The 245,583-nt window shown below is 38.6% G+C and overlaps 2 protein-coding genes across 28 annotated transcripts; one reads left to right on the top strand and one right to left on the bottom strand.

Annotated features, from left to right (window-relative positions):
• Window positions 1-11,421: 11,421 nt before the first annotated feature.
• Window positions 11,422-89,278, bottom strand: SCML2 (Scm polycomb group protein like 2). 21 transcript variants are annotated; one of them, XM_068918719.1, is made up of 15 exons: window positions 89,099-89,278; window positions 74,429-74,536; window positions 68,172-68,240; window positions 59,177-59,247; window positions 54,381-54,615; window positions 50,234-50,322; window positions 48,573-48,816; window positions 35,245-35,495; window positions 29,400-29,535; window positions 27,248-27,451; window positions 22,700-22,882; window positions 21,504-21,617; window positions 16,349-16,630; window positions 15,487-15,650; window positions 11,422-13,922 (listed from the first exon to the last, which is right to left on the bottom strand). In XM_068918719.1, the coding sequence occupies exons 2-15, from the start codon at window positions 74,448-74,450 to the stop codon at window positions 13,797-13,799; spliced, it is 2,190 nt and encodes a 729-aa protein (XP_068774820.1). In that variant the 5' UTR covers window positions 74,451-74,536; window positions 89,099-89,278; the 3' UTR covers window positions 11,422-13,796. The 21 variants fall into 21 exon arrangements, with proteins under 21 accessions (XP_068774820.1, XP_068774803.1, XP_068774847.1 ...); XM_068918702.1 differs by lacking the exon at window positions 89,099-89,278 and adding an exon at window positions 88,660-88,825; XM_068918746.1 differs by lacking the exon at window positions 89,099-89,278 and adding an exon at window positions 88,660-88,825 and having other exon boundaries at window positions 16,349-16,627.
• Window positions 89,279-120,301: 31,023 nt separating this feature from the next.
• On the top strand, window positions 120,302-245,199 carry CDKL5 (cyclin dependent kinase like 5). Of its 7 annotated transcripts, XM_068918692.1 has the most exons (21): window positions 162,004-162,071; window positions 171,048-171,285; window positions 171,787-171,821; window positions 187,209-187,305; window positions 188,620-188,705; window positions 194,924-194,969; window positions 197,894-198,030; window positions 201,012-201,132; window positions 202,323-202,382; window positions 207,810-207,900; window positions 210,163-210,352; window positions 215,005-215,085; window positions 219,430-219,590; window positions 221,428-222,454; window positions 225,599-225,697; window positions 225,958-226,063; window positions 228,201-228,324; window positions 236,121-236,223; window positions 241,311-241,433; window positions 242,564-242,683; window positions 243,993-245,199. In XM_068918692.1, the coding sequence occupies exons 7-21, from the start codon at window positions 197,935-197,937 to the stop codon at window positions 244,377-244,379; spliced, it is 2,889 nt and encodes a 962-aa protein (XP_068774793.1). In that variant the 5' UTR covers window positions 162,004-162,071; window positions 171,048-171,285; window positions 171,787-171,821; window positions 187,209-187,305; window positions 188,620-188,705; window positions 194,924-194,969; window positions 197,894-197,934; the 3' UTR covers window positions 244,380-245,199. The 7 variants fall into 7 exon arrangements, with proteins under 7 accessions (XP_068774752.1, XP_068774770.1, XP_068774762.1 ...); XM_068918661.1 differs by lacking the exons at window positions 162,004-162,071; window positions 187,209-187,305; window positions 188,620-188,705 and adding exons at window positions 120,407-120,435; window positions 156,920-157,018; XM_068918651.1 differs by lacking the exons at window positions 162,004-162,071; window positions 187,209-187,305; window positions 188,620-188,705 and adding an exon at window positions 120,302-120,435.
• Window positions 245,200-245,583: the final 384 nt, after the last annotated feature.

Genomic DNA, 245,583 nt, shown 5'->3' with positions numbered 1-245,583 from the left:
AACATAGACATAAATTCACTATTCAGAAAATGCATCCTCATCAGGAAGTTAGGAAAGGCATTCTGCTCCTTCTGGGCTAAAATATTGCTGCCATCTTGCTTAAGAGGAAAAGCAGGGACTTTCACATAGCTAGTATTATAATCTGTCGACTCCCCCACTTTTTAACAACCATTTTTTAAAGCCTTTTATTTTTCCCAAAGCTGGCAGAACTGAGAGTGTTCAGAATAGCTTAAAGCACTGATGGATTCATTAATGTTGAGTTATCTGAATGTATTTTTCAATATATTTTTTCTTAATTGAAAATACTCTGCTGTTTTGTTTTGTTTCTTCCTAGAAGCAATGCTGATGAAATGCATCATCTTCTAGTTAGTGCAGTGCACAGGCTGAGGCTTTCCCAATTACTTGGGACGGCCAGCCCAATCGTCACTGCCGCTCTCTGGCAGCCGGGCCGCTGTCAAGATCTTCTGAAAAAGCAGTTTTTTTCTCCAGGGCTAGCAGGTGATGTTAAAAGAAGAAAGTCACAGAAGCAGCTGCTGCCATTTTTTTTACTTCTCAAGTAACACAAGTAAGTTTGAGGAAAGCGTTATGGATCAGGTGAGTTCTGGCGGTTTTTTTTTTTGTTTTTGTTTTTTAAAACACAGGCTGCTTGCACTGGTGTCATGGTGGCATTGACCATCCCTGTCCCCAGCCCTCCCTGCATGGCATCACCTGCAGCACCCTCAGCAGGTAAGGGGCCTCCGGCTGACCCACGCTGTTACCTGCGCCAGTGCCAGACCTGGAGGCAGTTGATGAGGTTTCATATCTATTAGCCTCCCTCCTTTCCTTTGCAGGCTATATGGGAGCTATTACTGCTCCTGGGTTAGCTGCAATGCCCAAGCTCCCTCCTGGCCCAGTCTCCACACACAGTGGTCTGGTTTAACTGAATTTAGACCACAAGCCCCAGCAACCCTGACGACAAATTAGGCTAAATCAGCTTTACACCATTATGAACCAATAAACCACTGTCTAAACGCACTATGCCTAACTAATTCAGTTTAAAACCAACTGGTGCCAGTCGTAAAGGCAGAGAACCTGAGTAACCACTTCAGTTGCATCTTCCCCAGGACAAGACAAGCAAGTGAACTGCAACCTCCCCCCCACCCCGCCCCCAATGGAGCTAAGGAAAACAAAAGAGGCTCCACACATCCTAGTGTTCCCCCTCTCCCCACCCAAAAAACAGTTGGCCTAAATGTGCATTTTTTTCAGAACAGCTGAGCTCTCCAGCACTCTTGGTCACCGCTGACTTCCCTGTTATTATAAAGCCAGTACGCTCGCTGCAGACACCTCACTATAAATGTTTCAACCGAATGGACTTCCTTTGTTCATCCACCCTACTGCTTGTTTTTTCGGATTACTTACATTACAATGGTGGGGGGAGATTTTGCGCAACTTCTTTCCTGCCTGGAAGGCTTAGGACCGCTCACGCTGCGGTGCTACCACTGCACGCGATTCTAGTTGTAAAGGCTATGCTGTGACGGCAGAAGCAGCCACACAACAGCACCTTTCGGTATACTTACTCTGTTGGGTAAACTACACTAACTAGGTAGCATTTGCCTCCCACCACCACTCGCGTGTTTAAAGCACAAGTCCTACATCGTGTCAGCATGGGGGGGGGGGGGAAGCAGCCACAGAACAACGTACTTAATTACACCAAGACTGAGTACTTCCACCTCCTCCTCCTCCTCCTCGCTAGCAGCAATTACAGATTTTGTATATTGGGCCATTAATTTTCTACACAGCTACCTTTTAACTGCTTCTGAAACTTCTGTAGAGGGAGAAGGATGCAGAGCTGCACTAGTGATATATGGCGCTTCCATTTCTGGTGGTTGTTAATGGAGACATTAATACCTCTTCTGAAGTTGAAGGGAAAGTCGTTAAGCCGTAATGGTAGGAGGAGGATGTTTTACAATGATGAGTATACTCACGAGATAGAGAGAGAGAGAGAGAGAGAGAGAGAGAGAGAGAAAGAACGCGTGCCATACAGATCTTGAAGGGCAAACTTTGTTGGCTCCACGCTTCCTTTGACTTGGACTTTGGGTGTGGGCTTTTATAAGGGGGGGGGGTGAGAGTATTGCGTGTGGGGGTGGGGAGGTAAGGGACTACCTTCCCACCCATTTACTCTTTTTCCATCATTAGGTAAGAGGGCTTTGCAAGAAGCCACAGCACTTCATTCAAGGAGAGCAGCAGGGCTGTGGCTCTCAAGTGAAGGCCACTCTAAGTGGTGGCCTCAGGGACAGGACAGCTCAAAGACACACCTGCTAGAAGCTTTTCTCAGCAGGCAGCTCAGCTACCCTGCTCAGCACCCATGTGTAGCATATCACGTTCCCCTGCACGGCGTGCAAGGCACAGCCTGTGACAGAGAGAGCACACCTAAGATTTCTGCACACAGAATTAGCTGTTAACAGCAAAATGAGTCCAAAAGAAGAAGGAACAGTTTCTCAGTTGGAAAATTTATTTGGACCAGGCGATTCTTAGGCTGACAGCACAGACAGTCAGTCAGGTAGAAAGACGGCAATTATGAGTGCAAGAAAAGGGTGGAGAAAGGGTTGATGAAAGCAGACAGCGGAAGCAGAGATAAGAGCTATCTCCAGGTCTGTTAACATCACACCTTTATTAAAAGTTTGCAAGAATCCAGCCAGAGAATGAAGGGAAGAAACAAACCTGCAGCCCTTGGCCATGAGAAGATGACAAATAGAGAAAAGGAAGTTGGCAACTTCAGAGAATTTGCTCCAGGGACACTTGGCTTAGCAAGAGCAGGAAGAAAGGTGAGCGCAGAGTGACAGGAGTATAATGCTTCCTCGGGCTGAAGGGAGCCGAGTAGTGAGAGCAGGGGAAGGCAGTGTATCAAATCTTACACACGCAGAATATAACATTGAGGGAACATGAGGGAATACATCCATCCTACCCCTTCCACGCTGAAGCAAACCTGCCCTGGATACAGCAGGTCACGAGGAAGAACAGAAGCCAGCAACAAACAGAGCGAGACTAGAAAGAGAGAACAGCAAAGGCATCAGTTTCTGCATATCATAGCTGGTGAAGTAATATGTATGATAGCAGCATAGTTTCCAATTCACCTAAGAAATGTGAGGGCCCTAGGCCTCCTAACCACACACATTCCTATCAATGTAAATTTAAATGCCAATACACCTCCTGGTTAGCATGAGCTTTTCTTTTTTAACCACTTCTACCCATTTTATGTTCAGCTGCCAGAGCACTGAGGTACGTTACCCCACCTTTCACATTCCTGCAGAGTTTTGGCCCACAGGGGCTCACAGAACGCCTTCGCAAAAAGTCTCTTGCACGTTAAACCCTTAAACGGGAAACTGACTGGCACCGAAACGGCCACTGAGCACAGAAGGAAACATTTCGGAGAAGTCTGGGCTCCTTCACTTGCACAGAGGCACCTCAGGACAGTGATCCGACAACAATAAGTGACTCGTTAACAGTCCTTGTGAAGAATCTTAGACAATGAAAATAGCATAAAACAACATTACATAATATCCTGGTGCCAGATGTTTTAGTTTCTTTTTGGGCTCAAGTTTATAAAAACATGCTGAAGTGCTCAAAGACCTTGTTTTCATCTGGCTGGGATCAGTTCCTGCCTTCCTGAATGCAGCCAGCCTGCCACTGCTACATTAATAATGTGAATTTGTGCAATTTGGTATTTATACTCACCTTTCACTTTTTCAGTGCTTCCCACTCCCCTTTATTAACGTTTCATTTCTCTCAGAATATACCACAGTTGTCACAGTTGAAGTTTGCAATTCAGAATAGTCTGGGATTGTCCTAGACACACAGGCAAATCCCTGAATTTCAGTGCGGATAACATATTTTCCACAGTTGTTAAAATCCTGATAGCACACTCCCACTAGGAAAATACGTTCTGTTGTTGAACCATCTGAAACATTTCTACGTGTTTGGGGAGAAAAATTACTAATCACTAAAATATTTAGCATTGTTTTGTGCCTATATACCCTAAGCTCTCCTAAAATAATAGCACGACATCCTGGTATTGAAATTATTAGGATACTTTCAAACTAAGTGGGGAAAACTGAAAGAGCAAATAGCAGGATACAGTCTAATAACATATCTGAAATGAGCATTATTTCCCCTGTAAAAGGGAAGTCATTTACATCCAAGCCACATTAGCTTTCACTCTTAAGAAATGCAGCATCTTTCACATCCAAGTCTCCAGTGAAGTGCTGGTAACTGATAAATTGTGCCACCTTGCCAGCCTTGTTGGAGGGGGAGTGCCCCTGCTTTGCTCCCGGGATTACTATGTTCCTCAGCTCACAGCTGTCTCCAAACTGTTACATTTTCTGCATTGTTTTAATAGCATCCTTCCCACCACGTCCTTGTCAATGGAATTCCCATCTTTATTTGCTGAACAACTGAAGATAGGCAACATTTTGATGCAGTCTGGCATCTCAGAGACCAAAGCTAAAAAAGGGTGCATCACTATGACACAAAACAAGGAGTACCTTCTGTCTGCTTCTCATATACTGCAAGAAAACCCTAAAATCTCATCAGAAGGCATGGGAAAACTATTAAGCTATTTTTTGAGGTTTCTGACCCCAAGTTACTTCCTATGAGACCTCATCAAAGGAAAAAAAAAAAAAAAAACCCTACCTGCATTCACACCTATAAAGGTACCAAATGGATTCTTTTTCTTTTAAATAACCATTTCATAAAAAAAAAAAACAAACTTGAAAACTTGGCCCATAGAGAATGGGGGCACTGGGGACAGTGCAACCTAAGAGATTGCATGCCTGCTCTTTGGAGACCCTGCACCACTCTACCATGATGGCACAAAGCTCATCACGAAGCCTGATGATCACTATGCCACTCACCCCACTACTTGTTTAAAGGGGAGGGGAGAAGGTGTCAGATTGGGATTTAAAACACCTACATACTATTTAAATGCAGTAAATAATTGGTGGCCCGCCTTTTTCCACTTTAAACAAGAGATGTGCTACAGCACTCTAGGGGAGTAACAAAGAGGATCAAAGAGCAGATTGAGCCTCGCAGGAATATTCTCAGTGGATAGACTTTTAGGGCTAGAAATCCTGGATAGCTGGACTTTTGAGCGAGATACTCTGTATCTCTCTGTGTCTAGACCATGGGATTCTGCGAGTACTTCCTGTAATAAAATAACTTCTCGTTAACAAAATATGCACCTGAGCATTTCCTTCAGAATGCCAACTAGGCCTTTCATGAAGGATTCAAGGTGGACTGTTCTATCTTACCTGCAAAAAAACTCACTTTAGATAGGACAACGAGCTAAAGTTAAGCAAGACAGATATCGAGGCTCCCATTACAGACAATGGGGATCTATCCTTAAAACCAATAGAGTCAAGTGACCTATACCTCTCTTCATAAAGTAGATGCTTGTCTCTGGTCAGATCACTCATACCCTGCACTCTGACAAAGAGACCGCCAGGGACTACAGTGAGAGCCTAGACAACTCCGACTTAAAGACCTAAAGTTATACGAAACTAAACCTAACCTCTATTCCTACGTTTTGGCTCCTAGACTAGTCCGACTTTAAAAGAAATCATACCAATAATGAGTTGCTAGTAGCAGTTCTTCTTTCATAAAATAGGAGGAAATAAAGGACAGAAAGATACCCCAAGAATCAGGCAGGGAATGATAAGGACTCCCCCTGTGTTTTCAGATAAAAATCATGTCAAGAGGTCTTCAGCATTAGAAATTACTGACTTCAGAGGGACAGGCACAGGAGCCTTGCTTTAACCAAAAACAGTGGTACCCATGCTAAAGAGATAGATTATGAATTTTTGCAACCTCTGTACAGCAAAATGGACAAAAAAATGTCCATTTTGACAAAGACAAAACACTTCACACTCCTGATATGCTTCAAATGTTAATCTCTAATTTTCTTCTTTAAAATCCCAGTTCAACACAAATGGCCAAAGACATTGGTTATGACTCAGCAGTCAAATGCATCCAGATCTGAAACAGTTTAAGTAAGTATCTCTACCTGGTTTCCGATTTTCCATTACTTCATACGTTTTCTTTCCCATGTTTATTACACACAAATCGTATCACTCATCTCAGGCTTCCATTTCTATTTTCTTTGAAAACATTTAAACTTTCTCCAGCCTGTTCACTTCCTGTAGCCAAACACCACCCAGGCAAAGCCAGTTTGCAATTAATACACTGCCATGAATGCAAAGATGCATGAAAGTAATATGCTCTCTTTGGCTGAGCCAAGAACACACTGTGTTGGTCCACTCAAAGCAAATAAATAGCTGGCAACATACTCTCAGATAGGAGGGGGGAAAAAAAACCCAACATTACCCACAGAGGCTGATAAGCATGGAAAAACAACTGGTTTCTTGATGCGTTGCTTAAATGGGCGAAATGCATCTCTGAGCTTGCAGTGGTAAAATGCAGAAGGAAAACAGATTCCATATGCAGAAGGTGAAATAGCTGTGTGTAGGGCAAGCTGAGAGTGCAAGGATGGAGTGCCCCCTTCCTATAAATAACACCCTACGAAAGGCACAAAGCTGGCAGCAACCAAGACCGAAGTTCTTTCCTAGCCTGCGGCGTGAAAGCTGGAACAAGAGAATTGCTGCTTGACTCTCCCAACTCAGCTAGTTGCTGCAGCACAGGGAATCCCTGGGCCTTTTCGCTCAAGAGATGATTTAGCTCTAAGCTCTCCCTTTCCCCAGTTTCACACGAATCGTCTCCCAAGCAGGCCTCCAGGTTCTTTCTAGGCCTTAGAGAGCTTCCTGCTGGGTCAGATCCTTTCTGCGCTTTGTTGGTGGTACTTGCCCCAAGCACACTGTGATGACGTAGGTAGTTCCTCACCTCCAAAACCACAAGCATAAACCACAGGTAGACTTAAACTCCAAGTATTTATTTATTCATTCTTCCTTCCACCACTGTTTTGCTCATCCAAGCACAGGGACAAAAACCAAACAAAAAAAAGTACAAACATTTTGTAGACCACTCTTTGAGTAACACTGCCCAAGATGAGAGGCATCTGTTAATAAGGGAGTATCACAAGCATTCCCAGGCAAGAAGAGAAATTAGTAGCAATAGCTAGTATGTGTGTCAGAGGCCAAGCAAGCAAGCTGCCTAGTCCTCTTCTTATTGTTCTTCATCACATGCAGGAATAAGAAGCACATTTAAGGATCCTGACATCAGGACAGAGGGCCTCAAGTAAGAGAAAGCACTGCTTGGCAGCACTGCTTTGAAGAGCTGGAGGTTGACGGAAGGAGAGTTCAGTTACTTCCTAGACTTGTTTGAAAACTCCAGTCTTAGACATCTGAAAAGCATTAGCACAATTATTTGGGGGAACAGAAGACCTCCAGAACTACTGAGAAAAACCTGAGAAAAGGAGAAATCTAGGGAAAATCTGGTCTTTTGCATTTGAACATCCAGCCACCATTCAGTATGACTTTCCCAGTGCCTTGCCAATCTGCCTCAGCTTCCACCTGGGAGGGTAGAGGAGTCTTTGTCTGTCTAGTTCTTGACCTCACACTGCTGAGACTGCCAACATGGGGTAATGGCGATTATCATGGTGGTTTTGTGGTGTATTCATTTCCTTCCAGCTGTCATAACTAGAAAGGAATCATTGGCAGGAGTGTGTTTCTGCCAGCTTCAAGCTGTACATCTGTTCACATTTGTCTGTTCACACAACATGGGATGTGATTTCTCTTTCCTCTTGTGCTGGCATCTGCTTGCTCATACTATTTGTCCTGGAAGGGCTTTGGTTTGGGGGACTGAGAAATGAACCTCAATATTTGAAAACGTCTTCATGTGCTTTAAAAAGAAGCAGATGCGAGCAGTCTTCACCATCAGTGCTAAACAGCCCCACTGCAGATAATGAAAGCTGAAATAAAGCTATTGGTTGTCCATGGCGTTATGAGCAGAAGTGGCTCATACAGGCCTTGCACAGCAGGACTGGGAGATCCGGGAGATAGTGGAAGCTAATTCTGATTCAGGTGGGACAAATTACAGCTAATCAAAACGATCTGCTAGGACAGGGATGGATGACTCTGGTAAGTGAGGGATTTAAAGGCCAGTTGGACCACTATAATGGCGTATCTGAAGTATACATAGAACTCCCTTCATTTACAGAGGCATAACAGTAAGAATTTGTTTCGGACAAGCCCTTAGAGGAGAAAGTTTTGAAATAGAGCTATTAAAACACGAATTTTTAAAACAAGAATCTGAGAAGTTCCCAGTGTTTAAAAAAAAAAAGAAAGAGATATAAAATGTCTCACAGTTGCTGACTTGAAACACAGTGAGTTTACAACCGTCTATTCAGGATTTTAAGAAGACAGTTTCAAAACGGCTCTGCATGATCTTTGAGGCAGGGGCACTGACAGTTGGGGAAAAGATCCCAGGATTATGGGCTAGTTAGTAAGCTTTACAGAGCAAAAGATTATAATCAAGGCTTGTGAAAAAAGCAGTAACCATTTCACCACAGAAATGGATGTAAAATCAGCTTCTGCCTCCCTGCATCACTATAGCTCTTGGGCACTTCCAGATGAGCATTTTTTATTCACTCCAATAGTTTTATATGCAGTAAAAAAGAGAGGAGGAATATGTAGCCTTCGAAATTGATCTCAAGGGGTTTTAAAAAAAAAAAAAAAGGCTAACTCTACACAGCCTCGATTGTGCTGAAGACACAGCAGGAACACAAAGATGCCTGTAACTTTTGAAACAGGCTCAACCATCTAATGTTGGAATTAAATACTCATTTTACTCTATTATGTAACTAACCAACTGAAGAAAAAATGCAGCTATCTATCCACTTGTTAAAATGTGCTTAGTCACGTGATATTGCATTACAACAGTCTGCACTCCCCATCTCTTCCTTATCCTTATAACAGTGCAGAGGCCAGACAAACCTTCCAGAAACAAAAACAGCTGCAGCAGATGCAAAGCCTGCTGTACCTAATTTGAAAGCCCTCAGGTCCGTGTTCAGCAGTAATTTTGTTTCTCCCTGTACCATTGCTTCTATACAAGTTTATATACAATTACTACTTTCAGTTACTATTTTAAATCTATGGGAGAAAAACCTTTAAAAAGAATCACCTAGCTTCAGAGCAATTGGTATAGAAAACCACGCGCAAGTGTTCCAAAAGTGGTGCAGATAGAAACGCTGAGCAGACTTAAGATGATTCATGATGATGCAGAACGGGGTGCACAAATCGGTCATTTCAAGCTGGAAGCAGAATAGAGAAATAGTATAAAACAAATTATCTTAAAACAGTGATTCCCAGCCTCTACTTCAACTCGGCTGGAAACATGCCGCTCTGACTCCTTGCTTCTGGTTGCCAGAACATTTAAAGTAAAAATTGTTTATAGTATAGATTCATATATACATTTATATGAGCACTTTCCTTCCATTACTTCCTCATATTTACAAGAAAACACGTGCACAAGTTGGCACTCTGGAATAATACATGAATAGGAAAACGTGACTGAGTCTTCTGAGTTAAGCAAGAAGGTAAACTAGTAATTCAACAGCATACCCATGTTTCCAACCTCCCAATTGCACCTCCAATGAAAGCAAAGACAGAAACAAACAACTATGTTCTTTCGCCTGACCAAATTCAAGCTTGGGGATTTTGGCCACCCTTGCTTGAGGCTTCATTTTTCCACTACAGGAATACTTGAGATACCCAAATAGAGAGTTTTTGTATCACATTCAGGACACACAATCATGTCTACAGACTCCTATGCCACTGCCATCAGAATTACAGAGAAAGTTCACATGACTTCTGAGCAGATTTTATCCCTAAGCGATTGGAAAGGAAGTAGCCTTTCCACAAATACCGTTGAGTATTTAGAGGAACTTCCTTGAGGAACATGTTTCCCTTTACTACCCGAAGTAAAAAATGGTGTGCCTTTATTAAAAGCAACAAAAAAAGAGGAAGACTCTCCCACATCCTTTGAGTAAACATTTAAAACGTGATGTTGCTGCCTTTCATGGTCACTCCTGAAGTATTGCAACGTGTCTACAGCCACAAAGAACTTGTTAGAACTGCAGTCATGTCAACTGCAATGCTGCAACAGCCCTGCTATACAGCACTCGTCAGTTCTGGTAACGCATAGGTCTTTGGCTACAAGAATTGTATGAGAGCTGCTAGTCCTCACAAGCAGTATTATTTTAATTTTAAGTAGAATAAGTCTTACGAAGCACTGAGGAGTTACAGTACTGTCTTGCAAGAGACTAAAAGACACAGGACCACGTAAGCAGATGAAGCCCTGCAGAAAGAAAACCAACCGAGAGAAACAAAGGGAATATACTTATGCTTTTTTGATATAGAATATACCAAAATAAAAAGATATTCAGTATCTTCTGAGAGAGATCAGGTGCAAAATGTCTCTGGATGATTGTTACCTCCAAGCTCCATAATTTGTCTACAGAGGATTTGAGGCTACCATTAATCCAATTTAAGCTTTCAAATACAAGCTGATCACTAGGAACAGGCATCTTCTTTATAAGAGAAATAATAAAATCTGAAGTATATGAAGTTCATATCTATCGGCATTAACAGTTTTAATTTAAAATACTTCAGGTCTTCATCTGAACACAGGACAAACATTTGGGTAACGCACACTGTAAGAACCACGGACAAGAGCTGGAGATGCCAAAAGCACTCGGCAACCACAGACTCACGACAGGACCACGGGAGGTTCCCACTCAAATTCAGTCCCAGCAGAGTATGATCGCTGTACAAGCCTTTGAAACTTCAGAGCACTCCATGGAAGCTATACAAGCAACCAGATCCACCTCCACAAATCAAATGCAGAACCAATTTAAAAAAAAAAAAGGGGGGGGGGCCTACATGCAGATATGAAAATGCTCTAAATTCTACTTTCTAGCATGGCCTACATGTTGCTACCTAATGAGTCACAGAACGAAAGTCAAGCATAAGTACAAAACTATGTTCTGCTAAGATATAGCTGACATACCAGTTCGGGAATCGCATTTAAATCAAGTCAAACACTAAATCATCAGAAACAAAAAGTTACTGTAATGAATTCTCTGTTTTTGCATACGAAATACGAGTAATGACCAATCATAGTTTTCAAGTGGTCTCTTCCCCTCCGCTGTTATAAGGGAATTCTGTAAATCATAAGTGGCAAAATGTTTTATGCAAAGCTACATAGTTGAATACACTTCTAAATTGTTATTCTCAAAGCACAGACCAGTCTGAGTTCAAATATTATTTGCTTCAGATAAACAATGTTGGAATGATTTTATCCTTTTGATTAAAATTGCCCTACATCAGACGTTTACATGAACTGTCAAGAGCTGCCAAACGCCAGATAAGCTAGCAACCCTTGCCTTCACAAACAGTGCTCACACGTATACACAACGTTAAACAAAATGGGCAGTTACAACAAGGAACAAACTATTTTATTTTGGTTGATATATAAGAACATCCCATTGAAAATAAAGAATTAAAAATATATTCTGCTACAACAGCTTGCAGGCTTGAACCTCATACTGTAGCACAGGATGAAATTCTGGTACTGCAACGTCACAGTAAACCCTATGCACACAGGTGCACACAAAGCCTTGAACAAGTATTTCTACCCATAACAGTACCATGTACAAAAAGCTGATTTCACAAATGCCAGACAGAAAATTTAAACATCTTTGTTTTTCTTATGCCAATTATATGACAATAAAAAAAACCAACTGTTTTCAGTCAATTACTTTCACTTAAATTGTACAAGTGGTCCTTCTTTTTACACTAAAACCATTCTGAAATTCAGCATAATAAAGCACAGAAGTAAATTACAAACAATATACTGAACAACCAGGGAATGACGTTTTCCCTGTTATATAAGCTGTAACTTTCATATGGTTAGACCAACACTCAACACAAAGAAAAAACAGTTTCTCCAGTCAGTGCTCTGACCTTTTCTTACTATAAAGATCATGTATGTATTATTCATCTAAGCATACATGCACCACAAAAGATATGCAAAACAAATCAATATAGAGAACCTTTAGTGTCAGACGTCTAATGATGGAGTAATAAAAACGATCCTCAAAGCCTAAATGACCTGCTAAATTAAAATTGCATTGCAGTCACTTAAACTAACAAAATAGTTGAAACACTTGCGAGTCACAAAATGTATCATCTGGCAGCAGTATCTCTGCTGAAACCTGAGAAACATCAGACTATTGGTAAAGCAAGGCATTTTCAAACAAGAAATTTGTAAAAAATACATTTTTACTATATGCTTTCATATAAAAAGGCAGTAAGAAATATAATAAAACCTACCATTTTAGAACTACACCTTCCCTAGCAAATAGTTTTTCCTACTTGCACTATTACATACAGTACATTCAGTTTCCTACACAGAAAGTATACTTTCTTGTCCCTGATGTATATTACAATTGGCAGTGACAACAAACTGGTTTACTATCACCACTCATTCTTGTAGCTTATATAAACAATACCAAATTTACCCAAAACACGCTGATCAGCTACATACTAACACTTCCTCACAGGAAGTCTAAGCCAAAAACATCAGAACCAAATATGCATCTCCAGAAATACCCCAGAACACATGGCTCAGAGTTAAGCGACGAATGACCAAGAGAATTGCATAGTACAGGGATGTCGCCTGTGTGCATCCATCCACCCACTGATTGTTTGTCACCTTCTGACTCCAGGAATGGACAACAAATTAAACAGGTGCTAGTGAATATGAAAGTAGTACACAACTAAATTTACTGGTAAAAAACATAACAAGAAATTGTACAGCGCTCTCTGCAGTGCAGTGCAAAGTACCTTAAACACATTAAAAAACTGAATACATCTGTACAGTGTGTACGCATATTCTTATATAGAGAGAGTACGGATTTCCCCGACACATACACGTGTATATATAACCAGCATGAACACACAGATCCATGCCAAACTAAGCAAAAGATGGAATGTTTAAAATGTGGATGTACTGTTCCAGATAAACATGTTTGTCCCAAACTGGCTGTTTAAACAGCCAAAATGCCCTTCTCCATGCAACAGGAATATTGCCTGCATAAATTGACAATATACTGTACATTTGTCCTCATAACTTACAGAAGGACTGATAATCACACTTTATAAAAGCCTATACTTGTATTAAGCCCTTTCCTGCATAACCCTTCCTTCCCCATACCTCCCTCATCCAAGAACAATTCATATCACTATTCCCTTTATGGAACTCCATGAAGAATAGTCTAGCTGAGTATTACTCTCCTGAAGGAACAGATACAGTATTCACTAAAGAGATGCGATCTTCTATTCTAAATTTTTCTTGCAATGTAAAAATTTACAGCCACCCTTGTAAAAATTATTAACACCTGATGGTGGGTTTTTTTTTCCTTTGGGATTCAGCTGTTTTGGTTCTGAATATGAACGTATTGGCTGAAGTCTGTAATAGAGCATGCACTTGTCAGAATTTGGTGTTAAGAGTAACACTAAGGAGAGCACTGCTTTCAGCAAAAGACCCCCCCCCCCACCCCCGCCCCGACACAATATAACCAACTGTCCCTCCTTGCAAAGGGAATGAAATAGTTATGAAAATATCAGCATGTATTACAGATCTTTCTTTTTTCCCCCTCTTTATACTAAAATTCTTATTGCATTTTGAGATAACTTCCAAAAACTAAAGATGGTTTACGGCAGCAAAATATTTTCAAATAAAGACAATGGCTGTGAACCTGAGAGATTAGCGTGGTACGAACACACACGTTACGGTATCCCCATTGGCTAGTACTTTCCTTGTTTAAGTCTTTCAATGTGGTAGCACAATTTTAGTGCAGGCCCCAGCTTCAGTCCCATATATTTCATTATCATATCGCTCCTCAGTAGCAGTAGTGCCTTCCCATCAATTTCCTGCAGAATGAAGATAAATAAACAAAACAACACACAACTGCTTTAACAAGTCGCATAGCAAAACTGAAAAGTACATTATTTTTGTTTATACTGTAGTAAAAATTTATCTAGCATATATAAAGCAGTAACTTAGTATAATTTAGTATTTACTGATGGTCACTGAAATTAAATTTATTTTAGTATTTTTAATGTATGAGCTAGGTATTTGAGATACTAATCAAAATTATAGTAAGTACAAGAAACCTACTAAACGGCCCTCAGAACTAGGAACTAAGTGAAACAAAAAGTGAATGGGTCAAGGAAAAAAAGAAGCTGAAAAGGAAGGCCTGTGCAGTTAGAGATTAAATGATCCAAGCACAGAGGCCTTGCACTGAACCTTGAACACAGCTGTGGGAGGATTCTGGCATGCTCATGCAAACAGTCACATGAAGGAAGGGGTTACAGACCATCTAAATCTGTGAAGTAAGACAGATCTATGTCCAGGTTAAACCAGACGTCGTTAGGATCAAGACCAAGGACAACTCAGTCAGATTTCAACTCTTGTTGAGCGGTTGCTGCAATGTGACAGTCCTAAGCTCTTAGTAGCATTACATACTACAGACAAGCAGTTAGTTCCCGAAAACAGCCTAAGGAAACCCCCCCCTCCCTTTTGTTAATATAAATCTGACAAAACAAGTGACATTCAGTCTTGTTATACAACTAAGAACAAAACATCAGACAGGAAGTCCTGTTAAAAGTTATTTTGAATTTTCCTTCAAATCCAGCTTACTCTGAAATTCAACTGTTAGTAACAGCTGGTGCAGAAGAAGGATGAAATGCCTTTGACCTCATGCAAAAAACATACACAAGGCACAAATCAATAGAGAGTTTAGTGACAGGGTCTACTAAAGAGAAGCCAATCTCTTTTTGGAGGGTTAATGTCATCGTATATGATGAAATAACAAAGCTGAGCAATCTGCCACAGAAAAGCACAGTGAATAGGAAGAGGGGAAAACTAAAAACAAAAACTGACACAGTTTCTCTTTCTAAATACAACATCTAGTTAGATCCTAGGAAACGCTGCACATTGTTAAAAAAAGATGAATTAAACTTCTTAATTGATCCTCTGAATTTTACTATCAAGAATCAAGTGCAAAGCTTACAAGGCACCATAGCTTGTCTACTCTGGAATAATCGGTCTACAAAGCAGACCATCTTAGAAAGGAGACATCTAAATGGACTAAGTACCCCATACTGTACATACTGTACTGTACCTTCTCCAGAGGTACTAGGGATGATAACTTACACTGCTCATCAGAATATGGAATTCCAGTATCATGTTACTCTATATAAACTGGAAAGCAACAGCTATTTATTTCAGTCTAACAGGTCTGGAACACAAAGAAAACGTAACACAGTAGGAGTTCCAGGTGAAAAAAAGTAATTTTCAGCCTCTCTCTAATACACGAGTGGGTAGAGTCAGCTCTGCCTTTAATTGCAAATACAGTGATAGACCCGAAAGCTGTATTCTAACAATTAATGTGATATGTAAAATCTACAAGAACAGAATGGATATGCATCATACATGTCTCCTAAAGAGTTCTGCATGTGGAGCTAGTGCCTGTGGATCAGCTTCTTTCACAAAACGCATTACTTCCTCTATTGACCAGGTGGAAGGATCCTTATTCAATATCCTTGAAGGTTCCCTTTTTAGTGCATTCAGATCTGGTCCAGTTGTGGAACTTGCAGCTTATAGTATAAAAATATCGTGAAAGGAAGAAGCATCACTAGTCTATACAGGGATAATACATTTCATTTTACACAAGACAGTCTTAATATTAACAACAGACTTCTTTTGCTCGCTCTTTTGCAATATATCCAAAGGAAAGACGTTTTATTTTCCTCCAAATAACATCAAACTGTTTTGTTTCTCTTTAAATGCCTTATATAACTGTTGCTATTTATAGCAGCATAAGCATTAGCACTATGTCATACCTAGAGGGATTAGTTTGATATTTGGTTCCTGGGCCCCAGGATGCCAGTAACTGGGAATGTGGCGAAGGCAATTTAAGCTGTGCAGACAGAGGGAAGGACAGGTAGAAACCCTTTCCCCATATTTCAGTAACAGAGTAATAGTTGATAAGATGCTCGAGAGCTGCAGATAACTAGCACTCCCCAGTCAGGTCTGCTGTAGGGTCCGTAATAGCAGTGAGAGGAAAGTGCAGCAGGCAAAATCCCTCTGGCTTCCACAGCAGTATTAGTTTTAATAAGCTTAAATTCTGTATTTGAAGTTACGTTAGCGGGCTTGATGTGTTTGGCAACAGCACAACATTTCACTCCATATGCCAGCTTTTCTATGGCAAAGTACTACTTTACGCATAACTCGCAGACTTTGTGCGTTAATAAAAGCAGATATATTCTTCGGAAAGTTTAGGTATGTAGCATACCTTCAATTCTCCTCTGTATCCGATTCCTACTAACTTCATAGTAATTGCTGTTTGCAGCAGAGCTCAACGAGAGCCGGCGAAGGATCGGGGCTGAGTTTGAGGTAGCAGTCACTGGCTGAAGAGAATTTCTATAATATGTTGCACTCCCTGAAGCACGATATTCAGTGGAATTTCGACGGGTTGGGCTTGAAGGATTTACTGAATTAAGTGCAGAATCCATAGAGTCCTCAGAAAATCGGTGTTCTTTGGAAGTGCTGTTTTCTTCTATAGGTAAAGTTTCTGCTACATAAAAACAAATATCGATCTGTCGGAAGTGCTGGACTTAGCAACCTTGCTGTTTAATTCCACCCTACGTTCTCTTCAAGACAACAGCAGATTCCAAGTCTGTCAACAAATCTGTGAAGCAAACACAACTACAGAGCTTTTGCCCTTTTCCTCAAGTAATCATTGGGTTCTTACTATATTTTTTTAAAAATGTTTGTGATTAAGGACTGAATATGTCAAATTTGAGACAGACTTTCAAAAATCATTTCAGTCATATTTTTAAGTAATACGAACAGGAAAGGGATGTAGGAAAATTCTGTTCTGTAAAACTGTCTGACGTTAATATCGACACATTTGCAAACTTGCTCAGCATTTTCACCATCTTTTTTTAAACACATTCTCAAAAGCCTGATCATTACGACTGTGTTCCATGTGTATCTTGCAAGATATTTTTAATGAAAGTTCTTGTGTTAACTAACAGCTTTAATTTGTTCGAAACAATGGAGGGAACCATTAATTTCAAAAGCAAAACAAGTGGGCAGTTGTCCTTTATAGATCACAATACATTCAGACACAGTGGCCATCATTAAAAGTTGAGCAGATTATATGCAAAGCTACAGCTGTGACTCCCAGATACAGGTACATGAACTGTAACACATCCCGACCACAGTGCTGTATCTACATGCAGTTAGTTCTTCACTGAGTGCATAACAGTGTCTATGTACACTGTTACATAGTCTGTGAACCCACTGTGCAAGTTAAAAAAAAAAAAAAGAAAAAAGAAAAAAGAAAAACCAGGCCTCAGGAATGGAGTGTAAGTACACTCCTCTCTTTAATTTTTACCAGTTATCTGCTAATTTCTACTCTTCAAAACACAAACAACCTCTGCTTAGAAGTTCCATGAATTTTTAGTGCCTGTCAATCCTGTTCCTAAACCAGCTGAAGAGAGCTCAGTTGCTCCTTTCTCTCTGCCTCAAGATAGGAGTTCGGTTTGTTTGAACACCAAAATATTCCATTCTTAACGTACCCCAATTCAAGCCTGATCTGGTGCAACAGGCTACACTGGGGTGGGGAAAAAAAAAACCTGAGAACGACCTTCCATTCTCTAGCAATTATATGTATTCTCCTGCGTCTACACTAGCCCAGTATCCAGCCCGAGAAAGAAGCTGGAAGCACCATGTATAAATCTAGAAGAAACAAATGTTGCTTTGGCAGGAGAGTGAAGAGCTGGAAAAATGTAGCTAACAGGTTCACAGAAGTGTAAACCCCACACTGCCATCCTGAAAATTACTCTAGGAAAGTTATAAAACATACGCAAGTGAAGCAGCCCATTCTTCTGGATAAGAACCGGTACACTCTGCGAAATAACTCCCTGAAATAAGCTTTTTACTATCCTTCCTGTATTGCAACTTTCAATTATTTCTTGGGTAAATACCGCAATTAAAACTAAAGGAAGAGCAATTTTCCTAAAACACTTGCGCGTTTCTCAAGCTCATCTTTAACTTGCTTCATGAGTTTAGTGAGGAATTGTGAGGGGTATTTTGCAGTCATGGTCTTCAGACAACATAACCCTGAAGGGAAATAAAGACAGTCAGAGAACCAGCCCCTTAGTGAATTCAGTAGGGCAAGATCTGCAAGAAGATGTAATATCCTTCGTTAGACTAGACAGCTGCGCAGTAAAGCACCTCTTAAGTACACAAGCCCTTCTTTGATTCAATATTCCCCCTTAACACCCTAAAAGCTCAATGTAGTGACAAAGAATGTAAGAGCTAAAACAATATTTGGCTATTTCTTTTCTCAGGAGAACCTTTTTATGCCCCAAAATACACCAACAACTTTCTAGTTTATTAGATCTGAATCAAAAAAAGCAAAGTGGCTACTGAGGTTTTTCAAAGAAAACATTAAACCTCTTTACACTTGTCAGCTTGAAGTAGTCGCAGCAACTTGCCGAAATGAAAACAAAGCAATCATTCTATCGAATTTCAGAAGACCAAAAGGCAGAGGTAATATTTTAAACAGCTACATAAAGCTGTACGAAGCTCAGAAGTCTTGGAATGTAAAATGAATTAATGGAGACAATATTGCCCAACAGGAAGTTTTCAGCTAGAATATTTAAGTACATATCAACTAACACCATGCAATGCCTTAAGAATGAACCTTTTTAAAGCAATCAAGCAGAGGGCCCTAAAGGCAGATAATGGATCTTTAAATAGTTGCTTTACTTGATCCTTTTTGCAACTTTAAAATTATTATATTAATTTTAAATTTATAGTAAATTACATTTAAATTATATATTAATTTTAAATTATGATATTACTTAAGAATCTAATTGTGTTTATTCCAATTCTATCCTAGACTTCTGTCTGACGTTATATATCCTAAATTTAACAATAGGACTGGGAAAGATCAACTCTGTTTTTTCTTCTAAGATACTAGTGTCTGAATTAATCTTAAAGTAAGTCCTCAATTCACATACGTAATACGGAATGTTGACTTATTTTACTGGGCCATTACATCTTTTAGAGGTGTTTCTGTCCGACAACTATACTGTGCCATCTGCTCTCTTTCCACCTTCTATCCAGATTGTCTACCAAAAAACCAGCAACAATACAAAAAACACAAAAAACCAGCTACAATCTTGTTGAAAAAGTGGTCATCTGGTGTGCCTGCTGATTCAATACTGCTGTCCAGCAGAGCTTTGCAGTTAACGGGGCAAGGAATTACAAACTTTTTCTACCTCAGCGTTTTGAGCAGTAGTGAACAACAACCGTATGGGAAGAGAACAGGTTTTCTCATGTTCCATTGCAGAATACCTGATCTCTGGGTAGATTAATAAAAGACCTGTAAAAGACCTTACGGTTCAAACGTAAAGATGGCAAAGGACTGTTTAACACAAGAAGTCTAATTCCTGCAAAGGCTTTCAGTTTTCTTGAAGCTCCTCTGCAACTCAGAAGTCAGAAATTCTGCCTCAGACATAACGGCAGTGATGTCATTGGCTGCAGTAGTAAGAACACTGTGTTTTCAGGGGCAGATCGTTACCCCCCTCTTTATCTGTCATAACTTTAAGAGGAAACTGTCAGAGAGCAGAAAACCCAGCAAAAACCTGCAAAACATATCCATGAGCAGATCAGAAGGAAAATGAGCTGTTTGAAAGACCCTTTCCCACAATTATTCCATTTTGTCTTCAAATGATATTTCAAAACAACTATTTCAAGACAACTACGTCTCAGTGGAGCCAGAACTTTTTTAGGACAGATCTTTCTTGCTAACCAACCCATGACTGACCGCTATGAAATTACCTCCAGATTTTCAGCAGAGGACATTGCCCTAATGGAAAACACACAACATAGGAGAACATTTTGCCTCTTTAAACGCACAGAGAACAAACTCAACCCTCTGAAAACCTGACAAAACATTTCTTTTCTTTTTTTTTTTAAGACCACGTAACTGCACCTTATAATGAACTACTGATCTAAAATATTTTTTAAGGAATACACCAATTTAATCTGTAAAAGGGATCCAGTATTCAGCCTACTCAATGAGGATTAAAAAGCACTATGTGCCTGCATGTTTGCTTTGAGGGAGATTTTTTGCAAGACAATGCAGGTCTAAGTCAAGCATTTGTTTTGCTCCAGTTTAAGCAACTTCATTTCAGTATTATTCATCGCTACCCAGCAGAAATATCTGACTTAATTCCATAGATGAATTGTACACCTAAACAATACTTCCTCAGGAAACAGTTGTGTACTTATTATTAATTTCTGTTATCTCCTCTTATGTATCATCTCCTAGGTATTATAGACACAGAAGTAAGTAAGCTACATATATATAAAAGAATAAGCTGTAGCATTTTAAATAAACTACCATTTTGAGCATTTTATCTGGATATCCTCTTCTTTAACTCTAGTTCTACGACTTTTTAATCTGCACAGAAGATGACATCATTCTACCCCCACAGATGCCAATACACATAATGTGATCAGAGGATCTCCAAAAAGAAAAAACAGTATCGTGGAACAAGTAAGTTCAGCAACAGACAAGCCATAATGCTATGGCTTAATGAATTATTTGTCGAATGCAGAATACACTTGTGTAAGTCTCTTCCACAGAGGTTTAAAGCAACATGCTTCACATCTGAGGGAGACTAAAAGCAGATGCATGCTCAGTTACTGCAGCTTAGCTGTGGTGCAGGAAAAAGTGCTAGTCATTCAGTAAGCTAAAGCAATCTTAACAGCTAGCTGTCACAAAGAGGTTAGTTTGCTGCCCTTTCCATGGCTACTTTTTACTCAAGCCTTCCCCGCACTCATCTGACACCACGGCGAGTCAGCCCAGAGAACTAAACTGCAAAAGACTGTTTGCCTTACCAAATTTTTTTCTGTGCTTTGGCTCACCGGTCCAGCTCACCACCCAGTCAGGGAGGTGTGGCAACCACTGCAAAGATAAGGAGGCAAGGAAAGCAGGAGCACCTCAACTTTCAGGGGCAGCTAGCCATTAACTCAGCTTAACTGTATCATCAAACTATACCCTTACTCACTTGCTGGCCCCAGTCCAGCGTTATTAGAGTTGCTTCCAATTTATTTTCTAATCCATTTTAAGGCAACTGGCTTCCTACAAAATTGCCATATATGAAGCAGGAAGCTTCATCCATCACCTCTCTGCCTGAGCCCCTTCATGAAAAGGGCCAGCATTTAGGGGAAGGACTTCTGGAACCTGCAGTAGATCTTCCATAAGTGCAATATTTGTGACACTCATCAATAATTAACATCCTCTTTCATCCTGACCTGTCAAAGGCTGGAGACAAACTAGACACGAGTTGTACTTGGTCTTTTTTGACTGGAAATACTGAAATCATAAATAATCCTCATACATAGTCCAAATACAATGTAATTACCTTCAGATGGATGAGCATCATTTCTGGGAAGCTTAGGGGAAAGAGGGGCAGTATATGGTGGAGAGTCCTGAGAGTATCGTTTAGCACTTCTGTTTTCAGATATTTCTTCTTTTGCTGTGAAGAGGAAAGTCACCAGCTATTATTCTAGCATAAAAAAATTTATAGGGAAAGTCAAGGGACAAAAGCAAAGCAAGACACACACCACAGTCATTCACCAGGTTACAGTTCGGTTTCGTGTCTCACACAGACTCAGTCATTTTGATACAAACTTTCACAGCTGACGAACAGCTTAGCTTATACTATCATCATCCAAATTACCTTGACCCTAGCCACTTTTACGAAAGCAGTTAAAATTGCAGACTTCCATATGACAGAAAAGATAAACAAAATTTCTCCATCAGAAAGGGGAGGGGGAAACAAGTATTTTCTGGAAGACAGACTCAGCTATCAGATAGCTCTGAGGAGTTTCATGCCCAACACGAATCTTCTGAAATTGCACAGACATCAAGGATTTCTCAGTTCTGGCTCCTGGTAACCCATGGGCTGAGATGTGAAATACCAGGCTCTGCAAATGAGACCTGATGAGAGGTCTTAGGCAAGTCATTTCCACCCCCTCCCCCCCAATACTCTCTGCATAGCAGACAAAGATACGGCCTCATAAAAAAAATATCACAAGCAATCAGCTGCAAAAAACACCTTTCCTATTAAAAGACTAGACAGTACGTAGCAGAATATGTAAAACTTTCAGAGACATCCATGAGCAAAGCGAACACAGAGGGAAGAAAGCATCTTTTACTGATGTGGGAAGGGCTGAACTAAATTACCTTTCAGGGCAAGACCTTTCTTATAAGGCAGTAAGTATCCTTTTTTAAGTTTATTTTACGATCTGATCATAAATTGAAAAGATGAAATGTGACGTTTTGAGCTTGTTCCTTTAGTAGTATCCCAGTGGTACAATACACGTTTCCTGATTTGACTGCAAGAAAGAGTTTGCTGAACAAAATGATTTCTGCACATGTGGTATAAGCTATCCCATCCTATCAAAGCACTACCGCGCTGGAACTAATTCACTAAGAACTGGAGAGTGTTCGTTTCAATCAATTCAAGTTAAAGAAATATTAAAAAGCTAAATTTCAAAAAGTGACCACGCTTCTCAAAGATGTTGGTACTTGAAAATAACCGTTGTTTAATAGTACCTGGTTTGTTCCTGTCATATTCCGTAGGACTATGTGCACATCCCATGTAAGGGCTGAAAGGCTGGCTACTAAAAAGATTATCACACTGCAGGCTGTGGCAGAGTTTCTCCAAGAAACGAAGGACAAATGATGCGCTGTTTACAGAAGGAAGATTGATGGCATGTTTCTCTCCATCAAAGGAAGCTGTGAATAAGAAGATGATGTCAAACACCGCCAGGCATCATGAAGTATAGTAAAACACCATCATTAACTAAAGGAGAAAACATCCATCTTCGATTTAAACTGTGCAAGAAACAAGAGAGGAGTAAAAACTCATTCTGATATTTAGCAAATTTGCATCCAAAGGACTGATTCTAACATGGTAGATCCACGCCAGTTTATATCTGTTCTGCCGGAATTTACTTTAATAAAATAATTTTGGATTTACATCATCATAGCAGAACTTGTAACTATTCCCTCTTCATCAAAACCTTATGTTTAATTTCTGTTATTAGTTTATAAAATAGCAAAAAAGCACTCAAATATGTGCAGGAAGTAACACAGAAAGGACCCTTTACAGTATTTGTTTAAAAGCAAGCAAATAAACAAGAGTTTAAGATTTTTTTCTCCATTTCTAATTGAACTGAGCATACTTGTGGTGGTGTGCTGGTATCTCTAACCATTAAAACTCTGATTACGGAAACGGTTTTGCCATTTGCTATTTTACCATTAGAGAAATCTACCCAGCTGTCAATGCTACGCTGCTCATTTTCCCAATTTTTTCCATAGGAGGTAGGCAGGCAGACACACCACCCACCAGACACAAATAAATCTCCTGCCTGTTAAACTGACTGATTACAAAGAGATTGGACATACATACCTGTACGTTCTACTGTTGACCACCTTCCTTGACCCCTGCAAAAGTTAGACTGCTATGGTCAAGGACCTTTTCCTTTTTTGTGACAATTTGTAAGATTTTGAAGAGATTTAATATTGCTAATACCAGTACACACACAAATAATTGCCATTACTTTCGGTGAAAACATTAGTCATTTCTGATTAGAAAGACATTACAACAAAGCAGTAACAAACTTGTAACTAAAGCTTAGGATTAGAAAGAAGAAGCATAAACGTCATGTTACGTCTCACTTTGTCTTCCTGATTTTTCAGCCTATCACTCAGCTTTCCGCTGTGAACACAAGCTCCTAATGGAAAGTAGAGCTTTAAAGGATCACGTTTTGTTGATGGCATGCGCATTTTCAAAAACCAGCAATAAAGTGGCCTTTATTCACAGAATCTGAATTAAGGAACTTTCTATGTTGTCTTACAAAAAGAGGCAGGTAATATACACAAAAACAAAAAAAAGTCCAAGCTTTAGCATATTTTAGGCTTGCCTAGGACATTAGAAGTATGAGTTGCTTGCATTGTTAACATAAGCAAGTTTGTGATTAGAGCTAAAGCAAATACATGGTCCAGCATAAACAGCAATGCACTCCCTCTCTCTCATCTGCTTTACTGATGGAATAACCCAATGCAAGTGCTTAAAGTCACAAATCAGTACCACAGGGGCAAGTCCTGGAACCGTCTATTTCCATAGCCCGTTTGCTTTATTCGGACTCCTGTGCTCAAACGAAATCCTTATGATTCACAGTCCCACATGCGGCTCAGACACAGAGTCCCCTACTTCCTGTTTGGGCAAGGGGGATTGGGAAGGGATTTTGGAAGGCATATTTTTCCTTGGAAGTCAACCAGCTACGGAGAGCAAACAGGCTGTGAAGCCCAACGCAGCCTGATCTCCTGACAAATTTATTGTAAGGCAGTACTGTCGGCTACAGCAAAAGTTTAAAATGCTCTATAATAGCCTTATGGGTCTTTGCATGTGACCTTGGGGAAATTACTTACTCTCTGTACCTTACTTTCTCATTTTGAAAAGAAGTATTGAAAAGAACAGTATTATCATCTTACAGTTGCCAGGAGGGTACAGCAAGAAACATCTGGGGCAATCTAATTGTTCCAGCAATACATATCATGAGAAAAATCTACAAATAAATATTCAGTGCAAGCACAGCTCCCTTGTGCACTAAACACATGAGGGCAACCCTTGCAACTCCAACCAAGGGTGAAGGATCCAGATCTATAGGCTCTACTGGCTCCTCTGCTTGGGGAGAACATAAGTCTCTTGCTTCCCACATAAATGCTAGGGTTAAAAATATAAAGGAATACTTCTGAGGTGCAATCACCCCAGCCTTTAATGACAAGTAAACAGGTACTGGATCTTACGTGTGCTATCCCAGCCCCCCGGACGAAGAGTAATTCTCGTTTCTTTACCTTTCATTGTGTAAGAATGCTTTAAAAAGCAGGTTTGAGCCAGGAGAAAGGCTGAGGAGACCTAAACTAAAAGTTTTTTGTCTGACAGTGAAGAAACTCACCCAAGAGTCTGATTTAAATCTTCTCAAGCAGAGAATTAATCTGAACCACAGTCTATTTCATCCCACCAAATGCCACAGTCTATGAGCTGCGAGCTAAAAGGAGAGAAGGGTCTGACACCACCACCATTACTGGGCTTGTTAATCAACTCTTTAATTTCTTTTCAATTACCTCTGCTTGAATTGAAACCTTATGCACCAAGCAAAACTAAAACGGTTTGTGCTTTTGTCTGAGCAAGAAAAGACAAAAAAATCCTAAATTCAATTCCACTCAAAATAAGTATTTTCTTTGGCACCCGAACCAAAAGAACCCTCTAATTATTCATATACATGCCGGCAAGATTATTTTATCCATGTCCCCATCAGCATACAGTTTCTTCCTATGGCAGATATAATACTTGTCATGAAAGTTCATCCATCCACAAAAGATATCTTTGCTTATTCTCTGCAGCAACATAAATTAACTGATTTTTTTTATTTAGTCACTCAAAAAAAGCACCAAAATCACTTTCAAACAAAAAGCTCTACTTTATTTGGTAATTCTTCTTTCTATTCTACTGTATATTTCCCCTTCTTTCCCTGCTGCTCACACATACAGCTGGTTGCAATGTGCAACATTAACCTAAGTCACATTTTGTGCTTCTCAAAATATTTCACAAAAAATTTTTGATAAAATGACAGAGTTTTAAGTGTTTGCTCACTCAGCTTCTCAGCCACCTCTCTGACAAGCTGATGAGAGGACAGGAACCCCCAATGCCCTTGGTCCTGTGGCTCTCTAAAACCTAAGTAAGCTCCAGGACTCTGCTTCAAGAGCAGTCTACATAGCCAAGTTCCTCAAATGTAGAGCTACTGAGCAGGCTCTGAATCCAGGCTGTGTAACAAAGTAAGCTGCAGAACTGCAATTCATTTTCATATAAAATTTGTGAACCTAAACAAAATAACTATCTCCTCTGCGAAATAATTGCTTTCATCCATTCAGTCATAGCCCAGATACATCACCAGCCTAGCATTTAGTCCCTCATGATAAACAATCACAAACAGAACACTGGCAATGCATATCTCAGAATGGATTTTGTTCAAGCAAAAGTGATTTGTCTGAATTAGGTACAGCAGCATATTAATAGCAATAATCTTTCATGTATCTTGCAAAAATAAAGTAATGTAGATTTCAAAACCACACTTACACAGTGCAGTTAAACCTTTACTATATAGCAGAGAAGAAACTTCCACTTTGTGAAAAAAACTCATGGAGAAGCGTAAGCAAGGATTACTGAAGTTCTGGTACATGCAGGTAAGGATGCTATGGTTTAAATATTGTTAGACAGTAACACCTTTTATGAAGATTTAATTAAAACTATATTCCACTAATCATCTTTCACATCTGGTGTTAATGTAAGGAGATTAAAGTAACATAAAGTCTTTTTTACTGCCACTGATGGAATTATGAATTGATGTGCTAACTGCTATACAGAGTATTTCCTAGTCTAGAAGGGAAAAAAAATGTCAAGTTGCAGCTATTCAGTTTGAGATATAGAGGTAATTTATCTGTAGACCTGCCATTAATACGTAGCGGAAATAAACCTATTCCATAATAGAGGACATAGGTGGATGAACACTGACCTAAGACACTGCTAGAATTGAAGGGGGGAAGGGAAGAAGCTGCAATTTTTAACATATGGAATCATTTACCTGGAAACTAAACAGATTAGTCTGAAACTCTTCACCCACTTGCTTAAGGCATTAAGAACACAAACACTATGTACGGATAAGACTATGCGAATGACTTGAATTAATAAAGCTGATATTTGACTTGCACTGAATTTACTTGACAAATGTTTGGCTACAGCTGTTAAAGGAGGTGCACAAGCTCTACCTAGCAATAAGAATCCAACAGTACTGTGCATACAGACTTTAGAATTGCTATTGCTGAGTTCTAATATAAAAAATTGCTCAAGTGATGCTGTACTACCCACACTGAGATAACTTGAGCACCGCTGATACTCAGTTAGGGAAGGAGGTCACAAGTATGCACTCTTGACTGTGCTTCAAGAGTTACAGAAGTAACATAAAATCATTGCAGCTATTTCAATTCTTCAGTCCTACCACAATTTCACAACCAACTGAAGAAAAGGACTTTGCATACCGGTTATCATTTCCCCTCCATGATGGCCAGATTTCAGAAATCCAAAGACTGTTTTAGATTGATAGGCACAATCCACACAAGCCTGTACAGCCTGCTGAAGTACCACATTGACAGGGCCTGGTCCAAAGTGATCTGGAAGCTGCTGAACCTTCTTCTTATCCAGATGAGGCCCAGAGTTTCCATGCTTGTTGACATACACACATACTGAAAAAGAACAAGCCATATTTACCATTGACTTTTTCTACTTAAATCACAGTTGGTATACATGAAGGAACTGAAAGTTGTTTCACAAGTTAGAACTGCAAATAATTTTTTTAGTTTGACTCTTGATGAAGAGATGTACTGTTCAGGTCAAGAAGATGAATATACATACAAGCAGGCATACACACTTTGGAGCATACAAAATGTTCTCTCTGTATTACATCAAGCTTCTCCTATCTAGTCCCAAACCTACTTCTTTCTGCTTTCTAAAGCCCTCCTGTATCCTGCCAACATAACAAAGTTGCCATAAACTGTGCGTATCTTTTCTTTTGACCAGGCTCTGCTCACACACTAGTTCCAGTAAAGTAAGAATTACTGAAAGGTGCTCTGAACTACAAAGACTTTATGCTAAAAAGCTGCCCTTACCAACTTGCTGCCCTTACTTTTCTCATATTTGAGAGCTGCAACAAAGACAACCCTATGGCATGTACCTTCCATGGATGCTCTTTCTGAAGCATCTATGTAGCATTAATGTGTGCATATATAATGGTCAGTATCCATATCTTCAGTAGCCCCAAACCACTTGAGACATGTATGACTTACGCTCTACAGCCTGGCCTTCTCTACTAAATAAAATAAACATAACGCTCTGGAAACAGTGCAAGCCAAATTAAAGCTCATCATAAATGCAATCAAATAGGACTTTTGAAAATACTTTCTATACAGACTAAACAAAACTGTCTTTCAAAAGGAAAAGCAAGGAAAAATAACAAGGGGGAGGGTCCTAATGTAAGATTTTATCTCTTTCCTCCTTTTGGCCTTGACTGTCATAAGACCAGGAACACACCCCAGACATTTATTAGGGCTAAATGGAAAAATGCACCTCTGCGGTGATTATGCAGACATTTTAACCATTCAGTATACAAAAGACTCTCATACTTTCTGAACTGTAGTACTACCTGGGCTTAGTTAAAAATCTGGAGTTTAAAAAAATGAAATATTTCTAAAAGGTGTTTTAATGATCTTGTATCTTCACACATATGTGTTCACTCTCTGATGTCCTACAAATTGGAAGAAACATATTTGCAGGAATAATCCAAGTTACAAATCAGCAAAAATAGTTTTCATGGTCTATTCTGGCTGGCTCAATAACAACTGAATCCTGATAGACTGGTTTTCCTAGGAAACACAGATGTATTTTCCTTCATACGTTACTGAAGTTGGGACTAAGAAGAGGCAACAGAGGCAAAAAGAACGGACAGCTTCTACTTTAAATGTCAAAAAAAGTACCTGAAACAAAATGATCACAATTTCTGGACTTTTTAGAAAGTGCTGAGATTTCAGTTGACAACATACCCACTGTTTCAATTACAGGGTTACAGATTCCTCAATGAGCTAGTTCATTAATTAGCTTATTTTTGTTTTGCTCACTCTTTTTCAAATACATTTAATTACATTTTAAAAAAACAAATGTAGAAGGAAGTGGGGATATCTTTCTCCTCATTGCCTTTATTTAGTTTAAATAATGAGTTCTTTCTTTTAACGTAAGGCTATAGAGAGATTCAGATATTATTATATTACAGTATAGTCTGCATGATATCAAAATATCATACGCGTTGTTAACTACATCTCTTGCCATTTTATATATTAGAAAGAGTGGGACAGGCATGAAAGCACTGTTCAGAATCTTCCTTTAGGCAGGAACAAAGCGCCAGGTCTAGCAGAACTCCCAAAAGCCCTACTGCTCCAGCACTTCTTGCTATAACGTAGGCATCAAAATACCAGCTCCATTAAGTAACACTGGCACCCACAAAAATCTTTAAAAACTAAAGTAGTGGAATAATGATTTACAGTAATATGTTAGCAGCACATTTTCCATAAAATGACACTGTTAATTTTCTTGAAATGGAAGCCATTTCACACTAAAATTAGCATTTTTTTTTTCTTTTACCTGTAGATATAACTGCTGCAGTTGCCCCAGACAAACTAATTCCATCTTTAAGTACCTGCGTTGTGCCACAGTCCCCATCAGGAGAAGAAAGAGCTGGTGGTGGTGCAGGAGTTGGTTGATCTGGCAAATTTTTTTTCTGTTTAAACAAAAAAACCAAAGTCAAGACACTGATTTTCTTTTTAAGAGTTTGCAAAAACTTTGCGCTATTGGTCATCACACTACGGAAGATGTGTGGTTGCTTACTACAAAAGTACTACACACTGCAAAGAACAAAGTTTAGGAAAGGAATACCATTAGTGTCCATTACAGCTACTCAAGTAAGGCAATGGGAGATAACTGACTTAAAAAGGAACCCATCTCTATCTGAAAGCAGCGGCCAAAAAAAAAAAAAAAGCAAGCTTTGTATGTCAATTAATGACCCTTCTAAGTCCTGGAATCACAGAAGAAGTGTTTGGGATTACTTTCCTATCCATACCCTTCCAATCATCTCGGTTTATCATAATCCCAATAAATTAGTTGGACGGAGTAGTTATTCCCATACAAAGCCTGATCCAAATTTAGGTGTCAGCTTTACAGTGCTTCTAAATTTTCCCTCAGCTTGTTTTAAAGGGGCCGAAATTCTCAAATAAACATTTGCTTTCTGTAATTGGTACTTTAAGCAAGACATCAAATAATCAGTAGAGTTACAATCTAGTCACATAGGTTGTCAAAACTTTTTCTTTCCCATACTTAAAAACTCATTTCCAGCCTATCATATGACAGGCTATCAGAATTTGTAGCACAAAGAATTGCAAATTGGTCAGTGTGCTTTACTTTCCACCTGAGGTAATAGAAATTCTTTGTTGTAATTTGGTTCGGACTGGGGTTTAGAAAAAGACACATGTACAAGGAAAACATTTCTAACATGTTTAACAATGTTATAAAAATATATGGAAATAAAATTTGGCAGGTTTGGTAGGTTTTTACCTACCAAAAAAATTACAGATATCAGAGATTACCCAAGGTCTTTATATTGCTGAAGGCAGTAGAGACTGGCTGCTCATGTGGTAGGGACTTATTTCTAACACTGATCTGCAGTCGAGAGAAAGATCAGTCAAGCTGGAGTTTCTAAGGGAGGCTAAGCCTGAGCTAGGGCCTGATGTTCAATAGTATTTGAGAATCCAATACCTTTAATGTTTCTCGAAAACTGTACTGTGAGTGCTTCTCAAAATCACTTTCCTCTGTGAACATTAATTGCTGTTGCCACACAGAGGGTGTGGAGTCGCCATGCTTGGAGATATTCAAAAGCCATCTGGACACGGTCCTAGGCATCCTGCTCTAGCAGAGGGTTGGACTAAACGATCTCTAAAGGTCCCTTCCAACCGCAACTGCTCTGTGGATAAAACCACAATAACAGGGAACGGGTCCACATAACTGAGAGTAGGAAAAGGTCTCTTAATATGTGGAATAATATAGATCAACTTTTGGGGGGGAAAATGGTTCTTGGTTAACAAAGACAACTTTTATATCAGGCAAACTGCTTTTATGCCAGCTCCTGTTCAATTGCAAGGAAAGGGATAACAGAGTTAGTGGCATGAGTAGCAAGGAATTTGATTGTAGAAATGCTGGATAGTACTGTTCTACTTAGCTGGGTTGAAAGGGGGAAGCAAAGCAACCGTTTATCTTCACAGACAGAGGCTAAACCATCTATTTATGTAACAAATGAAAAGAATGCAAGTGTCTTCATTCAGTATGGACGCCTCTTCCATTTAGCAATATTCATCCTTTCGAATTTTATAAGCAGTATATTCACTACATGATATATTACAAAAATCATTCGGTTAGCAATCAAAGTACACACCTTCCTAAGTGCAGTTTGGGCTTAACTTCTCCACAACACCTATAAAGAACAAACTAACTTTTTTTCCTGAAATCCGAGACGCGTGAAGAAAATTTCTGGGCCCATGGATTGAAGAACATAGGTTTGGCTGGAGAAACTATCTGACAGCATGTTCAGGGCGATTCCAGTTAGTGCCATAAGAGATGCACTGGCAAGGTCTGGCACTGCATGGTGGATGAGCAGAGGTGGCTTGGGTCAAACACTGAACCAAGGAATGATGTATTACTTGTCAGAAATTGCCAATGCATCTTAACTTTGGGTAACACAAAGGTCTCTCGTCATCCTTAATACAGAGAACAAAAAAACGCAGTTAGGAAGTTTGAGCTTTTGATCTTAAGTCTGACATTCCAGAAGGCCTCTCTGGAGAGGGGACTTACTCTTCTGGGGACCATTTGTCTTTCATCATGCTGCAAAACATGGGTGGTCAAACGGCCAGGAGAGGGGAGGGAATGGGAGAACTGGAGGCATGAAAACAAAATATAAATACTAAACTATAACAGAGAGGAACTATCTATCTTCCACAACCAACATACACAAACGTGATCAGGCTAGCCAGTCATTTCCTACCCTCTCCTTCACAATGTGGAAAAAACATGTGTTTTGGAAATACAGCACATTATGCTTGCTTAACTGAGGTTCTCATCTTGCAACCCAAAACTGAAGAGCAGCAAACTGTGATCCAAAAGCCATGTAGTTTCACGAGGCAGGCCATGTTCCCAGTGGGGAAATGCAGCACATTTGCCTGGGCACAGTTTCACTCGTTGGCACCCTGCCAGGTCAGAGAGCATGCGAGCACAGTTTGCCTGCAGAAGGCTCTACACAGAGTCTGGCATTATATGACCACCCCCTACGCAGATACATAGATAATTCAAAATTCTGTTATTTGTAGGGTCAAATTTAGGGCTGTGATCCATACTTAAACCAACGCTGTTATTCAAGAAAATGTGTGTTACCAGTTGGTCTGGAAGCAATTCTTTGTACTGCTACATAAAAGCGTACTTTTAAAAATAACGAGAGAGATGTAAAGATTTCTTTTTCATTATGACAGAGTAATATCATATAGTCCAAACTGAGGAAAGAATAATGGAAAATAAAACCTGACACACACGTCACTCTTTTGGAGAAGCTTAGAAAACATTTAGATAAAGGAGAAAATGACACAAAAGCTTAACATTCCTAACTGTATAATAAAAATTAATATCTGCATAATGATAAACATTGCCGTGTAACAAACTTTAAAAGGCAAAGAGTCCCAGACTGCTTCTTCAATGTAAGATTTTAAAAGTCAAACAAATCTACAGTGTATCAGGCACAGACCAATCTCCCTAAATACACAGTTTTTGAACTAGCACAAAGCTAGCTGACACTTGGAGCACAGTTGCTTAGTCTGAAAAAAGTTTTTTTTGACCTGGTTTAAAGAAAAAAAAAAAATCACATTCCAACCTCTAAGCACATATCATTTGAGTATACAGGCTGTATGGCACTCCGTGCCAAATACACTGTGTATATGCAGAACTCCTACAAAACAATTTCCTCTTCACTTTTATAGTAACAGCTCTAACATACCAAAGAAGAGCATGCATATGTGTAACATCTTTTAAATGTATCTTGCTGATAAAGACTGTAGTAAAATAAGACATTAACAGAAATCACCATCTTATATAAACCTAAACTTTGCGCAAATGCATTAAGATGCAGTAACAAATTCATGCTGGTGAGTGAATTTGTAAAGTAAACACAGGTTGTACTCGACATTTATCAGAATGATCATTAAATCACATGTATAACACGCTGCCAATCTTATCACACCAGCAGTTAAAAACCTTCCATGGATTCTTAGAAGGTGCTCATTTTACATTTTTCCATGTAAAAGTTAATATAGCAATATTCAAAGTTAGATGGGCACCTCAAACTTAGATACTACAAAACCTAACTCCTAGTTGCCTGGTCCCAGAGAAGAAAACAGAAGCATGTTTTGGTGCGTGAGATTCACTGCTTCAGCATGGGGAGGATCAGTAATAATCCTCATTCCCAGTCAGCTGCAAAGAGCACAGACTATTTTACACAGGGTATGACCAGGTACCAAATTCAGTGCTGCAAGCACATGCTTCCAGGCATAGACTTTAGAGCCCAGAAACCTCTCCAGCTGTTCTTTCAAAGGACAGATGAAGACTCTCAATTTCTTTTTCACAGAAGACTGAGCACAAAGCTCTTATACAAAACACATCCTGCCCTTCCTGAATACTTCTTCAAGATATGAAAGTCCTATGTTCAATGCTCTCCTTCAAAACCCCTCACACAATAGAGAACAGCTATCCATTAGCCGAGTCTGTGCGGGAGCACCTTCCACTTCTCGAAAATGTCTCTCTGTTAAGTTTCATAAACTGCCATGAGAGAAAAAGCCAGTGAGCAAGGCCAGTGAGCAAGGCCAGCGAGCTACTAGCAAAAGCTAATAGCAGGGCTACTTGCATCAGCGGCCTCCTAGTTTGGGTGCCCAAGTGGAAGGGCAGACAGCAGAAGAGGGGGCATTCGGGATTCTACTCCCAGTCCCCAGCACCATTTCTTATCCTGTGGCCATCATTTCAAAGAAGTGACCGCCTCCACTTTTGTGCTAGTGCTTTTTAGGTACGCTCTCCTAAGGTTACTTCATTAGCACTTTAAACTGATCAGCACTGTCACTGAAGGGAGAAGTCTCACTCATGCCATTAATCCATTCCCTCCCACACATCACTACACATATTCCCATAGCCACAACTGTGAACTGGATTGGAGGCAAAAAACCCTAAACTTCAATTTACTGAAACTTGGGGGGGGGGGTGGGGAGGGAGAAGGGGGAGACAGAAAGCAATCCCTTCCCCTCCTATTTGTGCTAGCACAGAGCAGGGAGCAACACAGGGGCAGGTACAAGCTATTTGGGCAAAGATACTGCAGGATTGCTACTTTAGGTGGCCTGCCCTCTCGAAGCACTGCTGGAACTGCAGCGGCTGAACAAGTCTTTAAAAAGTAAGATTGTGCTTCCATGGAAATTTAAGACTTGCCTAAATCTGCCCTGCTGTGACCCTATCCTTCCTTGTAGAAGCATTTGTGCCTCTTTTTTTTTTTTTTTTGGGGGGGGGGGGGGGGGAAGGCCACTGGAAGGGGGAAGGAGTGGACTAAGAGGGGAATAAGGGAGAGTGATACTGGGTTAGTTTTCTACCAGTTCATCACTGGTAGAAATGCCGCCTGCAGCGGCTCACCCTGGGACCATCTACCTGCCAGCGCTGGTGTCCCGTGGGACCAGGGAAGGGCGGGTTTACAGCAGCACCCGTTTCCATCCGCAGAAACAGCGGAGGACCTGCAGCCTGAGAGAAGTGTCTAGTTCTCAGGCTGCGCCTCGAAGGCAGAAAGACACTAAGGCTTTCAGACTGGGGCAGAGGCAGGCCTGCATAGGGCAGCGCTCCAGACTACCCAGGCACAGTACCGCCTTGAGAGAAGCTGCCTGTTGCATGCTAGTATCTCCAGGATTAGGGGGCATCAAAGCGAATAATTTTGCAAATCCAGCTGTATGCTTAAAATGCCTAAATTTTGTCCCAAGACCCTCACTGGCTCTAACTGCTTCTAAGCAAGAGATAGAGCAACATTAAGAAAATTATGTATGTGGTTCAGCAACAAAATAACCCTAAATAGCCTAAAGGTTTCCCTACTATTGGAATTTTACTGGAAATGGCTATTCCAGAATAGTTTTTTTCCACTTCAACAACTCACCCATAAATTAATCTATTGGTAATCTTTTTTAGAATAAGATTATCCACAGAAGCTTATACTGAAATAAATATCCCAGAATAGCTATTCCAGAGTTTTTCTTGTAATTAGTTTTTGAATACAATAAAGCCCTTAAGGCTGAAGAGAAGATAGAAATTAAAAAAAAAAAAAAAAACTCTCTACAAAATTCTGCAACATAAAGCAAAGTAGTAGATAAGGACTAACCTTTTTTCCAGGTTTTAAACTTTTTTTCCTTGTTTTAAGATTTTCAGTATGAGAGGTGCTTTTTGTCAGGGGAATATTTTTAGGAGACCTGCCCTTCTTGGGAACTGCAGACTGTCCAGGGGGTTTGCCCCGACCTGGCTTCCTGCCCCGTTGCGCCGGTACTGGAGCAGATTTCTGTGGAGACTGCATTGAACGCCGGGTCACTTTGGAAGGGGAGGATTGGATTTTTGCACTGCTCTTTGTAATGGAAACTGAGGAAAAACAAAAACAAAAGGGAAGGGGGAAAACCTCAAAATGAACGATGGAAAGTAACTTTTCTAACAAAGAAAGTGTATAAGAAGCTTATAAGCTTATAAGAAGTGTAGCGCATAATTTACATTGTAAAGTAAATATATTTGGCTATTTTGAATGTGTTTGGCATGAAACTCCATACCTTTATTAAATCCAAGAAGTGAACTCTTTATACCCCTTATTTTAGAGGGACTTCCTTAAAAGAAAAACATTAAAATATAAATTAAAAAAGAATTAATCCACTCACCTTATAAATGCTTCCCATAATTGTCATTGTTACTACTAATAAGATATTTATAAGGTGCCATTCATCAAGGCAGCCTTCAAAATGCTTTACAAATTATACAGCCTCCTCTGAGATCAGTGTCTACAAATACAAGATATGCCAACTGTTTCTAGGGAGCTACACAAAAATTTGGGGCAGTGAAAATCATCCAAGTAAAGGGGAGAAACTGATGACAGGAAAAGTATCCTTAATTATCATCTGTCTGAGATGCCAGGTTGAAAACTGAAGTTCGCATGACTATTCCCTGCTATTTTCTACCTGGAGCCACCCAGACTTAAAATTTTATTTGAAGGAAGGACTTCCAGAAATAAAATGCAAAATATCCTTTTTATTCTCTCCTACACTAAAGTGGTTCCCTTTTGAATCTCCCATCCCAATACAAAATTGATCCAATATGTATAGGATGTGACTACATCATAATCTGATGTGAACCAGCAAGCTGTAATCGGATTTCATTGAATAAAATTTCCTAGTTAGCAATCATTTCCACCCATCTCACTCTTCTCTGAGGTAATAATGATGATTTTATTTTAGTAATTCCCTTGGCAATAGACTGACTAAAACAACAGGCGTATGTCAGACGGAAGCTATGTGTAAGGACATGTCCTCCACGAAAAGACGCGATGCATCATACTAGAGCAGTACCTGTGCCCAGTCAAAAGCAATGACTAAGTCCAGAGAGAATTGTATTTCTATTTCTTTGGCCTGATGTCTGACAGACAGATAGACACAGATTCTACTAAGGAAAAGGTAAGCAAAGGGTCAAAATGGGAAATTTTTGTGACAACAACCCTTATTGCTGGGAGGGGTGTGAGAAAGGAGGAAGAAACCATAACATACTTGAAACCATTTGAAGTCTTCCCATTAAAGTTGGATAGTGCTTAAAATGATACTGTCTGGACCACAAGCTTTGCAGTTCACTGATGCAGGGGAAAACTCAGTTACTTATCTTAAACTGAAACACTACGAACTTAATGTAACATGACCTAAAAGTATTGCAAATTAAGGTTCGAGTGGGCTTTGATTGTGTCAGTCACTAGTGCAGAGCACTAGTGCAACCTAAAACTGGAGCATAAGGGACTTCTATGTAGTTAATTTCCTGGATTTTTTGCAAATTTGAAATATGTCTCCTCCTAGAATATTAATATTCTGAGACTTTCTGGTAAGCAAATAAAATGTGAAATAAAATCCAAAAATACACTTGAAGAGAGATCTAGAGAAAAGAACACTCTCTAAAGATGGAGAAACAGCTTTAATGCCTGGCTATGTGCAGGCTATTCACCTTAACAGACCAGCATTTAGCTTTAAAACTGGTACTTCATAACTGTTAACTCTTAGGCAAAAAAATTAGAACAAAAGTACTTGCAAAACAAAACATCATGGTAAGATGAACTATACACTGTAAACAGGCTTCTTATAAAACAAAAAACACAAGTTCTACTGACATACATTTTTAAAGCTCTAGGACCATTTACATACATTGCGATTTGTCTAATTCAGGTACGAATCCAATATCCCTAAATAGTCATTGAGAAGAAGTCTCCTCATTGTGGCTGGCTGCAACCCTAATGCACCAAATATAGACATTATATCCCTAGGTATCTGAGAAAGACCACTTTCCGGATGAGGAAAACAACCACTTCTGCTCATGAATACCAAAACTTATTTTCATATACAACAGCTTAAAATAAGCTGAACAGAATTTTAACCAAATGCTGGCATATGTCTCTGAATCTTTGAATGACAACTCGCATTAAGATGCATGTCTGGAAAGCAGAATAATATCAAATGCATACTGTACAATACAATACTATGCATTATGTCCTGTATTATACTTAAACCAATGTAAAATACTGTTACTTCTGTTTATTTGCGCCACCCAACTACGTGTTTTATAAAATGAGGAGGAACTTGTAAGGAAATAATGGTTCACAAATTCTTTGTGCCTCTGTCTATGCTGAAATCGAGCAAAAGCATTCCTACTCTCGCACAGTAGAGTACATTACTAATGTTAAATACACAGGTAATTGCAATGTCAACAGCAAACAAGTTTTAATGTCAACAGGTTCTAGGAGCACAGGTATGAGTTTCTATACGCTGGGCAGTCCCTACTCCTTTCCAGAAGGTTATTTACCAGACAAAGACTAACAATGCAAACAGTTCTTACCACTTCACGTTGCCCCCTTGAAATACAAATATAAGTATTTTTATCACAGTATCTTCCTACCTGTATACGCCAGAGGACCAAATATTAGCAGCATTAACCATTAAGGGGGGGGGTCAGGTCCCATTTGATATTTTTTCTTCTGACTAGGGCTGAAGCTGCTTTTTTGAATAAGCAGGACTACAACAAAGCCCATGCTGCCTGGGCAGCCTCCCCGAGACACTAGCAAATGAGGAGCCGGCTATTTGCATTTGTTGATTTAAGAGAGGAGCCGGGGGGAGCGCGAGGAAGCAGGAGACTGCTAAAGTAATTCCCATATTGTCTGCAGGCTGTATTGACAGTGATCATCAGTCACCTGCTCATACTTCCTTCACCCCGGCCTTCAGAGGGAGACCAAAGGTTACACTGGGTCACAGAAGCTGGAGGGAAATGAAAAGACATGCAAAAGCTAGCTGCCAACCCACTGCATCTGTAGACAAAGTTATCCCCACTAGACCACATGTTCCAAAAACTAAGACGTTTTAATAGTCTCATGAGAACTTGTTAAAATATATCGATGAAAAGAATAGAGAGAAAAAATGCCAAGCTCTGCTTGCAATTACTGCAGTATTTAGTTGGGATATTTACAACAGAAAAAGCACATTTGCCTTTTCAGCATGCTGCTTTGCATCACAATGGTCTTCTCATTTGCACAAACGAAATAAAGCATTTGTTTCATGCTGCTCTTCTAAAAAAATATCAGCCACTCAAGTTTCAGGAGTTGGATGCGTTGCATAGCATTCTTTCCCATGCCTTTTATTTCATATCCAAAAAACTGCACCAGCATCAACAATAACTGAAGACCAGAGATCATGCTGCATGAACACACTTTACCATATAAACGTCAGCAACTAGAAAGAGTTTTCAAAGTTTACAGATTTCTAGTTATACCGTCACGTAGTGAAAGGTATAGGAGACTACCTTCATGCAATACACGGATATCTTTCATGCTTCTAACTACTAATCATTCAAAGCAGTAGCAATTTTTTTCCAAAATCACTCCTGTGAGAACCCAACACTTACAATATTTGTATCCAAAGTCCATAGGAGAAAATAAAAATCCAAACATCTTGGGATCCATAGCCTGAAAATGCATTACCATAATTCAGCCCTTATTTGCACAAAGCGCATCCACGGCAGTCAACTGAGCTTATTTGCAAGCAAAGGATATGAAAGATTAGACTTCAGATGAGGGACAAATTCTGCTCGCAGAAGCAGAAAAACTGACCAGACACATGCAGGACTGCAAAATATGACCCCATAATGTTATCCTCCAGCTGTCTTGCCAGACCAGGTCAGATATCTAAGACAACTGTGAGATTTGAAGCCACTGAAAATCTCTAGCATTTGGGAAGGGGATGGGACAAATGACAGCTCAGAAGCCTGAACTCTCATGCAATCCTAATTATTAAAGTTCTCTTAAACAAAACATAGCAACATTTGCCTAGGATAAGGAAAAAAAAAGCTTCGGATTTGTAATACTTAAATTTTAGAAATCTGCCATTCAGTTAGCATCACAGAGCAGCAATTGCAAGAAAAGACTTCAAAATGTGAACACGGCATTGCCACTTGAGGTTAAGGTGCCAATTAGGACCAAAAAACAATAATTCAGTGTTTAAACCAGCACTGCTTTCAAGACAGAAATGGTTCTATTGGCACTGCAGTATTGTTCTTATGCCCCCAGTGAGAGTGAAGCCAAACGTTCTTCTGGAGAATATAAAAACCTGGTTCTTCTCTCATCTACAGATTTAAAAAGTGGAGGCAAAGAGATTTAACAGCTTACCCTAAATCCATGTGAGAATTCCACAGCAGAACTAATGGAAACATCCTTCTTGAATTCTAGCCTTAGCTTTTAGCTATAAAATTAACCTTCTTTAATATATTAAGTTACTATCATGATAGTTTTGACAAACTGGGAAAGGAAGTAGAAAAGATTAGCAATTTTTCAAAAAAGCTTACTGCCAAGGATTATAAAAAATATGTTCTCGGGACTCAATCAAACCAGGAATTTAAGAAAAGAGCCATAGAAAAGCACAACAAGCATCTGTAATACGTGCTAGCTCTCTCAGTCTATGTTTGGATTACTTCCGGTTAAAAGATCTGTGAGATATTTGGCTGACGCTAGGATACAAAACACAACTATAATTCGTCATTTTGCTATCTAAAAAGCAACACTGCAGTGAGAACTTCCAGGGTTTACCTTGACAAGATATGGACAGCAGTGCTTAAAATTTCCTTCTTTCTAGATTCCAATTTCTGCTCCCAGTATAGAAAGTCTCTTGGTATCTTTTGCGAAAAATTCTAGCCTTCAGTTCACAGTTCTGAAAGGTGAAAGCGAGGGCTCTAAGTAAACATAACAAGGAACTGAAGGAGAGCAATTCTTTCCCAGTGACTTGCCCAAACTGCATCATAGCACTTTCACACCGCATCCTCAGTCACAGCACTGCTCTCTCATATTTTCAAGAAATAGTCAAGCTATCACCTACAGAACAGATCTACGATCTTTTGGGGTACCTCTGCAGTTAAGCTCCATTAAAAACCACTGCTAACTAAACTAACGCACAGCACTTTCAAAAACAAACAAAACAAACAGCCCAGCCTGTGGAAAGATACAAACAAAACGTTATTCCTGGGAAGATCCCTATGGTTCATCTCCAGAAAGAGCTGTGAGAAGTCAGCTTCTAGGTCTCACACTTCAACAAAGCATTGTCATGCTAGTAACCAGGCTAGCAAAAAACTGAACTGTATTTTGTTGATAGGTCTCTAAGCTCGGAAGGAAGAAGAGGAAGAAAGCATCCGATGAACTTTCCTCTGCACCACAGATCTGAGTTACCTAAAGACTGTTTGGGTGCGCTGGTGATGAATCTGTCCTTAAGCATGGCAAAGCCTAGCTCTACAGCCGTGGGTAAGAGTTTTCGCATCCTGGTTCTTTCCCGCCAGATTCATCGCCTAGTTCTTGCCCCCTCAGACTCATCACTGAATCTGCCTGTTTTATCGCATTATTTGAATGCTCAAAGTTTACCTAGAAAGTCCCTCCTTTTCAAAGCCCTTCAAAACAGTGCACGCGTAACAACCTAACCTATCCACCATGGAAAACGTACTGAGTGAACCTCTTATCATGAACAGATCTGTTAGTTCTTTCTCAGTAGCCTTTGCGCTTCACGCCATTTCCCTCACTGCATATCACAACAGGAACTGTCCTTAAAATTGTACTGCATAGGGAACATTTTGATCTTTTTTCCCAAGTGAAACCTGAAATGATTATCCAGAGATCATAACAAGGCCTGCAGAAAACTCTGGGAACAGATGCTGCAGTCACTTTCCCCAAGAGCATCACCACGATGAAGAGTGGGCCCAAAAATGAGACAGTAAAATGCAACAACCTTCAGAGGAAGGAAGAAATGCCACAGTTGGTGCTAATCCACAATTTGTTTTGTCTCAGCACAGGATTTGAATGGCAGCTTTGGTATTCCTGACATTGCTTATATGTACTAACACACACTTGCACACAATCCAGCCCACCCCCTGCACTAGTTGGGCAACAGAGCCAGTGATGACACCAGCATATACAGGACCTGAAGAAAAGCAAAGAGAAAACAAATTTTCTATGCAACAGTCAAAAATATATGTGCTTGAAACACTTGCGTTTTAAAAGAGAATTACAATTACCTTATAATAAATGTGGCAAGGTGGTCAGGAAACCAGACAACGAGGTTGCAGCTTTGGAAAAAGGCAAAACCTTTACCTCTTCCTAAGCGATTATTGCCCTGTAGCAGCACCATCCAGACCTTGCTGCAAGATGCCAAGAAACATTAAGACCAAATAAGAAAAGCCTAACATGTGAGAGAATGTGGCAAATCAGATTTTAGCCTGAAGCACCGAGGCGTTTTTCATGTACAATTCTAAAGACAGCATAAATCTGCTTACTGTATGTGCCTGATTTAACTACTGTGACCTGTTCGTGAAAGGAAGCTGGCTGCGCTGAGAGAAAAACGAAACTTCTAACAGTATGAAATTGCACCATTTCAACATTTGTTTCTTTCATTAATGAAACTTAAGTATTACTGCTTATATGAAACTTTTTTGCTATTTTAAAGGTAAACAACGCAGAGTCTTTTCATGCATCTGCAGTAGCTCTTTCTCAAGTGGTGTCAACACTTACAGTGTTTGCAGATAAAACAGAAGAGTAGTATTGAAGTTTATAATGATGTTGAACATTTGGGTACAACTCAGTTGAAAATACAGCACAGTTATTTTGACATAATTTCATTATTAATAACAAAGAAGTATGCCTCTGGTAGCTAGCTTGGAAAAATCTGCACAAAATAAGTATTGAGATCATGGCTGAAAATGAAATAAAACTAAACTAAGAAATCATAAAACAGACAACAAGACACTTTTTAATCTGCTGTGTCTGTACTATTCTTATTGCTGCAGACAGCTTTTGAAGGAGACCTTTAACATCACAGGCTGATTAGCGTAATGAAAGAAGATTGCTCTCACTGACAATAAATGCACTGAATTGGGAGAAAAGCAATGAGGTGACACATGGTATGGTGGGGTGAAAGGAAGAAGGGAACGGGGCGGGGGGCGGGAGGCTAAGGATAAAAGCTACAATATATCACTGTTTTTATTTAGGTTACTGCATCATCTTCCTTTGGTCACCAAAATTCTCTCTCCTGTGGATCTCAGAGAGCAATTCCTCCTGCATGACTTCCTGTGCCCATGATCACACCTTGATCTCTCCAAGATCCAATTTCAGGAGGGTGTCGGGATCAGGGATGTATAGAAACTGATCCCTCTCCAGCCCCTCTTCACATCGAAATGACAGATACTACTTTATACTTAAATCAATTCTCTGCAGTTGAAACCACTTATTTCCCAGACAGCTTGCTCCCAATTGTTCTCTTCTTCACTCCTGTATGGAACAGGTTTTGCTTATATTATAAAGAGGTGGGTTGCCTAAGTAACTGTCATCCACATGAAATGACTAAATAGTAAAATGAGTTTATATAGAAATAGCCAATAGAAACTGTTTAGACAATCTCCAGTTGACTGCTTTCTAGTTCAATTATAAGCTTCAGATACAGCGAGTTACAGAGCAACACCAGAATATTCTTAGCCATAGGTAACAGATTTCTACTATGCAAGTGAGTAAAATAGAAATCACAAACTATGGCAGTTAAACAGAAAAGCACATTATGTTTGACCTGAAAAAAGCTAACAGAAAAATGGCCAAAAGATATGAATATTAATAAAACCTTTTTAAAGCATACCAAAAGCATAAGTTACAAAGAGCTAACAGATTATCAGATTTCAGAATGAGCACATATAGAAGATGATGCTAAAGCAACAAAATTATATGTTTTTTTGCATTCATATTCACTCCAAAGGAGCTTGCATAAGTTCCCATACCAGAACCCCTCTTTACAGTGCTTTGAGACAAGTTCTCTGACATGAAGTGCCAGTAGAAGAGGTTAGGGAACAGAGACAAAACAAACAGCAAAGAGCTGGCAGAACAGACAGTACTTAAGAGTTTTAAGGAAACCAAAAGATGAAATGACCAATGTACTGACTGTGCTGTGCAAATTCTTCCTTAAAACGGCCTCAAGTCCAAAGACTTAAAGGCTGCTAATGTGATGCCAATGTTTTCAAAAAGCTCCAGGGCAGAGTCAGGAAGTTACGGACAGGATACCTGATGTCTAAGATGCTAGAAGCTACTGCAGAGAACAGAAGTAATGAACCCAGAGATAAATACAACATACTGGGGAAGAACCAAATATGTTTTCTGTAAAGAAATGACCAAACCTCACAAACCTATTATCATTTTTTTAAGGAGTCAATAGAAAGTCATTTGATGTAGTCTGGGGATTTGCATTTGACAAGATCTCATATTACAGCCTCTTAAAAAAGTAACCCCCCCCCCCAACCCTAAGCTGACAACGGATAAGAAGGAAGAGCCTCATGATCCTGCTAAAGAATTTCTTGGAAAATACCGAACAGCGGTCAGGAATAAACAGACATATTTCCACAGTCAAGAGAGATCTCTAGAGAACTCCTGATAAGATCTCCGCTCAGGCTTGTGTCATTCAATACATACATGATCTAGAAAAGGAGTAAAGCACAAGATGGCAACAATTGCTAAATAATTCCTTGAATCAGTAAAGATGTAGAGAAAGATCTTGCAAAACTGAGCAGTTGCTCAGCAGGTGAGGACGTAACAGATGAAAGTCAATGTCAAGCAATTCAAAATAATCCAGCTTCTGTCATCAGTGGTGGCCTATTAGCTGATTTATACAAAAATGATACCTTGAAATTAAACTAAATAGTTCTTTTACAGTATTAGTTCATTGCTCCACAACAGTCCAAAAATCCCAAATAGAAAGCTATGAATTGTTATAAAAGGAACAAAAAACAAAAGCGAAAACCACCACAATGCTACTGAGCCTTACATACTCGTGTGCATTTCTGGTTCCAGTCGTTCAAAAAAATGACAGAGCGGAAATGGCAATAGTGCAGAAGAACATGGACGATCAAAAGAATTACACTGATCCTGTACAAGGAGAAACAAAACAGAACAGGACTTTACAATTTGGAACAGAGACCGCTGAGGTAAGAGAGAATATAGGTCTATAAAAGCATGACTGAAATGAAGAAGGCAATCAGGGAATAACTGTTTACCATCTCTTCCAGTACAAGAACTGGAAGCACAAGAATCTGCTTCTGTATAAGAACTAGAGGACCAGAAATGAAACTAGCAGAAGGAAAGGGAGTACCTCCTTTTCCACAGAAAAGTAAGTACAGCAGAGAGTTCTGTTCTTAAGTACAAAACTCTGCTGCAGGATGTTGCAGGTGCTACAAGTTCAGATGGCTCCAAAACATAATTGAACAGAATACATCAAAAGCCTCCAGGAGGTATTCAGCATAAAGATATTACTCCTGGCTTTTGGATGTGCGGGGTCACAAAGTGCCAAATATTAGTAACACTTCTGCAAACCTCTCTCCTATGTGTTTATGCTTTTCTTCAGACATCTGCTTCCAGCCACTGCCAGAGAAAGTCTGCTAGAGCAGATGGCCCTTCAGATTGATCCAGCATAGACACTATAACACCAACTTCAATCATCAGCTATAGTTCACACTGATGTTCCTGGGTGACATAACAGCACTGAAGTGACGCAGAGAGAAAGAGAAAACAAGCTATTGCATCCTTAGAATATTAACCTCGGTCCAGCTGGTCAAGCTGACACCAAGCACCGCTGCCAAACCATGTATTACACAGATCACTATTATCAGAGATATTTCTAGAGAAACCAAATAAAATAGTAGCTAACGAGAGCAACTGCTAGTAAAACTGTTAAATAGTATGACTATATCTCATACCACTGTGCACATATCCTAATACCCAGGTCCACCTAGGTTACATTTTCCGAAAAATATGAAAGACAAAACATCAGCAAGAAGACTAATAACCAAATATTTAAAAAAGCATTGTCCCAAAAAAGCCTTTTACCTACCTTCACCTTTTTATCTTCTATCAATTCTGTCTTGGTCCTTGAGCTTATCTTTCTAAAACGAATGGAAGTCACACAAGACAGGCCTTAAAAGACTAAATACATCACTTAACCTTTTCTGAAGTAAATTCAATCACATCTAAGAAGCCTGTGCTTAACTTGCTCTTAAACACCTCCCGCAACAGAGGTCTCGCATTCTCTCTAGGCAACCCAAAAATGGCTAAACTGCTGGAATAAAGTCTTCCCCAATTTTTAGATTAACTCTTCCTTACTGCAATTCTGCACCTCTCTTGCAAAGTTTTAAATTAGACTCTAAAAACATAAGTCTCTTGGCAGGAAATAGTCATCTTAGGACTAAAACTTAGAGAACCATGTAGCACTTTCGTACTTAGATAACAAGACATTGTTTTTGCTTGGTCAGTAAAAACCAGGGGGGAGAGGGAGGGAGGAAGGTCCTTTAGCTAGTGACTTACCACGTTTATATGCTTTCACTAAAAGCATTTATATGCTTCCACCCTCAATTCTAAGCAACGTTCAACCAAGTATTTTCAGTTTCTACTGGGATAAATTTAAGGTAGAGATACTAAACTGGCCTGCAGGAAAAAAGTCTGGGCCAGAATGACATTATAACATTTCAAGCGAATTCCTACAACAGTCCCTGTCATCCGCTCTTCCTTAACAGAGTAAGAAGTAGTCAATGCTAACATGACTTAAATGGAGAATCCTGACAATGTTATCATATTTCTGAATTAAAATGACTTGAATACACTCTCCTTGAAGCTATTATTTACATCTTAATAAAGGACTATCATTGCAGTCCTTCAAAGGCTCAGAAGGGATAAAACTGCAGTGAAAAAACCTAACCTGAGAGCAGTAAATATTTCATCTAGCTATGTAAACTAGACAAATGCATATAGTATGCATGTTTAACAAATGAGGGCATGAAGCAAAATATAAAACCCAACAAATTCATTCTGCTCAGGACGGGGAAAAAAGGGGCAAACATAAAAATTTTAATATAACCGCAGTTAACTTAGGACTCACTTTTAGAATTACAAATAACAAAATCTCCACCAGCCTGCACCTCCCTGCCCCCAGTTTCTACCACATATCCAAAATTCTTATTTTTGACTAAAAGTATGTAAGAATTTTGCCTCCGGTTTTAGTAATGTTTAAAGCACCGCTGTTTTTAATAACAAAGCAATAGACTTCATAAAAAAAATTATCCAGCTTAGGTATTCCAAGCCTTCAGCAAACTTGAACATACTCGAGATTTTTGTTTGTTCATTTTATTTCCTGAACAACTGGAATATGTAATCATCTTTACTAACTACTTGCTACACAACTTCTACGTCTGATCTCCATCAAATACAGAGCAAGCAAGAAAACTTCTCTACGTATTATCTCAAAACACTGCTGTTCTCACAGCACTGAAACTGGAGTAGTCGAAGCCATTTAATAATGCTACTTTCCAGAAGATGCAATTGGATGCAGCGGTCTGAACTGCCATAAAAACATCTTCTAAAAAACGTTACCTGTCACTTATTTACACTTTTTGTATAAAGCCATTTTATTTCATCACAATTAACATCATTGACTTACCATAATAACACATATTACTCATAATTCGTCAAGACAAGGGCAACCTTCTGAAGAAGCTGAGAAATACACTTCACAGATTGGGAACTGAAGCACACAAACATTAACACTGTAGTCAGCTTGGTACCTACTACATTACTTCCCATCTGATGTAGACTGTCCTCACCTCACTTGCAGCTGCCTTCTCACGGCAGGTTTTTACCCGCTCATCTTAGATTTGCCAGTATAGCTACGCACATAGTCACTCCCTAGCTGAAATCTGTGAAAGCAGACTAAACTAGATTACAGTTACTACAACCCACTGACAGTAAATGAAGGCAGTAATTACAGACAGGGATGCAGGAAAAACAACAAGCAGCTGAGAAAGGTACTCTTAACTAATCTCACTTAGATTTTCCATGCAGTTCTTGACCTGCTGGCATAAGATCAAGAAAAATAATAGGGAGGGAGAAGGCAGAGAAAGTGACTGATTTCTTGCATTCCTGCTTCTATTCTTTCGGTACTTCCAGTGAAGAGCTCTGTGACACCTGTCTACTTGTTCTTTACTCACTTAACTCCACCTGCGAGAAAGCTCACCATTAGAACAAATTGTTCTGGTCAATAAACTGGTCAATAAAATAATTCATTAACATACGGCTCCTTCTTCAAACACTCTCCTTATCTCAAATCTGAAGAGAGTAGTGTAAAATGGCCCAAACGGTTTGACAGGAAAACTTTAGATTCCATACACATAACAAGAGGTCCCCAAAGTAGCAAAGGGATAAAATTCTGTGATATTCCCCTTTACTTCATTTCTCTCATTCCTAGGGTAGATGGCTACTGCTTATAAAGCACAGTGGCTATTAGTTAAAGGGACTCTATAGCCGTATGTTCAAGCATCCACACAGGTACGAGGATGACAAAGCATTCAGAATACACAGATTCAAAACAGAATTTTGGGAGTATGAAGCAAAAAACACTAAATACACAGTTTAAGTCTTCAAACATCATAGAAGCAAAGTGACTATAATATTTTTTATTAGACGACTATTTTGCTTTATTTTCATAGCAGCTAGCTTAACACAAGGTGCTGCTGCAGAGACTGTATTAGTATCATTAAATTGGAACATTTAACTATCTATAATATAAACAGCAAGCCTAGTTTAAATTCAAGATTCTTCCCAAGCATAAAAAAAAATCAGAGATTATCAAAAGCACTTGTAAAAGCAGACTATTAAATAAAACATGTTTCCAGAGTTAATATAAACTGACAAAAAATGTTTCCCAGAAACTATACCATTAGCCGTAAAATACATAAAGAAAAACATAACTGTATTTCATCCTCATCAACCACACACAGACCAAACCTTCAGTCTTATCTGCATACAACCAGCTGGTTTTTAAAATTCTGCAATAATTGAGGGGAAGAATAATCAAGCAACATTATTAGTCATCTTACCATTGTTCCCTGGTGGCTGTAATGCATCTCCTGTCAAGCTACACCATCCAACTGGGAAAATATCTCGAGAATCACATCTGCACCAATAGTCAAATGCTCCTCTCCAGCCATCAAATGTAACAAAAACTTCATCTCCTTTAACATCTCCAATGGTTGCTGGGCAAATTAAGTATGGGTTCTTTCTATCTATAGCTTCAAGTTTCATTCCAACTTTAAAACAGTTAGGCGCAGGCTTTGGTGGTTCCTATAAAAGCAGGAGTGGTAGAACATTTGTGTTTGTATGACCTCTTAAAAAACAAACAAACAAACAACTGTTTTTCTTCAAAATTCTTAGTTCTTGCACTCACTACTCAAAAAGATACAAAATACATTCAAAAAAAATGTATTCGTGTATCAAATTTGTTTTCGTTCTTCTGTACCACGAAGGCTAGCTTCTGTTCCCATGAACACAGTTGGAATCACTAGCAAAATTCCTCATGACAGAAAGACTACGCTAAAAGTGTTTACATAAGCAATAGGTTGCACCCAATACACCGTATCTGGGCAGCAAGACAGCAGCAACACTACAATGAAATTATTACATGTTAACAAGGAAGAGCAGGTTTGCAGGGAAAGGATATTTCTGGGGACTGATACATGTCTGGTACAAACTTCGCCTCTCAATCCATGAAAAAATTCATTAACACTGGATGTTATTTATAGGCCTCTGTGAACCCACCTGGCCTTAGACCAATTCCAAGTGGACAAAAGGAAAACAAAAATCAAGTCAATGTGACCAGCAAAAGTGTACCCTCACAGCAGAAGCTGTGACCGAATGGAACCTGAATTACCATCTTGCCTCAGGAAACTCGTCATCCAAAAAAGATCTCAGATATGCTGATAGGCTAGCACAGTGAAGTACTATTTATCACAGCTCAAAAAACTTTAAAGTTAGCATATAAGCAACGTGGCTGCAGGTCTGAACCCAACTGTTTGATTTGTGGACATACTTGTAAGTTCCACTCTCAGGATCAGGAATGGAGTCATTCAATGTGACAGCAGGATTTTAGCACCCTGACAGGAACAGTAAGGCAAAAAATTGAACCAACAAGACATTTTGATATGACTATTGTTCTTACATAATTTTTCATGTTTTCATAGTAACTGACTCAAAAGTCATGTTTTAAAAAAGTGGCAGAACACCTTTTTCTAGTATTTTCCTCTACGTTCCCGTTAGGTTTTAAACGATCATGATGTACACACCCAATGAAAACATTTAACAAAACCTTTCCAAGCACTATTGTATTCCAGCGGCTCCTACTCTCCACTAAACTTTTACTCCTGAACACAATCACAACATGAACACGGTGCTGTTAACAGATGAGAGACGCATCACATCTTAAATCCATTCCATAAGACACAAAGAAATGAGTTAACACAACTTTTCTAAATAACACAGTACTCTTGAAAGGTCCAAACTTCGGAAAAAGCAGTGGACACCCAAGAGACTAGACCATCACTTCCTGTCTAGCTTTGCACCTTGCCAATCCAAATCAAAATGATTGTAAATATTCTTGCCTTCCCGTGCTGGAGAAAATAACATAATATCTTGGCTTCCTCAGTGAAAAAAGTAGCCATGAACCAGTTGACAAAGGCTTGTTTCCTAGGTCCCCCTTTCTTACCTTCTTGAAGAATGCTGCAGGTGCCATTTCAGCTCCATTCAGAGTTCTTAAGAGAAACATTGGCCAAGAAGATGCATTCATCTGGAATCCTAAGTAACAAATACATTACTTGCATACAAAATCCCTGCCTTCTGTTTATAAAATATACAATGGGAGGAGAAGTATGAAGTCTGTCTTACTAAATGCCCAATTCCCTGTATTTTAGACTTAGATTGAAATAAATGTAGCCGAGTGGTTTGCCTGCAGATCACTCGTCATAATCTAACTCTGTGGCACAGGAGAATCAAGTCACCCCATATATTCCCTGGTTCAGTAGAACTTCCCCAACATAAGCACCTAGTTTACTTTTCTGAGCCACTTCTCACTCTCTTTCTCAAAAAACATCCTCAGTTCCAGCTTCTCTCATTTATTAAAGAGAGAGCTTTTTACTTTCAACACTATTGTAATTCCTTCTCCAGAACACAGACAAGAAAAAGAACAATTAGTTTCTCCCCCTTCCTCCATAAATGAATAAACAAACAAATACATACATACACATGCATGCATGCATGCACACACGCACCCCCCCTTAAAAGAACATACAACAGGGAAGGACAAAAAGACAATGAATTTAATAAATGCATAAATCATATTGCAAAACACAAAATGTAAGTTGTTTCCAGCTTAATATTCTTCATTAAAGAAATGAATAAAAAGCACAAATAATAATCAGATCTGTTGTGATTATCAACTTTATTTAGGCAGAACAAAGCTTTGGCTGAAACCACTTTCATGCCAGGGAATCCTCCCTGAGAACTATTTTCCAGTTAAAAAGCAAAACAAAAAAATGCCCACTTTGCTTTCTGTGTTTTCCAAATGGATGCTTCAAAGGAATAAATAAAGTAACAGACATACTGGGCATTTGGTCCTACATCTTTAGGAGGTAAAGATCTGGCATAGTTCTATAGAAGAACAGACATAAAACAATTAGGACATTTCTTCACAAAGCATGGAGTACTAGAACTTACCAGAAATTGAGGTGCTTCCTCATAATCTCTAACCTTCATGAACCTTTTAAGAAGTGTAAGTAGAAAGGTGGAACATGCTCACAACTTTTAATTTGTCAAATGATTAAATCATCTAAAATTGGACTGCATGGTATAACGGCCCTTTAATTTGTAGCTTTAAATCATCCCCCATTGAATAAACAGTTTTCAGGTTGGAACTACCTACCCAGCACCTAAATGAATACAAAACTCACGCCTGACAAATGAGGTCATAACCTGAGGTCATACTGAGCTGATGGTCAGTCCTGGTTTGATACCAGAGTCTTTGTATGACCTAAACACACTTGATTACTGAAATATCATAATCCTCATCAGCTAGCACAGAAATGACTTATACATGAGACAGAAGGATGCCAGCTAAACAACAGTTTAAATTAACTTCATTTGGTCTTTGAATTGTCCTGGTAAAAACACAGAAAATGTTATCCCCAAAGGAGTTTTCTGAAAACGCTAAGTTGCTGAAAACAGCAGCAGCAACAACAATCACCTCTGACAAATGGAAGCTGGAACAGGAAACCTTTGGTACATTAATCACTTTCAGAAATCTAGTGCAACATGCATAATTAAACCCATGTAAAAATGAGATAGGAGGGACTACTTTAACTCGTTATTATGAAAGAAACAGAACATTAGTATCCAGAAGGTTCCCTACTACTCAGGAAAAAAAAAAATCAGTTGTTTAAATGTCTAACAGGAGGTAATTATACACCCAATTAGCTCCCAGCCTTGCCTAGGAACAGGATGCTGTAATACAGCCAAAAAGGCTTTTCCAAAAATTTATCTAGGTATACCACAATGCTTGCTAGTTGGGACTTAGCCTATCTCTAGAAAGATCTAGCGCAGCAGGGACAAAATAATGGCACTCCCATTCTTTTCTGAATAACTAGCAATTGTCTGAGGGCAGACACACTTACATTCCTGGTTTTATGCAAATGTCTTCTCCCTAGGTACAGCACTATAAGCAGCCTGACCCAATACAAGGCAGCAACCAAAGAGTATCCATCAACCCTTTCACTGATGAGCACAGAAAGTTTCTCCTCTTAACGGCTCCGCTGATTCCATTACAGGCAACTCAGAGTTGTTCTGTGTAATATGCTGATCTAGAAACAGGTTTATAAAAGTAAACCTGAACTTTGGCTCCTGAACTAAAGCCATATATGTAAAACTGTACATCTGTGGAGCTGAAGGAACAGGTACACTCATCCCTGCTATAATCCTCTTTCATACCACGGCACTCATTCTACAAGAGTATACCAAGAACAAAAGAGATTAAACTGGGTAATTCCTCAAAAAAAAAAAAAAAACTTTAATTTTTTTTTCCCCCCTAAGTGTCAAGAATTTCCAATGATTTCATTTAAAACCCGTATACGTTCAAAAGAAAGAAGGAAAAATCCCTTCTAGGCTTAACAAATTATATCTTTCTATCCTAAATAGTATTTTTCCAGACAGCCACCCTGGTTGCATTGCCTTCCTTGTGTTTCTAAAGCAGCACAACAGCACAAAAAATCTGTCCTTATAATCCACTTTAAGCATCTTAAAGGTTATGTACACTGCTGCCGTATCTGCTTGCCTCTCTACAAGCAAATCAAGTTTCATACTGTAGTGAAACGGTAATTTTCACTTCACCTTTCTACCAGAAGATTTGAAAGCCATTATCAACTAATGTTCACAAGTTTTTTAAGGGGCTAGTAAGACAAAGCTTACGTATCTTTACTCAACTTGTTTTCTCATGTGTGAGAGTTACTGATGACACCAAAGCCAGAAGCAGGCTTATAACCATTAGATGGGACACCAATAGTAACATTTCTTATATTAAGAACATTATTTCTTGCATCTTCTGAATGTTATAGATTTGGGCGGCAGGGGCTGCTGTTGTGAAATTTTGTTTTTGTTTTCAGAGAGATGTCTGTCGTTATTTTTCTCTTTTAAAGCAGAACCATTTTCAGACCAATGTGAAAAATGTGTTACTTCAAAGATGTTCACATCTAGAAGTTTATGCTATAACAAATACGGTACAAGAATGCAGATCTAAATATACAGACTAATGATAGCAAAGAAAAGCTGCATCACAAATGTATTACCCATAGGAGTTAGTCAAAGTTAACTTTGACTATTCCTCATATAACAAGGAATTCCTTTGTACAGCTCCTCCTTCAATAAGCTTCCTCAATCTTTTTTGACAAAGCCTAAGCACTGTTTCTCAGTTTAGGGAGACACAGTGTTGCAGCCCATATTGTCCACAGAAGGCAGAAGGTATTCTGCAGACTCTTTTAGTTTTGCACTATTTCTAGACATAGGAAAGCTACATCTTGTTCACAAGCGTTCACAACGCTGATCAACAACATCAGGCATCCCCCACCAAGATGTGTTGGTTAGAAGATATGGGAATTGTATGCAATGTAAGAAGTTTAGAGTTTGCCAAATCCCTGGAGCACTTTTATCCTACCTCACAGTAGGATATTACAATACTGTAGTCAACCTTTCCTATGCTACCTGTCCCAGATCATAACCAACTTTCTTTGAGGGCTTGAGAAAACATTCAGATTGTCCTGAACTGATGCACCTTCTGCAGCCCAGCTGAGCATTTTACACTTAGGTTAAGAGAGAGCGCCTTCTAGTGGGCCACTTTGTTCAGTGGGAAGGAAAAAGAAAAGTCACTCAGCTTTCACCAGAATACTCAATTCTTATCAAGGCCTGCTAAAAGAAGCATGGACAACATAAAGCAAGAAAATATTGCACCCATTCAAACCCAAAGGCTAGGGTGTGTATCAGGGGATATTTTTTGACTGGTGCACAAGACAATCTATTTGGTCATTTAAAAAGCTACCGGTCCGACCCACCCATTTAATAATAAAGGACATTTCAACAACGATACAGAACTCAAAATCTGATTATTCTGCTCACTCTTACGTGAAAAAAAAAACAAAACAAGAAAGAGTGACAATTGACCTACTCTGAATTGGCTTGCTTACATCTCCTTTTTAGGTAAATAATGGTTCAGTGAAGCGTTAGTACCACTGAATTTGCCAAGACGAAAAGCAAAAATTGACTATATGAAAGCAATACTCCACATATGGCAGCTTAGAAACTTTGTTTCTTACCAAGCGGAGGCTGGAGCATTCCCCCTTTCTTTTCACAGGTCCCGATTGGCTGTATGTCCGAGGAATCCACAAGCCTCCAAAAATCATTTTTGTTGTCACTTCCATCAAGCCGCAACCTTAATCTGGCACCAGTGATTCCAATTACTGTAGCTATACAAACTGAGGTAACATTGCGAGGATCATGGGCTTCCAGTTTCATACCAACTTTGAAATCATTCGTAGGTGGAATTCTAGACTACAATAACAGGTAAAAGACATTTTTCTTATTTTTGTTAGTATTGCTAAATTTACCAGCTAATTCAATGTACAGCTTTCATTCATCTAAACATATCATTTCTTTAAATATAAAGAAACTTTTGAACTTTGAGCCTTGAGCAGCAAGTCAGAAAGGGGTGTTAGAAAACCTTCCAACAGCTACCATTTCAGTTTCTACTGCACAAACATTTTTTTTTTTTTTAAATAAGCATTATTATGGGGAATAAAAAAGGAATCTTGATGAAAATATGAACGTAAAGATATGGGAGGAGTGATTAATACTTGAAGTGAACAGAAAACGAGGACATTAGCAAAAATGACATTCAGTTCTTTTTAAAAAACTAGGCTTATTAATTTTCAATTCAGAACAGATAGTTACTCATAACATAGTCATATCTTGGAAACTCACACAACACTTGGACCCTACACTACTAGGCTTACAAAAGCTCAAGGCAAGAAAGAGTTTCTGCATCAAAAAAGCTTACAATGTGGAAAAGAAAGCGAAAGGAATTAATGTTGACTTCAAAGGAAATACAGTCCCAAAGTCGCATGAAACGTTGGAGCTAAGAGAGGGATTGTAGCTTGCGCTTATTCACAGAAAACGGAATGCACGCACACACACGCACAGAGTGAAACGCCAATTTAATTAGCAGACATCAGATTTTTGGAAAAAAGACACTGGCACAGCGAAAAGAAATGTGACAATGCAATTTGGTCTTTGATCCAAGCTTTTTGTGAAAAGCTAAGGATTAAGAAGAGCGAAGGGAGTATTTTTTACTGTGGCTAAGAAAATGGAAAAGCTCACATAACTATTAATACAGTACTAGCACAAATCTACTAGATCAGAGTCTGACCATTTGCCTACAGTAGTACTGCAGGCAATAAGATCATTTAACACTGTTCAGAAATTTATATTAAAACTAACTGAGACTGGTTGCCTCTGTCACTTGTGTAGAAAGATTAGTCCAGAATCTCAGTATTCTCTTTAAGAAACCTCTTCATTTCCAGCCTAAATGTACTCACAGAAATTTTTGCCAACACTACCCTTAACCTTAAATCCTTTAAAAATAATAACAAAACCTGCAGGATATTGACAGAGGGCAATCTAATCCTTCCTCAGCATTCTTTCATCAAATCAAATAAGCAAGCACTGAAGTTTCTTGTAAAAGAGGATGACTATTATCCTATCATCCCGGAAGTCCTTTTCTGCATCTCTTCCAGTACAAAGCTGTTTTTGAACACAAGTGACAAAAACTGTACGCAGTGTTCCCCATGACATTTAACCCACTAGCTCTCCTATACAGGCTAAGAGAATCCGAAACCTAATATGGGAGGCAGGTAGAAAAAACAGAAATATGAGCAAGATGCACATGACTCACAAGATACACATGTCCCATGCCTGATCAGCTCAAAAAGGGATTCCACAGTAAGTGGATCGGGTGCATTTATACATCCGGGCATACACAAAAAGGCTGAAGTAATTTGTACTATACCAAGCACTGGTGATATTTTGCCTCCATCACCTTTACTTTTTAAAAACATATCTTGCTGTACTTGTGCTACTGTGTGCAGGTGCACTATTTGAAGCAGACCCTCGATCAACAGCAGGAGCCCTGAAGGAGCCAGAGCCCAAAAAACAAAAAGACAAGCAACATTCAGTAAACGCTGAGCGTAGCATCTGCCAATACAGCATTTAGACAGCAGGCTGTCTGAGGGGGGAGCCTGAGCATATTAAATTTAAAGGGCAATTCAATTTCAGGGTATTGCTTGTCAAGCTGTTATTTTCTACAATCTTGAAAAGCAATTGAAATTGAAAAGCTAGAAGTTTTGTCTGCTTTTAAAAAAGGTGAGCTTGCTTAAACTGCAACAACTCAGGGCACTGTACTAAAAAGGTATCACCTCTGTACCACTTCTTATTTGCACCAAGAAAACAAAACCAGCTGAATAACAGCCTTGCTTCAAGCTCTGTTCAGACCGAAAGGGACTGAACTTTTTTATTTAACACTTTCAACTGTCTGAAAAAACGTTGTAGAGTGAGCAAAAGGGATGTGGATTATTTCAAAATTTTTGAGTGGTAATTAAAAACAACTGAGAGCAACAGATAAAATACAGTCTAAATTAAGATAAATATTTTAATCAATTTCCATTAGCTGCCTACACCTGTATGTTAATTAATGGTAGATACTTTAATCTACTTCTCCCCAGGTCATTTTTAATTGCTACAAAATTTAAATTTTGTAAAATTCTCACAAGTTACAAATTCTAAATTTAACCGTTAAGTTAAGCTTCTCTGCTTTGTTGCATTTGGCTTGCCACTGCAGTGTATTTCTTCACGTTACACAGAGTGATAATGACATGTACAGGCCATATGTAATCCAATAAAGTCAAATTAGTCCTACACAAAACTTGAGCACTTTAGCTTCTAAAGTCTGCAACTATTACTTAGTAAGAGGAGCCAGCTCTGCAATAATTAACATTGCATATGGCTTTCTACTTAAAGGTCAACACTTAGAAGAAACTGTAAATCTGCATATGTAAATTGTTTTGCTATGCACAGAAATTAAACTTTCCAACTCCTCCAAACACCTCAAGCAATCCAAGCCACTCAGATTTATCTCAACCAAAGCATGTCACTAAACCACCCTTATTTAAGGCGTTACTCAATTGTTCACTTTGGAAATCTTCAGCACTAACAGCAAAGAGAAAGATGCAAGTACAGAAAGGCGCAAGGCTTCTACGCAGGATTCTGCAGTAGATACATATCTCAAGAGTGTACGCTCTTGTCGTGATGGTCCATGGTCTACAAGTACAGTATCAACCTCAGAATGACCAACAGACATGCTACTGCTCTCTGCCTCTACCCAAGCAGTTTGGAGTCTCTGCCTTGAGCTGGCATCCACTGTGAAAAAGGAATACTGTAAAACTGTATTTTGAAAATAATGAATTATAGGTGCTCCATCCAAATGGAGCTACGGACACTGCTTCCCTTAGCCCCCTCACACCCTCCTCGTTTGCTGTTTGAAACCAGCACTTAAGAGGCTTTGTCCTTTATCCTCAGCTCCCCAGGAGAAAGCTGAGACCCAAAAACCTACCATGAGGAAGTGCTACCACCTGGTCTCCTCTCTCCTCAGTCTCCGTTTCCAGTTCACGCTACTTCAAATTCACTGTGTTACAGTTCCTCTCCTCCTCAGATTATTCCATTCACGTTGCTGTGTGTTCAGTTCCCACTGGAGGCCAGTATTGTTTAACTGTTTCATCAGACTACTGACAAACGCTAGAAGATACCTCTCTGCACGTACCTGATCCACTAAACTACGTTTGCCGCTTGTCATACCTACCTGAACTATCTAATTCCTTCAGCACCTATCCTTCTAAGGCAGCGAAGGCAGGCAAGCCAAAACTCATCTTGCTTATCGTTATGCAGCTAAGTTAGCCCTCATGTTAGGAACATACTGGTCCCCAGGCCTCTCTATAGAGAGGCAGATGCCTGCAGAGGTTGATTCAGTCTCCAGAGGGCTGAACCACTAGAGATCATTAGCTCACACAAGATGGCAGATATAAACTTCATGTTGGAACGGATACTAAAACGTCAGGCAGAGGAGAAATCAAATCTGTAGGGCACAATTTACAATAGCACAGTAAAAACCCTTCTTACATGGCCATTACAAATTCCTTACTACCTCTTACTGAACAATTAACAACACCAGTAACTTCAGAGACCGTAGTTAACATATGTATACTCTTCAATAAACTTGCTTTTTTTTAAACTCATGTCTCTGAAACGCCCAAGCTTAGCCACTATCCACATTCCTGTCTATAAGAAGCAACGCTTTAGCAATGAGAGCTCTGCACCATTTAAAGTTAGGGGCAAATAATGCTCTTCATTGTAAAATCAGTATTCCTGCATATTTGCCTGTTTGTTTGGTTGGGTTTTTTTCTTCAGCAGCTACTACTCCTCGGCAATAATCCAAAATTCAACATGTTTGGGAGATGCAGAAAAGAAATGACGAGTAAATTCTACTAAGCACATAAATATACCTATACAAACACATACATATATATATGTGTGTGTGTGTGTATATTTATGTGTGCATATGTATGTATGCATATATAAATGAACATAGATATTTTGTAGCTAGCCAGAATTGGAAGGACTCGTATAGAAATGGGGCTGAGGAAAAATTCCTCTGACTATTAGCTAAATTTTAATTCATTATAAACCATGGTACCTCTAAGACTACTGAAAAAAGTAGAAAACATTTTGAATTCTGATAACAACTGTTTTCCTTAACCAATCTTCTTTAAAAAGAGAGTCCAAAGCTATGATGTTAATGAAACCCTCAGAGTTTGGCTTGAGACAGATATCAAGAGTAGAAAATTTTAGCAGCTAAAGTCTGCCAAAATTGTAAACTACTGATAACTAGAGATCAAGAGAAGTCAAACAGGAAGTTTACAAGCAGTCTAAATATAAAGGTTGCTCTAGCATCACCCTATCAACACGCACACATTCACATAGAGCTGCAGAATAATATTTAGCATACCTGTCTGAAACAATGTAGAGGGGCAGCTACTGATTCAGTCTCTTTCAGATAGTCATCCCAATTAAATTGTTCTGGAATACATAAAACAAACAAAAAAATACAGACAATTTTTAATGGAAACTTAAATTAAAAGAAGCTTTGGGAAAGAAGGAGAGAAAAACCCCAACTATGTTGCAGACTAAGTTTTTTTTTTCCCAAGAACAGAATTACTCTAAAATGGAAGCTCTACTTTTGTAAAATGTACAACCGTTGAAGTAGTTTTAGGAGTTCTATTAATCCAGAGAGTGCATCACACAACAGCAAAACGAATATAAATCTCGCCCAAATTCTTCGTCTGTGGTTCACATAAGAAGATTCAAGTCAGGGATATCTAGATTTAGTTATCTGCTCAAGGACCTCCCAAGCATCCCTGTACAAATCACATTAATCTTTCTGTGTCTTTGCCTCCATAACTGCAACATGGGAACAGCAGTTGTTCTGACCTCCGACTACTGAGATGATGTGTGTTAAACAACATTGCCACTTAGATTCTGTGCTAATAGAATGAAGTATTTGAAATGCACATTAAGAATCATATACTAACCCCAACCTACTAGAAATCAAAAGGATTAGTCCAGTCTATGAATATGACCTTACATTAAAAAACAAAACAAAGCAAAACAACTAACTGCATCTTTGCGACTTTTTATCCAAAGACTGCTAAAGGTTAATGCTTGTATGGTAAAGTAAATTTCACTGCAACGTTCAGCAACATATAACTTCAGTATCATCATACTTTGTTATTTTTTACCAATGCTAATATTACTCAGTGTTATACATTTTTACACCAATGGAACAGTATTAAATACTAATGTCAAAGACATAAGTGAGCATTACTTAAATTAATTGAAAGCACAAGAGAAAAACTACAATGGTTCAGCTAACAATTTTGTTCTTATAATTATCTAGAGAACTATTTTGCTTATTTTTCTTCTTTGGGCAACTGGCATTTTTCTGAAAGTTTAAATAACAAATTAATCCCCAAACGGTACACCAGTGCCATCTAGAGGTTCAGTCTACTGTCACTTTTCAAAGCTCGTATCACAGCTCAGACATAGCAAGGAAGGAGAAATCAAACTAGGTTTATTAGTAGTCCCTTCAAGAACACTCTTGAACACAGTTAAAGGCATTTCTGCAATTTTCAGGAGAGAAGAAACAAAAGGAAAGCCAAACAGAAAATGATAATGTTTTCAGCCACTTGCGTACGTGTTCTCTGAAAGATATTTGCTGGTTTGAACCCAATTTGTTTGTGTTACCATAGCATTTAGTTGAAAAGACACAGTGCCTCAGGTAAAAGAGAACTGGACTCCTGGGCCTCTTGAGATCCTCATTTTTTGGTGTAACAGCCTCAAGGGAGTATGAACGATTTGTCCTCGCCACTGCAGAGGTCATCTGGTTGTTAACGAAGTAATAAAACAATAAAATCTCAAAAGGTGCTAATTGGGTAGACTGGACTGTATTTAGACCAGGTATTACAAGGATGGTTTGATAAGATATCTTGGAAGTCAGCCTATTTTGCAATAAAAAAATTTATTAACACACTGGTATAGTCACAGTGATTTCTTAATACCCACAAGAGGCAGAGTACATGAATTTTACATTTAAGTCAAATCTTCGTATTTCAAGAAGGCATGGCTTTCCCCAAAAAGTACCCTCAACATCTGCGGGTCGTATCATTCTGACAAGCCAAGGCGGCTGCAAATATTAAATATGATAAACCATTAGCAAAGTTTTACTTTACAAAAGCTCTTTTTCAAGTCTAATAATAAATAAAATTGCCACTACAGGTTAACTTCTGATTTCTTAAAAAAAGATAACTTTTATTCTACCCAATTCAATAAAATTAAACCTGGCATAAATAAAAAAGTTACCTAGGTTCTAGCTATCTCACATCTAACATGACGGTAAAAGCTATAATCATGAATCACAGCCTCATTGTGTTAAGGATCATACAAATGTAGAAACATCAGAGATAACCACCTTTCAACAGGAGAGATTCTGATTCACCTCCTCTGAAAATATTGTCTCCAAATAGCGAGCAGGTTCCAAATGATGTAAGTTGTCAGAGCAGGACTGTAAATTTGGTGGGATGACCAAAAAGTACAGAGGAAGACAAACATGTTTTCTTTCCAGGGAATAATATCTACTAGAATACAAACATGTTTTCTTTCCAGGGAATAATATCTACTAGAAAACTACATCAAGTAGCACAAGCAGCCAGCTGCACGCAAATCTAAGAGGAAGAACACCCCGCCTGGCTCTTTGCTTTAAAATTTGGATATTAAAACCTCTTTGACCATGCAAAAACATCCTGAAGTTTACATTAAGATCACTCCACCTGTGAAGACATGCTGTAGTAAATTAAAGCCAAGCTCTGAGAGATAGTTCTTACTATTATTTAATTACTGCAGTGACAGAAAAAGGACATGAAGATACGGTTTGTAACATAACATGCATGTCTAAGGAAATAATCATATGGAAAAAAATTTCTACACAACGTTTCTCTGTAACCAGTGTGCACAGGTAATTCTAAACCCCAGAAAGCATTCAATTTCTGAGAAACAGAAACCTTTAAGAAAATTAACTCACACAATGATTTAATATGCATTCCTCCCACTCAAACCCGTAGGCTGAATAAAATAGCTTAAGAAGAACTTATTATGCAACAAGCACAATTTTCTCCATCAACCCATCAGCAAAGTGAAAACTAGAGAGAAAAGAATTTTTATGCTAAAGGACAAGGGTAAGAACAGCACATACTGGAAACGGGCTGCTGGACCTTGTACTAACAAACAAAGAAGGTTTGGTTGGAGATGTGAGGGTTGGGGGCAGCTTTGGCTGCAGTGACCATGAGATGGTGGAGTTCAGGATCCTATGAGGAGGAAGCAGGGCAATAAGTAGGGTCGCAACCCTGGACTTCAGGAGAGCTAACTTTGGCCTCTTCAGGGATCTGCCTGGAGGAAGCCCATGGGGTAGGGCCCTAGAAGGAAGGGGGGGCCAACAGAGCTGGTTGGTATTCACGTATCACCTCCTCCAGGCTCAAGAGCAGTGCATCCCTCTGAGGAAGAAGCCCAACAAAGCGGGCAGGAGACCTGCATGGAGGAGCAAGGAACTCCTGGCAAAACTCCAGCAGAAGAAGGAAGTCTACAGAATGTGGGAAAGGGGACAGGCCACTGGGGAGGAATATAGGGATATTGTCAGAGTGTGCAGGGATGCGACCAGGAAGGCTAAGGCCCACTTGGAATTAAATCTGGCAAGGGATGTCAAGGACAACAAGAAGGGCTTCTTCCAAGACATCAATAGCAAAAGGAAGACTAGGGAAAACATGGGCCCGCTGCTGAATGGGGCGGGTGAGCTGGTGAAAAAGGATACAGACAAGGCAGAGTTGCTGAATGCCTTCCTTGCTTCAGTCTTCACTGCTAAGGCCAGCCCTGGGGAATTCCAGACCCTGGGCACAAGAGAGGAAGGCTGGAGAAAGGAAGACTCTCCCTTGGTGGAGGAGGATCAGGTTAGAGATCATTTGTGCAAACCTGACATCCACAAATCCATGGGCCCTGACGGGATGCATCCGCGAGTGCTGAGGGAGCTGGCGGATGTTATGGCTAGGCCGCTCTCCATCATCTTGGAAAGGTCCTGGAGAACAGGAGAGGTGCCCTGAGGACTGGAAGAAAGCCAGTGTCACTCCAGTCTTCCAAAAGGGCAAGAAGGAGGAGCCAGGAAACTCCAGGCCTGTCAGCCTCACCTCCACCCCTGGCAAGGTGATGGAACAGCTCCTCCTGGAGGTCCTCACTAATCATATGAAGGACAAGAAGGTGATCAGGAGGAGTCAGCATGGATTCACCAAAGGGAAATCATGCTTGACCAATCTGATGGAGTGACTGGCTGGGTAGATGAGGGGAGAGCAGTGGCTGTTGTCTGCCTGGACTTCAGCAAGGCTTTTGACACTGTCTCCCATCACATCCTCCTAGGCAAGCTCAGGAAGTGTGGGTTGGATGAGTGGACAGTGAGGTGGATTGAGAACTGGCTGGATGGCAGAGCTCAGAGGGCTGCGATCAGTGATGCAGTCTAGTGGGAGGCGTGTAGCTAGTGGTGTCCCCCAGGGGTCAGTCCTGGGTCCAGTCTTGTTTAACTTATTCATCAATGACCTGGAGGAAGGGACAGAGGGCACCCTCAGCAAATTTGCTGATGATACTAAACTGGGGGGAGTGGCTGACACAGCAGAAGACTGTGCTGCCATTCAGAGGGACCTGGACAGGCTGGAGAGATGGGCGGAGAGGAACCTCATGAAGTTCAACAAAGGGTCCTGCACCTCGGGAGGAAGAACCCCCTGCATCAGTACAGGCTGGGGGCTGACCTGCTGGAAAGCAGCTCTGCAGCTCTGGGAGTGCTGGTGGACAACAAGTTAAGCATGAGCCAGCAATGTGCCCTTGTGGCCAAGAAGGCCAAGGGGATCCTGGGGTGCATGAGGCAGAGTGTTGCCAGCAGGTGGAGGGAGGTGATCCTGGCCCTCTCCTCAGCCCTGGGGAGGCCTCACCTGGAGTACTGTGTCCAGTTCTGGGCTCCCCAGTACAAGAGACACATGGCGCTACTGGAGAGAGTCCAGCAGAGGGCTACAAAGATGATGAGGGGACTGGAGCATCTCTCCTGTGAAGAAAGGCTGAGAGAGTTGGGCCTGCTTAGCCTGGAGAAGAGAAGACTGAGAGGGGATCTCATCAGTGTGTACAAGTATCTGAAGGGGGAGTGTCAAGAAGATAGGGCCAGCCTCTTCTCCGTGGTGCCCAGCGACAGGACAAGAAGCAATGGGCAGAAACTGAAACACTGGAAGTTCTGTCTGAACATGAGGAAAAACTTCTTCACTGTGAGGGTGACAGAGCACTGGCACAGGTTGCCCAGAGAGGTAGTGGAGCCTCCTTCCCTGGAGATATTCAAAAGCCATCTGGACACAATCCTGGGCAACATGCTCTAGAGGACCCTGCTTGAGCAGGGGGGTTGGACTAGATGATCTCCAGAGGTCCTTTCCAACCTCAACTGTTCTGTGATTCTGTGGGGTGGCGGGAATCAGAAGGCAGTCGGGACTTTTTGTAAAAAATTAAATAATCTGTAATGAGCCCCAAAATGAGATTTTATAACAGTGATCCAAGGCAGTCAGTAAGGACAAACAGCATCATTAACTGAAATATGGAAAAAGTAAGTTTATGACATAGTTGCCTGTGATAGCACAGGACTGCAGTCAGTGACCCATGCTGTTCTTTCTGGTTCTACACCAATATTGTATCACTTCTCAACCAATTCCGACAATCACAAAGTAGGCTCCAGAAGGGCCCATGGAGGTCTCCAGCTCAATCCCTTGCTCAAAGCAGGCTCAGTAGGAGCAGGCTGCTTGGGTCCTGCTGGCTTTTAAATATCTCAATGAACAGACATACCACAATCTCTCTACACCCCCCTTACAGGGTTTTATCACCCTCATTATGAAGAATTTTTTCCTTATAAGAAATAGGAATTTCCCGTGTTCCAACTTGTGTTTGCTGTTTTTTGTCCTCCCACAGTGCCTCTCAGAAGAGTCTGGCCCTGTTTCCTCTACACCCACCCATTAGGTAACTGAAGACAGCAAGACACTTTCCTGTAAGCTTTCTCTTCTTAAGGCTGAAGAAACCACTTTTCTCAGCGTCTTCCCTCATGCGTCATGTGCTCCAGCACCTTCATTTTCTTGGTGGATTGCCAATGGACTTGCTCCACTTTATCAATGGCTTCCTTGTATCAGGGAAGCTCAAAACTGAACACAGTACTTCAGATGCAGTCTCACAAATACCAAAAAAGAAGGAACTAACCGCTTCCCTCAGCCTGCTGGCTGCATCTTTGCTGAAACAGCTCAGTATGCAGTTGGCTTTCTTCACCACAAGGGCACACTGCTGGCTCATGCTCAGTTTGCTGCCTACCAGGGCTCCACAGCCTTTTCTGCAAATCTGCTTTCTAACCAGTCAGGTTCCCACATGCACTGTTGCACGGAATTAGTCCCCCCACAGGTGCCGGACTCTGCATTTGTCTTTGAATTTCATGGTTGGCTCATTTCTCCAGCATGTCCAGGTCCCTCTGAAAAGCAACCTTGCCCTCCAGCACATCAGCCGCTCCTCCCAGTTTGGTAGCATCCACAAACTAGCTGATGGCATGCTCTTTCCTATCATACAAGTCTACCAAGACACAAAACAGCATCAGTCCTCGTATCAACCTTTGAGAAATGCCACTAGTAACCAGCTGCCAGCTGGACTCTGTACTGTTGATCAATAATCTTTGAGCTTGGCAGTCCAGGCAATTTTCTACGCACCCATCCACACTACATCTCACCAGTCTGGATGTAAAGACCACCATACCCATTGCTTAAGCAGAGATAAACACCATCCACTGCTCTTCCTGTGTCCACAGAGTCTGGCGTCTTACCACAGAAGGCAGTCAGGTCAGCCAGGCATGATTTGCACTTGGCAAATCCATCCTGGCTATTCCTAATCACATTGCTGTCCTTCACTCGCTTGGAGATGGCTTCCAGGAGGATTTGTTCCAGAGTTTTCCTGAAGACTGAGGTTAAGACCACCAGCCTGTACTTACCCAGATACTCCCCTTCTTGAAGACTGGCGTGTTGTTTGCCTTTTTCCCATTCATCAGGAAACATCCTTAATCACTATGACCTCTTCAAAATGATAGAGAGGTGCCTTACAGTGACATCATCCCTGAGCGCACTGAGAGACATCCCATCTGCTTCCAAGGATGTGCGTATGCCCTGTTTGTGTATGCCCAGGAACTCTATCTTCCTCTACTGTGTATAACACTTCAGTTTAGTTTAAATAATTTTAATTAAAAATTTAAACTGCAATTTAAGCGTCATTTATAAGCAGAGTTGAAGATTCCAGTTTATTTAATTTAGTTTAATACAGTATTGCCAGTCTCAACGCTGTTTAAGGAGATGGAGCACCTCATGTCTTCTCATCTCATCCCTAGGTTTCCTGCGCATACATTGGAGATTTCCGACACATAGCTCTGCCTTTTCTAGTCTTCATCCCACCATCCCTTTTTGTCAAAGATGACAAAGATGACAAAGTTTCCCTTTAATTTTGGTTTACGTATTCTCGCAAACACATTAAGTACAGTGTAGAATACTTTATATCCTTCCTTATACTTCCTTCCATATATTGTGGTCAATTTCCCTACCTACTTTAGTCTACTTATTCATCTATTCTCACACCTCTGTTTCCTCTCCTCTTCTACTTCTCCTGTCACACATTCTCCTGAAAACTCTTGAGATTTGGTAGATGTTAACCAAAAGTATTGTGAGGTACCTTTCTTTTTTTCAGCACAAAGAGAGTCTCTTTTGTCTTCCTTCCCAACAACAAGCAGTAAGACAGGAAAAAAAATTATCATCTCATCCATATGTAATCAGAGATGTTGTGTGATCTTGAACAAGTCACTTTCTGTGTTTAACAGAAGTGAGTCTAGATCTCATGAGTAAATTCAGTGCTCAAACACTAGACTAACAGCGTAGTCCTCAGTGGAACAACACAGAGGATGGAATAAGGCTTTTCTGCTTAGCACTACTTCTGCACAAAGCCTTTTCAACGCCCTGCTCTCTACCACAGAAACAGGCAGGGAAGTTTTAGAGCGACTCATGAAGCTCTGTTATCATATTCATGTATGAAAAGCATGGAGGTGAGGGGCTTATGGGGTTCCGTCTCTTGCATTATACAGCATTCTTTTAAAATATATAGACATGCTATTTGAGTCTTGTTTGACTGGGCCTCGTCTTACACTCCCAGAGATTGAAAACAAGACACAAAAACATTTCCTTTCATGTCTCAACAGGGAAGGATAACAGAAACCTCTGCCAGGAGCCAAAAAAAATTGAAGAAACGGGAAGAGTCTGATCAGTGAAAGAAACAGCAGAAAGTCAACTGTGGCTGGTGATAACAGAACATCACATTTGTATGTGATGTTCTTGCCTCGAATACCCAGTTACCACGTTAATTTTTCCCTGTTGTTCCAATGAACATCTGGTATCCAAGAAAATCTCTGTACCAGATCACCTATTAGGAGTCAAAGGGCATGGAACCAGAAGTAAAGTGAGAGTTTAAGTAACCTGGTGATATTTTATCAAGAATTAACTAAGCACTCTGGAAGAGATTTTCTACTTCAGTCAACAGGACTTGTCACGTTTCTTACTGTCCTGAATTCAAGCAACCAACACGAACACATGAAGAGCACATAAAGAAGCTGCTGTCTTCTCAGTGCACCTCACAAACACTGGATAGCCCCTTTATTTAGTAAGCTGTTGAATAAAAAGCTGGCAGCAATCCCAATGTACATGCCCTATGGCACCTGTTGGGGGAAATAGATGTTTAAATTTGATAAGAAGCAGGTGTAGCTTCCTCAGATTATTATAAAGACACAGTCGATTTGAAAACTGAATTTGCTTAAAGTTAGAACCCGAGGCAATTTAATCCAGTTAGCAATGGTAAAAATTCAGATTATTAAAGTGAAAAGCCTTACTCTGGCACCAGCAAGCACATCAAAAAAAGAGATGATAACTGGGGCGGAAGAGACACAGAAAAGGGAAATATATGATTAGAAAAAACAGACAAATTAATAAATGATATATTTTAAAAAAAAAAAAGTGTTCACAAGGTGGTTTTGATTGTATAGACAATCAATAGTTGTCTTAGGCTAGTAAAACTACCCGGCTGAAGTCAAGCCATTTCAAGTATCATTTGCTGTACCAAGAGATACTTTGTTAATGAAGGTAGACAGAAGTAAGGGTATGTTTTTAACTACCCATCAGTAATACCCAAAGAGGTTGGGAAAAAAAATAAAGAAAGAAAGATAAAAAAGCCTCAGGAGACAGTATGAACCAAATACATCCTTTTTTTTTTTTTAAGGGTATCTTAACTAATAACCTGACAGCTGCAATACCTACCACTTTTTAAAGACGGGTTGTTTGCCTGCTGATTCTTTCCATGTTTCTCTTTTTTAATATTCTTTGAATCTAAAAGACAAGATTCCATTACATAATAAATGTAATATTCACATCATAATGATGTCCAGCATAACACAGAATGCTTTCAAACAATATAGAATGTGTTGTTCCAAAGACTTTTTCAAATTCACTTCAGTGCATAATCAAAAAAGTATCTGCATTATAATTTTACTCACTGCACTATTTTTTCTTTTAAAATATATTGAGAAGTATGGCATGAAAAAGCAGAGCTTTTGATTATTCTATATTACATTATTAGAGCTAGTTGCAGAAAACATTGTTTATTAGCTCTACAAAAAGTAATGCTGCCTTAATTTTTAACAGTTTACTCAATCTACATACAATTTGAGAGCCTCAGGATCACTGGATTTTTTTCCGTCTTCTTTTAAACATCTTGTCCAGACCACACTGAACTGAGAAACCAGGAAAAAAAATCCTAATAGCGTATTTCTGAGTTAGAGATTCCATTCTGTCTTTAATTTATTGAATAATCCAATGCAGACAGCTATCTCAGTGCCCATTTTAGTTATAAAAATAATCACCAGAAAAATTCCAACAGATCGCCATGATTCAGCCCTTTCTGTGCGTTGTTATTCTTCAATAAATAATGAAAGAACTGGAGTGGAAATGGTGAACATCACACATGGTTCACCGGTACCCTGCTTCAAGAAAAGCCTTACTCACGGAGAGCACAGAAGAGAAAAACAAGGAGGGCTTATCACTGCTGCAGAAATAACTGTAAAATTATCTCAAGTGCCTCTGATCATCAAAGATCCCCTAATTCCAAGTTAGAAGTGTATTTATTTCAAGAACAAGCCCATCAGCAGGTAAGGACTTAAGTGTAAGAGAATATAATAATCAACTATTAATACAATCACCCTGTACAACCGAACAATTACATCACCTGTAGCAACTCACACCAGCTAGGACAACCAAAAGGGCTACCTGAATCACTCACCTTCCCAGAGGAACGACCTGTCAGTGACCCCAGGCACAACTCTGAGGCATCAGCAAACTCAGAGAATTATTCTGCCATATAGAGCTTGATACTGCCATATAGAGCTTGATACTCTTTTTAAATCTGAAAATGTACTTATATCTCAATTGCCAACTCAGTGTCATATTTGAATTGCATTTGAACTGCAGTCTGCCAGTGTCAAAAGTAGGTCACCAAATTAACATACTTTAAACACTGAAAGGAAGGGTGGCACTGGCTCTCTCATCTTCTCCACTACAGGTACCATGTCTGTCTCTCAAGCGCACACACATATATACACTGAAATCCGGCAAAAAATGAAATATGAAAGACTCCTTTTATGTGTGTGTGCAGCTGAATGACAGAGAAGGTAGGTAAGGAGAAAATGAATGCCTTCTGCTAATTTTTCCCAAGGAAAGGCCGTGTTGCTTTCTTTTTATTCCATGCAGCAGACTTCATGCATTTTTTTTTCAAAAAACAAGTTACATATAGGTAAGTTTAGTTTTAGTCATATTAAACAAATTTCAGTATTGGCCCCTGTATTTTTTTTTAAACAAATATAATTGTTACACACAGTTTTAATACATTCACATGCAAGACAAGCTTGACAATTCACTGTTAAAATGGTGAGCAGTCTGTCTAGCTAAAATATATAGAGAAAAAAAAAGATACATCTTCTTTATCAGCTTTTAAACACAGCAAGACAAATAAGTAGCAGTATAGCTACTGTATATAGAAGCACTGACCCAGAGGTCAGGCACTATTAGAAATAAAATCTTTCGGTCATCCCTGACAGTGCACTGGCCTGAAAAGAGGACAGAGATCAAGGAATTACCATCCCACCAGCTCACACTGGTTGGATATTGTCAGTCCCTTGGCGGACTGACTTAAAATTTCCCTGCTGCTTCTTCTGCCCTTTTTCTACTTCCTTATAAAAAGGCTAAGCATGTTTATCCCTATAATAATTACACAGAGGCCTGCCACTAATTTCTTAGAGGATATGCAAATGTTCTTCTGAGCTCCCCAGTACAAGAGAGATTTGGAGCTACTGGAGTAAGTCCAACAATGTGCCACAAAGATGATGAAGGGACTGGAGCATCTCTCATATGGGAGGGGAAAAAAAAAAAAAAAAAAAGGCTGAGAGCGCTGGGATTGTTTAGCCTGGAGAAAAGATCCCTCCTAGCTCAGGAGGGATCTGATCAATGTGTCTAAATACCTGAAGGGAGGGTATAAAGAAGACGGAGCAAGACTCTTCTCTGTGGTGCCCAGAGACAGGACAGGAGGCAGTGGGCACCAACTGAAACACAGGAAAACCCATCTGAATCTAAGGAAAAACTTCTTTCCTGTGAGGGTGACAGAGCACTGGCACAGGTTGCCCAGAGACGCTGTGCTGTCTCCATCCTTGGAGATTAAAAAGCTGTCTTGAGACAGTCCTGTGCAACATGTTCAAGGTGACCCTGCTTGAGAATCTGTGATTCTGTGAAATACCTGTGAGGCTAAAATCTCGCAAGTGGCCACAGCAAGCTGAGAAATTATTTATGTCCCGTGCTGGCTGGCTCTACTTTCACGTTTCAAGAGTACAACTTAAAAAGTAAAAACTAATAACTGCTTCCTGGGAATACCCAAAGCTTCAAAGAACAGAGTCATGAAAGAACATCAATCCACCAGTGCGAGATCTCAAACAAGATGACAGCCTTTCATGATCAGAAAAATCAAGAACAAGTGAAAGAACCTGAAAGACCACAACCTGCACACCAGATGAGTTTTTGCTGTCCATCACTGCCCGATTTATTTCCTACATCACAGTTAGGTTAACGCCTATCTTAGAAATACCAGAGCAAACAAGAACGCTGAAATGGAATGCTTTCAAGGACACGTTTCTTCTATAACCAACCATCAAAGAAATTACGAGAACAAGAGATGAAGACATTAATGAAAAGAAGTGGATTCCTCAGTATCAGTTTAAACATCTCTTTCGTACCTGGTGAAGACATCTTCATTTGTAATAAACCTGAAGCGCTCTCACTATCAGTTGCTTTTGACAGCTAGAAATCTATACTTTAAGATGCTTCAGCAAAACTCACCCAACACATGACAAAGTGTCCAAAAATGAGTCTGAATAAAAGCAAGATTTTTTTTAAAGGCTCCCCTTGCCTTAATGCATTCCAACGTTCAGTGTTGGAATGCTGTTACAAAGCTGAGTATTTTTTCTAAGCAGATAAAAACTGTTAACAGTAAAAATTACTTACCTATCTTCAAGTGAGACACCCTGTATCCACTACCACCTCCCACCACTCAGAAAAGTTTCCCCCCAGTGTACACTTCACAAACGTTATGATGTCTTGGGCTGGAGTGCCTCTTCCAACATCCATAGCCAGGGTGGATAAAAATGTATGGATTATTTTTAAAATAAAAATTAAATAAGATTTTATTAAAACATGATTTTCTAAATATGAAATACATTTTTTTAAAAATGTGCCCATTTGTGTTTGAAATTTTAATAAATTCAGTTCAAATTTTAATAAATTCAGTTTCAAAAAAATCACTGAAAATAAGATTAAAAAAACGGAGGGGTATTACTTCAATCACTGGGCTGAGGGAGATCCCTGGGAAAGCATATAACACTCAATTCAGTGAAACTTTAAATGAGATTATGAAAGAGGGCAATTTTGCAGGTATAAAGAATATTTTCTTTTCAATTTCTTTAGCTAGCTGTGAAGGATATCAGTCATTGAACATAGCCGAAAAGCGGACTTGAAAATGAGAATTAATTTTTAAGTAAGAGACAGAGGAGATCCAGTTCATTCTGAAGTATTCAAGTTCATGATGACAAAAAACAGGTCAGTTAACTCATTATCTATTTTCCTGTGTTTATAAAGTCCACTTTTAAGAGACAAGTCTGAGTTCACTTTCCTAGCATGTTTTTAAAGTAATTTTATCAAAATAACAAAAATGAAATGCTGCTATTGTGGATTTAATTACATACTACTCAGCTCTTGAACCAAAAAAATAAAGGATGAGATACTGTTATCAAAAATGTGTTAAATATATTGGAATATGTGCATGGGTGTTATATATATAAAAACAGCATATATTACACACACCATATATATTATATAGTATATATACATTACATATGCATATATACACACACACTATACATATTTTATATATATACACACAATTATAGATAAATACCCCATAAAAACATTCCATTCTTCTAAGTAGCAAGATTAGAGTACAGGATATACCAAATTTTTAAAGCAGCATATTTTGTGTTCACCAAATAAGACTTTTTCGCAGCATACTATAAACCAATGCAGCAGATACAAAACAAGATTAGAATAGATTATTTAACATGGTGTTTTCTACTTATTGATTCAAAACTCCATTTGTTTACATCACTCTACCCTATCTGTAACCACAGAATTCTTCTGCTGATAAGATTACTCAACAGAAGGCAGGCAAGAGGAACCACATCTATTACGCAAGAAATCAGAGACAAGGAAGAAACTAGATACAGCTATTTTTACTGGCTTGTGAATGAGACAAAAAGAATTACAAGCGGAAAAGGCACCTTTAGAATATGAAATCTAGTAAAAGATAATCCTGATGGCAGATCCATGTCTCCTGCCAAACACTGCCATATTGAACTCCAGTTTCTTGCCTGAGACGCTTAACAAAAATCATTTCCTTCTGGGAAGAGTTAAGCTTTTGACCAACAGGATGACAGCTTTGTCTGTATGCAGGCAAACACCTCTTTAGATAGCATTTGTTTTTACCAGACAAAAAGAGAGTAGTGTGCTACATGAGGAGGCATATATTTTTCATCTTCTAAGACTTGCATCGTTACTTCTGTCCACTGTGGAAGAAAAAGAAGCTGGCATTCATGATTTCAGGATTTGTACAGCTATTTCTTAGATATCTTTAGTCTTCTACTCTAGCTTGTGTTCAAACACTTTTCGCAAAGAAATCCTTTCTGTCTTCCTGACAGATGTTAAACACCTTCGGGTGACAAAAGCATTTGATCTCCTCATGCCATACAGTACATTTCATCTGAAGGCGAGTTACTAAGACGTGCCAATATTCCTACACAAAGATGAACCCAAGTCTCTTTTAAGACCTATCATAGCCCAGGAAGGGGCCAGCCACCTTCACTCACTAACACACAGGTTTGCGAGCACCTTTTAGCTACCCTTCACCAAACCTCAGGGCACACAGTTGAAGATATCAAGGCTCAGTGAGACATCTCCTTCTACTTTTTTTTGCGCCTTCCCAGGGGGTTTATCTTATCTTATCTGCCAGGAACAGGGTGTCTCTTTTAGTATATTTAGACAACAGCCATGCAGAAAATCTACAAGAAAAGGGGGTAGGCTTCCTCCATAAACTCCTTGTGCAACAATTAAATGGATGACCACTGCTATTATTATTGCAAGAGACAATTATTTACCAAGGGAGCACACAAGCACATAAAGCAACTTGGGCTGAAGGTGGAAAAGCTCAACAGTGTTACACAAAAGTGTTAGCAATGTTTTATGGGGGACGGCTACTCATTTGAAAGCTTTGAAAAGCAGCAGCAACCCAGTTTCGGACAGCAGGCTTTCCTCTTACTACGTTCTCTTTGTTTCACTAACCCAGACACACTCATTACTTCTTAAGTCTCATTCTTTAATTCCACATTTAACTCATAATTAACTTCTACAGATGCGACACAGCAGAAATCAAACCTTCATGGTACACCGTGCATTTGTGGATAAATTTCTTAAAACAAACTGTCCATTTTAGCTTCAAGAGCTTGTGAAAGATAGCTGCTGATGCCATTTGTTGTGGTAAAATCCGATTCCTAGTATTACCAATTACCCTCCTGCTAAATTAAGCAGAACACTTACAGAATAATACCTACAGAATAAAGGACTACTTTTTATTTAATATCACATTTAGACACACTCTTCAATTTTAGAGTAGGACAACGGTTTCAAAACTGCAAGAGGACAAAGTTGCTTTCATTGCATCATATAGAACAGCTCCAAAATAAGCTAAATTTAGCATATTTACTCTAAAATGAGGTAAAGTATGAACTTATCTGTGCTCAGTACATAATAAACTCCTTTCTTTAATCTAATCGTATAGTAATTATCAAGTAATAGCCTACCACCTTCAAAAGAAGAGTTAACAGTTTCCCTATTTTCTTTCCTCTTGGATAAAAGCTACCAGGCCTTACCTTTAGCTGCTGTTCTCCCCATGGTAACACTTCTGTGATCTTCCCTCTCACAATAAAAAGGCTGAAGTTGAAAGACCAGTTAATTCTTCCTTTCAGCACAACAGTTTCCTGTGGAGTAGTAATACAACATGTTAGGGGAGGGGGAGTTGTTGGGGTTTGGGATTTTTTTTTTTTTTTGGAAAGGAGGATTTTTTTGTATTGATCTATAATTATCTTGCAGGTTTAAAGCAGGAAAGGTTTAACAAGCTATTTGTAGAGGAGCACAGTGTAAACAATGGATATATCCAAGCGGCAGGGGTACAGAAGAATCCAAACTTTAATTTCATTGTTTTAGACAGTTCTTTGTTTAATGGTTTGTGTTTTCGGTGGGTTATTAATGCAAAGAAAGACACAAAACATACTTTATTCCCTCCCCTCCCCCAAAAACGTTACTGAAAAACGGAAGAAAGACTTGTATACTTAACACACCCCTCCTGTCTCACACACACACAGTTTAACAATCGTCACCTCAAACACCTTTGGACAAAGCACACTGTACTTCAGAACTACAGCAGAAAGGGGAACAAAAGCACTGATGTAAGAAATCTACACAAAGGCATAACTGTTCACTGATACCACTTGCCATTGCAACTCGTATCACAGTGGAGAGAACCTGTTAGGGGTATATAGGACTTCAGCAGTGATCCACATCCTTGTAGGCTTTAGAAACCAGAAGTGCCAACTTAGTTAAACCACTGTGAAACACCAAAAGCAACTTTTTTTTCTCTACCATCTAATTTTTCGATTTTTGACTGCGTTCAGCTGAAATCTAACTCACTTGAAATTTTCCAGCCTGGAAGCAACAAAACAGTCAAGTTTATTATCCTTTTCCATACACTACTCAAGCAATAATGGGTAAAAAGATATTAAAAGTTCAGAACTATCATTTTTGACCAATTCCTTTCAAGAAATTCCCATGAGGTTAACGTTAACATCCTCAAAAGGTCAAGTTTTTGTTTTTGTTTTTGTTTTTAAACTTAAATACGTGCACATTTTTTCCAAAAGTAAGTTTGGCTACAGGTAACGTTTTTAGAAGCCACACTTTTCAATATCGCATAAAAGGAATACTAGTTGAAAAGCAACGTATCTGCTTGTTGAAAAGCAACGTATCTGCTTGGAACTTGAATCTTATAATCACATGCTAAAAATATTTACACACACATACTGCTTATAACAAAAGAGGTGTCATACAGATGAGTATTTTCCTGAAACTGGGCCATTACTGCAAAGTTTGGATCAACTTGCACACTACGATACGGGCCTGCAGGATGAAAACTACTTACACAGTGCATGTCCCATGGCTAAAATTAATTAAATATGGTTTTAAAAATATCAATGAATGAAAAATTCTTTTGGTGTGCGTACTGTGCGCGAACACGCTGCACAGTTATTACAAAAACTCAGAAGATTGAGACTTGAAAGCGGTTATAAATAAAACTGAATAGTAACATAAAGGAAGCAGTTTTCACTACACAATAGCATTCACATAAGTCATCAGCAGGATTAAGAACAGAAATCCTTTTAAGCCATCAAATAAATTTGAAATACTTGATACTTTTGTAGACTCCCCCAAAAATTCAAAGCTTTTCCTCTCTAAGTAATAAATTGTGAAAGGTGATGCAGAGTCAAAGTAACTGTTTTTACAGATTACTTTAAAACAGTGCATGGTTTTTATCTTTTTGTTCCAAGTACCAGATTGCACTTGGTGCAGTAATAAAGATTCCAACCCTGCAGTGATAGTCATCAAGTTTAGCACAACTGGAACGTCTGTCAGAACATAAAAAGGATTCCAGCATTTCATTAGCGCGTGTTGAACCAGATAGGCTATTTTACAGCATGCCCAGCAGCCTGTTAAAAATATAAGACAATTGAAAGTTCTGAAGTGCTGTCTGAAATAGGGCGAATCCAACAGCAGGAATACAATATATTTCTATTTAGAAGAGGTGCTACCACTTGCATCTACTGTGGTCAATTTAGAGTCACTATTAAATTAGCTTATAGATAGTGCTATCTCTCACAGAAGACATACTGAAGGTATTTCGGAGCCTCTATCTAGTAACCACTGCACGTGGCTGAAAAATAACACAATGAAAGCCAGTTTCCTCCAAAACACAGAGGGTCCGTTTGAAACAAAGTGTAACTCATTTTGCAGGGGCAGGCCTAGAAACAGCTCTCCATCACCTCATGTAATTAAGCAGCAAACTGTGAGCAAGGCAGTTATGTCCTTTGCTAACCAACACGAGTCCTTTCATGTTGCTCTCATCATCATCAGCCTGACTCAAGCCACAGCACACTCTCCACTGAACAGAAGAAAACAACCAGCAAATATGGGGAAGAAGCCTCCAGGGACCTTTTGGCAAAATTATGGAGAAAGCACAGAGCTCATGCTCATGCGTGTACATGCCACTCAGCAAGAAAGCAGAGCGAGCGAATAGAAAGTTTGGGTTAAGAAAGCAATCCAGCAGCTTTTAGAAATGAAGCAAAAAAAAAAAAAAAGGCAACAAAACAAGGCCAGGAACGTACAAACCAACAAAGACAGAAATGCAATGGCTTGGATGAAGGGTAATGGAGTTGGGAGGCACAAAGGAATAGAATGAAAAGCAAAGGTACAAAACCCAAAACTAAGAGCAACGCTTGTCGCTTAGATACAGAAAATAGCCAAAAAGCTTCAATTCAGGAAGTGGAAGTACAGAACCTGTGTGGGCATACCAGTCAAAAACTGTTTGCTCTAAACTTCAGGAATTGAAAAGCTTAAAAAAAAAAAAATGAACAGATACATCACATTAGATTCATTATTAGAATATTTCTAAAAGAGCCATGGTCCTCCATGCTCAGGAACATTTGCATCTAGATTTCAAATTATCCTGAAATTCAGTTTTATTCCTTCTCTACTGAGCTTCCCCTACATCAGTTACTTGATTTAAGATCAGATGGAAAGCATTTATCTGCCTTTAATTCTTTCTTAAGGTTTTTATTGTCAAGCTCCAAATCACTTCTACTAGCTACCCTCCCACTGCAAGAGCCCTTAGTTAAGAAGAAATATAGTAGTACACAAGCCTAAACCATCCTCTCCGAGCTGCTACTGCATAATACTAGTTGTCAGAAAACAGGATGGAAAACATGTTTCCTATCTGACATTGCTCTTCTAATTTTGGAAAAAATATTCAAAGGACATGTACTGCTGCATTTCAAAGCAGCTATGATTTTACAGAAAACGTCAAAATCATTCTGCGTTTGGCCTAATACGCGTCTCCATTATCCTTCTCGCTCTAAGCCAGTCATTCAACCAAGCTAACCAGGTAAACGTTCTGAAAAAATCGTGCATATTTAGAGCTTCCCAGCTCAAGTTTATCTTGGCAGCATACCGCCTCATAAAAATGTACAGCACAGAATTATGGAGATAAATGTAACATGTAAAAGAAGCCTAAGCACCAAGTACATTTTGGGCTTAGTACCCAGCGAAACGATTGGGTTTTTTGTGTTAATGACTCAGCATCTCAGACTCAAGAGATAAGACAGAGAAGCCAACTTCAGAGGCAGTTAGCTTTCTGACCCTGTCACTGGCATAAAAGGAGTAACTCGGAGCTCAGCTCTACAGTGCTTGGGGGAGGAAGGGACAGTCATCAATGGGCAGTTGCAGCTGGATAAGGGCTGAGGCTATTCTTTTATACAGATACAAAGCTGTAAGACCATCCAGAACTCAAAAGAGGAAACTAGTAAGAAATCTGCTCTGAAATACCAGTTAAATTCTTCTTGACTCTAGGTTGAAATAGTCATGTTTGAGACTGTATCTGAACAGGGAGTTATACTTTCCCCTCTCTTCCTCAATTCCTTTTCTTCTACACATGCTTCCAGATCAAACCCCCATATGCAAGGGGGAAAAGAATGATACCTAGTTTTAAACAGCAAAACCAGTTATGAACAAAGAAAAGGTACAGTCTAAACAAACCAATATTCCCTCCCAATCTTTCACTCACACCAGACCTACACTTTGCTTTTACCTTCACCACTGAAGTACTATTAGCTTTAGAAATGCAAGAGTTACCAGTTGTAACTGCTCGTCAGTACTGCCATGCTCTAACTGCTGTTACCATTCCTCCCCTCCTGCTGCCCATTTGTTACAGCCAACGCTGCAGAGAGCTCTCCGTGGAAAGGACCTTCACCGTCTCCTCTGTGGACTAACATACAGTGCAACAGTCATGATTCTGACTTCAATTTCTAAGTAGGGGTATCACATACATAAACACAGCCAGTAGAGTAGAGTAGAGTAGTTTCCAACACACAAGTAGCCTAGTTTCCAAAACAAGTGTGACCTCCTTCTTAAGCGTTGCATTCCTTCAAAGTTACTCTTCATGAATTTGGAATACTTTTTCAAACCTAATTACCTATTCATCTCTTAAATAAGAGCATTGTTTCGTACCATATTCACAAGTCCTTAAGAGGATGAAAAGATGGAGGAAAAAAAAGAGACTTAAAACAATATTTCTGTAACTGTAAATACTTCCAAGTCCCCTTGAAAACTACTTCCAGGCAAGTTAACCAATGCATATTTTGGTATGCAGACTCATTTAGCATACTTTAAGACACAGCAGCATATACCTCCCTCGGTTCTGTAGTACAGATAGTCAGCAAGCACCTTTTAGAACATACTGCTTCATTATTACAGAAAAGTAAGATTTTGAAGATTAAAAAAATACACTTGTACAAATAACCATAAGATTATATAAAGTGTAACAAAAGCTTTGTAGTTGTAAAATATCAGCATTATTTATCATTATATATCTATCATTTCAAAACAATGATAAAGATTAGGTTTTCTTTCATTTATACGCACAAGTATATCATCAGTGTGTGTTCTGACAAACTTAGTCTAAGCTCAAATCCCCTTTAGTTCACCTTCTTTGTAAAAAGAGTGAGAATCTTTCATATGTCCTTATTTCACATGGCAAACCTTCTAATGAACTGATAGATAAGAACACCTTCTCCTCTAGTTGATAAAAGCAGAGCTAGGAGATCTAGGCTTTTGTCAAATTTACTGATTTTCAAAAAGAGCCAAGAGTAGGTAGCTATATGTATTGTCATAACAACGAAGTTCAAATATTTCTTAACTGGTGTTAAAGAGAGTGAGTAGGTAATTACTGTTTTTAAAACCATTTTGTAATGTTGTTTGCCCTAATATCAAGATGAAATTTTCCGCAAAGTTTCTCAGAAAAACATCAACAGTGCACAACTCACTATTTATCAAATAATTAACATAAACTTCTAAGCTGTCAGCAGCAACATACCATCTGTAAACATTCTGCCCTTCATAAAGGTAAATTTACGACCTGCTTTAGAACATGAGCAACTGTAACTACAATAAGTTATACACTTCAAAACTTCAAAATCATAACCACACAATCCATACTCACTGCACTGTTCAGTACAGAGCAAGGCACTGTGCATTTAAAAAAGCAGCATTAACTTAATGTAGACCAAAGATTTGTCCCAACACTTCCTGAAACAAGAAACAAATACTTTTATGGGAATAGCAGAAAATAAATGTCTCACAGTAAAATAACATAGGCAGTATCAACTGATAACAGAAATACCTTATGTCAAGTAGATTCATTGATCACTAATTTGACAGTAATTTAAAAAAAGAAAGTTCAGATCTGCTCTAAGGCTACCACTGGAAAATAAAAACAGCTTCTCACCCCCCTCATCCTGCTCGAAAAGTTTGAAGATGTGGGGTTGTAAAAACCTGAAAAAGGAAATGGTATGTGTGAAGTCAGCAGTTCAGCAAGGCAGCTGGAACCCAGTCCATTAACAGCTTTAAATATTCTTAAAATGCCAGTCTTCCCACATGAAAGGGTGTTTTTAATGTTATATTCAAATAAATCAAAAATATGGCTCAAAGCATTTACATTTCTATCTAAAGTAAAATTGTTTGTCAGACTACGTTTACTAGTACATATTTACAGTAGCATAAGAGTTCAACAAATTGTTTAAACATTTTGGTAAATTCCTCTCTCTAATACCTCTGTGTTATTTTCCACTTCGCTCTTCAAGCCTGGAGTACTGTTCCTGCAAACATTCATCATTATTATTCAGCCTGGCTCCATTCAAATTCCTGACTCAGATTTCTGTCATGAAACAAACCAATTAAATGATGCACAAAAAACCTAGCCCTGTATGATGAGCACTGGCTACGCAGCTGAATTCCTGCATGAAATTCTCTATACGCCCATCTCCTCTTCCTACCGCTCAGCCTCCCTCGACACAGAGGAGAGCTTTCAAACTATTTGTTCTGTGGGGCACCAAGCATACCTTTAACACAATGCAAATAAAACAGGTAAGGGAGAAAAGAAATTGCTATTGCAAACATAATAAGAGATGCCCAGAGGCTAGTATGAAATGGGATGCTCAGGATCCCTATAGAGCTTTTCTGCGCTTGTCTTTTACAGAAAAGAAGCAATACCAGCAGTTTTGAATGCAGCAACAAGAGAGAGTGTGTGTACACAAAGGGGGCTAAGGGGAGAAAGGCAAGCAGAGGAGGGAGGGCAAAAAAGGGATTTTACAACCTCTTAGACATCTTCAGCTTCCTCCCTTCTACATCACCTCCAAACTCTAAAAGGACTATCGAAGCCTCGTTCATATACGGTTTAACAGAGCCCTATCCATGCATCATGGAACTGACATTCATCCCTGTGGTCCAGATTAGTTATTAATCCAACAGAGTAACTATAGAAACACAATCACCTTTTATTTGGTGCAGAAACCTATGAGCAGCAAACGCAGAGCGCGGCTGCTTTTAATTGGTGGCACAGAGAATGGTCCGGGATATCTCTGCATATGATCAGTCTCTTGTGAGCACTTCACGCGAGTTAGCTTGTTTCGGCGCAAACAACACTTGCCTCTCCCTGCTTGTCCTCGATGCCAGCAGCAACATGCTTCTGCTACCCTCTTCTTCCAGTGCTTACAGTATCTCCTGCCTCCCTCCCAAGAATCTGAACAATACCATGCTGGCTGGGACTAACAACCAGCATTCATTAACAAAGGCAGAACTTGCCTTTCCACAGCTAGCTCCTGCTGTAACGCTCTAACACATCTATCCCCCGCTGTAACACACTGCAACGTACGCTCCTTTACATAATAGGACAATTACATTGGTACTACATGCTGCCTGCTGGTGTCCAATCAGGGCACCAAAAAAAAAAAAAAAAAAAAAAAGGCAAACAAACCAAAACTAAATAAACCCTCAAGGAATTTCCTGATACCTCCCCTTCCAGAGGATGTTTCTGAGGGGAAGAAAACTCAAGGTAGCTGATTGCAGCCTTCACTGCCCAGCTGCATTCCAGGCACACCCACGCCCCATCGGACTGGGCATACCTGCGCTACTGGTAGTTATGGCTCTCCTTCCCCACTTCTTATTTCTTTAGAAAACAAAATCTTTCTTTGATCTCTTTCTATAAGGCAGCAGAATCATCTTCTGCACAGACGTGGCCAAAAATATTTGCACAAACATTCATAAGCACTGTTCAATGACACTAGACATTTCTGCAGATAGCAAAGTGTTGACAGATCGCAAAAGAAAAGCCAACTCTAAGCGGCTCGGAGGGCTAGACAGCTGCAGACGCTCAGCTGTAGAATTTGCCATACTCTTCAAAAAGTGGAAGAGGCTGAAAATGCCAAAGCATCAGAGCACATCCAAAGCAAGTCCATCTCCCCATTCCCCATTTCTGGGCCACCGTGTGATTATACAAAACAGGATGAGATCGGGTGTAACAGGGCAGCCTCCTCCACCTCTTCCCCAGCTGTGAGACTGGTTGCGCGCCAACACTGCAGGCCAGGCAGGGGCAGAGCAGCCAGGCTTCTGCTGCCTCCTTCAGGAAGGTGCCATTCCCCCACCTCTGCCACACATGGCTTATGCTATTGAGCACTGGAGAAAATTCAGCCATTAATCCAGGTAGCATTTTTCCTACAGCAAGTTAGGAAAAATATTACTCATAACATACAGATAATATTTTCCAGCTAATTGTAATGCTGTTCATTTCATGCATAAAGCCAGTCTTCCTTCCTTTCCAGGAAACTGCCTGCCTCTTTCAAACACTCCAGTATATGGTATACAACAAGAGATTTAATATCAAAAGTGCCATTAAACACGCCAGCAGCCCTTTTAATCTCCACGCTTTTAATATATGACAGTGTCACTAACATGTTTCACCGAACTTAACAGCTCTGACACCCCTTCACATTCTTCCACATTCAAAATTCACTTTTACAAAGTCTTCTTTTTCAATTAGTTTTCAAAAGTGCCCCTTTGAACTCCACTCGTTCCACTGAACTTTCCTGTGTTAATCCTTGATAGATTCCATACAATACATACATAATGGTACATACTTCATTCACGTAACCCATCAAAACAGTGCTGCTCTCTTGCAGGTTTTGTAAACTTCAGATGCTCCCTGAACTAATGTATGCTAGAGATAATGGCAGGCTCAAGGCTTACTCCTGAACCAACTAAAAGGGATATCATATTACCTTGAGAAGAAAGCAAACTTAAATTTCCACTAGAGAAGTTCATCCCTTTCACCTAAAGACAAGATTTCCTTGTTATCTTAGATAAAATTTGACCTGATTTGTGTAGCTGAAGGCCTAGACTCAAATGATTTAATTAGGATTTCAATGCAATACCTTACTTGCTTTTAGATTACAATATACCAGTGCGGAGCTGCACAGGAAGTATGTCATATATAGGGAAAAAAATATCAATACAAAAACATTGTTCATACTTAAGCTGCATAAAGCATGGTTCTAACAAATCTGAAGTAGTACTTTAAGACTAGTCTGGACATAAGATATCTAGACAACACCCCCCTTTTGGGACAGAAAGGTTATCCCCTACTAAAACAAACAGAAAGGCAGTAAAATTTTGTTAAAGATTTCAGGATTTCAGAAAGACTTTGCATAAACTCAAGGTACTACTTCAAAGAAGTATCATTTACAAAAGAGCCTGAATTTTTAAAAATTGGAAAGATCAGGACCTGGCAGAATTCCTTACAGCATAAACTCAAGATTCTACTGCAGGCAACCACTGCATCCAGAACACTAAAATCATGACCCCCCAGAAAATGAATTATGATAATTCTATTAACAATGTAGCAATCAGCTCTGAAAGAATGTAAAATATTTATCCCATTAGAAGACAGAGCAGATAACTCAGAAAGCAGACACACACACAGTCACAGCCCCTAGCTGTTAAGCATGTCCTAATCAAGGACACAAGGTACCACGTGTGAAAGTGGGACGACATATGTATGTATGTATGCATGTATGCATGGAGAAAGTCTCTAGCGGAATTCAGAAGCACATTCAGATCAGGCTCGCTTATTAGGAAAACATGGCAATTTGTCCTATTTCAACTCTTTAAGGAGTTAGCAGGAACCACATACATCTTTACAATGCATCAGGAATAATCCCTTCCCCCCCACTTTTTTTTTTTTTTTTAAGAAACAGCTGCATCCAGCAAATCTTAAAAGTTGTCTGAATCTTCAGGTGCCCAACTGTGAGGAAGTAACAGCTGCAGACTCTCTTCAGCTCCTTCACAATATTAAACTTATTGTAGAAGGAATTCAGAAAAGCAGGAAGAAAGTAGATGGAAAAAACACAGTAAGCAAGCACTTGGTATTGGACGCGGAAATTTTGTCCTATTCCAAGGACAGAGAAGCTAAAGCAAGAAAGTGACTTTTTGTGATAGGGATCTTTTGAAGAGGTTTGCTAAAAATAGGAGATGGTATATGCCACTAAATCATCTGAGGTAGAGGGGATATACTTGTGCCCAATACCCAGCATATACAAGAGAATATCTGAGTAAGCCCAAATGAAACAGGTAAGAAGCTTTGCAAAGATAGTTGTTGCTTTCTAAACAGCTGTGATACAGCTCCCAACTTTCCTCCCTATACGCATCCCTGTTAACAAAAAAGAAGGACTAACAAGAAAGACAAAAACAGTGACGATGATACTCGAAGGTACGCACTTACGCACTGGTTACTCTTTGTCAATATACCTGTTGAAAATAAACCGCAAGCCTGCTCACCGTCGGCTCAGATATGTGAAATCATCCCCACCATCTCCCCCAGCCTCAGCTGGCCGTTACAACTGACTGTTTCTTAAGGTGCCTGCCTAAGCAGCAGCTGACACAAAACCCCCTTCCTCACCCCACAAGACAATACCTACATATACTAGGAGAAATTACAAATTAGAATACTAGGAGAAATTACAAATTAGAATACAAGTTTTTGGGCAATGTGGGGAGTTTACACACACACACATATGTGCACACATGAACTGGTCCCTCACCAGGTCTATCCTGCTGCTCCCAGGAACAGGAGGTGGTAGGGCTGCTCCACCTCTGCCGCTGCCACAGGAGCAGGGCGCATGCCCGCAGCACCACTGCCCATTCAGGGCAGTCAGCTGGCAGGTGCATGAAACGCCTACTTGCAAACACTGGGATTCACACAGACATATGCTCTTCGAAGAAATGACAGCTCACATGGGGACTTAACTGCTTCACTTTTTGGAGGCTTCATCTGAAGCAAATGAAGCATCTGTCCACTTAGAGGTCTTAAGCTATGCACATATACCACATGTATCTCACCATTATTTATGCATTGTGGTGACGACCGATAAACTTAACTATATATAACTAGTTTTAAAAGTTTCCTACCTACCGTTAAATCAAGATATTACCAAATTATAGAAGACTTAGACCTTAAAAGAGGTATTCAAAGGAGCCATACAAATTGTATCAGCAAAACGCTGCCATATACCGAAATGCAAATTATAGTCAAAAAGAATCAGTCACCAAATCATATTGGCATGTTAATGTAAATTCAAATCCCACAATATTTATTAAGTCAAACTACAAATTAAAAATATTAAAAAATATTAATTATATTTTAATATTTAATATTAAAAATATTAAAAACACCAAGACTGTTATATATAATGAAAACATTTATAATATGCAAACACAAACCATTTTACATTTACCATTTCTTGTGCTCCGTATCTAGAAACGGCTCTATTAAGCCTCAGTAATTTTGTACAGGATCTCTTGGCCCTTACTGCATACTAAAAAATTCTCAGAGGTCTCCCGGCCCATTTTCCATGCGTTTCTTATATTTTAGAGAATACTAACAGTATAGCCCCCTACATTTAAGATTTTAATCTCAGGAAGAAGTAACCAGCACTAACATTGGGTGCCTAAGGCTATTTCTTTAAAGCGTGAATAAATAAAACTTTAAATTCCCAACAGATACAGAGCTCAAGAAGCTAGTTAACAGCCCCCCTTCTGTAGACTCTTTGAAGCACTGTCCTAGTCTCTATGCTGTAATTTGTTTTATATTTACTCTTGGAAAACATTACAGTACAGTGTCAAATGGTATCTTAAAAGATGCAAAAGCCCTGCATTTTTCCTATCCTTGTTTGAGGCAGATGCACCCAGACCAATAAAGAAAGTCAGCTGCAGTCATGGACAGTTAATGACAAGTGTAATATCTTCTTAGTGATGTTATTTAATGCCAAGGGATAATTACTGAGTAAAGACTTATTTCCCCCCCCCTTACACCCACTCCATTACGGATTGATTTCAACAGTAAAGGGAATAGATATGGCTCACCCTCAGCTCACAACCCTATTTGAATATTCAAAAATACAAAAAAAAATAGAGAGAAAAGGACTCCCATGTGCAAAGGGCAGAAGGAGCTGTCTACACGTGCTTTAGGCTTTTTCACACGCTCTCCTCTTAAGAGGGGGTGAGTCATCATTTTATGTACACAACATTTAGATAGATGTTGGAATGAATACATTCTCAGTACTACAAATTTCACACTAGTGGCCAGACACACTTGGTTTTGCAATGGAAACACTCTCCAAGGGCTCTTTTGAACTTAAGCAGCTACTCCAGAAAACAATACCTCTACCTCATTAGAGCAGCAAGAAAAGCAGCAGCAGCAAAAAAACCAACCAAACAAAACATACTGTAGAGGTCTGTCACTGCTCCTTCACTGAACTTCCCTAATTCAAAATCAACACTTAACATTTAATCAAACTATAGTAACAACCTAATGCAGGATGTTAGAACCAAGAGTCACCTCTGCATATCTACTCAGCTTCAAATTAGCATGAAAGCAGTTTGTACCCGCAGCTGAAACATGCTCCCAAAAGCAAACAAAAGACGACACGCAGAATCTGAACATTACTATAAAAATATTTAATACAGGTTGACCTGCAAGACATTATACAAACCACACTATTTACACAAACTAGAAAACTAGAGCATCAACTCTGTCAGCTAAGCCTCAAGCAAAATCAGGAAACATTACTTTTATATTCAAAAATGGACCACGCTATATGGCAGTTAGCTTTAGAACATTAAGTATTTCAAGGTCAAAACTTCAGTTTTACCACACGCTCTTCCCCATTGCCTCCTGCTTACATAACTGTGAAACTTCCCATAAATAGCGTACCAGCAGAGGTGTTTTCAAAGCACTTTTCCTTTACATCAATTCAAGCAACATCACCCTTAAATATTATTGACATTTTATTATATCCTAAGGGAGAAAAAACAGTTTCCTCTGCCCCAAAGAGAGCAGTCTGGCTGTGCGAGTAGTCTCCCTGAACATACTTCCACAGTGCCCACTCAAGCGATGAGCAGGCTACTTGGGGTCTGAAGAGCACTTGATGGCAGGCCCTCGAGAACTAGTCACTCGCAAGCTGTTCACTCTCTCCTGCTTACTACCTGCTGTTAATGTGACAACTTAAAACATAACTGTAACACGGAAAACACCTTTCTTACCATTATTTTTCCCACCTGACCATGTGCCATAGTAGTTACTGACAGTGACTGTCTCATAGACCGCTTTTCTTTGTCACTTCCATGTAACTGAAATGCAGCATGACGTTTTTTAAAAGTCCAAAAGTTTAAGAGTGCCATTCTTTGAATAATAAAAAAAAAAAATCATAATCAGTAAAATTTGTATTGAAAAGTTGTTTACAGGCCAGGTGAAGCATGCTCTGGAAAGCTATAATCAAATCTACAAAGCATTTGTTTGATCGCTGAACGTAGATTAGTTAGAATATGCATAGAATTGCAAGTGAGGGTTACGTTAGTAGAAATCACCACGATAACAGCATCTGATCTCTTCACTACAACTTTTAGGCTTCAGAATTATTTCAAGCCATCTTTTATAGCCTAACTAATCAGTGAGAAACAGAAAATAACCATAGGGAAAGACTTCAAGTTTGAATTGCAATAAATAACTACTTAGACGTTTTTAAAAGCACAGAAAGTGGCATTCTATTCCTGAAGTCTAACTGAGCATATAAAGTTAACTTTAAAAAAAAAAAAAGTTTCATTTAATTACTACAGTAGCGCACTCTGGTCTGCACATTGAGTGAACAGCTGACGACAGCGATGATGAATAGCGTCCTAAGAACGCTGTCTACGAGGGTCACAGCCGAATTTTTCACGCTTTGCTTAGCTACTTTTTTACGGGCTACCACGTTATCTCCAGAAGAGGCAATTCGCGGCGCCAAGAAACCCACGGCAAAGCCGGCAACCAACTCGTACCGCGCGTAGTTAGTTTCACTGCGAACAAGACAACACGCCGCAAGTCAGCCAGCGGCTCCCCCCCGCCCCCCGGCCCCTCAGACGGAATCGCAGCACCAAGGCAAGCAACAGCAGGCCGTGGCAAACCGACGGCAAAACACCCCCGCTCGCCATCCTTCCCCTTTTAACGCGCGTTTGGCTTCGCGGCTGCGGGGCAGGACCCGGCGTTTTCTTTGTGGAGGGCAGGAAGGAGCCGCACCGCCCGGCTCACCACGGGAAGCGGCCGCCACCGAGCCGCTCCCGCCGAGGGCAGCCGGGCCCCGCCGGGCCCCGAGGGCAGCCCCAGCCGGACCCGCCGCCGCCGCCTCCCGCGGGGGGCGGCGGCGGCCAGAGGGTCGGGGACGGAAGGGGCGAGGGGAAGGCGCCGCTGCCGCCGCCGCCGCTCTCCTTCCCCCCCTCTCCCCCCGGGCGGAGGCGGCGCTGGGAGCCCGGGGAGGGGGCGCGACCCCCGCCTCGCCTCTCTTTCTCTCCCGCTCCGACGCGCTACGTGCCCGGAGCCGACGGCAGCCGCGACGCCGCCGGTGCGGCCGTCACTCACCGAGGAAAGGGGAGCGGCCAGACAGACAGACAGGCGGACGGGCGGGCAACGGGTCACCAACGTCCGGCGGCGGCGGCGGCTCGCGCGCCTGTCAAAGCGGCTCCTGCCGTCGCCTGCCTCACGCCGCCGCCATGTTCCGCGGGCACCGCGCATGCCCGGCAGCGGCACCGGGGGCGCCGGCCTCCCCCCCGCCCCGCCGCTGCCGCCCCCCTTCCGCCCGCCCGCCGCGCGGGGCAGCTCCGCGGCCCGGGGTCCCGCGCCCTTGGCGGCCCCGCCACCGCCAGCCTCGCCGGGGGTCAGCAGGCGCCGCGGGGGGCAGCTCCGCCGGCGTCCCCGCACCCAGCCCCTGCCGGCGGGGGGTCCCGGCCGGCGCTGACAGGGGCCGCGAGGCGCCCGCGGCTCAGGCGCGGCCGGTGGTGGTGCCGCCGCCTCGCCTCACCGCGGCCGCCCCGTCTGGCTGCTCGCCGGCTCGCCCAGCCCCTTCCCCGGGCCGCCCTGCCCGTTAGTTCTCCTCGGCGCCGCCCGCTTCCCTCGCCGCGGTCCGCCCGCGTTCAAATCTGGCGCCTTCCCCTCCCCGGCTGCCGCCGCCGCTGCGCCGCGGAGCCATTTTGCGCGGGGCGGCGGGGCAGGAGGCGGCTCCCGGGCCGCTCCCCTTCGCCTCTTCGGGGGCGGCTGGAGGGCCCCCGGCCGTCGCGTTGGGGAGGCTTTTCGTAGCAAAGGCAGCAAACGCCGGCGCGCCCTTTGCCGCGGCGAGGAAGGAGCAGGGCTCGCCCGAGCACCGGGAACCGCTGTGGCGGACCCCTCCTGCCGGGGACGGGGCCGTCTCGGCTGCCAAAAGGAGTTGTCTTTAGGCAGGTATTTATTTATACAGGAAGTTTCGGTGTAAAGAGTTAAAATCTGGCAAATTTACGAGCAACTGAGGGCAAGGTTTTATAATAGGCAACGTCAGCCAACTGTCTTAATACAGTACAGCCGCAGCTGTAATTCCTGGTAGCGAAACGTGTGCATTACGTGTGCTGTTAGTATAAAGGTATAACTGCCAAGATCAGTGCAGCCGCATAAATAATATTCCACGTTATACATGCATGCACAGGGTCACAGTCATATAATGCGTATTAAAATCTGCGCATCTTCTTGAGGCATTTTCTACAGTTAGTAGAGGTCCATGTTTATAAATATTGCGCAACAGTTGAGAAGTACTTCCTCGGTAGTATAGGAGGGCAAGTTCCCGTTTTATAAGCTATAGGTATTTTAGTTCAGACCCCTAGAGGCATGTAGGCATAACTATATCAAACCAGTGATAATTCATCTCTGAAATATTACCAAGTTTTGGACTTTCCATGCCATTTCCATTAGAAATGCTTAGACAATATGGAAGAAATGAGTAAAAACATTCAAATCCAAGTGATTCAAAAGTATACAAGAGAAAGACAAATACTGAAATTGCTGTGTGTGTAGATATATAAAATATATATACAAAAAATCCTTGTAATGACAGCCAAGTGTGATATGTTAATAACAGATGGATTGCTGTTTAACTGGAAATATTTTTCTCCTTTTCTGTCATTTTAAACTTCAGTAGGAAAATAAAAGAAAGATCATATTCTTTTTAGAGGTGGATACAGAAATATTTCAAGAGTCACAGAATAACTCCATGGGAGGGATAGAAGAAAAGAAAACATATTTTTAAGATACACTTTAAACTCAGGCCAGTGCTAGATATAACATCTGAAGAATTCAGTCACTGTGAGCCAGTGGGTGACCACACCATTAGTTTCTACAGCTATTGTTGCAGAGCCTGTCCAATGTGAACTGATGCAGTTCATAATTTTCCCAAGAGATTGAAATCAGGAAGCCTGACCAACATTAATCCTGCTATTTAGACCTCTGATGTTGTGAATCTGAGAATAAGCAATAGACATAAGAATAAATGTCTGCAGGATCGCAGAGCATATCGCCAGTAAAAAGATTAAGAACAGAACAAAAGAAAACTCTTTTAAAGCTCTCTTCTAATCATAGGAGCCAAATGGGTACACAGTGCCTTCACATGTGTCTTTCACCTAGTAGCTATAGCTAATGCAAAGCAAACAATTTCCTTACAGGAGCATTAGAAAAGGAATAAGGAGCCCTGCTTGCTTCCATTTTTCAGCAGTATGATGAGGTAGTTTTCTGGAGAATCGCCCATCACCTTTCATTAGCTCTTAAAAGGTACTAAATTGAGTTATTTGGGTTACAAGCGTCCAGCGATTTTTAAGCTCCGAGTATTCCTTACAAAGACAGATAGTTAAATGTGTTTTTATATATATATATATATGCATATATATACACACACATATATATATATATGTATGCTTATGGCTGCACAGTTTCTTTGTAGGGAGGGTCCCTGATTTTAGAAAGGAAGCATAACAGCAAAATAAAAACAAGATGTTTCATGGAGGTAGACTCCAATGAACTCATAACACTTTCATGTCTGGAAGGTTCGTGCAAATGAAAAAGATGTTTAAGAGAGTTGGCAGTTCCTCAAAGAAATAGTGTTACGTGTGTAAGTGAATGCTATCTCTTCACACAGAAAACGTAAGGAGTATAGTAAAAGGTCAACCTGCCTGTCACAATCTCTTCCTGAACCTCAGACACACAAATGAAGCATACAGAAAGCAGAAACTGGGTCAGGTTCCTTTGGACAACTACAGAAGTGTAGCCTGATCGTGCAGGATGAAATCAGAAGAAAAGACGGCACAAAATAAGATGCACCTTGCAAGTGACATTGAGAATAACAGGAAATCATTCTGTCTAGGTATGTTACCAGAAATAGAAAAGATCGAGCAAATGATTACTCCACTGTCAAACAGAACTGGAAAGTTCTTGACTGATGACACTGAGGAACCCAAGCTTTTTACTAATTTTTTACCTATTTTTGATTTTAAAAGTTGGTTATTATTAGTACTAGGGAAAACAGGAGAATTTCAGACTTGACTACCAAAGGACCAAGTGAGAGATTACTTAGACAAATTAGCTGCTTACCAATCAGTTGAGTGTAAAGAGTTGGCTGATGAAATCTCATTTACTAGTGTTTATCTTTGAGAATTTGTAGTGGAGGGATATTAGAGGACAGAAAAGGACAAGCATAGTATTCTTGGAAAGGAGGGAAAGAAAGAGGTTGGAGATTATGTACCAATCTATTTCATTTCAGTGCCCAGAAAAAATACTGAAGCACATATAAGCAAACTATCTGAAAGCACCTATAAGGCAAGAAGGAACAGCCAACATAGCTTTATGAAGAAGAAAAGACGTCAAAGAAATCTAGTATCTCTTGCAACAAAGTAAGAGGAATTGTCATTTGATGAGAAATATTGGATGTCATGTATCTTGACTTCAGTAAGTTTTTTGACACAACATCATATGAAATTCTTCAAGCAAACAAGAGAAAGAGAATCTAGATGAAGATATTTAGCGATCTGCTACCAGTGGCTCGCTGTCAAAATGTAGGGAGTTATACTCAGCAGTGATTCAGAGTACATATTTACACAACTGCAGGTGACATCAAACAGGGAGGCTGTAGTATGCTGGAGGACAGATGTCCAGGATTTAAAAGGATTTTCACAAACTGGAGATAGAATCTGAAAAGGCGAGGGTAGTATTCAACAAGGATAAACGCATGCTACTGAGCTGAGGCGAGAACGATCAGTGATATGAATAGGAAATGGGGAACTACTAGGTGTTCTGCAGAAGAAGACCTGCAGTTAGGTGAATCACAGTCTGAACACAAGGTGACAATGTTAGAGCGCCGCAGTGACAAAGTCAAGCCACATACAGGGATATATAAACAGAGGCACAGCTTCTTTGTGAAACAATTAGTCTGTTTTATATGGCCCTAGAAAAGCTCAGCAGCAGTGGTCTCTCTGGCTTCAAGAAATGTATAAACCAAAACCAGAAAAGAACAATTGGAATGATAAAATAGTCTAGAAAATATGCCCTAGGAGAAAATTCTAAAAAAAAAAATTGGGAGTTTAGACTGACAGGGGGAAGGAGAAAGACCAGAGAATAACATGCATAGATATAGATATGAATATGTATCAGATACTTAAAAGACTGCTGTAAGGAGGAAGGGAACAATGTGCTGCTCTCTGGGTCCGTAGTGGATGGGTCAAGAAAGAATAGATTTAAAAAGCAGCAAGAAAGATTCAAAAATAAAAGCTTTCAGATAGTAAGGATAGGGAAGGAGGTTGGCTGGGTATTTGTGGAGCCACCAGCATTGGATTAAGAACAGTTAGACAGCCATCCGTCAGAAATGGAACAGGTAGACTCACCTTAGGGCAGGGGATGGACTGGGTGACCTTCCAAGGTCCCTGCCAGCTCTATTTTTCAAGGAGTGTAAGCTTTCTCTAAGGCCATTTAAAAGAATCTGCTTCTAAAGGGAAAGGATTTGATTGTTTCTGCAACAATGAACATGCTATTGGCTTCCAAAAATAATTTGTTTCAATAACAATTTTAAACTGCCTTCATAATTTCTGAGTCCTCCTTCATTCAAGCTGTCACAATATGATTGTCCTGTATAAGTAAGTATATTGTAGAGCTATGAGAGCTTGCACAATTGCGCTATGTAGAGAGCCATAATTTAGACGTAAATAGGTCTGACTTCTACTCTTAACGTGAATTCAACAGAAATTGTAGATTTATATCTGAAGGCAAGGTATCATTTTGCTCTTTCCTGGGAATTAAGCTTACCTTTTTCAGAGTAGAGAAATTATGCTGAGTGGGAATGTCTGAATAAGAGCTTCAGGAGTCCTCCAAGACCCAAAGTGTGACTTACTCTTTCAATAAAATTTTATTTCTTTTTTTTCTTTTCTGCCTGCTTGTAACTCCAGCATTATTTTTAAACCATGCAGATTAAGAACAGAAATAATTATAGATGACAAGTGTAAAGAACATTCACTGCAACTATCATAAGTAACTACATTCGAACGTTCTAAAATAGTTTCATTTAATGATAGAGTTACAGGATATACAATAATGTGCATAGATATGCATGCAAGAACTGATTATATTGAAAAAAAATGAGTTAGGTTATTTTCGTTTGCATGGCTACAATCCTGAAAATAGCTTCTCTGACGTACACAAAGCTCTCCAAAGTTGGACCAGAATTTTGGCCACGCTAGTTGCTAAAATATTACTGTATTAGTTAGAAGTTGATTGGTGGGAGGAAGAGTGTAGAGGAACTGATTTCAGATAAGTTACACTTGAGCTACGAGTAATCTTTTGCCATTGGGAGGATAGTAATTAAAATTTCCCCAGCAAGGGGATATGAATTTACGTTCTTTGTTTTTGTATTTACATAGGCTGTGTGCTTCCCACACAATGTCAAGCAAAAACAAAAAGATGCTTACTTGCGAAATGTCACGGACAGAAACCTGTGATAGATTTGTAGTAACAAAATAGAGGTTAAAATTTGAAGTTATCGATAAGGAGGCTCTTTTTATTGACAACAATGTATTCAGTTCTCTGCAGCTTCAGGCTGCCTCTTGATTAGGTAAATAACATGCAGGGCTGGGCAGAAAATTGGTTTTTCTTGTCAGAGAACTTGCCCTTTTTCAGATATTTTCTCCATCCTTATTCAGGCTAAAAAATCAAAATCTTGAACATATTCATAAACTGACCAAGTAAAGCTATGTTTCAGCAAGTGGAAATATTTTGTTTCAGTGTTTCAAAATACCCCATTTTGACCGTTTCTTTCACTGATGTTGTCACATAAATGACCTTAGATTTGAATTCAAATTTTGTGAATCAAATGCTTTCAGAACTTCTGATTCAAAATATCCTACTTTGAGAATTAAAATCTTTTCCAACATTTCTTGTTTGTTTGTGTGTTTGTATCTAAGAACTGCAGCAAAATCAACCCTTTACTGCAGACAATTTCAGTGAAGCAGTACTATGTGTGTAAATGTAGGAGGAAGCTTTCCAACTAGTATACTACCTGTGAATAAAACAGGAGAAAACGTTGCATGGAATGGATATAAACATGGGCTTTGAAAGAAAGCAGTAGCACCAAGAAACAAAACCTTTACTTCTGGCTCATAATAATCCTGCTCAGTGATTTGTTTCAGGGGACCAAATGCAAAAGTTATAATTCACATCCAAGATACTAATTCTTACACGTCAACAAATATTATAGCAATGCACCTGACCCAAATTCTCATTTGCTTTTCCATAGCTAATATTTATGATTATTAAATGTCATTTAGTTCAGGTGCTCTGCATAACAGTATGGGACATGAAGTAACTTAACCCTTTTTTTCTCTTAAGGCAGTCGGTTTCCCTATGTGTATAGGTAAAAACTTCTTTAATGGGTACTGCAAGCTTCATGCAAACACAACAGTTAGATAATTTTCTGAATAGAACCGTAATAAATGTTATGTAAGCTGTTTAGTTATCACAGAGGTAACTGTCCTAACTCCAGGTTTACATTTTGACAAACAAGCAAAATCTTACTATTTCTTAGTATTTCTCCTTTGGCTATTGTTAAAAAGTAAAAATGAAATTAAAGTGACCCCCTTCCCTAAGAAGTAAAGCAAACAAGATGAAGTGCTAATAATCCCTGGCTTTGAATTCAGTGCTTTCTCCTAACGCTGCCAAGTTTCTTGCTCAAACCAGTCCCTGCCGCTGTGGCTTATCCAGCTGTCCATGGGGATTTGCTGCCTAACCCATGTTTCCAGCTCCCCGTTGCTTTCATTCTCGGTCACACAGTGGGCATGTCTGTCTAGAAAAGTTCAACAGCTCTCTGGGTGGTTTAACAAAAAATAAAAATCCAGCTCTTCTGGCTGGGGAAAGACTTTGAGAAAATGAACAATTTTTATTGTTTCCCAGTACTTTCAGGGAACCTGATACGGTCCTATTGCTAAGTGAGAACAGTGAAATTCTCTCGTTTGTAGCCTGTGAGCCTCCTGATCCCCAATCCAAGCCTCTAAATGCAGTATTTTTTTCTGTTATGTCACAGAACTGAGAACTTCTGCTGTGGGATTTGCCATTTGCTATAGATAGGTCCCTGACATGTTCTTTTGTTTCCTTGCCCTGCTGGCGCCTGATGACAACTTCCCGTGGCTCCTCAACTTTCCTCACAGGAGGTAGTGAATTGGATAACATGCATGGCTCATGGACTGTCCCACAGGGCTAGTCAGAAGAGAGTTAAGAAGCCCGCTGGAGTCCAGCTGGTGATCAGGGAATGGGAAAGAGCCAGAAGTATAAGTTAGCCGTCTGGGCTGCCTTTAGGGCAGCACAGCAGCTGTGACCTGGGAGAGCCAGGAAAAAAGAGCTGTTCAAGTTGGCTACAAGATCACTAATTCATCATCAAAAGAATCAGGCCTCTAAGTTACTACTGTATGAGCCCTGCTTATACTATACCAGTTATAATAAGGTAAAAACACCCTTGATGAAATGCAGATGATGCAGAGTGCAATTAATTGGTGAGGGGCTAAGTGCTGAATAAATGTGTTCCATAAGAGTCAATCCAAAATTCTGCTTTAAAATCAGGCATATCGGTTGCTTTGAGCTGGGTTGCTGTACGTTTCAATTAGTACACCAAGATTAAAAGAAGATTTAACTGATAATAATAGCATTAAAGCACTCTTGAAAGTTTAGTTTAAATTGTACATTGTTTGGTATGATGTGACAGACTGTATACACTCTGAGAGGCCATTGCAGGCATGAATAATATGACAAATGCCATTCTTCATGTGAACAGCACTTATTTCCATTTCAGTGAAATGAAACCCGAGATGCTAAAGTGGTTAATCCTGTTTAGTGCTAATGTCAGGTTAGAGATCTGTCAGCGTTGTATTTTAAAATGATGACAGAGACAGTTTGCTTGCAGCACTCTGCTTGCAAGCTCATGAATGTGACTTCTGCTTACTTAAGACACTATTCTTTTAAAAAATTACATTATAGTTGGAATATATAAAGTGATGTTTCATTTATCCAACTTTTCACATAATCAATTATTTAGTTACTTACCTGTAATTTAGTTTATTCCGCTTTATTAGGAATAGAAGCATCTGCCCAGTACGGTGCTCCAGTGGCCACTTGTGCAGTGACTTGGGCCCTGGCTGCCTGCAGTGCCCCAGCAGCAGTCGCATCTGGGTGGCCTGCCAGAAGCAGCATTTCTTGGCTTTTGGGGGACTGAGCCCCACAAACTGCTGAAGGCCCAAGGGAGTAGCCCCTGTTTGCTGGCAGACAGGCCTGCTGGGGTCCAGTATGAAAGGAAAGCAAAATGCCGGCGCTTTGTCTTTCTCTCACTGTAAGGCAAGACTGATCATCTACCACCCTTCCCTATTCTCCTTCAGGGTTATGCTCTGTGCGTGGAGAAATGGGACCGAACAAGGAAGCAGAGGGAATTTCTCAGGCTGTGGAGCAGAAGAATAAGAGTGCCAAGTGTAGCTTTCTTATTAATATTCATAAGGATTTTTTTTTTCCTGAGGCAACTCTTTGAATTAATAATAAACAGACAACCCAAAATCAGTAATACATAAAGGCAATGGGATTTCCTTTTTTTCCTCTGTGTCAAAATACTAAATTAAAAACTTGAAACAAATATTTATTGTTTAATTGTTTTTAGAACGTAAGAAATGAAGTTACTGCAGTTGAAGAATTTCTTACAAAAATACAAAAATATTGTGTTTTTCCTTTCTTATACACATACTAACTTGCTTTCAATTTCCTTTAAATATAATCACAGGTGAAAAAGGAAGGGTTTGGTTGAAGAAAAGGAAGCATTTCCACTATTCTGACTAGCTTTCAGTTTTAACAAGTTTTCCTGGTGTACAAGAAGTTTTCCTTGTGTTGCATAAAACCTTTAAAAACATAGATGATGTAAATGTTCTATGTTAAAGACATGAGAATATGAGCAAAGCTTACTTGTGAAGGAGGATAAAAACAGCAGGAAAATGTTGAAATAGCCGTGCACCATTTCAGCAGATGAAGATTGAGGAATTAAAGAAGGAGGTGTTGAAATGGCAGGATAAGGTGAAGGACAAGTCCTCCGGGTTAAATTATGTGTTCACAGAGTTTTGAAAGAAATGATGGAGCCACTGAAGTAATACACACTCAGGCAAGCTGGAAATAAAGAGATAGGTCTAAGGAATTTGCTGAGAAAAAGCTTCTCTGCCCAAATGTTTTTTTCAAGCATTTCCCAGCAAAGAGTGAAATATGCCAGTGGTATCTAAGACAACTCCAGATACACTCTGGAGGTGTCTATAGAAAAGAATCATTATCTTAACAACATCGAAAGTAACACTGACATTATACTAGCATTATATAAATCAAAGGTATATTTCATGTTGTGTTTAGTTTTATTTTCCCCTCTCTAAAAACAGCAGAAACAAAATTATTTCAAAAATAGATGATGAAAGCAAATAAAAATTCTCCAGCGACTTCTTACAAGGAGAGACCCTATACATGGGACTGCTTAATATAGAGATGAACATATGATGAATGAATAAAAAAATGAAAAATACAGTGTATATAAACTCATATTGACTTTTATTCCAAACACAAGAACATACACTGAACTTGAGTAGCAAGAAATTTAAAGAGTTGAAATAGCACAATTAATCCGTGAAACCCCTTACCACAATATAACATTATGGCTATGAAGACTTAAGAGGATATCACAAAGGAAGAGACCTGTAGGGGTAAAAAAAAGCACTCATCATCATATTACAATGACAATTACATTAGAAATAATTTTAAGTATGGAGCATCCCTTCAGGGTTTTCGTTTAAAACCAACTTCATAAAGGTAAGAACGAAAATTATTTTTTTGCCTGTAACAATTCCTTGTATTTTTTTGTAATCATTTGGAAGTTACTATTGTCAAAGAACAGATATGGGACTACCTGAACCTCTGGTCTTAAAAAGTACAGAAATTCCATTTGATACTAAAGATGAAAAACGGTCATCCTAAAGATGAAAAGCTGTCATGATCAAAATGCCAGCTGAACAGGAGGCAGGGAGGGAGAGTCATATTTCTAATGGAAACACCAAGTAAGTAAGGAAAAGCAGTTACATAAGAAATAAGATATCAAAATTCTGAATTCTCAGAACTTAAGAGTTTTTCTTCCTACTAGTTATTTTTCATGTAAATTCTTACACACTTGGCATTGATAGCATCTTCTTTATTCTTTCACTACATCTTTATTCTTGCGCAACGTCTTTGTTCTTGTTTAGTTGCTTGTGAAGTTATCCTTAAAATAGTGAAAGCCTTAGTGAAAAAATTATCATGCATTCAAAGTAAATGGGGATATGAACAAAGAGGCTGAGCCAAAGCCCTTTCAGATGAAGCGCGCTGCGTTTGCACCAGGTTGTTGGTATCCAGAAGCTGGTGTTTCCGTCAAAAGAGGAGTGTTTCCTTACATGCAGTAAGGATCCTGAACTCCTCCACAGAGTTACGCGGTTGGGGTGGAGAATTCTTCACAGCAGAATATCACTGCTGCCTGGCACAACAGCAGTGCTATATATGTATGTATGTATGTATGTATGTGTGTATGTGTGTATGTATGTATACTCTGTATAATAGATAATGTTTTATATATGTAAAATGTATATAAAATTGGAGGGTTTTCTCTGTTGGAGGAGTCTATGTAGAAAGCTGGGAGAGAGATTAGGACTGGGAATGGCTGGAAGATAAAATGGAAACTAAGAAATGCTGGAGAAGGTATCTGGCATGAGTATAACCCATGACAGTGTATACCTAACAGGAAAGCAGATGTGATAAGGTTCTGCTGTGCTAAATGTGTGCTCCATTTCTGGCGGAGTTTTCTGTGTACAGTCCTTTGGAAGCTGCTAGCAGCTCTTGCCTGTTAAGGCAACTTCTACGAGCTGTATCAGTGATTAGGGTGAGCTCCTAAACTGCAATTACCTACTGGTCAGTGCTCTCCTACCTGCTAGCTATGGCTGATCCACCATTTCTGTGTGTATTTGAGGAGTTTTCCTTATTATCTATTTAAAAGATTCCTTATTATCTATTTAAAAGATTCCAACCTCTTAGAAAGAATGTGAAGTATTAGCCCCTTAGCAGCAAGCTGGTTAAAAATGTATCAGTCTCATCCGTCATGCCAGCCATCTGCATGAAATTGTCTTAGCTGGAGCTGAGCATGTCTGAACACAGTTCAGACATTTTTGTGCTAGGAATTGACTAGCCCAGTCAAGAAGCAGTGCATTGAAGGGGTGCCAGTTAAATGAAGTGGAAGGTGCGATCCGATACCCGATATGGGTCTTTTCCTAACTCTGTGGAGCACATAGAGTTAATTCCTGAAAGGCTTCTTTTTCAGGTAAAGATGCCAGTAGCTAAGGAAAGAAACATGTTTTAACTTCAAATAGTTCAACTGACCTCACACATTTATCACTTTACAGGATTTCATTTTTCCATGGAGTCTATTATTTCAACACCATTACCTCCACTCTAAGCAAAGACAATTATAGTGCATTTATTTATATACCAGAGACACATTGCTTAGCTTTTTACATTCTTTTCACCTGAAGTGGTCCTGTCACAAAACAGTTGTTTGTCTCAAGCAAATATTTTTTCTCTCAAAGTTGTACTTAGAAGCACTCAAATGTCTTTTTATTTGCACAGGACAAAGACTTTTTTGACTAACAGTGACAAGGGAAGAACAAGTTGTGGTAATACACTGACAGGACATGGATTACCTAGATAATGTCATGCCATTGCATAGGCAGACTTTGTTTAGAGTATCTTTCTTCCTTCATTGGGCTAAAAGTATCTTTCTGCAAGACTGCTCATGTAAACATATAACAAATTACTCATGCCCTACTTACAAATGCTTTGTCATAATGAGAAGCCTTGTTATTTGGGCTTTTCAAAACATTTCACAGAGCTTCCCCACCACCGCCACCCCCCGCCAGCCCTGTGGTAAGTAGTGAATTTGTATGGTCACCCCGATCATTTGAAGATAAATATAAACCTTTTTTTTTACCTTTAGAAACTGGCATATTTCCACGTGTGGAATAGGGCCTTCTATGCCCCTGACCTGTGTTCCTTGAGACCCATTCGAGCTAATGGCCCAGTTGCTTCCTCATGCCACCTGCCACTCTTTTAGCCATGGGTCAGCTAGACGTGGTGATGCTCTGGTCAGACAGACTGCAGCAGCAGGTGAGCTGTAGTACCCTCTGAATTCATAACGCTTGGTTAAAAGCTGTCCCTCAAATACATGTATAGAATCCAACCCATAATGGAAGTGTACCAGGAGATTAACCTATAGAAATCATGAGGTCTGTGATCAATTTTTGGTCCTCGTAGACCTGAGACCCCACTTTGGAGTGTTTCATGCTTCCAACTGAAAAGAGCCTGACAAAGAATAGCGTACAGCTGTGGTTTATATAGTTGATTTTTCTCCTCTGATACAATGCGGATTAACTACAAGCAGGGGTGTTGAAGAAAGCTGTAGTGCCCAAGCAGTGCTTTCGAGGTCATAAACTGGAAAAATAATAATACTGTCCCCATCCCTATATCACTACTATGTCCAGTCCTGATGTGCTAAATGTGTGCTCCATTTCTGGCGGAGTTTTCTGTGTACAGTCCTTTGGAAGTTGCTAGCAGCTCTTGCCTGTTAAGGCAACTTCTACGAAAGAAACAAGAAACTCCTTTTGAAACCAGAAGAAATTCACTGAGAAAGTTTTCACTATTGAAGGCACTGTAAGCTCAGGTTATTTTAACGTATAAAGTCAGGAACCTTTATTTTCAATGTTTCTTGATGTGAACTGTATAATAAAACATCCTTTGCAAAAAAGGTGCCCTAGAATTCTTAGTTGAGCCAAGTTTAATATATCAACATCCCAAGATCCCCTGAGTCATCTGGAGAAATGACTACTCCATACAGATGACACAAAGGAAGTGACAGCGTCTCTCTTCTAGTTATAATTCAACTCATATACTGTCCCTTAATGAAATCAAAGCCACTTTTATGCACATTTTCAATGCTTCAGTACCTGAAGGAAACCTTGATCCAGAGAAAATATACTAGAAGGACATAAAATTGCCTTACTCCAAAAAGCTGAAGCAGTTATACCGGAAATGGAAGGTAAATGCCTAACCTTAAGATTAGGCTACAAGCTTTTTTGCAATACTATCTGTTCTAGTAGAAGGAAAAGGAAGCAGACTGAATAGCATCAAAAGGAATTACTGTTCTCATTGCGTGACTTTGGAAAGCTACTGCTCTAGCATAGCACACCTTAAAAGAAGCTGAAGGTAAACTATATTTGCATTTAAAATCAGATACTGCATTTGATCAGAAATTTAAAAGATGCATATATTCCAACAGAGACACATTCATAAGGAGAATAGGATCCAGCCCAAGTAAATTTTCTCTCTTTCTTGAATTAGAACTATGGTAACGTGGCTTCAAATAACATTCAATCTGAACGACACTACTATGAAGAATTCCCATGTAATTTCAGTCCTGACACATATCATGTTACAGGTCCTGATGACCCCACATTCTCCTTTCAGTCTAAATATCCGCAAACTCTTAAAAAGGATAGATTTCTACATGCATTTTTTCCTTTAGCTGCACTTGACGTTCATGCCAATGTAGTTTTCTGTATATATCAACACTTGTATAATTACCAACACACTTCATGGTTTCCCTAGCTATTCTGTGTAGAATGATGTGCTGCAGTAATTCTTAGGGTTGGCATATTATTATGTTGTCCCTTAAACCACGTGGCTAGCCAGTATTTGGAGCTTTATGGGTCATTTCCACTATAAAGAAAACTAATTATATTAGTCATTGATTACATGAATGTTTCTTTGGTGCCATCTTTGGTGCAATTTACAGAGAGTCTTCACACAGCCTGTTTCCCCTGGACACAGCAGGAGGCAAATAGGAGGAAAATAGCCTCCCCCACAACTCCAAGCCTGCCTTTCCAGTACACAATGTGATAAAGCTTCTTGGCTCTATCACACATCAGCGTTTGGTTCACTGTCTCTTAATTCTACACGAGTTTTTTGGCTACCATCACCACTGTCCTGGCAAAAGACTGCACCCTGCACGTGGCTCTGTCCTTCAGTGGTGGTGCCATTTCTGGAGCTATTGTTAAACAGACGGGCTTCTTGCAACTCAAAATATCATATCCAGCATATTCAAAGAAATCTGCAAACCCTCGACAAAGATACACCTGTTCAGATCTACCTAATATCCCATATGTGACATTTGTGACATGTGAGGGTGACTGAGCACTGGAACAGGCTGCCCAGAGACGCTGTGGAGTCTCCTTTGCTGGAGATATTCAAAAGCTGTCTGGACAGGGTCCTGGGCAACCTGCCCTAGGAGACCCTGCTTGAGCAGGGGGACTGCACCACATGATCTTTAAAGGTCCCTTGCAACCTCAACCATTCTGTGCTATAATCCAGAATTCTTAATAATGACTTAAAATCTAGCATAACGCAGAATGAGTGGGACATATACTACTACAGCTCTACTGACTTCTGCCTGTTCAGCACCACCTCTGGCTGTTCACTCGACTCCCGCTCAGGGCTTGGGACTAACACGCGGCTCATTCTAATGCCCGATACGTGCTGGTAGCAGCACCATTAGGCTAATGAGAGAGCAACATGTATGCCGGACACTCAAGGACAAGAAGAATAACGTCTGCAATCCTTGCAGTTTTATAAGTAACTGCTTGTTAACACTTGATAAGACAGACACTCTTTAGAATTAAGTAAATCCTTGCCCAGTGACAAAAACGACTAATAGGGATAGTATAGATCAAACGTCCGAGCTGGAAGGTACAAATACATCAGCTCCCCCAAACAGCAGCATGGAGCAGATCCACCAGCTGCCGGACTGCTGAGGCTCTCGTGCTTCGCAGTGCAATTCAGGTGATGCCCATATCATGATGGAGGAGGAAGGATGAGCACTCTCACCGTCTGTTAGGTAACTATTTTGCTCATAAGCGCCCAATATTAACAGATTATCAAGTTAACAAATCAGCAAACTAGCAAAATAAGTAACTAGAAAATTAACAATTTAGGCTAGTCTACAGAGAAGGGATTAACCCCTTGTTTGCTTTCTTGCTTTTTTTCCTAGTGAGCTCATGAAAATAAAGTTTGTTTCACACAGTACTCTGTCCTTTAAATTTGAGAGATCGCAACAAACCGTGACAACCATCTGCACACTTTCTTCCCGTCGTTCACATCCCAACATAAATATTATGGAATAAGCATGCGTAATATTTTAGCATATACTTATGTGGCTACTCCAGTTCTCATAGGGCTCAACGACTGGAAAATATGTAAAAAATGAACTCAAACATTTTTATTTCAGACAATCTTTCCTTAACGCCTCGGAATATGTTTCCACATCACTGCAGAATCCCACTGGAAAACAAGAAGCTAATGTGACATGAGTGTTCCATTTAAGCTGCAGTTACAATTATTACAAGTAAAGCATGAAAGAGAGCTTCAGAAACATCAATCAGTACATGATATTGAAGTCAAGTAGCAAGAAATCTTCCTGTTGCAATGTCAGAAAAAAATGGCAGGGTCTTGAAATAGACATAAAATGAAAATTTCTCCACATTGGCTGTGCTGCTTAAAAAAAAAAAAAAAAGCTCTAGAACGGTAACAATAACAATGGCACCAATTCCAGTAGGTGCCACGAAGGAATCAACAAAGATATATCATTATCCAAAACATTCCAATCTCATAACAATTACCATAAAATCAAAATTCAAACAATCGTTGTGCAAATGGGGAAATCTTTTTTCATATTTCAGGCAAAGAGAAAAAGTTGGGAGAATCAAACAAGCCATATTTCAGAGGTCGGTTCCATGTAATAGAGTTACCACAGCAGAAATGTCTCTAACCCCTGCCTATAGGCACAGGAGCAAAACCTCAAAGTACAAGGCAATGTATAGTGCAGAATTCTGCTGAGCAGATGCTCAAGAAGGAGGTTTCAAATATGACTTGGGCCAAACCTTTCAGAGCTGTTTACACTAAGACAGACTGAAGCTGGAACATCCACTAAATGGGCATGCAATATAAGGAATGCGAATCAGGCTGATTGATTGATTGTGTTAGCAAGGCTGCTACAGCGTTTTCAACGTGCTGTACTCAGTCAGTCAGTGATACAGTGGAAACCTAGAAAACCCAGGAATATGCATATGATAATGGCATGAGGTAACCTGGAGATAAATAGGGCACTATTTATGCTAACTGCATAGCTAAAAGCTTCATCTGTTACCTGGCTTTCCATGAGAAGGGCACAACCAAAAGCGACTCTAAGTTTTGACCTGGCATTTAACATGACTCCATTTGAAGAAAAACAAAAGGGAGGGTAGTCTTGTAAAAAAAGTCCTGATGCAACAACACTTATGTTTTCCTGCAGTCAAGGACAAGATGGCTCAGATACATTCATCTACCAGCATCACTCTGGCATTCCTCCCAGAATTTGCAGGGTCTGCTAGGCAGAAAATACATAACTGTATATTTTTAGTGTACTGAACATCTCTTATCCCATGCTTCACAGCCATCTCCATGGAAAGCTCTGCCAAAGCTTAAGGTGTGTGACCTTCAGCAAACTCAGCATTTCAGGTTTCTCGGAGATGACAAGGAATCACTGACAGTCTCTAGGGCTATTGCTTCACTCTGTAGGCTAAGCTAAGTGATAGACAGCATGAATCAGACAGTGTTGGGGTGAAAGGAGGAAGGGCACACATCTGTCAGACCAGAGCCAGCACCCTTATCTCGTTGATAATCAGTTCTAGAGAGGATTAGGATCAATACAGAGCACTACCAAAAATGAACCCCCCTGCCCTTGAAATAACAGCTTATTATCAGCAATATCAAAATCAATTGCAAAGTCTATCATACCCAAAAGAAGTTACTGATCTTAATCCAACACGCATACAGTACTTGGGACCTGCATGACCTTGGTCTGCAGCAATGCCAAAACTGAGCTTGAAATATACCCCAACTCTAGCTGAGATCAGGTGCCCCAGGAAGCAAGGAGCCACCCCTTCCCCTGTCCCTTGCCTGGAAATGAACATGTGGAGAGGGAGTTGTAGTTGGTGAGTACCCTGGACTCAAGGTCATTATATTTTCCAGAGGAGGTGGCACTCTCCCTTCCTTGAGCAAAACATGGAAGTGAACACCAGCCTTGGCACTGCTGCCTTGTTTTGCTGACACAGGGATAACAGGCAGGGGTTGGAATTACAAGGAATCTCCTTGTAAATCCAGAATATCCAAAACATCTTCATCAGAGACCAAATTAAACCCAGGGAAAGGAATAGGTCGGTTGGGACTTTTTACATCTCAAAATGATGATGTAAATTACTCTATGCTAAGCTCCATGCTGTGGTGCCCTCACCTCTGCTGCCTCCTGCCCTAACTTATTTAAGGCCAGTTCAGGTATATGAATATCACACTGCAGTCAGCTATTGTTTTAAAAGCTTTTATTATACTTTAAGAGTAGTCAGTCACTTTGGTAGTCCTAGTCCTATCATTGTTTTTTTCAATGCAGCTCTTTCCATTGACTTAACCGATTTTGGAAGAAGCACTGCCTGAATATCTCCCATCACAGACCTAGAAGTATGTGGCATGTTAGAAATCAAACATGAAATGCTCTTGCCTGTCATTCTCTTTCTCCTTGCTTTAAATGTCTTAGTCCATTGAAACTGCAAGGAAAATTGCAAGCTGGAGTGAGTTCCCAGAACATATCAAAAGCAGTCAGGTAGCTAAGAGCTAGAATTTAAGTTTTGTGAGGAAAAGCTGTTAGGATTCTATTATTTTTAATACGAGTAATAGAAAATGCACTTATGAGAGCTGTTATTTGAATATGTCACCACAGGTTTTATAACCCAAGCCTTCAAGCATTCTTAGGTTTGCTCATAGTGACTGGAATGTGTAAGTGATCTCCAAAGAAAAGGAGGAGGGCTTAGTCTAGTTTCATTAACCTCTGTAAAAAGAAAGATAAACAGAATAAGTAAGGGGAAAATGCCATAAAAATCTAGGAATGTAACTGTAATTGTTTAGAAGACTTAACTCATACATAAAATCAATGAATGCAATTCATATATTTGGGTATTACCAGTTAAGTATAACTTCTTTTGTCCTTGTACACACACTAACAAAAAGATGGCTTATTCAGCAGTAGCCAGTGTACTCCCTAACTATGTGCTCTTTTCACTGCCTTAGTATTCTCTGAGCTGAAGATAAAATGCCTATAAAGAAACTTTAATGTTTTAGCTTCTGTAACTGTCTCCCTGATACGACAGTGATACCGCCAAAGCGCAGACTCTTGCATGGTCTCTTCATTTACAATTGTTTGCTCCCTGTAAAGTCCAAGTAAAAACATACGGTAGCCTCCACCTCTATGCTATAGGGGATCTGGGCCAGCAGAAGAGCTTAGCTGGCAGCGAACTTTGGTCATCACATCCCTTTGGGAAGGGACAGAGGCTGCCTTTGCCAGTGGCATTCCCACCCTGGCGCTATGGCTTGCTCCCCCGCCCGCTGCTACTGACCCAAGTGGTTAAGCACCAGGAAGCTTATCTGGCTTAAAGGTATATCATTGCCTTGGCAATGGTGGCACAGGGGCATGGGGCCAGAGTGATGGCTGGAGGAGGAGATAGGAATGAGAACAGTATCGAATTAGCTCTGCCCGTCAGCCCGTACACCGTTTTGTATTTCCTTAATCAGTCCTCTCTTCTGTTTGCGATCTCTGTGTTATTCATCCAGATTTAGATCCTTTTTCTCAGGCTTCTTCAGATAACCTTCTGTTTTCTCTCTCTCACAGAAAATCTCTCCCTTCGCTGCTCTTCTCCCATCGGGATATCCTCAGCTCATTCGCACTGATGGGGAATGCGTGTGCAGTCCTGACTGCAGGATAATGTCCACCCCTTGCTGAAATTTGAAGGATCCTCCTCAGTGACAAAACTGACTTTTGGATCCAGCCCCCCAAAGCCTAGGTTTCCAAAATGGCATTTTAGCAGCCTCCTGAGTATTAACTTCCACATCTGGCCGTAGAGGCTGCTCAGGAAATGAATTAAGATGTTTAACCTATTCAATTTATAAAATCTTCTTTCTCAAAATTAAGGATAGTTGTAGCATAGAAAGTCCTTGTGTGACTCCTGGGGAGCTTGTCAGACAATCACAGTATGGCCACCACAAGGGAAACCTCCAGATTATCTTCAGAGTTAGCCTTGGAGAAATCAAATTGGCCACTTTCTCAGAAGATGTCCACATGCTAGTTGGAGTAGATTTTAAAGTAAGTTTACTACCGTCTTGTTCTTCCCCTGATTAAATAATATGATTTTTAAAATAAGAGAATGGTAACAACATGAAATAAACCACAGAATTCTGTCTGATCTGGGAAAAGAGGAAACTGGGCAAAGAGAATCTAAAAGGAAATGTTAAAAGAAAGTCAATGGCTTCCATATGGACCATGCTAATACACCAGTTCCAAAGGTGAAAAAACTCTACAGACCTCAATGCTAGGAAAAAAATATAACAATGCTCCTCTTTTTTATAATCGTTAGGGAGTTCTAATCACTCGTAGAAGGACCATAGAATCATATTATTGTTTAACACATTGAAGAGCAATGAGTTTTTATATAACGAGTATAACCCACAAGCCACATACCAGCCATGGTTAATTCATATGACAAGCTTTATTTCCACATTTCACTCTTCAGACTGCTAGAGAGGATTTGCATGTTTTTATTTTTTTTCACACCTTTCCACCTCCTCACTGCCAATTTAAGAGCTGTTATTCTCAGTTCATAGTAATTGTGAGAAAATAAAATTCCATCTGTTTCTGCCAGGAAAAGGAAAAAGAGGAAAGAGAATGAGAGAATCAACAGAAAATTTCACTTGCTAGACATCCTTTGTTGATAGCTATTACTTTTCTAAGAGATGCCTTGCTCAGTTGTATTGCACAAAGTAACTGGTACTTAGCATATGCACAGTATTTTAATTTTTATTAAATTAAAAAATACAGCACTTCCAACAGTATCATGCCACACACTATTCTTTCACTGCACATCTAAATCCATAAATACAACTCACATGTGCTGACAGTGCCATATATAACTATTTAACTAATAAACAGCCTGAAGCCCTTATTTCCCTCACTATATTTTCAACTACAGAGGGTTTTCTGTAGGAATGTGTAGAAACTCACGCCAAAGTTGTTGAACATAATAGCTAAATTCAGACTTCTGTCTTTGCAATCTATCTTTCCAATAGTTTTGGAATGGCTTTAAAGGTGGACAAATAATGAGAGAGAGGGAGAGAGAGACTGAGACAGAAACAGCGATAGATCTAGGTGAAAAAAGCCGTCAGGATTTAAATGATCTGCAAAGAGAAAAAGCTTGAAATTAAATTTTGCCAGATATCAAATAAGAGACTTGAGAGTGGTATGTTAGAAGAGGCTCCTTTCATGAAAATGCAAATAGCAGCAAGCTGTTTTAATTATGGGCTGCAAGTGTTGCATTTTGCAAGTGTTGAAAAAAATACAGAAGAGAGCAGAACCATAAAACCTTCTCATCAGTATTTTCAGGTCTTTTTCAAGCAACAACAGTCTCAATCTAGCAACATTTTGCAGCCCCATACGCTTTTTTCTGAGCTCATTGATAGTTTGGCACGTGCATATGCTGACAGGATTTCTTCAAGGTGGGTCTCACAACCAGAAAGACATGATGCTATCTGCTTCAGAAGGGTGGAAAAGCAGCACAAATCCTTTCCCATGTTCCTCTCCTGATCCAGAGCTCTGTAACTACTGCTGCCAATGGCTGGAAGATTAGATCCCATAATCAGATCTGCTGACAGAAAGGGATGAAAGTATCCAGGTGAAGTAGTTGCAGACCACAGACCTTTACCAGCAGCAAGACAGACCTTCCTCCACAAACAGCTATAGGTAACACAGTCAAGTCATTAGCCAAGAAAAAACAGGGTCCAGTTTCATTTCTAGCATAGAACAGTGCTTGCTGGCAAGAGGAGAGCATAAAGAAAAGACCTTATCAAATACGCTCTACATAAATGTAATACAAATACAAACTGTTTATCTTAATAGCAGAAGTGACAATTCTCCTTATCCTTTCTACCTCTTCCCACCTGCCAAGGTGCTCAGCTTCCAGCCAGGTCTTCCTGAACACTTCCTATATTTGCCTATCCTCCAAATTCTAATCCCTTTTCTCCTCCAGTGAACAAATCTGGTTCACTTCCACTTAAAAATGGAAAAACAAACTAAAACTAAAATACAGCCTTTCATGTATTAAATATCTGCATACAAAGCAAGTCACAGAATACATTAGTTAGGTATGTATTTGTTTGTTTAAAGTCAGGAAACATTTTGATGATGGGTGCTGAGTAAAAAACAGATAATAATAGCTCTAAAGTATTCAAAGGGGAAAAAAATCAAATCCCTCAGTATTTAAATATACGTTCAAACTTTGATGATTGCATTATGTTCAAGAGAGGCCAAAACTGCTTTGCTGAAGGCATTTTTCACTTTTCTTCAGTAGATGTCACTGCAATACAGGGTAATACCACACTATGTAATAGTTTCAGCACAGTTTTGGGAGGAAAGGATAAGATGAGCTTTACTAGGGAGTGGTCGACACTGGAGAACTGAAGCCTCATGCCTTCACGTTTTCAGCAGCACTGAGCATCAGTCCTCACATAATTTCTCTTTATGCCTTTATTTCTTGGCTGGGACCAAACACAAGACAAACTATTTGCTGCAATGGTTGGACCCAGTTGAAATCACGTAAAGGAAGCTAGTCTGGGACGACCATCATTCTGAACGGAAAACAGGTTATGCACAGTTCATTCATTTTGCTTCCACGGACCCAAACAACAGCCTTTTTTCTGATGTGGCCTCAGATCAAGTCCTTAATCCCACATATGCATTATTCTGATCAAGATATGAACTCTCCTCTGTGCATTTCTTGCTATAATAGGAAAGCAAAATGTCTATCAGATTAGTTTTCTTCTTTTCAATTGAATGCACTTTTAAGATGGCCTGAGTACTCATGTAGTTGTTATTCTTAAGTAAGGTAGGGTTTTCTCGCTTAAAACAAGAAACCCTGAGAGCTTAGCCCACAATAAAAATATCTGAAATTACTATGTTTACTAATATTGAAATTTTCCATTTTAAAATATTCCTGGAAATGCCTGTATGTCAAATATGGAAGGACTGAAGTCTGAAAGTGAAAATAACAGGATATATGTAATAAGAATCAGTAGAAATTCAGGAGGGTTTTACAAGAGGAAAAAAAAGCTTTCTGCAAGCTCTTGTACTGTTAAAGAAACGCATTTGCTAACAAAGCCATCAAAATGTAATCAGAAACTCCTCCCTTAGTCGTTCCTAGAAAACAAACCAGAACCACAGTCTTCCGTGGCTCCCTTAGCCACCCAAACCAAACCTCTTTTCAAAAACAGGAAGGAGAAAGCTTATCTTGGAAGCAGGCTTCATCGCTTCAGGCTCTTTTATAGTCATAATCACTGACTACGCTACTCCAGAGCACCTTGTTGAACATTCAGGATTTGAGATCAACAAGACTTTTTCCCCGTGTATCGGCAAAAACAACCCCTTCAACAGAAGAATCCCTGTTGCTGAGTGATTGCAAGAAGCAAGAGGTGTATTCAAGGAGGATAGATCCTGTTCCAAAGCTTTACAGTGCATGTAAAAACAAATACTTTGAATTTTGCAGGCGCCAAGGCTGCCTGCCGGGAACATGTTGGAAGGAACTGGCTAAGCCAGTGGGCGTTCTACTCTCGTGTGGAGAAGCTTCCTTTTGATCTCTGGGTATAGTTTGGTGTAGAGCTTACGACAGAAATCAAAACTCCAGCTGGTAAAAGCATGCACAAGTGGCAAGGCCCTCATCCAGGAAAAGAGGTAGCGACTTCTGAGCAAAGCTCACACTGAAAGACATTTTCATGGCTGCTGCTGCTACTTTGCAGAAGCAGCAGGAGAAACAAGAAAGCTCCTAAGATAGAAACCAGTATCATATTCAAGTGAGGTGGCAGAGCTCTCCAGTGCAGACCGCTGAAATAAAGCTGGCTGCAGCCATCTGGGTTTCATTCAAGCTCAAATCAGTGTTAAGCATTAGAAATTAGAACATTCAACCATACCTGCCTAATGTGATGAGACAGAGGAATATAAATTTGCTTAGATGAAACTATAACATCTATGCCCTCTCTCAGCTAAACCTACTGCTTTATTAAACACGATTTCTAACGGCCCTTCCAAAAGCCTAATATACACAATGAACAGGAGAGAGCACAAATTAGTAGTTCATTTCCCTCTGCCCTCCCCAAAAGAAAGAGGCCACCCATCTAAGCAACTATCTAAAGATGATCTCTGGAAGAGAAAAATCTTTTGAGGGACTATGCTTTAAAGCCACTTTCTACTGAGATGGCTAAACAGGATTTAGGACCTTTATTTTTACCATCCAAGTTTGAAAATTTTGTCTTGCTTGATGCTACCTCTTTCTTTATTGCTACCTCTACCTGTCTTATTTCACAGCTTTGAATTTCACACCCACACCCTTCTTTCCTCCCACTCTCCTTGTCTTTGCAAAAGAACCCCTGTCATCTGTTTCTCCTGTATGTGTCACTCCCTTCAGCCTCACCAAGCCCTGGATCCTTTTGTCTTTCTTTCCTGCCTTTCAGAGTTTTCTCTTTTCCATACGTTTCTTCCCCCAGCTTCACTTCATGGCGGTCACACTGGACTTTTGCTTTCTGCCTGCCTATGCTCTTCCCTGACTAAACCCTTTCCACTCTTTCTCTATTTTTAGCAGCACCGAATATAACTCCTTTCCACTTTTCCCTGTCATTTTCTTGCTCTCTACTCTCTGTGCAGCATTTCACTTCAGCCTTGTTCTTTGATTTCAGCTCAAGACATTTTCTTTTCACAGTGTCCCACATAAGTCTTTGGTGATCCATCAATCCCTTTGTTGAGTATTTCCATGTCTCCCTTCTGCATTCAGTTTGCACTCCTCATTCAGCTGTCCCTATGTCTACACCCAATGTCTTCCATTCACTTTCAACAGAAATCTTCTCAGATCTCCTGCTGCTGTGCTCCTCCTTTCAAACAATGATCACATATTTTTCACCTTGGTATTTCAGGTCCTCTTCTCTCTCATGCTTTGTCATTCAATCCTTCCACAACTCCAGGCCATCCGTAGTTACCAATATTAGTTTCTCCTCTCTTTTCTCACATTTCTTCTTTCCTTTCTCCTTCTATCTCAAGCACCGTTGTTTATTTTCTCCTGGCTTCACCCTTCATTCTTCTCTTTTGCCTCTCACCTACTCCAAAAGAGCTAGCTCTGAGACAAGCGGTCTTTCTACAAGTTCATTTTTTCCATCTTCAGTTCTTCCAGTTTCCTAGTTAAGCAATTCTCATTTTCCAGTTTGAGAACAACACCTGACATCTCAAGTGGGTTTTTTTGCTACCCTGACTCATCCTCACTCTTACCCCATTCCTGCCTCTCCTTCGCTCTCCACATTGGGATCTCATCAGTTTTCTACATGAAGACATCTGCTTTCTATCACTTCCTTTCCTGTAACTCCCTTCTTTCTTCCATGTCACACATTAAGAATTTCTCTTCTCTGACTCCTCCGTTTGCCTCAGTTATTCCATCCTGAGCGAGCAAACTGCTGTTCACTCCTCCCTCAGTTCTCACGTTCCCACCATAAGCGTTCTTTTTCTGATTCCCTCTGCTCACCAGTCACACACTGCTCTTCTTTTTCCTTTCATCTCCAAGCTCATTAAACATGCCTCTTCTCCAGTTTCATACTAAATGTCTTCAACCGGCCTTCTCCCCACAGATGCATCTTAATCTGCTCTTACCTATGTCTCTCACAGATTTTGAACTGAACCAAATTTCAAAAATAATAATCCATCATAAACATGTTAACCTATCACCCATCCTCACCTGCCCTCCTTGGGTTTATGTAACCGGCCTTTCTTTGTTCTCCCTGTGTGTGTCTGTTTGCTAGCACTGCCTGCCATGTGGCAGGCACACTGCCTGCTTTATTTATTTATTTATTCTAATCTCTTCACTCCAGACAAGTCTGCTTTTATTTAAAAGACAGTCTCAAGAAATCTGGTTCAAAATTGTTCTTCATGGACATCTAGCCATCACCTCAAGCACAGTATGTTTAAAACAACACTTTCAATTGTATCTCCTTTCCAGATCACTGTGGGCAAATCATATCTAGCCTGTGCCATTTATTTGCAACTTCCACCTCCTTCTTGTTTCTCATAGCCAAACTACTCCTTAATCCCAAGAAGACTTTCTTCATAACATTTCTAGTATAAGGCTTTTTGCATTCATCTACATACTAAAACTCATTCAAATTTTCATTATGTGACACATTTATTGCTGCAACATCTGTTTTCTTGCCCTTGGCATGCACTGCCTTACCCAACTCATAACCATTTAGAAAGATCCTAAGTTCTAAACCTTTCTCTTGCAACCCTTTCTTTGGTCTCCCCATCTTTATAGGATTAGCGTAAAGTACCTATCTTCATTTTTAAGTCCATTTGCGATCTACCCCACTATATCATTTCTCAAGCTCTTATATCTAGCCTACCCAGGATGATACTTAGCACCTGCGTGTTAAAATTTCAGATATGTACATCCATGTTATCTCCCGTACTGCTCCCAGGTGCTCATGTTGAGTTTCTTACAAACATCCACAAGACCACTTCAGTATTTTCCTCAAAAATCTCCATTTGAAGTTCACCTCTGCCATGAGGCCTACAGATTGGGCTAATCCAGGCAACTGCGTGTCATGCTCTGCAAACTACCTCATCCCTTCCCAGTACTCTCACACCTGTTACCTTTTGGATTATGGGATTTATGAGGCCGGGACCATCTTCTTATTTTGTGTTTTTAAGACACCTAATCCAATAAGGATTTTGTCCAAGAGTAGTACTCTTATGCACAATAAGGATGATAATATACTTAGTGCTACAATAGGCAGAAATTTTAGAATCTCAACTTTGTTGTGACATTGTTGCGTAACCTTCTATCACTCCCATATCCAAATTCACATTTTAGAAGAGTATGTTTCTCTGCATGTGAGATAGGCTACAACAAAGACATATATCTTTTCCCTTCTTAAGGACACATTAAAAATCAGTTGTATCTTTGATTTAGTCAAAGGCTACCTTTAATAGGGCAATGTTTTAGATGCAATATATCATACGTTATTGTTTCATACAAAAAGTTTCAGGATTCTGTCTACAGATGCTAAATGTATTTGCTCTCCATTAGGCTTGGTTTAGTAAGACAGTAAATTCTAATTCTTCTAGATGGGAAGGATGATTCTTCATTTCCATGGAGACCTGTTCCCCTAGAAAATAGGTAGAAAGACTCTCAAGTGGGGGATATTGCTAAACAGGTGAAATCAATTCACAGCCACTAGTAAAACAGTTACATAGTAATATTTAAATACAACCAAGACAGAAGGGAAAAATAGGGAGAAGTAAGACAGAGAAGGAAAATAGAGTATTTAAATGAAGAAACTATTTAATGAGAGAGGGACATGCTTTGAAACAGCTCATGGTAAGTTACAAGTATTCTGAAAACAAAATGGATTTTACCAAAATAATCACAGAAAATACGTGCAGCCTATTCTGTCTAATCTGTTTTCATTCTGAACTCATTGCTAGGGATACCGGAGCTCCATGGGGGGTGAAAGGGTGTGGAAGAGGACGTGATCCATGAGACTATAGTGATAAGTGTACTTATACGGAGATGAGCTGAGGACTGAAACTCTGATGGGTCTAGACATTCGTGAATTGCCCTCAGAGCTCAAGAGAGAAAGCACTACAACAGAAAGCCACCCTGCAATCATGTCATCTCACCCCCCGTCTTGCTCCAGGCAAACGCTGGTGTAAAAATATGAATTACACTCAGGAATGAAATACCTCGTGGGCAAAGCTACCCATGTGCGCACGGAAGGTGCCTATTACACTCTGTAGGACGCATTAGGATGAATGAAATCCATTAACCGTAACTGGTCATTATTATTGAAATAAAGATATATAGTTCCTTGAGTTGTCAGATTGTCTAAATTATAGTAGTCTAGAAATAAATATCATTTAGGTTTATTCTGTGTACTATTTTCCTGTCACTGAGAAGTTATTAAGCACATTAAATTTCGAAACAGAACGGAACAACAAAAGTGTCTTTATGTCTGCTAAAAGTCAATTTATTTCATCAGAAAATAAATGCAAATGATGATTTGCACTCGAAAGTGGTTTTCATCAGGTATCAGCCCTGTCACAAACACAGTAAGTTGCAATAAAAAGTGGAGTGAGTTTCAAGTATCTGAACAAACAAAAAGACAACAACTCAATTATTCCTCCTTGCTCCTGCAAGTCAAAACAGTCGCATCTGATCTTGAAGGTTGTAATCAGGTCGAGTCCTGGTTCTGTAAAAGCAGAATGTGTATCCAGCAGTCTAACCCAAATAAGTTTAGGAAGCCAGATGAAAGGGCAGTGGTAATGCATAAGAGGAGTATTGGGCAGGTGCCACAGTAAACCCCTTTTTAAACTAAGAGGCAGAGAGAAGATACCGTAGGTAAGGTCTAGATCAGTGATACTTTTCATGGCCTAAACAAGTCTTGTTAAACAAAACAGTACAAAACGTTTTCTTAGAGACCCAGCACTACACCTGCTGTTACTTCCCCCTCCTGGAAGGGCTCTGTTTGGCTGAGGTGTGCCAGGCAGACCAAACAGCAATTGTGCTGTGGGGCTGCGCAGAAAACACTCATCTCTCTTGAATCCCAACAAATGCACATACCACGCAAACCTTGGGGACTGAACCACTTGCCATTTCAGTGAAGGATGGTTGTAGCACCCACCAAATGGAGGAGGAAAAAATTGGTTTACAACCCTTGCATGGAAATGACCGCACAGAAAGGAACGAAGCCATAATTCTTTGATCATGAGCCCAATTGTCAAAATGAAGTGATCGCATTCAAGAGCAATATTTGCAATTACACATTTTAAAATACACATTTTTAAAAAAGCTTCGTAAAAGGATGTCAGTGTAGCTATAGCAAACTCCACCACCTGAGAATTGTGACTGTTGGCCTTTATTGCACATATTAAATATGCAATGCAATATAGGAAATTCATGGTAAAATACTTTTAAAAATTACTGCCTGCTCAACTGAGAGCTTGGTTCCTGGGAAAGCAACAGAGAGTTTGTAGAGAATAACAATAAAAACAGCATCCCTCCCTTTTGTTGTATTGTTTTCTCTCAAGACCCCGGGGGAAAAAAACAATATCTATTCACTTGCTGGTTTCTGTTTCTTCTGTATGTAAAGAAATGTCACTGCAAGAAACAGTAATGAATAATCTGCTCCTAGGCATGTGCCAGTTTTTGCACTTTTCAGCTAGGCAGCACTCCCATTGATTTTTGTCTGTTTAAAGGCTCTTCTAAAACACTATGATAGTATCTTACTCCATGTATTTATATTTACATGTCTCTAAACCATATGGGAAATGCTAATTATTCAGTATCCGCTTGTCTCGCCCTCCCCTTCCATCGATGCTTACATCAATTCTATATATACTTGTTTCTGACTGTCGATGGCTTGACAGGGGTGCAATGGGTAAGCAGCCCTTTTCTACTGAGACAATATTATGTTGGTTAGCAGTCAAACCACTAGCTGCCTGTAAGCATAGCTGATACAATGACTCATATGCACTCCTAAAGAAGACACATGTAGGACTTGGCACTTCCCGCAGTTTCCAGCAGAACAGATCAGACTGCTCTGATCTGCACTGGAGGGCCAGCCTGACACTCAGCCAGCTAAAGTTTGTGGGACCAAAAAAGGAAGCCAAGATAATCTGGCTGCCTTCTCTGAGCGCTGGTCTCTGGGCTGGAATACCCCACAACTCCCTTAGGAATCCCTGAAAAAAACATTTAGGTGGCCCAAATCTGTGATTTTTTTTGTGCTTTTTATGGGAAAAATATTTAAAATCAGTATCTTCTTATGAATGAGACCTGCTTCTTATTTGTATTCAGAGTCACATATGCTCATTTTACCTGGCAAACTATATTTTGTTCTTATGTTTTATCTTGGGGAATTGGTGAAGTCTAGTCTAGCTTCTTAAAACAAAATCTCTATTATACACTGTGAGGAGCATGTCAGAAAAAAAAGAGCTTGACTTACACATCCCTGCCTGATTTGCAAGGGTTCACAATAGAAAATTCCATCTTTTTAGTTGAGCTGAAATTAGCCTTGGACTTTTGGTGGTGGTAACAAAAAACCGTTGTACTCTTACATTTTAGTTACAACCACAAGACGAGGAGAAATACTATGATGAATGTTAAAAACACCCAGAAGACAAGTGCGCTACAATATGTGATTTCAGGCATGCAAGATTACGGACTGGACCCCTGCTGTCTTTATTCGAGCAAAGCATGTGAAATTGGTTACCTGTGAGAAGAACTGTAGTAAAGGAAGTTGTTCTTGAGGAGATTATTAAAAAAAAATCCACTATTCTCTGCTCAGATTTTGTCACAGCAATGGATATATCTGTGGCTTTTCACAGGAATTCAACAAGTACTGCATTACTTACAATCTGGTCTCATGTTAAAAACGACAAGGTACACTGATAGAAGAAAAATCATTTTAATTGCTAGCATATGTTACTGGGAATTAATTTGATTATTTTTAACCATTAAAGCATTACCCAGCCATTTATCTTAATTTTTCACCCGTAGCACCAGTGTCTTCTATCACGGAATTGGTACAGGCGTAGGGGAATAATTAAGGACGATCACAGCCATTGACAGTAGAAGAACGTTTCTACTGAAGCGACATTTCAGCTTCATTCTGAAGAAGCGACATTTGCTACTCCTTAGACCACGGTGTCATATCTTTAATTGACCTTCAATTTAAGTTATCCTTATAGCTATGGATAACGTGATATACTCCTGACACAATAAGATAGGAAGATCCATAGCCAAACCGGGAATTTTGGCAGACTTGAAGCACCCATGTCTCAGATTAGTTTTAGTCTGCTGTGAAGTGCCATTCAGCTTTTTAAGTGCTACAGTAGATATCCTCTAGGACTTTCCTTCTCACCTACAAAGTTCTGTAAGCCAATAACTAAACTGCCAAGCAGCGTAGGCCTAGTAAGATCTGTAGAGTGCAACAGTTGTGTCTGAGTGCCTGATGTCCAAGCTATACACATTTCAGGGGTTCTTAACCTTGGACTAGTTCCAGCGTGCTCGTTTGTGGCTGGGATGCAGAGATGCACTCCTGGAGCACCTCTGGTACAATCCTAGAGCCCCTTCCAGTTTAGTTTCATCCAAAAGGGATCTAGTTCACGCACTCCAAGACCACTCCATGTTGTGAAACAAAGTACAGTAAGTAGAGATGATGAAGGTATTTACTTCAATACTGCATCCCTGATCCAAACTAGAACACTGTAGATGCACCTTAAATGCCCCAAGGCTCCTGGAGCAGCCCGTCTGGAACATCAAATGGAAGTGAGGCACCTAATTGTTAAGCGCTGCAATGCCTTAGGTTCCATTCATCTGTCTGTACAGATTTTTTAAGGTTACAAAGAAACATACTTTTGATTTGTGTTATATTAGCAAAACTCAGCTACCACTCAGTCCTATAACATACCACGTTCAGTGGGTGCCATAACATTTTTCTCATTCAAATAACTTTGGAGGCACATCAGGAAAATGGGAGCTGAGTTCAAGCACCCATTACTCGCAGAACTCCTGCATTATGCCATGATACGTCTGACACTTGACGTTTGCCTGAAAGTGGCAGCTCCTGGGACCCTACGATTCTTGGCTTTACTTTTTAATCTGTACTTGGAGTTCCTGAGGGCAAAACTGGAAAATAAAAGGCCAGTAGGCTCAAGCAACAGAATTTGCAAGCCAAGAGCTTGATTTTGTAAAGGCTGAAAACGCTCGAGTGCTGGAGCACTCTCTGAAAGAGCTGATCTGAAGAAAAAGGGGAAATCCGTTTTAAACATCCCAACTATCCTACGCATCCAGAAAAAGCCACCGTAGTTCCTACCGTCCCTACCCCTCTCCTTGCCTTTTTGTACACGGGTGACTACCGGCTCTGCGTGCCGGGCGTGTGCACCAGTTTCCCTGCCTCCCTCAGAAAAAGGGCCACCGATTAGGCGCCCCCTCCCCCAAACCCCATTTCCCTCCCCCTCCAGGGACGGCCAGGCCCCTCCTGGCCCTGCCAAGGACCTCCACCACCCCCCCCCCCGCCCCGCCTCCACCTGTCTGCGCCGCCGACAGCCGAGGTAACACTTGAGCCCGCGGCCGCCTCTCCTAGAGCCGGGCCCCCTCCGGCCGCCTCTCCCTTGTCACGACGCCCGGCCGCGACCCGGCGGCCGCCCGCAGTCCAGCGCCCGTTGCTCGGCAGCTGCGAGTCAACCGAGCCTGCCGGGGGGGGGGGGAGCGGGCGGTGCCCGGGCTGGGGGCGGGGTGGGCGGGAGGGGGGGAGGAGCAAGACTATCTTCTATTGGTCACCAAGGTGGAGGCGTGGCTCCAGGCCGGCTCGCTCGTCCGTTACTGGTGGGGGACGGTGTCAATGCGGGCTGGAGGGGCAGGGCTGGGCGGCTCGCGGGTTCGGTTGAGCGCTGCGTTAGGGAGGGAACGCTGGCGGGCGGGGGAGCAGAGTGAGGGGGCGGCAGCGGCAGGCGGGCGCGCGCGCGCGCGCGCCGCCGGCTGTAACGACAGCGGCGGAGCCGGAGCGGAGGTAGGGGAGGTGCGCGGGGCGCCGGGCGGTCACCCCTGTCCTCCGCCGCCGCCGCCTGTCACCTCCTTGCTGCGGGGCGGCGCCGCGCCCTCCCCGTTTCCCTCCCCCCTCTCTCTCCAGCTCTGCTCTCCCGCCGCCCCAACGGCCAGCCGCGCGCCCCCCGCCCCTCGCGCGCCGCTCGGCCGCCGCTGTCTCGCGCCCCCTTCCACCCCGCCGGGATCGGTTTGCCGTTGCTGGCGCGGCGGGCGCGGGGCCGGTGGGTGTCTGCGCAGCCCAGGTGCGCCCGGCCGGCGCCGGCGCCGGGGCCGGGGGGTGCCGAGGGCAGGCTACGGTGCCTGGCGGCGGCTCGGGGTGTGCCGGCCGCCCCTCTCGGGACGGGGCAGCGCCCCGGGCGTGGCGTGGCGTGGCGCGGGCCCGACGGTCGGTGTGTGTGCGCGCCTCTCGCCTCTGTCGTGATCGTAGTGAGGTGCCGCGGGGCGGCCGCCTGCGGGGTGCCGCCTGCGTTCCCTGCCTTGCTCTGGCTCTGCTTCCCTTCCTGCCCGGTAATGGTTTTCTCTCCGTACGGCAGGAATGCTTTAGGGCTGATGCCTTTTTCCTTAAAAAAAAAAAAAAACAAACCCACTTGTCTGCTTATTATAATTTGCGGGGAGGGAGTTTTCCTGTGTGTGTGTGTTTTTGGTGTGTCTTTTTTTTTTTTTTTAAATCAGTCATGCAGTTAGTGGGTTCGTGTATTTTCCTCTTCTGTGCCAGTTGTGAGAAAACGTACCAGTTGTTATCAGGTAGGTAGGTGGTGATGGAGAGCATCACAGAGGGGACAACACCCAAGAGAGAAGGCTGTCTCAATCTGAGCCGCTTGGAAGAAGACGGATGCTGGGATTCCCATTGCTGGGCTATCCTTGACTCTGCTCTCCGGCTTTCTCTTTCGTATTGCTTGGTGAACAAGGAAGACTCATATTCAGTTGCTATGCTTGGGCATGAGCATGTGAAAGGGAGAAAGAAGGTTTTTTGGTTTGGGTTTTTTTGGTGTTTTTTTTTTTTAAAGCAGAATTTTGTGTGCTTATAGTGATATCTCTCCCTGGACAGGAGGAGCAAGGAGCTCTGCTCTCTTCCTTCTGGCTTATTTGAGGGGTCTGTGTGTTGGTGCTGTTGCCAAACTATTCCAGCCTTGCTCTCTGAGATTCTCCTCTGTCTGCATAGTGTACTGCCTACCGTTGCTGCGGCAGGTAGCTCTCTCAAGCAGCAGTAGCATGAAACTGCCATAGTGAAACTGGTAATGATCATGCAAATTCCTCTTTGCTGCCCGTTTGGTGAGGGGAGATGGGGTATCACTGACCTGTGAAGATGGTATTGCGTTGGCCTACAAACATATCTGGAAGACTTCCTGCTTATTCCATAAATATATATATATTTATTTAGTAGAAGCTTTGTGAGTTCTCAGATAGGTTGTGGGAAAGTACAGTGTAGAGGAGGACTTGGAAAATCCACTGGCTTACTGATAGGTGCAGGTCATTAATGGCCTTCAGGTTCTGTAGTGTCAAAGGACAGAAGTTTTAACTTGGTGTCCTGTTTGTTTCTTTTGTTATCTTTGTCCTTCTGTCCTGTTTTTCAGAGAGACATTGAGCACCTTCAGCTTCAGTATAATCAGTGATGAAGTTGTAAATTGCCAGCTTGATAATGCTTTCTTGGCTAATACAGTCTACAATTCCTGCTTCATTTTACTATCTGAGGACACTTAACATTTTTATATATTTATTTATATTTTAGGTTTCAGTGCAAGGGTGCTGAATTTAACTTCTCACATTGTTTTACGCAAGCCCAAAAGACAATATGAGCTTTAGGATTTTGTTTCCTTAGTATGTATGTTTATTTAATAGAAAAAGAGATCTGCAGTAAAAAAAAAAAAAAAAAAAAAGGGGAGGCAGCAAGCTTTTTATAAAATATACCTGCTTGTAGCAGAAGCGCAAAGCGCCATTTTAATATGTGGGTTGAATAAGTATTAGCTCTTTCTATGGTACAGCCTTAATATAATACATCTACTTGTGTGGGAGTTTTAAGATTTCTTTCATTTTGCTTATTTGGCAATAGGAAAAAAAAAATCTTGCCCTTTGTACTTCTGACAGGATGCTCTGCAAGGACAGAGCCTGTGCCTGTAGACGCCTCTGCATTGAATAACTGAAGAGTAGGGCCTTATTTGTCAGTATTTACCTAAAACTGCAGTATTTAGCGGTTTAAATCAAAATTATATCAAAATCTTTGTTGCCATAAATTAGCTTTTCGATTTTTCTAAAATTTAGAAAAACAGGATGATATATTGTAATGGTTAGAAGTCCAGTATTTTATACTGGAGAGGAGAGGCATAAAGCTATAGAGATCAAGTGCTGCAAGGCAATAAGTGCTACCCTAGTATTTTGAAATTAGATTTTTTTGAACTAATTTCAGGCAGTGCTTAGTCTTGCAATTGAAAGCTGTTAACATCATTTAAAAATACACATGTAATAAATGGTTGCATTGAGTCTAATTTTTTTGACTGTATTTGAATGTTGACAATTTCAATGAATCTAAAATATGATCCATTGCTGCTTTATGTTAAAGATTTTTTTAAAAAATTGTTTCAGCAACCAAAACATTCAAAAACTTCAATTCTTTAATATTTATGGAACGACGATCTGAAATCAGAAATGTCTTTGGATTTCTTCTGTCTGACTTTATAATGAGAGTTTTAACAAAATTGTTTAGTGTTCTAGGTAATGTGCCTTGGCTTTAGTTCTCAAAACTTGAAGTATTTAAGCAACAAATTAGGGTCTTGCTGTATTTTTAAGCTAAAACTCTCAGGTCTTTTTAGTTTAATGATGATGAGAGAAAATACACTTTGAGATTCAAATATTGAAATGTTAACTGTAGTGCTATACAGGTAACAAAGCCCTTGGGAATATTGATTTCACAAGTCTTCTTTACTAGGGAAATAGTCAGCTATAGGCAAAAAACGTTGCCAACTGCGTGGTCAGTATAGAGAATACCTTTATAAAGAGCTTTGGGCTAGTCTGTTGGAAGCTTATGGAATGCTGGTATAGTTAACTATAGCACTAGCGTGGTTTGACACTAGCAGTGGCTATTTCTGTTACTGTGTGGAGCTGGACTGTGTGAGTGGGAGGCGAAATAAGATTGCAAGTACAAGGTAGAATAGGAGAATAATTTCTGTATGTGGAAAATACCTCATGTATAAGAAAAAAACCAGTTCTGCTCTCTTACAGCCAGTATTATAACTAGTTATTTTTGTATGTGGATGCTCTTGAAAACTGTTCATATATAAGCATTAGCACTCTCCCTGGAATACCCAGCACTCAGCAGTAGACATTTGGGATAAATTAAAAAAAATCCCTAGGTATTATTTAAACTCTGGATATAGTGTGAACCCATGAGTTATGAGAATTTTCTTAAGCATATATTCTTACTGAGCAGAACACGTACGCCCGTCATGAAATCGTAGTGGGGGGAGCTACCCTAAAAACATATTTACATGGAAGGTAAAATATGTCGTTGTGAACCGTGTGCTCATCATGTGGAAAGTAACAAGAGTGGCTTACATTTGTTATAACAAATTCTATTTGAGAATTTTAGCACTATTCATGAGCTAAACCTAGCAACTCTTCATTTTTGTATTAATCTTTGTATCGGGAAAGCAAGGCATGAGAATGATCAGTGACTTGCTCTCACTAAGGGATGTATGTAATATAATGAGAAATACAGCTTATTTCCTTGTTCCAAGTTCTATATTCTAACTATTAACACCACCTTTTCTCTCTCTCAATCTGTCTGTTTTACCAGACAATTCGAGGGCTGTATTTTATTATCTGCATGGAAAGAGATTTGTGCGTGAATGGTACTTTCCATATGTACTTTCCATATTGGAAGTAGTAAGAATTAATTCCATGACATACACTGAAATGAGCATTAGAACAATACACAAATAAACTAAGAAAACAACTGTTACATCGTCGGTCTTCTTGCTGAGTCGGTGCAGTTTCATAATATTAGATATTGATGAGGAAAGATGTTGAGCTTCTAAGTATTCATAGCACTAGTGTGTTCAGCTTTTAAACCTAACCCTTTTTTATTTAGAATCTCGCGATAACTTTAATATATTTCTTTGTTACTGTGTTAAATAAGATATTTTAGCACAGCACATCAGAAGAATATCTTGATGAAATTACACTGAAAGAACAAAAATAATAAATTTAAAATAAAAGGCTCTACATATCTTAAACTCTGATGCCATAGAAATATTTGCTATATGTATTTTTTTCCCCTTTCCTGAGGCAATGATGAGAATCTTCTAGGAATAAGTTAGCCTTCAGAGAACTTCCATGACTGTTTCTGTTAGGCAAAACAACTGTACGGGGGGGGAAAAACCCAACCTGAATGTACGGGCTCGCGAGTTATATAGAGTTGTGTTCTGTATCTCTGTCTGTATCGAGATTGCTACCTAAGCGTATGCTTAATTGCTACGTAAGTGTATGCTTAATTGCTGCAGGGTTGAAGTAGTCTATTGCTGTATCTTAAAAAGAGAAAAATGTATATGGAATAAATGGGTGGCTGAAGTTAATATATTCAGATTTGCTTTAATACTTATTATCTGTGATACTGGAGTTGTTGGATCTCTAGAAGCTTTTGATACCAGCCTTATTGCAATGAGAGTTCAGAATCAGAACTTCAGAAGAGATGTTAGGGTGTTCCAGTTTGGCTTCAAACTTGTATTCTAATTCTGAACTGGCTGAGCCTTCTAATGTTGGAATTGCCTGTTAATATCTTGAAAATTAATCCTTTAGTCAATATAGTTTGAAAAATAAAATAATTTAACACTGACTTTTTTTATTTTGGAAAAATAAAAGGATCTTGCTGTAGGTGACATGCACAAGAAATAGTTGCCTGGCAATATTACAAAAAAACAAACAAACCCTCCCTCCCCCCCCCCCCCCCCAAAAAAAAAAAAAAAACCCAACAAACGTATTTGTTCTCTGAAAAAATAAAAAGTGAATCAAGTCTTAATTGAATCCTAAATATGCCAGCCACAGAGAGCTCCATTATTTTGGTGAATTGTATCACTGTCTCTGGTAATCTTTCTTACAGATAACTAGAGAAATACAGATGTTAATGGTAACACACTGCTTCATTCAATTCAAACAAAGGGGGAATGTGACTGTAAGGTTTGGTAATATTACATATTTATTTAACTGTTCAGCATACAAAAAAGAATCTTGGAGCATGAATGAAAAAAATACAGCTTTTCCCTTTTTCCCCCTACTCCTCTTCCTCATTAAATATCAGTGTTTAAAAGTCATGGTATAATGTAGCAAAATTACATTTCTTAGAGAAGTCAAAGAAATGGTTGATACTTATGATGGTTTATTTACAGTGGAGAGTTCTTACTTATCTTGATTCCTTTGAACTATCTTTTGGTTGATCTCATCAACTATTATTTGTGAAGCCATTATGCTTGGGGAGGCAGGTGAGGGGAACGCTTAGTTTTCCAACTCACAGAAGTTACTTTTGAGATTTTTGAAATGGAAATTTAACTTAAAAAAAAATCGGTTATTAGGTATAAAATTGCTTGCAGATCTTCACAGTATGTTTGGTTTATTTTGAGTGAGCTTAGCGCTTATGAAGCGAGCAACTAGTCAGCTGTAAAGTCCTGCTTATATGTGGAACAGGTGAATAGCAGCTTTTGTGCGCATCAGTTCACTGCTTTACTGTCTCATCTCTTTCTGACCTTGAGAGGGTAGATCACTTTGCTTGGCCTATATATGCTAGACGGGGTGACGTTTTAACTCGTTAGAACAATCTGATTTCATGGCCGCAAAATAACAGCCAAACAATAACTTTAAGCCTTGTGCCAGCAGTCGGGGCTTTGTACTTGAATATTCACCTTTAAAGCACAGAAACTTCTGAGTTAAACTGGAGAGCACAGAAAAATTGTACTGAAAGTGTCTTACTTGTTGCTCTATTTCCAAATCTTAAAGGCATGTTTTCTTATTTTTCTGTAATTTGCTTCAGACTCACTGTATTTGTCTACATGTGCATCTCTACTATACCTCTTTTGGTACAGCAGAAGGTCCAAGGTGCCCTGAATGTGTCAGATTTGCAATCCAATGTGGTGTGCAGTCTTTTTTTCCCCTTTTCTCATCCTCTCTTCCCATCTGGACAACATTTTCAGGATGATGGTGGAGAGGAAGCTCTTCTGGTGGGAACCCTATAGTGGATAAACCTCAGAAGCTTGCTGAAAGGATTTGGGTATTATAGCATTCTGATTACTTTATGCTGTCTGTCTTACTCTTACCAGATAGACTGAGATTTGCTGCATCTTGCATTTTGTAGCATACCATGTTAATTGCAAGTTTATCAGAACAGTTTCAGGTGAATAAGTGTACTGTAGTTTGATTGTTTAGCACCCTGCATGCTAGTGTTTGTTTTATAGATTGTATTTTTTTGATCGTTACCTGCAATAGTTATAGCAAAAACAAAGCCCCTGGAAGTTGGGGTATGTCATAGGCAGCTGCTCTTGAAAGGACTGTCAGAGCTATTATTATTTTAAATTTCTGTTAACCTGCTGTGTTAAGTAAAAACTTTCCTCTAATTTGCTTTTAGCTACTGTAGAAGTTTCCCCTTCTGTTTTTTATTTTGAACACTTGGCAGTATTTTGTTTACTCCCTGGAGACTCTTAAGCCCTCTCTACAAATATTTATGCATATGCAACAAGTTAAACATACGTGCAACACTAGTTGTTTGACTTATGGATAAGTGTGTATGGGATTGTCATCCATCTGCCTTTCTTTTTTATATGACCCTCTTCAGAGGTTTAAAATTGTACAAACATGCAGTACCTCATAAAAGTATATGAAACTATTTTCATCTCATCTTAATTGATATCTCAGATTTATGCTGTTCAAAGTAATTGAACATAGTAAGGCATACTGACAGGTCTTATGGTTTTTTTCTTTGTTAGAATATACTTTGGGAGATGAAGTCTATATAGGCATAGATTCGTGATGACTTAGAATGAGTTACTTTTTGTTATGTACCAACTGAGATAAAAAATGCTTACTTTGCTTATGAGTTGCTTATAGAACTCTTCATCTGAAAATTAAAGCTGTTTGTTATTCAAAGAACAGGGAATTGTCATAGTGATGACAATTTTCAGTTGTGAATCTCAGAACACAATCTATTTTCATTATTTATTTTTAAAGTGATATCCCTTTACTCCTTAACTGCAGGATAGATGTTGAGTGAAGTGAGGCTGAATCTATTAAAAACAAAAAAAAAAACTTTGGGAAAGGTTTCATTTGTATTTATTAATAGGGGTGATTCAGATATTTTCAAGTGAAATGTGTTACCAAGATGGCAAAGACCTTTTTGTGCTTTTGCAGTTGTGATCGGTTCAGTAAATGGCTATCCTAATAATATACTCTCTTCTTTTGGCAATGCTCTCTGCAATACAGAGCAATCTTTGTGGAGGATCTCTGTAATTGCAAGTGCACGTAGAATTATAGGATAATTCAGTTTGGAAGGGACCTCAGGAGGTTATCTAGTCCAACCTCTTGTTAAAAGCAGTGTTTTTCTGAAAATATATTTATTCTTGAAACGTACCAGAAAGGAGTTATGTGAAATGAAATTATTCTGCTCTCTCCAAAACACCTTTTTTCCCCTCGCTATGCTCAACCTGTTCTAATGGCACTGCTGCATTCCCACTGTTCTGGCCATCTATTTCAAGTAACTTCACCTCACCTCACCTCTTTTAAGCACATTAGAAGAGAATTCCAGACAAAAAAGCAGCAAAGGCCTTGGATGCAAGCATAGTTTTCTTCTCTCCTTCTCTGGACTTGGATTTCCTGTTTCTCTTTTTTTTTTTTTTTTTTTTTTGTTGATTCTGCTGTTAATCTGCCACATCCACAAGGCTGCCACCCATTTGTTTGTTTAACTTCTGCAGAAATGCTTCCAATCTTCCTTGTCAGGCAAGGACAGAGTTCAGTGTCCCCAGAACCACCACTCCAGATGAACACATGTAGCATGGTGTTATCTACCCATCTACCTACATCTAAGAGCCTTTTTTTTTTTTTTTTTAAACTTAACTAACCCTTGTATGAAAACACCTACACTAAGTCCACGCTCATTTCAGAAGTTTCATGCTTTAAAAACTTGAGCCTACCTTATGGACCTCTTCACACTTTCCTGATCCATCTGTTTATCTAGCACAGCTTCTTCTCTATCCCTTCACACAGTCTTAGGCTGTTGAAAGGCAAGCCGCCTTTGCAGATCCTTTAATTGGTAGTAGTCTTTCTTTACTTCTCTAGATCTTTTCATATTTATTTCTTAAAAAAAAAAAAAAACACCGTTGTGTTCTCTTACTCTTCTTTTGTTGGCGTTATTATTACGAAGAATGCTTTAAATTACATGCCAGTATAATATTTTTACGCAACTATTATTTTTCTGCTTAACTGTGAAAACTTGTTTGGGTACAGCTTGTGTTTAAAGATAGTTATTTATGGAGCAGCGTAGCTGTACATCATGATGTACACTGAGTAATGTGTTGATCCAGTAAGCTTAAGACTAAGACTACAATTTGATGCTATATAGCCTATTATAAAATAGAAAAGCTTCAAGTTGGGAGTGGCTAGCACTGATGGAATCTCTGCCGAGCAGGTGGGACTTGAAAGTTTTAATTTAGCCTAAAGGGAATGGTGCTTATGCAATTGCTCCATCTGTCCCTCCATCTGTCCCTTAGCCCCTCCTCCCACCCTACCAGTAACTTCTGAACTGCTTGGTCAATTTTCACTCAACTTTGGCAGAGGGGCAGCGTTCTCAACCACTGGTGCACCTTACAGGTCTTACAGAAACAGGCAGCTGGCCAAAGAAGAGAGACGGGTCTGGAGGCAGGGGAACTTGCTTCTGTACGTTTGTAGTCAGTCTCTAGTGATGTATAATTGTGGCATGTGCTGCTTGTTGCCTGGCTACTGGGCAAAGGGAACGGATAATAGGGAATGTGACAGAGATGAAGTTGGTGTGATCAGTTGTTGCATTAAGCATGATAGGGAGGATATCATGGGGTAATAATTTGGGGGTGTTGTTTTGGAAGGGAAATAAGGGTATTATTGTGGATGTGCAGGGGACCTGGAGTTATTGTGGTAGACTTGTTTGACAATGTCTGACCTAAGATATGCAGAAGTGTGACTTAGGAACAGTTTCTCCCCTTCAAAGGAATTGTGGGATTGGCTACTCAGTTAAAACCTAACATAAAGAGGAAGCGAGAGGAGAGAATTGTAGGTGGAATAGAAAACGTGTCATCTCATGTAGGTGGGTAAAAGGTTGAACCTATTCTAAAAAATCAGGGACAGAAATATAAACTTGGTGCAGAAAGAGGGGCAGCAGCCAGAAAGGAGAAATTTCAAACACAGAACCTCATATATAGAAGAGAGAGGAATTAGAGAAAAAAGAGACGCTCTAGTACTGCGAAACAGATTTAAAACACTGAAATTTTTATTGAAAACCTTAGAATGCTGAAGTGCCATGCTTAATTTAGAATGTCAAGAATTGTGCAACTTCAACAGAACGAATGGGTTGCTTGACTTTCTTAAAAATAATACTACTGTTTTAAATAAAAACAGATTTCAGTATGAAGGTAGCAGTGTGGGATGCCCACAGTAATAATAACAAAGCAGTATTTTCAGATGGTGACCCTTACTCTGTTTTTCCTCACCAAATAGCTATTCCTGTCATAGTTTGGAGATCGTTGACTCTATTTCAGTAACTTCTGTGTATACTGACATTTTTGTTGCCTAAAGCTCTGTGAGCGAACAGTTTATTTGAAAAGCATGTCCTTAGTTCTGCTACCCTCATTGTTTTTTAGTTGCTTCTGCTGACTCACATTATGTAAAGTATGTAAAAAAAAAAAAAAAATCATATATTCTTACAATTAATTTATTTGAAACCTACAATTGTTTTAACAGTGTCTGGAGCTTGGGAGATGTTTGATGTTTTTCTTGTGGGGTAAGACAAATCTATTTATAGAAGCCACCATAAAATACAGTGCCTTAAATCTGTGGTACAAATATGTGTTTGGGGGGGGGGCATAGGAAAGTATCTGTATGAAGCCTTAAATCTACTCAGATTTGATCATTGAAAGTACTGAACAACCCTAGGAGCCTGGAGTAACTGTCTTGTGTTTTTCCACGTCGGTAAACTGGGTGACCTTATCTTTGACTGTTCTAGTTATATTCACTTAAAATAACATTTGAGCTATTGTTGGTTATTTCACTGAAAGTGAAAGGACGGATCATACTTGTTAGCTTGCTCTTCCTCAAAGAAATGAACAAGGAGAAATGCACTGTCCTTTTAAATAATTAGATCACATAACATTTTGAGGGTATTGAAAATATTGTTCTACTATAGAAAGTATGAATAAACTGTTTTATTCTATTGAACTTTTCTCACTGTAAAAATCAATGGCATATTTTTAGTGTTAGGTCTTACAGATACTTTCTTAATATCTCAGATTTTTAAAGAATTAGAACAATATTTTTAATTTTCACTTTGTGAATATCCAACTCTTCACCTTCTTGGATTTTTCTTACAGTGCTTAAGATTTAATACAGCTTTTTACTCACTTCCTAACTTTGATCCTGAGTTTCTTTTTTTATCTTTTTTTAACTTTAAATTAGTGTGATAATTAAAACAGAACAGACCTCCTCCAAAGTATGCAGGTTTCCAAGCCCCTTGTACCTCCACTCTACAACAAACACATATTCCCCCCCCCCCCCCCAAATTTGTTGAATGACTCATAGTATAAAACATATAAAGGCTATGGTGTAGGCAGGTCATGTAATGCGTGAAAATAATGCATTAATAATGCAGTCTTGTACCGCAAAATCTTCAGGGGAGGGGCTGTGTGATGGGACTCCCATCCTCATTTGTGTCTGTGGAAGTTGCTGCACAAATAAATGTGCAAAAAATGCTGTACAAAAAAATTAGGACTTCTAGTTTCTTCTGCCTGTTTTGAATATAACTAATAGTTAGAAAATAAGAGATGGTACCTTTCCTGTCCTTAGATCTCTGTTTCAATACAATACAGAGAATTAGATAGCAGAAGCTGGGTTGCAATAGTTGAGTGGAAGGAAGGCTCAAAATGAGTCTTATTTTGTTAAGGATCTGTACAGATTTCTTATCTACTGTAGAGTTCTGATGTGGGAGACCTGTATGCTTGGTTTTATGGTGGAGTATGTGGCTTATGCTGGACCGCATGGTCAAGAAGGGTCTGGCACAAGGCTGCAGGGACAGGATGTGCCTATGGAGAGTGCTCCTGCTAGATTTGAGCCTTGCTGCCGGAGACGAGTCACTGCCTGGGCATACTGCAGCGCCTCTGTGTGGAATTATTCAGTACATAGAAGTCACGGTGCTGTGGTGTTAACGTTTGAGAGGATACTTCACAGTAGTAGTTTGAACTAGGAAAATGCAGACTGAGTTTAGTGTTCAAAGTATGAGATTTGGCAGCTCTGTATGTAGCATATATATTTGTATGTTGTTAACTTGTGGGCTATTTTTTTTATCCTTTCATGGCTCATTCATATCTCTGAGGATGAAAATTCTGTCCACCTCTGAAGCTGAAATAATTGCATTTTATTTGAGATGCCGTGATAGATGAAGAGGAAAAAAAGACCTCTGCAGTCAGTTACATTCATGATAGGGGCAGTGACTTTTTCCTCACTTCCTTTTCCGTGTCTGATAGGGTTGTTACCGTTTTACTGAGCAGCTGTGGGACTGATTAAAGAATTTGGAGGCTTTCCCATTGATTATGTATGGCAGACTGTAGTGGTAAGGCTCTTCGGCCCAAATCTAGAAATAAATTCGAACATGGCATGAATTGCTTAATGTCTACCGATGCCAGGTAGTTACATAGAATAGATTTTTCATTTTGATACTACTGCAGATGTGGCATTATAGTATGTTTTAACTTGGAGTTTAAATCTAGAACCAAAATATCAAAATCAAATTTTGTTTGTAATGTAGAATATCATTTGGGTGAAAATGCAGTCAGTCTAATTACATTTTTGCAAGCTAAAGCAGAAATATATTATTGTAGTATAGTTTATTATCATGTTTAGTTTCTGTGGAGTCTACAAGGCTAGTGGTAGAACAGCAAATGAAAGCGGACAAATAAGTGTTTGTAGGCTGGAGAATTTCCTGTAATGCATGCTTTTAAGAATTTGAGAAAATAGAAATACATAACATGCTTATTCCTTCTGTTAGTATCTGCACATTTCCCAGGCTCTATCTGAAATTGCTGCATGGTTTTCATTTTCACCTTGTTACTTGACTTTATTCTACCATAGTCAGAGTGGTGCCTTTCTTCTTTCATGTGCCACTGTTGTTTTATACAATTTCAAGGTAGAAAAAACAGTTAACAGTTTCTTTAATGCTAGCTTTAATGATTCTTTTACTTAAAGAACATAATCATTCTTGCAGCCCCTTTGTAAAAGAAGATACATGATTTTCCTCTAATCATATAGTAATACTGTAAGCTATCCCTGTACTGTGCTCTGTGCAGCTGAGGCACAACTTAATTGAGTTGCAGCTGGAGGATGCTAATAGTAAAAGTTTTCTTCTATCCTATTTAAGAAGGCTGAAGGTGAAGCTTAACTGGAAGTGAGTTTTGTTCTTGGGTATACTGAAAAGACTTTGGAGGTAGATTTTACAGCTTGATCAATGACATGAGGTCAGGTCTCCTGTGGAGAAGTCGTCGGAGTGTCACTATTACTATTTACACAACTAGGAAGTTGTTTGGAATTTCATATATTTTTTTTGACTGTAGGTATTGTAGAGCTCCTGGCTCCAAGCATGTGAGATTACTGGATAGGAACCAAAACCGAAAAAAAAGGCTCCCTAAATTGTAGACTGCTTTTAAGATGGAATATTGCAGGATGCTGAGTTCCTTCATTCAGTGATACTTGTCTTTTCTCCCTGGAAGCTCCAGTAATATGTCCTTTTCAGTATTTGGTCCTTTTATATTTAAGAGAGAAATGGTTGAGATGGTGCTTCATGTTTTTTGCATGTGATTAGGACGTGTTTTAAGTTGTTTTGTATTGCTTGTTCACTGCTGTGATTTCATAGAATCTTGCAAGGTCTCATTTCTTGTTGGAAAACATTACTCAAATTATGAATGGGTAACTGCTTAATGGTGCATATTAATGAAGATAGCCATTTTAGGCTGCAATTTGCTTTGAATTTGAACAAGTGTAATTTTTTTCAGGACCTTAGTATGTCTTGTAGTAAACCTCTAGAATGTATATTGAAAACCACTGGTAGAAATAGCCCTTTCCTGTGTCATGGTTCTATTTTAGGTTTGCTTCCATGGATGAGAGGTATTGCATAGTGCGAATCTATGAAGTGGGTTGGGATTGTTTAATCTATGAACAGTAACTATTTTAAGGTGAGAATGAAGGTGAGTTACTTGCTGCATTTTTCTATTTATTTGTTTTTACTTATTATGACTTTTTAGGGCACTTTCAGTAGTTTAAGCCTTGACTTCTGGCAATTATTAAGACTGTGGTGAGTTACTGGTCAAGGGAATTTGTGGATGGCAGTCCTCTTGACAGAGAGTAAGCAAATATTGTAGAGTCTGGTTAAGCTGTTTGGAAATGAGGTGTTTGTGGAAATGGAGAGGACTATATGCTATACATCTACTGTTACATTTTTGAGAGAAGGAGAAGGCAGCTAATACTGGAGCTAGGAAGGAAGAACAATAATTGCCAATGGAAAAATAAAATAGACAAAGCATTTACTATATACAAATACTGGGAATTATGATGAGGTTTATTAACTGGAGCAGTTTGTTCTTGATCTGTTATAGTGTTCACCTTTAAAACTTTATCTTACACCGCTTGCTAGAGAGTGGGGAATATTAAACACTGCTACCATGTTTTGTTTTTGTTTTTCTTTGTGTGTGCTCCTTTCATGTTTGTTTTATCAGTATTAGCACAATAGATTTTTCCTGTCTGTGTGTCCTAGTTCATATAGTATGCCAGTGTGGTTTCTAAAACAAAAGTTTATTAGCCTGCAACAGATATTTAAATAGTTTCCACTGATATTTAAATATGACACACACTCATCTGGCCTTTTGTTAATGGAGAACTTTTTCCTGTACTACTTTTTTTTTTTTTTTTTAAAACCTTAACAAAGTTGCAATTTTGTGTATGACTATTTCCCTGTTTTCAAGGAAGCATTTGGCATGCTAACATTGTCTTATGGGTCTCCTCCACCTTGTATGTTTGTCTCGAGTAAAATTTATTCTATTCTGTTGCTGTAACTTGGAATTGTAAATGTCTTTTGGTAAGGCTTTGTTGTTGATATTGTGGTGCATATTACAAAATTGATGAATATTAACCACAGAACTTTGAGTTCTTTTCCAACAGCTCTATTTTTAGTGGATACTTAATAAGCAAATGTAATAAACACTAGGAATTGGATCTCATGACTCTTTCTACACCTGGATTCTCTGCGTGCAGAGAGAAATTAAGTGATTTATTACTAAATTTCTCCGGGTTTGCAAAAGAGAATAACCACCACAGCACCATATTGAATGAAATTGGAGTCTTGAATCTGTATAAAGAGGGCAAAGGTTGCATTATGTTTTATTGGAGGCTGGGTTACAGTATTCTCACATCTTCAGAAAACCAAAGCATTTCACTTGGATTCTGTGCAGCATTTTTTTTGAAGTGGCAAAAAACAGTCAATTACTTAGTGTGAGTTGTAATAAATTTTTTTTCAGATGTTTAACAGTTTTGTTCTTATAATTAGGAGATTAAAAACCCACTATGAACTTGATAATATTTGCCTGTGTTGTTCCTGAAGGCAAAAGCCTGATAGTAATTAAGTCGTAAGTACTTAAAATTCACGTTTTTACATTTACATACTTTACATGTTTAGCTCTGCAATTCAGTTGTACTCTTCTGCACAAGAAATTAAAACAAACTTCCAAGTATTGCTTCTCATAAAATATGCAGGTAGTGTGTTTGAATTTAAGCAATTATTAACTAATCAATTAACAGATAGAGTGCAGAAGAACCAAGGGGGAAGCATTGCTGATGAGACTGGGGGGAAAAATGTTGTTCTGTAGCTGTAATATAGCTATAAAACTATTTTACGAATACTGTAATTCAGGAACAGCAGACAATTTTTTTTTTTCCAACAGTGGGAAGAATATCTTTAGTGAGATCTGTCTCTACACTCTGTTTTACAGGGGAACTTCATCTCAGTAGTTCTTCAATTTCACGATGTGGGTTATTCTGTTCATTAGGCTTCTAGGATTTTGCAGTTTCTTGTGGGACTTCTGCAAGCATAGCAGTAAATTAGGAAGGAAAAGATTTGTCCTGGTCGGGGGAAAAATCTTGGTGAAATATCAAGCTCAAGACTTCTGTGTTTATTTTAGCAATAAAATTTAAGAACAGCTTGATGTTTATATGCCAATTGTGCGCTGTGTCAAGGTGGACTAGAAAGAAATTTTGTTAGTCTTCACTGTACATGTGTTCATTTGGGAGAAAGAATATATACATAAACTCCATTCGATCCATTGCTTTTTTTCTATTATTAAGTTGGATGCTTACCTTATTTTATTTCTAAATAGAATTGTGTTGAATTATGTAATACCTATTATCAGATTAGATTAAATGATTACATTATTGTGAATAGTCTACTTTATGATATGGAAATACTATGTTTATAAATGCGTGGTGATCTTCTTAAAGAAACGTTTGTGTTGGGGGGAGGGGTTGTTCTTTTTTTTTTTTTTTTTTTTTTTTACTTTTATGTTGCTCTCTTGCCCACCACTCCAAAGTGTGCCTTTGAAGGTCTTGAATTGTAGCAGTATTAACAAAGCATCTTTTGGAACTGATGGTGATGATCTGTCAAATCATGTATTTAAAAAATGAGATTGAAACTAGTAAGCCAATTGGTTTGCTTATTTTGTCTCTCTGCTGCCTCTGTGATAGAAATTAATCTTTGGTTATGGTTGTAAACATCAAAACTTATTTTTTTTTTTTCAATCTACACTTAACTCAGATTCCTTATATCATGATAAGAGATGGGTTACACTGCCAACTTGCAAGTATTTTGAAAAACTGAACTTCCCAAACTTCCTGACAGAAGTTCCTGACCTGACAGAAAATTATTTTGAAGTTGCATTTAACTTGTGATTTTTCTGTCCACTGTTAGGGCGTTACTGCCTTTTGAAAGCAATTATTGCATACTTTGCATCAATTTTTGAAATAGTGTTTTGAATGAGTGTAGTGAAGAATGTTACGTAAAGCTACCTTTTAGATTATATTTGGCATATGTAGTCAAATTTTTAAGAATGAAAAAGATCTAATTTTATTTTTCAAAAATGACTATGATACCTAATCTATAGTGGTCACAATAATCAATTAAAATACTGAACTAGAACTATTTCCCAGTGACTTAGAGGCTGCCCAATGTTTAAGAAATCACAGAACGTTGCAAGATTTTGAAACAGTAAACTTCATTTTATGCACAGGAAGCGTATCTTGAGTTAACTTGAAAAGCCGATACTCATTTCCTCGTCTCAGATTAGACAACAATGCATTGATAAGGTACTTTGAAAGAAGAAGGGGAGCGTGCAAGAATTCATTCATCTCTAAAATACTGATATGTGCGTGTATATAAAACAAAGTTTGAAACTACTTTAAAAAAAAGTTGATACTATTGAATAGGCTATGAGTGGGTTTTAGATGCAGCAAATTCTACTTTATTAGTGAGCTTTTACTTAATGGAAGCGTTATTTTCCTGCTGAACTTTGTATGGCTAGCATCTTAACACGTAGGGTTATTACAAAGTTACTAATCCATTACCAAGTTTTAAAATTTTTAATTCTGTTTTTATCCAGCTGTATTTCATAACTGGAACTGATAACGTATGGACTCTTCCTCCTCTGATTACTTGCCTGAGAATAAAAATTCAGTAATATTACCTATAGGGTTTCCTTTACAGCATAAGAATGTGTCACAGTGCCTTCAATATTAATGCTTTATCAATGCTTCTGTACAACTGGGTCTGTACAATGCTTGTTCTCTCTGCCTATTTACAGCAGATATGGGATGTAGTAAATGTATGCATTGTTTAAGATCAACTGCTTTTACAAGTCATAGGTAATGTATTTGTTGGTGAATATAGGATTCTTTTGTTAGTGTCACATTTGTGTGGTAATCCGTGGAAATATATTGAAGAACCACAATTAAATTGTTTTAAATTAGAAGTTAAACTGTTTAAATTAAAGCAATAACTCTACATTTTTTTTTCCCCTCATGTGTCTGGGTTTTCTTTTCTTTCCTTTTTTTAAACTGGTTTATACAAGAGTTACTTCTAAACCAGAAAGAATAAATGCTTTTCAGGATTCATTTTCAGGAACAATTCATATGCTTTGCTTATAATTTCTAAATATAAAACACGATACTTCTAAAGATTGGAATGAATATAGTAATTGAGCAGTTGAATTACAGCTCTTAGGAATGTTGAGATGAACAAATCAAGCAATCTACACTTCACAACCAGAGTACTAAAAACCCACCCTATTCACTTTCCATTCTAATTCAATTTAAACAGATAACAGGAGAGGCATGGAAGGGCTTGTGTATTAACTTGATGGTAATGGTCATAGTTTCTTATCTGAAAGGAATATTACACTGAATGGCTGTCAGTTCAGTATCAGTATCAGTATAGCAGTAGTGTATTTCAAAGGACAATTACTGTTTGACTACTACAAATTTGCAAAAGTGCTGAAAAATCAAAGGGGCAAAATAATTCTTTAAAGGCTTAAAAAAATGAAGGATGTTCAACTTCTAATGATCCGAATATGCAAAAGCTTTGTCTTTAGTTCTGTTAGAGTGTGCCTGCTGGGATTGCCTAGTCCCAATTGGTAGAGTTCCAGGCAATATAAAACTTTTGCTTTTTTTAAAGGGAAGTACGGAATCACTCCCTATCCTGGATCAGTCTTTTGCATACTATATACTTAAAAAGCAGCCTAAGTTATGTTAAAGATTTGATATCTACTTCTACCACATTGGATTGAAAACCACTGAATAGGGAGGGAAAGTATTCTTAGCAGGGGGGAATATCCATATGGTTTCCTATTTTCCATTAAACCATGCAGTCAAAAATCCAGCATTAGTCACAAACATGTCACACTTTTTATATAAAAAAGTGAGGTTCTGCTGTGACTGTGGAAGATGTGAAAGTGTGCAGTTAGCCCATACGCAGTGTTATTAGTGAAGCTGATGTGTTTGACAGTCCATTCATAAGAGACACCTGTTCAGATTTTAAAACTGGTACCCACAGTGGATCACGTACTGGATGTTCCTTTTAAATCGTGAGTTTGGCAATATTGGAAATACACATGCAAAGAGGTATTTCTCTTCTCCTTTCCCCAGGACTCCTAAAAAGTTTTTTAACAAGTAGTTCTGACTTCTGACTTTGTCTTCTGGAAAATTTCTTCTCTCCCCTTCTTCTCTATTCTCCCTGCCCTCCTCTTAAAGTTTAGTAGATTAAAATGGTAGCCTATTTTCCCATCTATCCCCCTTGTACAGCTCCCTTTTTGGCATAAAAGTTCTAATTCATCAGTATAGCTGAGCTGCTACACATTATAGCAGTGACCATGATAGAATGAGAATAATCAGGCATGACTAGGTACAGTCATAGGAACACAGGTAAACTGTGACTATAGCTATTAAAAACCTTCTCAAATTTCTAGATTTCTTGTATTCATTCAGACAGATGACCTCTTCACACTGCTTGCAGTATTCAGTGAAAGCAATTTGAAAACATGATTAAACTGGAGTGTTTTAATTCTTCTGCACTTTGTGCCAGTTATTGTAGTAGGTCATAAACCCCATAATGCTTTGTAAGTTTCTTTGGGATCCTAACCTTTTTTTGTTGACGTTTGAACATAACTCAGTTTACGTTCTTGAAACAAGTTACATGCTTTGTGGCCTTTTAATAATGATTGTGACATTTCTAGAAAAACTATTTTGAACATATGGTTGAATTTTTAATCATTCCTTTTGAATTAACTGTTGTGACTCTTGGTTAGCTAAGGTAGTTTGTTTTGGCTTGTGCTATTTCTTACCAAACTATATTATTTGTGGCAATAGATAAGACTAATAGCTTTTATGTCCAGGAGTAACTGCAGTAATCAGCTGCCCTGGTCTACTGCAAACAGTTCATAAAGTTTCAACCAATAATTTCTGTATAAGATGAAGACTTCAACTCTGAGCTAAAGCTGGTCTTACTCTCTAATGTTCATTTGGTAAATTACTGTTAAATGTTATATTACTTTTCTTGTTGCAACTACCTTATTGTCAATATGACATCAAATGCTGTCCCTTTTAGCTTTTAGGGCGTGTTGTTAAGTGGCTCTTATTTTGGCAAAGTGCACAAAAAAACCAGTGCTGTGCTGAAATCTAGATCTGAGGAAGAGATCATCTGACTTGAATACAATGAGGCCAGTAGGGTGTTTGGGGGTGGTCTGTATGGGACAAGGTATTTGCTTGGGAGAATTATCAGAGGAATTGCATTTACATGCCTGCAGTGTTCTTACGCTGTACTCTGTGTTCTCTTTTGGTTCTTGGCAGAAACCAGATGCTGGATTTGATGGACATCTGGTCTAACAAGTGTAGCTATTTTAATGCTCTTGGAAGGCTGGATCCTAGAGAAGATCCATGTTTTAGGGAGATGGCAGTGTTATTTCAAAGTGACCCTTACTGTGTCACAAATTTCACAAATCTTTGAGTTACTTAGGGTGTCTAGGTCTTAACAGTGTTAAGCATTGGCTTTAGGAATTTATAAAGGAAAAAAAAAAAAGGGGGAGGGAGGGCAAAAAGGCTATGGAAGCATCTAAAGACATCCAGACAAATTTTTCTAGCTTCCACTCCTTTTTTTAAGGCATAGATCCCATGCTTATAAAAATACATAATAATTTTCTTAAGAGACTGCTTGAACTAGGTTTTTTTGTTTGCTGTTGGTGGTGGTCTTAAGATATTGAGAATTTGAAGAGCTAGATGTTTTGATTGGGTTTCAGGTCCCTAGTCTGATTTGTACTTAGCGGAGACAGTTTTAGTGTTACAAATACGATTTTCACTCTCTTCATTTAACATTTGAATTGGTAGCTGTGAGGAAGCTTGACTGGTTGTGTAAAATGTAAGGTGGCCCTCAAGGAAAATGGGAGAACCAGTACTAGAAGCAGATAAAGGAAGAAAAAAGCAGTATTTTGCCTTGCTCATGGACTGAGAAACAGGCAATAAATAGGCATTCATTTTCTTTTGGTAAAGATATTTGGAATTACAGTTTTACCACTGCTCAAGCTCCAAGTCTTATGCCTGGCTCCTCATTGTGGGAATTATTGGATTTTTTTTTTTAAATAATTTTCTTTTAAGTGGGAAGGTCTGTGTGTTTGTGCCCCTCTCCAAATATTAAAGTGGCTGAGAGAGTTAGCGAGGCATTTTCTATTTTATAGTTGTGAGAAATACTCTATCTGCCTTTAGAAAAAATCCTCCAGTAGTTCTAGGTAAACAGTTCACTGCCTGAAGTTTAGTGCATAAATTAGGGTTTTTACATACTGAAATAACTGCATTACATGATGCATATCTTCATTATTAATGTGGAATAAACAACATGTTTTGAGCAATTTAGTAAATTGTAGGCAAGTGTTCACATTAGTACATATTTATTGGTGACCTGCATCTGCTCTTGCATGATTTTGTATTTTATTAGGACCAGTGGTTCATATACCTGCATACACTAAAATAAATTTTCTGTCAAGCACAGTCCTGTCTGTCAGCATTTAGGACACCATAATCGGATCATGTTCTGTTGTGAGCAGGACAGAGGAATTTGACACTACTGAAAACAACAGGAAGTGTGAAAAAGAGAGATCTTTTAATCTAGAGTGATGGCTTAAACTCAGCATGATACAGGAGCCGTAAGCAGGTCAACAGGTGATAGTTCCAACACCAGTTGTACTCAAACTATTTACCTGGGAAAGGGACCACAAATAGTAAGCATCTTTCCTGGTTTTACTGTTTTATTAGTGTAGCATTAAATGCTATAACAGGCACCTGGTGTCTGTGAATGGGCATGGTTACTTGGTGAACTTGTCTCCCCTCTTGTCTCACTGTGGAGGAGATAGGTTGAATGAATCCTTGATGAGTGGGTGTGATTTGGTGGCCTTTGAACTGGGCCTTGGCAGCGTGCTCATAAAAGGCAAGAAGTGTGGGGATCAATTTCAAAGCACGTTCTTGAAACGTAAAAGCTATTTTCTTAGAGTTAGACTGTCGCTCGAACGCTCATCTGTCCCTTTGCCCTGAAATGGGAGGGGGAGTATTCAAACTGTCAAAAATTTTAGGGGTGGGAGCTTATAAGCTAGGAATTTTCTCTAGGCTCCTGGCATACAGAGCGTGGGGAGTAGGAGGGAGAAGAGAAACCAATCACCCCTCCTTGATTTTAGGAGGCTGTCCTTCCTCATCTCCCAATTTAAGCATCTATGGGTTAGTCAGAGCAGGTATACTCCAGAGTATTCGTAAATATGCTTGGAGTGGAGCAGGCAATGAGAAAACAAAAACACATTAATTCTGTGGGAATGAAAGTACACAGACCTAGTTCTTTTTCAGTCACTTCTCACTGAAAGCTTTTTTTCTTCCTCTTTAGTGTTTAAAATGGTAAACTTGTCGTGATTGAACTTCTACCTCTCCACAGCAAATTAAAGAGAGTAAAATCTTAAGGGTAACCTGAAACAGTGAGGTATTTTTGTGGCTGGCTCACAGTTTGAGCAGTATCTTGCTGCTTGGTTTGTGGTTTTATAGTATTATATCATAGTATTTTCTGAGTTATGCACCATAGTATTTTACCATGGCTTTCAACTTGGTAGTATTCTCTTTTAAGTAAAGAATTTAAGCATCTAATAACTTATTTGCTATACAAATAAAATCTCAAAGACTGGAAAAGTCACTGGTGACACAAACATTGGTAATCTAGAATGGCCAGGCATAGAAGGTTAGCCCAGTGAAATCATTCAGTTTCTGTGTGTCTCTGGTAGGAGTCTTCAAAGGAATAATCTGTTGCTTTAGTTTTCTTAGCATTTTGGCTATGGATCTTTGAAACTTCCTTTCAAATCAAAAACTACAATTGCTGTTCCATTCCTGACACTCAGACATATGTGGAACTCTGTCTGCCAAAATAACTGTTTCTGTTGTGGTATGCAGAGCAGTATCAACTGTCCTCGACTACATAACATCCGTTTCTTTAATATAGAAGACATGGGGAATCAAGATGCAAAGCTAGGTGTGTGGGGTTTTTTTTTGTTTTTGGTTTTTGTTTTTTTTTTAAGTAAGAGGTTATAAAGATATCATCTGAAAATTGGGAAGAGTGCTTTCCATTAAAACACAGAAAACAATTCGCATTTGGCAGAATGGGCATCTGAGTCAAGATCAACAGTACTGTATTTAAGAACTGTCTTAGGCATATCTGAAGAGACAAGGGTTAACAGAAACAATTTTTAAAGAGCTACTAGCTGCCTCAAAGAAGTCTGGACAGCAGTGAAGGTGTTTTGTAGGTCTGAGAAGTATGGGAAATTAAAAGATAGGTGTTAGCCATGGACCAGGACACTGTAGGAAAAAGAAAGGGATAACAACATGAAGATACAAGAGTTTTGCACAGAGTTTTCCCCTCCTGTCAAATTTGATAAATGCTTTTTTTCTTTTTGTGTAGTGCCCTCAGACACCTCATGCTCCTTAGGCTTAGGAGAACTCCGTAAATGAGAGCAGAAATGTCACCTGACTAAATTCCTTGGCACCCTAATGTAGAGTATGGAGAATAGTGACACCTGTTGACTGACAAAACTGAACTGAAGGCTAGTGATTCTCAAATACCAGGAAGATGGTAAGGCAGAAAACTCCTTGCATGACCTCAACTGTTATTTGTCGAGCTGAGGATGTGTACAGTTGCAGTGCGTGGGTTAAAAAATGTAGCTGCCTCTTGGTTTTTAATTCAAAAGCTTCACTTCTGTGAATCTTTTTAGAGCAACTTTGTAAGAAATATTTTCTCATTGTTGTGCTTATGAATCCTTACTGTAAAGAAGAGATATTTTCAAAGGTGAAAGTACAAGATTCATTTAGGCTTATCTATGAGATGATACGTATTTAATGTAATCCTGTAAGTGTCTTCAGATGACCTTGAAAAGATCCCTGCATCTATATGTCAAGGAATGTTATCCTCCATTTGGTTTTCAAATTCAAAGAAAGAAGTTTCTGATCTCCAACTTGTAAGATGAACCCTACTCAATTTTGCTTGTATTCTCAGTGCTATGAATGGCTGAGGAGAATGTCTTCAAGCTTTTTTTTCCCCCCCTCAGCCATCAGTGCTGTTCATAGATGTTGCTTATGCAGTTGCAAAGGATGTTGCTTATGCAGTTGCAAAGGGTGTTGCTCAGCAGCTTGTAATCTGGTCACAAGACAAACCAAATTCTTTTCAGCCTCTCGAATAGGTGCTCAACCTGCAGCTGGCTAATTGTGTCTTAGCAGTTCCTCTCTAATTCATTGATAAACTCTGTTTATCTATTTCTGTAGATTAAGCTTTTGAATTAAAAAAAATGACAACAGGACCATCACAATCTTATTGATGTGACTGTGATGATGCAAACAAATTGTTTATTTAGTGACAGCATGCTTTTCTGCATTAAAATCAGAGGTGTGAGTTGCTGAAGATTATAGTCATGAACAAGCAATGTTATTTTTGGTGAGATTGCCATGGTGATCAGGTAGGTTGCGGAGCACAGTAAAGAAATACCTTTTTTTGCAATTTATGGGCTTAAGAGAAAAGGGTAACGTGGGAACCCCCATTAAGCTGAAGCTATCAGGATTTTTCAGGTCTTACTAGCAGCATTTTACTGTTGATAAAACTGCAAGTGACTGAACACAGTAGCCCAGGTGTCATTCTGCCACTGCAGAAAGGCAAACTAATGCTTGCAAGCATTTGAGGTTATGGAGTGTCCTTAGTCTGTAGGCAGTGGCAGTGCATGTTTCAGTAACTGGGGTAACCGTGGTAGCCTCCTGTGAGTATCATGTCTTTTATTACAAGATTTACCAGTTGTTGCTGAAATTCTAAAGTTTCTAACAAAATCTGTTTTTTACTAGTTGACCTTCTCTCTGAAGTCTGCTGTCCCTCCCAAACGCACACAAACCAAGTAGCATGCATGAGACCTTCTGTGCACAGTTTAACCTTTAAAAAAAAAAAAACAAAACCTGCTACTATTGCTACAGCAATTGGTCGAAAGGCTTTGATGTTGCTGTTGCAATTTGCTTGTTACTACTGAGGCTGACTTGCAAAGCTTTGTGTTTGTCTCCACAAACTGCAGTGTATTTGAATAGCCAGTTGTGTTACTGTATAGGTAAAACAATAATCAGTTTATCAGTTGCCGCTGTTGATTGAGAAATAGGTAGTTCTTAGTTCCTAGTAGTCTAGTCACTCCCTTGGCTTATGAATCTGTTAAATGTCTACCTATTCTTGCTGGGTTCTGCTGTGCAATCTGTAAAGCAGAGGTCAAAGATGTATGAAGCTGGATCATAAAGAAGGGCATTTAATACAAGGAAAGTCCCTACAATATAGAAGCAATGACTTAGACTCAAGTGAAGCTATGTTAGAAGTTGTTGTGGCAACACAACTGTTGTGAACTGTACAGTGTGTTTTTACTGCTTTGTATATGTAAGCTCAGCACCTGTGCTAAAGACATAAACCTTTTAACAATGATTTTGTTTCATATAATAAGCTGTGTCTGAGTTTGAGATCTTAGTTTCTTCTGTCAAAAGTCTGTAATTTGTCCTATAAAATAGGTGGGTACCATACTGAAATCAATGAAACTCCTTTGAAACTTTTTTCGAGGTGTTTGGCTATTCTAAAAGACTAAGTTTTAAAGGTCCCTGTCATGCCAGAGTGGAATAATTTGTAGTTACTTTGAAGAAAATGAATGATTATTGGGATCCCTGAATTTTTTGGCAGTCACAGTAGAGAAATTTATGAATGCTGTAGAATCTGTTAAATCTGCTGGATGGAATGCAGGCTTAGTGCACTTCTGCTTGTATGCTTTGATGTAAACTGATTTGCCTACCAAATTGTAGGGGCCCAAGGAGATAAAAAAAAAAAAAAAAAAAAAATTATAAGTACATGACTTGCAGTACAGCTTGACATACAGAGGGAGCTCAGGATTTTGCTGAAATTCAGGTTAATGGAAAACAGTGCTGCTTGTAATTAACTGGTGCATGTCATCAATTGCCTTTCCTTTTTCTCCAAGACTTCCACTTCTAATTTCAGTTTAACTAAGCTGCAAAACCAGTCTCCTGAGCAATAGGAAGAAAACTGTATTTAACTGCTGAGAACATTGGTCCCGGATACCATTCTTTCGTTGGTTGTGTAACATTTCCCTCATCACGAGAATACAAAGCTCCAAAATTGAATCTGATAACTTTAGATTTTCTTACTATAAGAAGAAATTCTAAATTTCATTAGCAAAACCTGTTGCCCCAAGTAAGCCTTTCCTTGGAATTTGTTAATTTATTATGATGATACTGTTATGTGGTCCCTACTGATCACATAAATACACTGATTGATTTTAAGCCTTAATAGAAACAGGTATGGTAAATGAACACTGAACCACATTTTCTTAGTAGATATATAAATCCAATTCCCAATATTAATCTATGATATTAATCCAGGAAGCAAAATTTGTTAGCGCTTTTCATAGCAACAAACTGACAACATAGCATCACTCAGAAATAAGTTTCAAGGGCAAAACCAAGAATATTCAAAGCAAGAATAAATACTTAAAATATTTCTTCTCAGGCTGCAGAGCTTTATTACTCTTGTTGTGATGGAAAAACCCATTCATGGCAAACCTTTTAGAAAGCCCAAGTGACAAGAAGCTGTGATAAAATTGTTATAAAAGGTTAGGGTTTGAGGGTATTTTTTGTTTTGGGTTTCTTTTTTTTAATACCAGTTATCATTCTAGTTTGAAAATGCCAGCTCTCGCTAATGAAACTTCTGCTTCCCTCAGGCGATCCTGAAAATGTCCTACTGAGTAAGCAACTGGCAGTGTTCAATTACATTCGCATCTGTTTTAAGTCTGTATCAGTTTGCTGATCTAAGTTTTTGTGGTAAAGAAATTATACTCATGTAATATCTAATGAATTGCAGTACTTTGGAAGGGAGTAGTTCCCCCACCCTGTGTGTGTGATTAAAAACATTTTCCTTGGATAACTGTATTCACTTTTTCAGACCTTCTATTATCTTCCCCCTTTTTCTGCTATATTGAGCTCTTGTTTCATTACTGCCCGCCTTGATTTCAGCCTTTTCTGTTCTACTGGCAGCAGCTCATCTTCTCTTGATTCCAAGTGTTTGTTTCTCCTAGATTAGGTCTAGCAGGCATCTAGTGTATCCTTGCTATTGTGAGAACTGCTCTCTTGGTTTGACCCCATGTTGTTTCATTTTGCTAAATGATACTTCTGAAGAAACAATATTCTGCAGGAACAGAAATGCAATCGGTAACTGATGCAGGCTTTAGGGTTTTTGGGGCAGGGTGGTGGTTAAATGAGCTCACTGGCTGCTATGTTTATGATTTGTAAACCTTAGGCTTATTTTGAGGATGCTTTCATTTTAATGACCAAAGCATATGCATTTAAGAGTGTCTTGTTTATCCTTTAGTGTAATTTTATCTGAGATTTTGAGAACGAGGGAACCAACGTCCCAAACCATAAGTTACAGTGAATCCATCTTTTTCCTTTGAATTTTGCTTTGCCCCAGATCTCTGTTCTAACTCGAAAAAAGCCTTCATCAATACCATGGTTGTGTGAAGTTGTAAATTTGGTAATTGGATACTATGACACTGTTCATTTCCAGTGATATATACAAATTTGGAAATAAAACGAGAGATCAATTAGTTTAGGATGGATGTTGATATGTATGGTGTTTCTAAGCTTCTTAACAAAAATTGATGTTTCTTTGCCAAATATACAAAAAGAGGAAACTGAAACATCTAGTTTTACTAGGTGGTTAGGTTTTTTTGTTTGGTTGGCTTTAGTAGACAGGTCTGGAACTGCTGTCTATAATTAAGATTCCCTAAAGCTTCCCCTTTAAGAACCAGCTTTTAAATTGCTTTTAACTTTCACTAAATGTGCTTGGGCTGACTGTTATTCCCCCTCCCCGCACACAGGGTGGCTGCCCCAGCCTGATTGTTTTGTGGGTTTGCGTATGGTATGATTCTGGCTTTTTTTTATTTAATTCAAGCTGAAACAGCTAATTGTTTAGAAAGAGGCTACGTTGGAAGAGAAAATCAAAAAGTTTCTCTTAAAGAGCTTGAATGCTTTTATGATAATTAGTAAGGAGTGGAAAGGGCACCTTCTCATGGTTATGCGTTTGGTCAAGTTCTCACAAATATGGCAAGACTTGGCCAGGTGTCATAGGCTTAAACAGAACAAAACAAAAACCAAAAAAACACTGGACACGCTTGTTCCTGCTTGAAACTTAGCAGTTATCGAATCCAAAGATGAAAAGCCTGAGTAGAGTAGAAAATGGATCTGACTTGATATCGAGACAGGGCACAAGGTGTAGGATGACTCTCCGAGGAAGGGAAGGAGAAGATGGTATATGAGGACAAAGTGGAGACAGATTGTTGAAGACAGGGTAGAAGAGAACAAAACTAGGAGAAAAAGGTAATAATCTAAACCAGCTGAAATGACAGATTTTTGGAAGGGAGTCTGTTCAGATTCTCTCTCTTCGTTTGCTGTGAAGCTCCGTGATAAGATACATCTCTCATCCCTTTCTACGGCTGTTACTTGTGTAAACTCACTTTTCAGTGGAGAAAAAATGATTGCTTGAATTGCAAAGATATGTCTAGCACAACCAGAGGTTCTGATTTTGTGTGATGCCTATAGGTAGTTCAACAGTTAATGATTTAATCTGCTACAGAGAGATATGCATGTGTGCACATAGGCACAGATTGTTGCAAATGTTTTCAGAATTGCAAATCATGTACTCAGTTAAGAAATGACAAAATTAAGGCACCTATAGTTTCTTAATTTGTTGTTTTGTATGCTTGCTTTTCAGTAATGGTGAGATCCCATACTGTTTTCCTGCAAGTTTTCTTCCTTGTTCACGATGTCTGGCACTTTTTTTTTTTTTTTTTTAGTTCTTGTTCAATTTGGTTGTTTATGGTATTCCTACGCTGATAGGAAAGCAAAGTTGTTCGCTTTCTCATAGGCCCTGAGTATTCTGAGCACTAGATAGTCTGAGTGCTTGGCACAATTCTCTGATTTTGTGTTATACTTGGAAGGGGCTGGTACTCCCGTTTCACCAGACAAGAGTAGGGGCACAAAGCTGTTAAGGTGAAAATGTCTCGTAGTACTGGGTACCTTAATAAAAGTGTCTTCAGTTTTTCATAGTGCAGCTCTTAGTGCAATCACTTGCAGCCATGAATGTTCAACATGCTTGGAAAAACCTGTTGAAGCTATCAAGACGGGAACCTAGGGAAGACTGACACAAAGGAATTTTTTGTTTGTTTGTTTGTTTTTTTAACGTAATGTTTGTTTTATGAATTTTCAGTACATTCCACTTGGAAACAATTAAATTTAGTTATTAGTTTGTGATGTGCTGGAGCTTCTTGAATTTAGTTCCGGAAACTTCCTGGCCATGTGACTGGTTTATTTGTGCTGACTATCCTTGTTTTTTAAGGAGATGGTTGATTAGTGGAATGGGGAAAGATAATTTAATTTTCTAAGGTTATTTTGCAGATTGCCTCTACAGGAAACTGGCTCTTCTTAATAGCTTGTTTGTTTAGGGTATTTTTTATTTAAGTCTTGGTGGGCGGGTGGAGGTCCCAAAACAGTAGTGTGTGGTTTTTTTTTTTTTTTTAGTATTTAAATAAATTTATCATGGATGCAGAAAAGGTAGACTTCCACTTTTTCAATGCTGTAGGATTTCTTTAAGAAAAGAAAGTGTAAGTATCTTCTGTTAATGAGTCACGATGCTTCAGTATATTTATATCCTGAGACAAGTCTTAAATGTTTACTTTAGCATAACTATATTCAACCTCATGTACTTGAGTGATGTTTCCCCTAACTCTAGAAGGGGAGAGGTGTATACTACACCTTCACAATCGTTACCTTGTAGACATGTATGCTTGTACAGATTTCTGGGGATGTGGATTAATCATTATGGTTTCTCTTTTGCTTGCTCTAGTTCCTTCATCACTGTAACTTGAACTATATTTAGTATCTGTAGGCATTTAATTAAACAGTATGGGGTAATGATATACCTAGATTTAAGCATGTAACATGGTTGTTAAAACTAAGGGTATTGATTGCTTTTGAAAAGTACTTACAATTTTCTCAGATAAAAACTTTGTTAACGCTAATCGAAGTGGCATTGGAACACAAAACTTCAATTTTTTTCAGCTAGGAAATATGATTTTCACCATTGTAATTTTCATGCTAATCTGTTAATGTTACAGCAGAGACTTTGAGTCACTTCTGTTGGATACTGAGTTACAAGAGAAACTTGACAAATGAATTTGTAGTGTTGAAATGTTAAATATTAACTCAGAAGGCATTTCAGAATCCATATTTTCTAGTTAGCTTGATCTGTGAATTGCCTTTGGTGACATCAGGGTGCGACTGTAATCTGTCAATAGAAAATAGTGGCAAAATTCTGTAAAAGCTTTGGACCGTTCATTGGAGAGTCATTGTGGGAAAGAGCACTATTAATTCAGCAGCATGGGACTGAGGTGGCAAAGATACTCCTGCACGTCCCCTCGAGCCTTTTCTGCTAGTGGTCTAAAAGGAGAGCAGAACTGCAATAAATAAATAAATAATTTGCTCTCTATCTTCATTGTGTTAAACTATCTGGAATTAAAAGAAAAAAAGAAAAAGTAGCATGAGTGCCTGAGTTTCTGGCACTACTAGCACATTTGATACGTTTTGTATCAAGTTTTTAAAGAAGCAAGCCTAGTAAATGTGCTGGGATTTCTTTCTTCCTAAAGGAAAAAAAAAATTATTTTATACAAGTAAAGTTGTGTGAAAACTGAAGCTAGAAGAACAGAGGTTCAAGCTCCAAGCTGTCGTCATGGTGGAAGGAGGGAATGACAATTAGCTATAGGTACTTGGATTTGCTGACAGTTTGACACAGATGACTAGCAGCTGGATTTGCGTATCTGATTGTGCCTTAAACAGTCTGCTATAGTTTCCTAAACTTTTGGGTAGTCTTTTATTTTTACTAGTTTTGATTTTTCAGTTCTATGACCTCCTATAGACAACTTTATTTCCAAAAAAAAAAAAAAAAAAAAAAAAGCCTAATGTACAGTGCAGGCATCTGTAACACTTATATAAGAAAAAACCAAATCCCTGCTCAAACGCCATAAAAAAACATTAGGATATTTGACTTTTAAAATACATGCTGGCCTTTGCATGATAGAGGCTGTTTTCCCTGATGAGGGCTAGGACTGCTTCTGTCTGTGGGCTACCTAACTTGTATTAAGTTATGTGAATCAGGATGAGGGCTTTTAGGTGTGTGGTGGCGTGTTTTGTTTTGTTTTGTTTTGTTTTTAAGAGGTACAGATACTGTAGTCCTACAGGTTATTTCTGATGTATAGAATTTTTCATGTAATAGAGCCCTAATGTTATTTAATTGGAAATCCATTAGGGAAAAGGGAGGGAAAATGACAAAGAGAACATATGAGAATAAATTGTACCAAAGTTACTCAGAGAAGACTTAAACGGCCTCACCTGACATATCTAGATTGTTGTACTATAAAGTTCAGATGGAATCTGTTGCTGATCTTGTTTTGTGCCTCATTTTTGCCTGTGCTGTTCTGGCCTAGCAGTCATTACAGCAATCCAAAGCTGTATGTGTGTATTATTCTTATTTTTTTTATTGGGGTCATTTTATGTATGATGAGATTTTTTGGGAGATTTGGTTGAAAAGATAACAGATACTTAAAAAACAGAACATGTGTTTGCATAAGACACTTTTCCCTTCCTTCATTTGAATTCAGTATTGCTTTTTTTGCATAAATCTTCCCTCTTGCCCTCAAAAGGTTTGCACTGGTATGCTGCATACTTCTTTCCACTAACAGTTTGTTAATGATTTGAAAAATACTGTCCTGCACTTTTTGTAATAGCAAATACAGTGTTAAGCTGTACAAAATTAATATCAGCACAGCAGCTCAATATAAGATGCTATGCTATTTTCAAGAAACATAAAATTTGTAGTATTTTTGTGTGACTGTCTAAATACTGTATGTTTTGTAAAATATCGTCTCTTCTCTTGAAAAGGAACTTTATCAACTCCTTCTGCTTATTGTACCAATTTAATTTAGTTGACTGTTATCACTCACTCTTCACAGTCTTTTTCTGGCTACTGATGAACTTCTTCTGGAGCACAATTAGAAATTCTTTCAGACAAACAAATATATTGTTTCCTTAATTTGCTTAACTTCTTCTGGAGTCAACCACATGAAAGCACTAATAGATAACAATTTTTCTTGTGCTTGGAGATGTCCATTTTATAGACTCTCAATTGCAGTTATTCCAGTAGTCCTCTTGTATTATTGTTTATTCAGACGGATTGAGCTGAGAGTACTGCAGAAAATTTTTTAGCAATGTGGGGTATTTTCTCAGATATGCCACTCATGTTTTTATTCAATTTGTCTGGGCCCTAGTTTCTCCTTCCGTAACTTTGGTTATGTATTGAACTCATTTAAACAGGAGAAACCAAGTGCAGGGCCTTTAAAAATGGTAATGTCTGGGATTGACAAGCATCTTTTTTTCTTCCGACATCCTGACTTGCACGTTTGTAAAAGTTTGCAGTGTAACAGTGAAGTCTTACCTGAGTGTAAAAAGGAAGCTAGATAGTCAGAATGACACCAAAGAGCGTAGATGGAATTCCCTTTTAGTTCACCACAGAGAAGGAAAACTTGTTTTTCTTCAGAGATTTTTCCTAAGAGTAATTGGAAGTCCTTACAGAAGCCCTTAAAAGAAGGAAGGAGGAAATGGAGTGGAACTTACATTTGTTAGACTTCACTTTTATTAGCGTAGGCATGTTAGCATAGTTTGATGTGATACTTGGAGATGGTTCCAACAGTTTAAAAAAAAAAAAAAAAAAAACCCACAACCCCAAACTTTGAGCAACTGAATGAGGTTTTTGTTAATGTAAATGTGTGGATACTGGTGTGTTCAGTACAGAAGCTCACTTGGGACTGTTGAATAATTTATCTGTTCATCCTTTCACTGTTAAATATGTTAATGTATTTTGTTTCTCCTCCACCCTGTTACTGACTTACCACTTTAAACTTGCTACAGGATTCTTTTTTTGCTTTAAAGACAGCCAAAGCATTTCTGTTGTTGTGACGTTATTTTCGCTTGTCCTATTAGAAATGCTCCTTGCAATCCTAACAAGGATTTTGGACAAAGTCCTGAGTGACCTCGTTGAACATCTTAGTCCTGCTTTGAGCAAGAGTGGAACCGAGGAGATCAACTGGTCCCTTCCAACCAGAATTATTCTGTGGTTTGGATATGGTGCACCTTGGTCTTCCAAGCTCTGTTGCTCTTCTGCAGAAATCGGATTTTCTTCAGGCTGATTGTGGTTACTGGTATGTCATCCAGACATTCTTGAAGACAATGACTTCTTCTTATGTTTTCTGTCCTGTTATTCTACTTCCTTACAAATATGTATACTGTATATAAGGCAAGTGGTGTGTTTCTGTACATAAACCAACCAAACTAATGTTTGGTTGATATATATGGAGCTTCTTGCGTATTTGCATTTGCTATTTGACAACTTATGTGGTATCGAGGGTTTCTTATATGAAAGCTGGTACTTACAGATTCAATTATAGCAGTTTAGAAGCTGGCTGGTAAATGGGTGAAAGCTTCTACTGTGAATTAAATTACGTGGTATAAAGGGGATAGTTTTGAATTAAGGTTGTATGTTTGGGTATAGCTGGCTTACACATTGATGCCAAATAACCTGTGAGGGTTAAAAAGCACACTCCTCTAAGTTAGTTGTTGAACGGGAAGCTCATTGTAGGTGTATGTGCACTGCAAGCCAAGCTTTTACCAAACGTTGATGCCCTTCTTCCACATGTAATACTCCTACTTGAGTTTGCTAGTGATTTGAGACCAGGCTAGCTGTTGAAGCTCAATATTGTGGTTATGTGCGCAGGCGTAGATACCTGTTTTAATCATACTTGCAATGAAGAGGTCACTTGCAGGTTGACACTTTGGTGTGCTCTCACTGCTCTTTTTCCCTTTCTTGTATCTATGTGGTCACAGACCTAAAAAGACTTTCCTGGTTTGTTAAGGTGGAAAGGTGCACTCCTATCGTAAAGCAGCTCAGCCTACCACAGTGCATATTGTTATTGATTGTGCCCTAGTGACGTGATCGGATTGTATGGTGTCTCTGAGAATACAATCCTCACAGAATCCCACTACTGTTACTTTGACTGCTCGCCTCCTTGACGTGGATGAGAGCAGACAGTCTCCACAGTAAGGTGTGGAGCATGTCTGTAGGACAGAGGTAGTACTTATGGCCGTTATCTGAAAAGGGCTGTGCTAATATTAGACTGACTGAATAAAGACTGCTTTTCTAGAACAATGTCTCAGTACTGTTTTTTTAATAATAATTTTTAAAAAAGCCTACGATACCCAAAACCCCTGTTTGTCTGTTGTAAACAAGGAAGATACCTCACTTATGAAATGTTTTATTTGGGGGAATATTGAGATTGTATGGCTCCACTGAACTAGGTCTCTGAAGATGGTTTTCCACACTGCAGCAAATCTTTTTCGAAAAGCAGGTCACATCTCTAGATGCTGGGACTGGGTGAAGGATGCTGCAACCCTGGCTGTTTAGTGAAGAAGGCGCTGGAGAGGGCTAGAGCTTTGTGCTAGTATTTCCTATTGAATCACCGTACAAAAGAGTTAATTGGTTAGTGTTAACTGAATGCTTGCTGAGGTTGTACCTTCCTTTCTATGTGAGAGTTAATGGTCCTTAGGACCTCCAGTGATGTGGGTTAGGTCTAAAAGAAAAACTGTGGTCTCTTAAGGGATTTTATTCATTGATACTTGGAGCTCTGTGAGTAAGGAGAAACAGTGTTTAGGGATCAGTGCTACAATGTATTTCTCTGTGTGTGGTTGGGTCCTACCTGCTAACAGGAGTAGGTTGCTAGTGAGGTTAGTAAGTGCTGTAGTTCTGCACCTGTGAATGAACTGGCATGCCTAGAGCCGATGCTTACACTGCGATGGCTTTGTTTTCTAGGCTTTTCCGATGTAGTTTACATAATCTTACTGTAAAGAAAATATTTTCAGTACTAGTAGCAGTAGATTTTCTTTAAAATGTTCTTGAGAACTTTAAAGATTATATAAATGTTACTGGGGAAAAAGACACGTTAGTTCAAGGTTAGTTTAAATCTGCCATCACAAATTTTGTTTTAGATAATTAGACTTTTTGTGTTAAAAGTGTGTTTTCCTTTCTGAATTCAAACCGTCTCTGCGTCTGAACAGTTTACATAATACTGCCTATAAACTAAGCTGGATAAATCTAAACTGGGCAAAAAAAACTGCCCAGAGGGCATCAGTTAAATTAGCTCTTGGTTGTGGTATGAATATTTCTCTAATGTGCATGTGACAGTACCTCTGCTATTACTAAAATAAGTATTGTTTTGCACTTAAACTGCTTTATCTCTCAAATTCTTGAACTTTGGAAGGATAGTAGCTTAATAGTTTACTACTATCGTTGGATGCTTGAGACTAGATACTTTTTTTTAATTATTATTAAACACTCAGTATGTTTGCTGAAGAAGTAAAGACCAATTTGCAAACAGGTTTGAGGAGGGCTGGCCTGTGCATATGTGTGCCTGGGGAGGTGAGGTTTCCCTTTCCTATAAAAGGATAGGAGGCAAACTATTTTTGATAACACCATGAATTAAAAAGTGATGAATCTGACTCCTTAAGTCATGAAAATGAGGCTAAGTTCAGAATTTTTTTGGTTACTCTTTTACTTCCTAAAGTTTTTCAGATATTGTTTTTAGGCTATCTTCCTCAGTCATATTTGAAACTTGGCTTTTCCAAGATCTAGAAGATACCTTTTACTTCTGCTTCTGGAATTAACTATTGCATGATCTTGTCGTTTCAGGTTTTTGGGTGCAAATATATTTGTCTTCCTAAAATGGAATTTAACCTTTCTTCTGTTATTAATAAAATTATTTACAGACTATAAATAAGCACAAAATTATTAATTTGGAAAAAGTCCATCAGTATTTTTTTTCACTAGACTTATGATAGTTGCTTTTGTTTGCAGTATGAGTATCTGAATCTTGGATTAAAAGTTTTCACTAACCTTTTTCTATTTGAGTGAGGTGCATCTGTGTTAATGTATGCCAGGGAGTCTTTCAGAATGCCTAAAACTAACCATGTTTCACGTTCTATTTTTAGTGTTACGTAGATGCTGTTCATTTATAGGCTGAATTAGAAGTAAGATTGTTGCACGTCATCACCATTGGAGCCAAGAGTAGGAAGTTATTTTGTTGAAGCTGTCAGTTGGCCAAGAGACAAGTCCGTAATAGTGGGGAAGTGTGCTAACAGATTTTTTCCCTTTTTCCCCAATTAATTAAACCTTAAGAGCTGTAATACATTTTTTGGGGTGAATTGAGAGCTTGTTTCATTGGAGCAGATTCAAGTACTATGAAGAGAAGTTCTTGGAAGAAGAAAACAGGAGAAAGCTTACTTCTACATAAGTAAAGGAAAAGAGCTGATACCTCTCCCTCCCACCCTAAAAAGGATGATGGTGGTGTTGGGATTTATGTGTCTGAAAAGATATTGTTATTCCAGTTAAGTTTTTAATTGCACGTTAATTAAAATGTAAGTGTAGCCTGCTTTCACATCTCAGGGCAAAAATGACACACTTCCACTTTTGAGAAGTGGCATCTTTTAGTGTTGGAGACATTTGACTTTTCCTTGTGATTGTCCTCATTAAAATGAGTACTGTTCTCCAATATATTAGGGAAATCTCCTACCTGCTACCCAGGTTGTAGTAGATAGTGGTGTGACCACTTATCTCTTCTGCCCTCATGCAGATGCAATTTCTTTGTTACTTCATGACCTGCAATCATGACAGGTTTCTAAATACATAGTTTTTCAGTGCAAAATGTTTTGCACCTACAGCGCTCAGAAAGCAGTTGTGTGTCCTGTCCCAGTCCTCCAGATCCTCAGTGGTGAAGTTTTTTGTTTTCTTGTTTCTTGTGTGTTTTTTCTCCATTGGAAAAGTATCATTTATTACCTTCTATAGCAGATGTACAAACCATGGAGGAAGATGTAAGTTGGAGCCTTTCCTTTCATCCTTGTAGGTTCAGCTGGTGAAGTTACACTGAAAATGTGAAATAAATGATCTTTTTCTGGCTTGGGCAATTTGGGATCTGGTTAAAGACTGTTAAGAAGGGAATGAGGTAAGTCTTGATTTGGAGGAGACTTGATTTACATAAGCCTTATTTTTAGAAGGTGAGGAGAATGGAAGTGTAACTGATTTGCATTAATTTTCCGTAAAAGCAAAGAAAAGGTGATCTAATTGGAGTTCTAGGAAAATAAATTTGCTAGAGGGAGGAATTGGTCCCCTTTCATTACACGTAGATGCATGCACGTGTATGTTTGTGTCTATATATAGATAGATAAAAAAATTATGTTAACTTTGTATATCTGTGTATGAATGTATGTGACCACTGGTTTGTATGAGAAGCAGTTATGACATCTGCCAGTCACTGTAATTCCAGGAGCAAATCCTCCAAACCCTCACTTTGTCAAGCTGAGCTAAGTGAAATCAAAATTTCAGCAGAAAAAATGCCACAGCATAAACATAACTTACTGTTACAGGTAGGTCTAGGGAGTTTTGAGTTAAATGAGGGGACGAAGGAAATGAAAGAGGAGCATATTTAGAATAGACCACTGTTTGAAGTAAAAGACCCATGAAGGCAAGAGATTTTGCGTTGTAGCTTTTTCTTGCTGAATGCCTTGATAAGGTCAAATCTATTGCATGCTGCCCTGGTGAGAATAGTAATAGTTTTCAAAAGTTAATCTGCAAACTTAGCAGAATGTTTGTTTTGCTGCATCTTTCACAAGACTTAGATGATAATTTTTAGTCCCGTTATGAAAAAATTCATGCCAAGTTCACACCAAAAATAGAAGAAATAACCAATAGGGAAGAGGTTCTGCAGAGTTTATTTCCAGTACCAATAGATCCATTGTGTCCCCGCCCCTGGCCTGGTCCATGCATTGTTGGCATGTTGGAGTATTTTGTCCTCGTTTTCTGTGAAGCAACTCTTAATTTTGTTCGAACTCAAGTACTTTTAAGGTATTGTAAATTTTTTCATGAGCAGGGCAAGGAAGAGAAGTAACAGTGATCAGGTAACACTTGACTGAAATTCTGCAATTTGACTAAATATGAAAACCTGTGTTTGTTCTTTATATTCTTCTGTATACTGACTTTCTGCAAGAATTATATAAAAACATAAAAGAATAGTATGTGTCCATGAGGTGATAATACCAAAAATTTTATATGCGTTCTGTGTTACAGGCAGCTAATTAGACTTACTCTCTTATTGTTTTATAAAAATATGCAGGGGGTATAGCCTGTTTTTTACTATTATTCAGCATTAACAATGGAAAAGAGAAGGTGGCTTCTAAAGTTGGGTACTTAATGCAAATTCATTCTCTTGCATAAGCTACAGAGCTATAGAACATAACAGTGTCATTAAAACTGACTCATAGCATTCAACAGAAGGTGTGTTTCAAGCCTTAAAAGTACTAAGAGAGTTACTATAGCCTAGCAAATACCTTCCCGTGGAAAAAATTCTTTAGCTACATTATGTTGCAAAATGTCATTGTGTCTGGAGTGTATTTTGCCTTTTTAAAAAATCTGAGCATGTGAGCAGAGAAAAATGGTGGTGTTCTAAACTACTGAGCGTTTTGATCAGCTGAAAAAGTGAATGCAAATAGAGAAAGAAATGCATTTAACATCCCATATTTGAAATTCCATCTCAGGATGGAGACTCTTACCTAATCTGAACGTTTTTCAGTTCCGTTCATTTGGAGTGGGAAATGTCTCCTATGTATTAGGAAAATATGTGCTGTCTACCAATAGGTATTCAGCTCTGTATTTTGTACTGATAAAGCACGATATTTCTTATTTGGTACTAGTAGGAAGAAATAACCTACAATGATATATTCACCTGGAAATTAGACTTTTTTTTCCTGTTTAAGCTATGAGTACAGGAGAATAGAAAATGAGTAGCTAGTACCAAAAGAGGCTTAAAGTCCATTAGTGTCAAACTTGTTCTGAAATCAGTTTAGTATGCAATCTCAGGAGCAAAGAAAGGGGTACTGTTAGAAAAGAGCAAATTTTTTAGTGCAATCCGAAGAACTTTGCAAGAATTATTTCCGATCTTTTTATCTGAGTAGGTATCATATCCCCCACAGTGCCTGGGTAACAAAGAAAACTAGGGATTACTCTTCCAACATGAGAAATGGAGAAAGGGAATGGAAAGAATATAGTATAGTTAAAAAGACAATCTTGTCTGTTTTCTTCCCACTTGCTGGGCAGTGATTTTTTTGGCTCCGTGTATTAGGTATGGGGGTCAATAATGCTTCATGATTAATTACTGTTTGTAATAGATTATGGGCTGTATCTATATGCTGCTCTTCAGATTTAATTTCTTAATTTTAATTTGCAATCTTTAAGCCTATTTTATAGTCATCATAGGTATATGATTCTGTACAGCTTGCTGTGTACTGTAAACAAGAGCCAGCTCTTTCATCTTTCTGATTTCGATTGCAAGAGTCCTTTACCAAGGAAGTTCACTAGCGGCATCCTTCACTACATATAAGTGAACTTGGGGAAGTTCTTTTCAGTCCTCTGAAAGACAATTGTTTCTTTTCACGGTGTACCCAATGCTTTTGCTTTATTCCTTTGGTTTTGTGACTTCCCTTTCCTTTTACAGCCGCCTAACAGCAATTTGCTGGGATAGACTTATCTGTCCAAATTCCTTTGCACTTAATGAAAATACCACTTACGTATTTCCCTTACAATTTTCGGACTATTCATACAAACAAAAAGGGAATATTCTAGAAACAGAAAAGTCAGTTATGCAAATAGTGACTTGTGGGCCATGTAAGTCTATATTTCTTGTAAGCTAATCACATAAATCTCAGATCTTGTAACTTCTTCAAGATGAACCTATTGCTTGTGCCTAAAGCATCCTCTGCTTGTATTTTTCCAGTCTCTTCTTTCATGCAAGGACTTTACCGTAAGCCAGCCTTTCACTGTCCTCTTCCATACAATAGCTTCCTTTCCCCTCCTGCCTTCACCCACACGTCTTGCCGTTTGCCACAGGCATTGTGTTCCCTCTTTAATCTCCCCCCAATTAAACTTGGAGGGAAGGAAAGATTGAGAAAGTCGTGTAAGATGAAAATCAGGATTATAAGCTGCTTTTGCCAGTCCTTTGGTAGGCCTGCCAACTCTGTTTACTGTTTAGATGCAACTCCCTTTCTTCAAGACCTGTTTTTCAAGTCCCTCTTTTGGGTCACTTACATATCCAAACATGCTTCTGCTGCCATTGGCATTTCGGAAGTAAGAAGCCATTGGCATGTCAGAGGGAGGATTTATTAACGCTCATGAAGCAGTCTACTTGCGAGAAAGCCCTGTCATTTCCTAGCTACACTTAAGTACTCTTTCCATTGGTACTTGATCTTTGAATTTAGATGTCTAAAGTCCCAATGAGTCTTCACTTTACATTAAATAGTGACTAACTTGTAAATACTAGCATCTATTAAGTTATTTAAGTTATTATAGAGGCTGGCATCAAAGCAACTTTATTAGTCAAAAATAATTGCCACATTGTGTTTCCAGAGATGAAGCAAACTGTCTCTTAATGGTTTTGAAGTTTGTTTTCCCTGAGTCGTATGATGTGGCTTTCATTTACCTCAGACTCGTATTTTCACACAGCACTTCTATTTATGCAAAGAATCAGTACCATAGGATGGTTTCAAATATGACATTCTTACAACTTATTTTATGGCAACACCTAGAGGGGAAAAAAGTTTTTATTTTATTTCATTTCATTTTTACCAAAGCACTTAAAATCTGATTTAAAAACAAGCCCCAAGAGTTGGATCTAGCAGCTGAAAGAAACAGGGGAGGAAAAATAAACATCGCAAATGATTAAAAGTCTTTGCAATCCGTTTTCATAACAGGTGCTTTGTAGTCCATTAAGTTTTAGAAATAAAATATAGATTATAAATCTGAACTTGGATAAGCAACTTCTTAAAAATTTCTCTAGTAATCAAAACTCTCATCTGTGTAGCTATAGAATTAGAGTTACCAAGTTTAGAAATGGCAAATGTCCCTCCCCCACCATAGCTTAAATTCATAGCGTGTGTGGAGGAGGGGTATAAGAGGGAGAGGTATTCTATAAGTTTAAATAACTTTCTCAAACAGTTTTTTTGTTTGTTTTGTTTTAAGGCAATAAGCTCTCTGCAGTGCTCTAAGCTTGGTTTGTGTTCAGCCTTGCCGTGATCCACCTCTGTCCCTGGATAAATTATATGCGATGGGAGACTGTCAACCTTTATAATTATGCTAGTGGTACCTCAGTTTCCTTTCATCTATACTGGATGTAGTCTTTTGCTTGTTTCCTCTTAGCAGAACCATCCCAGGCATTGTAGCATGCTAATACAAGTAGACGTCTTCCAGCCTAGAGCTGACTTGCACCTTCTCAATTTGGAGCACAAGGATAGCTTGCTCACGTCTTTCTGGAAAAGATCATCTGGTTTAGTTGACATTCCAGTTAAGTTTTAAAACAGCAACCGTTAGTTCTTACTATTGTTAAGTACAAATATTCAAAGGTAGATTCCCACACACGCTTTTGCTATAATTTCAATAGAACTTCAATTTTGTGTTTAGATAAAACAAATAGTGTAAGAATGAGTAAGTGTTGCTCCCGGTGTGCTTTTATTTTGTACAGATGAACTTTTCATTAATATCCATACACTGTTCACAAGGTCATATTCTGGTCTTCACTGCTTTGCCTGACTCTTATCAGGCTGATTTTTGCTTGCTTTTGAATGAGATCATAAGTTCAATCTGATGTCTTTTGGCTTTTTTTTACTTCACTGATAGGTCGTGCTTACACTTTCAGAGAACAAACTTGATCACATTAATATGTCTTCCAAATACCTTTGCTTTGGTTTACTTATCAGAATGAAGTCCCTCTATTTAAAAGTGTGCTAGGTACCTCAAAGTGAGTGCATCTCTTGTAGCAGCACGAGTTGATTGCTCTGTTGCTGTACTTTCTCTGCAGCAGGTTTGCACTGAATGCAAAGGTCATTCCGAGGTTTTCAGCTAGATGTTCAAAGTCCTCCCTAGGATTGCCTTTTGTACCTGCTACGTTGCTGCTGCTTCCAGGACATTCTGTGAGTGCTGTATTCCAGAAGAGCCAAAGTTTTCATTCTCTGGTAAAGAAAGCTCATGTTGATTGAGATAGAGATTTGAGGGTTTTTGTTTTCTTTGGAATGTGAATTTTTTTTGGTTTAACTTCTGCTAGTTATAATGGCCAAAGGTCTTAATGCAATCTGCACCTCTTTGGAAAGCGAGCTTCCTGACTTGGATTTCGCTTAATGGATTTGTTCAACTTTCTATTTAACAGGCCCTTTCCAACCATGAATGGTGGGAAAGGGGGGGGGTGTGTGTGTGGTGGTGGATTTTCTGTTTTGGTTTGTTTTTTTGTTTTGTTTTAACATGTGGGCAGTGTCCAGGTACCCTGGTAACAGACAGCATAATCAAAAACGCTATAAAGTGTTAATACTGAAAATATTCAGATGTATATATGGTAAGTATACTCAATGTTATTTCTGAAATTTGCAAATCTAGGGTAAATTCATTGGAATAGCCTTTCATGCATATTGAATTAGTAGTAATATCTTCAAATTCACATTAAGGAGGATCACTCCTGAGTTTCGTGCAGCGAGATGTTTCCACAGGGTTCAGTTTGGTGGGACTTTGGGTTTTGGTTTGTTTGTTTTGGAGTGAGTTGATTTGAGGTAGACTGAGTTAGAGACTTTATCTAATTAAAAAAAAAAAATCTATGTATACTGCCTACCAGGTGGTTTAATCGCTCCTAGTAACTTTTCTGGGGAAAAAAAAAAACAATTATGATAAGTCTCTAAGTTGTCTCTTTAAATATGTTTCCTATACGTGCGCTTGCCTACTGATGTGAATTTCTTCATGAAGTGGCCTGCGTTTGGGTGGCTGGGCATTATATTTGGTTTGGAAGATTATTAAAATATCAAAGGCAATGATTCTTAGGAGGGAGTAGTTCCTGACATATTAACCAGTGTTGAATCTGATTTAACAATTAAGTTACTGTTTATTAAAACAAACAAAACCCACAGATTATTTGATGGAGAATAAATGTCATGCAGAATAAAAGAGACTTTCTGCAAAATTGAAGATTTAATAAATGGCTAACTGTTCTTTTGTTTGTGTAGTCCAAGAGAAAACCAGAATACTGCCTTCTTGACTTTTCAGTGTTTGAGATGGGAAGTGAAACCAATTCTCAGAAGAACTTAAGGCAGGCAAAATTCTGGTATATCCCATTAATTTGTTTGTATTAATTCGGCAAACAAGTGAAATACTTGTTGTTGTTACAACAGTAATTGAATGGCTGCTTTTTGTCCTTTATTGAAAAATTTTCAAGGCATTCCTTGCAAGATTAATCTTGCAGGAGATGAATTGGCAGTATTTAAGTCAAATGCCTCTGACTATCTGGAAAACGCATCAAGACGCATCAAGAACAAATGGTAGAGATCTGATAAATGTTTTACTAGCTTAATTAGAGTTTTGGTTTTTTCTGTTCCTTAGGGTGTATAGTGTTTTCTCTTATTAATTTACCACTAAAAATTTGTGGGGCTCTCCCCATCATATTTTTCTGTTTGTTCCAAATCTGTGGAATGCCTTTTTAAAGGAAAAACGTAATTTCTTATTTTGTTTTCTTTCTTCAGATAGTGAACCAGCAATCTGTATGTAATGATATGTTTGAAAATTACAAGGAAGAGTAGTCATTGTGGTTATTTTGATCTGTATTAGAATAACCACAGAATTTAGTTTCAGCGTTCATTTGATATTTATAAATACTGTATATTCACCTTTGCTTTTCTGTTCTTCTGGACAGAGTAACATCTGATTTTTAGAAAGTGAATGAGAGTTAGTTTATAGAGCAATGAAAGCGAAACTGGGCTGGTAGGGGGGAGAAAGTTGGTAAGATTAACAGAATGTCAGTCTTTTTATTAGGGGACAGCACTTTTAAATCGCTAGTTTGCTTTGCGTGTGCATATATGAAAGACTTGCTGGCTGATCCAGTTATGAAGGTGCCAGATGATTTTATTTAAGTGACCGGGTCTTCTACGTCTGTTGTTTTGTCTGATGACAGCACGGTATTGTAATATTGCTGGTGCAGAATTAGTAATTACTACCATTATAGATGGGAACCTGGACAGAATTGAGGACAAGAAACTGAGGAGTGAGTAGCAGAGTGGTTTTTGATAGTAATGCTGCCAGAGAGCGTGATGGGAGAACTTGAGAGCCCCTTTCTTTCCACAGGTCTGCTTAGCTCAAACCCTAGAGCACTTCTGCAGTTCATTGGCTGTTCAGTGCTTCTAATGTGTTTCCTTAAAGATAATGTATTATACTTTTCTTGGGCAAGAATTCCCTTTGCTCAGGATTTTGCCTGAATACGCTCACTTATTTTTGTGGTGAAGACTTTTATGCTCAATCTTTTTTTCTTTTTTCTAATCAGGAAACTTCAGACACAAATGTGGGCTTGAGTCACAAAGTGATACTTTGTGTATGAAACTCTTTGAATGTAGTAGCTTTTTTGGTAATTATTAAAGATGAAAAAGCTATGCCAGTAATGTTATTGTATGGCCTGGAGATTTAAAGTCCATGGCAGATTGTCAAAGATAATATGGGACTAAATAGTGAGCAGTATAACAAATGAGTATAGGATATTATTGGAGAGCAGCGTTCTGAGATGAAAGAAGGAAAAATTAAAATGAAAGAAGCATTTTCCAGTGGGAACACTTTAAATACTTTATTAGTTTGGGGAAGTATTAGCTTCCTCCGTGAGAAAGATATTCGGTCGTCAAATAAGGCTTCTTTTATCTTTTTAAAAAAAAAAAAAAAGTATACATCGGCCCCCTTTACCTAAAAGAGTCTCAGTAAGCAGACATGTGCTTTCCTTCCACTACAAAGTTGGGCACTTCCATTTGAAGTGAATGTCTGTCTTGTGCCAGATGAAACTGCTAAGGCTTGCCATTTGTGAGTATTATCCTTTGAACAGTGGCTCTCTTTAGTAAGAGTTGCTGCAGGTGTGGTGAAGAATGCCCAGCATGCGTAAGGACATCCATAAAGCACGTATGAAACTGTCACACCCACAATAGACGGATTTCTTAAGGCTCTTACCAAAGAGGAAGAAGACTAAAATGGAAGCAAAATTGTCTTTCCTGCCCTTCTGTTATGACTCATGGGAACTGCTTGTGTGCTCAACGCTCTGATAATGTCTGCTTACTTGTCACTATGGTTGTGAAAGCATCCTGCTAAGCACCCACTCTTTCTAAGTTGGCTACAGCTGTTAGGGAAGCTCATACATCCTGCATTTTAACCCCAAGAAGTGAGTCTAGTTTATGTATTCAGGACGAGGTGAGGTGAATTTGTTTTTGAATCTCTACTTGCATGCAGAAGGAAGAGCACTAGCAGAACAGGATGAAACAAACTGAACCATAACTGGTATTTTGGTCTCCAAGCTCAGTTTTCCTTTGGGAATTTAACCAAACGGGTATCTGTAATAGACTGGAACTGATTCAAACTATTTTCTAGTCTTCTGTTTGCTGCAGGATGATAGTTTTGTTCAGATTCATTCTTTTTCTGCAGTATTTTGCATGGAATGGGGGAAGTATTTGCCTTGTGTATCGGTTCTGGTAAGATGACATACCATAACGTATCAGTCATCCAGGTGAGTTGGCAGTTTTAATGTATCAACAGCTATAACCCCCCCCCCCAACAGTTAAGTTCCAGTGATGATATTAGTGTGGTAAATAAAAGCTTACTGGAATTAAACTTTAAAAACTTCATGTTGTGAGCTGGTGCAAGCAACTTTAGTATTTTGTTCTCACGTAATTCAGATTTGAGTGTGTTCAGGTTTAACAAGCTTTTTTTATTTTGCATTTATTTTCACCAATTGCTCTTTTTCATTCCTACCTTTTTGATGAGCAGAAGAAGATAGATTGAAGCTTAGAGTATGAATAAAGGCTTGCCTACTTAATTACGGATTCTTCTCGCTCTCGCGCACTCTTGCTCTCGCGCACTCGCGCTCTCTCTCTTTTTAAAACTGTGCAGGTGTGGGGAGGTTCATACTATGAAGTCTTCATGGCTCTTTGTCCTGTACCTTGTCTCATTAGAGGGTCTACTATCCCTTTATAAAATGGGGAAAAAAAGTGGCGACTCCATTCAAAATGGAGCAATCGACCTGACTTCACTTCATCGCTAGCAATATAGCCATGCTCCTCTTACTCCAGTCTCCCAATCAGAATATTACTACTAACTTCCCACTTATAACTGTTCAAATACTCAATTCGTTCTTCCTAATCAGTAAGAGAAATCAAAATACTCCTGGCACCTTCTTCAGGATTAATAAATACAGAAGACTATCTCCATCTGTCTTCTTACCCTTGTCCCTTGTATATGCTCCTTGATCACACACTTGATCAGGTGCTTCTATTGTTGTTAGTGTTTTCCTGGAAAATGCCAAGAAATAGAACATCACATAATAGGAAGGAGAAGGAAGAAGTACTAGTGGTACGTAATGACTAATAGAGGCAGTTAATGCTTCCTTTCATATGTGTACCTTGTGCGACAGAAGACGTGCCAGGGTTTGAATTAATCTATAACTATTAAAGACAGACACTTACTTAAATTGTTCTATGTTTGTTTGTCTGACTTAGTATTTTCTTAATAAACAGATAAAAGTGTAGCTGGCCTCTAGAAATTCTGAGTCACATCTTCTGAGTGAGTAAAAATAATCAGTTGTAAAAACCTCAAATGATTAAGTTTATTTCTTAGAAGAGTGAGAGGGGCATTTGGTTATTGGTAGGAAGCTTTTCTAAAAGTTAATGGATGACTTTGATGTCAAATAGAAGTTTATAACTGACTTCAGCAGGGTCAAGATTGCACCCTTTCTGTCTTGATGTATGAAATAAATGGTACTTCAAAAGCTAACTCTGTATTTCAAGAACAGAGTTATATTTCTGCAAAATTTATGAGGACAAATGTCTACTTTTTTTAATAACCCCCAGTAAATTGCTCTGATTACGTAGTTAGACAGATCTTAGCAAAAAAAATTTGGTTTTTTTTTGCATCATTTTTATTTAGGATTCAAGCCTTGGTGAGAATATGAAAGTTAGATGCTTTTGGGTGATACTCTAAGGCTCTTAATGGTCATGAGGAGAAATGGAGTTGAGGAAAGGGTGAGGTTGTTTTTTTTTCTCCTTCCTTGTTTTAATTTAAATGCAAATGATCAGGCACCACATCAGTAAAATAGAGTCTATATGTTAATTCCCAGCATGATTGCAGTTTCTTTGTATTTGATATAAAAGCCTTACATGCTGTTATAAAAAAATTTTTATTAAAATTCCATACAATCACAGTTCTGCACTAAGTGAGACTATTTTGTGCTTGTTCCTTTCAGGGGGTTTCATTTTTCTAAATTGGCTCAGGGTTTTCAAGAATGTCATGATAACATTGGGACCATCTCAGAGATCTGTTGTTTTCATTTGTAAACTTTTGATGTGCCATGAATCTCCTTGCCTCAGGAAGTGATCTTAAGGGAACAAGTGCTATTTCTCCATTGTGAACCTTTGAGAGGTAGAGAATGGCCTTATTTCCTCTTCTGCAAGGTTTATAGTTCTTACCAGCAGGCAACTTAATTAACAGTATTAAAATTGCCAACAATATTAAAACAGACCTGTGTGCTCTTCACTGTGAAGAGAGAATTTGTGATTGCTGTTTGTAAGGTTTTCGTTGCAGGTCTACTTCCAGTGTTCAGCCTCTTTAAAGAATCCAGACTGTCTTCACGAAGTTGCAGAATAAAGTAATTCTTGCTGTGGATAATTTTTTAAAATTATCTTTTGGTTACAACTTCAAGGTTGTTTTAGAGTTACTCCATCTATCATTCACAAGACTGTCAACCTGGTTCGTGGAGTTGGGATCATTTTATCAGATTCCCTGCAGGAATCAGTGGTTTTGACTTGCAACAGTCTTAACAAGGCCAGTGCCCTTTAAAAAGAAGAAGACCCCCTGCAAAGTTCCCTGGCTGCTGTCGTTTATCACGTATTTTAAGCAATAGGCAAAGATTGCAGTATTCATAGTGATTCTTTTTAGTCTTTCAGCAGCTTTTGATAGCAAAAATCTCAAAAAAATGTGCACAATTTGTCTTGAAGTAGCTGGAGCTCTTTCTTTGCGAGAAAACAAGGATAATATTGTGGGAGGCTTCTCTTAGCCAGCTCCTCTTGTGTATGGTTAGAGAACAAACCTAGGCTTCATGTCCGCAATAAGCAAATAATGCCTTTTGGGTTTTTTTCTGCTTCTCATTACATTTGATAAAGCTAGAACAGTGGAGTAGGTAGGAATTAGATGGGCAAAGCTACCTGTTTACTTCAATTCAGCCCGAATTAGTGCCCTGCTTGAGGAGATGTGACAAAATAGCTAGGGCAAACAGGTTTTCAAATACGACCTGCTGCTCCTGAGTGTCATTTTTCTTCTGATGACTTTTTCATTAGCTGTCCTTTTCATTTCCTTTTCATTTCCCGATTATGTTATAATAATGTGCTCACAGCAGAGTCGTGCACAAAGGTTACCGTGGAGCTCATGTAAAACATTTAAGAGGAGTTTTCTTTTGAGAATTCCATTAGGTGTGCATTTATATTACCTGTGCTGCCTGTTGGGATGCGTTTTGGATAGAATGTTAAACTCATTTGTGTGTTTGGTATAGTCAAAGTTTACTGTTGCTGGTTTATGAATGTTCGTATGAATGATGTAAGTTGAGTTGACCTATAATTTCCTATAGGCAAACGCACGTGAATGCTGTTGTGGATGCCATGCATCCAGGAGCACTAATGTAATGAGCAAAGCAAGTTTCTACAGCTCTTACTTAAAAACAAACAAACAAAAAACCTGTACAGTTGGAAGGCAAGTGCATGTTTGTGGGGAGCTGTGTAGTACCAAATTTCAGAAAGGAAAGTTAGCTTAGTAAATAGCTGCAGTTAATCAGACCTTTATTCCCCATAAAAATATGGGATACATACTGATTATACTTGCAAAACTATATTTTAAAAAATGTCAATCATAAGCTGCAGGCAGCAAAGTTTGATTTTTAAAAGCTACAATTATATTCCCGAGATGTGAGTGGTTGACTAAAATTTTAGAAATTATAAATGAAGGGAAAGAGGAACCTGTATCTAAATTTATTGTAAAGTTTTTTGATACATACATGTATTTCACGAGCTTCTTCACTGTTTCGTACTAGATCAGAAAGGCATTGTGTGCATTGTAAGGCAGAATGGCAGTATGTGGTAATGACATAAGCAGAAAAATAATGAATTTGGCCACAAGATAGCTTCTAGAAAGGCTTGCCAATGCAGAAACTTTCAGCGCATCTTCAGAACTGAAGTAGGCGATTTGGTGACATTATTGAATAGTGTTAATAGAAAACAGGATGTATGTTTCCTAAATGTTCCTTTTTTTCTGACAAATATTTTTGCTGTTCTGGACATGCCTTATTTTGTTTTCTTGTTTATGTTGTAGCATTAATGGCTCTTTCAAGGTCTTTCTAGCAGTATTCCCATTACTAATCTACAGTCTGTGGGTAGCTAGCTGTGCCTGTTTGCTTAGCACAAACCAGTTTTAATAGAGTGCCAAAAACAGCTCACTGAGGGTTCTGTTCTGATGTTGATAGATACAACTGATCAGATGGGCCTTCTCATCCATGAGCCCATTTCATGGTTTGCTACTGTATGCAGAAAGCCTGGACGAACAGCACAATGGTTTTTGTGAGAAGGAGAAGCAAAATGAGATGGGAGAAGAGTGTATGGATGGGAAAAGAGAGGATATTTTATAAAATGTACAAGTAAAATAAAAATATTGATTAATTAAAAACATTAAATTAAGTAACCAAACTATTATATTAAGGAATTAGTAACTTCTTCATTTTCAAAGTTTGTTTCCGAAATACTCTGGTTGATTAACTCTTAAATTGCTATTAAAAAACACAATCCCCCCAAAACTTACCTTCCATGGTACTAGCCTCAGCAGGATTTCCCTCTACCCTGTGTCGTGCTCTTTGTTATGTTTGACTCGGTCACGGCATTGCTTTTGCCAGCACCCATAGCTAATACTAAAACAACAGTTTAGTTGTTTGTGCAAGCTGAAGCCAGTAACATTAGGTCACTCATCCATTATACATAAGTTAATCGTATGAATTCACTTTTATCATGCTATGTTGTTCCTCATGAGTAGTCCTGTTCTCAGAGCGCGGTATTGCGAAAACTCCATATTTCCATTTCCTGGTGAAACTATTTTAGCTTCTCTTCCCCCTCCCTCCCCCCCTTTTTAGACCGTATGGTATTCATCCTAATATTAGGAGGGAAAAACGCAAGTTAAACTAGCAAAATCAAACCTGGATGTTTTTAGTTTATCAGCCTTCTAAGACTGTAGAAGAGAGATGACTGGAGTCTAAACTAGCATGACACAAAAGACATTGTTCTTCTCCCTGTATATAGTTGCTTGATTTAGCATTTGACTTCTTCAATTATTTTTAATTATATTTCTCTTAAATAAACTGATAATGGTTATAATCTTTTAAAACTAGTTGCCAGTCAGTCTAGCAAATAGTTTCCTTTTTTTTTTTTAGCAATCATAGAGAATAATAGCAGCAGAACATTTTCTATTGATTAGTATCCTTTCTACTTTATCCTTTCTGTCATTAAAGAGTAAAATGACTAAACACAATCTATTTTAATACCTATCTGCCAAAATAAACTGAAGAGAGAATGTGAGTATTTTTTGGTGTATCTACACCCGTTGTAGTAGCTCCCAGCAACTTTTTTGTCCTCCCTCGTAGGAAATATTTTTAATGCAATTATTTATTATTTTAACAGACATCTCAAGTATGGGATTACAAAGCCAGCTGTGCTGTCAAATATATATTCTCAATGGGTTCATTCCTTTATACGTGCCAAGTTCTCTTGACCATGAAATGTAGAAGTAAATTAATTCTGTCTGCTGCCGTTCTGTTAGACAAAACTGAGAGTGTATACACCGCTGCTTTCTTTTATTGAAATAAAACAAGATACTAATTATTTTATTTCCTCTTCTTTCCCCAGGAAGCTACTGACTGCCTAGAAATTAGGAAAGTGTGCAAGAAGTCCAGTTGATCAAGGTGGATTTCCCCCGACCCCTGCCATTTCAAGAGACTTCTCAATTGCCTTTGTAGAACCTTTGGACGCTCCCCTCTGTGCCATGTTTTGTGGCTCTCACCATAAGAGGAATTCGTCTTGATGAAGATTCCTAACATTGGTAATGTGATGAATAAATTTGAGATCCTTGGGGTTGTAGGTGAAGGTAAGTAATATCTTAATCAAACATGAATTCTGCTTTTATATAGAGCTGAATGAGTGCTCTTTGGTAATAAGTTTAGTTTAGCAAAATTCAGCGTGAAGTATCATTTGTATTCAAATCTTAAGAAATATCAAATTATTACTTAAATCTTTTTCTCATTTAATCTCAGAAGAAAAAGTTTGGAAGATGAAAGAAATGGAACTTTTTTTTTTATTTAGTATGAGAACTTTCAGTGGTATTTACTGGATAGGTGCAGAATCTTGCAGATTCTTATCTCTGCAGGAATATTTTCAAAAATCTGCAGCACTTTAAAATCCATTTACATTTAAGCAATTTTTTAAATTGTTTCAATGCACAAATATTTAGTAAGGTACCTTTATGTGCAAGTTTAGGATAATACTGGGAACAATACTGTTCCTATAGCCGAGAGGTGACTGAAAACTGTTTCACTTTGCTGACTTTTTTTTTCTGTTTTGAGGTGGGTTAACTTTTTTCTTGTTTCAGGAGCCTATGGTGTTGTACTTAAATGCAGACACAAGGTAAGTAAATTGCTTTACATCAGAGATGAATGTTGGTGTTTGGGTAAAACAATGACTTTTGAAGAGAACTGAGATGTTGCTATGTGTTAGATATGGTGCAACTGGGGAGGGCCTTTTGTCCTAGTCAGTTATTCAAGTTTTTTAATCGCAGTATTGTCAGAGGAAGGAGTTGCATCTAGTACCAAAAAAAGATTTTTTTAGGTTTTAATAATTGACTGAAATATATGCAGTATTATTCATGTTTCGCTAATCTCAACTGAAAAAGTTGTTGGCGTGGCTCATGACTACGTTGAAAATTTGGAGCTGGAGCTTTGCTGTATAGCAAGATTTAACTACGCTTGTGACAGTGGAACAATTTGTAGAATGTAGTGATAGTGTAAGCATCTGCGACTTATGGAATACCACATTGTAAGATGGTCCTCTTTTACCCCAGGAAAACCTGGAAATAGCTTTGTTGTGATGGCATTCATACCTAGTGTACATTAACAAGTCAAACTGAACATTACATGTTGTTCCGTCTTGTAAGTGTGATATATGCGATTTGAAAATGATTTTAAAAAAACAAACTGTATAATACTTGACATTGTTTAAGCAAAAGCACCTCTACTTTGATTGTCTTGCATAAATTCTAGTTTGTCATGTGATTTGTGCAGGCATATATAGTTTCTTTTGACGAGCTCAGAGGGAATGAAGATTGAAGTTAGTGAGAAATGTAGAAGAGAACACAGAAAAGACTGGTTTAAAACGTCAAATTGTTTATCTTCTTTTTTGCAAGCTTTGTATGACAAAATGTTTGTTTAGGACACTTTTTTTTTTTTAAGAGTTGTTCTAAGAGCTGAATAAGACTGTAGAACAGCATCCTCTTGAAGACATTGTGCACTTATATAAAAATAAAGTCAGTTGGTAATTCCCTGGATTTCAGATTAGTGATTCTGTGTCTCTTGCAGTATATTAGGTGCTTGGCCAGAGGCATATAGGCTTAAGGTTAACTTAAAAGGGAAAAAATCAGAACCTAGAAAGATTCCCATCTCAGGCTGAAGCCAGGTCAGGTTTGGAAGAGACTATATCCTCTTAAGAATGGCTTTGGTAAATCTTATATTTTTGGGTAGTCATGGAGTAATAATTCAGGATGTGTAGCTTAAGAGCTCCTGGGTAGTGACAGTATGGTTTGTAAAGGCAGCCTCCTTTATGGGAGGTAGCCTCAACATGACTAGAGAAGACTCTGGGATTAATCTCCTGCATTGCTGAGTGAAATCTAAGCTCTGCAACTCTTTAGTCATGTCCTAATCTGAAAGAGTTCAGTGTTCTAACAGTATGGCGTAATGGCATGGGTCAGCTGTTGTCTGACTACTCCTAAGAATTCAGGAGGATTCATCCTCTTGAGAATACCAGAGGACAAGAGAGGAACGGCTTTCCTTAGCAGCTCGGAGCACCTTCTTTGTACAGCCAGTACAGGCTGAATTTCTTGTAGTGGTCTAAATTTTCAGGTAGTTGTTGAACCACTTTTTCTGCAACTTCATTGTAGTTATTTTGGTCAAACTTGACGCTCTAAAACAGACTGGTATTTGTTAAAGCTTTTAGCGTACTCTTTTGCCAAGACTTAGGGTTTCCAGTATTTGGAGATCTGAAAAGGGTGAGATATGTTACTATTTTAGACTTACTGATTTATGATCCTTATTTACTTAAAACAAGCCTCACGCTCCACCCTAAAAACAAAACAAACAACAAAAAAAACCCAGTCCTTTCAGACTTCAAAGGTTATTTGTTTTCTTAAGGAAGAATAGCACTTTTTTATTTAAAAGTTAGGCTTTGTACTGCATCTTTGCTGCTGTCCTTGGCCCTCTGTCACTTTATAACTTTTTCCTTTTACATCTTAATAAAATTATTATAAGAGACCCCTCCTTTATTTTTGTTTTGGCTTATTCCTTCTAAATGTGGGGAAAAAAGGTTGTGAGGAAGAGAGTTAGAGGGGCAGTATGAATTAAAGCTGGAAGATGTGAAAAGGTGCTGCCTGTTTGCCCCAGCTTTTTGTTTACCTTACTTTATGACAGAAAAGCCCAGATTACAGACAGAAATTTGAAGGCTCTGATTTTGATCATGTACCAAAATGAACATGATAGTGTTTCTCTGTAACTTAGATCCTCTGTTAATGGGAAGGGAGGAGTAAAATGGGAGATTTTAATTCCTGTAACTTCGAAGATGCTATAAATCAAACAGGTGGCTTTTAGGTGAGGCCTACAAACAGTCACTAATTGAAAATAGGAGTTTCTACCAAACCATGATTACAAAGATTCTGCATTAGGAAATGTTATTTCTATATAAAGAAAGAAAAAAAGGATATGACAGGATGGCATATGGAGTTGTTCACCTTAAGAACCGTTTTTTAATCCAAGTAAGGTACTTATATAAGAAAGCAAAAACTTAAGCATTCACTCAGAATTCTTCACAGAATTAAATGCAAATGCAGGAGTATGGCTTTTACTGTTTGACTGCGGATAGGATTTAGTTAAAAATACTGGGTTTTGTACAAATGAAGAACACAAGTACCCTAGGTTCTTCCACATGATCTGTATGCAGGTAGCACAACTGAATTTTCAGAGCGTATCACGTTTTATTTATTAATTTTAGTGATTTTAATCATCGCTGCAAGTTAGGTCACAAGGAGCATAAAAATTAGAGAACGTTGCAGTATTTCTAATGTACTTGTGGTATATACCAGACCATTCTTGGTGATGTTCCCTCAGCATGAGCTGCTTTCCTTTTTGTACAAAGCTAGCAATTATGTCTAAGAATTTGAATGCAGAAATATTTATATTCATCTTTATAAATAGTGATAGCATATAATTACCAGATTCTTAGCTACTGTAAATCAACACAGCTCCATTGCATTGGTGAGAGTGTAAAATGTGCATTAAATGAGATGGCTCCTTATTGCAACAGTTTTACAGGATGTAATCCACTAGTGTTTCAATAAATATGCAGCTTTCTGCACTAGTGTATTTCATTGGCATATATGTTTAGATTTAAACTGCAGAGAATGGCACAAGGAACAAATACCTTCTCGTTATTGTACGCACTTTTGCTTTGCTAAGGGAGCATTATTAGGAAAGCTAAAGTAACTCCTCTATAACGATTGTTTGCGTTATTGTATAACATGTTTCTATAATGAATCCATTATTGCTAATATTGATTTGTGCATGAGGGTTATTTGTTTATCTTGTTTTCCTGATGTGAAGCTAATACAAATAATGGTGAGGTAAAACACTCCGATTTGTCTTGCAGATCTAATATTTCAAAAAGCTTTAAAAAAAATGGAGAGGACTTTTAATAAGGAAACATACTGGAGTACATTGCATTTGAAAATACTAGAAATAGGTTTTATTTTCACAAAAAATACAAAAAAAAATATTGGGGCTGAAACTTTCCAACTTGGTTATCCTTTCAGAAAAGAAAAGCAACTCAACAGTTCAGTGTCAGAGATCGTTGGCTCAGGAGAATGAATCTTTGCTCATGTTTAAGATTTGTCAATTATTTTCACTTCTTTCAAACAAAACCTTTATTCCCTTTACTTTGCATCATGGGCTTGCAGTTTTGTGCGAGTTCGCCTTTGTTAATAGGGGCTTAGGCACAAGTTTTAGGACAATTCTGAGATCAGATAAGGAGCTAATAGGGCACACTGACTTGAATTCAATAAGATGATAGGAAGGCGCTGTAGAAAGCGCACACTGGCAAGGAACTTGGAAAACCACTTAAGATAGAAGTCAGTATGAAAAGGGAACGTACAGCTGCGGTGTGAGATAGTAAACTGTGAACGTGAGGAGGAAGCTGAGAATTGCAGCTTGAGGGAAGAGGAATTTGTAGAAATGAGATTAGGACATCCTCGGGACAACTGAGAAGAGTGGAGGCTCTATCTGGGCAGTCAGGAAGATGAGACTGGCACAAGGAGTCATTCACTGCAATGGCAGAGACGTTACCACAAGGTTAGGCTGCAGAACAAGAATGATTCACGCTAGGTATTCAAATCATAGATATTTGATTAATATCGTGTGTCTAGTTTGAAATTATCAATGCTAGTTTGTGCATTAGTTCCCATCTGGAGAACGTGGATAGTGTTGTGCCGTATCTAACAAGGATTTTATCACTGTTCAGTTAATGTTTACAATTGGATGCAATTTGGTGAGAAATATGGTCATTTTGTCATAAAAGCAGAATTTCAGTAGTATCCACTCAATAAGGAATAGAATACATCTTGAGAAACAAGCACGAAATACCTTAGATGTCTAAGGCTGATCTTTATATAAATAACAAAATGTTGTAGCTGATGGTGTTCTATTTTAAAGCTGCCATGGGGAGTAGGCAGGGTCTGTTACAGGTTTAAAAAAAAAAAAAAAAAGGGAAAATGTACAAAAGGGAAGAGGTTGGGTTTTTTTGTTTTTTGTTTTTTAAAGTTAGCTAGGTGTACAGAAAGGTGTGTGATGATGTAAATTCTCTAAAAGCTAAGGAGAATTCATCAACTCTTACGGACTTAGCCTTTCTTTAACTATGTTCCTGAGATCGGAATCCTTGGAGCCTGAGGGGATGCAGGTTAATGGTTTGGAAATGTAATGCCAGTCATTCTTGTATGTACAATATTATCTTCTGTGTGATGAGATGTTTTTCTGATCCCTTATTTTAGAAGAGTTTCTGATATTGCTTGTTCTTCATTGTATTTGAGAGGGTTTTTTGATTTCTTTCTTTAAGATAAACACCACTGAATTCCAGTATTTAAAAAAAGCACAAAAAAACCCAAAAACCCAAACCCTTACTTTGCAGAATCATTTGGCAACTTCAGTACATGGAAGAATAATCTTTCTAGTAGGTTTCATACTTATAATTTCCTCTCAGCCCACTATTTAATTTTGTCCTCTTTGAACCTTCAGCAATACTCTTTTGTCTTCAGATAAGTTTGCCTGTCTCACAGAATTTTGGAAGGAAACGCTTACGAAGTTCTCTAGGAGTGGTGCAGTGTACTCATTAGATAGTAAATGCAATGGATATGCTTAACAGGCTCATTAGTTTTCATTTGGTTCAGTCTCCCATTTTTTTCCAGCACTGGTAAAACCTCTTCTTGGGTACTGGATGGACCAATGTACTTACCCAGATGTTGCCCTTCTTGCCCTTCTTTCCTTTTTCCATTCATCAGGAACCTCCCCAGACTGCTATGACCTCTGCCGAATGATAGAGAGGTGTCTTGCAGTGACATCGGTGAGCTCCCCGAGCACGCTTGGAGGCATTATCTTTGCTTCCATGGACTTGTTTGCCCAATTTGCTGAAGCACTCCTTAATGCTTTCTCAGACTCTGCCAGTAGGCTTAGGGACTTAGGCCTCTGGCAGACCTTACCAATAAAATCAAGATACAGAAAGCATTGAGTACCTCAGTCTTTTCCACATCCTTTATCACTAGATCCCCTAGTGAGCAGCAGCACCACAGTTTCCTCAGTTTGCCCTTTGCTGTTATGTACTTACAAAAGCTCTTTATTTTGCCTTCTGCTTTTATGGATTTTTCAACTGCATCTGAGCTTTGGGCTTCCTAATGTAAGCTGTGCATGCTGAGGCAATGTTTTTATGTTCTTCCCAGGTAGCCCATCTCCTCTTCCATCTTCTGTGTACTACTTTTCTGTATTTGAGCTCAGTCAGGAATTCCTTGTTTATCTTTGCTGGCAAACTCGAGAAAGTTCTGCGTGTTGGAATGGACTGCTCCTTTGCTTTGAGGAAGTTGTCCTTGAAGATTAAACACTTTCCTCCTTCCTCTGCCTTTCAGGGCTGTCTCTCAGCAGATCCTTGAACAAGCTGAAATATGTTCTTGTAAAATTCAGGGTTGTAATTTTACTATTTGTCTTGCATAGTTCTCTCAGCATTTGACTGTATCATGGTCACTGCTTCTAAGGCTGCCATCAGCCTTCACATTTCTTTTGACTTGTTCATCAGTTGTGTCAAGAAATTGTCTTCTGTATCTTCTTAAAATCTCCAGATTGTCTGTATCGTACTGTATTACCCTTCCAGCAGACGTTGGAGTGCTCTAAGGCCCATGTGAAAACCAGAGCTTATTGTGAGGCTTCCTCCAGGTCTCTTAAGAACACTTCATCTATTTTGCCTTCTCGATCAGAGGCAAACTGAAGCAGATGCCCACCCTAATACCACCTATTTTTGTTCTGCCCGCTAATCCTCATGCATAAACTCTCAACTTGCTTGTTACCTATTTCAAATCAAAGATTCATGCTCTCCTCTGCAATAATCTCCTTGCCTTCCTCTATCCTTTGTCCTTTCTCCTTTGTCCTTTCCTAAAAAGCCTGTATGTGTTCATAGCAGCACTTCAGCCATGCATGTTATCTCACCACACTATCTATAATCCGAAGGAGACCATAATTCTGTAACCGTGCACTGATTTCTAGTTCCTTGCATTTGTGTATGGGCACTTGAGATTTGCACCCTGTTATGCTGCTTTCACAGAGAGCGAGTGAGAACTTTTATGCTTGTAAGAAAGTTGGGGTCTGTCTGATGTGGTCGTAAACATCAAATGTTCTGAATTTGTCTGATAGGTGTTAGAATTCCTTCTCTAACCCATATATCTGCTGATGTTATTAACACTGTCTTACTCTTCTCATTGGGAATCAGCTAAACATTCTTCTTATGTTGATGGTTTTCCCTTTAGTGCCAGAGTTAGATAGTAAGTATGTGTGTCTGTAAACATTGCACACGTTATCTTCAGTGTGTTGAGGCTTCTGACATTCTTACTTTAGAGCTGTCGTAGCAATGGAAAAGCTGATTACTAATAAGGAAAAAAGGATGGATATATAATTAACTGCAGTCAGTGGGTTTTTACTGGAAGTAGCTCTTGTAAAATAAACCAGATTTCATCCTTTGGATTGTGGGTAGCTGATGAAGCCACATACATTAAGGAAACTACTTACGTGACTTAGAACTGCACAAGAGTCTAATTAATGTTTTTGTATAATTTTAGTTTTTAAAGCAGTCTCGATTTGGGAAGTGGCTGATTAACAGAACTGAAAACAAATGTCAGTAGGGAGTTAAGGAAAGGTATTTGTTAGCTAGTTTTGCCAGAGGTAGATACTAGGTGTAATACTGCTATTTTGCAAAGTTACAGAAAACAGAGTGAAGTGGTAAGTAACACAAGATCATCCTGCAGGACATTTACTATCATGTGGTGAGGGATTCCATTCAGACAAAGCATATGTTGAATATTTATATTTCTTCATATACAAACGACCAGTAAGAACTGGCTATGACAGGACCATCTTGACTGTTCCATTTTTACTGTTCCAGTTTAAAGCTGGAAGCTTGAGTAATGCCCAGATCTTACTACCTTTACCTTGAGATATCAAAGAATGGTCAAACTGAGTCAGATGAGTTCATCTAGCTCATCTTAAAAGTGACTTTACCAGAAGCAGACGAGATACCAAAGGGAAGAGTATAAGAACAGGACAGGCATGTTGGGATACTCCTCCACAGTACTCACAGCCATTAATTGCCGTAATGCTACTGGAAAATCGTTATCACAGATTATGCCAGCAATGTAATGTTTTACTATCTTATCTTATGCCTAGAGCTATTTGTCCTTTTATGTTTTCTGCTTGCCCATGCATACCGTTTAAAGTATTAACTGATACGGTTTGTAGTATGATCTGTATACTGTGTAGTGTGTTCTGTCCTTATGCATTTTTTTAATGTATTGTCGGTTTACACGTGACTATCCTTCACCTAAATACAGAAAAAAGTACAATGCCAAATCCTACTAATTTATCTCCAAGATATCATATATTGACTTACTATTACTATGTTGCTGCTGCCTCTGTTTGATTACCTCCTCAAAAATCTTGCCAATCTTTATTCTTGAAGATTTTTTTATGTAATTAAAAGCAGCATCACTAATTTTTCACTACTAATCAAGTGTGTTTTGGCTCTGTAGCAACTTTTTTTTGTTTGATTGGTTTTAATCAAGGTTCAGGGCAAATCTCTTTACAACATGTCATTTTATTTCAGTAATGGCAGCGTACTGATGAAGGATTAATGCACTTACTGCTGCTGTTCCTCAGGCTAAAGCACAGCTCACTGATCTTCATTGTGCCAAAACTTTTATGAAATACATGCCCTGAACACAAGAACCATATCAACTTTCTGAAGCTAAACCGTGCGTGCCAGGAGTAGATGTTTGTAGTAGTCAGAATTGATGTCTGTCTTGTTTTGAGTTTCATATAAGGAAAACAGAGCTACTAGGCAAGCTGTCATGCTGAGAATCTCAGTAACTCTTTAATAACTAGTTGCCTCAACTTCACCATTAGACAGTGCATGACGTTGAGGGTTCATTACAGAATTCTAATTTGAATTATTAGAGACCACTTCTTTCGTGGACTTCCACACTCCACTTCCACGGCCTTCACTTGAGTGAAGCAGCGTGAGATGAGCTTGATTATTGCTAATTCACCTCTGTTATCACTGTCTTACACTTCTAGATAGATGACATACAGCAAACTTAAACTGCTTGCTATGCAGGGTAGGTGCTAATGCAGATTTGAAAGTCTGTAAAGCTGTTGTTTTTTCATTAATGCATTGCCACATTGTCTGTACTGAACCTGAGCTTTTTCCGTAATTCTCTCACTGCCTGGGGGGAAATAGACGATCATGTTAGCATTATGTTAATACATTTTAAATGTTGGTAGTGTTAATGAAGTCCTGATTTATATTTAAGTAAGTGGAATCAAACACCGGATGTATGTGGAGATGGGTGTCAAACTAAGTTGCTGAGACTCGAAAAGCTTTGAAAAGAAAACAGACTATTCAATCTCTCTCCTGGTCATGCCCCCAAGGCTGGGGTATAATATTCTCTGTATCATAAGATTGTCTTCTGTTATTTCTTTTACTTAAAGTCTTATTCCCAAATCTCTTTATTTCTGCAACTGTTTTTAAAAAAAAAAAAAAAGTTTCCTAAGATATCTCTTAATAAAAACCATTAGAGCATTAATCTGAGGAAGGCATCCAACCGTAAAATGGCTTGCCTGCTCCAGTGGAAAAAAATTGGATCTCTGCATTTACTGTTGTCCCAGTTTGTCTGTTTTCTGTCTGTTCCCAGAAGCTTCAAGTCCTGGGATTATCTGAAGTAAACTTTTGTTTTTCATACCTTTTTAGGTAAAGGATGAGAGGTTAAAGTGAGGTAGTCCCAGGTCTCCTTTGGCTTGCATTACATCAGAAGGTGTCTTCAGTCTGTCATTTCTGTTATAGATTGCCAGAGCAAAGTTAGCTGTATTTGAGGGATGTATATATCTCTACCTCTATATCTATATATATGTTTTTGGTTTTTTTTAAATGTGAGCACTTGCTATCTTGTTCAGTCACATGCTATATTTTCTTTTAGGGGGCTTGGCCAGGTTGTACAAGGCAGTTGTGAAAATAATTGCATTTAATTTAATGGTTTCGTGATTTGTTGTGCATGGAAGGTCAGGCTATAGTTAGACGTATTAATTGAATCGGTGTTGTGATGAGGTCTGCAGTTATGTTGCTTCCTTTTGTCGAGTCTGTTACGACAGTCCAATCTGCTGTATGCAAGGTCCCTTTGTGTGATGCTACCATTGTCTCACCTTTCTCTTTAGTACTTGCCATGTTATGAACCCTGCTCAGATGTTGGATGGTATTCAAAACTGGCAGTTCCCACCTTTTTCTCCCCAAAGCCTAATTTAAAAATGTGAAGGAGGAGAAAAAAGAGCTATATTTCAGAGAAGGGAAACTAACTTGGTGTAGAAGGAGATGCTAAGATTTTTCAGGTATGTTGAATTCAAATCAATACGATGTTGAGGTCGCTTCTTTTAGTGTCGTGAATTGGGATGGCTTGAGTTGTCTTGGATAGTTTAACATTGGGTAATGGAAGGTCATATATTGCTAAGCTGAGATGTATGACCTGATACTACAGAAGAAGAAAATGTTGAAAACAAGAACGGGAAAGGGGATTAAATGTGTGGTCTCCCTAACAATGCAGCTGACTTAAGGGGAGTGGCATACAAACCAGAATGAAAAATAGCAGGAGCAGATCATGTGATCTTGGGAAGTGTATGTGAAATGTGCTACTGACATACATTTTTGACTTGAATTAAATCAAAGGTGAATAATTTGTTACAGTGAAAGGGAAGAGCGTCTCTTAAATCAATATATATTTTTTTTATTCATACTTGCAGCTTCTTTCAATTTGTCACACTCATGGCTCTAAATTAACCAGACACCTGTGGCACTCTGTTTCTAAAAGAAACTGCATTTCTTTCTGATAGTCATTTATGTAATATGCTGCATGAATTCCTGTTAAGGGTTCTGTTTTTCACTAAGTAAAAAGTTGCTGCTTGTGTAGCAGATAACACTGTTCCTTGGAAGATAGCCAATAAATAAGCGAACTCCTTGGTAGTAGCTGCATACTCCCTTCTGCAGATGAATTATGAATTGTTACAATTTATTCATAGTGGAATCATATTCAGACCTGCAACAGTTTGTTCAGTAGCTGCCCCTAATGACTTTTAATTGCAAACAGCTTATAGTGCTGTATGTCATTGTAAGGCACTCGCAAATTAAGTTTGTTGGTCTGTCTGTCTGCCAACACACAAAGCAAAACTATCCATGCAAATCACTATTTCTTGCAAAAAGCTGAAATCGTTACCCTGAAAATTAAAGTTAAGAACTGCAGTACAGTATTTCTTAGAAGCAGTATCAGAAGAAATTGAAATCATTACGGATTTGAGACCTGATGTAGTGTCTTGGATCATTAGGAAAGTAGTGCCATAGGCAATGCAATTTAATATATTGGAAAAGGAACAACATATGGCTAATTATAGAACTACATCTGTAGTAATATGAAATTACTTGAATATTGGATGACAGTCTAATCTTGTCATCAAATCGCAAAGTCCTGTGTAGCATAATTGATGCAAAGGATATTAAATTCTTTTTCTTACAGGCTGGTTACTTTCCTGTGAGGAATTCTCAAAGACTTCTTAAAAACTTCTGGAGGACGTATAAGCCAGCAGTAAGAGTTCTAGATTAGTGACTGATTTCTGGATGCTCCATGTATTCAAATAAAGGCCAATATAACAGAGCACAATCCAGGTTTTGAGAAAATTGTTCCTGTAGATTATTAAATGTACCATGGTGAAAATGGATGGATCTGTATCATCTAGCTGACTTTCAAAATCCTTTGTAGGAGTGAAGTTGACCTGAAATGTTCCTGTACTAAATGACTAAGTATCTGGAATTTACCAGTTACACTGACTTACATTTCTTAATTATTTTGTGAACTCAAAGCTTTATTTATTTGTTTAGCTAAGGCCAGGAGTCTAGGTAATAGGTAGAATATTAACAGTGGTAGTACAGACTTGCCTAGTATTTCACTTTATCTAGTAACTAGAGAATGTTCTGCTCTCTTTTTGGCACATTTATTTTTCCTCAGTAAGGATCAATATGTTTTTAAATAGTAAATAGTTCTTCAGAATTTCCTAGTAAAAGTCATTTTTCATGATTAGTCAGTTTTGTATGACTCTTAATTGGTGGAATGTTTTCCTAAGAATATAGAAACCTGTCTACTTTTTTTGACTTGAAGTTCCTGGAATATGTAACTTCTTTTAAAGCAGAGCAATATTTTTTCCTCATTCAAAGACTGTAACAGTAGATGATAAAAATGAAAGTGGTTTTCATTTATAACATTATAGCTGTTTGAAGTGTGTGCAAATATGTAAAGCTTCACACAAAAAAATTAATAATTGCACTTACCATAAGTGGCATCTGACATCAGATAGAATAGTCCCCTGTGGGAATGGACAAGCCTGGCATTGGAAGAAGATGATTAAGAAATTTTGGATACAGTGTATAGTATAGTTTATTGTGCAACTAAAGTATTAGTTACCATAAAATGCTTTGAGGCAAAAAAGCTTAGTTTGGGTGCTGCTATATCGCCCTAATCTTTCAGTCCACAAACAAGTCTTTTTATTTGAAGATGTTCAGATTGAAATCCATTTAAATTTAATTGTTGTGCAGTATGGAGAAGAACTTCTTCCCATGTCTGGTTATGAAGAGTACTGTTACATGTAGTTCTATTAACAGAAGGTTACCATGAGTTCCAGAGTACTAAAAGTTAATTGCAAAGTGTTTTTCTTAGATTTAACCTTGGTTGAGCATGTTTCCCATCATAATCAATTTTCCTTTTGGCTGTAAAGAAGCATACTTTTAAAAATAAGTTGTGAAGTGTTCAGATATAACAGGGATAGATGTCACTTTTATGTGTAATCATGCAACAAGGTTTGGAAAGATTTAAATTCTATGGGATTAGAAAAGCATTTGGCTGGCTGTACACCTACCTCTTTTGACAGTGCATGTCTTGACCAGGAGACAAGCTATCTTTTTGAAATCAATTAACATTTCAAACAGAGATGGAGTAATGCTATGTTTATGCACAGAAATATGTTACAGGCAATGCCATCTGCAGGGTAAAACTGGCTAGCTGCTTCTTCTACAGGATCAAATTTCCTGTGACTGTTTGTGTCAAAAAATTCATGCGAGTGGTGCCTACTTTTTTTTTTTTTTTTTTTTTTTTAAACACACCCCTTGAGGCATCAGCCAGTGAAGAACAGTGTCAAGAAATGTATACAAGATAGTATCTGGTAGGATTGCTGCCTGAATACTGAACCTGCTGTAATTTTGCAAGTCTTTCATGCTTCCATTGCTATAAATGTTGCCATAGTGAGAAGGAGTTGAAACTAAACTGGATAGCAAAAGTCTGCATAAGAAGAATTACATTGCTAGCTAAGAGTACTGCCCTTTTTTCCTCTGTACAGAGAAAAGCATTGACACGTACTGGTTACAAGAATCAGTACAAAGTTCTCTAGTGACTTAACAAGGCCTCTTAAGAGAGGCCAAACAAAATCTGTCCCGGAAAAAAAGAATTGCGTGCATTTCTATTTAGAAATTCTGGGATGTAAGGCCTCCTCTACCTTTATTCCACTTCTCCAGATCACACAAAATGGAGAATGCAAACCAAGTATTCCAGATGAAGTCCGTGTCAGGGCAGAAAATGAAGGGAGACTAGCCTGCTAGAGTATTTCTCACCTCCCGTTTCTCATGGATGTCAATAAATCAGTAGTTTCTCATTTATGTTGCTGGAGATTATCTTTTGTTGCTTGCCTGTCATCCCTTCTAGTTCACGTGCGTACATGTACACAGGTGTGCACGTTTGTTTAGTTACTGAGTTACAGCGAGCGGTCTCTTCTGGACGGTTTGAGAATCTGAGGCTAGCCTATTCTTTCTGTTGCCCCTTAGCACTTTTTAAATGCGCTAGTTTGAGCACACCCTGTTATGCTGATCCTTTTTGCTCTCGTGAATATGAGAAGTGAACATTTGTGCCTCAGTGTGAAACACGAATTACAATGATTTTTGTTGTTTTATCAAAGTATTCAGCACCTATACTAGTGTACGTGTTTGTGTGAAGAAAGACAAATTCTTTTACCATTCTGAGCTATAAAAAAAAAAACAGTGAAAATAAAGGTGTGTATTTAATTTTGAATTACTTAAGAGAGCTATCAAATAATTTTACAATCGGCAAGTCCCAAGACTTTAAACGGGGGAGCATGCTTTTAAACTTTCCTGAAAATATCTAGTTAGAAATCAAGTCATGTAAACGTAACTTATCCTTACGTGGCCTTACACCTTAAACCTGTGGAAAGAAAAAGGTAGAAGAACCATTAGGTAGTTTTGTGCTTGGATTTCTTCCCTCTCCCCCCTTGATTCTAGGCCTAGGGTAGGTTAATATGTTATGAACATATCCTGCAAGGCCTCCTTTCCTCTTTGAGGAGGTGGCATAGCTAAGTATGCACACTATACTACCTAAATGAAACCTGCGTGAGGAGGTTTTGGAGAGAGTTTTAGTTGGACCTAGAGTAATTAATGGATTAATTGGTTAACATTCTTCTATATTGCTCATCATACTCAGAGCTTTTATTGTAGTTAAAAACAAAAACAAACAAAAAAAAGCAGATTGATTAATCTTTTGCATATGGAATGTGGTATAATGAAACTAGCTCAGATTTAGCATGTTTGAGTGCTAGTCAACAAACTGCTCTTAGAGTTATTGTTTGTTTCCTGCCAGCAGAATGCTAGGTACTAGTTTACAAAGGACAGAAAGCAAAATTTATCCGAAGGAGCTTTTTCTTTAATACCAACATTTAGTTTAGACACATTAATATAGTGAAGCTCCAAGCTTTCTTTGAGCGCTTTAGCTTTTGCAGTATTCTTAAATGTTTCTTTTAGTCCTAATCAAATCTAAAGTTTGTTTTTAAATATTACGAAGTAATTGATTGGCTTATTATGAAATAAAAGGTTCAAAGCTTTTACTTCACAAAGAATCCACATGTTTTTCCAGCCATTGCCTTTTTTTGCATATCCATTTAGATGAATCTTATACTGCCTTGAAATTCAGAGAAATATATAGCTCTAGGGGATCACTATATAATATACTTTCTAAATCCATAAAACTTTTTCTGAAAACCTCTCAATTAAATCTTTGAGCTCCTACTCAAGGCTCTTATTTGACATATACTCCTGTAAGCTTAACATGAGGAAACTAGCTACTTCTAATAGGGCCCTTTTTGCCTGTTATTAAAAGTTTTATTGATCTTAGTACCTTCAGTTGTGCTAGGAAAAGAAAATGGAAAGCTCCAAGTGGAGATATTTATAGTTTTATGAATAGCTGTCAGAGAAAACTCATTTCATTCACTAACAAGCTGATGTAACCCATTTAGAGCTCAACAGGTTTTTAGGATATCAGAAACGTAGATGGAGGTGCTGAGGTTCATTGACCATTGGTGGAAGGAAGCAAAACTGTCAAGCAGCAGCGGTTACTGTCTGTATTCTTTAAGATCAGATGGTTATTGAGCCAACTCTGGAGAAAGAAGAAGAAATTATTTGATTTGTTGGTAGAACATATTCTTCATTTTCTTCTACAGATTAGTTGTTCAAGAACAGTGTCACTTTAATTCTGTCTGGGTGGAACTATTTACCTACCTCTGGCCTGAGAGGCAGCCCGATTTTTGGAAAGCTGAAAGCGTACTTCTCTGAAAAGGAGGTTTGGAGCTGTATGTCTGTATCTGCCAAAGTGAATCAATGCTGCATTGCAGTTACTATGGATGCCTTGGACAGATAACTGTGCTAGGTTACCAAATAGAAGAGACTAGTGAGCGGTACCTTAGTCACTTACTGATACTAACAAGCCAAGCGATTGAACTAGAGAACTGTGGTTCTAGTCCATGAGTTCATTCAGCTTCTTGACTCTTAGCAGGCATTAACATGCATACCTATGTCTCTTTGTAGAAACTAAGCACAGTTTAGCTAAAGCTGTGGTTTTCCAGTACTTAGAAGTACCTGGAGACTCCATGCTCTCCTACGAGCTGATACCTGGGAGAATAAAGTAAGTATGCCATCTTCTATGGTCAGTTATGTGATCATTATGTAACCTTGTTTGGGAGTTTTTGCTCATTGCCAGCAAGAAGAGGGTCTACATACTGGCACTTTGACGAATGGTACCTGGACTAGAACCTAGCCTATTATGAGTTTGAGATTTTTGAGGGTTTCCTAGAATAATTGGCTTGCTTTGTTGCAAGCTTGTTAAGTCTTCTAGCAAAACAAAAGGATGATTGTTTAGCTTGTTGTTAGGGAAAGTGATCAGATTTTAGCTCCTGCTTCTTGAAGATAAGCTAGCATGTTACCTTTTTTAAGGAAAAATATTAAAAGGCTTTTTTTGGCTATAGAATATAGAGGAACCCACTTTAAGTACCTCCTTTGTCTAGGACCTAGGGCAACATGCACAAGATAAAAATGAGAGTGCAATCAAAACCAGGGTTCACTTTCATAAAAATTGCATTCTGCTTTCAGCCTTAGTAGGAATTTGGAAGGGTATCTTACCAGTAAGTTAATGCATAGAGAGATGCATGCAGGAAGCTGATAGATAGGCAGGGAAAGATGGCATCAACAGTAGGGCAGAAGATTAAAGTCCAGGCAGATCAATAATAGGCTCACTTTCTCTGCGCTGGACTTCTCCCATCTAAAAAGATGATAGATGTATAAACAGAAATGTAGAGTATCCCAGAAACCTAAGTAATGCTGGACAAGACTACAAGTGCTAGACACTGTCAGCTTAAGAGTCTGAGGAGTTAGCCCAAATCTGAGTGACTTTATCCATGAAATGGGTTAAAACTCTGTGTGACTGAATCAAGCCACAATATTAACAGGCTGCTAACGACTCAGAGCAACTCTCCTAGTGGAAATGGTAGGTATTGTTTTGCTATCTGCTTTTGCTACCTTGCTCGTTTTCACCAGTTTGCAGATTTATCATCAGGGTCAATATGTTCAACCTGTAAAAATGCTTGTAGAGAGAAAGAGAGCAGGAAACAATAGAGTTGAAAAAATAACGCAGTAATTGAACACGTATTTTCTTAGCTATGTAAAAACAGGTGAAGTGTGGTTTTTTTTTTTTTTTAATGTATTCCTAGCATAAACAATTAAAAACATGTCGGTAGAAACAGTCCAGCAGGGCACTAAGAACTTGCAGTGCTAGTGCAGCGCCATGCTAGTGGAGAGGGGCGAGCTTCAGAAGCTCCATCTTGCTGCTAGCTCTGCCAGATTGCTTTGTGGGATGTGAGAACTGATGCTGTACTCTTATGTTGGCAATGTAGACATTCTTTCTTCAGTAGCACAGTTAGGAATATTTTATTTGTATTTCTAGCTTGCGTATTACAAATACAATCCAATGGACTATGATGGCGTTATCTGATTTAACAATGCTACTGAAGGAATACTGCTACAGAGGAGGTAATATATCCAACATTACCAGTGTTGATCATTTTATTCCTGAAATGTACTTTTAAAACTCCTCTCCCTCCCCTGCTTTTTATTAGCTGTGTGGGAAGTCGTGACAACAAACACAGGGTATTTAACTCCTAGCTGGCTAAAACTAGATGAGATGGACCCTACCTTAAGTTAGGAAATGTTTAAGATTTCCTGTAAATGTTATGAGTCTCTCTAAACACACAATACTTATTCTCAGTTTATATTTAGCTTTGGAGATTGCTGTTTCTATTCTAGACCTGAAAAGCCATTTCTTTAGCTTATACCAATTGTTCTAATAAAAGAACGCTACCTTTTCCCCTCAAATACTGTCTTACTTACATACACTGTGATAAACTTACCATTTTCCTGCACATAGCTTTTTCAAAAAATAAGATTCATAATGTAACACCATATGGATACCCACGCAGTTGTCACACAGCTGTCAGCTTGTACTATTTGAGATGGTGTATCTAGTAACCTGTTGCCTTTATTTTCTGTGCATGCCAGAACTGTGTGGAATGAGACTCCCATGTGTTTTTAGTGGGCTTGCAGCTATTTCTGAATTCTCACCATTCCTCTGCTTTCAATAAAATTGAGCTCCAGTAAGATTTTGGAAAGCAACGGGCACAGATTTTTCTGCTTATTTGTTCTGCTGTTTTTAATACTAGCTTCTAAATCCTAGTTCATTTTTCCAGTTCTGTCTCCTTGTCTGTTTCCAGTCTGCATCACTCAGCCTTTTCTTCCCAGTTCCTTTAGTCACTGTATTTTTCTGGCCCTCAGCTCTTCATTGTGATCACTCAGTCTTTGGAACAATAAGCTTGGTGAGACCAAGACACTGTATTTCTTCCCTCTTTACCAAGAATTATTCTTTTGTCAAGTTTGGGCAGACTTTCACAGTGAACATAAATGCTGCATGTTATCTTCTTTTCCTATCTCAAAAATGTGTGTGTGTGAGATGTAAAAGTCGGCTGTGTTAAGCAGTCTTATCAGTAGAGGTAAGTTTTATCAGAATAGCTTCCCCCCGCCCCTGGACCTTGTGTGTTGTTTAGATTTTTTTTTTTTTTCTCTCACCCCTTTTTGAGGTATAAGGGGAAAAAAATACTGATGTAGTCAAGACTCTTTGGGCATTGCAGAAACTGCCTGCATCAAGTCCATAAATTCTCTCAATTTAGCTCCAAAGCTGAAATTTCAGCTGTAGTACTGAGGTAGAAATGCTGTTTTATGAAGACTTCTGGATACTTGCAGTTTCTTCTTCACTCCTTAGTACTAAAAGAAATCTAGTCTTTCTTGAGTGCAGGGTGTGGGTTGTGTTTTCTTTCTTTTTTTTTTTTTCATATAAGCTCTGTTTCTCAAGCTAATAAGTTACCATACACCTTATTTAAAGTCAACCCTACCTCTGACAACTCTGCAACAGTGATCAGTAAAACTTGTATGTGTTTGAGGCATGAATCTTGCCTACTGTTCTTTTTTTAATAGGTTTGATTTGGATTTTAATCTTTAGTAATATTCTGTAAAGAAGAGACAGCCTCTAAAAGGAATGCAGTTTTAAATGCTTGGCAGAAAAAAATGCCAGTTGTCTTAAAAGACAAGAATTTCTCCCTTATTGGCCAAGAAACGTGCTGACTGTCTGAGCCTAGAAAAGAAACAACTTTCATTCTGTATAAACTTGAATGCCTGAGTCTTGAAGAAGTGAAGGTGTTCACTGAAACTCATTTCAATATATTGACTGAAAAAAGCTTTAAAAAATTTAGCTAAATTGAAAGGGAAGTAGGAAAGAGCATTGACTTAGGATGGAATATGTAGAGCATTCATCAGGCTGGCAGAGAGTGTCAGAAGTGAGGGGGAGTTATCACTGAAATGTCAGGGAAAAATAATCCTGCTGTATTATAATGCTAAAGCAATTTAAAAATTGAGGACAAGAAGTTAGTACTAACTTGCACCTATAGAGCTTTCCCCATTATAACATTGCCGTAGAATTTTGCTACAGTAGGAGTGTGGTTTTATCAGCAAGAAATGTCCCCTGATGGGGGGGGGGGTGGAGGGAACCCAGAGAGCAAAAATACGTCTGGTACTGTCAGCTCTCTGCTGCGGCTTGGGGTAGTTGAAAGGGGAACCCCACTCTGTGAGCCTTTGGATACTACGCCACAGCTGTACCACTGAATTAGGTCTCCCAGGATCAAGGCTTACAGATTCATCTGCCCCTTTGAGATATGCCTTGTTGTTTATACGAGTGCCTTAAATTGCACTTAACTTAAACAAGTTAAATAAAATTGGAAATTAAGAAAACGCGTATTCACAGGATCACAGAATGGTTAAGGTTGGAGGGGACCTCTGGAGATCATCTAGTCCAACCCCCCTGCTCAAGCAGGGTCCTCTAGAGCACGTTGTTCAGGATTGTGTCCAGATGGCTTTTGAATATCTCTAAGGAAGGAGGCTCCACAACCTGTTCCTGGGTAACCTGTTTCAAGGCTCTGTCGCCCTCGCAGTAAGGAAGTTTTTCCTCATGTTCAGACAGAACTTCCAGTGTTTCAGTTTGTGCCCGTTGCCTCTTGTCCTGTTGCTGGGCACCACTGAGAAGAGACTGGCCTCATCCTCTTGACACCCTCCCTTCAGACACTTGTACACATTGATGAGATCCCCCGCCCCACTCTTCTCTTCTCCAGTCTAAACAGTCCCAGCTTTCCCTGTCTTTCCTCAGTGGAGAGATGGTCCTGGGCAGTGTGTTCTAGGTGACTCTGTTTGAACAGGGGGATTGGACATGATGATCTCCAGAGGTTCCTTCCAACCTCAACTGTTTTGTGATTCTGTATTCGAACTGGTCCTGTACAAAATGTATTCCATGTTTGCTAACCCACCTTCCTGGTGCCAGTACCTTCACTCTCTCTGAGTTTGTCTAAATGACAATATATGGGATGTTTGATCTATAGCAATGTGTTAGTTGGTTGCACCATCTGCATATGATGCTTGTCTGCAATATCATACAGTGTATAAGAAACTGAGTTCTGACTGCTTTAGCTCCAAGGCAGGTTATTCTCTATCTAGCTGACAATTTTTGAAACTTTCTCCTTTTAAAACCTATATTTCTCTAAAATTTAGTTGAAACTGGACATCCAGTTCAAAATGGATGGTGACAAAGTGGTGACAGTAAATGGTGAGACAAACAGGGCATTTCATCTGCATTTTTCCTTTGGAAACTGGTTTAAAACATGATCGATGAGGAGCTACTACTGTTTATTTCAGCTCACGTGAAATATTTAGTTGGTTTAGAACATTCAACCAAGATATGGGAAACCCCTACTGAGTTTCAGTTTCCTGTTCTGCAGGATAGAGCACTCTCAAGCCCTGCTATCTTTAGGTGTTTCACATCTTAGGAAAGTTGCAGATTTGTTTGACTAGCAGACACATTGTGTTTTAAAATCTATGCCTAGTAATCTCCATTGTTGTTGTACCCATTTTTAAGCTGTGGCTTTACCCTTGCCTGCTTGACAGGTAGCTGATTCCTAGAGAATGTCATTCAGATAGGATGGGGTGCTCCCAGAAACATAGACAAGGAAGTCCCTCCTTAAGAAGAAATGAGATGTTGCTAATACAAGTCCTCAATGCAGTTATTGTCTATTTTCGTTTTGTTGTTGTCTTATTTTTTTCAAGTTATTTGAAGATACTATTATTTCTTTTTCTTTTTCAAAAGATATGATAGTCATTTTACAGGTAATGCAAACCAAAGGGAACATATTCTATATAAATTCTTGATTATGACCTTCTTGATTATGATTATTGACTTCATTATGACAGCTGTAATTAGTTTTATAAAATAGTATAAGTGATAAGGCTTTTCAAATGAAAATTTCTTAAATGTCATACTGTTTGGATAACTTTTTTTCCTTATGTATGTTGCTAAAGCCTTTCTGTTCCTGTTCTTCATAGACTCATGCATGTGCTTTAAATATTATGAATAGTCAGAATCCTATGGGACTTTTGGTAGCAAGTCTGACATAAGTCTTTGCAAGACTGTGACCCAAGAACTTCTTATACTTAATTCCCAGAATAGTCACATTCACTGTATATGTCAGGGGGTCATCAGCATATGGCACAGAAGCCAAAGATGACACATCAACTAGATTTTTTGAATGCTGCAGAATGGCTGTCTGTATAAGGCAACAGATTCTAACTCCTACTACATTTCTTCCAGCGTACTCAGACATTACTTTGAGAATAAATACATGGTTTTTTAGTGTTTGCTGAAGCATCTGCAGATTCTTATTTTCTTCCCTGTGGAAACAGGAATATCATGTTAATGGATGTATTTGGCTCATCTGCAAGGAGGTGGATGCACGCCTGTCTAAATCCAGGCATGTTATAATCAGCAGAGCTTTTAGAGGGCAGTTACAGTGTACTATTTCCAAATAGCCCTTCAGAGGCTTAATTAGCCAAAGGACTTGAAGTTAGGTACCAGAGGTCAAACGAGCTAAATACACTCCACTCTCTTAACAGTATTACATCATAGTGCTACTAACTGTTAGTATGGTAACTGTAGTTACAGTTAATAACAATACTGTAACCCACTAATAACACTATAATTAGTAAAACAATCTTCAATTCAGTTTAGGCCATTCAGTTTGAAAGCTTCTTGAAACAAAATATGCAGGTACTGTATTTGACATGAAAGCTATAGAGAAGCTTTTCAGAATCACTCCTAACCTGAAATGAGTATTACGTCCTCAATTTTGACATCCATTTCTTTCCTGTTCTGTAAATTGGTTGAGCAAAGGATGATTCTTTGACGCGTGTAGTATCTTGGCAGAATTTATGTAATGTGTCAGCCTTCAAATACGACCAACGTATACGAAGGATAGATTTTGGTAGCAGATAAGCAATATAGGTGCTAAGAACTAACAGCAAAAATGGCTTTCATATGTGTTATTTCTGTTAAATAGACCTTCCTCAATGTGGCACAGATACAGTTAGTCATTTAAATCAATACACAGCATAACGCTTTCCAGTTTTTGATAAATATTGTGAGTGATGATCAATGGGTTTTTATATTCTATATATATACATATATAGATTTATATATATTAAATAATCTTATGTTTGCTTTGGACAGAGCCAGGTAAGTTTATTTAATTTTTTTTTAACACTTCCCAGCCAACATATATAAATATGAAAACTCATTGATTTTTAGTAGTAATAGTAGTAGTATTGATTTTCGTCTAAAGGTCTTAAAATGCATTATATACTATCTACAGTAGTCTTTCCAGGTGTTTTTATTTTGAAGGTGATCAGGTATTTCTTCAGGTTCACATGTTGTGACCACTTGAGAGCAAAAATGGAGTAGGTGTTTCTGAATTGTTTAATAATTGGTTACACACATGTCTTCAGACATGCTAGAGGGGCTTAATTTTTTTATTGCTGCCCTCCAATCCAATTTCTCTTTGCCTGTTAATAGTGGGATATCTTTAATTTTTGAAAACTGTGACGTTTGGAAAAGGTATATATGGTAGATCTAGCCCTTCAAATAACTCAGCTAGCCTACTGCCTATTTACTGACACCTTCTTACTTTGTGACCTCAAGGCTTCTTTCTATCATGCTACCAAAATTCAGGTGTTCCATCATCATATGAGCCAACCTGCAGTAGTCATGCCATGTGGGCTACATTTTGGCCACATGCTAGATGTGCTCTGACTCACACAACACAAGAAGTGTCTTGGTTTAACTTAAAAGAGAAAAGTGACCTATGATGATTAGCTTTGGTGAGAATAGATGGGAAGATGCTAAAAAGTTATCATCTGTTACCCTATAGTAAACATGGATTAACACTTTCAAATGTGATAAGTGATTTTGGCTGTGGGTTTTGGATAAGCTACTCTTAAAGAGGCATGCTCCTTTCCTTTGTTTCCTTTTTTTTTTTTTTTTTTTTTTTTTTTTTTTTTAGGAGTCGCAAAGAATTTACCTTCCTAAAATCATATTCCTTTTGAGTGTTTGAACTTTGGAACCCAAAAGCTTGTGCAATCCAAAATTACAGGTCTTGTTGTAAGCCTTGGCCACATCCTAAAATGTATTTGTGTGTGTGTGCGTGCTTGCTTTGGTATTGCATTTGGCCTGAACACTGAGACATTTACCAAAGTTTTAGTTCATTTACTTTTGTATTGTGAAGTCTTTCTGGATGTTTTATTTGCTGTATTTGCGCCTTGTTTTACAGGAGACACATGAAATTGTGGCTATCAAGAAATTCAAAGACAGTGAAGGTAACTTTTTCTCTCCTATGTAATCTTTTTTTGTCAACAACTATGCTGTTAATATCTCTCCAGTTAAATAAGAAGTCTCTCATATCAAGACATGATTTAAAAATGATAATGATGTATTAGCTCTGAGTATTCAAGGCCCTTGATGCTTCATACCTGCCTAGAGACTGCATTATACACTCCAACTAGATAAAATTACCAATTCCTTTCTTGGTGCATCCATGTGAACGTTGCTCGGATTGTGGTTCCATGCAGTATAGTAAGCCCTGTCACTCGGAGAGTAGATGTGATCAGAGAGTGGCAAAAACCACTCTTGTAGAACTGGCTTGAGGCGTCTTACTAATTTAAACAAAAACGAACTTCACCACCATTTATTTGTGGGAAAGGATTTTAATTAAATATTTGGCATTGAAGTGATTTTGTTGGAAAGGAGGACTTGAAGGGATAAATGGAGGAGACGCAGAGTCGCTGAGAAGTTCTATGGGAGTTTTCAGGGATCTATGGGAGACTTTGAGGGAACGGCGTAAAACAGCAGTTCTGCTCTCCCTTCAGCTGGCTTCATTCTCCCACAGGACACTCCTCTCAGCAGCCTCTATATACTGTCCAGCGTCAGTGAGATTGCTGAGGAGGGTAAAGAGCTAACTCCTGCAAGGCTTACTGTTGCTAGCAAAGAGGGTGGTAGAAGGCAGGACCCGTGGAAGCTATTGCTAGTGCTGCCCATGCCCCGCTCTGCATTTGGCATTGGTAAAAGTAAAGGTCTGGCTCTAACCTGCGCTTGTTGCTGGAATAGTCAATCCCAGTATCCTATCATAGGCAAAACTGGCAATCGGCCACTGCAGGCAGCTATCTACCTTGCATATATGTCAGAGCTTAACTCTGATCTCTGATGGACCAACACAAACAGAATGAGAAGCCAAGTGTGAAGTAATAGAGGAGTAATCCTGGACTGAGGCAATGCAGCTATGATTTTCCATATACTATGGCTTGAACTAAAAGCTCAGGATTGTTCTAGTGATGTATTTAAAGAAATAGCAGCGTTTTATTTTAGCAAACTTTTCTTTTTTGGTCTTGTTATGGGATTGCTGATGGCCATGGGAGATACGGTTGGCTACAAGGACTTCAATTGTTCAGGGTTCGCTGGACACAGTAAAGTCAACTTTGCCTCTGTTATTTCTGCAGTGCAAACTCTGTTTTGCAGCTGATGTTGCCAGACACTTGAAGGGTGTATTTGATAAATCTTTTAATTCTGCTGTTTAGAAATTTGTTTTAATCCCCAGTTAAAGAACATGGGGGAGTACTGAATTGTGGTGATCCTCTCAAGCAGGTCATGAGAGTACTTTGGAATTGCTTTTTGGTACTTGATCTGGCTGTTCAGGATAGATTCTAACCAATGAATCTCAGTATCAAGCCTCTAACAGGATGAATATTTTAGCTGTTCTGTTAAAAACAAAACAAAAGCAGCATTGCCATTAGCTATGACTTGCCAACAGTATTACGTAATATCAGTTTGCATGACTGATGACTACTTTTCAAAGCTGTAGCTAGTTGTTTACAAGTTTTAGTAAATGTGATAGAAGCTCTTTGCATGGATTTGATTCGGTCCATTTAACATCTGTCTTGTTAATAGGGTAGTTCATTAAAAACTGAATATATTGTAATTGTTTCTATTGCCTTTTTTGTTTCACTGAATTTTTGTTGTTGTTTAATATATGAATGCTAAATACACTGGGAAGAGAGGGTCTAGTTTTAGAAGAAAGTATGTAATCAGGTTGACTCAAGCCAACACCAAACACACTGCTCTAAAATCAGATGATTTAGATTGCTCTAAATTATGTATTTTTTTAATCAAAACATTTGTGATGGTAGTAGAATTTTTTTCCTCCCTCTTCCTCCTGTCTTTCAATTTTTTTTCTTTCTTCTGATGATGATTGTGTGTGTTTGTATGACTTACGCTATTCCCTCTCCCCTGCAAATCTCTTGTTGCCTTTTGCTTGCTTGGAAAAACAATTTCCTTTCCTTTTCTTTTCTTCCGCTGTCTGCATGTGCCTGGGCAAATTCACTGAATTAATGGATTTCATTTTACTAAATGAAGAATGCAAACTAATTTAATCTGTTTTACTTGACATTTCTTTCGTTGTATCATATAGAACCCAACCAGTTCAGGGCTCCTTGGTGATGAGAAGTTTACAAAGTTTTAGTAAAACACAACTTTCTTGAACAACTTTCAGATAACTAAGCTGTCACAGCATTAGTTGAATTTCTTGACTCCTTAGAATCACAGATTCGAGGCTTCATTGAATCAGTGCTTGCTCTGCTGCCTTCTGTGGCTGCTGCAGTGATCTGCTTGCTGAATTTGCTCTAAAAGCCTTCTGTGAAAAGCTTACAAGACATAAAAATTGTGTTTATGTCATAAAACTTGTCATGGCTATTGAGGGATAAAGTTATTTTTAGAATGCAATTGATTTGTCTTTAATATTGACCAAAGATCAGCTCTCCATTCCAGTGCCTCTGCCAAGGGCCTCAGCAGTGCTTCGTCCATGTGATATGTATGCCTGGGGTGGGGGAGGTGTCTGTAGACATATGCTTCCAAAAAATATGCACGTATATTCCATTTTTTTCATTCTGAAGAGCAGTAAATGCAAATGATTATTTCTTATCACGTTTTCTGCTACTGGAAGCCTAGATGGTAGTGAAGGGAAGTCTGTCAAGGTTACATGAGGAGCCCAGTCATCGTGTACCCCTCTTGCAATACAGAAGGCACCCAAGCAGCAGAAAGAGACCATGTTGGAAAATGAGCCTTCTTCTCTGTAATATTCAGTGACAGCGATTTTAATTGGAGGTTCAAATAAAATAGTCATAACATTTGTTACTAAGGTTTTTTTATTTTCTCAGAAGTTTTAATCTGTCACTTTTACTTTGCACTGTAGAAAATGAAGAAGTCAAAGAAACCACTTTACGAGAGCTTAAAATGCTTCGCACTTTGAAACAGGAGAACATAGTGGAGCTGAAGGAAGCCTTCAGAAGAAGAGGAAAATTATACTTAGTTTTTGAATATGTGGAAAAAGTGAGTTGAGTTTGTACTATCCTTTCAACAATTAAATCATCAGCTTACTGAAAAAGTCTTTAAAATTACTTCTAAAAATGGCACTATTCTAAAGTAAAAAGAAGAATAGCAGAAGTTGTTCTGAACTCAAAATTTTATAGTTGGACCTATATTATTAGAAAAAAAAACAATAATAAAGTTATTGGTGTTGATGTCATGTGTTGTACTTCTAGTTGTTATTCCTGAATAGCTTGAAAAAAATTCTTCCATATATGAATACAAACACATTCCAGTTACATAGACTGGAATATATATCGTCTGAAAAAATAATTCCATGTGAACTCGATAGTCCAGTTTAATTGTAAAGCTGGTTAAACGTCCTGCGTTGTGTAATGAATCTTGAGATGGTCTTTCAGAACAAGGTCATAGATTTCTCACCATGTTTCTGACCATCTGTTGCAACTTTACTTATCCGCCCGTTAAAAATAAGATTTCTGTTTCTATTTTTCTATAACAAGTTCAGTGTCAGTAGTTCCTTAGAGGGATTTGGCAAAGGTCACTATCCTTATTTCGAATCCTGACCTCATTTGAACCCATTCCAAAATTTTCTTAGCTTGGCCTACTACTGCCAAGCGTCCTGGTCTGTTTCCAGGGAGAAACAATGTAGAACACATTGGTCTTCCATTATTTTTGCAGCCTTTATGGCCACAGTAAACCTTACTTTTGTAGTCTTAAGCATTTAATATTTTTTCGTGAAAATAACTAGATGGTATTCAGTTACATAAGGTAAAACTATATGCAGTCATAAAAATATATGTATGTAGCTTTCATCAGGTGTTGTTCTCCTGATTGAAAATCTCATTTAATATCAAAGTGATGTTGCAGGGCTGCAGAGTGCTAGTTCTGTTCAGTCAGTTGTCCCTTATGTGTAAGGATATCTCGCCCTAAATATTGTGTCTCCTTACCTTAGTTTATAATTGAATATGTGGTACCATTTCATTCCACAATGTGAGGCGACTTATGCTATGACGTAGTCTGGCAGAAATCAGTTGCGTGTTGCACCAGCAGATCCGCAGCTTCTAACGTGGTAGATCTTACTTAGCCCTAACACCCAAAGCTTATCTTACTCTACCTGGGTTTCCTGTGATTGGTCCAGACTTGTGCAGTGTCTTTGATCACATACAAACTAGAACACGTGTTTAATCTTGTGTTATTGTTGACTTGGCTGAGTTAACTCTAGCAGTGGTTTGGAAGATCACCATAAGGAAAAAAAAAAAAAAAGTTTAATTGATCTAATAAGGGTATATTTCAAAAAAAAGTTAATATTTGTTAGGTAAATAGAGCAAGCTGCAATATCTCACATTATTTGCATCAGAACAAAAGAATACAATGCTAAAGATAGACATGCCTGTGCATAATACCATTTCTGTTTCAGTGGTCATCTTTATTTTCAGCTAAACTTCACAGTCTGTGGATGTTTCTCATTTTCAGATGTGTAAAATAGCTTCCACAGCTCCTTATAGATGCCTTTCAAGACCACAGTAATTTCTGTATCTTTGAATGAGGAATGGTGAAAATAATTAAATAAAATATGGTACAGTAGGCTAACTTTTGTTTTAACTGATTATGAGTGCCTTTTGTCCTTTAAGGAATCTTAGTTCTGCAATACCCAAATCCAGATTACTTAAATTAACATTTAGTCTAATCTCCTTTATCCATCATCCCCTTAGTTAATATCTTCACACAGGATTATGTCTCACTATGTTGGTTCTACTATTCTGGTTCGTGTTTATAACCCTAATTTCCTGACTAATTTATCCAGAACTACAGGCCTCAGTGTGGACAAGAGTCTAACTAAAACCAATGTTGTTTCCTAACAGAAAATTCTTCTTCTCAGATCTGAAGTGTATTTCTAAGGAAACTTGCACTCAAATACATAAGTTCTAGGATTTATTGGCAGGCTGCAAAACTTGACTATTTTTTGAAATATTAGCAAACGTTCCGTTTGTTTTGTCTCGTTCTTGTGTTCATTAAAATATCTTGGAAGAAAAAACCTCAAAAATATGTTATACAGTTAAAATATTTGTCAAAGGTGAGGTAAATTTATGTTAAATTAAAAAATCTATATAAATGTCCAAATTCAAAATTAAATAAGCTGTATAAAACAATATAGCCAAAATACTTATTTTTCAGAATTCAGTAAATAAGGCTCTTTTCTGTCTTCTAGTGGGCTGCTGCTGCCCAGTATTCATTCAGTTAGGATTTAGAGTAGACTAAACTCCATTGTACTTCTAAGTGTGCAAAATTGGAGACATTTTCTAGCATAATGGAAATCTAAAGGTCCTATTCAAAGAGGAAATTCAGCAGTCTAAACAATTAAGTTAGTTTAGTTTTTTCCGATGTCTATCCATAAAATAGTTAATATTGGCATCGTTACTGTAGCGCAAAGATATGTAAGATCAATATATCTGCTACATATAGCTTTAGGGTACTCCCTAGGGTACTATTTATGGCCATATGAGGCATTTTTATATCTTTATTATTTCATTCACACTGATAGGTTTCTACCCAGCTATGTGAAAGCAGTAGAACTAACTTAAAAATTAAGAAAACAGTATGTTAAAGCATAGTAGGATATTTACAAATCCTGTTGTCTGCTAAACTTTACATATAGCAACACTGAGCTGGAGTTTCTGTTTAAGCAATCTTTTGTAAGTAAATGAATTTTTAGAAATTTTAGTCCAAGTGGTCTGATGACAGAGTTTTAAGAGTCCTAGAGTACATTTGTGATTCACCTGTAAGGAATATTGTCTTCACAAGTGCTTTCTCTAGAATGAAAACAGCTTAATAGTTTGTGTATAATTAAAATAAACTCATTGAATGTTAAACTGGTTTTCATAGCCAGACTCACTGGCATAAGTATGTCGCTTTAGTATGTTGAAGACATGTTAATCTGGCTACTACAGTATATGTATTTTAAATAATGTCTTTTAAACACTTAGAATATGCTTGAATTGCTAGAAGAAATGCCAAATGGAGTTCCACCAGAAAAAGTGAAAAGCTATATCTACCAGCTAATTAAAGCAATTCACTGGTGTCATAAGAATGATATTGTTCATAGAGGTAAGTTTGTAGTTTTATATATAGAATTGAGCCCCTAGTAGAAATTTACTTTACTATGGGGAAAGATGTTATAGCTTGAATTAATTTGCATTGATGTAAATATATGTACTTACTTTACGTATAGGAAAAGAAAATGTTTGAATTTGGCTGGGTGTTAAGCCTGCCAAGCTTCAGGTCACTTTAAAACAAAGTTTATCTACCTATAAAGCTGGTTTTCCACTGGTATCTTTGGCATATAAGTAGAGATTGCATCATATGCACAGTGAAGCAAAACTACATAACAGACATTACCAAGAAAAGACACTGTTATAATGTTTCATGGCAGTCAGTCATTTCACTTTTGAACCTAATAATAAAATATTAGGAGAACGGTAACGCAGAACTTAAAGCTTGGTCATCTGCACTTACCTTTTGTATAGGACAGTTGTTCCAAACTCCCATGAGTTCAACTCTGTATGTGTACTTTCCTCCTCGATTTCAAACACTTATAATGCGTATCTTGACGTGTGAGTTTATCTAGTTTTATTTATATTATCCTCGTTCAGTAAAACCTTATTCTGCTTTATGACTTTGCAAGAGTAACACACCTCACATATGAGAATTTTCATCTATTGGAAACATTCAGTGTACTATTTGTATTTGAGATTGATCAAAAACAGGCAAGACTCTGTAAATATTTTGTGAAATGTAGTTTGAAGAAATACAGCTTATACAAATACCACAATATCCATATAGGAATAAAAAACAGGCTTGTGAAACTAGAGGATATGCGTTTTCTAAAGAAACGGCAAGAGGTGCCCCAAAAGGTCTGAAAGATAGTGAGTGCACACAGTTAATGTTTTACTGGTTAACTGGGTAATTAAATCCAGTTCTATGTATTACCTTGCAATATGCAAATTCTGCATATTTTTTTGATGTTCAAGAATATCTGTAAGCACCTAAGCACCTTTCATCTTCCTTTGTTCTGCTGGGAAACTACTTATAAGACCTTATATTATAGAAAAAGAATTCTACATGTTTATAAACATCATCATTTGAGCCTAGTTATATTTGTTTCAGCAGTTGCTCCTATAATACTTTGTTTATGATTGTATGACTATCTTAAGCGCGTTATATTGTTCATCAAGTTTAAAATTAAAAAGAGAAGTTAACAGCTATCTTTTTTTTCCTCTATCATTCTGATACACCAGATATCAAACCGGAGAATCTCTTAATAAGCCACAATGATGTTCTGAAGTTGTGTGACTTTGGTAAGTTCAATAGCTAGATATATGTTTCTTACTTTTTTAAAAAAAGAAAATCTCAGTGTAATCTTTGCAGTGCAATTCTGCCTTATTCTTACGAGAGTTATACAGTGTATGCTGTTTAAATTAATTTTAGTGCTCAGAATTGATTACTCATTCAGGTTTGTTGCTTTAAGTTGAAAGATCTCTGACCTTTCATGTGCATATCTTGTGAAACACCATTGTTAATACATTCATTCTATTTACATGTTACTTCTTATATTCTACAGTTTTTACTAGCACTGTTATTGGCATTCGGTTAAGAAAAGCTCAGATGATAATTTGATTAGAAGGCTAGAGGAACTGTAGATTTATCTAGTCTGCACATTAAAAAAAAAAAGTGTTCTTTGTTTAGTAAAGACATAATACAATTCTTAAACTTTTTGTATACTTCTTTAAAACATTGGCTCTTATGGACTTATGTGTGTCTTCATTTGTATATATCAACTTGTATAACTGTGTTAATCAAGGAATCATGTGTGATCATATGATTAATGACTGAGCAGCTGGAGAATAAAGTCAGCGTTGTATGCGCAATCTTAATTTTGTTATTTCCTGACTTATGAATGCCTGTTTAATGCCAGCTTTAAGGCTTTGAAAAATCGGCACCTAAGCACAAGATAAACTATGCCCATGTGAGTAATCCTCAGAAGACAACAGGGCAGAGTATGCACCATTTCCAATGACCTGTAGTTTTGTTCTAAATGCTACATAAACACAGAATAAAATATTGTCTCTAAAAAGCCTACAGTTTGACTGGGTAAATAAAAACCAATTCCAGAGCGCTATGCAAGGGCACTTTCACAGAGAGCTGTTTTCCTGAAAGCTGCCATTTCAGACCTCTGCAATTTTGAATGGAAAGTGGAGCTGCTGGAAAAAAAAATAAATTGCAATAACTTTTAGTAATACAAAAACAGTATTCATTTGCAGGGCTTCTTATTTCTTTTAATCCTAAACACATTTTTGCTTAAGCGTTGAGGAACAATGACCTTTCTAGGAAAAGCCTGCAAATTTTCAGTCCGTATGAGTTCTTTGAATTAAGCTGCCATTTATTTCGCAGTGTACAGAACTATGAAGCTGTAATAAAATACAATGGTGCTGTTGCAGGGAGCTCGGTAGGTGCCTTAGCCTTTTCTGGTGCTAGGGGCCTTCTGTCTGCAACTCTGCAGGTGCTTTCCCCTGGCAGCTCTGGCCCCCGCCCCGGCGGCGCGGGGGCAGTATTCTGCCCTTGTGCCACCACGGCTGGTGCCCCGGGAGGGCAGGGCCAGCGGCCTGCGCCTGCCCCTTGCGTGTTACATGGGAGAGCCAAGAGTGGCAGGCACGGAGTTTGACAACCAATCAGCAGGCAGCACCTGCCACTGACCAGCCCCTGCTCCAATCAGGGCCAGCGGCATCACAAGCGCCAACAGCCGGTAGGGGTGCAAGCGGGTCCTGCTGGAGAGGAGGGCGAGGCCGCTCCCCGGGGACCCCGCTGCCTCCTTTCCCTGCTGGCCCCTGCGGAGGGAGAGTCTGCCCTTTCCTTTCTCCCTCCCTCCCAGTTATGACTTCTAGCAGCAATGATGAGGTTCGGTTTAGTTTGTAAGCTTGCTAATCCCATACGCTGTAGCCAGATTTTCTTTCTACTGTGAGGAAAGAAATTCAGTCCCAGTGTACTGCCAGTGCCCAGAAGAAGGTGGTGAATTAAGTTGTGAGAACTTGTGTTGTCGTTATCGTTTACGTAGGTTACTTTGAGCTGTACTTCACCTTTCAGATTTGATTAAATTTAAAATTCCAAGCAACTTTTATAATTTGGGATCAATTTGTAACTTTTTAGCCTTCCTGCTAATTGACATCATTGTAAATAGCTTAAGTTACTACTGCAACAATACCTGTCGGAAGGGAATTAACCACAAGAATTTCTTGCACATGTGTAGCTTTGCGTATCAGAGTTTGACTTTTAGAATGATACAACACATGCTACCTGATTACCCAACTTATTTCATGTTTTGGAACACAGGTACTTGTCACATATCATACCACGTTCCTCATGTGACGACAACAAATACGAACAAAGAGTCTTTATGTCCATCCTAATTAAAGTAACTGGGTGTTTCACAGTTCACCCAGCGGACAAAATAATTTGAAAAGAAAAATTTCAGAACTCTTAACAAGTTCTTTATAGTCTTTGTGCTGTGTTCTGTACGTAGCGTACTAGATGAAAATGAGTTTGAATGTGGTGCTTGCTTGGGCACATGCTGTGTGGGTGTAGTTTCTGCCAATAGAAATGGAAAAAGGAAACAGTACAAGATGCCGACTGCAGCAGATGCATCTGACTGTTGGAAATAGTTAAGTGTTCTGACTAGTATGTTTGCTGTTTCAGCACCAGTGCTTCAGAATTACTTGCTCTAATAATCTCTTAATCTCTGTATGATGTGTAAGCATAGAAGTCATGAAACACGCCACTGGAAAAGACCTCAAGAAATTCTCTAGTTCTTCCTCCTACTCAAAGAAAGGATTAGGCATCTCTGTCATTCTTGACTGATGTTTCCTTAGTTTATTCTTTAAAATCTTAGTAATGGGGGTTCTGTAGCATTGCTAGGCACTTAGTTAACTGCTTAAATGCCATTAATGTTAGAATGCTTTACCCTATCTAACTTAAATTTGCCTTGTTTCTATAAAAGAAACTGACAGTCTTCTGAACTCCCTTTTCCCTGAACACCTTTTTCCTTGACATCTCTTGACATCTCTCCCCTTGCTATGAGTTTCCTCATGTGCTTTCTTGAAATCTGTTATTTTATTTTGCTTATTCCTCCCTCCTTACATTCTGACACATTTTGCAAACTCTTATTTTTGTAGTTGCTCTCAGCTGAATCGCCTTCCATCTTCATTCTCTGATCTAGCTCTTTCCTGCTGCTTAGAGTTCAGTCTTCTCCCTAGTTACCTCCTCTTATTTTCATATCAAAACAGTGTTCCCAATACCGCAGCACAACTTGGAGGAAGGAGCAATAGTGTTCTGAGCTAGCTCTGCCACCATAGAAAATAAGTAATTGTGTCCTTAGAAAGGTGTTATGCTATCTTGAATTATAGATTCTGTCCATCATCTTTCAGCATAGTAACATGGAATCAAAGCAGCAGTGAAATGGTTTCTTACATCAGCCAGCAATACATATTTTTTCTTTTTGTCTTGCCACACCAAATCCATGCTGCACCTTATCTGTAAAGGTAGGAGGCTGATCCTTTTTAGGCCTGCATTAGCTGCTGACGTTATTTGTAGCTCCTGCTTGTGGCCAGGTTCCAATGGGCTGGCCTGGAGGGAGGGTGTATCCTGACTTTTGCTGGGGGCAGAATTGCTGGCAGGCTGCTAGGTTATGCCTTACCATTAGCACACAGGCTGCCAGGTGTGCTCATTTGGATCATGAGACTTCTCTCTCCTCATTCACTTTGGGGCTTCCTCCTCTTCATTTTGGATATCCACTCTCTTCAGTGTGGCTCCTGGTTATTTTCTTCCCTCTCTTCTCTGATAGATGAATGAGGGATTTTTTTTCACTGACGGTATTAATCAGATGTCTCATGTAATTTAAAACAGAAGCAGTACTACCTAAGCAATTCTCCGTATAGTAATGCTTATAATCACAATGTTAGTCTTCAGTAATAAAAAAAATCCTTTCAGACTTTTCTCCATCAGCATCAGTAATGTTCAGTAGACTTTATGGGGACATATTAGAATTATTCCTATTTGGGGACAATATTGAAATATCTGTTCCTTATTGTACCTGCCTTTTAGATTACTAGCACTTGAAGGCAGAGGTATCTTACTTATGAGAAGTAACAACTGTAACAGATATCAATACAAAACTTTTCATTGTTTTCTCAAATCACTAGTCTATTAGCAATCTCTGCATCCGAACTTTTACTTCAACATTGAGGGAATTAGTGTACCACAGCAGTCAGTTAACTGGGCTCCTTCAGACTAAGCTGTCAAATGAGATCTGCTTTCAGAATTAAAAAAAGAAACACAATCTTACAACCATAGTTGTGTGGGAAGAACACTCTTGGCAATTTCTGCATAAGAACTCAGAAATAAAACAAGAAATGACTGTTGTGTTTAAGTAGCACTTGCTGATTCTGAAAATGAAATTATGCTTTATACCTCTACAGGACTCTAGAATTTTTATTTGTTCTTCTTCACTTATGAAATAATGGAAAGACTCCCAATGATTTAATTGAAGTGAATTTTGGATCAAGTTTTAGTGCCACATCCCAGTAAAAAAAGCACTTTGAAAATGTTGCTTCTGCATTTCAGCCCCCAAAATTTACCTCAGTTTGAGTTCCAGTAAGGAACGTGCACATCCAGAGCACTCTCTGCCCTCATTTTCACCTTATTATTAGCTATTTGAAAACAGCAGGATCTGTGGTACTTTTCTAAAAATAATGACAGCATCTGCCCTGTAGTACTTCTAAGTGAAGAATCTAATAACATCCTCCCTGTGGTGTTCAGCTGACTTTATAAATTGAGAATAGAGGGAATGAAAACAAAATCTAAATTATTCCTACCTCTCGATTTTCCAGTATATGCCTTCTTCCCTGTGTCAGTCTTCTCAATTTTATGCATTAAGACAAAAGTTAGGCTCTGGTACATTTGTAAATAAATAGGTAACGGTTGGTTCTTAACAAAATGGCGCGGAGGAGGAAGTTGCTTTAGATTTGGATTCTCATTGTAAATTCATTGACGGTCTTGCTTTGAACGGATGGTAGGCAGACAGGAAGCTCATACTGTTGAAGTGAGCTAAATGCAAATGTAAAGCAGTTTTGCCGATCTTCAGCAGACTCGTGCCTTTTGCAGTTGTGGGGAAAGGATCGCGTTCTTTGCTGGGTAAGCTGGACAGTTAAAATCAGAGAGCGAGGGTCCTCAGACAAGAATAATACGTAGTTTGTTGACCAATTGAAAAATTGAATGTGATGTGACTGTAGTAGCTAGGATCAACAACTGAAGAGTCTGCTCGACAGGCATATGTTAAGTTTCCACTCTTATGAATTATCTTCTGCAAAAAGCATCTTACAATGAAATTTAGTGGCTACGTTTCAATAGCCTTTCCGGCATACTAACAAGTAACTTCTATCAGTCCGTTTCCATGATGGCAGAGCACGAAAAGTCATAGCAAAACACCATAGACTTCTGAGGACAGTGCACAAGTAAACTTGTCATTAAAGCAGGCGTGCTGATATTCCGTGTTACATCAATAAAAGCTTGTGTTTCAGCAAACGCTTGCAATCCTTGGAGACATCATAGTGCACTAGGGGATGTAAATTGTTTCTATTTAAGTAGGTGTGATCTCTTACTGCCGAAACCAGTAGTGAAATGCATGTTTATTGAAAATAGGATATAATCCTTCACATTAATTATTTCTTTGACAGGCTTTGCTCGTAATCTCTCCGAAGGAAGCAATGCTAACTATACAGAATATGTGGCTACCAGATGGTACCGCTCTCCTGAACTCTTACTGGGGTAAGTACAGGTTCTAGAACAGCCATGACACACACATTTTGGCTAATTCTTTCCATTTTATCAAGCACCTTTTGTGATATTTACCTATGGGAAACTGTAAGTGTACCCTTTAAGTCGATTAAAGAAACTTTCAGATTTGTAAGTATTTAGGTTCGTTTCCAGTAAATTGACATGAATCATAGATGTGTTGACCTGTCTTGAACTGAACAGTGCTTAACTGACTAAAACGTAACACCAAATTATCACAAATGTACTTCAACTCCCTTCAAAATATGTTTGTAGGACAATCCTATAGGCTGAAGCGTTCCATCAGCCTCGTGGTGAATATTGCTTAGCAATGGCCGTGCAGGCTTTGCCATGCCACTCCTAATTCTCTTATCCTTTGGGTAAAAACTGCAATTCAGTGTTCATTCTCAGTTAACCTTTGTCAGTATTTTATTACAGTGGGGCAAATTTTGATTTTGTGGTGATTCTGTTTATGGAAGGACTGCAGGTTCCCATGGGAGATTCTGAAAGGCAAACAGTTCTTGGAACGTTGGCATCCTGCTTCAGCTTTCCTAGCTGCCTTTGGTCTGGCAGCAGGCGTCTCCATAGGCCTATGATTTTACTCTGGCTTTTGTCCAGCTAGAAACTAGCTTTCTCACCTTAACCCAACCAACAGATCACCAGGGTTTCAGGGTCCCCTCTGCAAGTGCACTCCCTATAGAGAGACATAACTAATCATGAGTAATCAATAGGGAAAAGGCAGATTCTTTCTTCTGTCTAAGGGCGTTCTCTCTCTAGACATCTTTTAACCATCAGCATATGGAAGAAGCGAGGGGGTTAGATTTAGGATTGGATTTGTCACCTGCAACTCCAGGTGTTGCCACATTCCAGAAATATGCAAGGCGCAGCTATAACTTTAAAATCTCTTGAAACAGAAGTTGAGGGCAAGTTTCAAAAAGAGAATCAATAAAGTATGTTTTCTATTCAGCCTTCATTCCAGTATTTATTCTTTTTATATGCTTATTCTTTCACCTCAGAAGAATTCTCCCATAATTCTGCTCAAAATCTAAACATCCAAAAAAAGATTCTTGGAATAAGTTGAATGTTTACAAAACAATTAAAATCCAGCAAGCAAGAACTCGGGCATACAGAAAAGGAATTGTTTCGGTGTACAGCAGGAGCCCTTAAAAGCCAAAAACATGTAATGTGTTAGCTGTGTGTGACTGAGGTGTGCTATTAAAGAAACGCACCAAGAAACAGAACCTTAGAGTGAAAATCAGAGACTGTCCACGAGGGATTCTGTACTTCTTCAACGTCCATGCCTTGAGATAGAGTGTTGCCGTAGCATACCACCCTCTCCTTTTCATATAAATTTCCATTCTCTGTATTCCAATTTTCTACCCTACCTGCCTTGCAAACCATCCTCAAGCTTGTAATCTTTCCTGACTGTAGCAGTCCGTAGTGCTGTACTTCCATACTATCTTCCCAAGAAAAGCTGGCATAGCCTTTTCCGCTCTTAACATTCACAGCACTTGCTTTTATATCAAACAAGGACTCCCTCCACCTCCTCACTGCTGACCTAGCATCTTCCATTGTCAGTAGTTTGAAATACCAAGTGCCATTCTCCCTGCTACGTTGCCTGCATACACAAAGACCACCCATCAAAATTTCTCCCCAAGGCCCCACTCCATGGCTTTGCTCCAGTACAAGAATGATCTATTTTATGATGCTTTCATTGCGTTCTGACCTGTATTTTTCAAATCACGAGTATTTTCAGAGGCATTCTCTTTTCCCTGTAATTAAAATTCCACTGTATGAATGCTGAATGCTAAAACAAAGATTGCTTATCATTTCTGTTCTCTCAGTCACCAAATTCAGTATGCTGGTCCACATATTAAGCACAATGGAAAAATAAATGCAACACAGAAATACAACACAGTCATTAACCCCTGATGAGAACAGAAGTTAGTGCTAATTTAACTTTAAATGATAACTACTTCTAAATTGAAAAGGTATTCTTGTAGGTAAATTTTTCACAAGAGGTAACCAAATCCCAGGGGGTAGGTGGGAATTCCAGCCCTGTCTTTTCACACAGGAGTACATCAGATAATCCAGTGTAGAAACAGAAGACTTTGTATTTGAAGTCTGTTCTTTAATATCAAAGTTTACTTTTCTGTGTTGCGAGAAAGCAGGCCGTAGAAAATATGGCCAATAAACTCAAATAGCTTAGTAAGAAGAGCGTCAGTGAGTGGAAAACATTGTACGTTTGCTTTTCAGAGCCCCCTATGGAAAGGCAGTGGATATGTGGTCAGTAGGCTGCATTTTGGGGGAGCTGAGTGACGGGCAGCCTTTGTTTCCTGGCGAGAGCGAGATTGACCAGCTCTTTACCATTCAGAAGGTGCTAGGCCCTCTGCCAGCCGAGCAGATGAAGCTCTTCTACAGCAACCCTCGCTTCCACGGCTTGCGGGTAAGAGAAAGCTTTGTTCTTTTTTTGATTTGTTCACACAATTGGCATTGATACCATGAAGATTCTTTTCATTTAAACTGTGTATAGTGTTATCTGTTGCATGCATTTCTTTGTAAATAGGCTATTTAGATGATAAGACCTTTGTAATTCATCAGTAGAATTCTGGTTATACCTCTGTTTCAGTTGTATAAGTATGTTTATTTTACTGTTAAAAGTTGACTGTAAATTTACTTTCATTTCTTTGACTCTTCTGGCATGCAGGTTAGCATTTGTACCCAGCTTAGCATTACTCTGCCACAATTGCTCTATGAAGTTTCATCAGTTCATCATAAAATGTGAAAAATTCATGCCCGCTTTCTAAGGCTGCTGTGCCAGCAAGTCTGGGCCAAGGGTGCTGCTATAATGACAGAAAAGCTTTCTGCCGTTTGGCTTACGTTATTAGGTGAGCTGGCGTAAACTACGTGATGAAAAAAAAAGAAAGCAGTGGGTTGGGGCATATCTTCTATTCTATGTGCATTCTAACAGAAAATAGTTTTACGATACTTAATTGAAGTCAGAATAATAGCTTAAACGTGAAAAATACTACAAAAACGTTAGTTCAAATTGACATTCGTTAGTTGATTCATGGGAAAATTTTGTTCCATGCCTGAAGACAGGATTAAAAAGTAAATTTTTTTGAATGTAACTTAGTGCTTAATACTCAACGGTGTTCTCATGCATAGCAGATAGGAGATATACTACGTATGCTGTGGCCATGCAAATGTTGCTTATAAGCTGGATCTGATGTTGACTGTGCTTAAGATAGAAACCAGCCCATGAATTGTGTATCCATAGGTTTATGTCTAGACTTTGTGAATCCCTACATTACCATTACTGTGATTACTACCCTTGTAGCACAGGATTTAAAAAATTTTAGTTCAAATACACTACATATGCGCTACATATACATGTATACAGATACACGTTTGCATGCTTTCCCTCTTCTCTCTTTCCTAATTTCCCCCCTGCATATATACGTACAATTTTTCCCTCTTCTGAGAATGAGAGAGTATTTAGTGGTCCACCTTTCTGTCCTTTGGAGGCAGAGGGCATCCATGCATTTTGAAGACCCTAGGACATAAAATAATACAGGATTTAAAAGTATTAATAGTCTCAGACCTTTATGGAAATCATGGCTGGTAGAGTAGAGCTATAAATATTATTCTACAAATAAGTTATAGGTAAACTGGTGAATCTGAACAATCCCAGTGGATAGCAATCTCATAGAACAGCTTTGCATGGCTTTGGCACGTCCTCCTGTTTCCCTTATCATTCCAGATGTAAGATCTTCTTTATAATGGTCATGCTACAAGAAGACAAAAATATTACCCTCTTGGATAGGTCAAAGAGGAGCTTGATAAGAAGGGCTAAATGCTTTGGGTTTGTGTAGAGGAATATTCCACTTTCAACAAGTTACAGCATCTACTGAAAACCCACTTGCTCATGCAAGCTGGTGAGAGAAGCGTGGAAAACTTGGTTCACTTAAGATGCTGTGTAAGGTCAACATAGTAGTCTTGGACTTGAAAAATAGCTCAATCACTAGTAAACCACTTTAAAAGAATGCAAAGTAAAAAGAAGATAAGTAGCACAGAGACTATGTAAGAACAAGCATATTCAAACTAATCTTCTTTCGTTTTCCTTCAAAGCTCACATAATGTAGTTTATGAAAAGTAATGCCAGTACAAACAATGGGAGGTGATTCATGATAGAGAATCTAATGCTTCTACATGTGTTCACAGTGCACGTGGAATGCATTTTACTTCCCCCAAAAAAAAAAAAAATCTTTTGGAAATGGATGTTGGTACTGGGCTACTCGTTAAAACATAGATCTGAAGCTCGTATTTACTGTGAGGAAGGTGTATATGTAAATATATGCACCTAGCTGTAGAGAAAGTTCCCTAGATGTAAGCGAGAGTTGGGAAGATGTGGCAGATGTAAGTGAGAACAGGTGAAAGTGATGTGGGAAGGATCTTTGACTTCCTGCTCTTTGACACTGTAGTCCAAACATAGTTGTCATATATTTTTTATACTATAGCAAACTTCTGCTTGCAATGTTGCCTTCATATTTGTCAGTTTTTTGTTGTCTGCTGTCTTAATCAGTGATCTAAATTTTCTTGTTTTCTTATATTTTCAGCTATTTTAAATTTAGCTCAATATTTTATGTGGGTGTATTTTATGTGTGACTCAAGCCCATTTGGACATACGGTGATGGCTTTTATGCACTGGGGTAAATGTGAGTGCCAGAAGACAAGAATGCTGCATGTTCCCTGTTGTCAGTATTATTGCTTTCATGTGTTAGCTCAAGAGGATTTTTTTAGAAAATACATAGTTGGAATGTTGATGAGATGAAACCAGGCCACAATGAAGAACTTGTGTCTATTATGAAAATTGCACAACTCTAGGAACTGTAAACAAAGTGTCTGGATGCACTGCTCTTTTCCCACAGAAAAAAGTGCATTTCCTTTGTTTTGAAAAATAATTTTAAGGGCTGTAAACTACACTCACAGGCTCACCGTAGTGGATTCATCTGCAAATATCTAGATGCATAAAATACAGCTAAGAGGATTTGTCATGTGCTATTCTAGAGATTATTACAAACCTCTTAATCTCAGTTGTATAATTTTGGATAAATTATGATTAATGTCAATAGACTCTTCTCTTTTTTCTTTTTTTTTTTCTTTTTTTTTTTTTTTTCACCCTCCTCCCTCAAAAGCTACTTTGGTATTGAAATGCCTGGTTTTCTCTAAAATCAGCATCAGTTAGAATCCATGAATTTTTTTAGTTTTTTTTTTTCTTTTTGTCCCTCTTGGAATTCCAGCCTTAATTTCTAACTCTGAAAACACCAACATATATATTTAGTATTTAGATTTCAAACTTCACTGAAATCTGTTTGTTTTGTTTGTTGTCAGTTGAATGCATGCCATGCCCTGGGATTCGATCTTTGTTGTCTCTTTTCAACTCATTGCACTTGACGTTATGGTACTGCAATTAAATGTTGAACAATTTTTCTTTCATTTGATTAAAAGGAAGAAAAGGTTCTGTTTTCATTTCGTTTGTCTATTGTGCTTGTTTACACGTCAAGCAAGATCAGTTGTTGGCAAATCTCAGTAATCTGGAGGGGCTCAAATTGATAAAAATAGATGTTCTGCATATGTTGGATGTCTTGTGCTAGTTGAAGTGCTATCTTGTCTTCGTAACTGAGAAGACTTCTCCAATCAGTTCTTCTAAATCAGTGGTGTGTCTAAGTCTGCTTGTTCTGTCTAGCTTCTCTTTTTAATGTACCAGTGAGTTTCAGTGAGTTTATTCTTTCTTGTCTTTCTTTATACTGCTTCTTTTACCATTGCTGTTAACTAAAGGAGTCTTTAGTCTAGTCAAAAGGTGTGGCTATGGACCAGGGATTTGTGATCCGGTGTCAGAGTACCTAACTTTGTCAGAGGGAATTTTTAATCCAGTGTAATGTTTTCTCCTCACTTACCTGTCTAACTAAAACAAAATTGGCTATATGTGGCACCATGGACTTGCTGGATATTTTTTGTAACCTCAAAGGAGCAAGCGGTTTACATTAGAATGTCCTGTATTGTTGGAAATGATTGCATTAATATTGATATGAAAAATGCAATGATTCAAATTTAGGGGAGGATAAAGCTGTGAGAATATACACTGTACTTTATAGCATTCATTAGATTTTCTGCAACTCTGCTTGTTCTGGCTATTCAGCTAATGACTTTCCTGAATCGTTTTAAAGTTATTTTTATATCCCTTCTTTGGAAAGTCCAGCCATATTTCTGTATCGAAAAAGATCTGGCGAGCCTTCATGAAATCTTAAAGTACGAATATCCCACCTTTAAGTTCCAGAAGACAACGATGAGAATCTAAAATAAAAACAAACAACAAAAATCAACAAAAGTAATTCTGTACTTTTTTCCTTCCTCAAGTCATGCCTGCCTGTCGTCTTTCCGCACAGTTAGGGCTAGTTTCAAATACTGCCTTCATCTGGTTTTGTGAAGACTGTAGCTGACAAAGATGCCCTCCAGCAGTGTGTAGTAATTCTCATGGTGTTGCCGGTTCTTACTGCAGCTCGACCAAAGGAGTAATGTTGAACCTTAAATCTCTGAACAGTTGCGATGCTGTTTTCTTGAAGTTTTTCCCTAAAAACATTTTGAAATTGTAGGTTGATCATTGATGTTTAGTTAATACTATATATGCACAACAATGAAATCATCTTAAAGCTATTTTTAATCCTCTCGCAGGGGTGGAATATTACTTGTATTAATTCTTGATCTCTTTTAGGCTACCCACCTTTTGTCAGTCATAATGCCACAAACGTATTTATAAATCTAACTTGATTATTTTTCATCTGTGAGAAATTCTGCTGACTGTCCTACTAATCAAGAATACTTTCCTTGCTGGACTAGATGCGTATGGTACCTCCATTATTTGTTTCACCATAGTGCTTCAGAAAGCACTGTCACTCTTTCAGCACACAAGATTCTACATGATTCCCATTAAGTTACATGCCTTTACTCACTGTATAGTTTCTGTTTTTTTAAAGGTTGCATTCATGTATACCTTGTTTACCTTCTCAGTGTATTTATACTAAGTTACTTTCACAGTTCCCTGCAGTCAATCATCCACAGTCTTTGGAGAGAAGATACTTGGGAATTTTAAGTGGTGTGTTGCTTGACCTGATGAAGGTAGGAAATTATATTTCTTTTCTGCCTGTAATATGTAGGGAAAGATGTAACTCACCTTTGTTTCCTAATATAATGCATTTTAAAAGTATTTGTGAACTTTATTTTGGGATATTTTGATATTGCTATTGTTTGTAGCAAGGATTTGATGTTTCTGAGAAATAGGAACATACCCTTTGCAAATGCCAAGGAGAGGAGTCTGTTCAAATTTATTTGATTTGATAAACAAAGTATATTCCAAACAAAGGAGTCACCGACATTTGCACCAGCATGCATTGGACGCTGACGATCATTCAGATGCGCAGTTTACCTCAGTAATGCTGAAGTGTGAGCGCTCAGCCTGTGATAAATTTAGGTGAATCCACAGTGAAAGAGGGTTACGCAAACCTGAGGAGTTGTGCATTTGTTGCTGGATAAGCAGGAGGACGTGGACAGTTGTCAAAGATGAAGTTGTTGATGCACAGCAACTTGTTTACATGTCTGAGCCGTTAATCTGCTGGCTGCTGCTCAACTCTACACAGCGTGTACGTTAGGTTGCTTTCCAGTCCTGTTTTGGAACAAGCCAGCTAGTTCCCTGTGGCCAGACTAGGATATGGTTCTGAGATGGTTTCCTACAGGTGATCTGGAGAAGTTGGCTCTTTCCAACAAGGTCCTATACTGTGAAATATTCTGCTATGTGTTCGTGCCGTATTCCTGGGTATGCATTGAAGACTCGGCATTGTACTGTAAAAAACATCACGATGGTAAGCTGCAGCGCAACCCTCCCCTTATTTCAGCCCCACTGAGCTGAAGAAACATCACAATAACAGAAATTATGTTTTGAGAGTCACAGGGGTACCACTTAAGAGTTAGAGGCAATCTGGAACAAATATTATGAAGTGCGGATATGGCTAATCAGCTCTGAATGAATGGTGTGACCCTAAGCCAATCTGTGCCAGTTGTTTTGGAAACCAGAAGTCATATGTTTGGGGGTATACTTGGCTTTTTACTTGCCTTTAATAGTATTGATCTAATCAGTAGAAATCCACCAAAGTTGTTCTTTTATTTCCTTTAACACAATCAGTTCAAATCACTTTCATTTAAACCCCCGGACTTATAAAAAGAGTCAGCATAGCTTTTTGTCTTGGTTTTCACGGAGCCTGCAAAGTTAGGCTCCATGGGTATATATAATTGCTTGTTTCAGTATTATACGTTCTCCTCAGTTTTGTAGTTCACAGAAAATAGTTTTTTCCTGGCACTGTAGTTAACTGTAGCTCAAGCTTTGGTAGCATATGTTGTAGAAGAGCAGTTCCAAGATCATTCTTCAAACCATTGTTATGCATGCTCAGGTTTTATTTTATCATATTTCTTATATGTTACACGTCAGTGTCTTTTGGGTTTTTTTGCTGTGTTTTGAAAGTTACAACTGTTGCAAAATGAAGCACTTGAATTTTAGGGAACATAGGTTTCCGAATAATTTCATTCCACTTTTAATTAAGTAATTCTTTTCAACATTTCTGTGAAAAAGGTCAGGGATTCTGTAGAGATTATGTTTTTGTGTTTAACCTATATAATTTAATTCAGAAGTTGGAAAGTGGCTGAAGATTGAGCAAAAGACTACCGGGAAAGAACAGAAGAAATGTGGGGTTAAGTTGCATGCTATAAACGCTGCATATACTTTGCTGTATGCCTGTCTCTTCTCAGACACTGGGCAATGTGAAATGTGCCCACACTTGGTGTGTTCCTCATTATCTGCATTCCCAGAAACCTCAGGTCTGATTACTAGGTTACTGAATAATCTAAGCTTCAACTTAATGTCAGCTGAGGCTGTGAATTCTTGTTAGGTCTCTGAATAGGGCACTTGTGGTCTAGATGAATGAAGGAGAGGCACTGAAGCTGGATAGTCCTGAATTCTACTCCTCTAAATAGGAGACACCCATTTGGCCCCATGGCTTTATTGCTCCCCTCCTCCCCTCTCCTTCCCAAAGCATGCTGTTATGCAAGCATACGTTTGGGAATTCAGGAGCAAGCTTTGCATGTGACAACTTGGGCAAACAAGACATTGAGTGTTTCAGCCTTCTCCGTATCATCTGCAATTCAGTCGTCTCTCCTCTTCAGCAACAGACATGTGTTTTCTCTGAACTTCCCTTTGCTGCTAGAATACTTGTAGAATCCATTCATTTTACCCTTTATTTTCCTTGCTTGCTTTAGCTCCAGCTGGCCTTTGGCCTTCCTAATTTCATCCCTTTGTGCCAAAGCAGTGCTTTTATATTCTTCCTTTGTATCCTGTCCTTGACTCTACTTCTTACATGCTCCCTTTTTGCATTTTTGTTTCATTTAGAAGCTCCTTGTTTAGCCAAGCTGACCTACCAAATTTTGTGGTCTTCTGCACAATGAGATGATTTATTCTCAAACTCTGAAAGTTTTGTTTGTTTGTTTGTTTTTTTAAATCAGTTGGCTTTCCTGGACACTTTTGCTCTGATGGCAGTTTTTCAGGGGATTCTGTCTAGCAATCCTCTAAAGAAGTTGAAGTCTGCTCTCCTAAGTCCTGGGTGTTGTCTGTGCTGCTTATCTTTCTACCCTTCCTTTGAATCCTGACCTTAATTGCATCATGGTCACTGCAACCGAAGCTGCCTTCTCTGACCAGATTTGTCACCAGTTCTTTACTGTTTGATGAGCAACAGGTCAAGTAGAGTACAGTCCAACCGTTGGTTGGTTGGATTCTCCAACAGCTGCATTAGTAAAAGGTCACCAGCATAGTCTAGAAATCTCCTGGATTGTCTAGAGCGGCTGGCTGTTTGGATAGTTGAAATCCACTGTGAGAATAAGGGCCTGTGGCCAGGAGACTTCTGCTTGTCATTGCAGAAAGTCGTCCACTTCATCCTTTTGGACGCATGGTCTTTAGCAAACCCCCGCTATAACATCACAAAGATAGCTTTCTTTTCCAATCCTATCCCAGAGACTATCTGCAGACACTTCTTCTGTTTCATACTTAGTGCAATCCAGGAACTCGTTTATTTAGAGTGCCACTCTTCTCTCCCACCCCCCATCCATCTGAAGCCAACTATACCCATCAGTAACCATGCCCCAGTGCTCTCCCACCAGTTCTTTGTGATTCCAGTCATGTTCACAGCCTTGTGATTGCCCATGGAGTTTCAGTTCTCCTTGCTTGTGGCCCAAGATCTGCAAGTTAGTGTATAGGCACTTGAGGTAAGCCTCTGAACATCCTCTCATCTGAGCAGGAATGTGAAAGTCACCCTTGTAGGCTTCTCATGTTTGTTCAGGCCATTTGAGACACTGTAGTGATAGGCACCAGAAAAAAAGTTAGGAAAAAATTAATGATTCAGTGCACAATTTATCAATTGGGAAAGGCAGATACTGCATATCTTATGCCAAAACTACATAGAAATGTTGAATATTTGATCTTTTTCTTGAGCATTTTCCATTTTGAAGTGCAGGGATCCTGTGAAGGGAAGCTAGTGTGTGGTCAAGTGATTAAATGCTACCTTAATGCATATGTAGATAAAGATTGTTTGTGTATGTGTGTAAGTTTACACATGCACACAGGCGCGCACACGCATATATATATGCACATAAGGCTGTTCTTTGTTCAACCTATATAACCCTTAAAAAATAGCTATTCTTTATAGTCATTCAAACTTTTATCCTTGCTGACAATCATGCATGTTGAAATATTCCAAGACTTTTTAAGTTTTATGAGAAACTTTTCAAACTTCTCAAAATACCCAACTCGTTGGTTTCTAATGTTATAATTTAATGTTCGTTCTCTACATGTCAGAAAGTCTCTGTGTTCAGAAGCATAACAGATCTAACAAATGTGCTATTCTGAGCGCATTCTAAACATTTTAGATTATTCTTTAAAAATATAGATGGGTTTGAACCCCTACTGAAGTAATAATCAGAATCCTTTATTTTTAAAAATATTACATTCAAAAGAATATTTTTGTGTTAATAAGAATATTCTGTTCATATGCTTGTCCTGTTTGTTCATAAAGCCTGTTTCATTGATACCATTTTATTACAGGTAAATTTAATGTTTTTCATTCCAAACAATATTCTTGTAAGGTATATCCTGAAAAGTATGCTTTAAAAAAAAGTAGTAATATTCAAAGTGAGTAAGTTTGAGGCCTCCCACTTGTAATAGAACATAGTCCTTTGAGAGTGTTTATTTTGCTTGTGTTATTTGTAATTTGGTAATATAACATTACATTATTCTGGCACTTATGTCTAATCACAGAAAATCTGGAGATTAAAAAACTATCCTGATAACATTCTTTTCTTTATTTTAGTTTTTGCTGATGCAAATACAGATACTAACACTTAAATTCTGGGGTTTGTTTTCCAAAGAACTTGCTAAAGCTAGATCCAGCAGATAGGTATTTGACAGAACAGTGTTTGAACCATCCTTCATTTCAAACTCAAAGACTCTTGGATCGCTGTGGAAGTTCCCCCTCACGATCAACTAAGAGAAAGCCTTACCATGTAGACAGCAACACGTTATCTAACAGGTAAATACAGTCATGTGGCTATTGAACCTGTCATTTGTTATGCCAGTGAGTGAGTTCCTGTCGTGCTTAAATCCATGGTCATCTTCAAGAAAAGTGAAGTAGTTGTTCAAGACTTTAGGCACATTGAGGTAGATAGCTACAGATATGGATTTGTGTCATTCCATGTTGTGGAACCATATTGTTCCGTATTGTTCAAGGAAATTCTTCAGCGCGCAGAACCTCATGTTCCTCTAACAAAAGATTTCCTAGATGCTGTGTTCTAAAGCGTCTAGACACGTCTAGGATTAAAAGCAGCTATTGCTCTGCATGCTTTAGAAGATGACCTTTAGGCTTTTTCATTAGCTCCTCCTCTGAAATCCCCCCCCCCCCCCCCCCCCCCCCAAATTCCTCATTTTAAGATCTGGGGCTATGGCATTTACAATCTTTACTGGCTGTGAGACAGGAACCAAAAAGTTTTAGCTGCCCTTGTAAATGTTTAGGATAGAAGTTTTGCCATTCTGATGCCAAGGCATCAGAAAGGAAAGCCTGAGCCCATAGGAAACTTATTGTCTGATACAAAGCTTTGCCCACCTGCTTGATTTAAAATTACTAGAGTCCTTATATCTCTAAGCTAAAAGTAAAGGAAAGTATCTGTCCTTTTAACTAAAAAATATTTTAACTTGACATTAAAATTCCTAAACTTATATGGACTATAATAGAGCACATAATTAGTTTGCTGAAAGTAGATGATGATGCAGAAGTCCTAACTATCAGACGACTGATATTATCTAATTACAATTATTAACAAGGTCAACAAAGGTATGAACTTGTCTATACAGTCATCCCTCAGTTTATTTCTCAGTATTATATCCAAATTCTAGATTATGATAGAATTAGATGCAGAGGTAAGTAAATTAGCTCTGAGCTAAACCAGCCTTGGTCCATCAAGGCTAGCAGGCACAGACACAGCACTGCTTAGTCATGGCTGCACTGTTTCCAGGGCCAGCATAAGTCCAGAAGCAGAACTGCCATAAGACCTGAGCTGATAAATGCTGCTAAACTCAAGTTGCAGAACCAACTCATGATCCCATAATAGTCCTATAATTCCAAAACCAGAAGAGCTGGAAGGTGCAATGGAGATATTGAGTGGCCCTGCACCAAGTTTATCTGGTTCCAGCAAGTCTGGTATGGTTTTGGGGATGAGCTAGTATGCCAAAAATTGGGATGGTACCAAGTTCTGCAGAGGTCAGGGTTCCTGTGTGGAGACCTGGTTGTCCTATAGGGCTTGCTAGGCCATGTGGAACTCAGCCACGTTCCTTTTGGATGTCTCTACCAGCACCATACACTCTTATTTTTCACCCTCCCACCCTCAGACCTACGTTACCTGGCTAACAGAGCATTGATTGTATAAGTGTTTATGTCAATATTGGCATGTTTGATTGTTCCACCTTAACTTTGGTACCCAAGTGTTTTTAAGAATTCTTTCGATGGATATGCAGCTAACTCTCATAATGTAGTGCTTACGTTAGTGGTCTACATATATATTATTCACACATGCACATGACCATGCAAATAGATACGCTGGAATTTCTAAGGTTGTATTTAAAAGGTTAACCAAAGGTGAGTCTGTCCATCAGGATTTAGCCAATAAGAAACAACAGTGTACTAATACTTGCAAAGCTGTTATTCTGGGGGAGTTCCTGCTTTCTAGCTGGCAATATTTGATCTCACTACAGTTAAATTTTGTGATTTTAAAGCCACCTCCATCTTGAAATTAGTGTGTTTTTATTAAAGTTGAGGTTATTAATACATGACTGTTATCTGGTATATTAATCCTTCTTTATGAATTTTGATGTAGAAATCAAGCCAGCAAAAGTTCTGCTTTGCAGTCACATCACAGATCAAACAGCAAGGATATACAGACTCTAGGGGTTGGCCTGCCAAGAGAAGAGGGTCTTCCAACAAATGAGAGCTTTTTAAATGGAAACCTCCCTGGAGCTGCACATAGTCCAATGCACACAAAAAAATCAAGCAACCCACCTGGATCTGGCAGCAAGGATCTAGCCAATAATAACATGCCACATCTTCTCAGTCCAAAGGAAGCAAAGGCAAAAACAGAATTTGATTTTAATGTGGACTCAAAAAGTTCTGATGGTTCAGGTACAAAGTACCTGAAGTCAAACACCAGATCTCAGCAGAACCGGCACTCATTTATGGAAACTTCTCAAAACAAGACTGGGACACTGCAACCCGGTGATAAGCATAGTCGCCATAGCTATATTGATACTATTCCACAGTCTTCTAAGAGTCCTTCGTATCGGACAAAGTCAAAGAGTCACGGGGTTCTGACGGACTCAAAATCGGTGGGCAATCTTTCTGAAGCCAGGGCTCAAGCTGCAGAACCAAACAACAGTAGATATTTTCCATCCAGCTGTATGGACTTGAACTCTCCTACCAGTCCAACTCCTCCCCGACACAGTGATAACAGAACTTTGCTCAGTCCATCTGGGAGGAACAACCGCAGTGAGGGTACCCTGGACACCCGAAGACCATCAACAAGGCACTCCAAAACAATGGAGGAGTTAAAACTGCCAGATCACGTGGATGGAAGCCATTCTCACTCGCTGTCTGCTCCACATGAATCTTTTTCCTATGGTCTAGGTTATACCAGTCCTTTTTCTTCACAGCAGCGCCCTCATAGACACTCTATGTATGTGAGCCGGGACAGAGTGAGGTCAAAGGGCTCAGAGGGTGGCTTAAACATAGGGCAAGGGATGGCAGCCAGAGCAAACAGCCTGCAACTGTTATCTCCACAGGTGCAGCATAAGTCACTCACAAGGTCTGTTGGCTCTTCACGAGAAGACTGTACGGAGGATGCTAATAGGGTTAGTTCAAAATACTGCCTGTAATGGAAGACTTTCCTTCCTCTGTGTATTTCATGTAGGGAAAGTGTCCTGCCTTCTCTCATCTGTTTATTTGTTTGCACAGTTGTTTATTTTTTTGTGTTAAGGAAAGGAATATTAGGTTTTTCAGACAGACTCAATGTTCAGAGCTCAAAGGAAGAGCCTTGAAAAAAATCCTGAACAGTGAACACCATTCTTTTAAAGTACTAAAATGTGAGAACAGACAAATATGTCTGTGACATTAAAATGTAGTCAGGAGTTGCTATTCATTGGATATGCTCTCTGATGTCACTTTTATTAGATTGTTTTCCTTAATTAACCTTCTCTTATTTGGTTTTTTTTGTTTGTTTGTTTTTTCTTGTGTGTCTTTTTGCTGTGAATGCTAATTTTAAATATTTTTGAAGTGAGTTTTTTATTCTCTTATACAAGGAGATTATGGCTGAAATACCATAATTTACTAGGGGAATTTCAAAAACACTGTAGTATTTCTCGGTTAGTATGATAAATAACGGAGGTAGGCTAGAGATTTTATAGCGGATAAACCACTGATTAACTGACTCTCTAACAGTGATGCAGTGATTACTGTCGCTAGGTATCTTGTTACATTTTAATGTGACCATTATTTCATGAGTCTAGAGCAAGGACCAGTTTTAAGTTGATTTACCTTCCTCATACAGCACTTCTGAATTATTTGATATTTTACTCAAGGGGATTGCATTAGTCTCCAGGACTTTAAATTGCATAGCATTGATGCAGATTGCAGCAAAGTGGTACAAAGAGAAGTACATAAAATGAGCATTTTTATACAAGTGTCTGTGGTAGAGTGACTTCTAAGGAGAGAACATTTTGTTCAGGTTTGTTGACAAATTGAAGGAAGTCAGAAAAGAGCTGTAAAAATTACTTAAGGTCTAAATAATGTTTTATAATGAGAGACTAAAAGACCTGTGTTTACTTAGAAATAAGAAATATTTGAAACCTAGGGAATATTTGTAGCTGACTTGATAGCAGTCTACAGATACCATAAAAAGTTTGCAGTTAGTTGGTGGCTCTTCAGTTCAGCAGGAAAAAAAGGCATAAATCTTTTTTTTCTTTTAAGCACATTAATGCATCATTTTTGTACTTACTATATCGCCTACATTCAGGCTTATTTATCGTCATTGTAGGGAGAAAAATCTCATCAAAATAGGAGAAATGCCGTCTAATTTAAAAGAGAATAAGCATGCAAAAGACATTACAGCAGCTCAATTCAAAAAACAGGTTTTATTTCTTTTTTTGTGTGGTAGTTTTCTCTCTCTCTCATTTCAGTTAAGCTAGATGTAATTTATTCTTGAAAATGTTACTGTACAAGGGCAGTAACACCAGCATTTGAGTTTGGATAATAAAAGCTCACACTACCTTGTGCTTTTCAGTGTATTAGGCACTTTTTCTGCAATATGTAGCAAATGTTAATTTAATAAATAATTTTAATTCTATTTCATATTATGTAGAGACAGAGTGTTCTTATCAAATCATTCTTTTCTTTTGACAGTTGGTTGACACACTTCTTTTTTAATTAGAAAATTTGATCTACTGCCCATTGCTCATGATTTTGTTCATTTTGGTTTGCTTTGGAATGTCTGTTTGAATGAGTTACTTCTAATTATTTGTAAAGTATGTGTCTTAAACTCTTACGTCAACGTCTTTAAACTTAAGTCTTCAGTTAAATGATTTAATTTTAAATCATTTTAAATTTATTTTAAATACATATTTCAACTGCAATCTGAGAGGAAAAATACTGTTCTGACATGCATGGCAAGGCTTTGAATTCGCAAGGCTCTTCAGCTATTTTTTCTTTGTTTTCATAAGTTTTAGAAACAAATTAGAATTAAATCAACAGTCTTATTAAGCCTTGTAAAGGCATTTTCACAAAGAAATAATTCTTACGTTTTCTCCTATCCCATTTGGTTTTTTGCCATGTTCTATATCAGAAGTAACACGATTTCACTTCCTTCAACATTACTGAACTCACAAGTTCAAGAATAACAGAATTGTTCTCCATGTTTCTTTATTATATTCCTATTAATTTTTTCCCTTCAGTTCTACTGGTTTCTATCCCTCCATCCTTCCCTTCCTCTCTTCTCTTCTCTCCCTTTCTATCCCTCTCCCTTCTCCCACTTCTCTCTGCCGATTTTCGCCCTCTCCCCTCAAATTTTGTGAAGTTTAAAGAAAACATTCTTTGTTTTCCTGGCTTTAAACCTTTGAAAAAGATTTTTTTTAAATGTTCGGTGTTAGCTTTTGGGCTTTCCACGTCTCAATAAAATGCTTTTTTTAGGGGTTCTTTTTGGTTTTTATGTTAATATACACAGAAGGGAGCAAGCAGAAGAAAATCAAGTACAAGTTGCTATCACTATCTCTTATTTGTAAGCTTAACTGCTGACAAATAAGAGGTATGTAAAACAAGTAGTAATTTAATCAAATGCTTCAGCCTCTTGTAAATTTTAAAAGAACTAAACTGCAATTTAAAGCAGTGTTTTTAGCTACATTTCTCATCATGGTACAGTTTCAAGGGTTTTTTTTATCTGTGCCAGTGAGGCCAGGTCATAATTAATAAAAGGCAAAATAGATTTTGCAAATCACTCATACAATGAATTGAAATCAGAATCCTTTTGTTTTTTAACCTTTTGTCCATTTTGGACATTCTAGATTTACATATGGGCTTCAGTATAATTTCCTGTATGGTCTTGGAGAGCTCACTTAATTTTATCTGGTCCTTATTGCAGAAATAATTGTAACATCTGGTTCATTTAAGAATGGGGTTAAGTCATATTTGGCAGCAAATTATGGCCATATCTGTTTCTAAAGACATGCTTAAGTTTTTCAGTTTTGCTTAAAGTACTTTCTAGAAAGTACTTTATTCAGTAAAGTAGAGATAATTGTATCTTTTTTCTATCCCATCTGACTTAACTGTTTAGCTTACAAATTTTTAAGTTCAGAGACTACCTCTTATTATTTATACAGTAGACTTTTTGACTGTTAGTACCTCTAGGTGCTACTGTATAACAGCTGATAAGAGATAGTGCTATGGTGTTGCATTTATTACAGATTATATGCGTTTCCCTTTTACTTTTTAAAATTTGCTATAAGCAGAGTGACCAGATCCCATCAGAAATGAATTCAACAAGACCTCCAGGAAAAGATTCCTCCAGAGATGTTACAACTGCATATCATTCACGGCAAAAATCTGAGGTCTGAATCATGCTAAAGTCTTTAAAATTACAACTAAGGGGAAAATTTTATTAATGCCATTTTTTTCTTTTTGGAAAAAAAAAAGCAAAAACAATTATTAATTAAATAGTTTGTGACTTGGTAATGGCAGTTATTAATTACATGACAGGAAAACTGTGTGTAGTTGAGTTTGGGATTTCTTGCTTATGTACGTTGGTTAAAAACAGTGCAAATCAGTTTATATTCCTTAATTTTAAATAGTCAACTGTTCTTTTGTTTAGGGTGGGACATATCATGATCCACATACAGAAGATGGAGCATCTACTAAAGAAAACAGAATTATCTATAATGACCCTGTTCCACGAAGAGTCGGCAGCTTTTACAGAGGTAATTTTATGATGGATCTTTCAAAATTAAGCAAGATTTTTAACATAGAATGTAACTGAAATAATAGAAATGGGTATAATGAACTTAACATGAACAAGTAAAAAAGTTTATAGGAAAGAGAATTGTTGCCCCAGTTCAGTGACTGGGTTGACCTGCTAGCTAATATATAGCAACAGTTTTAGTTTCATTATATTATTTATTTGCAAGTGCTAGCTCACTGTGATTGAAAAGTATGTCTGGTGCTGTACTTTGTAAAATACAAGATAATTTTATCAGGAGGCTAACAAAGATAAATGAAAATCACCAAAGTAAACGATTTATCAGTGTTTTTAAGCATCAATCCTGTCTTAAATTCTTATTAACGTTATATCTAAACACTGTTGTACTTGTAACAAATTAGCATGCTTACTGATCTATTTCAGATAATGTGGTAGGTACATGGAAGTGCGGTCTTGCTTTTAACCAAGAGAATCCTATATTCATATCTTTTGTTCAGATTTACTAAAAATCAGAATTTCCTACCACAAGTAAAGCACATTTATCTAATTCTAGTTAAGAATAAATAATAGAACAGGAGCGGATACTGTAAAAAAAATACACACACATGCACACACAAACATACACTGTTCTAATGTGATACACAAAACGGGTGATTTCTGAGCAGCTGCCTCACAGCTAAACCTGGGTAATCTTTTTGAAAAGGAGGATGATAGGAAGCTAATTACTGTCCTGCAAGTGTTAGGAGGCTTGTGAGACTCCGCTGAACGTTAAGAACTTCCAATCAGCTAAAATTTGATTATGAGTCACCTAATAACTTTAAGTAGAGTCACCAATCTCCCGCTGATCCTCTTTGGGTTCATCAGTTGGCTGAAGACCTGATTTAGGCATGTTAAAATCTGCTAGTCCTTGTAAGTATCCCGTTGCAATATTAAAACTTGTGAGCCATATTAAAGCTTGCACTGTTTTGAGCAACGCTTTTGTGTTAACTAAGGTTTTGGAGCACACGGAACAGAGAATCCTCAAGAGTCCTCAGCCCTGCATTGCTGCAGTTAATCCTTGAAATATTCCTATAAATTGGACATGGGTTATCCTTTTTTTATGCATAATGAAACAAGAGATACCAAGGAAGAATGACCTTCCGTGAATCATGTGCTAAGGAAACTGTAGGTCTCGGATTGAATTCAGTACCGTATTGCAAAGTAGATGTTCCTTTCTCTTCAATTTTATCTATGAAACAAATATATTTTAGTTTGCAGATTTAATTATTTCATTAGCAAAGCAGTGCTATATTTAAATAATACATTGAGAATAAAGCTGTTGACAGAAGTTGTTAATATGGAAAAAGTAAATTCATATTTGCTCAATTCTTAAGTATTGCCTTCCAAATATACAAGGATTATTAGGATTTATTTGTGTATTATAACTTAAAAACTTGTTTCAATCCCCTGTTCTGTCTTCAGATTCAGTTTTGATGGCTAGTGCTGCATGATGCTGCAGAAGTGGTGCAACTAGCATCTGATTTGTTTTTAATCCAGTGCAAATGTTTCTGATGGTTCTCATAGTTTTGGTAACAAATTTATTTGTAGGTATGTGTAACCTATTTTCATAAATCTACAGTAGGAATTCTGAGTTAAGTACAGTAGGTCTGTTATTAATCAAAATATAGCATCTGATTTTGATCCTTTCATTTGTACTGAGTAGTATCTTCCTCTTCGTAGTTGCATTAAAGTCCGTATTAAAATTTTTCAGGCCAGATGTTTTTAAAGGCCTAAGTGAAGATAAACTGTAAACTGCAGTAATTAACGTATTTAAGGACAGTATTTCAAACCTTTTTTCTACTTCCTGTTTTTAAATTTCATTTGCACTTGCAGCTCCCTGTAGATAGAGGTGGTCTTAAAATCCAAGAATGAGTTACAGAAGTTCTGGTGATGATAATATACTATAATAATGTTATCTTGACAATGTCACAAAAATTGTGTTTCCCACTTGTGAAAACGTACACTGATTTCTCCTAGTTGTACATAAAATACGACAGTGACTTTCATCTTCTATAAAAGGAGTAAAGAGGAAGCAGACAACTGAAAGATGTGACGTTTGATGGAGCTCAGTATACATTGTTTGCTATTTCTCTCTTCAGTTCCATCACCACGTCCAGAGAGTACATACCTAGAAAACAATGTGTCAAACAGAGCCCCTGTATTGCCAGCAGAGAGCAGCACGGTGGCAAACCACTCAAAGAGACAAACCACCTTTGATACCTGGTGAGTTGATATTTACACAGATGTATAGAAGGTAGCAGGTAAATGGTGATCATTGAGAGAAAAAAAAAAAAAAATAAAGAAAAACAATTTTTTTCCCTTGGGCTGTTCATTTTGAAAAGAATATTTCATAAACTCTTTTTTGAAATTTGTGATTGTCTATAGCTGCTTAGGTGTTCCTTGTGACTATACTGAAATAGTATTGCATGATTTCCCTCCCCTTCTGAGGGACAAGAAATACTTCATTACACTATCGCAACAAATGCATTAAAATTATATACTTTTGTCTGGTCTTTCCTGATTTTTTTTTTTTCCTGTTATCTGTCTTTGGTTAAAGATCATAGAAAGTACCTGTGTGCATATAGTATGGATAGCAAGGCCATAAGCTTCATCTGTGGATTCCAGAAGCCTGAAGTGTCAAACAAATGGAAAAAAATTGTCAAACTGCATGTTTCCAAATATAAAATAGGACTGTATAAATGAAGAATATAACATTCGCCCTGCAATGGGGACTGCTGCTCTCTTTTTGCTCATGCTCCAGAGAAGGAAATGAGTGCATTTTATGGGATAATGGACTAAGCAATATCTTAATGGTGTATATTGATTTTAAAAGATTAAAAGCACCACATGCCTCTATTATATACATAAAACAATTAACTATAATTATGCTAATAGAATGACAGCATCTATAGCTTTGCAGGACTTAAAAGGGAATACCTTAATTTTGTTGCTATGAGAACTATTCAGCTCTAAAATACTCTTAATCTTCTACTTTTTTCAATTACAATAAAGCACACTCAATAAAAATAAGCAAATGAAGTTTCAAAGGATTAGTGGGAGGAATGGACTGTATATATTTTCATGAGACAACTATACTTCATACCACTGAAACACTGCACTCTGAAAATGCGGAAAAACCATGCTATATAAAGAGCTGTTCCGATGGTTTGTTAACTTAATGTATTTTCACATGAACAACCTGAGAGTTACCTGTTGTGGTGTTTTTTTTTTTAAAGGAAAAAAAAAAGCACAACAACCTGTAATTCAGCTTGTATTCAGGTTGTGTACCTATGTCAATAATAGAAGATGTTTATTCCAGAGCACTGTGTTGCTTCCTCTGATTCAGTAGACGTCACTTTCTATCCTTCACTAGCCCCACCTGCCTCTGTTTGGGTGGTAGGTAGTTTGGGGATGTGGTCATTTATGTAAAAAGATGGTGCTTATATTGTGACTGACTTTTATGTGACTAAAGAAGGTACTGTTTCCACTCTTGAACCCTTTTACATATTTTATTGTCCTTCATATCTGAATTACGTTATCTTGCATATAAGTTAAGCCAATTGGAATTTTGCTTTGCTTTCTATATAATTCAGCAAGATACTTCCTTCGATTATGCAGTCGCTACAAAGGGTCTTGCAATGTTATATTAACTCTGAATTGAAATAATAGCATGTTATTAGAGCTGGTTGGGAATTTTTTGACCAAGTATTTTTTCACTTAAAATTTCAAATCATCAAAACGGAAACATTTCAAAGCAGCAGACTGATATTATCAACTAACCTTTTAGTGGGAAGATCCTTCTGCTCCAGGGTGGAATTATCTGTCAAAACAAGAGAGGTACTCACCATACAATAGCAAGTATTCTGGGGTTAGTGTTACTTCTTGGAACGTGAGGAACTCAAGTTCAGGGCCTTTGTTCTTTGTTATATAAACCAGAGTCTTGAACCAAGATCTTGGGTCTAACCAGTGCATGCCCTGAACCAGAAGTTGCAGGTTATTCTGAAGCACATTCTCTATTTCCGTTAATGTCTTCTCTTGAAGCTGTTTCATCTTGTTGAAATAGTGGAAGGACTACAGAAATGCTGAATATAGTCCGGTGACTAAGGCCCTCAATGAACTTTGAGTCAAACAGATTTAAGTCCTTGCTCCAGTTAATATACTTAAATATTTCCACAAAGTGGAACAGCTCCTTTGAGAGAAAAACCCACAGAAGAATAAGCACTTCTTGTAAAATGGAAGAGTGGCAGTGCCCTCAACACTAAGCAATCTACTATTTTGGCATGCATTTCTTTTTCTCTTTGCTTCTCCTACTCCCTATTATCCTGAAACGTTTCCTGCCCAGCTCTACATGTGATTGTGTGCAAATTGTCCTGGCAGTGGTCTAATGTTGCAGAATTGTTCTGTGCCGTATATGCAGCTTAATGAGATTCTTCAGTGATGCAGAGTCTGTTTCTCTACTTAATTTTCTGTATAGAAGTTGTGTAAATGCCTATGATAATGTCGAAAGCTCTAATGGAATGTGGTTCTGCTTACATCAATTTTATGATGAAGTAAATATTTAATGTTCTATTGGAATACATAACTGGTATGTAACAATTCATCTCAAATTATGAGTGACATATTCCACCCTGGACTTACCACTACTGTAAAATATTGCTTCTATCATGCTATTGCTCTGTGTTTCCTTTCTTCTGTCAAAGATTTTTTGAATGTTTGTTAGACTGAATTGTCACAGATGTTCCTTTGTCTCTGTGTGCACTTCTTCACTCTGTCCTCACTGTCCTGCCTCTGTAAAATAAAGATGTTATACTGCTAAACTCAACTTTTGTCATCAGGATTTACTTTTAAATTACTAGATCATTTCTGTGCTTTAGGCAACTTAAAAAATTTGCCTTTGTTCACTTCAGCTTTCCAGAAAGTCTTTTGTTTGCCTCAGTTTAATTTCCTCTAAATGACCTTGAACTTCTCCATCATTTTTATTTCTTTAGGTACGAGAATAGATTTTTTATTCTCTTTCACTTGTACGAGCTTTGTCTTAACAGGCAAGCCACTTTTACCTCGTTCTGCCAATGTGCCCTAATGTTGACCTGAATTACACTTACCACTGTTATAGTTCCAAGTATCTCTTTGTGATAAGCTCTAACATGCAGTACTTTATCTTATTTCATATTGCAAGTGCTTGCATTGATTGCATAAAGATATTTGGGGGCTTCTGGAAACCTCTGTTGTTTAAAACAATATTCATTCATATATTAATTATATGAGAAACAGCTGGTCATATCTTCTCTAGCATCTCTTCCTGCAAAAAGAATACATACACATGTGTAACACCTATATTATATCTTTATATGTATTTTTACTTTTATACAAATATGTATATATACACATGTACACACACACCCCTATAAACATACACACACACACACACACACACACACACTTTCTTTTATTTATCACTCCAAAAAATAAAAAAGGCTTACTGTTATCTCTCTACCATTAGTTTTCAAGACCCCAGAATATTATAAACATGAACCAGCTGTCCTTAATCTTGCTGTTTTGGCATCAGTGTAGCAATGTAGTCATGGCAAGAGTCTGCCTGAGAAGCCAAGTGGCTAGTTCACCCTGAAGTCTATGAAACTAGAAGGTTATCAATACCTAAGCAAACTAGTTTAAAGCAATACATGTCTGCAGTATAACCTGTTCCTGCATTGTAAATATTTTCCAGTTCCTTTACAGATTTCTGGAATATGTCTAAAATAATCAAGGAACTGCAAAATTTGCAACTTGCAAACTTGGAAGTTAACTATGTGCGTTAGACTGGTTAAGGCTTTAGAATTCTGCTCTGCATAGCTTGAAGATGTTCATGCTTCCTAATGGTATAACTGACATTTCCTGCATAAGACTATTGCATATATATTGTCACCTACTATGTTTGCCTTTTTCTTTTTATCTACTTGGCAGCATCTGAACCTCCCTATTAGTGCATGCAACCTCTGTTCTAGTAACCAGTGTATCCTTTCCCCAGTCATCAGTGCTTTTGTTTTGTAGTCAAAATTAGATGCTGCAACCTAATGCTATTTACAAGGAAACATTCCAAAATTTATATTCAGCAATATCCTGCCTGAGAAATAAACCTAATGAAGTTTGGGATTGAGATTCTTATCTCAAATAGACCACATATTTGAGGTGTTTCACTAGTTTCTGACATTTTCTTCCTCCGTTTATGGTAACTCTAACTACTGAGGGTTTTATTTTAAGCAAAACCAAAAGTTAACTTTGAGAGTTAATAACTCTTCATTTACCTTGCGAAGAAAATTTCAGACTTTTGAATAATTCTTCCTTTAGAGCAAAATCTTACTCATGTAGTTGTAAGCTCTTCTGTAAAGAGGCAGTTAAAGATGATTTCTAAAGCAGGCTGCCTGTTGAGATTAACAAAGCTGAAGGAGTAACAGAAAGGGGCATGAAGAATTACCTCCAGAGAGGAACAGGGTGCAATATAAGTCTGTCTATGTCAGCATGAATGCAGCATGCTTCCTATTTAATTTTTTAACTAATCTTATGACACATCAGTTTCCTTGCCTCATGCATGTATGCTTCTCCACCTCGTTGTACCTGCATGAAATTGTCCTTGGCAAGAAAGGTATCCAGTAAGTGAGTGATAGTCACAAAATTTCTCTTTACATATATGCCTTTCCCGAGTGTCTCAGACCAGAATGACCAAAATGACCCATATTATATGTCCTAAGCGTGCAAAAGGAACAAAATGATAAAACAGTGGGAAGGAGGACATTTTGCCTTTGGTTTGTGCTTGAGGTTGAGCACTCCAAGTGAGGGCTCTTTTCTGCATCTTTTAAGGCTAGAGACTTATTTGCTAGTAAAAGACACTGAGATTCCTGGGTAACTGCTTGTCTCCAAGAGCTGAGGCTTTATGCAAAATAACAAGACCTGTAGTTATGTTGTAGGAATAGGCAGTGTTGAGTGACTATATAATCCAATTTCTTCTGATAATCCTAATTTTTGCCGTACTGACCATTGTCTGAAAATCTTTTGGGATGCCTGAAATATTGCAATGTTTCATATCATCGATCGAAATGTTCTGCTCTATTTTTACTCAGTCCAAAATCCTTGTGTTGAAACTTCCTGCTATAATGCTATATATGTTCGCCCTCTTCACATAATGAGCACGCTTTGAAGCGGTTGCTTTTCAAGGTCAGTGCTTTTTCAGACAACAGTACTGCAATATGAGTCATAGGAGCTAGTGACATAAACCAGTCAATGTAAAACCACTGGCTTATGGGTACGCAGCGATTGGAAATGAACAGTCCTCTGCGCCTTATTTTTCTCCACTGTCTGGTAACGATAGTTTTAGCAGATCACGGTGCAGAATTTCACTTCTCCTCTGTCAGCTCATCTGCTATAGGCAGCAGTTTTCTTGTCCAGGTTCATTGGGCCAAAGAAAACAATTACACTTGAGTGAATCTCTATCTAAAAGTGTGGCCAAAATAGTCCCAAGTTTTATTCGGAAGATAAAGCTCATCTTTAGAAGTACGGTGTCTCCATTTTGGAATGGACTTTAGAGCAGGAAAGTCATAGGAAGAGATTGAAAGAACAATGCAGAGTAACCATGCTGGGACTGTCGTTTGGTCTGAGAGACTGGTTCCTCTATAGCGACATACTCACTGGGTTGGTAATTTGCACTGGGGCCATGGTTTGGGGCGTGCTTGTTTCTTTGTCCTTTAGGTTGTATTTTGGGAATGGCACAGAGCCAGCTGTGGATGCACATCGGCTCCTCTGGGGCAAGGCTTGAATGATTCTGTCCTCAGCCCCCTTGCATTACTTTCAGAGCCCAACCAGCTTACTTGGGGTGCGTGTTTTCCTCCAAGTTTCCTAACAAACAAAGGAAGATGAAACTCCTAAAAATAAAAATCACTTAAATCATTCAGGAGGTGTTTTGTGTGTCTTAAGTCAGCCTTATGAGTTGACAGCATCTGTAAAGCTGTCAGTAGTCCTTACTCTTGGGCTTTCACCATGGTGCTGTAAAGTGAATGATACAGGACTGCCTTATGCTGTTATGTAATGGTGCCAAATACAGGGGCCTGATGGAAATGGGAATCCTTAGCAATCCTATAGCTACTCCCAGCTTTGTAATTTTTATAGCAAAATCTGTATTGTTCAGTATTTGAATAGTTTTTTGGATATAGATTTATGTTCCAAAAATCTAAATTAGAAAAAATTCCACCATCCTCTCTATCTGTAAGTCTTTCCTCTAAGCATTCCCTTCTTCAGCAACAGCATTTTATTACAACATTTAAACACTACATACAGTTATAGTTAGACCCAGAGAACGTTTTGGAATTGAGGGGGTTTGGGATAGAAATTGAGGAGTTGATCAAATCACGTATCAGAGTGAAGATACTCTTATCGATAAGGAAGATAACGGTAGTGATTCCTACCCCAATTATATGTTTCATGTTTGCTTGAAAAAAAATGTCAGCTTAGCATGCAGCAGCTGCTGAATCACCAGCATAGCATTTTAAGCCAGAATTAGAACCCAAAGATAACTATAGCAGACAGCTAAGAGTTGCTACGTTACAGCTACTCCAAGGAAAGCTGCTTCTGTTTGTCATCCAGAGCACTTAGAACAGTGGCTGTCCCTTAGGTTTTCCATCCAGCCGCTGGGATAATTTCATTTTTGTTTTCATACAACTTAAGGCTAAAAAGGACTATTGAATCACCCAGTGAAGACTTCCTGTATATTAATTGCTAATAAGTGTCATCCATTCCCTGGAGGCTAAGCAGAGTAGCTTATCTGACTAATGTGCACCTCCCAGAAGGGTGTCCAGTCTTGCTTTGAAAAGTCAGAGATGGGAAATCCACGGTTTCCCCTAAGGAGTTTATTCTGGCAACTAATGATTCTCGTTGTTAAAATCAGTGCCTTATTTCTAACACAAATTTCTCTGGCTGCACCGTCCACCTACTTGTTCCTGTTACGTCTTTTCCCTTTACTTTAAAGATCCTTCTTGTACTCAGTGATTTCTCCCTGGAAAAGTACCTATGCGCAGCAATCAAGGAAACTCTAAATGGTGGGGTTTGTTTGGTTGATTTTTTTTTTTAACATATTAGATTGAAATCTCTGTCTCCATTGCTGTAAGCCGTTCTGTCTGTCTCAGAAATTATTTCTATGAAACTTCCCTGCACCGTTTCCAATTTTCAAAATATATTAGAGGACACTAGAACTGCATTCGGTTAGTGTCTCACCAATAGGTTAAAACAGTCTTTTTACCCCATATCAGTACTTTGCATCCATAGTTTACTGTATGTACTTTAAAGCAACGTGCTGCTTATCAGCTGCAGATAACTCAGTTTTAGTTGAGATAAAAGGTGGAAATAAAAAGTCAGTCTTTGCAACTATTCCACTTTCGGGTCATCTTCTCTTGGCAGCACTGCCTCACCCATGCATAACAAACTTTTACTGAAGTTGTTAAGTTGAAATGGACAACAGTAGAACCCCAGGCTTCACAGATGATAAATTTGGAACCATGTCAGCAAAGGTCAGGAATTTTGATTGAAATCTGTTCTGTCTGATGAACTTCTTTGCAACTCCTGACTCTTCAGCAAGCAATGGATAAACTGGATCTGTGCTTTTATACCTCATCATCGTTTGTATGTTCTCTCAGATATGATTTTAATTTCTTAAAATATGTTGTGTGTGATGTTTTGGTCTGAATATTAAATTCTATTTAAAAAAGAAGACATGCATGCCTACCTTCTCCCTAAATAACTGTTCACTGGTTTGAGCTAATCATTTTGCCCTAACACTGTGTTCTTCCTATCCCATTTAGTAAGACTGTTTATCCTTTATTTGTATAGTAACCCTTGAACCAATGAACGCTAAAACATTTCAAATCTTTTCGCTTTAATCAATAATTTGCATTCTTTGTCATAAGATCTTATTTTTACAAAAAATTTACAGAATGTCTAAATGAACTCTCTCTTACGATGCCTTATTTCATGTTTAGGAAAAGTCCTGAAAATCTTAACAGTCACTCTGAACAGCTCAAGGAGAAAGAAAAGCAAGGTTTTTTCAGGGCAATAAAAAAGAAAAAGAAGAAATCTCAAACTGTAAGTATACAGTATTTCCAAAAGAAAATATGCAATTATCAGTTTTGAATTGAACCATGTTAATATGCTAGATCAGTATAGTACCTCTGTATGATTTGTGATCATACCCGCATATATCTGTCTATTCTTTCAATTTCAGTCTTCACTATATGAAAGTCAACTTCTTTCCCTGTTCAGGGTTTATTTATCTGCCTTTTCAAACATTTATTCACCTACTAGATACGTTTCCTGTGTGTTGTTTTTTTTTTTTTTTTCATTCTGACACTTTGAGAACCAGTTTTGATGCGAGCTTTAAGCCAAAGTTGCAAATTCTTTCACAGTATATGGTGATGACCAACGTAATAACAGAGATAACTGTGGGATCTGTTATTCCAAGAATAACAGCTACGTTATTGTGTGTCCTCAGCTTAAATAATTTATCAGACACCCATTAGAAGGAGATAAAACTGTTAGAAGTGAGAATTCTTTCCAGTCTTTTTCATGGCTTTGATGATGGCCTCCATCTTCTTGCCATTCACTGTAGCTGGAAATAAGGGTAATGTACCTCGACCATTCTTAATGCTTTGTGGTTTTTGGGGGATAGGGATTGTGGCTTTTGTTATTTGGTATAAGCCTTGGTCTTTTATGCGTTTTTACATTTCCTTCTAGTTGTCAGGAAGGAGAAAGAACTTTCTTTTGTCAGCGGATAGCAGTATATTCACTTTTCACAAAGTTTTAAAACAAAATTTCATCTAAGTACTGAAGAAATCTAAACTTCATATCATCCTATTCTTGGAGGGCAGTTGTGGAAATGTTTAGTTTTTAAAATGATGTTTAGATTAAGTCTGTTTTACAAAATTTTTAAAACTGCAGGTGTTCTGTTTTAAATTATAGCTAGTAAAAAGTGTGATCTTGGAGTTCTCAGGCAGGCCATCAGCAGCAGAACTTCTGAACTTTTTAATAGTTTCTTACTAGTATACTAGCATATTGCTAAATCTTATGCACAAAATAATGTCAGAAGTAAGCCTTCTGTATCTTTCTATGGTACTTGTTCTTTTCAGTGGGCTTCATTCTTATTTCATTTTTCTGCATAGTCTGAGTAGTAAAGCTAAGAGTTCTACCATAATTTTCATTTTCATTATTTTACGATGGGTTTCTCACTTTAAAAAGTGGCTTTATTATAAACCTGTTAATAACAATAATTCCTTATTTGTTACTGGTGTTGTGTCAGATGTTCTCAGAGTATGAATAAGAGGATAAATTTCAGACCTGACTGGAATCTGAAAATCAGACTGTATAGTAACGTGTGCACCACTTTTCCGAGGAGCTTGCTTAATTCCATTTGTTGTAGATTATGTTTTGTTTTGTTTAAGTGCTCAATGTTTTATAAAAATTAAGTAGCAATACTTCTATAAGGGAAGTTCCAATTACAGTTTTCAAGGTTCTCAGAACGGAGTAAATCATGCTTACTCTTCTGCAATTGAATTTGTGTCGAAAGTTGTTAATGGTACCACAGGGCAAAGGGGAGTAACTAAAGTAAAATATCTGCTGTCATAAAGTGAGGTGGCGTGACTCTGGCTGTCAATGGAGGGCTGATCTGATGAAAATTGGGAGAGAGAACCAGTTTTCTTTTTTTATTCTCTTTGAACTGCATGGAATGTGTGCGTGCATGTTTTAACTAGCACACACAAAAAATGTGCCTTGTCTTCCTTCTGGCCAGGTTTTAGGGCAGTGGCTCCTACCTCTTCTTATTTCACAAAAATGGCCTATGAATGAAAGCAGAAGGACTTCTACCTCCAGAATCATGTCAGACTATTTTTCAAAATACCTTTCTCCCTCTCTACTCTATTGTGTGGTTGTGTGATGAATCTTTGGGCAGTAGTGCACAAAATTCCTGTTAAACAACACCTTTTCATTGGCCTGTGCCTTTGCTGAAGTTATTCTTAATTCACGTTAATGTAAATAGATCAGTGGAGACTAGATTTTAAGCTTTGTATGCAGTGGGCCTTAGTCTGTTGCATATGAAAGAGGGAGATTTTTTAAAGAAGTTCTACCACTATGTGGGATCAGATGGCATTACGCTGAAAATATTCTCCACTGAACATTGGTGCAGCAGATTATTGGGATATGCCATCAACATATACAAAGTAAGTGACTGTTGAAGCTGTGCGCAGCATACATTTGTATGGCTCACAGTACGAGCTTTGGTAACGGTTCTTCATGCCAGTTGCCCCTAGTTTCTTTTCTATTATGTTCTTTAGGTTCAGCTGTTAGTTTAGTTTTTGTGCCACAGCGCTAGTCTTCCTCTTCTTGTATATATGTAGTTTGTAAGTTAGTTCTATTTTTAGGGCAAATAGATAGACTTTTTAAAATCTCTTACATACAATAATAGCATTGATTAATAATTAAATATGTGCTGATGTGCAATCCCAAACTGCTGCATGATTCTGAAGTTGTTCATCCTGATACTTGTGCCCAGTTAAAATATGACTATTTGTATTACACAACTGAAGAAAATATCTATATTTAAACTCCGGTGTTATTTGGTATCAAAACGTCCCCGAAAGGAAAGCACAGCTAAAAACATTGATTCCAATGATGCATTTTCCAAAACAATGTTAAATTTGCATTGTTCTAGTCTGCCCTGATTCAAATCATTTCAGGCATGGTGGTAGAGAACACTTTAAAAGCCTGGCTGATAGATAGTGTATCAACTACTTCCAGCTTAAACTATATGAAGGAAAAATATACTGGATTGGGTTGCATCTTAAAATCCAAAGCTTTCTAAAAATTCTAAATGGTAAGTACCTTGATCTGTAACTACCAAAAGCATCATTGGTAACAGGACAGGACAGACTTACACACAGTCCTTACTCCTGTTTTGTCTTCATTTGTTTTTTTCACTCTTAAGGAGAGAAAAAAAAATTTTGCATAAGAGAAAATTATTTTGGCTAGTTCGAGCTAGTATCTCACAGGAAGATGCTTAAAATTCTTGCGGTGACGTAAAATTCTTACATTCTGATCTAGAGACTTGCTGGCACCAGTTGGATCTTTGGATCTCACCAGCGATTACAAAATCGTTTTTGATTTCTACTTTCTTGTCCTGTTTAACAGGAGAGTATATGAGGATAGACTACACACGCCAATGTAAAGGTACAGGTACCTGATTCAGACACTGATCTTTGATCTTTACCAAATGTCTATTAGTTGAGAAAGTCTACCTGAAAGCGTTGGGATGTTCATTAGGATCTTCTGGCACAAACAAAAATGTTTATCTTCAGTTCAGCACCAAATTTGCCTTCAGTAGTAAAAGCTTTTAACAGTACTGTAGTAATAGCTCTTCAACCACAAGAAGAATGTTGTTTATAAATTCACATTAAAAATGTAGCTAACATGTAGCTTGCAACTATCCATGTTTTTTAATAAGGCTACCAATTCTTATAGACTCCTGGAAGTATGTTGTTATGCTTACTTTACTCCAACATAGACGTTCTTCAGCAAATAACAAGCTAGGCCTGAGAATCATCATAACGCTGAGAAGCATGTAATAGAGTGAGTTTGTTAAGAGGGTGACGGTACCACATCTGCTAGCTGCTATTTACTTCTGATGTCCTTAGGATGATCACTGGCTAAATGAGACTCTCCAAAGAGTCATAAAGGGTATCTTAAATTGGATTGAAGATACCTTTTTAATGATGTCATTCTCTTAATCTCTAATAGTCCAGAGCTGGCATCAATCCCTCCCGCTTCCTCCAGAAGAGTTGTTTCCATTAATCATTCTCTGTAGAGTTCTCTGGGTGTAGTTCTTCATGGTATGATAATCAGTACTGCCTGCTACAGGAATTCTTTGCAATATTGTTTTCGCAGAGCTAGTCTTACCCACTCTCCTTTTCATCTTGCTTGGAGTCTTTCTTTAACGTAGCAAAAGGTTTGAGGATTGTTAGATTCACAGTTCTTTCCATAATCTGGCACCAAGCACGTTGATATCCATGAGGGTTGTGTGCAGTGTCAATAAGCACTATTTTCAGAGGAGCGCAAGTTTTGCAGATTTTGGCATGTATTCCAAGCTATGGCTCTGAAGAAACAATGTCCTCTGGAAAATCCCGTTGCAGGTGAGCACTCCTGCTAGTAATGCTTTGCTTTCCTTTTTGGCTTACTGAACTTCAAACAGAAAAGTGTTCTGACCATAACATTTCTAAAGAAGCTGTGTTAATTAGTGACTCTACCTTTCCTTAGTTTGGATATGCTAAGTGGAATCTAGAAGCTGAGAAAACTGTCTGAAAACCTTCTCTGTTAGTAGTGCTTCTATCATTCTGTTTAGTCATATAATCGTTACGTGGTATTATAAAGGGGTTTTTTGGTAGACAAAGTAACGCTAGACACAGCTTATGCGTCGAGTGCTTGTTTGTACATGAGAAGGGGGGGAATATTCTCCCTTAAAATTTTAATACTTGATAGTTCTGTTTGCTACCTGTGTATCTATTGGTATGCCCTTTGTACTACAGAAATAAAACTAAAACAGCAAGTGCCCTTGCGGTTGTAAATGAAGTTGTTGAAGGCACATTTTTGTCAGAACTAAAAAAAATTCATCTTGGAGCCATAGTTCTTTTTAAAAGTTAAAAACATAATGCTTTTATTCCTTTTAGAGGTAACTATCAATTGCTCATTCTAAAATTGGTTGCTATTACTGCTAGCATATGTTTGATATTTCATTTATATCAAAATAAGAAATATCATACCATTTTAGATCATTAGCAGAAGTAACAAATGATGGCCTTGATCCAAAGCTCATTAAAGTCAACAAGAGCTACCTGTTGTTTTCAAAAGGCTCTGAAATGTTCTCTGCATTTCTAATGGAGCATGAATGTAAGAATAGGTGCACTGATCTCTTTTTACATTCTTTATGTGCATTGAATTCCTTGAATTTATTCCATACACTTCTTTTCATTCAGAACATCAATCAGTATTTTATTTTCCTCAGGCAAAATGAATGGATGAATATCATATATTGTTGGAATTTAAAAAAAATACATAATGTATGAATATAGTAAGGACAGATCTCTTGAACTGAAATACTATGCATTTAGTTTTTGTATCTTATATTGCAGACAGACTCAGCCAACGGGGAGAATCCAAGCATCAAGAAATCCCTCTTCCCTCTTTTTAATTCAAAGAATAATTTAAAGCATAGTTCTTCTTTGAAAAAGCTTCCTGTAGTCACTCTACCCATGGTATTAATTTTTAAGTACAGTAGCACTGTAAAACGCTCCAGTAAACTTGTTTTACTGACTACAGCAGCATGTATTTTATTTTCACGGGTTCACTTTCTCTTCATGCCAGTTAAGTATCCTGGGCCAGTTCGATAAATTCTAGTACAATTGGCAGTTCTGTTGGAATAGATTGGGTTTTTTTAATGTTTTTAGTAGTCTGATATACTGAAAATGCAATATACACAGTTCCAAGGAGAATGATATTAAAGGAGGAAAATAGTTGCAAAGTCACATATATTTAAAATTAGACTATCTCGTTTTATTTCAGTCAGGAAAAATTAACTCGATTTATTTTATAGCTGTATTGGAGATGCATTTTGTATGCAAACTGCTCCTTTATATTGGAATTGAATTAAACAAATACCGTAACAACAGATTCTCTGGAAAAAAAGTTTTTAGCTCATGCTTCTACTGTATTTTTGTTTCTCCTGATTGTTCGTGATAACCTCTTTTTCGTGCAAGTTGTCTTTAAAATTTTAACTCTCCAATTTTTTGAATAAAATTATTGAAATGAGATAGAACTCATTATAGTAAAAGCTTAAAATAATTTCTCTGCCGTAAGTCTTGCTGAAGTTGCTGTTTCTTTTTCATTTTGGGGGGAGTTTTTCAATTTTTACTGTAGTTTGGAATATTTGGGGAAGAGAAGAAAGATGGGGACAGAAAAAGCCCTTTTTCTTGTGATGGCAAAATCAGCCAGACATCAATTTAGAGATTATTTTGATCTGCTTCACCACATAGGAACAAATTTATAGAACTGATCCATGGTCTTAACTGCAGTATGGAATGCTTTTTAAGTGAAGATGAGGCGCAACAATTTTGGTTTTTTTTTTTTTTTGGAAGCCTTGTTTAACAGCTCTCTCTTACAGCAAATAACACTAACAGCATGTGAATGCTTTAAGGGCTAAGGGTATAGCAAATCTGCATGATATCCACAGCCACTCTGTATTTACTATGGGGAAAAACAATGAAAGTGCATTACAATTCTGCTGCAGTAATGGGATTCACTTGCATTATGTGATTAACTGGGGGAAATGGTTTACAGCTATTTTTAAGAGTATATTAAGAAATTGCTAATTAATATTTTGTTGCAGATGCCTAGTAGTGATGGTCAGGATCTTTTGGCATTACAGAAAGCCATTCACACTTCTAATCACCAGAGCAGCAGGCAGAAGGATTGGCATCCTGAGAAGATGACAGAAATCCAGCCTCAGGTAAGTGGCGTTATCGGTTCCCTGTATTCTGAGATCGTTGATGTGTCTTGACAGCTTTTTCTCTGGTGAATAGAAAAATCGCATTTGGCATTATTTCCTAGCCTCCCCATTTCTTGCTCATTGAAAGTACAAAGTCATGTGCCTTCCATCCTGCATAATTCTTTGATAATCTAGACATGAATGACAGGGAAAATAAGAGAGACAGTAAGTCCCTTTTTCAGTCTTTGAGTCTTCTGAAATATTGGTTATGTTTTGTATTGGAGGCAAACGAAATCAAAGTGCACATCTCTGGCAGGCAATGGAGCATTGTATGAAGACCCTCCAGTTTGCACTGCAGGGAATGGTGCATCCTGAGGGTGCAGTGGTACCCCACACAGAAATAGTGGATGGGGTCCTAAGAGCACTGTACCCGCATTAAAGTGCAGCTGTGCCTCAGCTGGCACAAACTGCTGTTTGAGCAGGTTAGATTTTTGGAGTATAGCAGTGCACTGATGCAGCTTTGTTTTCTCCAGTTCTAAAACCAGCTTTTGGGAATCAGGGTTTGGGAGGGAGCCTCTGTGCCGTGCTGTGTTGCCTTTACAACATTGAAAACTGAACAAGAGGGTTTGTTACAGCTGCAGTGTTTGAAATAAGTTGTTCTATGAGCCGTGGCATTTAATGAAAGCAATTCCCCTTCCAGTTTGTGTTCTTGGGCTCCCCCAGGTCCTTACCCATTTCAGTAAACCCATGTCTCTGTTTTTCTATGACCTGCTCACCAGCTAAAGAAGCCCGTGCTGTGAGGGACCAGAACGGCTTATCACCCAGCTGCTGCCTAATGGCTGAGTTCTGCCAGCCATTATCTCAGTGTGGAGAGCTACTCAGGTCTCTCTCTATGCCACACTGATGTTCAGGAAACTTTAAGGAACTTCATATTTCCCAGATCGGTAAAATATAGCCATAAAATATGGATGAGGTTCTAAAGTTAATAGCTGTCCGTCTGTCAGTACTCCTACTAATGCAGATGTCTACGCCTCCTTTCTCATAGGAAATCAGGCTACACTAATTGGTGGGAACAAAAGTTTTTCTGATGTAGCCATTTCCTCTTTCCAGGTAGCTAATAGATTTGAATCATAATGAGAAGACATTTTTTCAGGTGTGTAGTCATAGCTTGAACTGAAATATTCCAAATGAATGCGTATTAAAAGTGATGAAGTCCTATGAAGTTTAAAATGTTCAATTTAAAATATGACAGTTTTGCTACAGGAAGTCTGATATAGCATTATAACAACAAGAGGTTACTAGGTCAAGTGCTTTCCGCCATGTCTTTCAGAACCAGCCATTAAAATCTCTTCGAAAGCTATTGCATCTCTCCTCTTCAAATCATTCTGTCCCTGCTGAGCCTCGCTTCCAACCCTTACCAAGTCAGCCAGCCAAAGCTTCTTTTTCTGAAGTGCGAATTCACCCCATGAGTCAAAGCTCCAGCAGCGGCAGCAGCAATGTACGGCAAGAGTCTCAGTCAAAAAACAGGCCAGCACTGCAGATACCTGGCCAGCTGGAACCTAGCTGGCACGTCGCACCAGTGAACAGGAGCGCAAACGATGGGCCTCCCTACTCCGATCAGCTGCCTTCCAAGAGCGGACAGAACGGGCACACGTATAACCGAACAAACCGATCACGAATGCCAAATCTGAATGATTTAAAAGAGACAGCCTTGTAATTGCACTCCAGAAAATAGGCCAGTTCACATGGAGATTGACATAGGGGAGTGGTGGTGGTTCTGGTGATGGTAAGACTGTATTTTCAGCTTTATAAAGGTGTGCAATATGTACATGTGGAGCTATGCTATTTGGCACCACAGTGAGAGTCAGGGATTACACAGTAAAACAAGTTGAATTGTGCATTACCAGTCATCAGAAATGTCACTGGATACCAGGCAGAGTGTGCCGTTCAGGGAGAAAAATGTATTACTGTTCTCTCTCGTTTACATTCCAGCTTAGTGCACATCTCTGTCTGAAAGCTGGGAGACTTTTGGTATGTATTGGCACTTACAAGGGTGAAAACATTCATGTCTAGACCTATGCCCTTACTACCTTTTTTGCTGCCTAGTTAAAACAGTGAGGTTTATGTGATAAAAGTGTATCCCTGTTAAGGGTTTAAAGTTAAATTGTATGTCTTAAATTTGTTTTTTAAACTACCATATTTGATAGGATTTGTAATATTTATTTATGATGATCTAATATCGTACTGTTATAATCATATCTTTTATGTTATAATGTAAAGTTATTTTGAGCTGTTTGAAACATTGTGAAGCAGTGCAACAGCTACAGTAGTTTCTATAAAAAAAACTAACAGTAACATTTATATATTGCATCAGGAGTATTTTATTCTATATATAAATATATATATAAATGGAAAATAACTGTCTGTTTTTTAAATATACTCATTTAAAAGAAAGGTATTGTTATGACACTATCTGCCATATTTTTATACATTTGTGATATAAAGTGCAGTATTATACTTCTAATAAAAGGAAGTTGAATGTGGATATAAGTGTGACTGTAACAGTATGAATTTTGCTCAGCTATTAGAGCCCAGTATTATAGGCATTACTGGCAACAAACAAAAGACAGCGTTCAGTTCCAAGCTTTATTATGGGCTAGTTTGTTGGAAGTATTGGCTAACTGTAAGAGACTGCAGAACTGTACAGTAATCTAAATGTAGTGTGTTCTCCCCTAACTGTGTCCTTAGCTTTCCTATTAATATTAATGGGAGTTTTGCATCTGCATCATGAGCATAGAGCCCCAGTACCAATTTTTTTCCTCTAAAGATATAAAGTGCCCCGTGACTACAAGCTAAAGCAGGTGCTCTTCCACTTAATAGTAGGGGTGAAGACCAAAGAAACATAGCATGAATTGCAAGTG

Source organism: Struthio camelus, chromosome 1 (assembly GCF_040807025.1).
Source record: "Struthio camelus isolate bStrCam1 chromosome 1, bStrCam1.hap1, whole genome shotgun sequence".
NCBI lineage: Eukaryota > Metazoa > Chordata > Aves > Struthioniformes > Struthionidae > Struthio > Struthio camelus.
Note: the sequence above shows the minus strand (reverse complement) of the source record. Positions and strands in the feature narration are given on the sequence as shown.

Excerpts from the sequence above, each read along its gene's own strand:
- SCML2 (XM_068918719.1), bottom strand. The coding sequence starts at position 74,450 with ATGGGGAGAACAGCAGCTAAAG. Across the intron at positions 59,248-68,171 it reads CAACCCGTCTTTAAAAAGTG|AACAATTTAATTGGGATGAC; the intron begins GTAGGTATTGCA and ends TATGTATTCCAG. Across the intron at positions 22,883-27,247 it reads TGGAGGGGAAATGATAACCG|CTTCCTTTGATGGAGAGAAA; the intron begins GTATGCAAAGTC and ends TCTTATTCACAG.
- CDKL5 (XM_068918651.1), top strand. The coding sequence starts at position 171,222 with ATGAAGATTCCTAACATTGGTAATGTGATGAATAAATTTGAGATCCTT. Across the intron at positions 194,970-197,893 it reads GAAATTCAAAGACAGTGAAG|AAAATGAAGAAGTCAAAGAA; the intron begins GTAACTTTTTCT and ends TTTGCACTGTAG. Across the intron at positions 222,455-225,598 it reads GTACGGAGGATGCTAATAGG|AGTGACCAGATCCCATCAGA; the intron begins GTTAGTTCAAAA and ends TGCTATAAGCAG.